At 36.2% G+C, this 216,037-nt stretch overlaps 14 protein-coding genes and 1 long non-coding RNA gene across 31 annotated transcripts; 6 read left to right on the top strand and 9 right to left on the bottom strand.

Annotated features, from left to right (window-relative positions):
* Positions 1-16,402: 16,402 nt before the first annotated feature.
* On the bottom strand, positions 16,403-38,555 carry LOC136419414 (uncharacterized). 8 transcript variants are annotated; one of them, XR_010753102.1, is made up of 6 exons: positions 38,404-38,555; positions 37,950-38,076; positions 36,126-36,262; positions 29,775-29,911; positions 23,445-23,576; positions 16,403-17,245 (listed from the first exon to the last, which is right to left on the bottom strand). XR_010753102.1 is itself a non-coding variant. In XM_066405697.1 (5 exons), the coding sequence occupies exons 3-5, from the start codon at positions 27,045-27,047 to the stop codon at positions 17,137-17,139; spliced, it is 435 nt and encodes a 144-aa protein (XP_066261794.1). In that variant the 5' UTR covers positions 27,048-27,057; positions 27,110-27,280; positions 27,333-28,452; the 3' UTR covers positions 16,403-17,136. The 8 variants fall into 8 exon arrangements, 2 of the variants coding, with proteins under 2 accessions (XP_066261794.1, XP_066261796.1); XR_010753103.1 differs by lacking the exon at positions 16,403-17,245 and adding an exon at positions 21,032-21,132; XR_010753105.1 differs by lacking the exon at positions 23,445-23,576.
* A 1,241-nt stretch (positions 38,556-39,796) lies between these two features.
* On the top strand, positions 39,797-41,350 carry LOC136419412 (solute carrier family 2, facilitated glucose transporter member 8-like). Its single transcript, XM_066405695.1, has 3 exons — positions 39,797-39,987; positions 40,044-40,067; positions 40,125-41,350. The coding sequence occupies exons 1-3, from the start codon at positions 39,867-39,869 to the stop codon at positions 41,348-41,350; spliced, it is 1,371 nt and encodes a 456-aa protein (XP_066261792.1). The 5' UTR covers positions 39,797-39,866.
* A 1,180-nt stretch (positions 41,351-42,530) lies between these two features.
* Positions 42,531-48,574, bottom strand: LOC136419517 (two pore calcium channel protein 1-like). 4 transcript variants are annotated; one of them, XM_066405917.1, is made up of 17 exons: positions 48,319-48,574; positions 46,383-46,489; positions 46,122-46,329; positions 45,980-46,062; positions 45,591-45,810; positions 45,450-45,540; positions 45,299-45,398; positions 45,057-45,237; positions 44,788-45,006; positions 44,614-44,733; positions 44,187-44,355; positions 43,961-44,137; positions 43,717-43,908; positions 43,546-43,664; positions 43,383-43,489; positions 43,057-43,266; positions 42,531-42,966 (listed from the first exon to the last, which is right to left on the bottom strand). In XM_066405917.1, exons 1-16 carry the CDS (start codon positions 48,434-48,436, stop codon positions 43,093-43,095), a joined length of 2,385 nt encoding a protein of 794 aa, XP_066262014.1. In that variant the 5' UTR covers positions 48,437-48,574; the 3' UTR covers positions 42,531-42,966; positions 43,057-43,092. The 4 variants fall into 4 exon arrangements, with proteins under 4 accessions (XP_066262014.1, XP_066262011.1, XP_066262012.1 ...); XM_066405914.1 differs by lacking the exon at positions 48,319-48,574 and adding an exon at positions 46,790-46,957; XM_066405915.1 differs by lacking the exon at positions 48,319-48,574 and adding an exon at positions 46,790-46,957 and having other exon boundaries at positions 43,062-43,266.
* Positions 48,510-51,910, bottom strand: Sec5 (secretory 5). The gene is made up of 5 exons (XM_066405913.1): positions 51,579-51,910; positions 51,417-51,523; positions 51,130-51,361; positions 50,803-51,079; positions 48,510-50,480 (listed from the first exon to the last, which is right to left on the bottom strand). Exons 1-5 carry the CDS (start codon positions 51,775-51,777, stop codon positions 48,650-48,652), a joined length of 2,646 nt encoding a protein of 881 aa, XP_066262010.1. The 5' UTR covers positions 51,778-51,910; the 3' UTR covers positions 48,510-48,649.
* A 219-nt stretch (positions 51,911-52,129) lies between these two features.
* Positions 52,130-52,962, top strand: Atg10 (Autophagy-related 10). Its single transcript, XM_066405431.1, has one exon. The coding sequence runs from the start codon at positions 52,322-52,324 to the stop codon at positions 52,817-52,819; it is 498 nt and encodes a 165-aa protein (XP_066261528.1). The 5' UTR covers positions 52,130-52,321; the 3' UTR covers positions 52,820-52,962.
* On the bottom strand, positions 52,908-53,999 carry MED30 (Mediator complex subunit 30). The gene has a single exon (XM_066405429.1). It carries the CDS (start codon positions 53,914-53,916, stop codon positions 52,960-52,962), a length of 957 nt encoding a protein of 318 aa, XP_066261526.1. The 5' UTR covers positions 53,917-53,999; the 3' UTR covers positions 52,908-52,959.
* Positions 54,000-54,170: 171 nt separating this feature from the next.
* asp (abnormal spindle) lies at positions 54,171-61,663 on the bottom strand. The gene is made up of 7 exons (XM_066401721.1): positions 61,422-61,663; positions 61,171-61,362; positions 60,718-60,921; positions 55,843-60,522; positions 55,440-55,626; positions 55,082-55,383; positions 54,171-54,630 (listed from the first exon to the last, which is right to left on the bottom strand). The coding sequence occupies exons 1-7, from the start codon at positions 61,431-61,433 to the stop codon at positions 54,367-54,369; spliced, it is 5,841 nt and encodes a 1,946-aa protein (XP_066257818.1). The 5' UTR covers positions 61,434-61,663; the 3' UTR covers positions 54,171-54,366.
* Positions 61,664-62,875: 1,212 nt separating this feature from the next.
* Positions 62,876-78,991, bottom strand: Asator (tau-tubulin kinase asator). Of its 3 annotated transcripts, none has more exons than XM_066404073.1 (20): positions 78,861-78,991; positions 73,147-73,261; positions 72,657-72,826; positions 72,197-72,392; positions 71,968-72,139; positions 71,697-71,914; positions 71,423-71,644; positions 71,240-71,366; positions 70,761-71,089; positions 70,518-70,700; positions 70,366-70,462; positions 67,253-67,542; positions 66,757-67,083; positions 66,517-66,671; positions 66,329-66,462; positions 66,121-66,275; positions 65,906-66,069; positions 65,222-65,381; positions 64,961-65,153; positions 62,876-64,424 (listed from the first exon to the last, which is right to left on the bottom strand). In XM_066404073.1, exons 1-20 carry the CDS (start codon positions 78,920-78,922, stop codon positions 64,276-64,278), a joined length of 3,618 nt encoding a protein of 1,205 aa, XP_066260170.1. In that variant the 5' UTR covers positions 78,923-78,991; the 3' UTR covers positions 62,876-64,275. The 3 variants fall into 3 exon arrangements, with proteins under 3 accessions (XP_066260170.1, XP_066260178.1, XP_066260185.1); XM_066404081.1 differs by lacking the exon at positions 78,861-78,991 and adding an exon at positions 74,874-75,095; XM_066404088.1 differs by lacking the exon at positions 78,861-78,991 and adding an exon at positions 74,667-74,853.
* Positions 77,139-81,429, top strand: LOC136418213 (uncharacterized). Of its 2 annotated transcripts, none has more exons than XR_010752897.1 (3): positions 77,139-78,049; positions 78,108-79,459; positions 79,525-81,429. It is a non-coding gene; the product is annotated as an uncharacterized lncRNA (long non-coding RNA). The 2 variants fall into 2 exon arrangements; XR_010752898.1 differs by lacking the exon at positions 79,525-81,429 and having other exon boundaries at positions 77,140-78,049; positions 78,108-79,349; positions 79,404-79,478.
* Positions 81,430-82,290: 861 nt separating this feature from the next.
* LOC136418238 (ubiquitin-conjugating enzyme E2 G1) lies at positions 82,291-85,505 on the bottom strand. Its single transcript, XM_066404239.1, has 5 exons — positions 85,333-85,505; positions 84,424-84,526; positions 83,860-83,957; positions 83,627-83,805; positions 82,291-83,566 (listed from the first exon to the last, which is right to left on the bottom strand). The coding sequence occupies exons 1-5, from the start codon at positions 85,376-85,378 to the stop codon at positions 83,483-83,485; spliced, it is 510 nt and encodes a 169-aa protein (XP_066260336.1). The 5' UTR covers positions 85,379-85,505; the 3' UTR covers positions 82,291-83,482.
* Positions 85,506-85,819: 314 nt separating this feature from the next.
* On the bottom strand, positions 85,820-189,112 carry LOC136418157 (potassium channel subfamily K member 18). Of its 3 annotated transcripts, none has more exons than XM_066404123.1 (11): positions 188,879-189,112; positions 169,194-169,274; positions 99,423-99,690; positions 96,210-96,455; positions 95,649-96,011; positions 87,808-88,061; positions 87,507-87,757; positions 87,263-87,457; positions 87,025-87,209; positions 86,822-86,973; positions 85,820-86,767 (listed from the first exon to the last, which is right to left on the bottom strand). In XM_066404123.1, exons 3-9 carry the CDS (start codon positions 99,436-99,438, stop codon positions 87,116-87,118), a joined length of 1,419 nt encoding a protein of 472 aa, XP_066260220.1. In that variant the 5' UTR covers positions 99,439-99,690; positions 169,194-169,274; positions 188,879-189,112; the 3' UTR covers positions 85,820-86,767; positions 86,822-86,973; positions 87,025-87,115. The 3 variants fall into 3 exon arrangements, with proteins under 3 accessions (XP_066260220.1, XP_066260236.1, XP_066260228.1); XM_066404139.1 differs by having other exon boundaries at positions 87,820-88,061; XM_066404131.1 differs by lacking the exon at positions 169,194-169,274.
* LOC136419243 (putative uncharacterized protein DDB_G0287191) lies at positions 138,721-139,552 on the top strand. Its single transcript, XM_066405453.1, has 3 exons — positions 138,721-138,890; positions 138,945-139,022; positions 139,077-139,552. The coding sequence occupies exons 1-3, from the start codon at positions 138,788-138,790 to the stop codon at positions 139,232-139,234; spliced, it is 339 nt and encodes a 112-aa protein (XP_066261550.1). The 5' UTR covers positions 138,721-138,787; the 3' UTR covers positions 139,235-139,552.
* On the top strand, positions 141,000-144,822 carry LOC136418142 (glucose dehydrogenase [FAD, quinone]-like). The gene is made up of 7 exons (XM_066404104.1): positions 141,000-142,359; positions 142,416-142,634; positions 142,691-142,961; positions 143,017-143,593; positions 143,787-144,004; positions 144,056-144,267; positions 144,320-144,822. The coding sequence occupies exons 1-7, from the start codon at positions 142,158-142,160 to the stop codon at positions 144,511-144,513; spliced, it is 1,893 nt and encodes a 630-aa protein (XP_066260201.1). The 5' UTR covers positions 141,000-142,157; the 3' UTR covers positions 144,514-144,822.
* Positions 189,113-201,658: 12,546 nt separating the features above from the next.
* Positions 201,659-203,016, bottom strand: LOC136417876 (alpha-tocopherol transfer protein-like). Its single transcript, XM_066403735.1, has 5 exons — positions 202,540-203,016; positions 202,230-202,479; positions 202,070-202,180; positions 201,906-202,008; positions 201,659-201,851 (listed from the first exon to the last, which is right to left on the bottom strand). The coding sequence occupies exons 1-5, from the start codon at positions 202,869-202,871 to the stop codon at positions 201,706-201,708; spliced, it is 942 nt and encodes a 313-aa protein (XP_066259832.1). The 5' UTR covers positions 202,872-203,016; the 3' UTR covers positions 201,659-201,705.
* Positions 203,017-207,565: 4,549 nt separating this feature from the next.
* LOC136419259 (alpha-tocopherol transfer protein-like) lies at positions 207,566-209,347 on the top strand. Of its 2 annotated transcripts, none has more exons than XM_066405470.1 (7): positions 207,566-207,590; positions 208,056-208,209; positions 208,262-208,424; positions 208,477-208,723; positions 208,777-208,887; positions 208,963-209,065; positions 209,115-209,347. In XM_066405470.1, the coding sequence occupies exons 1-7, from the start codon at positions 207,582-207,584 to the stop codon at positions 209,264-209,266; spliced, it is 939 nt and encodes a 312-aa protein (XP_066261567.1). In that variant the 5' UTR covers positions 207,566-207,581; the 3' UTR covers positions 209,267-209,347. The 2 variants fall into 2 exon arrangements, with proteins under 2 accessions (XP_066261567.1, XP_066261568.1); XM_066405471.1 differs by lacking the exon at positions 207,566-207,590 and adding an exon at positions 207,719-207,829.
* The last annotated feature ends 6,690 nt before the right edge of the window (positions 209,348-216,037 follow it).

The raw sequence follows: 216,037 nt of genomic DNA, 5'->3' as shown, positions 1-216,037 counted from the left end.
TAACCTGAACTAACCTGAACTAACCTGAACTAACCTGAACTAACCTGAACTAACCTGAACTAACCTGAACTAACCTGAACTAACCTGAACTAACCTGAACTAACCTGAACTAACCTGAACTAACCTGAACTAACCTGAACTAACCTGAACTAACCTGAACTAACCTGAACTAACCTGAACTAACCTGAACTAACCTGAACTAACCTGAACTAACCTGAACTAACCTGAACTAACCTGAACTAACCTGAACTAACCTGAACTAACCTGAACTAACCTGAACTAACCTGAACTAACCTGAACTAACCTGAACTAACCTGAACTAACCTGAACTAACCTGAACTAACCTGAACTAACCTGAACTAACCTGAACTAACCTGAACTAACCTGAACTAACCTGAACTAACCTGAACTAACCTGAACTAACCTGAACTAACCTGAACTAACCTGAACTAACCTGAACTAACCTGAACTAACCTGAACTAACCTGAACTAACCTGAACTAACCTGAACTAACCTGAACTAACCTGAACTAACCTGAACTAACCTGAACTAACCTGAACTAACCTGAACTAACCTGAACTAACCTGAACTAACCTGAACTAACCTGAACTAACCTGAACTAACCTGAACTAACCTGAACTAACCTGAACTAACCTGAACTAACCTGAACTAACCTGAACTAACCTGAACTAACCTGAACTAACCTGAACTAACCTGAACTAACCTGAACTAACCTGAACTAACCTGAACTAACCTGAACTAACCTGAACTAACCTGAACTAACCTGAACTAACCTGAACTAACCTGAACTAACCTGAACTAACCTGAACTAACCTGAACTAACCTGAACTAACCTGAACTAACCTGAACTAACCTGAACTAACCTGAACTAACCTGAACTAACCTGAACTAACCTGAACTAACCTGAACTAACCTGAACTAACCTGAACTAACCTGAACTAACCTGAACTAACCTGAACTAACCTGAACTAACCTGAACTAACCTGAACTAACCTGAACTAACCTGAACTAACCTGAACTAACCTGAACTAACCTGAACTAACCTGAACTAACCTGAACTAACCTGAACTAACCTGAACTAACCTGAACTAACCTGAACTAACCTGAACTAACCTGAACTAACCTGAACTAACCTGAACTAACCTGAACTAACCTGAACTAACCTGAACTAACCTGAACTAACCTGAACTAACCTGAACTAACCTGAACTAACCTGAACTAACCTGAACTAACCTGAACTAACCTGAACTAACCTGAACTAACCTGAACTAACCTGAACTAACCTGAACTAACCTGAACTAACCTGAACTAACCTGAACTAACCTGAACTAACCTGAACTAACCTGAACTAACCTGAACTAACCTGAACTAACCTGAACTAACCTGAACTAACCTGAACTAACCTGAACTAACCTGAACTAACCTGAACTAACCTGAACTAACCTGAACTAACCTGAACTAACCTGAACTAACCTGAACTAACCTGAACTAACCTGAACTAACCTGAACTAACCTGAACTAACCTGAACTAACCTGAACTAACCTGAACTAACCTGAACTAACCTGAACTAACCTGAACTAACCTGAACTAACCTGAACTAACCTGAACTAACCTGAACTAACCTGAACTAACCTGAACTAACCTGAACTAACCTGAACTAACCTGAACTAACCTGAACTAACCTGAACTAACCTGAACTAACCTGAACTAACCTGAACTAACCTGAACTAACCTGAACTAACCTGAACTAACCTGAACTAACCTGAACTAACCTGAACTAACCTGAACTAACCTGAACTAACCTGAACTAACCTGAACTAACCTGAACTAACCTGAACTAACCTGAACTAACCTGAACTAACCTGAACTAACCTGAACTAACCTGAACTAACCTGAACTAACCTGAACTAACCTGAACTAACCTGAACTAACCTGAACTAACCTGAACTAACCTGAACTAACCTGAACTAACCTGAACTAACCTGAACTAACCTGAACTAACCTGAACTAACCTGAACTAACCTGAACTAACCTGAACTAACCTGAACTAACCTGAACTAACCTGAACTAACCTGAACTAACCTGAACTAACCTGAACTAACCTGAACTAACCTGAACTAACCTGAACTAACCTGAACTAACCTGAACTAACCTGAACTAACCTGAACTAACCTGAACTAACCTGAACTAACCTGAACTAACCTGAACTAACCTGAACTAACCTGAACTAACCTGAACTAACCTGAACTAACCTGAACTAACCTGAACTAACCTGAACTAACCTGAACTAACCTGAACTAACCTGAACTAACCTGAACTAACCTGAACTAACCTGAACTAACCTGAACTAACCTGAACTAACCTGAACTAACCTGAACTAACCTGAACTAACCTGAACTAACCTGAACTAACCTGAACTAACCTGAACTAACCTGAACTAACCTGAACTAACCTGAACTAACCTGAACTAACCTGAACTAACCTGAACTAACCTGAACTAACCTGAACTAACCTGAACTAACCTGAACTAACCTGAACTAACCTGAACTAACCTGAACTAACCTGAACTAACCTGAACTAACCTGAACTAACCTGAACTAACCTGAACTAACCTGAACTAACCTGAACTAACCTGAACTAACCTGAACTAACCTGAACTAACCTGAACTAACCTGAACTAACCTGAACTAACCTGAACTAACCTGAACTAACCTGAACTAACCTGAACTAACCTGAACTAACCTGAACTAACCTGAACTAACCTGAACTAACCTGAACTAACCTGAACTAACCTGAACTAACCTGAACTAACCTGAACTAACCTGAACTAACCTGAACTAACCTGAACTAACCTGAACTAACCTGAACTAACCTGAACTAACCTGAACTAACCTGAACTAACCTGAACTAACCTGAACTAACCTGAACTAACCTGAACTAACCTGAACTAACCTGAACTAACCTGAACTAACCTGAACTAACCTGAACTAACCTGAACTAACCTGAACTAACCTGAACTAACCTGAACTAACCTGAACTAACCTGAACTAACCTGAACTAACCTGAACTAACCTGAACTAACCTGAACTAACCTGAACTAACCTGAACTAACCTGAACTAACCTGAACTAACCTGAACTAACCTGAACTAACCTGAACTAACCTGAACTAACCTGAACTAACCTGAACTAACCTGAACTAACCTGAACTAACCTGAACTAACCTGAACTAACCTGAACTAACCTGAACTAACCTGAACTAACCTGAACTAACCTGAACTAACCTGAACTAACCTGAACTAACCTGAACTAACCTGAACTAACCTGAACTAACCTGAACTAACCTGAACTAACCTGAACTAACCTGAACTAACCTGAACTAACCTGAACTAACCTGAACTAACCTGAACTAACCTGAACTAACCTGAACTAACCTGAACTAACCTGAACTAACCTGAACTAACCTGAACTAACCTGAACTAACCTGAACTAACCTGAACTAACCTGAACTAACCTGAACTAACCTGAACTAACCTGAACTAACCTGAACTAACCTGAACTAACCTGAACTAACCTGAACTAACCTGAACTAACCTGAACTAACCTGAACTAACCTGAACTAACCTGAACTAACCTGAACTAACCTGAACTAACCTGAACTAACCTGAACTAACCTGAACTAACCTGAACTAACCTGAACTAACCTGAACTAACCTGAACTAACCTGAACTAACCTGAACTAACCTGAACTAACCTGAACTAACCTGAACTAACCTGAACTAACCTGAACTAACCTGAACTAACCTGAACTAACCTGAACTAACCTGAACTAACCTGAACTAACCTGAACTAACCTGAACTAACCTGAACTAACCTGAACTAACCTGAACTAACCTGAACTAACCTGAACTAACCTGAACTAACCTGAACTAACCTGAACTAACCTGAACTAACCTGAACTAACCTGAACTAACCTGAACTAACCTGAACTAACCTGAACTAACCTGAACTAACCTGAACTAACCTGAACTAACCTGAACTAACCTGAACTAACCTGAACTAACCTGAACTAACCTGAACTAACCTGAACTAACCTGAACTAACCTGAACTAACCTGAACTAACCTGAACTAACCTGAACTAACCTGAACTAACCTGAACTAACCTGAACTAACCTGAACTAACCTGAACTAACCTGAACTAACCTGAACTAACCTGAACTAACCTGAACTAACCTGAACTAACCTGAACTAACCTGAACTAACCTGAACTAACCTGAACTAACCTGAACTAACCTGAACTAACCTGAACTAACCTGAACTAACCTGAACTAACCTGAACTAACCTGAACTAACCTGAACTAACCTGAACTAACCTGAACTAACCTGAACTAACCTGAACTAACCTGAACTAACCTGAACTAACCTGAACTAACCTGAACTAACCTGAACTAACCTGAACTAACCTGAACTAACCTGAACTAACCTGAACTAACCTGAACTAACCTGAACTAACCTGAACTAACCTGAACTAACCTGAACTAACCTGAACTAACCTGAACTAACCTGAACTAACCTGAACTAACCTGAACTAACCTGAACTAACCTGAACTAACCTGAACTAACCTGAACTAACCTGAACTAACCTGAACTAACCTGAACTAACCTGAACTAACCTGAACTAACCTGAACTAACCTGAACTAACCTGAACTAACCTGAACTAACCTGAACTAACCTGAACTAACCTGAACTAACCTGAACTAACCTGAACTAACCTGAACTAACCTGAACTAACCTGAACTAACCTGAACTAACCTGAACTAACCTGAACTAACCTGAACTAACCTGAACTAACCTGAACTAACCTGAACTAACCTGAACTAACCTGAACTAACCTGAACTAACCTGAACTAACCTGAACTAACCTGAACTAACCTGAACTAACCTGAACTAACCTGAACTAACCTGAACTAACCTGAACTAACCTGAACTAACCTGAACTAACCTGAACTAACCTGAACTAACCTGAACTAACCTGAACTAACCTGAACTAACCTGAACTAACCTGAACTAACCTGAACTAACCTGAACTAACCTGAACTAACCTGAACTAACCTGAACTAACCTGAACTAACCTGAACTAACCTGAACTAACCTGAACTAACCTGAACTAACCTGAACTAACCTGAACTAACCTGAACTAACCTGAACTAACCTGAACTAACCTGAACTAACCTGAACTAACCTGAACTAACCTGAACTAACCTGAACTAACCTGAACTAACCTGAACTAACCTGAACTAACCTGAACTAACCTGAACTAACCTGAACTAACCTGAACTAACCTGAACTAACCTGAACTAACCTGAACTAACCTGAACTAACCTGAACTAACCTGAACTAACCTGAACTAACCTGAACTAACCTGAACTAACCTGAACTAACCTGAACTAACCTGAACTAACCTGAACTAACCTGAACTAACCTGAACTAACCTGAACTAACCTGAACTAACCTGAACTAACCTGAACTAACCTGAACTAACCTGAACTAACCTGAACTAACCTGAACTAACCTGAACTAACCTGAACTAACCTGAACTAACCTGAACTAACCTGAACTAACCTGAACTAACCTGAACTAACCTGAACTAACCTGAACTAACCTGAACTAACCTGAACTAACCTGAACTAACCTGAACTAACCTGAACTAACCTGAACTAACCTGAACTAACCTGAACTAACCTGAACTAACCTGAACTAACCTGAACTAACCTGAACTAACCTGAACTAACCTGAACTAACCTGAACTAACCTGAACTAACCTGAACTAACCTGAACTAACCTGAACTAACCTGAACTAACCTGAACTAACCTGAACTAACCTGAACTAACCTGAACTAACCTGAACTAACCTGAACTAACCTGAACTAACCTGAACTAACCTGAACTAACCTGAACTAACCTGAACTAACCTGAACTAACCTGAACTAACCTGAACTAACCTGAACTAACCTGAACTAACCTGAACTAACCTGAACTAACCTGAACTAACCTGAACTAACCTGAACTAACCTGAACTAACCTGAACTAACCTGAACTAACCTGAACTAACCTGAACTAACCTGAACTAACCTGAACTAACCTGAACTAACCTGAACTAACCTGAACTAACCTGAACTAACCTGAACTAACCTGAACTAACCTGAACTAACCTGAACTAACCTGAACTAACCTGAACTAACCTGAACTAACCTGAACTAACCTGAACTAACCTGAACTAACCTGAACTAACCTGAACTAACCTGAACTAACCTGAACTAACCTGAACTAACCTGAACTAACCTGAACTAACCTGAACTAACCTGAACTAACCTGAACTAACCTGAACTAACCTGAACTAACCTGAACTAACCTGAACTAACCTGAACTAACCTGAACTAATCCTTTATATGATACCGAAATATGTTGTTAAAAACACTAGAAAACCACTCTGAAATTACTAGAAAACCCGAGAAGTATCTCTAAAATCAGTAACAAACCCGAGAGAATTCTACAAAATATCCTAATTCTTTATGAAACACTCTCAAGTTGTATCTAAAACACTAGAAAACTACTTTGAAAGTATGAGAAAACCCGAGAAGTATCTCTAGAATCAGTAACAAACCCGAGAGAATACTACAAAATATCCTAATTCTTTATGAAACACTCTCAAGTTGTATCTAAAACACTAGAAAACTACTTTGAAAGTATGAGAAAACCCGAGAAGTATCTCTAGAATCAGTAACAAACCCGAGAGAATACTACAAAATATCCTAATTCTTTATAAAAATACTCTATGATGTTGTTAAAAACACTAGAAAACTACTCTGAAATTACTAGAAAACTCGAAAAGTGTCTTAAGTATCCTAACAAACCCGAGAGAATCGTATAAAGTAAAGAAACACCGAAAAGTATCTAAATTTACGAAGTTTATACTCGGTTAGTTCAGATCTCCTTTGTCATTCTTTTAAAAAAACAAGAAAAAGTGAAAAGTATCTCAATATCCTAACACACCCGAGAGAAGCATAGAATAGTACAAGAAATATACGAAGAAACAGAAAAGTTGTTTGTACCCGGTTAGTTCAGATCTCCTTTGTCATTTTCAGAAACAAGAAAAGTAGGAAATTATGAAAATATAAGCAAACTCGAGAAAATCTACAAAATCCTAGAAAAGTACAAAGAAACACAAAAGTGTCTAAATCCGAAATAATCTCAATATCCTAACACACCCGAGAGAAGCACAGAAAAGTACAAGAAATATACGAAGAAACAGAAAAGTTGTTTGTACTCGGTTAGTTCAGATCTCCTTTGTCCTTTTAAGAAACAAGAAAATATAAGCACACCCGAGAGAATCCTAGAAAAGTACAAGAAACACACAAAAGTGTCTTAATCCGAAATAATCTCTAATGTACCAAGTTTCTAAAATTACCAAGAAACACAAAAGAGTCCTTTTTTTTTTCTAGTTTACACTCGGTTAGTTCGGATCTCCTTTGTTATTTTTTAAGAAACACAAGAAATGTAGAAGTATCTAAATATCCTCATCCTTTATGAAACACTCTAAAGTTGTATGAAAACACAGTTAAAACTACTTTGAAAATACTAGCAAACCCGAGAAGTTACTAGAAAAAGTAATAAAAGTATCCCAAAATCGTTACAATTCCGAGAGACTTACTAGAAAAATGTAAAATAATCCCTCAAAAATCTCAGAAACTAGAAAATGTTCAAGTCTCTACGAATCACACACCGAAAAGTATCTCAAATTTCCTAGAAGCTCGAAAAAGTATGTTACAGTCGGTTAGTCTTGTTCTTTAAGAAAAATGTCAAAATCCGAAATAGTCTACGAATCATAGCAAACTACAAGAAATATACAAAAGTACCTAAATCTACGAAGAAACAGAAAAAGTGTTTGTACTCGGTTAGTTCAGATCTCCCTTGTTCTATAAGAAACGCTAGAAAAGGGAAAAGTGAAAAGTGTGTCTTAATATCCTAGCAAACCCGAGAGAAGCATAGAAAAGTACGAAAATATCCTAATCCTTCTAAAATAATTCAAAATGTCAAAATTCTAGAAGAATACGAGAAACGTACAAAAGCATCTAAATTTACGAAGTTTGTACGCGGTTAGTTCGGATCTCCTTTGTCTTATAAGAAATAATAATCTCAAATAGTAACAAACCCGAGAAGTTAGTAGAAAATAAGAAATAAGCCCTACGAATCATAAGAATACAAAGAAATACATAGATATCCTAAGCCACCCGAAAGAGTCATAGAAGAATATAAAGAAACACCGAAAAGTATCTAAATCTACGAAGTTACTGAAAAAGTTCGTGTCTCCTTTGTCATTCTTTTAAGAAACACAAGAAATGTAAAAGTATCTAAATATCCTGATCCTTTATGAAATACCTAAATATGTTGTGAAAACACTAGAAAAAAAAATAAGAAATAGTCTCTCTAATCTAAGCAAACCCGAGAGACTTACTAGAAAAGGGAAAAAAGTCTCCACGGATCGTAAGAATCTAAGAAACACAGTAAAGTATCTCGATTCGTCAAGAAAGTGTTATAAGAATCCTAGCTAACTTGAGAAATATACTAGAAGACGTAAAAAAAAGTACAAAGACGCATAAAAATATCCTAATTCGTAATAATCCGACACCGAAGTTCTAAGAAACACTAGAAATACCCAAATCCTACTCGAAATATATAAAATCATAGCAAATCCGAGAGACGCCAGAAAAAGTAAAAAAGTCTACGAATCCTAGCTAACACAGGAAAATCATACGAAGAAAGAAAGAGTGTTTATAATCGGTTAGTACCGGTTAGTTTTGTTCTTTAAGAAAAAATGTCAAAAACAGTCAAGTATCTAATTATCCTAGCAAGTCCTAGAAAAGTACGAGGAAACACAAAAGTATCCTAATCCTTCAAGAAATACTAAATTATGTTGTTAAAAATCACTAGAAAACTCGACAAGTCTCTCAAAATCAGTACAAACCCGAGAGAGAGAGAGAGAGAGAAGCATAGAAAAGTACAAGAAATCTACAAAAAATCAAGTGTCTATACTCGGTTAGTTTAGGTCTCCTTTGTTGTCTTAATCCGAAATGATCTCTAAATATCCTAGCTAACGCGAAGTCATATAAAAGCACAAAGAATGTACGAAGTATCCTAAATCCTTTTTCTAGTTTATACTCGGTTAGTTCAGATTTCTCTTTAGTCTTTAAGAAACATAAAAAAAAAATCCTATAAGAATACAAGAAACATACAAAAGTGTCTAAATCTACGAAGTTACAGAAAAGTTGTTTTTACTCGATTAGTTCAGATCTCTCTTTAGTCTTTAAGAAAACACAAGAAATGTAAAAGTCTCCACGAATCGTTACAAATCCAAGAAAAGCACAAAAATGTCTAAAAGTACAGTTACTCAAAGAAATATCTCAAATTACAAAAAAGTGTTTGTACTCGGTTAGTTCGGATCTCCCTTGTTCTATAAGAAACACTAGAAAAGTGAAAAGTATCTACGAATCAATGCAAACCCGAGAGAATCATAGGATTTATTATCTATTAAGTTACAAGGAAACACAGAAAAGTATATAAATCTACGAAGAAACAAAAGTATTTATCGTCGGTTAGTACCGCTTAGTTTCTTTTGCTCTTTAAGAAAACGCAAAAAGTGTCGAAAATAATAAGTATAAGTTTCTGTAAAATAATAGAAAACACGAAAGTATCTCAAATCACACAAAAGAGTTCTTTCTTTTGTTTATAATCGGTTAGTTTAGGTCTCCTTTGTCATATTTAAGAAACACAAAAAATGTCCAAGTATCTAAATATCCTAATCCTGTATAATCCGACTCTGAAGTTATAAGAAACGCTCGAAAGAGTCATAATTTACTAAAATACAAGAAAAGACAAAAAGTATCTAATCCTAGAAATTCCTAAAAGTACGAAGAAAAGCGTCTAAAATTACAAAAGTGCAAGTTTCTGGAAATTCCTAGAAATATAATTAAGTATCCAAATTTACGAAGATACCGTAAAAAGTCGTTTATACTCGGTTAGTTCAGATTTCCCTTGTTCTATAAAAAGCACGAGAAATCTAGAAATATCTAAGAATCCTAGGAAACACAAGAAATGTGAAAAAGTATGCAAATATCCCATAATACAAGAAACTTCACAAAGTGTCTAATTTTAAATAAAGACGAAAAAGTATGTTTTAGTCGGTTAGGTTTGCTAGTCTTATAAATGCACAAAGAATCAAAAATAGTGTTTATCGTCGGTTAGTATAGATCTCGCGTGTTCTATAAGAAATCCAAATATCCTAGCTGACACGTAAAATGCAATAAAAGCACAAAGCATCTAAATTACTAAGAATCCGAGAAATCACGTAAAAGTACTAAATCACGAAGAAGCACAGAAAAGTGTTCTTTTGTTTACAGTTGGTTAGTTTAAATCTCTTCTAGTCTTTAAGAAACACAAGAAATGTCAAAGAGTATGTATGCAAATATCCTATAATATCCAAGAAATATCTAATTATCCCATAAAAGTACAAATATACTAAAGTATCTTAATCCTTCTAAAATCCAAAGAAAGTCTTGTCTTGTAAAGTTACTCTAGAAATTCAAAATATTCGAAGAATCACAGCAAATCCATCAAGTCCCATAAGAGCACAAATGTAGTCACTCGAAAAAGTATCCTAAATCACGAAGAAGCACTGAAAATGTCTAAAATCACTCATCACAAGAAATGTCACAGTCCCTAAGAATCTTAATAAATCCGTAAGTTCCTCGAAACACAGAAAAGTATAGAAGTAGTCGGAAGCTGTGAAATCCCCAAGGAATTCAAAAAGTTCTCTCTTTTATTTTAGTTCCGGTTAGTTAGGGTTTCTTTTGTTCTATAAGAAATCACACGAAATGTCGAAAAGTGTCTAATTCTAGAAATCCATAGAAAATATCAAAAGTTACAAAAGTACAAGTTCCTGTAAATTCCTAGAAATATAAGAAAGCGTCTAAATATCCTAGCAAATCCGAAAATCATCTCGATTACTAAGAATCACGAAAATGTACAAATAGTCGAAAAGTGTGAAATTCTCTACAAAAGACGAAAAGTATCTAAATTTACGAAGAATCGTAGAAATGCTAAAAGTACCGTAAAATCCCTAAAAGTCTCAAAAATTACTAAGTTATTAAAAGTATGAAGAATCATAGGAAAGTGTTGTTTTAGTTAGTTAGTTCGGGTTTCCTTTGTCTCTTCAAAATTACAAAAAGTGGAAATCATAGAATATATCTAAAAAGTACCGTGAAAAGCACAGTTATCCGAAAAGTCGTTTATAATCGGTTAGTACGGATCTCTTTTGTTCTTTAAGAAATCACACGAAAAGTAGAAAAAAGTCCAAAAAGTTCAAGTTCCTATCAAAATCATACAAAATGCAAAAAGAGTCTAATTCTAGAAATCCTTAAAAAGTACAAAGTTCCCATGAATCCTACAAAATCCATATAAATTGCAGAAAGTTCAAATCTCTGTAAAATGTCCAAATCATAGTAAATTCCTAAAATCACAGAAAAGTATTCTTTTGTTACAAGTCCGGTTAGTTTCGTTTCTTTTAAAAATACGCGAAAATCGAAAAAAGTGTCTTATCCTAGCTAAATCGACAAAGTGTGAAAAATGTTACAATCTATGAAAAGTACAAGAAATGACAAAGTTACTATAAAATCCCTAAATGTGAGAAGTTACTACAATTATGAAGAATCATAAGAAATGTCTAAATACTGTAAAATCCCCATACTTCCAAATTTATCAGAAGTGTGAAGAATCCTAGAAAATCATCAAGTTACTCGAAAAGTGTTGTTAGTTATGTTTCCCTTCTTTTCTTTTAAAACTTCCAAATTCGTCTCTTCTCCCTTCTTCTCAAGAATAGTCGATTAGTTAAGGTTTCCTATGTTCTTATAAAATCACGAGGAAATAAAATAAGCAAATCCTAGCTAACCTGAGAATTCCTTCAAATTGTACAAAAAGTGTGTTCCTGTAAATTCCTAGTCGTACCGTTTCAGTCAGTTAATTCAATTTCCTTTGAGAATCCTAGAAAATCATCAAGTTACGAAGAAATAATCAAATCCTAGCTAACCCGAGAAATTATCCGTTAATCCATCCATCCTTTCAATTGTACAAAAAGTATGTTTCTGTAAATTATTCACTTCGAGTCAATTTTGTCTTTTCTAAGAAATATCATAAATCCCTTAAAATTACAAAGAAATAAATTAAATAATTAAATCCTGTACGTATCTGTTAATTCCTAGAAAACACAGAAAATATTCAAAGTTACAAGTTACTATGAAATTCCCAAAAGTGTTGTTTTAGTCGATTAATCATGTCTCGTTTCAAATCAAGTCATCACGAAGAGGATACTGAAAAGTATGAGAAATAGCAAAGTTACTATAAATCCTAAAATTGCTAGAAATAGTCGAAATTTATCTTCTTTTAAGTTTCTTGTTTTAGTCAGTTAATTCTAGTTTCTTTGAGAATCATAGAAAAGTCGTGAAAAGTGTCTAAAAGGTAGTTTCCGTAAATTCCTAAGAAGTTTCAAAAGTGCTTGCTGTTTTAGTCCGTTAATCCAGTTTTCTTCAAATATCCTAAAATAATGTTGAATCACTATAAATTCCTAAAATGCTAGAAATAGTCTAAATCTATCTTCTTTTAAAATTTGTTATTTTAGTTCAGTTTTCATTAAATTATGCAAGTTCCTATAATTACTTTGTTTTAATCAGTTGATTCACACTCCTCAAGAATCCTAGAAATCTCAAAAATAGCTGTTATCTTCCAAAGTTGTATAATCGGTTAGTTAGGGTTTATTGTGTTTCTTTTTCAGAATCCTAGAAAATACGAAAAGTATCATGAAGTTCAAGTTCTTATCAATTCCCTCGAAGATTGTTGTTTTAGACGGTTAATTAGGATTTATTTTGTTTCTTATATGAATCCTAGAAAGTATCAAAGAAGTGCAAGTATCCGTATATTCCTTCGAAGTAGTGATTTAATCATGTAATTCCTATTTCTCCAATAATCCTAGAAGTCACACAATTGCCCAAGTTTCTTGTTAATTCCTAAGAGCACTAAAAGTTACTGTTTTAGATAGTTAGTTCAGATCTCCTTGTTTTCTTTCTATTTCAATAAGTCCGAAATGTCCGATTCAATCATCAATACTAGTACTTATTTCCACCATCTCATATCTTCCAGTGATTTCACACTATCCTATATCAATCTAATCCCTTCATAATATCTTCTGTACGTTTCGATACTTCCCCCCTTTCCATCAAATCCAAAGAAATACATTGATATCCATCCTTCCTTTCTAATCCCATCTCTTCTCCTAATATCACATCCTTTCTAATCAATACATCTCTCTGGCTACATCCAAATAGTTCCACAAATATCCTACATTACTTATAATATCCATATCATCCGTTACTTTCCTCTAATATCTATCATTCCCATAGTTCGTTCATCTTTCCCTATGTTCTCATAAGTTAGTTTAGTTATCCTGATCGCCTAATATCTCTCTCAAATTCAATACTAGTATCTCTCTATTCTCCTCATTCCCCACGCTGTAATATCTACAGTCTTCGTATAATATAGTCATCAGACCTATAATCCTTCTCGATAATCATCAATATATCCTTCTAATCTAGTAAAATATCAATGTCCTCATAGTTCTCTTAATAATCCATCATCTAGCTATCAATACACACTCATATCTCTCTCTCATTTAACTAATACTTCACCATCCTCTAGAAATCTCACAGTTCTTTTAATAATCCATCCGCTTCTCATCTCCCCCAATGCCCAAATCATCCGTCTCTCAGTAGTTCCCCATTCGTCAGGAATATAATCTCATGATAATATCCCATCAGTGTCTCTTCTCTACAGTTCTTATAAATTCCGTATCTAGTTCCCTCCTTCCTAAAATATCTCTCATAGCTATCCTTTCTATGCTCAGTAAATCATCTAGTCCCATCTAAATAGTCTTCTCTCAAAGTTACTCATAGTAGCTCTCCTATAAATCCTTCACAAATAGCTCTCTTACTATCAAAGTTCAGTTACTTCCTTCAATCATCTCCGTCTCCCATCCCTATAATAATAGTTCCTTCACTATCTCTCCCGCTCACATCTTCTAATATCTCTTAATCCATCTCTTTCCTAGTTCTCTTCACTCTCTCATCTCCCCAAATATCAGTTCTCCCCTTCTCTCTAATCCCTACAATCCCCCGCTTGCGAGTTCCCTTGGAAATATCTCCGAATCCTTCCCTATATCCTCCCACTACACCCCAGTTCTCTAGTAATATCAATACTTCCTTCCCTAAATGACACATCCCTTCTTTCCAATCTCTCCCCTCCACCCTTTCCAGCCCATCTCTTATCCCCGCTATAGCACTATAATCCCCTTCTCACTAGTCCCCTATTCATCATCCCTTCTTATAATATCTACACACTCCCGTCCCTCATCCCTAGTCCCCCCAGCTCACTTCTTAATCCCTTCCTTTCTCAATCTCTAGTTAGCTTACTCCTATCCCTCGTCCTTTTCTCCCCCGTTGGAATACTCCACTCCCTCATCGTTCGCCCCCCCATTGTATCAATACTCTCTTCCCACACAAATTATAGCAATACTTCTTTCCCCCAATGTTCTAGTACTCCTGTCCCTCATCGTTCGTCCCCGATTGTATCAATACTTTCTTCCCTCACTGTAATATCAATACTCCTTTCCCTACTGTTCACAAATTCCTATCCTTCATCCCTTTCCCTTCCCAATTCAAATATTCTTTTCCCTCTTCCCTATAATCCCCTTTTCCCCTCTCGCACCTTCTTAGCTCCCTTCCTAGTCCCCCAGTTCTCATCCCTATCCCATTCCCCCATCCTTTCCTCGTTCCTTTTCCATCCCCTTCATAATCCCACCTTCCTTCCAAAAGCCTTCAATCCCCCTCCCTCTCTCTTATCCTCCATCCCTTCTAAAATACTCACCTTCTAGCCTTCCTTCCCTTTCCTTTAAAGCCCCCCTTCCTTCATCCCTCATAAAAGCCCCCATTCCCCCTCCTTCTTAAAATCTATATCCTTCCTAGTCCCCCTTTTCTGCTTCAGCATCGTCTTCTTCTCCTATCCTGCCAATCCTCTCTGCTCCTTTCTAATACTCACCTTATCTCTCATCCCTTTCTAGTCCCCCCTTTATCCTCCTTCTTAATCCCTTCTTTTCATCCTCTATTCCTTCCATCCCCTTTTAGTACACTCTTATCCTTCATCCTTATTCCGTGTACTCCCATCCCTCATCCCTTTTCTAAAATGTTCCCATACTCCTGTCCCTCATCTCCTTTTTATAATGTTTCCATACTCCTCTCCCTCATCCCTTTTTTTAAATGTTCCCGTACTCCTGTCCCTTATCCTTTTTTTATAGTATCCAAATACTCCTGTCCCTTATCCCCCTTTATAAGTAAAACCCCCAATTTCCCTCCATAATGTCCCTTAATCCCCCATCTTCTTCTATTCCCTTTTTCTAATACCCTCAGTTTCCCCTCTCAAATCTTATCCTCCCTAAGAATGTCCCTTTTTTAAGTACTATCCCAAATCATCTAATCTCTTTCCCCGCAGTATCTGACAAATAAATAAAAAATACATCATCTAGGAAATAAAGAAATCTCAATAGTTCTATCTAAATAATTACAAATTAATACTAACACCCGTGAAAATCTAAAAAATTCAAAATCACACTGGAAATGTCCCCCTAAATCTACTACACACTCTAAGTCAAAGAATAATCTCCCCTTTACTTCAAAATTCAAAGTTATTCAATTTCCCAATAGACAGTCAAATCTTCAGAATACAAATTACTTTAGTTTCTCTATCTTCCCTACATCCCCAAATTTCCACAGTGCATCCTGACCCTCACAATACAATTTAATAATCAATATATACCACCCTTTAATGTGTCACTTTTTTTTAAATATCTAAACTATCCTCTAATTATAAATAAATAAGAGTACATGTCTTTAGAAACACTTTACTCATCTCTCAATATAATGCAGACCATGTATCTCTTCTTCATTCATAGAAACACCAATAATATTCATCAATAAATACTAAATATACTAAATTTACAAAATACAAGCTCTAAATCAGTCATAATACTGCGGGGAATGTTTCCAAAAATATAGACAATACCTATAAAAAGTTACTACATTTCCACAATATCAAAAAAACAGTGTAAACCCAATCCTCTCACGAATCCCAAAAGACCACTTTCCTATTCATCGGGTAACAGGTTTAGAAATAATCTCACACAAAATCCTTCAATTCTGCTTTTATTATTTGCAGTCAGAAGAAACACCCTTCTTTTAGTTCTAAAAGCTTCTTCAAAAATAATAATAATAATAAATAATATACAGTTACCAAATATACCACCACTCCAATGTATCACCTCGACAAGTACTCTTTCGACTCATCAAAAGTAATACAAAAAGAGTCACAAATTTAATAAATATAATATCCAGTTAGTAGAATACAAACAGAAATGTTATCAAAAATCAGTTAAATAATACATATACCATAGAAAATTAGTTGTTTCAATTTTAAATTTCATCTTTTATCAAAAATAACACTTTTCATAATCATAAAATCGAAAACACACTCATTTCCTATCTAGGAACGAAAAGTTTCCTTGCACTTTTACTAAATTCATATGTTTCTCTCAAAAATTCATTAAGAAACTAGTACTCTTCAATGTACTTTCAAATCTTTCCATTTATTTATCCCTTAACCCCTTTTACAATTCAAAAGAATCCACCATTTCTACTTACACGAGCCATGAGCAATGCTAAAGAACCACACAATATCACAAACTGTACTGCTCGAGTACCAATTACACATCTACTCGACTCTCAAATTTAGAGGAAAAAGTACAATTCACTTTTCGTTCCTCACAAAATACTCTTCTTCTCAAATCCCTCGACCTATCACTACTTCTTACTTTTATCACTTACCTACCATTGGTCCTTCCATTTCTCCCTTTTCCTTTCTCAGTTGCTCTATGCATTTCATCTGTTTTCTCACAAAATTAATTAAGGAGCTTCAAACCTCCAATGCTTTCTTGAAGACATTGTCCCCTCGACTTCTCTTGTGGCACCCATCACAAAATGCAAGTGTTCCGAGTACTTCATCCTTCGAAATCTGAAACAATGACAATTCATTGCACCTAGTCCCATGAGACACCACATAATAATCTTTCGAATCCATCCCTCCTCAGTCATAATACCTACTTTCATAGCTCGGAATGTGCAAATTCTCAAACTATGCAAATCTAAAATACAAATAATCCTCAAATATTTCCAAAAGAACCATTACTTGTTCCACAAATACCTTCATCCCCACACCCTGACAAAGTACGATGGGGTTATGTCCCAGGTGATGGAGCCATGACTCGTATAACCTCAGTTCATCTTCGAGAATGTTATGTGGAATCCTTCGACCAATTCCAATTTACACCAGTGGGTTACTTCTTGTCCCCAGTTTTCAAAAATTACTTCCGAGACAATCGACACACGTAATCAAAGCCCCAAGGAACGAATTGGGGCAGTGTGCAATTATCACCCCACACAAGTTCTCGACAATGTCTTCAAAAGTATCAAAGTTCTGGTAAACTTCAACTTTCAAATGAGTGGACCGCGTTTTCCACAATTATTATCAATGTTTTAAACAATTACACTTCTTTTCTTAAAAAATTGCCTAAATTTTCAATCGAAATCTTCAAACTTAAAAATAGTAATAAATAAATTAATATAACCTCACTCTACTCTGTCATTCCAAATCGCATGATCGAATTGCGACTTACTTCTCATCTTCTATTTCTCTCGTGTAAATTACCACGGCTGACTGCTAATGCTAACCTAAAATTCGTCAATCGAAACCCGCCAAGAATTATACACGTACAGTAAATGTACAGTGTTGGGGAAATAACTTTGCTACTTTTCTACTTCCTATTTTAATCGTGGTTAGTTCCGGTTAGCCGTTCTAATTTTCTAATTCTAAATAATAATTCCTCAATTTACAAACGTTTCTCTTTCCTGTTCAAAAGAACTCTTCGTTCCAAATAATGTTCTCGATCGTCGGTTAAATTTGACAAAGTTATTTCCCTATACCCTGTACAATTCAAGTAGAACCTACGTCCTAATAGTCTATTTCACACAAGACTAAAGCACTAATAAATTTCTAAAATAATACAAGTTATATCTCACCCACACAGTACGTGAACTACACAAAGAATCTACTACTATAGGAAACGCAGTATAAAATACTAATCAATCATAAAATGTAGTACAAATTTGGAAAAGTAAACGAGCAAACGAGCAATTCCCTACCTCTCTTTTTCTTAACTTTCCCAGTTCTAATAAATCCTTTAGAACCGTAAAAGTACCTACTAGTAGTGCCAGTTTAATGTTACCCCCATAATTTGCACACGTGGCCCACTTGTGTGCAAATTATGTGAGGCATCCTAAAAAGGCCCCTTCAGTCTACATAAATATCCTACTTATACATAATTAACGCTATAAAAATATTATCGTATATACACAATATCTTAATTTAAAAACAATTAAGACCATTTCTTTAAAAATCGTTCAAATTCATCTTCCTTTCAATGCTTTCTTAAGAAGACCTTATTCGCTATATCGTTTAAATTCATCTTATCACTTTGCCCACTATACTCAAAATAAACCAATCATATTTTCCACCTTTTTTCTTATCTCTTCTCTTCTCCAATGAATACTGCACCACAGTGCTCCAATCTCTACTTCTCACTTGACTTGTCCACTGCTGGAAATGCTTTTTTCTTCCAAGTCTTTTTCCAGTTTTCCTCATCTTTCAAAATAAATCTTATCTCCTTTCACCAGTTCCGGCCCTTCCTAAGCCTCTTTCAAATTCTCCCCTTCGCTAAATCTCCCAAGTTCGTCGTCCCTAGTTCCCGTTATATCCCTTCTAACACCTCACAATTTCGGTGAATAAATTTCGTTCACCATTTTGTCCAAGGATCCCCAAGTATTGCTTAAAATCAGACTTTTTTCCAAATATCCTCCGGGAAAAATTCCTCAAATGGCTTTTCTACGCCCTAAAGTTCCTCTACAATTTTAGGAAGCTCCTAGCTGACACATATCTAATGACTACATACTAACACTAATGAAATATAATAATGCAACTTCCCTTATTCTATCCCTCCAAACGTGTTTCTCACAAGTTACCTAATACCCTTATAAATATCACTAATTTTAATATACATATTACATATTCATTTGTTCCTTCTAAAAGCTCTAATTACTTCCTTCTGAAATACATGTACTTTCTTACTCTTATCCTTGAAATTCACAAGAAATAATCTTTACTTTCTTATTAACTATAAATACATAAATAACCTAGTGGCAAATTCTACTTTTCCAATATACATTCCTTCCCATTTTTCTTACATATGCTCAAGTTATCCTTCCATATAATAAATAATGTCCTATTCTTATGTTTAAATCCCTCCTCTTCTTTCGCACCCACCATTTACTTCTAATTCCTATCTTTTCCAATTTCTCTCCAGTTTTGCATTCTATGTGCATGTTTCTGTTACATTTTTCCACCTACATTCCCTCCCTCAAAAGAAAAATTCCCTAAAAAGTCCTATCCTATGTCCCTACTTCAACTTACTATGAATACCCCTAATATCTTAACAGAATTACTTCACCTAGCATATGCATCGACAATTTCAAATTTACAATTCTCTTTTAAATACATATTTCCTGTACCTTCACAAAAATCATCAGTACCTTTACACTATGCTTTCCTATCTGATATAAATATTCAAATCATCTAAACAATTACAAATCATGTACCTAGTTTTTCCTATAAAAAATAATACATCCAATTTACTTTCTATCCTAAATTACTACATCTTTATCCTTAACACTTAAATAATAATCATAATGTAATTCACAATTCTTACAATATCTACTAATTTAAAAATAATATGCTTTCCCTATGTGTATCTAAATAAAATCTAATCCTCAATTATTTCAAATAATACTTATAATGGTGAATCTTTCACCTTACACTTCCAAATATTAATCAAACACCCTATCTACTGTACTAACTTATAAAATCACCCTTTACAGTAATATGGTGCCCCAATTAAATACTCTACTTTCTCAAATTACAATTCCACAAGTCCATCCACAATCCATAAGTTATGGTACAATTTTTCACACATTTCCTTTTAAATTTATCAAATATCCTTCTCATACATCAAAATAACTAGAAACTAGAAAATTCTTAATTCACTTTCAAAACTAAACCCACAAATTACTTATTAACTACTAGCAAAGTCCTATTCTTCTTAAGACAAAAAAGCAATCTCGTAATGTTCCACTTACTTGCAATCCTCCAAATCTCAAAATCTCCTTCCTTGTGAAAAAATACTTTGGCCCTTATCTTTTTCCCTTTCCTGGGCCCCAGTCAGCTTCTTCGATCATTTTCACTTTTGCTGTTCTCGTAATTTCCTACTTCTCTCTTGCCAAAGTTCCAAGAATCTATATCAGTGAGCTTCCTCTTTCCTTCCCTTATAAATCTTATCCTTTTTGCTAAGAGGAAATAAATAAACCACTGTCCTTCGATAAAACTACAAAGTACTACCTTGCTATCTTTTTGCCCTTAACTTAAGTTCTTTTGAATCCGACTACTCCGGTGAAAAATCTATCCTTCCTATCCTTGAATTTGGGCAATAATCCAACTTTCGATACCAGTTTTTGGTAAAGTTCCTTGTCTATATCTCTGACCCCTCCCTCATTGGTGATCAGTCGAGGGAATCCACTATGATCTTAATGGTTCCATCTTTTTATGTCAAATCTGTGGGGCAACCCACCTTCTTTCTTCCTAATTTTTAGGTTAAACGTTCGATCCTTCCTGCTGGGTTTTCTGTTAAAGAACCTCACTACTAATCTGGTGCTCGTAAACCTAACCTAAAAGGTATTTGCTCCAGACCCTTTCTTTCTGTGTTCTGTTTTTCCGTGAGCCCCTCCGTTTGCTTCCTGTAAATGTTTGCTTTTAGGTCTTTAATTTACCTCTTTCTTTGTAATATTTCCCGATCCACGTTTCCATTTCGAATTCCACTGTTCCAGTAAATATTATCCAAAATTCCGGTATTTCTTTACTTTTTCTTACTCTGTAAATTTCTGGATCCCAATCTTCTCATCTCGAATCCCGTAGATCATCGATTCTTTTATTTTTTAATAAATTAACGTCCAAAATTTTACGTCTTTATTTACTTTTTCGGAATACTCGTGACGATCCGAGAGGTTATCCCTTTCTCGTCTTTTACCGTTTTAACTTCCTTTCCGAACCCTTAAAAGATGGAGCCACGCGAAAAACCCACCGCTTCCAAAGAAACAAGTGTATAGACATTCGCGTTTTTGCCGATTCCCACCGTCTTCATCTACTCGGGATTCGAGACCAGTTAACGGCAACGACGCATGTCGCCGCCATCTTATCGGAAAGTGCCGGGAACTAAGGCATCTTTCATGCTGGCCCCATGAAAGATTCCCGCGTTCCCCCGCTTTCTAGGGGATGGCTCCGATGTGTTCTCGACGGTGTCGTTCTGCCGAATCCGAAAAACGAGGGTGAAGACCCCCAAAGAGGGGTCGGTCCAAAGTGGCCGACTCCTCGCCAGGTTACCTGGAGGCCAATCGCCTCCACGTAACTTTGCGTCGCGTCTGTCACTTTGCCGGGCCCTCTTTGGGCCCGGTGCCGTACAGTGTTGCCGGCTTGTGCAAGAAATCCTAAAATTTTAAGAAATTCTAACCCGGATCAAAATCCCCAGTTTCCTCTGCCAACAGTTCCCAATTCCCCCCTTTTCTCTCAAAATAAAAAATCATGTTTTTCAAACCTTCCCCAAATTCACGGTGAAATAGCACATTCGATCATATCTCAATTAAACAAAACCACCCCAGAGGTGTTTCGGGCAGTAAATCTGTTAAAAAACCACTAATAAATCGATCCTGTATCAATTATTACCGTTCCTTCATCGGTATCCTTTCCTACACGTGTTTCTGTTTCGAAATTTTCATAATAATTGTCAAAAGATCTATTTAAATCGAGTAAATACAAATATTCATGACTCAACAGTAACAATTGATACATCTTCGGTTTATTAGGTGTTTTTTAACACGTTTACTGCCCGAAACACATCGGGGATGGTTTTTCCTATTTAAAATAGAATGATAAATAATTTCCCTGAGCAATGAATTTGTTAAATGTGCTATTTAACCGTGAAATTCAAAGATCAAATGAAAATTAAATCGTTCATTTTCGTTTTGGGAGAAAAGGGAGGAACTGGCAACGTCGCAAAAAAAACCGCGAATCCTCATCTAGGTTAGAATTCCTTCAATTTTAGAACTTGCAATAATAAAAACACATCCATGCAATACTAAGCTAAATACTGTGGCCCACTTTTTTGTAACAAAACTTTAATAGTACATAGGTCATTTTAATTTAAGAACGTTATAAATAAAAATAACCTCATTGTTCTAAAATTTTCCACACCCGATATCTTCAAAACAAAACGTTTACGAGCCTATGTTGGTTTGAAATGTTCTTCCAAGTAATTATTCTATGTACTCTTAAAGTCCTGCTACAAAAAAGCAAAAGAACAAATCGAGGTAAAAGCTGTATCATAAATCACAAAAACCTTAAGCAAACTTACCTGCAAAAATTATAACTGCATGCAAGCAAATTCGAGTGAAAGCTTCGATAAATATCAAACTTTAAAAACAATTCACTTTATTCTTATTCCACAAATAATAAAGGCCCTTTGGAATAATTAACATCTTAATAAACAATTTTTCTTGGATACCCTTAATAAGAAAACATCTTTTTCCCAAAACATTTAGTAACGAAGCTTCTTTACTCTTTAGATATCATTTTTCCCAAAAACCTTTCTTAACGAAACTTCTTTACTGTTTAAACATCAATTTTCCTAAAACATTTAGTAACGAAGCTTCTTTACTGTTTAAATATCATTTTTCCCCAAAACTTTTAATAAAAAGACAAAAAATTCTTTAAAAAATTAGGTATCACTTCACCTATTTAAAATCTTAGTGATTCTTCCCACCCCTACCAAAAAGTACTTGCAATTTAATACAAAACCCCAAAACAAAATCCCCCTTGAAAATAAAATCCACTTATTTTTGTATATTTACACTTTTCCTATAACCCTAGAAATATCAGAGATGGTTCGTTTTCAAATTAACACCCTGTTAGAATACTCTTTCCAATTCTTTTCAATATTATTTTCTTCAACTGCTTAACCCTCAAATCTGACACAATAAAAATTTTAAATTCCTACCTTTTCTGTTGCCTTCGGAAAACTTTCTTTACTGGACACCTTGCACTTTCCCAGATCACACCATCTTTATCGCTGCATTCGAGGTAGACACACACACACACAATTTCACATCCTTTGGCTGCAGTTCTTGTCCTGAAAGGAAAAGAGAGGCTACTTTAGCACATACTTTCCACGAAGAATTTAATATTCAATATCCTTAAACATGAGAACTTTGAAATCTTTACATTTCATCGTGGCAAATCTCACTACATGACCTCAGAATATGAGTACCGGTTGACTCAAAACTATCACATCTTTATCAAAAAGCTGCTTTATTTGTTAGACAAATTCCTTCATCCACAGCTCGAATAACCTTAGTTTGTCTTCGAGAATGTAGTCATTCCTTTAATAAGTTCCTGTACCGAACATATTTACCCACCTGACACCCCTGGGTGAGTTGCTTCTTGTTCCCAGTTTTATAAAATAACACTTTTACACCGTAAGCACACCTAATCAAAGTCTCAAAGGACGAATTTGAGCAGTGTGCAGTTATCACCCCACCGGTTCTCCGCGATGTCTTCGAAAGTATCGGAGTTCTGGTAAATTTGTACGTTCAAGTGAATGGACGACATTTTCTACAATTATTGTTCATTTGTCGAACGATTAGACTAATTTTGTTAAAAATTAGTCATACGCCTTAACGTCTTCGAAATACAAAGTAAATATGGCGACGTAACCTCTCTCCGCTCTGTCAAAAAGTTCTTTTTGACAGAAAATGGTCGAGCTACGCGATGCGTTCCTCGCGACCTACTTTTCGTCTTCCGTTTCTCTCGTGCAAACTTCGAACGTCAATTTTCGGTGCAGATGTCGGTTCTGATGGTTCCCTCGGTACGATAACTTCCGAAAATGCGCGGGAATCATCCCGTCCTCTTTCTTTTCGTTACTTCCTCGTCTCCATGCTTATAAAAGCAATGTTGCAATTTAATATTAATTTCGTCGTCCTTCACAAGTAACTAACGATGACACCCACTTATCCTAATTGTACGGAGTGTTAGGGAAATAACTTTCCTACTTTGATTTCTCCTTTTCTAAAGAAGTATCCAAATGAAACAAACTAAAAGACACATTGCCAATTCTTCAAATGTGTCTCTCTTTTTCCAAAGAAATCAAAATAGTTACGTTTACGAATCTTCTTCCTCTTTCCTATTCCGAAGTTATTTCCCCGACACGATGTATAATTAAAATAAAATGATAGTCTCTCTAACGAAAGACTACAGCACTCGTGAAAAATTCTTCAATTTAAAGATAATGTGTAAAACGCACAAATATAAAATACTTTTCCGTGTTTCTTCAAAAGCAAATATATAAAAAAAGAATAGAAACACAAACTAGCAAATTCGCCACCTGTTTTTGTCTCTACCGTCGCAACTTTCCCAGTTCTAATAAACCCTTTAGAACCGTGAAAATACCTGCTAGTGCCAGTTTAATGTTACCCCAATAATTTGCACACTTGGCCCACTTGTGTGCAAATTATGTGGAGCATCCTATTATCTCTTTTACCTTAGTTTACAATTACAAAAGTTAAAAACTAATAAATATCCTACTTATCCCTAAATAGTTTTCTAATTTAGAAATAATTAAGACAATTTCTTTAAAAATCCTTAAAATCTCTAATGTTCTATAATCCATCTTCCTTTTAATGTCTTCTTAAGAAGACCTCTTTCCCCTTATCGTTCAAATTCATCCTATCACTTTCCCCACTCTCCTCGAAATAAACCAATCTTGTTAGTTGTCTTTTCTCTCGTGTCTTATACAATGACTACTGCACCTTCGTACTCCAATCTCTACTTCTCGCTTCACTTGCCTAATGCTTTTTTCCTCCAAGTCTTTTTCCAGTTCTCCTCTTTCAGGAAAAAATCTTATCTCCACTGACCATTTCCCTTCCTTCCTGAACTTCTTACAAATTTTTAAAAGCACCGAATCCCTAAATCCTCTAAATTAATCATCCCAAGTTCCAGTTAGACCCCTTTTAGGACTCCACAATCTCGGTTTTTTCCCATAGTCAATTTTCCTGACTCCACAATTTCAGTCAATACATCCCGTTCACCATTTTGTCCAAGACTCCCCAAGTTATCCTGAAAAAACAGTGTTTTTCCAAAGATCTTCCAGGAAAAATTGCCCAAATAGCTTTTCTAGCTCCTGCAAAAGCTCTTCTGGAATTTTAAGAAGCTCCCAGTTCACAATCACTACTTACTAATACTAATAAAATATAATAAAGTAATAACTTCCCTTATTCTATCATTCCAAATAGGTTTTCCATAAATTATCTCTAATTTTAATGTACGTGTTCATTTGTTCCTTCTAAAAGCTCCTCTTATTTACCTCTAAAATATACATAAGTTCTTCCTCACCTCTACTGTTACAATTCAAAAGTAATAATCTTTACTTTCTTATGAACTATAAATACATAAATGACCTACTGGCAAATTCTACTTTTCTAATATACATTCTTTCTCATTCATTCCCATTTTTCTTACAAATGCTCGTATTATCCTTCCATATAATAAATAAAGTCCTATTCTTATGTTTAAATCCCTACTCTTCTTTCGCATCCAGCCTACACACCTAATTGCTATCCTATCCAGTTTCTTTGAAGTTTTACGTTCTGTATGCATGTTTCTCGTACATTTTTCCACTCCCTCAAAAGAAAAATACCCTAAGAAATCCAGTACTATATCCCTACCTTTACTTACTATGAATACCTAATATTTTAATACAATTACTTCACTTAGCATATACATCTACAATTTCAAATTTACAATTCGAGTTTATACACATAATTTCTATATCCCCACTAAAATTATTAGTACCTTACCACTATCCTTTCCTATCTTATATAAATATTCAAATCATCTAAAAAATTAAATATCAACACTTACAAAAATGTACCTAGTTTTTTCCTATAAAAAATAATATATCCAGTTTACTTTCTATCCTTAACACTTAAATAATAATCATAATGTAATTCACAATTCCTACAATATTTACTAATTTAAAAATAATATACTTTCACTATGTGTATACAAATAAATTCTAATTTTCAATTTATAATAACACCTGTTATCTCACCTTTTAAACAAATTATGTCAAATAATACTTATAATGGTGAATTTTCCAAATATCCATGAAGCACCCTACCTCCTGTACTGACATACAAATTCAAAATAAAATTACCCTTTACGGTAGTACGGTGCTCTAATTAAACACTCTATTTTTCCAAATATTCAATTCCAAAATAATCCATAAGTTGTGGGACAATTTTTCACACAATTCCTTTTAAATTAATCAAATTTCCTTCTGATGCATCAAAATAACTGGGAAATTCCTATTCCTCTTAAGACAAAAAGCAATCTCCTAATAATCCACTTACTTGCAATCCTCCAAATCTCGTATTTCTCCTTCCTTGTGAAAAAATACTTTGGCTGCCTTTCTTTTTCCCTTTACTCGGCCCCAGTCAGCTTTTTCGATCATTTTCACTTTTGCTCTTCTTGTAATTTCCAATTTTTGTCTTTCAAATTTCCATGTATCCAAGTAACGACTCTCTTTCCTTCCCTTATAAATCATATCCTTTTCGCTAAGAAGAAATAAATAAAGCACTATTCTTCGATAAAGCTACAAAGTACTACCTTGGTATCTTTTTGCTCTTAATCTATATTCTTTTTGGTCCTCCACTCAAAAATGTGCCTTTCCTATCGATGAATATGGACAATAATCCAACTTTCCTTACAAATTTTGGATAAACTTAAGTGTGTCTACCTCTGGCTCCTTGGTCATTGTTGATCTGTCGAGGAAATCCTCTATAATCTTAATGGTGTATCTTATTTATATCAAATCTGTGGAGCAACCCACCTTCTTTCTTCCTAAGATCTAGGATAAACTTTCGATCTAACCTCTTAGGTTTTCCTTTGAGGACCCTCACTACTAATCTCCTGCTCGTAAACCTAACCAAAAAGGTACTTGTTCCAGACCATTTCTTTCTGTGTTCTGTTTTTAATAACTCCCTCTGTTTGCTTTCTGGAAATGTATGCTTTTAGGTCCTTAATTTACCTTTTTGTTGTAATATTTTCCCATCCACGGTACCATTTCCAATTCCGTTGTTAGAGTAAATATTATCCAAAAATCCAGTATTTCTTTACTTTTTCTCACTCTGGAAATTTCTGAATCCCAATCTTCTGATCTTGAATCCCGCAGATAATCAATTTTCTTATTATTTAATAATTAACGTCCAAAATTTTACATCTTTATTTACTTTTTCGGAATACTCGTGACGATCTGAGAGGTTATCCCATTCTCGTCTTTTACCGTTTTAACTACCTTTCCGAACCCTTAAAAGATGGCGCCACGCGAAAAACCCACCGCTTCCAAAGAAACAAGCGTATAGACATTCGCGATTTTCACGACCCCCTTCGTCTTCTTCTACTCGGGATTCGAGACCAGTTAACGGCAGCGGCGCATGTCGCCGCCATCTTTTCGGAGAGCGCCGGGAACAAAGGCCTTATTCATGCTGGCCCCATGAATAATTCCCGCGTTCCCCCGCTCTCTAAGGGGATGACTCCGATATGTCGACGTTGTCGTTCTGCCGAATCCGAAAAACGAGGTTGAAGACCCCCAAAGAGGGGTCGGCCAAACTGGCCGACTCCTCGCCAAGTTACCTGGAGGCCAATCGCCTCCACGTAACTTTGCGTCGCGTCCGTCACTTTGTCCGGGCCCTCTTTGGGCCCGGTGCCGTACAGTGTTGCCGGCTTGTGCAAGAAATCCTAAAATTTTAAGAAATTCTAACCCGGATCAAAATCCCCAGTTCTCTGCAAAAATATCCCCCATTCCCCCCTTTCTCTCAAAAATTATCATTTTCACACCTTCCCCAAATTCACGGTGAAATAGCACATTCAACAAATTCCCTGTTCCGGAAATTCATTCATCATCATATCTCAAATAGACAAAACCACCCCAGGTGTTTCGGGCAGTAAATGTGTTAAAAAACCACTAATAAATCAATCATGTATCAATTATTACCGTTCCTTCATCGGTATCCTTTACTACACGTGTTTTTGTTTCCAAATTTTCATAATAATTATAAAAACAACCATTTAAATCGAATAAATGCAAATACTCATGACCTAATAGTAATAATTGATACATCTTCGGTTTCTTAGGTGTTTTTTAACACGTTTACTGCCCGAAACACCTCGGGGATGGTTTTTCCTATTTAAAATAGGATGATAATTAATTTCCCTGAGCAATCAATTTGTTAAATGTGTTATTTAACCGTGAAATTCAAAGATCAAATGAAAATTAAATAATCCATTTTCGTTTTCGGAGAAAAGGGAGGAACTGGCAACGTTGCAAAAAAAACCGCGAATCTTTATCTAGGTTAGAATTCCTTCAATTTTAGGACTTGCAATAATAAAACACACCATGAAATACTAAATACGGTGGCCCACTTTTTTGTAACAAAACGTTAATAGTACATAGGTAATTTTAATTTATGAACGTTATGAAAATAACCTCATTGTTCTAAAATTTTACACACTCGATATCTTCAAAACCAAACGTTTACGAGCCTATGTTGGTGTGAAATGTTCTTCCAAGTAATTATTCTATGTACTCTTAAAGCCCTACTACAAAAAAGCAAAAGAACAAATCGAGGTAAAAGCTGTATCATAAATCACAAAAACCTTAAGCAAACTTACCTGCAAAAATTATAACTGCATGCAAGAAAATTCAAGTGAAAGCTTCGATAAATATCAAAGTTTAAAAACAATTCACTTTATTCTTATTCGACAAATAATAAAGACCCTTTGGAATAATTAACTTCTTAATAAACAATTTTTCTTTGATACCTTTAATAAGGAAACATCCTTTTTCCCAAAACATTTAGTAACGAAACTTCTTTACGGCTTAAACTTCAATTTTCCCAAAACCTTTCCAGAAAACCAAAAAAATTTTAAAAAAACCTTTCAAATAAGGTATCACTCAATCTTGCTACCTATTTACAATTTCCAATTTTATTCTTACTGGTTCTTTCCCTTCGTACTAGAAAGTACTTGCAATTTAATAAAAAAAACTCCAAAAGAATGTCCCCCTTCAAAATAAAATCCCCTTATTTTTGTATATTTACACTTTTTCTATAATCCCAGAAATATCAAATGTGATTCGTTCTCAAATTAACTCACTGTTTTAATACTCTTTCGATTCGTTTTGAATATAAATTGTTTCTTTGATAACAATTATATTCTTCCTTTGCATAGTAACACCCTCAAATCTAGCACCATAAAAATTGTAAATTCCTACCTTTTTCTGTCGCCGTCAGCTATACTTCCACCAGCAAACAGCTTCCACTTTCGGAGATGGCACAATCATTTCACTGCATTTGGGACGAACACAGACACACACACACTATTTCACATCCTTTGGCTGCAGTTCTTGTCCTGAAAAAAAAGAGAGGCAGCTATAGTACATACGTTTCCCCGAAAAATATAATATTCAATATTCTTAGTTAAACACCAGAACGTTGGAATCTTTGCATCTCATCTTTGCAACTCACATTAAATAACTTCATAGTACAAGTACCGGTTGACTCAAAACAATCACATCTTTATCAAAAAGCTGCTTTACATTTTAGACAAATTACCACACGATTATGTTCAACATAATATAACCACAGCTCTTATAACCTTAGTTTACCTTCCAGAATTCAATCGATCGTTTAATAAGTTCGTGCACTAAGCATATCTACCCACCTTGGCCCCCGCACATCACACCTCTGGGTTGCTTCTTGTTCCCAGTTTTATAAAATAACACTTTTACCCCGTAAGTACACGTAATCAAAGTCTCAAAGCACGAATTTGGGCAGTGACCAATTATCACCACAAAAATTTCGACACTGTCTTCAAAAGTATCAAAGTTCTGGTAAACTTGTACGTTCAAGTGAATGGACGACATTTTCGACAATTATTGTTCATTTTTTAAACAATTCGACCTCTTTTCTTAAAAAATTGCTTAAATGTTTAATCGAAATCTTCAAAGTTAAAAGTGGTAATAAATAAAGCAATATAACCTCACTCTGCCCTGTCGTTCAAATTCGTACGATCCCGCTGCGACCTACTTTTCATCTTCTATTTCTCTCGTGTAAAATTCCACAGCTGACTCTACTAATGATTCAACTTCGAATGGCCATTTTAAATGACTCAGTTTAATAGTTCCCTTCTTTACGACGACGTCCAAAAATTAAATCTCCTCAAATATCACGGTAATTTCCCTATTTGCTTTACTTTCTCATTAAATACAAAAGCAACGTTACGTTTCTAGCTTCGTCAATCCCAACTCGCCGAGGATTACACGCACCCGCCGTAAATATACAGTGTTAGGGAAATAACTTTGCTACCTTCGTACTTCCCATTCTAATCCTGGTTAGTTCGGGTTAGCCATTCTAATTTTCTAATTCTAAATAAAAATTCGTCAATTTACAAACGTTTCTCTTTCCTGTTCAAAAAAACTTTACGTTTCAAATAATGTTCTCGATCTTCGGTTAAATTTAACAAAGTTATTTCCCTATACCCTGTACAATTAAAATAGAACCTACGTCCTAACAGTCTATTTCACACAAGACTAAAGCACTAATAAAATTCTGAAATAATACAATTCATATCCCATCCACACAGTATGTAGACTACGTAAAGAGCCTACTCCTGCAAGAAACACAGTATAAAATATTAATCAATCATAAAATGTAGTAAAAACACGAAAAAGCAGACTAGCAAATTCCCAGTTCTAATAAATCCTTTAGAACCGTGATAGTACCTGTTGGTGCCAGTTTAATGTTACTCCAATAATTTGTACACGTGGCCCACTTGTGTGTAAATTATGTGGAGCATCCTATTATCTTAAAAAGGCTACGTCAGCCTACCCTCCTCTGTCCCTCTTATTATCTCTTTTGCGTTAGTTTACAATTACAAAAGTTAAAAACTAATAAATATCCTACTTATACGTAAACAACACTATAAAAAATTATCATACATAATGTTAATTTAGAAAGAATTAAAATAATTTCTTTCAAAATCTTTCAAATCTATGACGTTCTATAATCCATCTTCCTTTTAATATTTTCTTAAGAAGACCTCATTTGCCATATCGTCCAAATTCATCCCTTTATTTTACACACAATTCCACTTGTTCAAACCCTCCTCAAAATAAACCAATCTTGTTTTCCACCTTCTCTCTTTTATCTTCTCCAATGAATACTGTACCCCCGTGCAATCTCTACTTCTCACTTGACTTGTCCAATGCTTTTTCTTCCAAGTCTTTTTTCGGCCCTTCCTGAGCTGCTTAGAAATTTCCAAAAACACCAAATCGCTAAACCTTCCAAATTCGTCGTCCCTAATTCCACTTAGACCTCACAATTTCGGTTTTTTCCTGTAATTACTTTTCCTAACTTCACGGTTCCAGTGAATATATCTCGTTCACCATTTTGTCCCAGAATCCCCAAGTTATCCTTAAAAACCAGTGTTTTTTCAAAGATCTTCCGAGAAAAATCGCCCCAATGGCTTTTCTAAGCCCTAAAGTTCCTCTACAATTTTAGGAAGCTCCTAGTTGACAATGACTACATACTAACACTAATAAAATATAATTAAAAAAATAATCTAACTTCCCTTATTCTATCGTTCTAAACAAGTTTTCCATAAGTTACCTAATACCTTTATTAATATCGTTAATTTTAATATGCATGCTCATTTGTTCCTTCTGAAATAAATGTTCTTTCTTAGTCTTATCCTCGAAATCCAGGAGGAATAATCTTTGCTGTTAACAAATAATCTACTAACAAATTTCTCCATTCTTTTATGCAGCTATTTGCATTCCCTCCCATTCTTCTTACATGTCTTTATATTATCCTTCCATATAATAAATAAAGTCCTATTTTATTATTTAAATCTCTCCTCTTCTTTCGCATCCACCGTTTACTCCTAATTGCTATCCTACCCAGTTTCTTTAAAGTTTTACATTCTATATGCATGTTTCTCGTACATTTTTCCATCTACCTCCCCTCCGTATCTTTTATCCACTCCCTCAAAAGAAAAATACCCTAAGAAATCCTGTACTATATCCCTACCTAATATTTTCACAGAATTACTTCACATAACATATACATCTACAATTCTATTTTATGCACATAATTCCTATATTGTGACAAAAATCATTAGTACCTTTACACCATTTCTTCTTACCTTATATAAATATTAAAATCTTCTAAAAAATTAAATATCAATACTTACAGAAATCTATCTAATTTTTCTCCTTAAAAAATAATATACACAGTTAATTTTCTATCTTAAATTACTACATCCTCCTTACCTATAACACTTAAATAATAATCACAATTTAATTTCCTACAATATCTACTAATGTAACAATATATTTTCACCATTTCTACATAAATCAATTTTAATCTTCAATGTGTAATACCTTCTGTTGTCTCTTACCTTTTAAATAAATTATTTCCAATAAGACAAATAATACTTATAATGGTGAATTTTCCAAATATCCATAAAACACCCTAACTACTATACTCACATACAAATTCAAAATAAAATTACCCTTTCCGGTAGTACGGTGCTCCAATTAAATACTCTATTTTCTCAAATATTCAATTCCAAAATAATCCATAAGTTATGGTACAATTTTTCACACAATTCCTTTTAAATTAATCAAATGTCCTTCTGATGCATCAAAATAACTAAGAAATTCCTCTTAAGACAAAAAGCATTCTCCTAATAATCCACTTACTTGCAATCCTCCAAATCTCGATATCTCCTTCCTGCTGAAAAAATACTTTGGCTGCCTTTCTTTTTCTCCTTACTCGATCATTTTCACTTTTGCTGTTCTTGTAATTTCCAATTTTTGTCTTTCAAAATTCCATGTATCCAAGTAACCACCCTCTTTCCTTCCCTTATAAATCATATCCTTTTGGCTAAGAAGAAATAAATAAACCACTATTCTTCGATAAAGCTACAATGTACTACCTTGGTATCTTTTTGCTCTTAACCTAGATTCTTTTCGATCCTCCACTCAAAAATGTGCCTTTCCTATCGATGAATATGAGCAATAATCTAACTTTCCTTACAAATTTTGAATAAAGTTAAGTGTGTCTACCTCTGGACCTTTGGTCATTGTTGATCTGTCGAGGAAATCCTCTATAATCTTAATGGTTTAATCTTATTTATATCAAATCTGAGGAGCAACCGACCTTCTTTCTTCCTAATGTATAGGTTAAACGTCCATCCTTTTAGGTTTTCTCTTGAAAATCCTCACTACTAATCTCGTGCTCGTAAACCTAACCAAAAAAGTATTTGTTCCAGACCCACTCTTTCTGTGTTCCCTTTTTTAATACGTCCCTCCGTTTGCTTCCTGGAAATATATGCTTTTAGATCCTTAATTTACCTCTTTGTTGTAATATTTCTCCATCCACGGTACCATTTCAAATTCCACTGTTAGAGTAAATTTTATGGAAAAATCCAGTATTTCTTTACTTTCTTCTTACTTTGTAAATTTGTGGATCGCAATCTTCTAATCTTGAATCCCGTAGATAATCAATTCTTTTATTTTTTAATAATTAACTTCCAAAATTTTCCATCTTCATTTACTTTTTCCAGACACTCTTGACGATCCGAGAGGTTATCCCATTCTCGTCTTTTACCGTTTTAACTACCTTTCCGAACCCTTAAAAGATGGAGCCACGCGAAAAACCCACCGCTTCCAAAGAAACAAGTGTATAGACATTCGCGCTTTTGCCGATTCCCACCGTCTTCATCTACTCGGGATTCGAGACCAGTTAACGGCAGCGGCGCATGTCGCCGCCATCTTTTCGGAAAGCGCCGGGAACAAAGGCCTTATTCATGCTGGCCCCATGAATAATTCCCGCGTTCCCCCGCTCTCTAAGGGGATGACTCCGATGTGTCGACGTTGTCGTTCTGCCGAATCCGAAAAACGAGGTTGAAGACCCCCAAAGAGGGGTCGGCCAAACTGGCCGACTCCTCGCCAAGTTACCTGGAGGCCAATCGCCTCCACGTAACTTTGCGTCGCGTCCGTCACTTTGTCCGGGCCCTCTTTGGGCCCGGTGTCGTACAGTGTTGCCGGCTTGTGCAAGAAATCCTAAAATTTTAAGAAATTCTAACCCGGATCAAAATCTCCAGTTTTCTCTACAAAAATTCCCCCCTTTTCTCTCAAAATCATTTTCACACCTTCCCCAAATTCACGGTGAAATTAGCACATTCAACAAATTCCCTTCCGGGAATTCATTCATCATCATATCTCAATTAGACAAAACCACCCCAGAGTTGTTTCGAGCAGTAAATGTGTTAAAAAAACCACTAATAAATCCATCATGTATCAATTATTACCATTCCTTCCTCGGTATCCTTTACTACACGTGTTTTTGTTTCCAAATTTTCATAATAATTATTAAAACAACCATTTAAATCGAGTAAATGCAAATACTCATGACCCAATAGTAATAATTGATACACAATCGGTTTATTAGGTGTTTTTTAACACATTTACTGCCCGAAACACCTCGGGGATGGTTTTTCCTATTTAAAATATGATGATAAATAATTTCCCTCAGCAATGAATTTGTTAAATGTGCTATTTAACCGTGAAATTCAAAGATCAAATGAAAATTAAATCATTCATTTTCCTTTTGGGAGAAAAGGGAGGAACTGGCAACGTTGCAAAAAAAACCGCGAATCTTCATCTAGGTTAGAATTCCTTCAATTTTAGGACTTGCAATAATAAAACACACCATGAAATACTAAATACACTGGCCCACTTTTTTGTAACAAAACTGTAATAGTACATAGGTCATTTTAATTTAAGAACGTTATGAAAATAACCTCATTGTTCTAAAATTTTCCACACCCGATATCTTCAAAACCAAACGTTTACGAGCCTATGTTGGTTTGAAATGTTCTTCCAAGTAATTATTCTATGTACTCTTAAAGTCCTGTTACAAAAAAGCAAAAGAACAAATCAAGGTAAAAGCTGTATGATAAATCACAAAAACCTTAAGCAAACTTACCTGGAAAAATTACAACTCCTTGCAAACAAATTCAAGTAAAAGCTTCCATAAATATCAAAGTTTAAAAACAATTCACTTTATTCTTATTCAACAAATAATAAAGGCCCTTTAGAATAATTGATATCTTAATAAACAATTTTTCTTCCATACCATTAATGACAAAACATCATATTTTTCCAAAACATTTAATAATGAAACTTCCTTACGGCTTGAACATAATTTTTTCCCAAAACCTTTCAATAAAACGAAAAAAAATAAATAAAAAAATTAGATATCACTCAACCTATTTAAAATCTTAGTGATTGTTCCCATCCCTACTAGAAAGTATTTGCAATTTAATACCAAACCCCAAAAGAAAGTCCCCCTTGGAAATAAAATCCTCTTATTTTTGTATATTAACACCTTTTCTATAATCCCAGAAATATCAAGTGGTTCGTTTCCAAATTAATACACTGTTGTAATACTTGTTCAATTCTTTTCGATATAAATTACTTCTTTGATAACAATTATTTTCTTTCGTTGCATAGTAACTCTCCTTCAAATCTAACACCATAAAAATTTTAAATTCCTACCTTTTTCTGTCGCCATCAGCAATACTTCCACCAGCAAACAGTTTCCACTTTCTGAGATGACACAATCATTTCACTGCATTCCGAGTGAACACACACACGCACACACAATTTCACATCCTTTTGCTGCGGTTCTTGTCCTGAAAAGAAAAGAGAGGCAACTATAGTACATACGTTTTACACGAAGAATATAATATTCAATAGCTTTAGTTAAACACAAGAATATTGGGATCTCACCAATCTTGCAACTCGACACTAGACAACCTCAAATTACAAGTACAAGTTGAATCATAACAGTATGATCTTTATCAAAAAGCTGCTTTAAGGCGGTACCCAAAATAAGTTTTCCTTGCGTTAGAAAAAAGTCAAATTTATCTAATCTGCGAATACTACAATAGTTATTGAAAGTTGACAATTACTAAAAACTCCTTTGACAATGAGTTTCTTCTCTTTCTTACCTCTTAATTTCTAATTCCACGGATATTCTATGGATCGACTAAGATGACACCACTTTTATTGTTGTGCTTTTCAATTTTAAATTCCACAGTTTCTTTTCAAACGCACGCTTTTAAGTTAATTTGTTAATTTCCACATTTCGATATAAATAAACAAACGAAAAACTTACAGTACAATTATAAAAAAATGTCATTATTGTCATGCACGATGTGCAGAAAATTACCACAAACAAGAAATCTACAAGTTTACACGAAGAAGAAATCTGCAAAAACACACCAAAAAGAAATCTGCAAAACCACACAAAGAAGAAACTTGCAACCCAGATTCCCAGATGACGCCACACATAAAAATCTCTCTTCTTTCGCATCCACCATTTAATCCTAATTAGTCCTGCTATGAATACCCATTGTCTAAACACGATTATTTCACATAACGTATGCATCAAACAATTCCAAATTTACAATTCTATTGTATACACATAACTCCTGTATCGTGATAAAAATCATTATTACCTTAACATCACTATGTGTTCTTATCTTATATACATATTAAAATCATCTAAAAAATTAAATATTAATACATACCGAATCTCCTTAAAAATAATATATAGTTTATTTTCTATCTTAAATTACTACATATTCCTGATCCATAACACTTAAATAATAATTACGACAAAACGTTAATAGTTCTTAGGTAAATTTATTTTAAGAAAGTTAAGAAAAATAATTAAAATTTCTTCTAACATTTTCCACACCCGATATCTTTAAAACAAAAGGTTTATGAACCTATATTAATATGAAACGTTCTTAAAAGTAATTATTCTATTCACTTTTAAAGTCTTACTACAAAAAAGTAAAAAAATAAATTAAACGTGACTTCTATATAATAATTCACGACAAGCCTTAAGTGAACTTACCTGGAAAAATTATAACTACATGTAAAGAAATTCAAGTAAAAGCTTCTATAAATATCAAACTTTAAAAACAATTCGCTTTATTCTTATTTAACAATTATCATTTTTCCCAAAAAACCTTTCAAATTAGGTATCACTCAACCTTGCTACTACTCATTTAAAATTCCCAATTTAAATCTTAGTGGTTTTTTCCACCCCTGCTAAAAAGTACTTCCAATTTAATTTAAAAAACCCAAAAAAACATCCCTCTTGAAAATAAAATCCATTTATTTTTGTATATTAACACATTTTCTATCATCCCAGAAATATCAAAAGTGGTTCTTTTCAAATTAACTCACTGTTGTAATATTCATTCCATTAATTTTGAATATAAATTATTTCTTTGATAAGGATTATTTTCATCAATTGCATGGTGACTCTCATTCACATCTAACACTATAAAAATTTTAAATTCCTACCTTTTTCTGTCGCTGTCAAGAATACTTCCACTAGCAGGCAACTTGCACTTTCCTAGATATGGTACGATCTTTTTCGCTGCATTCATGGTGGAACCACGATTTCATATCTTTGGCTGCAGTTCTTGTCCTGAAAAGAAGAGACAGGCAGCTATAGTACGTATCTTTCTACGAAGAATGTAATATTCAAAATATTATTAATGAAACACAAAAGTATTGGAATCCCACTAATCTTGCAACTCAAACGAGATAACCTCCAATGACAAGTACAACTTGAGGCAAAACAATGATCTTTATGAAAAAACTTCTTTAGAACGGTACCAAAATTAAGTTTTGATTGCATTAGAAAAAAGGGATATTTATTAATAGTTTGTATGGTCTGTAAGTATTAGAATAGGTATTGAAAATGGAGAATTATTGAAAACTCCTTCGGCAATGGGTTTCTTTTCTTTCTTACCTCCTAGTTCCTAATTCCACAGATATTCTATCGATCGACTAAGATGACACCACTTTTGTTTTTTGCTTTTCAAGTTTAAATTCCACATTTTCCGTTCAAACGCACACTTTTAAGTTAATTTTCACATTTCAATTAATATGAACAAACGAAAAACTCTCACAGTCCGATTACTGAAAAATGTCATTATTGCCATTCACGATGTACAGAAAATTGACACAAAGAAGACATTTGCGAGTGCTTAGCACCCAAGTTCCCAGATGGCGCCACATGTAAAAAAAAATTTAATAATACATGGAAAATTTTTATTGTTCCATTCAGTGATAGGACATACAGTGGTACAAAAAAAGCCACCAACGACCTTTTAACGTTCAAACGTTAGCTTTAAAATTGCATAAAAACAACGAATATTTTTATTCATTTCGATGGAATAAGCGAATGGACACTGTTTAAAATATTATGCGATAAATGTATTATTTAGTATTTTTATTTTTAATCGCAGTTTTCAAAAAACACCAAATCCCAAGAAATTAATTTTATTACAACAAAATCTCCGTACGATTTAAAATTGCTAGCGAATACTTAATAAAAAGAATGAATAATTTAATAAATCGTTATTTTATTTGTGCCCTCCCACAAATAAGACAAATAAAATTATTAGTAGTTTCAGACAAAACCCCTTGATATTACTTACGTGAGCAGAATGATAAGAAACTAAAGAAGAACCCAGCAAATATATTTCTTGTTTCAAAAATAAATTCATCGAAAAAGAAATCGAAAGCTTTTTTGGAATTTAGATTTTTATGTGTCATGTTCATTATTAACATACATTATGTGAGCATCCCAGTAATTTATGTTAAGGTCATTAATTAATATGTATCATTGATAAAGACCAATATCACTCTTTTCTACCTGTTTAAGTCATATTTGCATCGCAATTGTTATATTTTCCGAAATTGAAGCTCAAATTGATAGAATTGGCTGAATTAGCAAAATTTCGCCTTATTTTTATGATTCCAAGCAAATCTCCATTATCTGGTAGCTTAAGAGCGTGTTACAATTAAATTATTTGTTTTCAACCGTTAAAGCTTATTTTGGTAATCTGAATCGATTTAAGTAAATTTTGTGGTGGTCTTATTGATACTGATGAATATCACTCTCTGAAAATTTATTTAAATTGCTCCCATTCTTCTCTCATTAAAGAAACAGATTATATTTGCTTATTATTTATTTGCTACAAATCCTATAAATCTCATTAAATGATTTTACAGAGCGAAATCTTATTGCTAACAGGCACGTAAACATGTGTATGTAACTCCCCATAATTAGCCAAAACTAACAGCATTTGAACACTAAACTTAATCCCATTCACCATGCTGATAAGAAATTTCTGAATATAAAATTGCTAGAACTCGCTTAGATTAACATCTTTGTTTCTTAAAGATCGCACTAGAGCTGAATTTAAAATGAGTGAGAAAGTTTCGATTATTGTTAACGCCCACAGCAGGCCTCCTGGAATGGTACTGATGGAGGAAAAAATTAGAAAACCCGAGCAAAGGAGAAACCAGTACATTGGAGGAATTGCCGGTAAGGCCTCCCAATAATGAATTTTCATACACTTATCCCATTTTGACGTTTTACAGCGTCACTTAATGGCTTCTGTGCAGGTACAGTACTAGCCTGGACCTCCCCAGCAATGCAACACATCCTACAACCTCCTTTAGGTAACAACACCACCATCCCCAATCAATCACTACCTTCACCAAGCTTCACGATCTCTACTCTTGAAGAAGCAGCAGTGGGAGCCACTCTCATGTTCGGAGCCACCCTGGCTGCAATACCCTCAGGAAAATGCGCCGATCTTTTTGGCAGAAAAATCGCTCTTCTCCTCATTGGACTTCTATATTTGAGCAATTACATCTTAATAGCTTGCGCTACAAATCTGTTGGTGTTACTAATCGCACGATTGTTTGCCGGAGTGGCCTTAGGGAGTAGCTGTGTGGTGGCTCCCATGTATATCGCAGAGATCACTGAAGAATCTCTTAGAGGCACCCTGGGCTCTTCATTCAGCCTCATGCTAACTCTAGGCATTCTGTACACCAACGTTATAGGAGTCGTTACTGAGTGGTTAGGACTGGCCATTGCTTTGGCTCTGACAAGTGGAGCTGCAGCATTATCCATCTTGTTCCTCCCCGAGACGCCTCTGTACCTGATAGCAGAAGAACGATTCGGCAAAGCTAGAAAATCGTTGATGTTTTATCGAGGAGATGAAGATCAAGTTTCTGAAGAGCTTACTGAACTGCAGAAGCATTTGCGCGAGCATCAAATGGGATCCTCAATTTGGGATTTATTTACCAAGAAGTGTTACAGAAAACCTTTGATCGCAATCTTGGGGGTGTTTATTTATCAGCAGTTTTGCGGTATAAACGCGGTGGTTTTCAACTTAATGCCCATATTTAGTGCCGCCAACATCAGTCCATGGGTTGCAGCCATTGTCCCCAACCTTCTGACCATTTTCGTGGGAGCAGTACTGGTCTTAATGGTCGAAAAAAAAGGGAGGAAATTCTTTATGCTTCTATCTTCAGCAGCGATGACAGTGAGTCTGACAGGGTTAGCAATATATTTCCAGTTTTCGTCAGCAACAAATAATGTGCTAGTGCCGACTGCGTGCGTTGGCGTTTTCATGGCAGGTTTCGCCCTAGGAATAGGACCAATTCCTTGGGTTTTACTTATAGAGCTGTTTACAGCCGAGATCAAAGGGGTTGCAAGCGGGGTTGTTGCGATGACCGGTTGGATATCCGCCATGGTGGTCACATTTTCGTATCCCTACTTGAAGGAAGCGTTTGGAAGTGCTATGACGTTTTGGGTCTTGGGGGTGTTTAATGTTTTGGGATGGATTTTTGTTCGGTTTGTCGTTCCGGAAACTAAGGTTCAACTACGAGTTAAATAATAAAGAAGAATAAAGTTACTTTAGAAAGTAGTGGAAAAATATTTTTTTCTGTAACTGTAAAACCTCGACATTGGGGTCGTAAAACCATTCCTCAACAGGGCGAGATGAAAATTTTGAACCATTGTCCTGTTGAAACAAAAATCGAATACGGATCTCCTATTCAACATAAGACAACGTTTCGGAATATATCCCTAAACAGAGTATCCCAAGATAAAATTTGCAGCAAATACCTCACAACTCTGTAAGAATTTTAAAAAAGTTTTTAATAGAAACACGTAGGATTGTGTTGGAACTACAAATTGAAATAATAATAAAATATATAAGAGGGCGCATAAAACTATGACGAAGGAAATTTCTAATTATTTAAGCGGTACACCCTACAGTATGATGCAAATGTATGGAATAAATTCATTTAAAATTCAACGATGTGGTTTTTGGAAAAACACTCGGATACGTAGATTTTTTTTTTCTTGCGGTTTTTCTAATGGCAAAGTCATATATACAAGGTGGCTCAAAATGAATTATAATCATCCATTTCATTTTTTCAAATGGAAACCCCAATTTTTTATTTCATTTTCAGATTCTACATCGAATTCTAAGTATGTTTCATGTACAATGTTCTATACCTATTTTATTATTTTCTTTATTTTGATTAGTATTGATTAATTTGAGATATTTTTGAAGGTTATTCGGACGGGCGACTGCTTGCTTGATCTTTCTCTGGATAAAAGTTTAAGTAATATTTCCCCGGGTGACCGCTTGTTTTCCCATTCAATTGACCTTCTCCCGAATGTTCGTTCACGTGACCTGTCCCCAACTGACCGTACAGGCGACCATTCTCTGGACGAATGTTCGGGCGACTTTTCCCCGTGGGACTATACCGGTTGACAAAGATAGAGTATCTCCATTTAGGGCCAATATATCAATGTCCTGGTAACTTTAGCAACAAAATAATTTCTAGGGAAGTGGGGAAACTGATCGACGGTTTGTTCTAATTTAGTTCTCATAATCCGCTAAAATCTGACCCTTAGCAAGAGTTTGATTTATAGGTTGTTAGGTGGGATGTCACGGGAAAAACAAAATGGCCTACGTAGTAAACTGAAAAAGACTCCCCATTTCTCATACATTCTACATTTTACCTTCATCTACTAGGTTGAATTAAAATTGAGAAAGTGTATAATCACAATAGTAATAATTTTATTAATACATTTAATAAATATTCACAAAAAATATAATAAATAGTTCGGTATTTAATACTGTAAAATGAGACCTATATTAAAGACTAGTAGAAAACAAATCCTCTTAAATTAATGGTTGATTATAGCAGAAATAATAAATTAACTTAATAAATATCGGAAGACTGAAACTAAACTATAACAGAGTTAAATGCATTGTGTTAGTTTTTAGTACGACTTTGGTTAGTTTTAAGGCATCTCTCCCGGTTTTAAACCAACGTAAATTTGGTCCTACCACTGCCGCTAAATATAATATTTCTAAGTTTTTTAAACTCTCGAGTAATTGCACAATTGTTCTATAAATGAGTATTTTTGCAGCTGCCGAACACAGGAGCTCTTGAAGTCCGAAACATGCAACATTATGCTGCTGGTTACACTATCCTGAAGAGCAAAATATAAAGAATGTTCATATGCGAAGCCTTAAAGTCGGTAAGTATGTATCTATTCGATTCATAGTCGGAACATTCCTACCTCACTACATGCAAAAACACTACAATTCATGCGCAATTAAGCGTGATTCATTAACCTGGCATTGATGTGCGCCTCTTCGATAATGCTGTTGATATCCTGGCCTTCTTCATGCTCCGCTTCTTGTAACCACTGAGTAATTTCTGTTATGTACATGTGACGTTGCAAAACATCTCTTGTCCGAGCTCTGCGCCCAATATACGAAGTTACACCCTGTAAAATGTAAAAAATATATTTAACATAAACAGTGGAGTATCTTCAACAAATTAAACACCTTTTTTAGCACTTGAAAAAGGAAGGCATTTTAAAAATTGGTCACGCTTACTTACCCCGTACATAAAATCCATTTGCAACGATTCTAGCAATTTGGGATCATTTACTTGATGCTCCAAGGAATTCCAATCCACTATCACTTCTTCGTGAAGCATCAGTTCCTCTATAAATATAAAATCACATTATTTAGTGTCCTGAAGTTGAGAGCTGAGCCAGTACCATCTCTTTTTGAGGTTTGTTGCTTGTACTGTATCCTAAACCTGAAGGCCTCCAAAACTGAGGCTACAACTATAGTCAGAACCACCATGGTAAATAAATAGAAAACCATGAAAAATATGCTAAAATTAATTAGTTATTTACCAACAAAATCTTACTTTTCATTAGTATTACCGTGAGTATGGGGAGTCTGAAACTATGGCGTAAGCATCCATGATAATGAACCAGTTATTAACCACTGTCAGTTCAAAGAGGGTCACCCCAGACCCCAGGAGATTGGAAAAATTGTTTAGGTAATAATAGTTAATTCCTGATGAATTGGTGGAATTTGAAAAGAATTTATAGAAAGGTTCCACAGTTGAGTTTCTATATAAAAAAAGCGTTAATTAACGATTAACAAATCAATAACATCACATACACGCAACAATTCTCCAGCTGCGCATCGTACTCTGCAAACAGTTCCATTCCTACAATGGCGAAAAAATAATACATGACCATCATGACTACTGCAGTGGACCACATAAGAGGAGATAAGAGTACCAACGTGCCAAAGATGTCTCGATAGCGCTTTTTGATTTTAAACAAACGCAGAATTCTGTGAAATTACAAGAAAGTGTTGTTGTATAAAGGCTGATAAAAAGTACCTTAAGGGCCTTAAAATGACTACTGCTGTGAAACTTGGAGAGAAGAGCAGCAAGATTGAGCCGAAAATTGCCAGGAGAGTGACGGATATGTCGAAGGTATTCCACCCTGATGAGATATACTCCGCCCAGCCGAAGCTTATTATTCGAACCAAAGCTTCGATCAGAAATACTAGATAAAACAATTTTGTGTTAAAGAAAATATTTGCGGACAATTGGTATATTATGTAGAGGTCAGTTTGAGTTTAAACTAACTAAAAGGATTACGACGTATTACAGCCCACGTTAACGAGCTTACCCCCATTACCTCTGTACAAAAAAAATGATGTAATGTTTTTCCTTCGCCATATTGTGAAGAAATATTATTTTTATACATTTGGTGATTGTACTGTGTAATTTGTGGTCTGTGAGGCCTGACTTTATCACTTACAGGAATAGAACAACCAGGCGTCCCATGATGCGCAGAAATACCTTGCTCCCAACTCTAAATCTACAGGAGACTCAATGACCCTTATAAACATTGCCAGTCCGTTTCCAATTATCAACGTGTCTGCAAAATTAATTTAACTACTAAAATTGTTTTTGGAATAATTTGCGTACTCACAAACAATATATTCGAAATAAGGCCATGTCACTATATATCTGGCGCTCCTACAGAGGGACCTTAAAGGTGGCCATGCAGCTGAAAACCACGGATCAGGGGGATCTTTATGCCTCCACCTCAAACTAATAGCGTCGTAAATATTGAGAAACTCCTCTTGGGTCAGCAAGCCTGTATTCGACGAGTTTAGTTGACGGTAAATCAAAATTACGTCTCTTTGACCTATAAACATCAAATTAATGCAAATTAATTAATACTGAGTCTCATTTTACTTGTTTTTGGAGAAAAGTATTTCATTAATCCTTGAAATTGCTTGAACCTTATGAAGTTGGGGTTTTGGCGACTGACAAGTAATCGAAAAGCCAATTTGCAGGCCTGCCTTTTGTGTAACAGCAACTTCCGGAACTTATCTTTTTCTATTCCTGTGAAGGTTTCATATACCACAGCCAACATCTGAATATTTCATTAAATTGCTACATATTGTGTAACAAGCCTGGAGTATAACTTCTCTTACCAAATTCATCAGGACATACAGAACGGTGGAGATATAGGAAATGAAAAAAACAGCGCTCCATCTTGATTGGTTGTATGATGGCATCATTACATCAGGGAAGCTAGAATTGCAATTAATTATTACTAAACATTTTTATTTAATAACAACTAACTTTGCAGTTGTTAGCAAAACAAACATGCTAATAAAGCTGTCAGACAGGGTCTTGAAGTAAAGATTGTGGTGGCTGCTGAATAGAAAATACCCTGGAAATTGTTATCGCTGTTTAAATGACAAAAATATGTGGTTTCCGTACCTAATAGTGCATAGCTGCAAACAAAAAACAATAACAAGACTAGCATGTCTAAAATGGGAGGTAGAGACTGCAGGATTTGTCTGATGTAGCGTCTGACTGCTCCACAGGCTCGAGTATCAACTAGAAATATTGGTCTTAAGCCTCTTGTGACCCGGAAATGGGATGATTGCCTGACTAGCACCACAAAGGCTTCAACCACCATGATCATTAAAGTCACACACTGAAATATTAAATTATAATAGTAGGGGTAAAATTTCTTTTAGTAAAAATTAAGGCACCTAATTGATTTTTTTACAACTCGCAATTTTAATCTTTTATAACTAGGCAGTGCTTGCCCACTCAGTATATACCCAATAAAAAAAACTTACATACAATAAACATATGCTCACCTTGATCATGGTTCTCTTATGATTCAGTATAGTGGACCATCCAATCCATCTTAGCTTAAGGGCCAGCTCAATACCAATAACCCCTGTCATATAATAAAAATTCTTTGATAACCTTATTTATAATAATAATCTAGATACATACCTAAGCAAACCAATTCCAGAGTACTATGAACAATGGGAGGCAATTCAAATCGTTCAACTGCAGGGTCTTCCACCAGGGCAAGTAGTAGCAATACTATTGAGAAAAATAAATCTAGGCCATAATACCACTTGTTATGGACTAGTAAATAAGCTGGTAAGGCTGAGGGATGTCTGGGATGGGAGTCAAATTTTTCATTATTTTCTCCTTCCTAAAGTAAGATTTAAAGTGTTTTATATAGTTATTAGGAAGACAGCAATATACCTCTAAAAATATTGCTGCCTCATGATAGTTCATCTCCCAATGATCTACGTCCCCACTATCCAAGTCCCTGGAGAGACTTGATCTGCTTCCCATTTCATCAAGAGGGTCTACAAATTTAAAAAGAATTTAAGGAGCGAATAAATTCAGTTTTAGGAGACCTACATAAAAACATTTTGTCAGCCTATAACACACAAATTGAGACTATAACAGAAAACATCCCTCTTACTCCTTACTTACATTTTTAGTCAGTTTAAAATTAAATCCTACCAAATGAACAATTAAAGAAGAATCTCAGTTATGTGTAAATGAACGCTGATAATCTCCAGTGTATTTAACTCGAAAATTAACAGAGATAAGGTTTATCTTGACACCTTATGATTTATGTTCCCAGTAAGCTGTGGACTTACTGGATGATGCGGATCCATAAGACACATTGTTCGCCTCTGCATTAAAGCGTTTGTAGCCGTCATCATCGGGCGAGCCCCTTGTTTCGGCCATGAGGAAGGAGCCCCTTTTACCCCTTTTCTTACTGTCAAAATCAGATGTGTTTGACATGAAGAATCATTGGTCAATTGACTATTTCTGTGGTTGGTTTCGACCAAAAGGCGAAGAAATTTGATTCAAAAGAATGATAACCGAATAATCTGGAATTTTTAGGATCAATTCGGGCCGTTATATTAAATTTCTAATTCAAATAATTGAATATATTCCTTATGACAATTTTAGTAAATATGATTGAAACCCCGATAATACGATATTATTGAATAATAATTCAATATGAGGCGGTCGTTAATAAGCAGGTGAGAAATTGAGAAATACACGATCTCTATTTATTAATTGGGTATATAAATTATTTAAAAAATATTTTAGTTTTGTTATTTACATTGTTTACATGTGCGTGCAAATTATCTCAGAATAAGAACATCTCTATAACCGTTTTGAATTTATTGAGAGCTCACTCGACAATCGATCCGTCAAATCATTGACGAGACTTGCCTTGAACAAGCCATAATATTCATTAGTAGTAATCTGGATGATTATGTCACTAAGTATGCAAATACTAAATAAGCAAAATGTCAACCTACTATATTGATATGTTTTAAATTATGACATACATTGATAAACAGTGTACGAACGAATCGAAAGCTGAATTTTGTTAATCGAATCAAATCTTGATAGTATTCTGCTCCGCAGAACACGACACACCGTATATCATGAACATTTAATTTTTATCGATAAATTTGGCTTTCGCAAAACCAGTGTCGTACTTGACAATTTTACACAAAAAATCAGTGAAAATTGAGTGCTCCGATTTCAGCCACATTGGGTTTCACAATAGGTGTACGATAGAGCTTTGATATGCCACGGTAAAAATTAGAATTGGACAACTTCGATTTTTTTGAGTCAAAAATTTTCATTATGTATAAGTCCATGATGTTTTTCGGATCCAAAAATCCAAGTTGTCCGACTCAAGTTTTGACTGCAGCATATCAATGCTGTGTCGTATGCCTTCTGCAGAACCAAATCTCGTTGAAATCGAAGCATTCAATTTTTACTTAATTTTTTTTTGCGCAAAATTGTCAAGTACTTCACTGGTTTTTCGATTACCAATTTTGAGAAGTCATAGTTTTTATGCATTTCAAGTAGTCTTTATGCATCGTGGGCAAATTTTTCACGGTTTTTGCAACACCAAATTTATGATGTCGTATTCGAGTTGTGACTTCAGATTATCATCGATGATAAGAGGTGTATTGTCTTCGTATTTAACATTCGAAAATACAAAAATGAATGAAGCGATACTGAAAATGGTTTTAATAATTACAAATATAAATGAAAACAATAATGTACTATTGTAAACTAAAATTTATATATTAATTTCCTCATTAACAAATATTTTATATACTTATATAACATTGAAAACCATTAACCGACTTACCCAGTTCCAATTCGTACCCCAAATCGAATTTATCAAAACGCAACCATTTTTGGTGCTTCACGCCGGAATAATCTTTGATAAACACATAATTATACAGCAAGCGATCGTTGAGAGGCATTTCTTTTTTACTGCGCCTAAAGTCTTTGAACAATTAAGTCTTTCATGGGAGAAGCAAGCATTTTGAATCTTAGTCATTCTCCATTTCGACGACCTTGCTTGGTGATAAAACTCTAAGCGACTGCGTGGTCAAGGTTTCAATTATTTTAGTAATCCCAGTGCAGCATAATATGCTTGATATTATTTAATTTGAGATAACTGTTGCCAACAAATGTTATTCCTTATTCTTCAAACACATAACTTGAATTTTCATTCTGGCCTTGCACTGTCTCAGCATGTCCTCGATTATGATCTCATCAGTCCTATCCACTTGTGGCACCACATCAATGGCCTCGTGAAAGTCATTTTTGGCTTTCTCTGTGCTGTAGTCCTGGAGAAAGTCTTGGAGGGCGCTGATATCAGCCCTGGCCTGTACTGCTCCTTCTCTAGAAAATCTCTGCACGCAGGACATTAAGCGATAAAGTTCTTCGGCTACTGTTTCCACAACTTGGGGCAGAACTGTGTTAAGTAAAGTGGGGGAGATGTGGATTATTTCCGAGTGCACATTGATCAGATTATTTATGCATTCTTTGACATAAGGGCGAATGTCTGTAGGGGGGATGGTTAAATGCCAATCGAAACGACCTAAATACATTGAAGGTTCAATGGTGCCCACTAAAGGATCGCTTTTTTGTTCTAAATACTTGTCTAAAATCGATTTTTCCAATTGTTCCAGTTTGTTTCTAGCTGTAGCTATTTGCAGAGGTGGCAGTGCATTTTCTTTAAATTTACCAGCAATCAAGTCCAAGACAGTGAGCTTAGTAAAGATGCAGTTGGATAGAGTAATTAGAAGACGATGCTCCCATATAGGAATATTGCTTTTACTGCCTGTTTTATGCGAACTTACCGGGGTGCCGATTAGCTGAGACACCACCGGAGATTCATGATAATCCTCACTGCATGCCAGATTATTCAAAACATCATGAAACGCTGTTAGAATGTGGTTCATTTGCTTTTCCATCTCTTTTTGAGCTGCAGGGTTTTCCAGCAAACTCACCTCTCGTTGCTCCACAGTAAAAGCAGAGTCTTTAACCACGTGCGCCACCCCTTCAATGAGGCGCATAAACTTCAAGGGTAGCTCTGTAACTCCAGTAAATTTGCCACTGTAGTTGATCTTCCAATCCTCGTCCAAAAGTTTTATTTGATCTATCGCCTGCAAGAATATGACACTCATGCAGTATATCCGCAAATCTTGCAATAATTGACTGATGATGTCTAGGGCTTCACTAGGGAGATCCAGCTTAATGAAGGTGGAGTATGTGGTTCTGACTGATTGTAAAAGTTCGGGCAAATACGCTGCTAATTCTTCCCTTTCATGCAAAACAAAAGATCCAAATTGAGTTCTTTCAGACTTCTCTAGAGTATTTGGAATTAAGCTGACTCTAATGTACTTGCAAAATGTTTCTATAACATTCATCACCATGTGTTTATACTCTACTTGTCGCCCAGCTTCAACTTTAACTTGCAATTCTCCAGAAAAATATGATTGCCCGATTTTCCATAAATCCGGGAAAGTCTCCGTGATACTTAAGCAGATTTCGTCAGTGAAATTCACACAGGCAGGAATGATGGTCAATTCCGTGGTAGGAGTTTTATTGTATTTTGAATATTTAGACGAACTTCCACCTTTTGAATTTTTACCTCCTTCAGGTTTATCCAAAGCTTTATGGTACTCATAAATTAAGCTGAATTTTTTGTTAATATACTCCGAACGCGCCTTAATAGCATCCCAAGCAGAATCAAATGGCGCATCTAAATTAACCAAATACCGTATCAGCCGTTTTTGCTGCTCCACAGTTACAGGCATTGTTTGTAGGTCCTGATGTAGTTTTCTTTGCAAATCATCGATGCGCTTTTCGACCTCATTAAGGGCGGTTTTGAAAATGGGAATGTCGGTTTTGTGGAAGAGGTTTCTCACGCGGATGTAGTCGTTTATGACAATGTCATAGTCGCCTTTTTTTATGTTGCGATCGATGACGCAGGGGAGACAAAAGAGGAAGCGAAATCTAACAACAAAAATTATTCCATTAGAAAAAAAGGTTCCTCTATAATAAATTATCAGAAGAACGTAGTCCACCATTCATCAAAGGAAAGATGATAAAAACAGAATGTTTAATAGTATATTTCTGTCTGTTGGATAAGTATTGGATAGAATAGCAACTCAAAGGTTCTATAATTATTTAAAACTCAAGACTCTATTAACATTACAGAGGCCACAAGATATGGCTTAAAACATTTTTATGATCTATGTCATATCTTACTTGTTAAAATTTTAATTTGCAAGATGCCTTAAGCAGCTTAGATGCAAAAATATACTTCAAAACTTACCTTGTCAAAACATTCAAAGCATTCCTAGTCTTCTCTGCTCTATCTTTTCTATTCAGCACATCATCAAACAATTTCCTCGCCTCATGTTCTGACTCCTTAATTGCCTTTTCCAGCTTCAAGGTGGGCTCATGTCCAAATTTTGGCAAATCAGTTTCATGTCTATCCTTCAAATTAACCAGAGTGTCTATCTGATCCATCACGGCTCCTATATTTGCCTTCAGGAATGACAGCTGGCCTTCCTTTTGACCTTGCACTTTTCTGCGCAAATGTACTAGGCCTAAAAGAGTTTTTTTTTTATTAATGAGAGGGAGACAATAGTGCACTTGCCTGCTTGCAAATCATTGAAACTTGTTGCTTGGTGGTTTTCCAATAAAAACCAACCAGCAGAAAAATTATCACTTGTGATATCTCCATTTTTACTGGGATAATACAGCAATAAATCATCTTCAGAAACCTTTTTTTCTGAATCTTCTACTGAGAGCCCCAGTGGGTCTTCTTGTTGGTAACTACTGGGGGATAAAGAGTGGCGGCCCCAAGTGAAAAATTCAGTCTCTTCAACCTAAATAATTCATAAATGAGCATATAAATTCCAAGAGAATGAAAACAAAAATTACCCAAACTGCACTTTCTTTTAGAGGCCCAATTGTAGCAATTTGATAGCCCTTAAAGGTAACATTGCAAGAACCAACCCCCCCTGATCTCGTTGTCACTATTACGTCTCCTAAATTGACACAAAAATACGTGGAAAAAACTGCAAATTTAATAACTAAACTCACCTTTTCCTTTGATGGGACCTGATATAGCTATAATTTTATTTACAGATTTCCATTCAGCAGTTAAAAGGGAGTCCACTCCGCAAATTGTCAGTCCGATTAAATCTTGGGGAGATTTCCCTAAATTTTCCCCCCGAATTTTTATTCGAGTACCCGGGGGGCCTTCATTAGGAGAAAGACCTGTAACTACTGGTGGCGGCATATTTGGCGAATTTTATCAATAAGAAATGTCTAATATGCTTGAGAATATGTATTATGAATGACCAAATTTGAACAAAACCATTAAGACACTTTATAATACTTATTTAAATAAATATTACAAAACGAAAAATAACCTTTAATAAATGTAAATAAACAATTAGTCTGACAGACAGCCATTTTTATGACACTGATAACAGATGAATTGACAGATATCCTTCTCAGTAAATCCAATCAGACGGTAAGATAGATTTGCGGTAACGTTGCATTACAAATTTATTGACTATTTTATAACAATAATATGTTTAATTAATACAAATACATTATTGCCAATTCTAATTGCTAGTATGGGTTTTTTAAAAACTAATAAATTCTAATTATGAAACATTCGTAATGTCTGGAAGATTTTACTGAATTTGTTATTTTACTATCAAATATTAAAATACAGCATTTTCCTCAATTTCTGTTATTTTCTAAGTAATTTTTGGTAATATCTTAAAAACCCTGGAACGTCACAAAAGCAACTTACCTAAGTTGAAGCTATACAAATGTCCTCAACAAGCTTCTCCTATGATCTCTTTGTAAAGTGCATAGAGCAAATCATCGAAACCTCCAATTTCCTCTTAGATGGTTGGACTTTAAATGAAAAACAGAATTGTGACAATGGAAAATACATAACTAAGAAATCAACAGTTTTGTTAAACAGTACCATAGTAACCTTTGAATACCATATAGCATTTCATATTAGCTACAGTGTCCCAGTCCTTGGTGTGAATGTTTGGAAGGCTGATGGCTCTTTATTGACAATGGAAGAAGTGTGGAATCTTAGTTATTGTTCAAATTCATTGAATATGTATGAGACTTTTACACAAATGGACCATCCAGTATTGTGCCAACCAATTTTGATGTTGCATCCATGCAAAACTGAGGAAATTATAAGGGAGTTTATGCAGAAGACCAAAAATCCTGTAGTGTCCTGGTTGAGTATCGTCAGTCATTTTGTGCATTTAGAACTTCTTGAGGAATATATTAAATGTTGTTTTTGATTGGAAATTATCTATTAGGAGCAAGGAATTTTGGTATCATGGACTGGATGATTAGACAGTAGGTAGATGGTTAAAGAAAACCACTTCATGATAATTATTCATAATTTATACTTAACTTATAATAAATTTTACATAAAACATCATGACTTCCTCATTGTTAACATTGTATTGATTTCCCACACTATTCTTCTTAAATGATCAATAACTTCCTTCAATTGTTTATTTTTCAAAACCACTTGTTCCATCACTTCCTTACTCTCCTCCAAAGCCAATCGATAAGGTTCGGAGTTCTTTTTCTCATCATGCTTTGGGTCCAACTCATCTTTGAACGGAATAAGACTTTCTATATGGGTATACTCCATTCCCTGAATTTGGCAATTTTCATTACACTTTTCATAAATCAACCTAAGTCTCTTAAAAAGCACTCTAATGGTCCTTAGCAACTCCTGTACTTTTGCCTTCTTTTCATTGCTCACATTGACTGACTGAGCAGTTCCAGCAGGTGGTTGTATGGCCTTCAATGTCTGAAACACCTCTTGGGTTCTGCTTACTATATCTTGTACTGTTTCTTGACCTAGCCGACATAAAGAAGCAGTGTTGAATTCCTTGGATTGCTGCTGCTGCTGAGTTGTCTGATTCTGTGGTGGAGTAGGAACTACTCCAGGGGTTTGTGCCCCGGGATGCATTGGATGATTCAAACCTTGATTAAACTCACTCATTGCAGTGTTAATAGGACTCATAGCTCCACTTAAAGGGTTGGCAATTTGACCCATCATGGGATTTCCTAATTGAGGAATCTGTCCTCCCATTTGATTGGGCATATTGCCCTGCATGCCTCCAGGTCCTATGCCCCCCTGCATGGGCCCTCCCAACTGGGAATTGATTGGGCTGATAGCTCCACCCATTGTATTGTTTAACTGGGACATCAAGGGATTCCCTATCTGGGACATTTGGGGACCCATTTGCCCAGGTATTGTGGTTTGCATGCCCGAGGTGTCCATCGCGTTTTGCATTGCAGCAGGGCCAAAAGAGGTGCGGAGGCTCCCTTGATTCGGATTATTCATGTTTTGCATAAAGTGATGACTTGGGGCCGCCATACTGCGTGGAGATAATTGGGTTTTGAATAGACTGAAAATTTTCTAATTTGCAATAATAAACACGGTAAACAATAAATAAAAAGTGAAATGACATGAACATTTCAATATACAATTTAATTATATCCTAGATTAAAAATAACTAGGAAGTAGGAGAGGCGGCAACGTTGCGATTAGTGCGGTTATCGCTTTGTTTAAATGTGAACAATTAGATTTAAAAATTATTATACCAAAAGAAGAGACTAACAGACCAATTAAAATTTATTTAAAATATGTGTTTCTTTCAATTTTTTACTACAAACTTATTATTAAAAAATACAAATTATATCCCAATTTAAATTACATTAACTTTTATACCTCTGCGAGGAATATCTTCAACATCTTATTGCTAACCTTAAAGGCGATCTATCACGAGTTCAAAAATAGATACACTGATACATTTAACATATGATTTCAAACGGCACCTAAGGATTGAAAACCTAAAATCTTCATTAATTCTGTTACGGCTTGCACTGCCGTTTCAAAAGTGCGTGGACGATCACTGTCCAGGCCCCATCGGATAGCGGTGGATGGCATATTTAAAACTTTTCCCGATAAATGTCCAAAAACCGGACAGGTACACACACGCTTCGATTTGGACACCATGTTCTGCTTCCGGTAGACCAACAAGTGGATTTTGTAGAGTTTTATTTCGATGTGCGGTATTTTGGCGATAGTCTAAGGTACAATACAACATAAGACATAAGAAAATTCCAATAAAAATTAGTTCATTTAGTTTTTTTAATAAAAACAAAATTTATGTACATGAAAATAATTAGATACAAAATATGCACTTTGCATTTGCTTCTGAATTAGTGTAGAAAAATTTATAGCTGTCTTTTTGTAGTTTGACTTATGCTCTTAGTAGCTTTTCAATTCTTTAAACTTTGAATTAAAGACACGGTATCGGTCAGTTCGTGGTTTTCATAGAATTTATTTTCAAGAAACAGTTGTCAGTACATTGAACTAGTGGCCCCAGTTTCTAGCTAGTGAGCCCACCACGCGAGAAAGGGTAAAACAAATGGCACCTTAATGTAATTTTTCTATTTGAAAGACCTCTTTAAATCTTATAAACTAGATGAAATTCAGAACTAAATTAATGACTTTTAAAGATACTTAAAGTACTTACCTTCTTCCATTGCGGTTGGTGAGCAAACAACCACACTAAGGTAGCTAAGGTGCAAAAGAACGGCGATTCTTTATCACACCAGTGTGCCATCACTTGTACTAAACCTTCCAGATATTCCTCAGACCAACACCTCTCCCGAGTGGCGGCACATTTGTAAAAATTGATCAAGATCAACGTCGCTCTATTTCCGATATTCATCTCTGGCAGAGATCGTGCCATTGTGGTTATCATATAGTACAACTGAGTAGGCAGGAGATAACTCAAGTTCATGCAACGCTCTCTGCAGTGTCCCGTGACGAAATCTATCAAATTTTCTTGGTCTCAGTGACAGAATCAAAGCTTTGCGGAAAAGATATACCTAGGTCTGTAAGGGCGTCAATGATGGCTTTTAAAGTCGCATTACCGGAGGTGAAACATTGCATCGCTTCGTCACATCGTTGAGCCAACGTTCTGGTATGAAAAGGAGCAGGTTTTTGTTGCCACTTGAGTCTTAAGGCCCTTACACTGGGGTTGAATTTCCTTAGTGAATATCCTTTCCAATTTGCCTGTTGGTGAATTACGTAAATCTTGAAAAAGCTTAAAAATGCAAAAAGCTTTATCGCATGCAAATCAAAGTGATGTGAACCAGCGCCAAAACTTTTTGTAGGTATTTAATGTTCACATGCATGAGGGAATTATTTTTACTGCATGTGTGCATTTAAATATTATTTAAATAAATCTAATAAAATATAAAGTAAATATTATAATGAACTAACACTAACCTGAATCTTTGTGGCTGCAAATCTCCTCATCCTCCTCTTCAGCATAGCTTCTGAACTCAAAAACTGGGCATATTTGCGCCTCACCAATACCGCTTTAATTCGGGACTGCAGCCCTCCCACACTCTTTCGCACTGCCAAATATCGTTCCCTCTGTCTCTTCATTTCTAAATACCCCATGTAATGTCTCTTAATCACCGCAACTGAGTATTTGTATTGCAAAAATAACATCCTCTGCTTTCTACATAGAATCGAGGCCTTAAACCATCTCTGAATTAAAATAGTGGTGGACCTAAGGCGTTGGTATTTGATCAGCTCAATCCTCATCAGTATCATGGCTCTATATCGCCGTTGAAGCACTATAGCAGCCCATTTGATCCTCGAATATTCGAGCATGCATAAAAAGGTCATACGCGAAGCTCTGAATTTTCTCTGAATGATTATGGTAGCTGCCAGTAATGCCTGATATTGAGTTCGACATGTGTTAGCTGCTTTCTTCGCCCTAAATTTGCGTTGTACGAATATGGTACTTTGTCTCAATCTACCGTAGTTTTGCTTGATATTCTTGGTTCTGTATCGAGATTGAATCCATATGGCGGTTTTTCTTAAGGACAAATAGTAATTGCGGCATTGCCTCATTAGTAATTTAGCTCTGAATATGCATTGAATTGTTATAGCTGCGGTTCGTAGATTTTGGTAATATTTCTGACATATCTTCATTTTTCTAATTGCCAGGTACCTCTGTTCGATGAGGATAACTACTTTTTTAAGTTCCAAATATGCACATCTGTATTTGAGCATGTTTTGTTTCGCTCGGAATTTGCGTTGAATCATTATAGTGATCATTCTCATTTGCAAATAATTGTTACGCTCTTTTATTGATTCCCTTCTTTGCCGGAACCAGCGTTGAATCACTATACAAGAAGTCTTGATTTCTACATATTTTTGTCGAAATTCTCTCATGACTAAAACGCCCCTAAACCAGGTTTGGATGGTTATAGTTGCAGTCTTCATAGTCACAAACAATTGTCTGTCCCTTACCGTCATTTTTCTAGCGCAATACCTAGTCTCAATTACCATTACAGCCCTTTTTAAGGAAATATATTTACCACGGCATTTTCTCATCTGCCCCTGAGCCTGATATTTCCTTTGGATTGTAATTGCTGCTGCCTTGAGAGCTAGGAAACTGCTCCTATCATTTCTGGCAGCTTTATTAGCCCTGAATTTTGTTTGTATCAAAATTGCGGCTGATCTTAATCGCTGGTAGTTAATTCGATCTTTCTGCATTAGTTCACTGGCTCGATATTTCCGTTGAATGGTAATCGCAGCTTCTTTCATCACATCAAACCTTTGCTTGCATCTCCTCATAATCAATATGGACCTGTACCACACTTGGATCTTTATGGCTGCCCTGAGCTTCTTCATCAATTGTTTTGCCCTAAATCTTTCTTGCACAATTAGGACAGCCCACTTCAGCTGCGCATAGTGCCGTTTCTGTCTAAGACACGTTTGCCTAGCCCTAAATCTTCGTTGAATAACTAGAGCTGCGCATTTTAGCTCCTGATAAGTGGATTTCTGCAATTTCATTGCTCTGTTAGCCCGAAATTTTTGCTGGACCACTAGGGCTGATCGTCGAATTTTCAAATACCTTCGTTTCTGCAAAATCATTCGAACTTGTTTCTGGATTATTGCAGCTGAAATTTGTAATTGAAGGTACAGTTTCTGTGACTCACGCATTTGGATATTGGCCCGGAATCTCTGCTGAACATACACAACTGCATTTTTTAAAGAAATATATTGCTTTCTTTGAGTTTTCATAGCGGTAATAGCCCGAAACCGCCTTTGTATAACAATAGCTGCAGTTCGCTTTCTTAGAAATTTTTTCCTGGCTAAATGCATTTTAGTCGAACTTTGAATTTTAATAATCGCCTGTTTTAGCGATATAAACTCGGAATGAATTCTTCTCATCTCTAAAGTGGCTCTGATTCTTCTCTGCATAGTTACAGTGATTTTCTTTAATTTTTGATATTTAAATAGTGCCTGCTTCATCTGAATGCTGCTTCTATAAGCTCTTTGGATTACTAGAGCTGCTTGAATTCTTTGTTTATGATAGTGTCTTAGAATCCAGCCTTTGGAATAGGCTTGAAGCTTTAACATAATTTTGCGTTGGGTTAGATATCGCTTGCGACAAATAAACATCTTGAAATAACTTTGAATCTTCAAAGTGGCGATATGTTGTCTCCTTTCTTCCACTAATTCCCTCACAAAAATTGCTGCTGATGAGTAAAATCTTGATAATCTCAGATGTCGAAACCACAATTGAATCTTCTGAGCAGCAATGTCTCTGGCCTTCCTAACTTTCTGAAGTTTCCGCCGCTTCAATACAACTACTAGACTTCTGTACCAAGTTTGAATAGTAGTGGCACTCTTTGTTACATAAGGGGCTTCAAATTTGTATATAATTTGCCATAAAAAGGACAAAGTCTTCTCTCTACACCCATCAACAATGTCTTTAGGGACAATATCGTATTGGATATTATATCCGCTCTCCTGCAAGGATTTGAAGACTAGTTGCATATTGTGCACTTTTTGCAATCTTGATATAGCAGGAACGCGCAATTTTTCCGTGAGATCGTTTCGCATTTGAATTATTTCCATCACCCTAGTCAATCTTACTCCATCCCGTAAATCCCCTCCCAAATGCTTTACTGCATAATCAAATTCATGGATGTATGATTGGGAGTGAGTCACTTGATATCCAATATATTTTAGGAATTTGGTGATATCTCCTACTGCAGATAGAGTCTCCCTAGCAAAGTGAGTCAAGACAAGCTTGCTCTCCTTCTCCACTGCATTCTTACAGAACAAACAGGGATCATGCGGGATCAGTTTCACACTTTTAGCGCGGTCAAGGAAGTAGACTAAAACCAGAAATTTCTTGAGGACAAATTTTTTGAGATCTGTGGTGTATTTGGGACTAAAAATAGTTTTATGCTTTTTGACTAAATAAGGGTCTTTGAAGAATCGTTCCAACAGGAAATTAGTTAGTCCGTCCACGTCTGAATTGGACCTCAGAGGAATGATTTCGTTGTAGATTGTTTCCAATCCAACTCTTAACCACAATGGGTTATACCCTAAGATTAATCGAGTAATGTCACCTTTCAGTTTTAAATTTAAATGCAGGTCCTTATCTTCGCGAATCTGCAGTCTCCCAGCTTCGACGCTAGTACAAACTTTCTCACAGACCGAAGAGATTTCTTTAGATATCAACAACTCCTGAGCAAGCCTCCTTAAATTGTCTAATTTTGCGTTTGTATGATATTTTAAAGAAATAATTTCTTTAGAAGGCGCTTTCGACACTTCTTTCTTAGTGCATTCTTGCCACACCCTGGCCACATCAACCTCAACCTTAGCGCTGAGTTCTTCAGGAGGGGTTAACAGGGCATTCAGCCATTTAGTGAAATTTTTCTCCTGTCTATCAATCCACTCTTCATCGATGTAAATTGCGGCACTCATAAACGGATCTACGATATTTGCGTACAAAAACGGATTCTTTATTATCAACGTTTGATTTGTAATCTCAGGAATCTTGACTGAGCTTTGGCTAAATTGTTTTATATTCAACCCAGTTGTAGTTTTAGCAAATCTAAAAGGTGCTGTTCCCGTTTTAGACCAATCTTCATTCAACTTTTCCCTTTTGACAGGTTCTACATTTAAAGTGGAACTTTTGCGCTTTGAACCTGTTCTTAAGCTGCTTTCAGTGAATATTCCATTTTCTTCCGCTATAGCAGATAAACAAACAGGACTGCGAAGAGTTTCGTTCGATAAAGACATTTGCAAGGCTCGTGGCTTTAAGAAAACAGGCGATTTTACTGTGCTATTGTAACTTCTTCTTGAACAGGGTGAATCCCAAGAGTCCTCTTTGACGTACGTCGCCGAACTTACAGTGCTTTCTTTAGTATATGTTTCATTAGTGCCATTTAAATATATACTAGAAACTGTAATAGCAGCTTTTTCCAAAGAATTATTTGTTGATGAAGGTTTGCTGTTTGAAGAACAAATCTGCGGCATAAATGAGCTAAAAGTGTTATCACCCGCGTCCATAGGTGAAACAAGAAATTTATTTTTTGTCTCGATTCTCGAAGTTCTGCTTAAACTATCCAGACAGGGAGTTTTGACATTACTTTCCTGCAAAATTATATTAGGAGAACTCTCCAAACTATCAGAAAACTTTTCTTTCACAGAATCGTCCAGATTATTGAACTTGGTTTCAATGATTTGTTGAAATTTGCCGTGAATGGTGTAAGTGTCCCGTCGTTGTTCGAAGGCAGAAGTAAATGTGTAGATATCTTTCCTTTGTTGGCTTGTTACATTTTCCATTAAAAACGTCGCGCTGTTTGGAGAAACAAACATGCTACTGGTGTTTGGGAAAGATGAGATTTTCAAATTAGGTGACAGATTTTCTTTGTTTTCTTGCTGCTTAAGACTTTGATGAGATTGAGTTGTGACAGTATGTTTTTTATATGAGCTCTGTGATGCTGAGCATTTGAATACAGGTGATGGTTGTTCTAATGATAATTTTTTTTGGGGTTTCATTCTATTTTGAGGTGATATTAACTTTGGAATTAAGGGTAGTGAAATAGGCTTTGATTTTGTCTTGAGTTTTCCTGACTTTTTTGTAACCTAGAATAAATATTTCAGATCTTAATAGCGTCAAATTTATTAACCAGAAAAGTAGGATTTAAACTATAATTTAAATACCACTGAAGGAATTTTTAAGAACTACCTTTAGACCTGACTCTAACCTGATTTGCATTTATGCATGAGTTGAAAAATATATATTAGTAGAACTTCAACAATAAAAAATTTAAAACTTACTGTTGGATCTATTGATTTGAAGGTAACAGCAATATCCCTGTTGATTATTTTACCATTAGATAGAATAAATATGTGCCTAGATGATTCTTCCGATATAGGTTTCCACTTCATTTCTAATGTAAGTTCAGACTCTTTAGGTATTAGAGCCTCATTCCAGCTAAGATGGAAATTAATTTCTTCTGGGATGTGTTTTTTAACAAATAGCTAAAATCGCACATGTGTAATACCTTGAAGTAGTTTATCTATCTATGATGGGTATATTTAATATGTCCCATAAACTTAACATTTTTCCCTTTATGTTAACTGAATGGACAGATGAATTGCTGAGGACATTTCAGGCAATAGTCATAAAGTATTTTGCAAAGCATTTTGAAGTATTCTGAGGTGATTTTAAATGAAAATATTTTGATGTAGAAAAATTAATAAGTGGCCCATGCCTCGGATTATACTTACATTTATATCATGTCCAGTGGGATTCTTGATCACTAGACTCCTGCTCTGCACAGTGCCAACAACTACATTATTAAACAAGATTTTAGGATTTTGTGTAAATGGGGCAAGAGACAACTCTTCTGGTTTCGAGTCTTCATCCTCAAGTTTTGGTTGAATGGTTATTTTAGTCTTTTTTCGGATTATTGGTGAAATCTGCTTGAAACGTACTCTTTCTCAAGAGGAATTATAAGTATTCAATGGCAGAAACTTACTTGAAAAAACATTGTGGCGACAAGTACTAGTAGGGCTTCTTCAATGAGCTTTAACTACTAAAGCTATTAACAATGGTAGTTTGTACAGATAAAATAATGTCTAGGCTTGTTAAACTAGATTGAAAATAAATTTTGCTTGAAATTTACAAGTTTCAGTACCTAAAACGGATAAAAACCATGGAAAAAATTATTTTTTTGTTGTTATTCGAAGAATGTTTAAATTTTAAAATCGTCTTTGACTTTGACGTTTTGGAATACAACGGTTTTTAAGCAGCTTGGTCGAATTCACGCGATGTCAACGGTAAGCCTAAAGTAAGAAGAGTAGAGTAACGTATAACGTAATTGAGCAAATTAACTAACGTAAAATACGTTTTAATTTCTCTTAGAAAGACGAACTAGTTTTGTAAAAGAAATTAACCATTAAAAAGACAAGTTTCATATGTTAAATCCTGCGGTTAGAACACTATTGGGAGTAATCAGTCATTTCACTAATTCAAAGGAATCTGGATGTATCCAACACATGACATTTCTAAAGGCTGATTTGTTACGACATCAAGATGCGCAAATAATTATTCCCAAATTAACCGTACTTCTATTTAAAGACAGAAGCTATGTAAAAATTTATTAGTTCACCGTTCTGTAAGAATATAATAATTATTGACGTATCATCCGAGTAATACAAGAAAATAAAATAGTAAAATCTTTTAAAATGCAAATTTGGAAATGTCTTGATATTATGATAAAGAAAAACATAAATATTTCGCGTCAATTATAAAACTAGAGTAAATATAGATTGTAAACCAGGGTTAACACTTGCAGTGAAACTTCTATGGAAGATCAGGGGACCCGAAAGAAAATGTAAATGGCGTAAAGAATATTATTATACTTTAACTATAATGACTTAGCCACTCGGGTCAGTTTTTATTATATCTTGCATTACTGTTCTTTTAATAATCTGGGTCAGTTAGTTATGAAAAAGATCAAGTTATTTAATTCATTTTTAATATATGGTCACAGTAAAAAAGAAGACACACCTTCACATAATGAAATTCTTGTGATATACGTGTATATATATACATATATATATATATGTATATATAATATGTGTATTGTGCGTCCTATTGTTGCCAACGTCTATTGATCATATAAGTCCTTTAATCGCTCGTCCTTATCTTTTGCGTGATAGATTCGACAATTTGTGATAGTGATTGACAGACCGCCCGTCAATAATTTAGTGATTTATTACTTCCCTTCGAAGGTTAAACATTGGTTTTAACACCCACTTTTTCAGAAAAATAAAACACAAAAGAAAAAATAACAGTTCCAAGAGTAATGACTATAGATAAAAACGCGCATACTCTCGTGCCTGTTGGCGCAAACTTCGCCATGAGACGTAATAGCCTTTATTAGATGCTCAACTAATAATATATTATTTTCTTGTTTTAAGGTAGTTATACACACTTATTTTCTCAAGTTTTTCCTTTATTTTCATTAACTATAATAATTCAAAAATACAGCGCTAGAACAAAACAAAAACAAATATTGTACAGTTGAAAACAAAAACAACCTTAGCAGTCTAATATTTCCTCAAGTAGGTATTTTACGTAATAAAGAGAATTTTCCATAGCTACGACTCTTGTTTCTCTGAGAATTTCTATATCATATTTTTATATGGATCGGCGCGCGTCTCAGCGCGCCACAACCTTAACGGTACTTTGCGTTTTTACAAGAGTATTTCAATAATATATTATATTAACTTCATATTTTTTAAACTCCTATCGCCTCTGTCACTGACTAGAATAGAAATTCAAGTACTTTTAAAAAAATACTTGGCATTTATCTCGACTAGAAACATTTCATATTATTTATAAGTTCACGATTCTCTCCCTCGCATTCTCTCTTGACAAAATTAACGCAGGCACTCGTGGAAGTTTGGCAACTTCAACAAACAATTACGCGACAATGGATATTCCACAACTTGCGCCCCTCGTCTGCAATGAAACGATACATGTTCGATGTAAAAGATTAAAGCACATTCATATTCAGCCACAGAACACAACCAACAATAGCTTATTCGATCTACATATAATAGTGTTGCCAAATGTTCCGAAATAATACATCACAACATTAAAACCGTAAAACAAGTTAATAATTTACATGTAAAAAATGAAATAAATAAATTTTTTATACCTTTAAGGCATATAAAGCGGTCTTAAAATATTTGATGGCTTTTACAGCTGGGAAGCCTTATATTATACATCCTTGCCTGATTGATGAGTATTTAGAATGGCATGTTTAGATTTATTTGGACCAAAGTATGCAGATCAGAAGCCCATCCTTCCGGAAAAAAACAATAATCCAGGCCCGATCATGAGCAAACGTAAACTTACGAAATTCACCTCACACATTTATAAAAACAAGTACAATTTACTCTAAGAATTATTAACGTATTTTAATGGTGTTCTATACCAATCTATCACTAAAAATTATATATACGACTGTTTATATGTAACCTTTAATTTTGCGGGAATTACGAGTATTAAGATTGAACCTGTCGAGACACAATAGGGCAGATCTATCTGGCAAAAATCAAAAGTTACATAGCGAAAATTAACAGTTTCACATTGTTTCAAGGTTAACGTAACCTCGCAATAAATCACTAGAATAAATCACTTTTTTAAAGTCGAAAGAACTGGGCTAGTACAAGAGATATCGGACTACTCCGGACGCAAACAAGAACTAAATTACGTGCGCTGAATGAAACATCGAAGCATGGCAACCTCCCCAAAAATAAAACGCGACAAGAGTCTCTCTTAAATTTGATTCAACAATGAGTGCTTAGGGCTCACTTAGACTACGTCACCGGTTTAAATCGCCTGCATCTGACCTGGGACTCGGAGGGCGGATCGCCGCCTGGTGGTGGGGGCGGCGGCCCCTCTGAAGACTCAGGACTGCTTTCCGGGGCGTCTATGAGACAGTTAGAGATCCCTCTTGCTCTCAAACCTAAAGACGAGAACGAAAACCCTTATGTTAGGTAACGAATCTAACAAGTCTTTACTCATTAAATTGGTTTCGAACACGGGATTTTCCCTAAAATAAGAATATATTTAAAGGAGAATGGCGCGGATTTTAGGATAGGGGTCGAAAGTTGCTACTTGAAATAGGAGATTACCTGGAACAGAAAGGGGGATTTGTAAGGACAGCGGAAGTGAGAAACATAATTATTTTGAAGACAGGGAATAATTCACTATTTTAATTTCCAGAGAGAATAATATCAAACAGACAGAATAAATTGCAGTTACCATTTTGTGAAGATATTTGCCTCAATAAAAAATGTCCAACAAGACCCAATTTTAAACGAAAAAAAAAAAAAAAATTTAGTGTCGCCGACGCAAAATCTATTAGCTACAGGTTATTATTTTGTTGTAAAGAATAATAATTATTACTGGTTCACAATTGGGGGCAATAAGATGAACCGCCTATTAGCGTTACTTTTAATCAAATTTTTGGAGACTTCTAAAATAAAATATGACACTTACCGCTGCTGGAGTGTCTTTTGAATCGAAGTTTTAGTTGACTGGGATCAGTGACGTATTTTTCGGTCTGTCTACGTCTACGAAGACCTGGAGTCAGGTCGCCCGACCATGACATGCACTTGGCTAGTCGTTGACCGCCGGTATTCACCGAAACGGGAATTTTCGATATTCTGCCACCTTCCATTGCAGGACTAGTCTACACATCAAACCAGGAAAATCCAGTATTTCATACTTTTAACTTTAATCAATTTTATATATGCTTACCGAAGATTCTCTCAAAATCTGACTGGCATTGTCAACGCCGCTATCCTCGTCGTCTAGCTCGTGTCTTTTGTCTTTGTGGGTAGGGTTTTCAGTTGCGTCGAAGTACTCGGATTGTTCTTCCATGCCCGGGCTTAAACCGTTGGCAATAGAACGCTTTTCTCTGGAAAAGAAAACGTTAACGCATAAAAGTCACATCGACTTCAAAATGGCGGAATTTAGTGTTAGGGAAAGGGAGAGAAAATTGCGAGACAACGTTGTGTATTAGCAGCAAAACTTTTCGGTACAAAGACAAAATTTATTTGAGAGGCTTAATAATTTTGTGTTTTATGGGAATTTTGACGTTGAATCACCTGTAAAATTGAATGTCGAGCCTATAAAAGCCACACGGACAAATACACTCCAAGCCAATCTCACTCAATATTTTTGACTGGATTAACCAACGTGTTAAACTGGCCACAATCCTACCGAAATGAGCACATTTAAACATAATATTAATAAGCACGCATACTAACTGGGTTATTTGACGTTCCACAAACCAACGGAGAGAAGATTGTCACTTCCCTCTGAAAAAATGCACCATATTTTACACAAAAACTGCCAACTCTCTACTAGATATACTGTAATAAACGTCACTAATATTATTCAGGCTAGGTCAAGGTATTTTTGGGGGAAATTACAAGATACCTTAATTCTGGAATGCTTGAAGCCGTCACGTATGTCACGTTCGGGTTGGTGCTGAGGTCCAGGCCAGGAGAACACCTCACTACGCGCTCCTCAGTTTTTACTCGTTTATCTCGCTCCACCAATCGCTGGCGCTCCTCTCCTTCCACTTGTTCTTCTTTGACATCCTAAAATATTGATAATAATAATATGGCAACTCTATATGAAACATGAAATACCGATTTAGGTTTATTAGAAGCGCAGGAACTGCTTTCAGATCGAGAGTCGGTGCCTCGATTGTTTAAGAGAGTGGACAAAGATTTATTGCTAGGAACGGATTTTAAAGATTGGCTGCGCATTAGCGCCTCAATAGGTTCAAAGTTGAGATTCGAACCTGCAAAAAAATCATTCAATAATTCTCGAACATTTCCACGACAAGTGCTTTACCCTGCGTCGACTTTCTCCGGCTCTCTAACCTAATTTTGTCTTTGTTATTATCAGTTTCCGTGCTACTACTCTCGGTCTCTACTTTTTTCGCTTCGGTGTTAGTTAGCTTGTCGCATGTGTTACCCAAACTTTTTCTGAAAATATCCCATGCTTTAGTGAACTACTTAAATATGAAAGTGCAAGAGTACCGGTCTATTTCAGTTAAGTAGAACATGGAAGGGGCGTTAGTCACATCGCACTGAATTTCCCGTTCTGTCTCGTTCTCTCTCCTGTCCGCACTAGCGTCCACATGGCCTAACGAGGGCGGCGGCGACCTCACTCTTGCTCTCGGAGACTGACACGCCTTAAAAACAGATTAACATTTGTATTCCAAACATTGCGGAAAATCGATTGAACTATGTATACGATGAAAGAAACCTGAAACTCACCTTGTCCTTCTCTTTCCTCTCCACTAGCCCATCGACGAACATAACCATTTCTTTTCTGGGGCTCCCCATTTCACCTCCAATGGGACCCTCTTTGCTGCCCTGTTTTAAGATGCTTTTTGTCCGCTCTATAGGTCGTCTTTCCGGTTTTTCGTTAGACCCATTCCTTTGTATGTGAGGAGTGGAACCATTCTGAACAGCAGATGATATTTTTGTGGTTATGGGAGGGAGAGTTTGAGGCCTGATGTTGGTTTGGGTCGTCTGGCGATTAGTGCTCGATGACTCGGGGGATAATTTTGGCACTACGCGGATTTCAAGCTTTCCAGCCACCTGGAATCATTTTAGTTACATGAACTGGAAAATTGATCAATGGATGATGACATTTTTATCAGTTGCTCCAACTGTATTTAAGGTGTGGATTTGATATCCCATTCGCACCACGTATTTTTAGAATACTTTCTATATAAAATATTACTGTAGTTATCTACAGAACACTTGCCTCCTGCAACCCCTCATCCCCATTCTCATCTCCGTCCCTAAAGTTCTGTTTTTCAGCTATTTCCAAGGCGGGCAAACTTGTCCAAGGTTTCTCGCTGGACATCGTTTTACCGTTCTGTGCAGCATCCATTGTTTCAGGTTGGAAAACTTGATGTTTCGAGGCCACGTTGCGCATCACGTCCACGCGGAACACCAAATCATCAAAAGCGGCTTGTTGCAAGAGGGGTGGCTTAAGGGTACGTCGCACTAGGGGACCAAGGGCGGGGCAAGACCAAGCTCGTGGTAGAGCACCTTCAAAAAAAAAAAACTATAATCCTCACAAAGATATTGCAGCAAATTTCTGTGTGCATCACAAACAGGTTGTTTATGACCCCACGCTGGCAGTCAGTCAAATAATTATTGCTAAAGCTATTTTCGATTGACATTAATAAGATAATTTAAGTTTGGATTCAACTGGGTCAAGGTCATCTATTTTCAACTCGCAACAAACAAGTTCAAAGGTCAAGGTCATTCTGCGTGGGACTTTCGTTTGTGAACGCAACGATTGGTCGCGTAACGAAAGGCGCATGATGATCCTCATAGGAGTAACACAATTTCATGGTGGAAATATCTGTCGAGAAATAGTTTTTTTTTAAACCAATGGAATAATCGTCTTTCTATTAAAAAGATGGTTTCGGTCTCATGTTTATGCTTAAGAATATATATATATATATATATATATATATTAATTCAATACAGCCACTGATAGCAATGTCATTGTATGTCAATGAGTCGTCCAAAAATATTGCGAGTAATAATGCGGCAAATTATAATTTCATTCAACAGAGGGATTTTTATAAGAAAAACCTATATCACAAGAAATATCGTTTATTCACTTAAATATTGTTAAAAATACATTGCGTTATATCTTACAGTGCCACTATACTACAATGTTAATTAGTTATGAAATTTTTTTTTATGATATCGATGATTATAATGACAATCTTTCCTTAATATAAGGTTAAATTTTTAAAATTATTGAAAAATAATTATTACATTAGACATAAAATTTACGTCTGTGCGAGTCTATGCTGCAACTTCAAAGCTCTTTGATGCGCCTTTTCCTGTTGTTGGCACGATTTGGGCACTTTATATCCTTTAAAGGTAAATAAAAATGCAACATTAACGCTAAAGCCAGTTTCCGGTAGGACAGTAGTGCCGTAATATAACGGCCGTTGTAAGGGCTTCCATAGACGGACCACTTCGTTGTATCAATGAGTAGCATCACTCGATCGTTGCGATCAGAGATTTTGGCGCCCTATTTAGCCGCGCCATACAATGGTTCATAGGGAAGGGGACCAAGAGAAGAGAATTATTTATACAGGGGCAAAGTTTAGTTTATGATCAAGTTAGCTCAAAATAAATAGATCTAAGGCTTTTGACAGCGGCTGATTGACCATATCTGGAGGCGCACCAGGCTGTCCGTCTGTAGGAGCTTTACAACGTTGCCCATGCATTTTATATTCATGCGGATTTTATGGCAGTCATTGATTAGATTGTGATTGAAGTTGGAAAGTATTATTAACGGCATATTACGATACCGATTTCTTACGAAATCGTAGCTTGACAAACGCAAATTACAGATAACACATACAAAAAAATTACATAAAAGAGACAGACTGTTAAGCTGAGACACAAATACTTAATAAAAAAGGGCTGCTTTTCAAAGAAACCACAATACCTCTTCCTATGTACAATTTTGTAATTTTTATCACTTAAACCACCTTGGAACAGGCCTTAAACTCTTAAAGTGAACCGCACGAATCTTCAAATTCGACTAATTTTAGATGACGATCAGTGTGATAAATCCCACCCATCCACGCCCACTCATTTCAGCAAAATCAAAAACATGTTTCTGAATAAATCACCTTTCTTCCTTGCAGAATGCCTATTTATTTTTAAAGCGACTTCATAAAATTTATCATAACAAAAATTGGCTAAATATCAAATTACATATATATTATTGTACATTTCAACGAAAAAACCAGAGTTAGAGGTTAAACATTAATCGCTGATAAGAAGAAAGCGCAAGGTAGTTTACATTGATGGAGAAAAGCCAAATGTTCATTCACAGGTTTACATGAGACGTTTGTGTAATCAAATGAATGCCTTTTTCTATGTCAAACTTGGAAGATAAAGGCGACTGTCGCGGTCAAATCAATCAATAATCAAAAACCAAATTAAATTTTTCTCCACAATAACATCACGAACACTTCATAGGACTTCACTATGACTCCACACCAATGTCTTCAAGGGACTATTTGGGTACAACAATAACGTAAAAGAACTGGACCTAGCAAACAATGTTAAAAGTGATAAATAAGTGAGAAAAAATCATTCTACGTCTAGTTCTTCTAGGTCATTGGGGTTCACAAATTCCCTTACTCTGATCGACGATATTTCTAATCAAGCGGGCAGCTCTCAGGGTCTGAAATGTCCGACAAAATATCGGCCAGCGATGAAGCTAAAGTGGTGGTTTTATAGCTTCGGCAGCTGAATGGGTTTAGAAAAACCCTTAAGAACACTCGCTCGCTTTTAGTCTCGTAAATCGAATTCAATCCGGCGTTGTTTTTCAGGATTCTCCGGAACCGACCGCGTTTTTTAGCGCCTAAGGAAAGGTTCGATTGTTGTAAAAACACGAAAAAAACATTGTAGTTCCTGGAATATTGTAAAGCTACATGAAACCTAAAGGTCTAATTATATCGTTAGGGCATGCATGAGTGACCTTGTTAATATTGTGGACAATTGAACCGTTTGTGGATGTGTTTTTTTTATATAGCCTAAACCAAGACAAAAACCAGGCCACCATAATTTTTCTCTAAAGCCTTTTAAAATCGCAATTTTAAATTCAAATATACATATATGTTCTCTCATTGATATGCATGGCACCAAAGATATGCTGATGCTCTTTTTAAATATAGAAAAAATAAAATTGATATTGAAAACTATATAGTTAGATTTATCTAAAAATATTAATATAATGTGAAAATCCAGTAATTTATTATCAATCATTCGTCATCCTGTACACTTCTATCTAGTGACTATTTCATGAAACTGCAAATAATTGGTACTTACCCACCAACTCCGGATAATCTTCAATTCCCGCAATATTGACGTATTTTCTATGACTAGCCCGGGAATCCTCACTTATTTTACTAAGGGCAGCTTGAGCCTACGTAGAGAAATAATAAATTTATGAAATCACATAATAACTTCAAAGAACTAACTTGTTGGGAAGTCCCTCCCAGTCCATCAGGCGCGGGTGGATGATGGGCAGAGCCTGCATGAGACCCGCCCCCCCGACAATGCTCGGGTGACTCCGGCTTCCACTCGTTGTCCGTCGTTTCTTCGCTGTCATCAAACTGCGACTTCCACTGACTAGCTAGTGTTAAGGCACCACCTCTCGTCACCTACACGTTACAATTTTGTTCAACCACAGCTTCGCAACCATCAATCAAATTCTTACTGACCTGTTGGCTTACATTCTCATCATCCATCACAGCAAATTGTGTTACGCTTTGATCGCGTGCCCCTCTGGAACTGCGTGCCGCGCTCGGTTGTCTTCGCCTGGGCCGCTCCTGCTCGGGTGTGGCTGGAGACTCGCCCAAACTGCCCCCTCCTCCTTGAGGAGGCGTGGCCACTCTAAGTCTACCTAAAGTGGCTGCTCCCGATTGACTCTTGCGTAAGGGGGCGGGACGAGGAGCGTCAGAGGACGACTTTGCAGAGGCAACTGCCGCCTCGTTATCTAAGCGATCAGTTGGGGGTTGGTCCAGGTGGGAAGTTGCCCGACGTTTACGCGCTGTACAGAAACATTAATAGTGCGAAAAATAATATTTTTCCTTAATATTTAATATCTGCACTTTGATAAATTAGTGGCCTGCTTAATGTAACTTTTAAGTACGAATTTCCTTATAAATAAGTACAATTTTCAATATTATGGAGGATTTACCGATTTGATCAGCAGCAGTGGCGTTACAATTTTTATCGACTGCAGGCCTGCCAGCATTGGTTTGAGTATCTGTGACAAGAGGAGCAGTGATTTCTGCCTCTATCCTTCTTCTGGCATCCATTTGCACCTGCAATTTTCAAACAAGTTTACAATCCATAATTTCGTTAATATTTAAATTCTAACCTCTTTGTTATCAGTCGGCTCGATATTTTCCTGGTTATTATCTGTGGTTGTGAGTAGTTTGGTGGTCTGCCTGGGCAACGTAGTAGGCGCTGTAGTCGGAGGTTGTGCCTGAGACACTGGACCGATGGACTGAGAGTCTCCAGTTGGTTTTTCCCAGTCGAACGGATCAGATTCTTTAACACCCCGCCGTTTCATGCAACGCTCAAATAGCGTAATTAGCATCTAAGCATAATCACAATGTAACGAAAGTTATTAAGCCCAACCATTAATTTACCGCATAATCCGGTTTATCTGCATACTCCAGACTCTGTATATGATCCAGAAACTGCTTGAGATCAGAGGGCAAATGTTTTAATAGCAACCTGTGGTCGTACTTCTCCTTCATGAGTCCCACTTGCTCCTTGTCTTTGACTTTGCGCCAGGGCAGCTGCCCGTTTACAAACTCGACTAGCATATAGAAGAGAGACCACAGATCGTCGTGCCGACCCATTTCTGTGTATAATTGAAATCTAAAGAAAGGTTCTAAAGAAAAAGGGAAAATTTACCTCTGTTTTTATGTGCATTTATGCTGGCGTAGCGGACAGTGCCCCTAAAGCCAGCGGCTGCTCGAGGAGCTCTTACTTCGCCGGTGGCGGTCGTGTATTGGCGAGCCAACCCAAAATCTAACATATATACTTTCCTACAGTTATATGGCAGTCTACCCATTGAAAAATTACTCTGAAAATTTCAATTAGTCATTGGGCATATTCAATGATTGGAACATTTGAGGCTCACAGGTTTAATATCACGATGCAAAAATCCGACAGAATGTATACTTTCGATAGCTCTGAGAATTTGAAGGCCCAATCGCAAAGTGGTGGAGAGACTGAATGCCGCCCGGGGCTGTGCCCTACGCAATTCGGCCAAATTTCTGCCCTGCAGCTGCATGACCACATAATTGAATCGATCATTCCTACCACAGCCTATAAATCTGAGATTGAAAGAGGGGATTAAAAACTCCCTTAATGCCACACTAATTTAATAAGAGATGCACAAATAATACAATGTAATGATTCTTAAAAGTTTAATGACGTCTGCATGCCAAACTGCCATTAGGTTTGAGACAATTGGAATCTATATTTAGCCTGCTGGGTACCATTAAACTGATTTATGCTGCACACATACACACATACACACACACACACACACACACACACACAAGGGGAAAAATGGGGTTGACAAAAAGAAAACTTGCCTGCAAATATGCTCCTTGCCTTGCAGCTTTTTCAACACAGCCACCTCCATTTTCAGTACTTGCTTGGGTTGTCGGGCGCTCTCCACTTTGAGGGCCACTTGCTCTTTAGTAAGCAAATCTTGGCCCTCGTAAATTTCGCCGAATCCTCCGCCACCAATTTTTTTGACCACCTAAATGAAAATTATCAATAGGTGCCAAATCCCCACCGTGATAAAAATAGATTAATCAATATTTAAAATATATTCATAGCATAAATTCGGAGTATTATAGGTACTCAATTGGCTGAAGGAATAATTATTTTAACAATTTAATAACAAAGCGCCAGGCATAAGAAAAGTTCAATTAATGGTTTGAATTCAAATTCCAGAAGCGTTGCCCTAACGTTAGAAACTACGTGCGTAAGTTTTGACTGGGTCATAACCATATTTGTGCCAGGAAACTTTTCGATCTAAGTGTAAGCATCTGCAGGAGTAATCGGACTCATTCATACCTTCCACCTCTCTTTGACGACATGTCCGGGCTGCAGTAAATCCTCCGACGTCATCGTTATATTGTTGTTTTGATCAGTGGAGTCCAAATGGTTCTCCAAGCTTAAATTTTTAGGCCTGTAAAATGAACAACATTCAGAAACCTCTGGAAAATCGATGGGAAATTATTAGTCATTTTCGTGCGGAAACATCAGGGAACCGATCGAATTTCACTTTCTAGGCTAGGCAGCAGGATTGCCGTGTATTTTGGTTTGCCTAAAATCGTGCAGTGAAAGAAGCACTCCCAGCTGATCGACGCCAGAGATTGCGCACATATACATAACAATAGGGGAAAGCATTGCCAAGTCTTGCAGTTTAATGCTTAGAAGACTCCAATTGACATTTAAGCACAAACTACTGGAAATAATACGTAAACTGGGAAACTGCCAAACTTTGTTAGAAATATGAATTCATCATAACTTTTGCATTAAATTTTAATTGCACAAGCTGTGTGGAATTATTCAAATCATAATTAAGGGTAACTTGAACCAAAACGGAAATAGTGATATAAATTTAAATATAAATTTTGTCTCTACTTCACTATATTTCATACAGAAATTATTCAATGAAATACACTGAAACAAAAATCATAATTTGGCTTCTAATTGGATTGTCACCATTGTGGAAAAAATCTGAGAAAATGCTTTACTTTATTCTCTCTTCAGGGCAGTGAGTGTCAAAGCACTGTTATTTGATGAGTAATAAATAATAACTCAGATTTACTTTTACACTCGCAACAATTATTGCTAATGCTTCTACACTAAAGGCCCAGTTGTTGAATAATAGCTCAACTTTAGTTCAATTAAATCTGGCCGTTGCTTGCTTTAGATCTAACTGTGTATCTAACTACCTGAGTTACTTTTTGACTGACCTATTCAGTGAATTTCACAACTGAAATTAACTTGACAGCAAAGTTATTCCCATGAATCACCTCAAGTTCCAACTAGTGGATGGATTCAACTAAGCCTTGATACACAAGTACTTTTGTGTTGTCAGGCAACAAAAATTCTCTTTAATATTGAAAACTACGAAGTTTTCCATATGAATTAACTTTTCTTCTATTAACATAAGTTTCAAAAAAGTTGCATGAATTTTAGGGAAAACTATCTCTGCTTCTGGCAACAATGCTTGGCACTTCCTCCTACGATTTGTTACGCCCGGACTTTATTGATTTTTTCAAATTCCCTTCAACTAAAAACCTACCTAACAAATTACAAATAAGATTATCATCCCAAATTTAATGTCCTCATCACATGTCAACATTGATCTTTCCAGCCCCGTACCCTTAAATGGCCGAGAAAATGGCTTATAAGGATGTTTATGGTAAAAAAAAAATAGGAAAACGACTAGCGCATCAGCGTTCTAATTGCGATGGGCAAGAGTCTTGTTAAATAATTATTAGAGTAATGTTACGATGGGGTCAATTGGAAGGTCCTGTTTGGATAATTTGGCCAAAAATAAATCGAGTTAAATATAGACTTACGTAGTAGTAAAACGAAGTGTCGCACACAGGTATCTAATGGAGCAGGAGAATAGAACTTTCCTAATCCCATTTTTTTGACTGAAATTGCCTGAATATCTAGCATGAGGTTTAAATTTGGTTTAAGGGGTAGAAATGTGCGAAGCGAGGTGGTCGCATTAAATCAAAATACCATGCAAAACAGTAAAAATCATTTAAAGGTCTACTTGCTTGGCATTTGCAGGACGGACGAGAAACCAATAATTCCAACCGAACAAAACGTTTAAATCGCAAACTAGGTAGTCGCCAACGGGCTCGACATGCAATACAACGGTTTTAGTTTATTTTTAGTCACGATTATAGGCATTATAAGCGTATTTATTCAACATTTCTTACGGGCAGCAGGAATTTTGATCGATACGAACGCCATTTTTTTATTCTACTGCTACGAACTGCGCTGTCAATCGGCTGATATCTGTCAGCAGCGGCAATTTCAAATTATAGTTTTGAGCGAACTTCTCTTCACAGTTGAATTAATTAATTGTTGTGCTTTAACAAGAAATTCTCAACAATGTTGGCGTTTTGTATGCCATAATTTTGTTAATGTCACCCACAATAGGGTGGAAAATCAGGAGAAGAAGCGCAATAAATAAAACTGGTGAATGCCGTTGATTATAGGATTGTGAGCGCATGGCTGCCCCGATGCCAAAGTTGCACGGGACATTATTTCTTCTGTATTATTTGCGAATAACCAGAGTTTCTTTATTACTGGAAACTTCTTGAAAAACTCTTATATACATACACGGAGGTGTGGCTATTAATAAGTGTCGTCGTTATCATTAAATGAAATTTTTGATTTTTCTTGGAATATAGGCCAGGCAACGTTGCAGTTATCATAAATCGATTTAAGTAGAGAGGGCGCCACAAAGGAATGAAATTCATTTTTACTAAATGAGTAGAGTCAGTATTGCATCTTTATCTATCACTGAGCTAAATAAAGACAAAATAATTCTGAACTTGACCCAGTAAGTGGGATTTTAAATGTGAGGTTAATGTTTATTATAACTTTAAATTTTTACAAAAATTGTTAACTTCTTTTTTTGAAAATTATCTAACAACACACATCAGTCAGTTCTTAAATTCGAAAGGCTTCGAAGTGAGAGTCTACTTGGACTTTAAACGAATAATGAGTAATTGGAGTTACAACATTTTGAAATCCAGAATGATTACAATTTTACACGGCAATAGAAAATACAAACTTTTGCATATGACTTAATAATATTTATGCTGAACCAACTGGATAGTTACATCTCCGGCACCATTCAGGAGGTGATCAATGCCATGTCCAGTTGAAGCAAAAAGAAAAACCTGCTCATTATTATGCCATTCACCAAAAAGAGAAAATTGAGCTTTTCAAAAAAAAAAACATCTCTGTTTTAATTTCAGATGCTACGAAACTGTCACATGACTGAAGGCTTTGGGTAACCATAATTAAATTGTAATGAATGGATGCCAGATTATTTGAGACTCTTGAGTAATGAGATTGCCAACACCCTCCCTAGGAGACTACAGATTCATGTTTTGTTTGACCTCAACCAAAATTGAGATCATCTCACTATTTGGTAAAAGAAAAGTACCAGAGATTTCAGGAGTACTGAAATAGCCTACTGGATATGGCACATTGCAAGACGTTCCTGATGGGACCTAATAAAGAAGGAATCCCTTATATGGTTAAGCATGCAACAAGTAAGAGTTGACATGACAATTTAAGTAAGGGAAGATCTGCTCTTGACTCACTTGCATAGAATAAGCAGCTTTCCGAAGGATGAGAATACTGAGTACAATTGAAGAGAAAAAGACTACATCATGTTCTATGTGAATATTCAGCAATTACCAGACAAAGGTTTGATCTATTTGGTAGAGCAGTAATTGAGCAAGAAAACTTAAAGATGACTTGGCTTAGGGAAGTGGTGAGGTTTACATTACATTGAAGGGGGCTGCAAGAGACATCAGATCACAGTGGAGGCTTCATAGCAATCCACCCATTTTAATATAATGTGATGCCCTTAATGATCCATTTTTCTATTACATTCTTGAGCCTTTATGTTCTACAGTACATATCATGACTCATTGTATTATTACAGATATTTATAGTAGCCTCAGAACATATTAAATTATTTACAAAAACCTGATACGTAAATAGAGTAAAAAAAGGTGTTTTTAGTTAATACAGTGATCGTTCAAGTGCTTGAAGTTTGGACCTATCACAAGGCATTTCAAAAGCTGCATTTAAATTGCACAGAAATTTTAACTACAATTTTGTACCTTTACTGACCTTACGCCTGTTCTGTAGTGTTACATAAAATAGCTATTAGTTCTAAATTTGTGGAAGTCCCTGTTTTTCATGCAACAAAGATGATTTATGACTTATGCTATTCTAGGACTTTGTGGTAAAACAATAGGTACTACAATTTTGACTGTTTTAAATTAAATTCGATGAGAATTGGGAAAAGTTATCATTATTCATATCTTTATGCTTTGTGTATTTAATATGGCAAATTACGACCATATACATACCTCTTTTCCTGTGGTCAATAACTTTTATCCAATAAAATACTTCGTTAAAAATATCAGCACCTAATCTATTTCTGTCCAAACAACCTGTATACCACTCTAAAAATAGTGCTTTTTACGAGTTTACTATGAGCAAGCATAAATGTATTCAGATTTATGTGTAAACGATAAAAGGCAGATATTTTTTTTAATCTAAAATAGTCCCACTTTTACTCTTTATGTTCTTTATATGCATCTAGGAAAAGCTCGATTTAAGTCGATTACAAACAGAATCCAGATCTATTGCGTAAGGGTCCGACACATAAATAAAGGCCTCTTTATCGTTTCTCTGCTATATTTAAAGCGACAAGGAAATACACGCGATATTTAGAATTGAGCAATTAAAACAAAATTATACATTTGCCAAGGCAAATATTTATGCCAGCCCATTTTATGCGATCCGAGATAGAGTTCCATTATAACACTTTGACCTACGAGATTTAGGGAGACTTTTATAGAGGTTTCACGATATTTTTGGAAATTTTCAGGAATCGGGGTCAGAAAAGGAAACCGTCTGGAAGCTCCTTTTATGATGCTGCGGGAAGTGGCGATGGAGAAAAGCCTCGACATAAACATAAATGCATTTTTTACAGAAGTGATAGTATAAACGAGTCGAGGAAAACAAAAACACCAGCTGCGTCAAGAATATTTTTGCATCGACATCATGTTGTTTACGCAGTAGGAAGCTTATTACAGCTTCATGGTTCACTTACTCACTACGAGGTAAAATGTGAGCGCAAGTGACGCGCGATATGCAGTTAGAGAGAGCAGATGCCCTGTATCATTCAGTAAATGTATGTAGGTAATGTGTAATTAAAGGGAATTAATTTTAAAAAGTTTAAATATTTACAGATAAAACAGAACACCTGGCCTAGGACTAGTAGTTTTGAGTAAAACTATTAATCGCTATAAACCTGAAAGCTCAAGGTGTTGGGAGGCCTGGTGAACTTGGTGCTTACGTGCAAGGACTCAAGGACTGCTTCTATTTTTATTAAAAGGCATATGTCAAACATAACGAAACAGTCTATTCAGCTCTGTGGCAGCAAGGTAAAACGCTCGAAAAAACTTTTCTCCTGGAAACGTTGAAGGAAAACTGCAATGAAACAGGAAAATCGTAAATTAAATACATAGAAGCAAGGTAAAACCACAGTTGTAAAAACGACATTAGAGGTGACCTTTTGAGTATTCGATCTTTATCGGTGAAAAATTAAATTTTGTTTTATTGGCCAACATAACTGGACCCACCTGTTATCACACGTCACGCAGATTTATAACGGTTTAATTGGCCCTATCAATAAAAGCATCCTGTGGAATTTTAATGGAGGAATTTCGATATGAAGCCTGGAAATATAATTCGGTCAATTTTCAGATGAACATTCATCAATAAGTTTGGGGAGTACATGCAAAGTGCCAGCGATTTTTTTTTAAGATTAATATTCGGATTCGAGTTTTACGCCAACTAGACACTTACTGGGTGGGTAAACACTCTATTTTTAAATTTATCTCTGTTTACACGATGTTTGTAGGTATCTAAAGTTTTCAATTTACGGATAAGGTGCCTTACACCGCAGGTCTTCGCTCGAGTTTGAATGCAACCAAGCTTACCATTTCTTCTTCAAATTCCCGTGATCCTTAAGACTGTCCTGGCCACTCAGTATTACCGTCATTTTGAAATATTCTTTCTATATTTCCACAAGTATGTGCTCCCTTTCAACATCTACTGAGAATCATCCTCTCTTCCACTTAAGCAATTTCCTTTAAATCGATTTCATTCATTGTTCCAATAATAGCACTTTCACTGGATCTTCAGGTACACAAAACAATACTACAAGTGGAGGTCACAGATGCACATTGTATCGGGCGATCCGACAGTTGAGTGGTACCGTTAGGAAAGCTGGCGCTCTTTTTTAAGTCAACTTTTCACTCGGAACTACAGCGCGTTGTTGTCCAGAGACTTTGCGTCCGAGTCGGCCTTTGGTAAATGGGCTCTTAATTTGAGGTTGGACATTTTTAAATCAATTGGGTGATGTTGTACAACCGTACCTCAGACGAGGTGCGCGTCTGCCCCACTCTACAGAAATTAATTGTGGAAATGTATATTTTTAGGATTCCGCTTTTTTTTTTTGTACCACAATAAGTTGCGTGCAGTTTTTGAGGAAACGGAGCATCTGAGCAAAAGGAGGCAACGTGCTTATTGAATGAGGGTAAAATACGTCTTCAGTGTATTCTTTTTATCCTGAAATTCATTAATTGTTATTACTATTTGTAGATTATTTAACGGGAACAAGAGACTTTAAAGTTTTCGGCTGAAACCAATATGTATGTATAATGACTCGTTATATTATTTGGGGACTGTTAGTCTTTTCTGCCTGCAGTTTTTCAGCGACTTTCTATTGTCTCATGGTTTGCTTGAACATCTTGACTTTTCTCTTGAGCCTCTTTGTTTTATAGCATTTCATCAGTATTCATGAGATACATACATATTTTTACCTAAGCGAGGTTATGCTTATATGTAGTTTTCTGCTTTTCCATGACTTACTGATGGTACTCGGTCAACAGTACTAGATATAACCTCAGGGCACTTCTTTGATTGAGTCTATCATGCGCGGTCTCTAACGGGAAGTTTTGACATTGTCATAGCCAGAGGTGTTAATTGGTGGAGACATTTAATTGTCAAGTGAGACCGACCATTCTTAAGCCATTGAGGGCCTTTACCGACTTCTGCAGTGTCCAAACTTTCGCGTCCCAGGCCATGTTAACGACAGCATTATTAGCTAAAAAGTGTTAGGGACTATGGCGAACTACATCAGCCCGCAGGCCACTATCGGAAGATGCTATGACAAGGCCATACTCCTTGACCTTCAACACAGTACTTTACGCGTTAATCCAGAGGGCACTGATTTGCTTCAAGGTTGATAGTCACGCAGGCGAAAATAGTCGCCTCACTTCGACGAATTTATGTGCATTAAAGATTAGATCTTCGGCTAAGGATTGATCCTTCCCTTCGAGTGAGGGAAAGTTAATGCAGTTCCAAAAACCAGCTATTGAAGCAATGTGGGTTTAGTCATCACCTTGATTTTTTGTGTGGTTCATGCCGAATAAAATGGGCCCGGAAGCGCTGAAACTGAAATCCTTTTAGTAAGTTGGGACTTCTAAAGTAGTTTGAACGTCTACCTCTGGCCTCATCCCAGTTGCGTCCAATGGAACACTAGGTTAAATAACAGATAGGTGAAATTCCTACAGTTTCACTCTAACTTATGTTCGGATAGAAGTTGAAAAATATCATTTCAATACATTTTTTTCCGTAGGCTTAGTACTTATAGTCTTCCGATTTCGGAAACTAGGTCTCTGTACATTTCCCAAAGACAATAAAACGGCGCTTAAAGTGTTGCAAATACAAGGCCTATAGTTTATAGAGTTTATCGACACGAATTTCCTCTCTAAAAATACCATTTACTAGAATTGTAAAAATAAACGCACAACTAAAATAACTAGAGAGTAGTACAGACCATTGCAGAGAAAAGGGAACATTCGAGAGGTTTCTTGGAGATGTTTTGAATTTCCTGGAACAAAATCCACATTTAGGAAATGAGGTTATTCATCTTAAAGTATGTTTCAAGCAATTGTCTCTAAGCAAGAGAATCATTTGCCATAATATATCACCAGAACAAATTTGGACAGCAGCAGGTTAAGAAAAATTTAGGCCAAGGCTTGATTGGCTTAAGTTAATAATATAGCTAATTGCTTTTAGAACTAGGCGTCCATAACAGTTCCAAAATACAGATTTTTGGTTTTATAAGAATTCTTAAAACTCGTATGTGATGGGAGGCCTATTCAGCAGTCCAGCACACGTGAAATTATTCTCTAAACAAAATTAAGGTGTGTTAAAAAAATAAATCAGGCGGTGCTTGGGGAAAATCAAAATATTTACTTAATTTCATTTTAAAGCAACTTTCTTAGAATTCTAGATTTACATCATTTTTTTTTTCGGAGAAATTGTGTGCCTCATCAGTGCGAAATTACGACAAAAAAAAATGAAACAGAAGGTATTTTGCGGCTTTAATTGGGGGGGTCAGTAGTTCCAATGTCACTTCGTCCACAGTTTTGCAAAGCTTCAGAGCAGTAGCACTAATTAACTCCGGAATGTATTTTTGAAAATTACTCGTTAATCACCATTAGGCACATCAAGTTCATGGAGGTTCTAAAAAATATTATTATGAAGAATAGAATAAATGTTTTCAAGCTTATTCTAACGTCTCATTCGGCAACACCAAACCAATTACGCATAAATACATAGTTCTATTTGTCTCCCATCGTGTTATATTATAATGAGTTTTTGCATTGAAAATTTCATGTGTCCAGATGGATTTGCCCTGGTTTTTCCGCACATCAAGGTCAAAATTTAAGTCAATTCCTCCTTTATAAGTTTAATCGATTTTTCAGGAAAATTAGGTAATTAATTAAACTCCCGAAATAAGTAGAAACATATGATGGTAGTTGGAAAAAAATTGTTTGTGTAGCCAGGTTCGTAGCAATTCAATGTTTCTTGTAATTTCTATAAGTAGGTCATCTGGAAATGGGCGTAATATTTGAAGAGAGAAAGAAAGTATTTAGAAAAAAATCATTTTAAGCAGTTTCCTTGTTTCATGTTCTGCTGCTTTATCTATGTCTATAAAGGCAATGAAAAGGAATTGAAAACAGGAATAACCATCACACTTGTAAAGATAGTTGGAAAAGTTATATACATTACTTGCTCTACACATTACTGAAATATCCCTTTTTATTCCAGTTATTGAAGCTCTTCACACGTAAAATATGTGGATATATAACTGAAGACTTTTCAAATTCTTTTCTATGCTGTCTTTTATTTTAAGCAAGGGAATTTCTGCAGAACAGATTTGCTTGCAAATTTTCATTTTCCACATTCATTGTATCTACTTCTGGTTATTTTATATACCGTTGCCTATTCTTACAGAGGCGTTGTTTCTTTAAGTTTGTATTAAGGATTCTAGGCCTGAAACCAACAAAAGGAATATTTCAAATAAATTTATTTTATTGTAAAAATTAAACTAAAAACTCCAATTACTGTTCTGCCTGCACGATTCAAGATAAATCATCTTAATGTTTTATCTTAATTGGTATTTCACAGAGATCTTTTAATATTACAAAAAACTTCTTAAAGACATAGTATAGGTAATAATCGATATTAAATGAAGTAGGTATAAGCAGATAATACTGCTCAGGGTGGGAAAAATCGGGATGAGTCCGGAACTTCCATTAGCTGCATTACAGTACTGAACTGCTTAACTTACGGAGGTACAAAACACAATAATTAACGACTCAAAATGAATAGAAGTAACTTATTAGCTTAGAGCACAATAATATTAAAAGGTATATTATCACAATGTCAATCATTTCCAGGGCTGAAAACGCTTCGAAAGGAATAACCTATACATTATTAAAAACGCTAGGGCTTCGGCTTTTGAAACCTTAAATTGCAAAGACAGTTACTTCTACCATGGTTTGTCTACGAAGTCGATAAAAACCATTGCTAAACTGCCGCCTTACTAAGGACCTTTTACGATCTGAATCACGTTTACGGTAATAGTTAATTATACAATAGATACGCGAACGAAAACGTGGAAAACTAAAATTATTATGATTTAAACGCCTTGGCGAACTTTTGAGTTTTACGCACTCGCGGCATCGAAGCCAAATCAACCAACCTAATGCTGGAAACAACTACATTTTTAAGAAGGATAGTAGATAAATTAAATTCAAATCGATTTGTAAATGTTACATTGAGCGTCCCAGATTTCGAGATTCAACAATTATTTTAGAACCTGTTACGAGACAAAGGAATGGTTTAAATATAAAACTTATTAGATGGAAGCGAAAGTACAGGGTTCTTTCACTTTTTTTGAGCCACCCGGTAGATTTAAAATAATGTCTAGCCTGTACCTCCATTGTATAACTATTGTATTCAAACCGCTCTTTTATCTATCCGGTGTTTTTAGACCTTTTTTGTCATATAAAATCTGGAACACCCAGTATAGTAGCTCGTTTATAGTTTAAATGTTTGATGCAGACACATGCTCCAAAAAGAAACGCGAACGGTTTTAGGTTCGTTATTTGGCTTTATGAGTCCTCAACACGAAACGAACTAAGGCGTTTTCGATTGGCTGCTTTTTTAAAAAGTTATATTTAAATATAAATTATAAGCTCTACTAACACTCCTCTTGCTCCTGTGATTTCCTAACGCATCGAGCCACTTTCCTTTTGAATTCTGAATATGATTCCCTCCATTCTTTCTGAGATTCGGAAAAGAAATATTCAATATTTTCATCAAAGAGGGTAAAAAATGGACTTACTGCTGCATCAACATTCGCTGGACTCTCATCATTAGGGTCTGCGAGCATTGAAATAACAGATATCAGGATAGTTTCTACTGTATGTACGGGCAGCCATCGTTCCGAGGCTTTTTCATACCCAAATTTGTCATCTCCTGGTTCGTGAAGAATCGATATACACACATCTCCGTTTTTATCAACTACAAAATTAATTTATAATAAAAAAATTGCAAACTTTGCAAAATGTTACTCACTATTTGGATGCCATATTTCTGTTACAAATTTCATTTTAGGGGGCCTAAGGGGATATTCTTTTGGAAAATACAGGTGACATTTAAAGAAGCCCCCTTCACTGCAAGAGAAAAGAAACATGTTGGTAGGTAACCAAAAGAGGGCATTTTCTTTATATATAGCTATCAAAAGTCACTTATAAATTTTAAAAAAATTCGTCGGAATTTATGCACATTATCTGTAATTTTGAGCCTTGTTGTAAATGAATATAAATCAAATTTCTATTCATATCTCGTAAAGCGTTTTGATAAGGCACAATGCTAAATATTAAGAGTATAGGTGTCAAAAGACCTGTAACAGCATAAATCAATAGTGCATCAAAGCTAATTTAAAAAGCCATAAACTAGTTTCATATGCCTCAGAATTTAGAATAAAGAGGTTTAGAATCTAATTTAAAAAATTCAGGGCCATGTTAAAAAAAAATTAAGTCCATAATAGAAGGAGATCAAAATGTCAGCTTTCATATACAATAGTGCCCTGTTGCAGATTTGTCTGCTATATATTTTTTTTGTAAAAACCTTACTTACTATAACGTATCAGGGGGACCTATAATGAGTACTTCCCATCTATAAATGTCATTGTCATCTATTAGCCCTGCAGAAAAACCCTCCACTGGGTTTTTATTTAATTCTGAAAGGAAGAAAAAATTAATAAGATATTTGGAATCATATAAAATGGAAAATTATCTCTGACATAGTTTTTTTGAGCCACCCAGTACATGACATACCGAGTGACTTATTGCCATGCTATTATCTCAATGGAGTTTCATTGTCAGTTTTAAGGAAATGATAAATAAGTTACTTACACAGTGCAGTTATTTTTTAAAGCTTAGATATATCATGAATATCAATACTTAGCTAAGCAAGTAAACTCCTTGCTAATATTAAAGTTATAATTACCATTACATCAATGTAAAGTCAAAACTGTATAGTTAACCTTAGCAGTGAAGGAGAGAGTTCTAGTAGGAAGTGTTGGTTAACAACCAACAATAATTGTGAAATCTATAAGTCTACTTTTGTGAAGGTTACCCAGCATATAAGTATAGTTATATCACAGTAGAAAAATTTATTTTTTTTTACAAAGCAATTGAATATTCATGATTATGGGACTATCCAAGAAGAATTATCTCAAATTTCCCTTTAACTGATGACACATGGGTTAAACCTAGTTTAACTGAGTACTCTTGAGGGTTTTCCATGCTTTGAAAAATCACCATGTGCCGGAGTTTTAGAGACGGTAGAGAACAATAAAAATTGAAAATAACCCTTCGCCGATGCCTCGGAAATAGCCGGCGAAACTATTTTTAAAATCGAGAAGCCAAGCAGATGAAAAAATCGAACCTGGACGAGGCCTTTTTTTAATACGAGGGGCATCGACATTTTGTCGGACCGTTTCGCTGGCTACTTCGGGGATCGTTGCGCCCCTCTCATACTGACCTGCTAGCTGTTTTCTAAGTAATAAGGCGGACTGTGGTTCTGACATTAAAAACTGATTTAATTTTGATGACAAAATCAATCAAACACTGTTTTCTGGAAAGATGGCCGGTGTCTATTTTCTTGCACGGCAGGCAGCCCGCATTGGATCACAAACATATGTTAATGTCAAAAATGGTTCGTCGCCCCGCTAGAGAAATGTCATATTTGGTGCGACATCTAACCATCCGTCTGTAAACTTCAAGCTTTCACTGACATTACTCTGCAAATTATAGCGGATTATTAGAGTTGGCACATAGATGGCGCCATATATTACCACTATAAAATGTATCTCTTTCTAATTTGCGAAGTCGACCAGGACAGCAGTTACTGTCCTTTCTAATAGAACAGGAACCGATACCCTACAAATGTTGCTCAAATTTAGTCAGTCCGAGTTCAAAGGTCCTATAACGTTAAATTTGGGAAAGTTGAATGAAATGAAAAAGTTAAAAAAATTTAAATAATCGTTTATTTCTTTATACAAATTACGAATTATTTTTTTTTACATATTAATAGTTTTTCTTCGATCCTTACCGAGTTTATTGAAATTTGTTGTCTGAAAATGCCGAAGTTTTTAAGTTTTATTTAAAGGCGGTTTCAGTCTGAGAAAAGACAAAGTTAGTCTATTGTAATTATATACTCTAAATCCTCAATAAATAAATTCCTTAATAAGAATCATTAATGTGATCTGCGAATGTTCCATTCATGATTTCCCATTATCAAGTAACATTAAAAACAATATTAGTCGTCTAATAATAAGTAATAATGGGTGATCATTAAAAAAAGCTTGCGACAGGTGATGAACCGTAAACATAGTTCATTGATTAAGCCATTTGCTATTAATGTATCTAAGACACGTTTCTGATATTTCGACGACTTTTTTTTAATCATCGCCCTTTATTACGCGTCTTCATTACAAGTTTTTTACATTTTTACAAGTATTTTTCATTAACTATATTTAGAATTTTAACGACATTTCATTTATTAATCCCTCTCTCGTATATTATAATGTACATTACAGTTTCATAACAAATACACCACGTATACCCAACTACTAACTTATTATGACTTCCTGTAAGTCGACAATTAACAGATTCTGATATGTAGAAAATTACAACTGAGACTGGTATTATACATTAAAAAAAGCTGTTTAATTGTCGGAAGTAATGGAAAATAAATAAAGCGAAATATTTTATCCTTTATCTTCGTCCTGCGAACAGCAGTGCGCCTATATGACGCTGAAAATACACAGATTAGCCATATTCATTATGATGAGCGAGTAACGTCTCCATCGTTTGTTTTAATAATAACACGATGTTATGGAAAATTAATGGAGCCTTTCAGCTAATACGCGTATTTCCCCCTTTTCTGCCTGTTCCCAGCAAACTCCGATATTGTACTGAAATATTTTGATGTTAATTTATTTGTAATCGAGCATTCAGAAACGTGCTACTTTGAACTAATACAGTGGTCCTTACATATCCCCATTCTCTTCCATTTCAGGCTCCTCAGGCAGAGTATAGACTCCAGTCATTAAAACGCTCCCCTCAATTACTTCAGGCATCTTTGTACCCACAGTAATGGGAACCAGTTCGTGCCCCACATCTAAAACTTCCTAAATACCACAAATCTCTTTATTCATTGACTCAAACTTACCTATAATAGAAGTGGGGGTTCCAGAACTAAGTAAAGTCTCTTCGGTTAAATTCCTATGATAAAAGTTAGCGCCCTTTTGTTGATTGAACTGTCATGAGGCCAAATTGTAGGGGTCGTTGATATTGAGGTCATCGCTGAAGCTGACAGAGTTGAGCTTTGGGACTGGCTTGTTTTGATGTTTTAACCTTTAAATCTTCCTTTGACCTTTCAAAGAAGTATTTTTTTGTGAATTACATACCTATGTACAATTTCATCGTGGACTACATTAAAAGACATGGCAGTTAAGGCCATGCCAGACATGATATAAATTGAGCAAAACCAGAGGGTGGTGCTGGAATCGTAGTCTGGGAAAGGATCGGAGCCTGGGACCATATTGCCGAATCCTATGGTTGTTAGGCTCATAAAGCAGAAGTAGAACCCATCTAAGAGGGACCTAAAACTTGCTTGTAGTTTTCCAGATAATTTTACTCGGGGTCGCATACCAATTCTCTAGTTTATACAGCACAAAAGTTCCTATACAAATATAAATAAACATCATAACAAGGCAGAGCAGGATCGGGGCCAATATGCTCCATCCATGAAATGAACTTTTTGATTCATTATCAGTCCCGCTTAGACTATCAACCTCCTTCAAAATCCCATCCCTACAAGGTGAATGGATGTTGTTGCTGTAGCTGGAATTCGACCTCACATAAAACGGCTCTTGAACCCCCATTTGTTGTTGCAGCTCCATCTGAGAATTACATATTACCAACTTACCACAACCCTCCCATTTGCTACCACCTTGAAATCTACCTGCTGCCTTTTCCTCTTCATCCTGCGCTCCTTTTCTGCCATCCTCTTCTCATCGTAACAGCAATATCCGCAGTTTGAGCAGAGGCAGCAGCATAGAGCTCGAGAAAACACCCCTCTGGCTACACGGCTCAGGATGGAGCCCACGCTGGAGAGATAGAGGAGAGTTAAAGGAATGCCCAACATGGCGTAGCCCATGGTGACGGCTTTTCCGAGGGTTGTTTTCGGGGCTATGCTGCCGTAACCTGAAAAGGAAAAACAGGAGTTCCAGATGTTTCATTGAAATTAGGTTAATTTAGAATCGATATATTGGTGTGCTAATTGGAATCAAAAAGGTAATTAAATCTAGTTCAGCAGCTTGATTGCGGAATTAATTTCGCTAAGTTTGGGATGCTAAAACTCCACTTTTTCATACACTATTAGATTTCTTTATCTGTTACTGAACAAGGTTAAGTTACCTATACAAATCCTTATACCTACTTCTCTTAATTTTCAAATAACTCGAGGATTTATACGAATAACACATGTTTTATAATTTTACAGAGAATTTTTGACACGACTTCCTTTAAGATCTGGAAACTTGATTTTTTCAATGGACAAAGACCATATTATTGAATGTTTTGCATTTAAAAATCGTGAGGGCGCGATCCTTACTGTGCATAGTTTTCAGTTGTTGCGAAAACATTCTGAAAACTTATTTTTGCTTAGATTAAAACGTTAAAACTTCTTTTTTTTTAATATAGAACACCTTATATATTATGGTTTTTTCAATTTTCTACACATTAAGAATTAATAATATCTATTTCTGCCTAAACGTCAAAAATTATAAATTTAAATCATTTCTCTCAGAAAACAAATCTTCCTTTTTATTCCCATTTTGTCGCTTATTACCCTTCAAATCTCTGCTAGATCCGATTTTAGATATGTACAAACTTTGGCATTTCTCTACACAAATCAGGGACACAAATTCCCCCAAGTCCTCCTATAACTTCCCGAACTATAAATTGTATCAAACATAACAATAGATGGATCGTAGCGAGGCTTTAAGCTGACAAGACATAGAATATCCATTTCCTGTCCCAAACAGGATATATTGATGTGTATTCCTGGTAAACATCACCAAGGCGCTACTTTAAATCCGGAGGTGCCCCGTGATGGAAACTCACGAACTGGAATTTTCCAGTAAACGTTTTCGATATTTCTTTGAATTGATAAGAAAGTATCGGTACTCTGCATAGAGGGGAAAAGCGTGATAGTGATGAAAAGAATAATGAAGCGCTTTGATAAATTCATATGAAACAGAGGAGAAAATTGTAATTTTCTTAAAATTCTATGACATGACTAGAATATAAGGGCTTAATACAAGAGGACTATAATAATCGTCGAATTTGGCGGCACCCAAACGTACCTTTTACGGTAGGCTACGCCCCCTGAGCCATACTGAGGGAAATCGCTTATTTTGCATCTAATATAAGTATGCGTAGAAACAGTATTTGTAATAATGAAAAACAAGTAAAAAAGGACTAAAAACAAATTTTAGCTTTATTTCCAGGTCTTTCCTGGATATAAATTAGGCACCTCATGTATTCAACATTTCAATGGATGTGCAAATCGAAGATTAATCGTGTAACTTACCTATTCGCTGTAGCTAAAAAGCTACTGGTTTCTGGAAACCAATCCGAAAATTTGATAAATTACGTCTGAAGGCGCGTTTCGACGCTCTAAGGGATAAGTTAGGCGTTCAATTAGTCTGGTTAGGGGCGTTTTATTAGGTGTCGCGCAAAAGGGTACAGCCGGCCATAAATCTGCTTTACTGCGACCTGCGACTAAAAAGCTTTCGACAGCCCCAGGGGTTTTAAAGTCGGCGACCAAAAACTGGGCAAACAAAAACCTCCATTGTCTGTAGGTTGAGCTGGTGGGCAAATTTCCGATACAGTTTTAACGCAAAGCGAGAATATGTCGAATTAACATGAGTAATGGCTCGATGAGGAGGCGATGCACACACATATTGATTGGAAATACGCAGTAATTGCAACATATTATTGTTTATAAACAAGCTGTCGGTTCAGCTAAGTTATAGGGACAAATTAAGGGTGATGAACTGTGTTTTGGGGATATTAACGAAGGAGAATTTGGACAAATGAACCAAAGCCTTATTTACATTTAAAAACAATTTATTTATCGATTTCAATCAAATAACTGCGTATTTCGCATTTTAACTTGACCAAGAAATATAATTTCAAATCAATTGAGTGTTTCTTCATTAAATGGCAAAGAATAAATAATCCTGGAAACAACGCTTTTCCAGAGCATTTTTGCTATCCCATAATAAAATGGAGAAACGTATTATCTCGTAAATCGTTTTCGCTCGGAAGAGAAGCGAATATTTGTGTTTGTGCCTTTTGTCCTCCGCTGATATTTATCAAACTGCTAGTTTATGTAAAGACGACCGATGTATGCAAATATTTGCCCCGACGACCCGATTCGATATTCCGTTTATTTCTGGAAGCAACTCAATAAAGAAAATCAGGAAGTGCAATAGTGCATACAGAGTTTCCAACAGAGAAAAACGTGATTGTAGAATAAAAAAATACCAAACGAGTTTTTCGGCTAAATCGAGCAGAATCAAACAAATTTTGCGTTGATAACCACCCACAAAACGCCTTGGCTTATAAGATACCTCCGAATGCACTTTCAGATGAAATATCACGTCGAGAAGAATGGAGAAAATGTACATCCCCTGGCAGTTAAAGCGTTACTGCTCCGGCTTCAGATTTAAAATGGAAATCAATTTTTCATAGTTTTATGACTCCTGCTATTCTGGAAATCTAGCACTGGTTTTATGAGGATTTATGACGTCGGAATGGGGCATTTAACAGCTAAATTTAATGTTATGTTAAGCCAACTTTCGGATAGATTCAAATGATGCGGAAAAAATGTCCTTTGAGTTGTCTGTTTGATGCCCCAAAGTAAATATTTCCCTATCGGACCTAAATACATATTGCATGAAACGTGGCGCATGGCGGCTCTCATAAATCGCTTAAAAGATCTCGGAGATATTTCCATCAGCTAACAAAAGAAGCACAAGACCAATAGCGAATTTTAAATCAATGTTTTGGATCTTTATTTCTGGTGCAATTTAAATGTGTCTCTCTAGCTTAAAAGAGCGACAAGTGTACCTCCCTAAACAGTTCATATAAACTTCCCGGGTCCTCGCTCGTTGGAATAAACGTTCCTGAACCTCAGGAATAAAAATTTATGACCCATCTCATAGAAAGGGCCCCTCGGAATAGCGCCAAGATGCCAATTACGTTAGCACAACACAATATATGAGTAACCCGAGGAGTTGACGGCAAAAACGTAACATTTAATGGTGAAATCTCTGGCTGGCCGAGGGGCAAAAAAATCGCCTTCAAAAGGTCTGACAGTCGCATTTCTCACTGCCGATGCTCAAGGAATACACCCCTTTTTCCTAAAGGCTGTTTTCTTTTAGCGCAGATCTGTCAGAGATACATCCCGAGAGTGGATTTATAAGAGATGTTAATTTTTGTTTCAAAACCGTCGCAAATTTGGTTTAATTCCCCCCAAAAATCCAAAACTACCATCCCGGTAATTAATGAGACCGAAAATTGGCCCTTTTAAAGCATATCCTGGTCCATGTTTTATTTATCAGATCTACCTGGAAGGGAGGCCAAACGTAAATAACGACCAGCGAGGTATATCACTTATGCAGAATGTTTGCTCGGGATATGTTTGTGGTACGCATATTTCATTTCTTTACTTTGTGTAGCTTAAAGGTGGATATGGGTCAACATTAAATTTATTGTACGTGAATAGAAAGCTGAACCCCACTTTTGTTACAAATCCCCAGTTAATTGCTCCCTTGACAAGCATCCCTCTGATGCATCTCCTATCGTTTTAACATAATCTTAAGCCGTACAACCTGCAAAAAGTACTACAAAATTTCCAGGTTCGGCTCTTATCCGGCATTACGGCCAAGTTATGTGGATTAGCTTCCAGTTTTGGCCTTAGCAACGAGGCTCGTTCGCGTTTTTCAGCCTGACAGCCACTTTGTCAAAGCCTGAAGAAGTGGGAAATCCATATAATATGGAAATTTAGTGATGGGGTACGAAGTTGAAATCCAGAGAAGAATTATATTTCCATTAAAATAAGGCTAAAGAAAAATGAGTCAAAAGAGAAGGTTTTCATGCCAAAGAGAAACAAGGTAATGGCGTCCGAACCTAGACACTGGGCAACACCGAACCTCAATTATTTAGTCCTTTCATGCTGGTTTAAGCTAACATTAGAAGCTGCAAATAGACACCACAAATGTTTAGAAAAAATAACAGGGTTATCTACATTGTTTATTGTTAATGCGAGTGTCCAAATTACACATTGAGAAAGCCCCGTTGTCTGCGCTCCGCGTGATTATATCATAACAATAACAGTAATTTGTTATCATAGGGGCACATAATAGAGCTTAGTTTACGAGGGAAACAACTGGGGCCTTTGGGGCTACTGATTCGAATCATTGCTATTTATGCAACATGAAAGTTCAAGTGAGTTAAGTTTATATGTATATGCATGGGAAAAGTCAGTAGTGAGAATGAGCATACACAGTGATGTTAATTAGTCAAACGTTTCGAACGACAAAGAGTTCCAGGCATTTGAATTGCAAAATATTTATCTGAGATGACTTGGAATGAGCATCGCAGTGTCGGCAGATGTTGAGTCAAACTCTATTAATCGGCACGTTGGGAAAATGTCTGGAACCTTAGGACAAGTCTCTACGGTGCTACGTCATCGTATATGACCTGTACTTACACAAGAAAACTAGGTTGGTTCTCAATATCTCTTCCATAACATTTGGGTATTAGAACGTTCCAAAAAGGGCTTTATCTCAATCTGCCGCTTTAAAAACCTATTTAGAATATCTCACACTTTGCTTGCCGTATATATGCCCGTATCCCAAATGCGGAGAAATAATTTATAGTTTATTTATTCAGGACGGCACAATGGCCTTCCCACGGATAAGCCCATATTTACACATAATAGTAATTAATATATGTTAATCGAGATAAATCTGTCAAAGGAAAATTATGGCTCTAATGGCATTTACCTGCGAGGGTAAATGGGGCTTGCCCAATAATTTATAATCGTATCCGAATACAAGAGCCTTTTTGAAATTGAGCGATTATGCAATAGGGGACGAAAATTCCGGACGAAAGTGACTGAAAAATCTAATACGCACATATACGTCTCCTCTCGTTTCCGGAAATAACGATAAACGCAGGCACATTTCAGTCAGAGACAATTACTTTTGAATTTCAAAAGAGGCTGATCGGCAGATGCGAAAATGTACCTAAACACACAAAGGAGGCGAGAAAGTGAAATGGAAAATAGCTGAAAGACAATTGTGGGGATTTTGTTGCCTAAATCATGTTTTGCGTTGGCCTAACAATGTAAAATTAGCAATAAAAACGCATTTGTCGAAATGAAATTTACATTTCCTTTAAATAACGACAAGACAGAAAAAGATTCTTTACCGTCAAATATATGAAGATCTGGAATTTTGAGGGAAATAACTATTAGAGCGCTCAGGGTCAAGAGTTCTCTAATATGAATTCTTAACAGTAAAAAAAAACTAAAGGGATTCCTAATTCCTCGTTATGGTCGTTCCGAAGTAGTAGCAAGTTAGCAAACATCCCTATTCCCTGTTGAAATTCAATTTCTCAAAAAAGTCACCAGACACTAACGAATTATGTGGGATTTGTAGCAATACGAATTTGCTTAACGGCAATAACGTCGTAACACGTTATAGGGCCACGATTTGAGAAAATCGTTCCACGAGGAAAATTGGAATTTTCCAAGACAGAGCTGATGGATATGCGCCTCGGGTTCCTGGTTATAACATTACCGATTGATCCAGCTTGTTTGCCAGTCGGCTGTAGTTCGGGTTGGATTTCGGGTTTTAGAGTGTCTGAATAATTTGTTGTGGCTCAGTGAATGAGGTTTTTTATTTCGTTGCCTTCAAGGAAGCAGAAAATGAAACTCAGAGTCTCATTTAATTCGTCAGATAAGCATACACGGTGACGCTAGTATCTTCTATTAGCATAAACGTTATTTGTTTCTTTGCACTGTTGCGTGATCATGTATATATAAAAACAGAAGTATTGAAAATTTACAAAAAATCTAACCCTCTGAAGGTTTCTTTGTTTTCGCAGTGGAATTTTCCGTGGCCGAAATTTGAATAAGCTCAAAGCAGAAAATTTATGTCTCGAGTTGCGAAATTTTATACAAAAAGGTTGCTTTTGGTCAAAGTTACCGGCGACAGGAAGGTTTCTTGCTGAATAATGGGGAAAAGAGATTTATTATCCTCACATTAAATTTATATTACGCAGTAAAGACGTATGCATAAGGCCCTCTATACGGCCCGGTTATGCCTCTGAAGGTTGGTATAGTTATGTTAGATGACCCGACCAATTTATGTTTAATTAAATTAAATTCTTGAGTTTTTCAGTTTACAATTCGTTAAATTTCAGGTTTTTAAAGTAGGCGAAAGTTTGAGTAAAAAGACATGTTGTACTAGTAATATGATTTTTGCTATATAAAAAATAAAGAAAAAATTTTAAATGTCTATTTAAATCCTCATTATAACCATCACTATTGGTATCGACGTACGGCTCAAGCATTTGAAATTCTACACAGCATGTAACCATTTCTTTTTAGTACACGCTCTTAAATGAAGATAGAAGATGTATCATATGTGTTATCTCTATCTAGAGCCTTCTTTGTTACTTAGGGTAACAGAATCAATGCCATAGCTTTTGCCTTTGGCTTAGCTCATATAATAAACAAAGACGGGTATATGATGCAGGATAGGTGGCGCTGAGTATGATTTGAAGACATTTGCACAGTGGTAGCAAATCAGAGTTTTAATAGTAAAAGCAAGAATTTTTCTTATTCGTAAAATAAAACGACTTTGTAAGGAAATGTTATTTGACAAACGCATGTTATAAAAATACAAGGTGTTCAAGTTGCAGCATATCTTTCCATTTACGCAAAGTTAATTTAAAATAAAAACAGGGATGTCATTAAAAAGGGTGATTTAATTGAATCGATGATTTGAATATTTAAGTGCCGAACCGTTTTTAACAGGGCTGATAACTAAATTAATTATTTTGGGTAAAGGTAATATAACATTTTCTTTGTTTCTTGTATTTTTTTGTATCATTAACTGTTTTGAGAAAATAACACGGAATTTACGCCATATTCCCCAGTTGAACAACCCTATAAGAGAACTCAAAAGAAAATCAAAATTTGCGTTAGGGCTTGAAAATTCGTTTGCATTCTTTATGTATAATCGAACATTCTGTTTGTCCCTTTGACTATTTTGTGAGTATACGAGTTTGTTGTTGTATGCACTAGATATGAAATTCTCAAACCGACAAAAATTACAGGCCAATATATTTTATACCTCACACCATGAGCCTTTTCCCATTACTGTTTCAATGGCACTCAAGAAAACCCGTTTTTAACACTTTTGCCGTTCGAGGAGAGTTCCATGCTGGAGCAAAAAACACCCGACCGGTTCGGGGAATACAAAGAACGCCGTTTCAGCGATGCAGAACCCTTGAGAAGAGTGTTTTTGTTTTTTATCGTTTGCAATTTGAATGGATACTTGTATAGAACAAAATTTAGCACTTTGAGTGGAGTGGCCCGTCCTCGATCCTACAGTTTCGATGCAAATTCGGACCGAAATTTGTACAATACGATCGAAAAAATGGAAATTCCCCAAAACCTAAACAATTTCCTATTTCAAGAGAACTTACCTATTGTGGTCAACACGGTCAATGAATACAGAAAAGCTTTGGCAAAAGTCCACTCAAAGTTATCCCCGCCTCTTCCTCCATCTTTGCTGATTGTCAAAGGTTGCTGATGAGCCATCTCTTCTTCCATAGATTTCAGCAGCTCGTTTTGAAACCTGGTGATTTCCTGGGCGGCCAATATAGTCCAGTTCTCTTTATAAAGAATATTTAGCCCCTCAGTGATAATCCACAAATTTTCTACGGTCTTAGTCCTGGCTTTGTCGTTCTTGGATTTTAACTCAGTAGTGTGATTCATCTGCTTTCTCCCATTATCAGGAATAGCCAGAGAGGTTGTTGCCAAGATTTGATGTTGGTAATTGTGTCCACCTGTAGAAAATTTACTAATCAGTTCTCATTTAGTCATTCGAAAAGAGCGCACCAAGTGCGACAAAATGGTTTTAGCTGACTTTTTTTTTTGTGTTTTGCGCCAATGACGAATATACGAGTATAACATACGAATTACATATGTATGTATATGTACATATTCAAATATATTTGTCATAAGACTCAAGAAAACCAACGCACCTTCAATAGATAAAAAAATAACCGATCCAATTAATGTGTATCCAAATAAGAGGACGCAAATTCCGAGATTTGTAGCCACTCCTGCAAGAAACGCCTTTCCTTTCTTCTTAGTTCGTTTTCCTAGGCAGCTGCACGAACCATCAGGGGTTTTCTGCCCTGGTTTCAGGGTTTTGTCTCGTTTGAGGGAGTTGGTGTTGCTGGCACAGGATTTTGAGACTGCAGAATACGGTTCATAGCAGAAATGACCTGAAATGTTACGAAAATATTAAATAAGTTAGTTCAGGTTAGGATTTATAACTTGATGTTAGTCTGGGGTCGTTGCGGTTCGGTCAAGGTAGTCCAAGTTGGAGCTGCTTTAGTTGAGTTAGTTTGGATTTGGATTTATAAGATTCAGTATGGAACATCGATATGACACAGAACGATATAGTATAAGACATATCAGAACGAGATCAACCCTCCAAGAGGACAGCGATAAGTGATGCCCCTGCGTATAAGACCATTTCGTTGGAGACCGTGAGGACGATAGCGGATATCGTCTCACTGGACATGTCCGCTGTTAAAAGGTGCAGGGTATGCGAAGGCAGGAAAGCGAGTATTTAAAAGTTTAGGTTAGCCTAGGGTTCTTCTGGTTCGGTAAAGTTAATTTAGTGTCGGTTTAGTTAAGGTAGTTTGGAGTAGTTTCCGAGCAAAAATCATCACTTTAACATGACGGACAGAAGTTATTCAACCTGGCACATTCATTCAATAAAAAAAAAGTGATCATAGCACACATTTTCTTAGGCCAAATATCGCCGGTAATGTAGAAATTTCCTCATTCATCAAAATATATAATCTTGAGGTAGCGCCACGGATGTGTTAAATAAGATGTTAGATGAAGTAACACGCTAAAGGCGCGTACAGGCCATGCATAACAAAACATGCTTTATAGCAAAGTTATTAAACTTGTTGGAGAAAATACTGCACTGAAAAGGTTGTGCAAAGAATTCATACCTGTTTTAAAAATTGCTTTAGGCTTTACCATTTTCAACAAAAATAGAAAGATGTGAAGAATTGCATTTTTAGCTTCCTCCTCTAACACCTAAATCAAGCCGTACGTGATCTTAAAGATAAACCCTCACTTTTTTTACGTAAAATGCGATGACGTATCAAAAAGATCGTCATTTATTTTCAAGATTTGCATGCTAACTCTGTGAACTCTTATGGCCGCCATCTTGAATTGTTCGGCAAGCACTTGAAAACCCTTTTCGTCGGTGTATTTGTTGACATCTTCGTGTCGTTTCTGAAGTACAAAATGAAGCTTTTTAGATTTGTGTCACAGCAGGCATTGGAAGGTTTTGTCTTCCATTATGCGAAACAAAAGATAATTAATACTCTAAGTGTCAAAGTTGACTTCAAGAAACGAGTAAAATACAAGGTAGTAGACGTTTCAAATTAAATAAAACAGAAGAGAAACGGCAGCAGTCCCGGGTGTACGCCATGTAGAAAATAACGAAATACATATAATTAATTAATTGTTTTAAATTGTACATAATTGACATTTGCAAACAATTCACGATTTAGCAAGGTCATAACCATGCGTCTAAATCGTCCTCTATGTGGTTAATTCCGTTAGGGCCAAATTGTTAATTATTATTTGTTTCTATGGAAACTAACTGGATGTTAAATTTGTTAGCGCATTAATAATTTGGTCCTTAGGGAGACTATTGTCTGTTATGCGTACGACACGGATGTTATAGAAGCGTTTTTCTTTAATTTGAAATGGAGTTCTCTCATGTCCCTATTGTGTTCGTTTGAGTAATTTGCTGCCATTTTGATATACCGATTTTACTCAGAAATTTCACCTGCAATTTAACTTTGAGTTTAGAGCAGTAATTATCTTTTGTTTTGTGTAAAGGAAGACAAAAGCTTTCCAACACCTGTGGCAAAAATGAAAACAGTTTTATTTGGCATTTTAGAAAGAGGATAATCCAAAAAATTAAGATAGCGACCACAAGAATTTGTGAAGTTATCAGACAGAATTCGGATTACCAGACAAATCTTTAAAACTGTCTCCATTTGACCGGCTCTGTATCCCTTATGGTACCGGAGACCCCTCATACAATAGATGTAGCATCAATTTGGGATACACTGTGTACAGCCGGAGCCGTGTAATATGGGTTATTGTTACATGTTTTGAAATATGGTCTGGACGCTGCATCAAACAACAAACTGTTGCATAACAATGTTTTATAACACATTTGTTTTACTACGTCGTTATAAAACTTAATTTGTTATACAGAACACCGGAAATCTAAAGAGGAATTAAATGTTATTTCAGGGAAGAATTTAAAATTAATAGGAGTCTGTTGCCTCTAGAAAGGATAACATGGTGGTAGGCACAAAGTAAGTCAAGAGATAAGATACTGCAGTGCCGCCGATAGCGAGGAAAACTGTTTATGACTGTGGTGCAAGTAAGTGTCTTTGGATGAGAAACATTTTTAATGCTATGTGTATAGCGTGTTCGTTTATGGAGCTCTCAAACATATGGATCTCGGTAACCATAAAAGATACGAGATCTGTTAAACTACGGCAAAGTTGCGCAATTTGGAGTTTTAGAATACGTCGTCTCAAAAGTTGAAAAATTTTGATGACCCTCGAAGGTATTCGAAGAAAACTTCGAACGTTGGAAAACTTCGAAACGAGCACTCTGTATACTTGCCCAGGCACGAGGGGGTACTAAGACCAGGATATTGACTGTTCAGCATTTTTGGAACAAAGCAGAGAAGTTGGCAACATGTAAAATCGATTGAAATTTTGACAAGTAAAAGAAGTAAAAAATGCCAACAAATTTAGTTAGAATTAACCGGTTTAAAAAATTATAATGAGTTGCGGTGAAGCTAAGATAAGTTTTCAGTGCCAGAAAAAAATCATATTTGAAAAATATAATAGAATTTGAACAAAAGAGCAATTTTGAAAAGCATGAAAAATCTGCAGAGCGTCATTGGTAACTGAGAATAATGAAAAATAAAATACTTTCATGTATCGCGCCTTATAGATGGCGCCATCAGTTGGTGTGCTTTGTGGAGTAATTAGTCTTCCGAGTGCCATTTGAGGGAAATTCTATAAACTATTTCGATTCTTTAGTAAGCTGTCTAACTTAGTTCATCAACTAATGCGTGATCACATGTACAACAATCATTCAAATGCACGAAAAACCATATTATTTTTACTTACCCGACTCTTTCTCCATTTTCCCCTCTTTAGCACGCCTAAGTCATTCAATTCCCATTTCAATAATTTCTTTTATCATGACGCCTCCTTTTTTATTAAGTTATTTCCGCATAAATTCCTTTGTAGGGAGCATATCTGATTTTTGAACGGAGAAGTCTAAAAGGGCCTTTTATTCTGCTTTTCTCGAAGAGGAGCTTTCAAATAATTGCTTCCCAACTTTCGAAAATTCCGTTTGCAGGGATTGCGCCGCTAGATCATTATTCTTCAATGTCTGAAAATAACGGAAAATACATTTTGTTTTGCGAATTAAAAATAATGTAATTTTTAAGTTTTTAGGAAATATAATTTATTAAGTAATAAGTACCTTTAAGGCACTAGTGCACTACAACTCAAGGGAAACCGCCATTAAAATGTGAAGCAGCTTGCCTTGGGGGCGCTCACTTTTAACGTGTTTTCGGGTCCTCTTGTGCGCTCCTTTTTAGAATGCTGACAAGAAAGTGAGATCCCATTATGCGTTTAAAATTGAGGGTTACGAAACAATTTTCCTACGGAAAGCTCCCTCGCCCATCTCAAACATCCCAAATTCCTCATAATTGCTATGGAAAGCTAATTTTTGATAAGTACCTCCTAACCTGGACTAAAAGCCGTAGATTCACAGAGTAAATAAAGGCCCGAAATCGGAGTTGACCTTAAACAGTAAATAGCCAAAATGTGTCCCAATGGCCCTACAATTGGTTTGAGTAGTAATTTTCCAAACTATTGGAGGAACTTGAGGGACAAACGGCCTATAAAATGGAAATAAAAGTTCCAATAGATTACACCGAGGTTAATGGTAGTTGAGAGTTGTTCCCTGAGCAAAAGGAGAAGGACATCTTTATTCCAGGCTAAAATACTGTAGATTTTATGTAAAACTCCCCACAAAGTCCCTTCTTGTCCGAGTAAAAATTCAATTACCTTTGGTCTTTGAAATGCCTCATTTTACAAAGAGCGTCACATCACAAGCCCAAAAATAAATTAACTTTAAGTGCCCCACCGGAAGTTCGTTGCCACTTTTAAATTAGCAAGTCTCCAAAATATCTTTTAAAAGCTTAATGTAATTGCATGTTAATTAACGATAAGCTACTTTGCAGCTGTTGGTTCTAAAGTTTTTTTTCCTCTTCAATCTTATTAATTTCATACAGATGTACCTACTAAGTGACGACATATTTAATAAACAAACTACAAACTAAGATTTCTGTCATCAACATTTTGAATCAAGAATCTCGATTGTGCTACGTGTACGATGAGTACTTCTTGCAAATTATAATGAGTTTTTTTAACAATACTGAAAATAAATTTTTGATAAACAAAGTATTAATGTGTTAGTCAAGGGATGAATGTTTTCCGATTTAAACGATTTGGGTTCATTGAATGCAGGAAAACAAATTCAATTTTAAAATCGAGTTTTCAATACATATTGCAGCCTGGATATTCTTTCAGAAATAGATTATTAATTGAAATGAAATTCCGCTTTTGATATTGAAGCTACTGCTATTGCATGTTGCGGCATTTTCAGGCATAATAAGCAAGTAAATAATACAGTAACAATGCATCTCTAGCACAAAGCTTAATCGTGATTTATTATTATAAGAAACCCTCCCAATATTGGCAAGTCGCAGACTCCCTACGGCTTAGGAACATTCATACAAACCGAAAGCTGGATAAATGATTTCGCCCTGCCGCTGACGCGATATTTTGACGTCTATATCCGCTTTGAGCCCATTGTACGAATGAATAAAGCTAGATAAGTACAAAGAGATCTTTAAATATTTCCTTTATATCGACTCGATACAAATAATATGTATATCGATTTTGGAGCCGAACACTCCCTTTCCATAATTAACCCCAAAGAGCTTCTTAATCAAATTTCAAGTAAGGGCATTTCCGTAGAGCGTCCGAAACTTGATTATTTCTTCCATGTTTTCCACCTTATTTCCATCCCATTATGGAAACAAACCAGAGTGGAATTTTAACTAATGCCCTTTTCAGCCCAAGTCCAAAGTTTGCTGGGCCGAAACGAATTATCGAAAAAGTTTGCCCAAAAATCCCGAAAGTTTCACTTAGCATTCTTCAGGTAACAAGGTGAATTCTGAGGGGTTGGGATTAATATGAGTTTAATGAAAGTATGCAAATTTCATTAGCTGGTAAAGTCGCAAAGTGTGCGCATACAGAATGACGTAATAACTGAGAAAACACGTTTTTATCACTTGGAAAGCGTTGACTAAAAACTCGACAATCAAGTGTCACTTCAGATTCAGGACGAGCGTGACGCAATCTGTGTGCGCCCTCAATTTTATGGAATTTTAGATTTTACCTAATTCGAACACATTTCTTTGGCACGAACAAATAAATCGGTTCAATTGATTCTATTTTTCCAAACAAAGCTTTTGAAAGCGAATAGTAATTTCACAAAAGAACGTTTCCATGTACAGCGCGGTATTTCCCAAGTATTGTCCGGAATTTATCGAGTGGAGCGACAAAAATGCACTTGTTTATTCCGAATGGACACCCATATTGCTCATTTCCATATTGGGAAATTCGGAAAAATAGCTCGTTTCGTTTGGTATGCAAAACCGAAACTTCCTAAAATGACAAGGCATGATTGCTTTTTTAATTAGACCCGACTGGATATTGAAAAAAGTAGAAATTTATTTGCTTAAAATGTAGAACCTATTGGATTTGGAAGCTTTAATTAGGAAAGTGGCTTTAAAACTAGATTTCAGGAAATAAAAACTTTTTCCTATTTGGTTTTATGACGTCGTTAATTTCACATCTACTGAAGTCGTCGGTTAAGTAGATTACAGCCGCATGAGTGCCCACTTTGTTGCCACTTCATGCATTAGGAAATAGATCATTTAGAAAGGAAACAGCAAATCCAAGAGCCAAGAAAATAACAATAGAAATCTATTTTTTTCCTTAACAAGTTCAACGGAGGAATAGTAAATAAGAATAACTATTATTGTATTTCATTTCATTGTCCAAAGTTTCCAACGAAATGATGGGAGGCAACTTTTTAATTAGTTCCTTCGCGTGCTTTTCAGCTTCCGCAGAAAGTTTTGGAGAGAGAGAGAGAGAGAGGGGGGGGGGGGGGGGGGGGTGTACTGGTAATTTTCGAAGCTCTCATCCAATAACAGTATTAGAATGTTATGGCAGGTTATATGAAAGAAACAAAGAAATACTCTCGAGAGTCATCAATTCGGACAAGCACGACACTTAGTGAGCGAGTCTTCAACTGATGTCAAATGTGAAAAGTCAACCAATAGGGACAGTTCTAAATTTGTTTTATAGTGGTTGAAATCAGCAGAAGCAGAGTAACTCCTGCTTCCTAAAAGAAGCAGGAAGAAAATTATTCAATTAATACATGTTTTTTTTCGAAAAACTTGTTCAAAGAGGTGTGAAAAAATTAATACGTTTATGCTTTATCAATACGCATTCAGGAACTGTCAATGTACGAGACATGTAACGACCCTGATTTATGCGTTTTCGTAAATTCAAATTAGTAGTTAATTCGGTTTCAATGTTTTTGTTTCGGTTAATGAAAAGGAGCGCGAGATTTGTCTCCATTTCTCCCCACACCTCCATGAATAACACCGAAGATAGTTGAGTAAACTCTTCAAAATGTGCATTAGTAGAGAATTAAGTGTTTACCCAGATTGCATAAATCCAATATTCTATGCTAAATTCGCATTTACCGAATACGCATTGAAAACTAAAATGGGCATAGGGAACTGTTTGACTATGAGGTTTGAGTTTAAGGCAATACATATCTCAAGATACTGCAGTTAGAAAGAACTAGGTGCTTCATGATGCAATGAAGCGCAATTAGAAAACTTTTTCAAAAGTAGATAATCAAGGGCAATTGTAACATCCCGAGATTTTATTCTAATTCAGTCGCTTTTAAAACAAACTCACTACGCGTTTGAAAATTTTGTTAAAGTGCGCACAAAACACTAAAAAAATTGAAGCGACTTAATAAAAATTCTTAGATTTAAAGCAGAAAGTTCCATTCTAGTTGAGTCATCTTAGAGGCCCACACACTACGCCTCTGGTTATTTTATATAAGAAGATTTGTAGAGTATTCTTTAAACTGTGAAAATACTCATGGAAAACATGAGTATATTTTGCATTTCTTAAATCCTAACGAAGTAACAAAGTTCTCAAATTTGAAACAAGAGTTTTAACTCTAATACGCTGTGTTGAAAACGCACACTCTAGGCTCCTATTCAGTATATTTTATATGTAGATCATCCAAGAGGTATTGAAAACATTGTTTTCTCTATAGCAAAGTCACCTTGAAAACCCACTCATTGACCCTTTGATTATTTTATAAGCTAGAAGGTTCTTCAAATTATGGGTAATAAATTTTCTGTAGATTGTAGCGACAAAAGTAACCTTCTTCATCAGTGTTCATTTCTTTTTTCTGGTTATTTGTTATTTTTAATTTTCGAGAATCAGATGAATCGGCACTTCTGATTAGTCATCCCTGCGCTATACATGACTTTCGCGGTGACGCCTAACATCTTTCAAATTTGCAATGTTGGGTAAATATTAGTCATTGTTACAGTCATGGAATAAATATTACGTCACCAGGTATACTCCATCAACTTTGACTTCTTTTCCCAAAATGGCCGCCAATTAAGGCCTTATAGTAAGGTCCATTTTCGAAGAAATCTCTGGCTCATTAAGAATGCTCGTTAACCAATATGATCCCGCTCATTATAACCGGTCCTAACGACATAATGCAAGCTTACGGTTTAATGTCTTCACACCCTCAAACAACATAATAATTTTAATAGTAATAAACTTGAGAGAACAAACTAAGACTTTCCTCGAGGTCAGGCGAATGTCGCCCGGAGAGTTTATGAAAACATGCCGAGATTAAATGAGGAGCTGCTCTTGTCTTAAGCAAATTACTTCTCGCGTAAAGTTTTGAGGTTTCGGGATAACAAAGGCACATACATGGATGCGGAGAGCTCCTCGTGTTTCGGCTCATATTGTAAAAGTTTCCCGGCTATTCTTTTCGTAATTTTGATGCCTCACGAGTGCGGCTTTTAATTTCCCTTTTGCGGAAAAAATGATTTAACTCCAGGTGTTTTGTATGAGACCAATCAAAACCGCTTTATACTTCCGAAGAAGAAATCATTTTGAGCACGTGAAAGTAATTTTTAAGCACTTTATTTATTTGCAGAGCGGGAACGGTCCGTTATATGTTTTCATTACAGATACGTCATGCAGATTTACAACCATGGGACGTGCTTGAGTGTGACTGGAACTTTTCGAATTCATAATTTATAGGAAGCACTCATAAATGTCGTTTTGGACACTCAAAACTAATATGAGAATTTTTATTAGTACAGAAAAAAAATTACTATGGTCATAGTGCAACGGGGCCCGATGTTAAATGAACATTTTTGTCCAATGATATTGGTGAAAGACATTTTTGGCCAATCAATCAACACAAGCAAAAATTTAATTCACAAAATTGGCCGACTGTACTTATGATGCATCGGGACGGGATTCTATAAGCACAGAGTGAAAGATTTAAAATCTGTATCCATGAAATTGTTGAATGAAACTTTTTGATCAATCAGCATCTACAAAAATTTTACTCTATTTCTCGTATGTTCCTATAGAAGCCGACCCCAGTTGTTAGGCTTGAAAACTAACATCGAGACTACTTGAATTTGCTTTCAGTTAAATGCCATGCTTCAATGACGTCACCATGTATGCCCTATGTCATGACAGTTATTATAAAGAAATTTGTCTCTGAAAAATCTGCAAAGTGGAAAGTACAGAAACAAACTTTCCAATAAGCCGATGAGTAGCCACCAAAAAGACTACATTTGCATAAAGAGCTTTTCGTGTTCCATCTGCCTGAGCCATGCAGAAGTTCGACGTAAAATCTCTTCCTCAGACAATTCTTCACCCGTGAAATCCTTTTTATATAATTGGATTATGCCAGAATTAAGCCGGTGCTGATTTACATCTGAGTGCTCGGAAACAGGCCATTTTTACTTTTAAAAACGTTCATTTATTTCGATAAAATATGATTAGCGGAACACCTTAAAAGGATTTAATTCTTCTTAAGTCCGAGTTGTGTCGAGGCACAAGTAAGTCCTTTTCCAGGGATAACGCCCCATTTTCCATCAGAAAGTAACCTTTTACGGATTCAATTAGCTGAAAATCCCTATCGATCCGGAATTTATCTGTTCTTTCTTCTTCCATTCTAAAGGCCAATGAATTATTAAGAAGCAAATTCGAGTGGCATGTCCGTTCAATTATAAATTGAATTGGTTAGGCCCTAATTTCGATGGAGGACCTTTCAATTAAGTGGCCCGTTTTATATGTATGAGCCAAGGAAGGGATTAGTTCAGGACAGGTCATGTGCGCCGAAAGAGTCTAATATAAACAAGACACCTGTAAAATTTGTGTTTGAAATAATCCCTCGGTATTAATGTCGAAACTAAAGGAGCAAGGGAAGCGTCACATGTATGCTTATATGGCCGTAAACAGCGGGCCAAAGTTTAACTTTCCTCGTAAACTGTATTTTAATTAAACGTGCAGGAATAAAACGAAACTTTCAAATTACAATGCCGAAACTGAATTATTTCAGCGATTTCGGGTTTAGAAACTTCGGAACCTTATTTTATGTCCTTTCGAGTTGTTTTGTTTCTTGCGAAAACCGATTAAAATCTTCCGAAAACTTATATTATGCACATTTGGTCGGAGTACCTACCAATGATTACTAATTGTGACGTAATCAAAAATAGACTTTGTCTGTACAGAAGGCATTGGCTTCATCAGTACGACAATGATTAAAGTAATAAATCAGCTCCGTCTCTCAACATACGATGTGACGTCACTTGTATGCTCACAACTAATACACTATTTTTTCATTTATACTGGTGGGAAATAGGAGCTGTTTTAAAAAACATGCATAGCAGGTATATCCATTACCTCTCTCGTCCTTTTTCGAGTGAGTCACAAGGGAAGGCTTGAACGATACTGTTATGAACATTACTTTGCCACAATTTGGTATCTCGATCATGGGATTTTCGTCTTGAGTCGTGTTAAGAGGAAATACGGTTATTTGTTACTTTTATGGGCTATTACGCGAATTTACCGACACTCCCCTGTATTGAAAATATGTGAAATGACCACGATAAGGGTGTAATCGGGCTGCCTTTGATTTATTCGAAGAGTGTATACCGGGTGACAACAGAAAGTGCAAGCACTCTGTTACTTTTTTACTATTTCTTTGAACCACATGTATAAGGCAACATTACTAGTTTTTATGGGTAATTTTAAATATTAAATTTAATGTTTTATTTAATATTATATAATATATTAGGTGTACAACTTTGCTTCCGCCGTTTTTTTTCCGAATTTCGCGATTTTATTGTAAAAAACTAATTATATCTTTAGGATCCAAAGTATTGTCCATCGCTGGCCACTACTTTCTCCCATCTTTCGGGCAGCATACGAATCCCGTGTTGAAAAAATTGGACATCTTTTGAAGCGATCCACGATTCTATCCAATTTCTTACTTCTTCATAAGACCGGAAGTGTTGGTCAGCTAGCCCATGTGCCATGGATCGAAACAAGTGATAATCAGAAGGAGCTAGGTCAGGAGAATATGGCGGGTGGGGTAGGACTTCCCATTTCAATGTTTCCAAGTATTTCTTGACCACTTGCGCAACATGGGGTCGAGCATTATCGTGCTGCAAAATCACTTTATCATGTCTCTCGTTGTATTGCAGCCGTTTCTTTTTCAATGCTCGGCTCAAACGCATTAATTGGGTTCGATAAAGAGCACCTGTGATTGTTTCAGTTGGTTGTAACAGCTCATAATATATTACGCCGAGTTGATCCCACCAAATACAGAGCATGATTTTGGAACCATGAATAGACGGTTTGGCCGTCGACGTGGAAGCATGGCCGGGATATCCCCAAGTCTTTTTGCGTTTGGGATTATCGTAATGAACCCATTTCTCGTCCCCAGTCACAATACGATGCAGAAATCCCTTCCGTCTTTGCCTTGCAAGCAACTGTTCACAAGCGAACAGACGCCTGTCAATATCTCTTGGTTTCAACTCGTACGGCACCCAATATCCTTGCTTCTGAATCATTCCCATGTCTTTGAGGCGTTTTGAGATTGTTTGTTGAGTCACTCCCAATGATTGTGCCAATTCTTGTTGACTTTGACACGAGTCTTCGTCAAGTAATGCTTCCAAGTTCGCATCTTGGAAAACCTTCTTTCTTCCACCGCTATGTTGGTCTTCGACGTGAAAATCACCGTTCTTGAAGCGCTGAAACCACTCACGACATGTCCTTTCACTAATAGTGGCTTCCCCATAAGTATCTGAGAGCATTCGATGAGCCTCAGCAGCAGATTTCTTCATATTGAAGCAGAAAAGTAAAACCTCCCGCAAATGACGAGAATTTGGCTCGTACACTGACATTTTCAATTGCGAATAACTTTATGATGAAGACACAAATAGACTAATATTTTTATGAGGTTATGTTAACAGGTGCCCAAGGCTACTGCATGCCCACATGGGGTTATTTATTTCGATCATTACTTACCGCTACATACATCTATTCAAAAACGGCGGAAGCAAAGTTGTACACCTAATAATAAATTATTAAACTCCCTTGTCCTATTTTCCAGCGAAAAAAAACCAAGCAGATGGCTGGCAGAATATTTTTCTGTATTCGAATTTCAAATTTTGTTATGAAACAACACACATGTTATAGGGTGCGTCACTATCTTGTTGTCACACGATACAGACACAATTTTTTTTAACTAAAATGGCAAAAGTCCTGTTTTAAATCCAATTTAGGACATAATTTAATAGATTACGATACACCTTTTACCAAAAATTCTTCAAAATAGACTTCGATAAAACGGATTTCAGTAAGCCAATACTCATCTAACTTTCAACGGAAAGTTGCTTGAACGGCGCTTATTCTGACAAAAGACGTTTTAATTATTTAGCAGGAAATTTCCGGCTTTTAATTAAAGTTAGATATGAACAAACTAAATACTTGGTTATTTGGTGTCAGTTGAACTACAGTTTTATTAGGTTAAAAAAAAAGAGTATTTTGATTATGTCAAACTTAGTCTCTAACTGATCAGCTATTACGAACTGTCATTTTTGATATGTGTCACTTTTTAGGTCAAAACCAACTGGATGACATAGAGAAGGTCACGGTTGCGTCATCATAAATAGTCTGATACAGATACCTTATTTTTTTAGCCGAAACTCATTATCCTTCGACCTACATACTAATCCTAGGATAAATCCCACACTGCATGACCAAACACTATCCAAACAGCAAGCAGCTTCTGTCGGTCAATAAATCCCGACCTTAAATACGACATGTTGAAGGCTTATAAAGATAAATGGCCACCTATGCATGTATACAACAGAATGAAATATATTCCTGTCAGCTACGCGTTAAGAGATAACCACCGATACTTTCTTAGCCAAGTTGATTGTTAACTTTCTAATATGAGCCAACTTTGCGTCGCCATGTTAATATCTTTTAAGAAGATGTTCCCGGTGGCAATAGCCCAGATAAACGGGGGTGTAAGTGTTCCTGTGGAACACAATTACACGAACATAAATGCAGGCATTAAAGCGAAATTATCTCCTCTACGGAGAGAAGGTTCAAGCACCGGCAACTGTTTGTTGGATGGGACCAAAGACGCTTTAAAATTTTCGGATAAGGCGCGATTAGGCGAGGTCCTTCTATCTTTACGCCTCTACTAAGAGCCGGAGCGGGCGAATTGGCTTTAGGTATTTAAATAATCGTGATAGGAGCTTTGAAACATTAAAAAACAATAAAATTTTAATAAAAAACAAGAGTTTCCAACCCTAACCAGTAGATGATGTTGCACCACATATGCACCATTTGGGCACAACACTGTTGACACATTTTTATCAAGGTCATGATGCGATACAATGAGCTGCTATAAGCATACTGGCGTAACTAATTCTGTTTAGTCTTTAAAGTAATTATCGCTCGTCTCAAATGGACACGAAAGGCCTTCAAATCTTAAGTGGTACTGGCAAATAACGCAGCAAAACCATCCCAGAGAGAGCCTCAAAGGGCTTAATGAAAATCGTTTCCTCCTGAAACCCGGAAGACTGGGAATCAATTAGTATCGGTTTCTTGCAACTAAACAAACTTGTAAAACTTGCGGTTGAGTCTTGAATGGGGTGTCGTTAAGCGTCCGTGCGAGGCGCATTAAATCATGAGACCACCACTGACAGCGTCGCCGTCGACGTCGCCGGCGTAGCTGATTACGGACAAGGCCTAATTGTAATTGGATTATCCCTATCTAACCCTTGTTGGACCTGAGAAATTCGTTTTTAATTCCTCTCGATCGGTCCGGCGAAACACTCCACCAGATTGGGTTATTCTAATACATCGCGTGGAGCGGCTGATTGAGTGTCTACTCGAAGGTGGAAAACATTGAAATTCTAGTGCAAGAAAAGAGCTATTCGAAGTTTGATTTACATAAGTCAATCTGGCAACTCTGGATCACTTATTCATGCACGGAGCACCTCGGAATTGTGAAATATTTAAGCCGCACCGGAGAATCCCCCGAGATGCAGGAGATGATAAGAGTGGAAAAAAGGGGGGTCCTCTTCGCTCACATTCAAGAGGCCGCTTTTTAATATACTGTCGAGAAATACGATATAAGTGGTTAGAGGGTGAAAGGGTGCTCCGCTGGAAATTAGCTTTTGATTGGAGGTATTATATGGAGGGAGAAGAATATGGTTATCTTGGGCCGAAATTTAATGAAACTCCATCTTAAAGTAGAGCTTTATTAAGGAAACTCAAAAACTGATTACGTTCAAATCATACGGAAATGCCCTTTTAAATTAAGACATGAAAATTTCATTAATTATACCAAATTTAGCTCATTTCTGATGCTATACGGGGCTCGACTTTTTGTTGACTACAACTGACAAGTTCGATAAATTTACATTTGAGTGATGTTGCTACAAGAGGTATTTTTTTACGTTTTGAAAATTAAAAAAATGAACTTAAAGGTTAGAAAAATGGCTATCACCTCCCTCGATATGGGTAAAAAAGAAAAAATTTCAAACATCGAATAATTTTTAACTTAAAAAAATTAAAAACATTTGATGAATTTCTAATATGTTATAAATTTAGTCAGATTCAAAATCATAAATTCGGAATACGTTTTTAGAAAATTTTCCGAAATTGTCATTTTTTTTTAATATGGAAAATTTCAAAAAAGGATTTGAAGTTTAGGAAATATGGCTTGTAAGTGATCTCAATTGAATGAGTCATTGAATCTCACTGAATTTTAAAAGTTAAAAAATTAATAACATTTGATGAATTTTTAATATTTTACAAATAAAGTAAATTTGAAAATTACAATCCGGGAAAATTGGATTGGAACCCATACAAAAATTTAGTCGAATACCCTTTTAAACTGAGAGATGAAAATTGCATTAGTTCAGTTGTGAAGGAGTCTCACACGCTCCAATTTCGTACATGGACTATTACAAAATTTCTCTTAAAATTTATTGAATTTGGAAACTTCCACTTTTAATATGCCAAAAACTTAGTAGATCAAAGGAAATTCTAAAGAAACCCTCAGAATGGCGTCATGTGCTGTCTTTGGTGCGTCATTTGCCCTTCATCTCCATGTTCTAAACAGCGTCATCTGGATAGACAAGTCTTGAGTCATCCAGATGGGATATTATTAGGATGTTGATACTTCTATTTCAAGATTTTAAAATGATTATGTGCTTCTATTGCCCCAAAATGTTCAACAAAAACCGCGGTTAAGTACACCTTTCTCGACAAGTTTATTCTAATTTTCATATTTCCTGTTATCTACTTCCAGTATATTTTCCCGAAATTACCGTGGCGATTTGAATATAAATGAAAACAATAAAACTTTCAAACGACCACATTTTTAGTAGAAATAAAAGGTAGCCGGTGCAGTTAAAACAAGAAATGTATGCAAATTTCAGCGGTAAACCGGGTATAAAACCGCTAATAGCCCAATGTGCATCAGAGCTGAAACGTTGGCGTCTTTGTTTGTTCGGTAAGGCGTACGTACGCAAAACAAATCTGAAAAATAAATGTTAAAACTTAAGCTTAATAATACGTAATCCTTAAATCTATCAGCTTAAGTAGGTCTTTATGGTTTAAACTGCAAGACCTTTAAAATCTAAACGAGTCAGCGCAATAAATCGCTTTAAAGGGTCGGGATCTGAATATATATACATAATATCATTCAGCCTTTTGGTCTCTAAACATCAAAGATTTTCCCCCTTGAATATTTAAAAGTCTTTGAGGGCCATCCTGGTGCTCTTGAAAATTATTTGTCTGGGGGTTAAAGGAGAAATGCATACCTAAGGGGAAACCTTTAGGTTTCCAGGAGGCCATGGCGCCCTTAATGATAATAAGGAAACAAAATTTCTCCTTTATTTATTGTCCTAATTGTACTGCGTGAAATGAAAAAGAGAACACTCCGTAAAAATGGTTGTTTGTTTATATGAATCCTAAAAATGTTCAGTTTATGCATCAATTATATTTTCACATTCGTTTTTACGTTATCAGGAGTTTTAAGTATTTTCAAATTGTAAAAAGTGCAACGGAAAATTAACTTAGAACATCGTTTATTGTTCTACAGCGCTTCTAGAAGGTGTTCTTGTTAGTTGTGTCAAGCATGATTCCAGGAAGATAGGTTACAAAGAAGGAAAGGTTCAGGAAGACGTCGCAGAACTATAGAACCCGAAAATTATCATTTTAGAATTTTGGCGTTAATAGACAGGTTTGTCTCTTGGAAAGCTTGAACGGCATATTCGAATATGAACCATTTACTCCATCTTGTGCTACCTCTTACCGTTCTCCATCGACAAAATCAAGTGTAGTGGTATAGAGAACGGTGCAATGGTGCCTTGGAATGGGGCGCTGTAGTTTTCAGCGACGAATTCAGATCTTGTCTGGGCATGCATAATGGTTCGAGAAGAATAAATATACGACGATGGGTACCAGAGTGCAGGAATAATAATCTGTGATGTTACAGCTCATGGTACCATATCACCTTTGGTTTTCGTCAAAGATAATGTGATCACTCAACGGTACATCCGAGAAGTCTTGGAGCGACATCTTCTGTCCCATCTCAGAATATTTAGCAATTCAGTTTTCCAACAAGATAATGCACGACCACATGTGGCTCGGGTTACTATGGATTTCCTCCAGCAAAACGAAATAAATGCATTACCTTAGCCACCCCGATCTCCAGATTTATCACCAAAGGAACACGTCTGGGATATTATGGGTAGAAGGTTACAAATTTTACCTTATCCCCCACAAACCCTAGAGGCACTCTGTAATCTGGTAACCTGTAAAAATAGCCTAGAAAGCGATCTTTTAAGAGGACATCGATCATCTCAATGAATCGTAGCGTAAACGTGTCCAGAAATGCATAAGACAATACAGAAGGCCGATGTATTAAGTTTTTTTCGGGTTTTAATCATCGAATTTGTTTAATTTTTTAACTATGTATTTATGCATAAGGAACATGCGTACTAAAAAATTTTTAAATCAAACCATTTTTACGGTGTGTCCTCTTTTCTATATCACGCAGTATTTATGTGGATCATGACACTTGGTATTTCCCTTAATGGATTTTCTCAGCAAATTACCCGGGGAGAAAGGAAATTTTGAAAACCTCGTTAATTTCACATCGACACGCGAAATAATTAATCTTACCTTGTTGAAAACGCCAAGACATTTTTGCCTATATCGCGCCTTATTTAATATTTACCGATTCCTCCGGCCAAAAACTTCACGAGCTAAACATGTTCTAAGCGGGGCCTCTTTTGTATCGCCTCCTCTTACAAAATTAATTTTCATATCTCTTTGAGGCGACCCCTCAAACTTTGAAAGATTAATTAGAGGAACTCATCTCTACTTATCTCGCCGCAAAACCGCGGAGCGACGTTGCCGCACGTGTCCGAACAGAATTACTAATCTGGATAGAGGAGAGAGGCTCTGTTGTGCTCTATTCTCGGTTAAACCGCAAAATTTAGGGAATGGTTTTAATGGCCGACTTCATTTATAAATACGAAGAAATTGTACCAAAGACAGTGCCAGAAACTTGTTTTCAAACAGACTCAATGTAAACACTCGAAAGAATAAATCGCTAGAAAAAATTATTACTAGGCATGCGGGATTACGTTACAGCTAGATGCAGTTATATTTAAAGTCTCACATGCAATATTGTCGCTCCTGTCTTCTATTGCCAGTAAACCAAGTTTGAATTTTCTAAAGCCCTAAGATAAGAATTTACTTCTAGTCGAGCATACTATACGATCTCACATGTTCAAGTTGTTTTGACAACTAAACTTTAAATAATATTTATTAGAAATTTTAATAAAGTAGGTCACACCTTCACAGTGGGTCAATACTTTTACGGTAGGTCAACACCTTCGCAGTACAGACATTTTGGGAACTGCATGCAATATTGTCACATTTATCCGAACGATAATTAGAGCGCGATTTCGCACTTAAATATTTCTACAAAAGTAATTTTTACTAAAGTAAATTTCAATAGTGAAGTTTAGATTAAAAATAGTAAATTCTAATTGAGTATGTTGAATGACGTAGTCTACATCCAAGTCTGTTATTTTGGAAACTAACCTTCAAAATTTGACATATCCCTCTTTGCGTCAACGATGACAAGACCTACTATAGATTCAAATTGACGCGTCATCATGTATAGCATGCATAGAATCTATTGCGCTCTATAGTCGAATATTCGATATCAAAGCAACCCATTAATCAGTATTTGCCATTAGCACCGAAATAAATCTGAATTTTAATAAACGGATTTCATATAGTCCTTGTCGAACAAATAACCTGATATGAATTTAAATCAAAATGTTCTAAGCATAGCCGCATATTCCATTAGACTTCCCTATATCATTTATGTTGCGATGGCACATATTATTATTTAATAAATAATATCCGGCGCTAGTAACTCAAACCTGATAATTCTGGGTGGATGTGTTGATTATAATGAATTACATCTCCTCTATGTGTACCCAATAATTGCTGCTCATTGGCCGCGATTCATGCGAGTTTTTTCGTGATGAGAAATTAGTTATTTATCTAACCAGTGCGACAAGTGATGTTTTGCCGCACGCTCGTAGAGAAGAAATCACAAGTGAAATCTCACGAGGGAGAGTAATTCGGTGATGTAATTGAGCTATTTCCCGTTGGAAACACGGTAAAAGCTCTTTCCTTTCGAGCTCGATGTCCCGACAGCAAAAAGCGCTCTCTCTCCCCTTTAATTATAAACTTTCGGACTAAAACATATGTTTTTAAAGTTTTCGTTGCTTTTTCTCCGAGTTTCCGCGCAGTTTTCTTTTTGTTTCGTACAACGTGAATTTTCTCGGCGTGGTCAAGATAAGATTTAAGTTCCAACTTCCACTGGTCGATAGTTTTATAAAAGTTTATATAGGAAATTTTCCGTCCGAAGGAAAGCGCTGTTGGTAAGTGCAGATAACCGAGCTTTGTATTTCCTGTTTATACTTTCCTGGCTATTTACGGAATGGTTTCGGTTTATTGACTATCGGAGTAACAAGGCAATTTTTTATTTTTATTTTTTCCAGGCGCACATCAGGCAAAGCAGGAGCTTTGCCAATTTTCCAGTAAACGCCGACATCACATAAATCCAATTCCCTATTATATCGGCAAATTTCCTCCAGGAAAAAAGTCGGACGTCTCAATAATGTTTACTTTATATTACCCAATGGCAATAACTTTCAAGTCTCCCTTCTTCAGCCATTTAAAACACAATAACTCGACGCTTATCCACCCTCGAACAACAGCGGCTCATCCAGGCTTTCCACTTTTTACGATCCACCAGAAAATAATGCGAACATAAACTGAAGATATTAGGTGATATTAATTGTATCTTAGCCAGATTAAAATCAGCGACGCTGCACCCTGAGCGACGTCACATTTAATATTTATCAATAAAGTCATGTGTCTGAGTGGGGCTGACACTAAGGGTTTTCCTGTCGCTTGTGGTTCTGGTTGCGGGTGACAGAAGTTTACAAGAATATTGACAGCGGTCCAGATAATTTTCGAAGTAATGACGTGTTGATGCGCCATAACAGATTCGAAAGGAGTTCCACTGCTTTTCCTGTCGTGTACTGACGTATTATTTTTATTTGGTGTTTTTTTTGATTAATGCTTTATTCATGTAGGAAGAATTGCAAAATTTGGGAAAAAATAATTCAATTGTCTATTCAAGTTATGAATATACCGAGGTGTAAAAAAGTTATGTTTTTACACATAGGAAAAAGGCCGCTAAGGGCGTCCTCTTCACTTTACATCAAAATTTCATTAAAATTTCAATTTTCCACCCCAAGAAAACCTCAGATATTAAATTTAGTGCCATATGTCAGTTTTTTTTCAGAATTAATTTAAAAAAAATCTAAACGCAATTTTTTACTTATTTTGCAGTTTCCATGTGGTACCTGAATATTTTGCTGGACAACGAGCAAAACAACCACAACCGCTAATTTAACTAATCTGAACTACCGTTTTTATATGCCTAAGGAGGTGTAAATTTTTAAAAAGACGCTCGGCCATTCAACTATTTGCTACAGATAGCCAGATGGTAACAGCCGGGTAGTGTGAGATTTGGGATATCTCTACTTACCCAGTAAAACCATCCCCTCTTTTCTTCCTGGCCTCGGAACTGCCTTGTCAGCATTACTTCGAAGCACAACAACTTATACTCACAGTTAACTTCTCTTATTTCCTTTTTTTCCTTTCCATAATATCCTCCACTATTAACACTTCTCAGAATCCGACTTACCGATCCTCTTCAAGTACGAGCAGAAAACTCCATGCCTGATGAGAGCCTGGCTTAGGTAGTAGTCCACCTTTCCCCATTTGTGCTCTGCCCATTTCCTCAAATCCGGAATGAAAATCTTGGTCCAGCCCCGATATTCTGTCCATCTCTCCACCTATGCATTCATTAGTTTCCCTCTGGCTTCTTGCTTCCGTGTACCGTCGTTTCCATACATGTCGGAACACTCCTTTATTAGGAGATCGATTGGCGGTAATCTTGCTAGGGCCTCTAGTGCAGTTGACGGTGCCGTTCGATAAGCGCTTGTAATGGTTAGGATAATTATGTGGGTGTGCGTGGATTAGGAAATGACTGGTCTTCTGTTCACTTTTCGCAGCATTTTCCTGTAGTACTGGAATCCCGTCGCCCCTTCCCACATCAAGGCTCCCTAGAGTGCAACTGATGTAGCGACGCTGCACAGCAGTGTCCTCTTCTTGGATCTGAGTTCACCCATCCTAGACCTTATCCTAATAAGATTGTTTATCACAAAGTTTGCCCTCATAGAGATTCTCAACACACGCGTGGTTATTTTTAAATTTCTGTCCAGATACACTGCGAGGTACTTTAATTATTCCTGACTCTTCACCAGTATACCATCCTCCATCACTCGCATATTCAATAGTTTCCGTTCACTGTTCAAGATAATCACCCCTGTTTTCTTCACAATCACTTTTAATTCCATATGCGTTAGCGTTTCTACAATTCTGGACACAGTATAGAAGGTTGTTTCTTCCAGATCCATGCTTTGTTTTGCTTTAACCAGTAGCGTCAGACCATCCGTATATGTGACCAATCCTTTTTCCATTTTTGTTACAATTTTGTTATAATATGCGATCCCTAGTGTTGGTCTGAGGACAGATCCTTGGGGTACCCTGCACGAGTAGTCTCATTTTTTGCATTTCTCTGGACATGTAATTTTTCTGTTCGTTAGATAACACGTAATAATTCTGAATAGGCCACCGCTTATGTTTTCTTCAATTAGAGCATTTACTATTCCTCCCCAATTCACCGTGCTAAACGCATTTTCCACCTCTAGTAACACCGTTACACAGTGCTTCCTGTTCTTGGATGCTTTGCTTCGAATGTGCAGCACGATCTCTTGAACCTTTGCCAACGCATATATTGTTGACTGCCCGTTTCTAAATCTATGTTAGTTATCGTCGAGCAGGTGTTTTTCTTGGAGTTTCCTGAAGTCTGTCTCTTATTACTGCTTCGAACAACTTCCCTCTAGTGTTGATGAGACATATTGGCTGGCAAGTGCATTCTTCATTTGCGTCTTTTCTACGTTTCTTGATTAATACCAGCTTGGATACTTTCCAAATCGTGAGAATCTCCACACTCTGCAGGCTTTCGTTGTATACAGTGGCCAGCAAAAGTCTAGGCACACAATGAATTTTTTTCATTCAAGTTGAAATATAACATTATTATATGTATATCAATCGAGTCCAGAAATGATATATTTGAAAAGTTCAGTATTATGATCGTTTAATATGGATAATCAATTTAAAAAAAAACGTATTTATTAAATTATTACAAATTATTTTAAAAAATAACACATTTTTGAAACGCAAAAATCTAGGCACAGTTTAGAAAACAAAAAAAAAGAAAAATCAATGGAATAGAATAACAATATTGTGTATAAATCAATATTTTGTAGGGTAACCTTTCAAAAGAATCACTGCTTTAAAACGATTTGGCATAGATTGTACTAACTTTTGGGTAATATCGATTCTTATGTTCTGCTACTCTTCCACTACAATTTGTTTTAGTTTTTCTTTTGTCTTTACTTCATGGCATGGAATTCTTCTTTCTAACACATTTTACACATGTTTAATAGGGTTGATACCAGGATTCTGAGGAGAAGTTTTAAGTTTATGGGGAGTATTATATAATACAACAGCCATTCGCGAACAATGTAAGCCGTGTATTTTGGTCATTATCTTGTTAGAAATAATAATCGCCAGTTAACCTAAGTTTTTGCACACTCTCTTAAAAATGTTCTTTTAAGATATGTACATAAACATGTCTATCCATACTGGCCTCAGTTATGACGAAATTTCCAACACCCGACGCCGCCATACATCTCCATACCATGATGCTTTCACTTTCATGTTTAATAGTTTAGATCGTATTTTTCGAGTTAAATTCTCCTCGTAGTTTTCTCTACACTTTTTTTTTAACCATCTCATTCAAATGCGTTATATTTACTTTCGTCAGTAAATATTACCTTATTTCATTCCCACATTCAACTCCATATCACGATTCAGGAATTGTTTTGTAAACATTACCCTTTTTCCTCTATTCACTTTACTAACAAGATTTTTACCTAAACCTATGAAGCGATCTTCGTACAGTATCAGCGTGAATACTTTTGAAAAAGTTTGTATATCTCTGCGGCAATTTTAAGGGCACTAATTCGCGGGTTTTTTTTCAGCTAAACGTTTGATTTTTCTCTCTCCTCTAATTGTCAATTTTCCTGGATGTCCAGGACGGGTTTAATTTTCAATTATTTTTTCCGTTTCATATCTCAAAATAATAGTTCTGGCTCTATATCGATTTCTGCCTATTAGTTTCTCAATTTGACTATAAGATTTATTCTCCATGTGTAATTTAATAATCAGATTTCTCTCAACTAACGATATCTCTTTGTCACTCATTTTTTACAAGAAATACGATTACAACTGAGACAATTACGATCTGATATATAATTGTTCATCAGTTGTTTTTAATCAAAACCTATTTTCACAATTTGGAGCTGCTAGATTCCTTAACAATTTAAATTAAATTTAGGCAGGTGTGCCTAAATTTATGCAACCAAGAAAACGTGCAAACTCTTTTTATTTCTAATATTCGACTGACTTATTATACAAAAAATTAATATCAATAATATTTTATGTAGATGACAAATTAATAATTTAACACAGAGATTTGGATGTTTTCGTTTTGCAAAACTGATATTTTTTTGCAAACATTGGCAAATCTTTGATGTGCCTAGACATTTGCTAGCCACTGTATATCCAGGAATTTCGGGTTAAAACCTGAACTAATCTGAATATGCAGGGTGTCTCAGAAACAATGGTACAAATGAGTATTGGCTGCTAGAGAGTAAATAAATTGAGTAATTTAGGTAAAATTGCCTCATGGAGAAGTTGTTTGTTTTCATTATACAGGGTAAGTTTTTTTAAGCGTGTCACGTAAATATCTCTAAAGTTATCAGTTTTAGAAAATAAAGTTTCAAATAAGGAAGAGATTGTATGAAGAGGGAAAATTTTTGGCATTATCACGGTTTCAACTCAAGGTCACATTGAGACTTTAACCAAGGTCAATTTTGTTTTTTTTTTGACACATTCTGATTTATTGCTGAAAACAAACATGTTTTTACTTGAGACATTTTTTTATTCAATTGATAGTTTTGGAACAAATTGACATTTTTGAAGAATTTTTCTTTTAACGAAAAATGCTTGTATCAATATGTTAAACAGAAATAAAAAAAACAGCTAGGTTAGATAGGTGGCGCCACCTGTGCTTCACCAACGTGTGAGGAGTGGAGCTAGCTCTTTCATTTGTGCCAATAACTTTAATATTCTTGTGAATTCTGATGCTTATTTACCTCAAAAAGATACTGTGCAAAAAACTCGCATCTCTTTCTGTTTTCGGGGTATTAAATTTTCCGGTGCACTGCCAAGGATTTATGAATGTCATCAATTTATTAACGCTTATATTGGGAGGTAGGCCATGAAAATAATAAAATATCATACGGGTGCCATTTTTATCGACGTTTGAAATATCGAAGTCACAGCTATACTAATGAAGAGTTTGTTTTATTAGTGCGATAAGTAAATTGTGTTATACTTTAACGAACGCTTCTACACAGTAAATTCGCGAACATTGAGATGAGAAATATGCTTTATGTTTATGCGCAAAGAAACTTTAGAAGTCGCCGTGTTGCTGGAAGCTACCTGGAACTTTATCTCATTAACAGACAACTAGATCGAATAAACTTTCGAACGACTTTACGATCAACTGGCCGAGATAGGCTCATTTTGGGCAAACCCGTATATTGGAAGATTAAAGTTCTCACTGTGGATCGAGGAAATCTGCCTCCGAATTTTGGAGGATCCAGAGTCCATCACCAAATGGATCTCCAAAGCGACGGGCGCCCGCAAAATATCAATTTCTTTTACGGAAAGAGAAGCTGTTTCCATGCAATTTTGCGCTTGTTCAAAGTTTGTTGCCAAGGGATTTTCAACTCAGAATTGATTTCTACAATTTGTTATCCCACAAAGCAACATCACGACTCTCTGTTCTTTAATAAAATATTGTTCAGCGACGAGGCCACATTTATAAAAGAAGATACATTTAATTGGAGAAATAGACATTCTTATAACATAGAAAATTCTCATTTAATGTGAGAACCCCACTTTCAACATGAATTTTTAGTTGATATGTGGTGTAGAAATATGATTTTGGAACTAGATAAACTTCCCGCAGAATCCTATGGGGAACGCTCCGTCTTCAGAAATGACTTACTTCTAAGTCTAGAGGATGTTCCTCTAACCTCAATGATTTATCGAAAATGGTGCCCCTGCTCATTACCCGGTACATGTAAGGGAGCTCGTGAATGTTAATCTTTCCCATCAATGGATTAATCAGGGAAGCGGACATCTATGGCCACCACGAAGTCCAAACTTAAATCTATCACATTCCATTGTTTGGGGATTTTTAAAGTAACTAAATAGTATACACATCCGCACCTAGAAACAGTGTGGAATAATATTCATTAAAAACAACAATCAAACCTTGGTCAAGTCTTCAAGAGGTCTTCAGAAAATGGCCGGTTAGATCAACCATGGCCTGGATAATTGACTAGGGCGATTTTCTCAACTACCCGGGCACCAGAAGACCAGATCGGGTGTCCTTTGAAGATTCATTTCGTGAGAAAAAAAAGTCAGTTCACGTTGGTAACTGCGTTGACCTAAGAAACGGCGGATAAAGGCCTTCAGGCGCCTTCAAGGTAAGCAATTGCATAAGAAGAACCTCTGCATGGAGATCTCTTATAGACTTGGAATTTGGGACTGGCATTGCATGAAAATGTGGTTTTCTGCTCCACTCAAATGGCAATAAAGGGCAATATTTCAAACAGCAATTAGAGGTTTTAAGTGCCATGAAGCAGCGTGCAATAATGAAGATATTACATCACCTGGAAAGATCGTTTACATTCACCTTTACTGTGTGGGAAAACGGGCTCAGGCAATGGAGCGTGTTTAATTGTTATACAGAGCAAGGGTTTCGAAATGAATATCGCCTTGAAGATGGGATTAATGGATGTAGAAATATGGGCTAGTCTCCATTTAACGCCTCCCCTTTATCTTAATATCAGGGCCATTAAACTGAATAGTAAGATTCTTCTTGGTTTGAGTATTTTCACTCGAAAAGTTTAGGCCGAAAATCAACTAGCTGGGCTTTTAGGAGAGTATTAAAATAATACAGCTATAGGGAGTTTCCTAATACCCTACATGTAGCAGCATCTGAATGTGTCAAAGGGGGGGCCCTAAGCTCTTTGAGGCGAATTAGATTCCTAATAGCCTGGACGCTGCCGATTAATTGATGAAACGCTATTTATTATTAGATTGTAGTATTATCGGAAATAAATTGCTCGTAGAATATACATCTCCAAGTCCAACAAAAAGTTAATTAAATACGTGGTATTGTTAATAGCGGTGCATACAGTGTTAAGTCAGCCAATGTTATCAGAACCTATAATGCCAAATTTCTTGGCACGACCATCTAGTGACCGGATTTCAATCGTGGCTGACAGTACTTTTATTTTTTTCTCAAATAATTTATAATGCGACTTTCTGTTTAACAATTTCATCCCAACCATTTCACCTACCACCACATATCAACTGCACCCCGACCCATTCAAGTGTGCCTGATGAGAAAATGCATTAAACTTTGAAATAACTTTAAATTTACTTTTGGAGGTATTAGCGCTCCATACTCCGCTTCTGTGTTCATTAGTGCTTGCCACCGAAACGCTCCCGAGATAAATTTATATCTCTTAAAAATTTTCAATTTAAAGCGACCATTAATTCATATTAAGAGAGGAAATTCCGGCTTTTATTTTTATTTTCGCGGGAGTATGTTGGGAATTAAGGGACAGACGGCGATTCATTTAACTGGGGATTTTTCGGAAGGTTATACGGAATGACGTTATATTGTTATTCAACCATGTCAAACGAAACTGACAACTGTCAGTATTTCGTGTAAAACTTGTGAGTAACACCATCTATGTGACAAGACCGGATTCTCTGCGCGGCATCATTGGCGGGCAGACAACAAAAATCCTCCTATAACCCTCAAGGATATTTTCCATTTTTATCGTTAAGTCGCGTTTACTTTCGCCGTTTATATTCCGAATTGGGGTTTTATTGCTGGTTTTATTCCTGGTGTTTTATTTACGCCCGTAAATGCGGATCTCATAGGGTCAGTATTACAATGTCGCGTTTATGAGCAAGACACAAATCCCTGCTTCGAAGTATTAATTAATGCAAATTCAAGTAAGGAATTAAAAACCATCCCTGCAGCAGCAGCAGCAGCAGCAGCAATCGCTCTCAATCCTCGGAATAATCAAACTGGTGTAATTAAGGAGGAGTTTCACCAATTAGTTGGCTGCCAATAGGACTAATGATTAAATATGGAAATTCAAATCGCATATTAATTATTACTCGTCAAAGTTTATGAAAATTATTATCGTTCTCAATTTTCATGCAGATCGATAGACCCGATTAGTATTAGATCTCCAAGCAGAGGTCGAGACGTCTTTGAATTATTCTATTATTCAAGTCTAGTCTATTAACGCGTAATTATTGATTTAGTTTTTTATGCAATATGTACTATGTGACATAGAAAAAAGAACATTCCATAGAAATGGCTTTTTGTTTACCTGAATACTGAAAACGATCAGTTTTTAAATCAATTATGTTCTCATGTTCGTTTTTACGTTATCAAGAATTTTAAGTATTTTTAAACTGTAAAAAGTGCTACGACAGATCAACTTTATGGAGCCAGAACATCATTTATTGGCCTACAGTTTTTCTAGAAGGTGTTCTTATGTGTTGTGTCGGGCATGGTTCCAGGATGACCAGTTATAAAGACGAAGATTTTCAAGAAGGCGTCGAAGAAGTACAGAACCCCTAGATGGCTACCTTAGATTTTTGGCATTAAGATATAAATTTATCTCGTCGAACGCATGAACGGCATATTCGAATATGAACCTTTTACTCCATCTTGTGCTAGCTCTTACCGTTCTTTATCGAAAAAATCCATTGCAGTGATATAGAGAACGGGTGCAATAGGACCTAGAATGAGACACGGTAGTCCGCAGCGACAAAAACAAATTTTGTTTGGGTATGCATGATGGTCAAGGAAGAGTGAGAAGGTGATAAGGTACACCAAACTGGAGGGATAATAATCTGAGTTGCTAAAACTCATAGTAGCAGGTCATTTTTAGTTTTCATCACAGGCAATATTACCACTCTACGTCCAAGAACACTTGAAACAGTATCTTTTGTCCTATATCATCGCAGAACATTCCGTAATCCAGTTTTTCAACAAGATAATGAACGACCACATGTAGCTCGGATTACTATGGATTTATTCCAACAAAACGAAATCAATTTGTTACCTTGGCTTCCCCGATCTCCAGAGTTATTACCAATCGAACATGTCTGGGATATTATGGAAAGAAGGTTACAAAATTTACCACAAACCCTAGCGGTGTTCTGTAATGCATGTACTGCATGTTCTGTAATGCAATGTACAGATAGCCTAGAATGAGATTCTTCAAGAGGACATCAAACGTCTCATTGAATCGATGTGTAGCCGTGCTAGGAGTGCATAAGACAACGCGGAGGGCCAACATATTATTAAGTTTTTTCGTTTTTTAACTATGGTACTTATGATAGTTTAAGAAATACGTATACTAAAAATGATTTAAATGAAACTATTTTTACGGAGTGTTCTCTTGTCCATGTCACACAATATAATTTGTAAATGTGGGACATTTTGACGATAAAAGTTGGCTTTCGACTCTAGGAGGAGTAGCAACAGATATATGAAGGCTGAATGGGCATATTACTAGTATATACTTAATTACTGAGGATCATTAAAATTTCGTGCGACTGTTACAGTTTGGATGTACTAAAATTCGTACATGTAACAAAGCAATTCACTGTTCATTTGAGAACGCGCCTTTCCTTTGAACGTATTTGTTTAACTCTAAAAGCAGATATCTCTTTTAATTCCAGACATCAGATAAACACTCATATTTGCCGTTTCATTTCGGCAAAAGGGCAAAAACAAACGGGAAACGACAATACACGTGAGCCTACAAAAGGATTCACATTACAGAGCAAGCGAACGTCATTTCGCGGTTTTTCAATTAATTTCGTTTGAACGAGATAAATTCGCGACTTTTTGCGAGAAATATTTCGATAAGGAAAATGATGTCACCATTGAAACGGGATGTTTTTAATCACACAAATGTCCGTACTAAATTAAACCTGGAAGTAGCTACTTTGTAGGTAAAACATCTGTTAATTATGCCCCGAACATTTTTCAGCACATCAAAACAAACTTTAGTTGTTAACGAAGCAATTATTAATTTTAACTTTGCGAAATGAGGTAAAACCCTTTCCATTTGGTTGGAAACTTTTCTGGAGTTTTAGATTCGTTTGATTTCCAGAAGGACAGAGAGAGAAGGAACTTTTAAGCCAATTTAAATTACCACGCTCTTGCACCGTAGAAGACTGTTTTCAGGAATAACAACCTTTCTCCCTTTGGTTGGGCTTTTTGATTTCATGAAAATGAACGTATTCCAAGATCGAACTAATCGATGTGTAGGCCGAATGTAATTATTGCAGGTAAATTTATTATTTTGAAGAGGATAAGAATTTGTCCGAAAAAATTATTATAGAAAAATTTTAATGATAAAAATCAAGAATATATAAAAAGCCAGCCCAAAAAAACTCAAAACAGAATAACTACTGAAATTCAAGCCTAACCACCGACCCAATACCTTACGAAATCGACTATTGAGAGATTTGTTAAGAATTATTGCGTATTCAATGTTACATACAGTTAAAACCAGTTAACAACCGTCCGATTTCTCCGACAGAATCGACCATTCTCGAAGCTCGTCCGAAAATCTGCCGATTTATTCAGTGATTTGAGAGTTAATAAACGTGTCTAGTACATAACCGAGAAATAAGTGAAAACAACTTTTCAACGCAGTGAATTCCACCAACCAATTTTCCTTGAGAAAATGAAAAACAAATTATTAAAAGAGAAGTGAAAAAAGTCACGATAAAGATTTTTTTTAACTAAAGTAGTAAAAGTCATGCATACAGATAATTGAATCCCGGATAGAATGGTACTTCGCAACACTTTAAAACAGGAAAAATCACAAGGGACTTAAAGGCGTTTCTTGACTCTAGTGGTCATAGAAATCGCGAACAAGGGTTGCGTCCTCGCTTTCAGCTATAACACAGGACAATCAGTTATCGACAAGAATGGATGAATAGAAAACGGACAACGCTAAATGGAAAGACACCTTGATCTGTGGAATTATATGCCACAATGTTGCAACCTGGTGTTTGCCATTCTCGTATGCTCAAGCTAGTCTGGCCCACGAACATATGACAAAACTAATATAATATTTTTCGACAGTAGGGCTGCGATGTTGACTATTAACGTTAATGTGATATAGTCCAAATTAATTTTGTTGTGTAAAGGCTGCTTGAACATTCTCTACAGAGGAAACCATAAAAGCATGTCCTTTGGGTTGCGAGATCCATGGTGCAACCCAAATCGAAGCCGAGAAACGAAGAAGCAGGTCGATTGGCCAGATTGAGCTAAACAAATCGTTGGAATCTGGAAAAGTATGGCATTCTTATTACTGAGGTCGATAATTAAGTAGGTGTTTATGTAGTATCGGACAAGTACCCACGGAATGTGGTAGGCTAGGGAACAAATAACAGCACCAAATGCCAGGAGGGTGAGGCGAAAAGTCTGAGAATACTCACTGGCCATTGTCCTCGCCACGTATAGAGGAGGCGGAAGCTAAGACCAGCTTATATATGTTCAACCTCTCGAACGAACCCGATCATCTCCAAAGCTTTGCCGATCTGCCATATGGGTCAGTAAACTTATCTAGCACCTGAATCTAGTTAAAAATTAAGCAAGAGCAGTATTTAATTCTAAAACAAAGTTTTTTAATTATTTAAGTTCTCATTAAATTTTAATGATCAAGCACCTTCTAATCAACATTAAATCCCTGAGGAGTACGAATCGAACTTATCGGCCCTGTGCAACTTTCGTATTAATCTTGTTGAAACTAGAGATCTCGCTCAATTAATAACATCAGATAAAGTATTGAAAGCGTTAAGAAATTGGATACTTCAGCTCGCTATTGTAATCCATCTCAGTAACAAGCAGTCATTTATTTTTGCTCCAATCCTTTCCTATTAAGGGCAAAGTTGCTTTTTAAGCTTTTCACGAAAAGCTCTATTGAAGACATAAGAAAATTTACAACAAAGAAATACGCTCGCGAAACGTAGCTTGGAGGCATAATGCCATTAAACTTCCATTGTTAAGGAGGCCTGTAACTGAACAACATCAGTATATAAATTGCTTTATACTGGAAACGTTAGTGGTGAGAGTAGAGTGTAGGGCTCACCGCAACATACGAGGCAAGGCAACGTTATCTAAATTTTAAGCAGGGAATATGGGGTTTAATAGACACATTGCAATATCTAACTAAAACATGCTTCAGTTGTACATTAATGTTGCCACTAGCAGATAGGGGGAAGGAGCCTCGCAGAACACACGTGAGGCAGTAATACTTTTTTATATCACCCCATTTTAAACTAGCGCCAGACAGGGGGCGCGATAAATCTCTCATATAAAAATTTATTTTCAACAACAAAACGAACTCCATATGTTTGATGTGCAATCGTGCCACTTCAATATTTTATACTCTGTACCTTGTTAAATTTCAGTCGGGCGGCCCTGCCGTACATTAAAGAAAATTGGAGATTTCTCTTCGAAATTTATTACTATACATTTTGTTTTTATTGTAAATAGAGTTTTTGGGGAAAAACATATAATTTTATTTAGCCGGAAAGTGTAAGGAAAACACCAGTAAAGTCATAATTATTCAGGGACTGTGTGATCTGGTGGTGAATCAAATCAGAAAGGACTGGTGAAATCAAAAGATCAGTTTTTGTAAAGTAACTTTTAATAAAAATAATAAAAAAAACAAATAAAGTAACGAAAATCGAACTCAAGGGACGTACCTGAGCGAATTGGTCGCAAAAAACACACACACGTAAAAAAGACAGCATAAGCTAAATCTAACAATACAAATTTCAGTAATTTTTCCCGTTTTAATAATACAAAGGAAAACTGCTAAAGTTACCACATACATTATAATTTCCTTAGCTCAGTCCAGTTCCTACATGTCCACTCACCGAACCAGATACCAGTTCACCTCTAGGCGCAGCGGAGCAATTGCCGATCACGCTCGTCATTTGGGTATCAGCAAATTGGTATGGTATAATGCTTCCAAGCAATTCCGCAGCTTTTAAATTATTATGGCGTCACAACGTTAATTACTACCGAAATTCCTGGCGGACTGGCGGAACCGGAACGGGATCCAAAACTCATTGCGATTGTAATCCGAGTTAAAACTGGGGACAGATCCGGTCTAGGCCGGCGAAACGACTCGCCTATCCGACAAAGGGGCTCGCGTATTGTTAAACATAGGCCCCCGTAATTAATTTGAGCCCCGACGTATTGTTTTGAATTTCTAGGGGTTAGATCTCGATCGCGAAAGTTCTAATTGCCTTGGCCTGTTGATCTCGAACGCGCTTTTGTTCGTTTTCTGCCGAGTCGTTTTATTAAACTTGATCTTATGAAAATTGATAGGTTCCCTAATTTTGTTTCGTTTTCAGTCTAGAGTTGCATTCGATGTAGTTCCAATTTGGTTATTTCGGAAATTGTTTTTATGGAGTCACTTCAGGGTTAATTTGGCTGATATGACTCTGAATTTCAAATTAGACACTAAAAGCATTAAACCGTAGAGAAATAATTAAATAGTCTTTCCCAAGAATAATTAAGACCCAAATCAGTAATTTTCCTTTTCTGTGTTTGATGTAGCCTTTCATGTAATTAAAACCCGTTTTTTGATGGATCTGTTTCAGACAGTTTTCCTCAAACAAAAAGAGGAGAATAGGATAATTTTGATGATCAAACAGGATTTTATAACTGATAATTACGCTCTATAGCCACCACTACCTTACCGATAAGATCCTCCTTCAGGGCAAAAATCCATTGTGCATTATTGTGTTAAGTCATTTTCAATTAAGCTGTCGTGGTGAAAGCAATAATCCCCGGGGTTAAAGTGTCGATTAGTCTCCCGACGAACAAAAATTCGACGAAAACTGGCGATGAACCGCATCCGATAGAGCTTTCAGGGGAAATTTCATCTCGACATTCGAAAAAACTTTCCACTTCTTTTTACATCGATGTCGAGTGCTGGAGGGCAATCACATGGATGTAACTCGATTAAGTACATTGTGGATACCTTAAGCAACCATAAACGTATTCAAAACATGTCTCAAATTGAATTTCAAGCGAGCTAAACTGACTTATTAAAAAGTTCTAAAGCTCAATGGATTTTAGATAAGAATAAATTTGTATTTTGATTGAATTATTTGATATTCTAATTCGAGTGTGTTTAGTATTTTTCTGTCGAAAAACAGTTTTGTCGTCTTTAATAAAGGTGATATCCCCTCATTGTTGAAAAAACCATTTTCCATCCCTAATGTGCTCGTAAATTAGCCATCTCGATGATTTTCAATTCCCCGCAAAGTCACCAATCTAAAACGCATTATGCGGCTTAAAAATCGATAATTTGTTATTTCCCCCTAAATTGTTAGCCACTCTTTTTCCTGCACTGATCGAGCAATTTTCCACATCACTTGCCACGCAAAGTAACTGGTTTATCGGAGTCAGTGCTATAGGTTATTGTTCCATTTGAAAATTGTTTTAAGGGAATTTCACATTTAGACAATTATTCTTTACATAGTTTCCCCGAAAATCAAATTCCTCTTAGCAATTTACCCGCCCAATCAAGCCCGGAAACTTTTTCATAAAATTCCTCCGATAAGTTTCCGCACAGAGACGAATCGGTAGTGTTCTATGGAAAACTTTTAATATGGCTTCGCTTATAGAGTTTAGCTCGCTTTAGCAACTTCTTAAACAAAATAAGAACAAGGCTTCTTCATTTTCCTAAACTTGGGAGATTCTAAATTAGTAATTACACAATTAGTGCCCGACAACAGCATATTTTGATGCAGTATACAGAATGCTTTGGGATGAATGGGAAATGTTTTTAAGTAGTTGAGTTCTGAAATTGCTTCGGCTAAACTTGTCGTAACGTGAGTTATTAGTTAATATAACTATTTCAGGGCCATAACTCATTTCGCTTAATATCGTCGAAGTGAGAATTGGGGAGTTGCAGCCATCGATCAATTAACGTAAACCTCAAAGCGCCCAATTGAATGCATCAGCCCGTGACAGGTTTCATTAAAAATTTTGACCGGATCTACATTTTAAAATTAATACTAAACTCGATCACCCTCATGAAAGCGTCGCGGAAACATCAATCACATTTTTTAGGCGAATATTTCGGCAAAGGAAAAGCCCCCGACAATGATTAATGTCATATATCTTTTTCGCGTTTCTACGTATATCTTGACGTTTTATTAAAAAAACCACACCACCAAAGACATTATTTTAAAGAATGAATGAAAATTATTAACTTGTACGCTATATATCAAATGATATGTTAACTTAGTGCTCGAAAATTCCATTCTCCATTTACGTATTTACATATGCACAGTTTTACTTTTTATTCATATGAAAACTTATATTGACCTACAATTTCCAAATTAGGTCCCACTGCATTAAGATAAATCATCGTGCGCGTTCGAGTATTCTCGTGTGTGCTTGCCAAGTCGAGTGTTTTACGTGAATTGTCGTCTTTCTTTATTAGCGTTAAACCGAAAGGGACAGGAATTTTTCTACTCTATTTTTGCTAATTGACTGCGTGGCGGGAAGTTTGAAAAATTGCTCAGGGTTGCTCTTTATTTAGAAGCAGTATCTAATTTCTTCAATTATTTCAACAAAAGAGGATGTCTTAAGTAGGAAAAATTTCCGAAATAAGGAAATACATTTTTGGCAAACGTATTGCCTTATTTCTTTCATGAGTTTAAATTCGAATTCGCGTTTATTCGATTAAGAACAAGTGCCTTCATTCAGACTCTAATGGCTTTTGAAACGTTATTAATAGAGTATTTTAACGTTGTAATAAATAAAAGTTGTTAAAGATGCCGAGATGGAAATTTCATTGACGCGGGAAAATATCTGATGGGTGCAGGAACCTTTTTAACCGGTTCTTTACAATATTCGTAAGTTGCTGCTAAATTAAATTGGAAAAAATAACGTTAAAAAGGCCAGCGCAAATCTCTACCATTCATTTCGGCCCAATAAGGGAAAAGCCCTTCGTTCACCTCATATACGAAAAGAGTGATAGACCCGACCACAAAGCTCGTTTATATGAAGCAGCATCTGCCGTTGCACCCTTTAATCTTGTTTATGGGAAAAGTCTGTCGAGAAATACGATACCAACGAAAATTGTTTACCTAGCTTCATCTACAGCATATAGATGTTAGATTATCTTTTATACGCAGACATTTCGGAGATATTACAGCGGTTATGTACTGCGAATTGTGAATACCAGTCGCGGTAACAACAAATTGTTGTTTACCTCTTCATCCGAAGAAAGGAACTCTTTTTTTTGGGAAGTTGCAATACTCCCAACCCATATTAGTCTAATTAATCGTCTCTGCATTTAGGCGGTCGAATGGAACATTTCCACTTGAAAACTTGCTTTTGCCCGAGTTGGACTTTGAAAAACCGTGGAATAGTCGGTTTTTCATCATAGAATATTCTCGAATTCTAGTTTTAAAAACCACACAATTTGTTACGTACTCTGAAGCATCTATTTGCAACCAGATGTAGAGCGATTATTCCAAAAAAGAGGCATATTTCTGTTGCCAAGCCGGGCAATATGTCCTTTTAAAGATAATTCAACTTAACTACTTTAATTTAAAGGACTCAACGTTCAAAATTGGCACTAACGACCTGGTGTTTAAGAGTGCAGGTTTTATAATATGCCCATTAACGAAAGCTTTATGAGAAAATTGTCCAATTCTGCTAAAAAATTAAGTCGGGAATTAAGGAGATATTACCTCTTTTTTTGACAATATGGGGACGAATAATTAATGCTAGTCGCTTCCATTGGGAAATTTTCTTTTTTGATAAACTACAAAGGAGCATTTCAAGTTTATGTGCAAACACACTCTTCGATTCTTGGCGAATATGGTGACAAATATTTGATGACACTCGTTTCGAGCCATCTTCGGTACGTTTATAGTACAGAAATAAGAAGGAAATCAAAATAAATATTTGACTTGTAATATTCCAAATTCATGTACTATAATTATGATTTCGCACTTTTCTCAGCTTTCTGGCAATATGGTGGTGAATAATTTATATCAGTTGCTCTCATCAGAAAATGTCTTTGTTGATAAATTACGATAGAATCTTCTCAGATTCTTAATAAAATGGTTACGAATATTGGGTGTTAATTGCCCCCATTGAAAAATGTCTGTTTTGAAAATATATGAAGCCATCCTCAGAGGATTGAAATTACAATAGTAAAAAGGAAATGGATATTGACTTGTAATATTCAAAGTGTGTCCAAGAACTATCAGTTTAATTCTGCATTATTTCCAATTTCTGACAATATGGTAATGAATATTTTCCGTATGAGTTGCTCCGTTTGAAAAATTTTGCAAAACGTCAATATACCTCAAAATCATCTGTTTTTCAAAAATTAAGAGAGGTATTAAAACTCCACTTTCCTATACTCTCTCAAAATTCCCTAAAACTTGAAGTAAGTAGGACCATTTTATTTGAGAATTTTCCAGTGACTTGAACTGACCTGCAGCCGGATTTTTGAAATCCCAATTCGATATCGATTGAGATTTTATTAAGTTTTAATTAACCAACTTTAAGCGACATTCGGCATAGATATTCTCAAGTTTTTTGAAGTGACCCAAGTCAAGTTAAAATCGTGCTGCCCTTCGTTCAAATTCCCGAATTTCGACGCTACATCAACCTTCGATGAAATTTAGATCCATGATACTTGAAGATTCACTTTGATGCTCTATGCCACCATGTCATAACAATTTCAAACCTTGCATTGACGAAATTGACCCATTGTCCTCTGCTCGTACCATTTAACGTATTCCCTTTATCTCTTCTCACAAGGCACCAAGAGAGGTCCCGTCATCAGATAGGCCATTAAACTCATCTTTCATCACCTAACGAATTTCTCCGTGGCTTTCAATAAAGCCGGGGGTATTGAAGCGTGTATCCCTTTTTGTGGGCACCTCCGTCAGTGTTGACACTCGACATCGACACGGATTTGTTCATGAATTGTTTATTAGTTTACCCCCCAGAGGGGAATTGAGTCGAGACGAGAGCAAAAACCACAAATACTGAATATGAATTTTTTTCACTCTCGAAAGAATGCGATATCTGAAACGATTCGCAGTTCTCCATTAAGAGCCTTTAGGACTTACTTTTCAGTGTTTGATCTGACGCAACATTACGAAACAGTCATTTGCAATGAAATGAGGTACAATATCGAAAAGGAAAAATTATTAGTCATAGTTAAGAATGTTAATTATGACTTTGATTGTGATTGATTGATGAAACTTAGTTGTAACGTAGTAAATCAAATCAATACAGAAATTGTAATGGTGACGTGAAACAAACAAAAAGCGTCCTACTAGAGTAATGGAAACGAGAGAGATAGAGAGTGCTGACGTGTGTCGAACAATTGACTTGTTACCTGTCAGTAAAAGAGAAAATGAGTACGTTTACATGGGGGAACTAACTCTAAATCCCTAAAATTTAGAAACACACTTTTGCTACTTTTAGTTGATGTCAGTGATTTATTACCTACCAGAATAAGTGACGTTAAATGTACGTTACTTTCAGCTCTTCTTCGTACAAAAGTTATCGTATTAACTTCAAACTTATGAAGAGTTATGTAAGTTTTGGACGGGAAATTGTTCAGCTTATGGGAACTTTCAAGTAGTCGGGACAGCTATTGATTTTAAGGGTTGAACCTGGGGGATACAACTACAACAGGCTTAGCGGTTGATGAAGAGAAATATTGTAGCTTTTTGTAGAAAAAATGCCGAAACACTCAATAAAAATAAAAATTTACCTCTGGCAGTTGCCGTATGCAGTGAAATATGTCGGGACTTTATTTATTTCTGGGAGTTGGCGAGAACTTCAATAATATATTGATGATAAAAAGTTTCCTTCCGAGATTTCGGACGATGATTGTCTCGGGAGCGTATATCTTGGGAGTATCATGCAGCGATCGTTCAACATTTTTATTTTCATTTCCAAACGTGAAAAATGGCTTTCAGATTGTCAGTGTTGCGCGGTAGAACAACCATTAAGAGTTGTCATTTATTGCTTTTCGCGGACAACTTATTTATCCCCAATTTAAAGAACATTCTAATCGGAAGAAACGAGAAGGGTCGTTACTAATAAGCACCTAAACAATGCATAATAATCTTGTTAGATGCAGGTCTTGAGGGCCTAGTCGAATTAACGTTAAATAAACCTTAACGCAAACAATACTCTGAGGTGATATCGCGCTCAGCTATGCAAATTACTAGAGAGCGCTATCTTGCTGGCTTAACACCTCAGCCTTGAAGTTGTATTAAAATTTTACGGTTACTCCTATGATGGTTCATATCCCATGGAGTTTTAATTTAATAGATATCAGGTGGCAATGAAGTTAATCCGATATTGCCGAATTATCATGCAAATTGTCGTTTTGATAATGTTTAGGAGAACTTCTAGGTATTATATTTCCCGAGATAATGCCTAAAAACATTCTCCTTTTAAAGAACGTGAGCCCTAATTGATTACCACAATTTGTCAAAATATTTTTCAGTTTCCCGGAGGGCAATAAACTCTCCGATTTAGATGTAAATTTTAAAGAACGGGCATACTAAATTGAGATAAAAAGCGTAAACGCTAGAATTGTCGAAACATTGAATAAGTTACCTACAACCGAGGCAATTAGGTTGCAATAAATTTAACGATAATTTGCCAGTGCAAAAAAAGAAAATGTAGAAAAAGATTCCGCTAAAATATTCATTCATTTAACCGGCGTTAAGGCGCTGCACCTCCCCAACTCTTGTCATTGCCTTATTTAAATATATTGCCTGTTAATTTTTAGGGACCCCTCGTCCATTTTTCATTATTTACTGGCTTTTTAAGGATCTCCGGTGCCATTTTAAAAAGATTTACGACGGGATGAAGGCCACGTAATTAAATACAGTCGACACCAGTAAATTTAGTGACGGGAATGTTTAAATGGATTGATGTCAAAAAAAAATGGAACCATTGCAAAAATCTTTCACTCAGTTGTCAAGAAACCAACCGGAATTCTGCTCAATTAACGCTATAGGTTCTTCTCCAAATTATCAAGAATCTGACAAAAATTTCCAGAACATTTTAATCTAATGCGATAAAAGATGTGTTTAAATACGAACCACACACAAGCAGACGTAAGGTCGAATGTGGAATTAACTTCCGGCCATTTCTGTTTCATCCGAAGTACGGTATAATTACATTCGATTTGTTCGTGCTGCATTTTACAAAGCCCGCATGACTAATCTAGCAGAATTCGCTCCTTCTTTTGAATATATTTTATAGAATTGCGCCCCTAAAGTGCCCCGATTCCCCCTTTATTGCCTTTGCTCGTTTCGAAGCGATACGGATATTGCTTTTTGCTTTTGATGGTTAATTAAAACGGATTTTCAGTATTTTATGATCGCTTCGCAATGTTATTTTAATGGGCGTTTTCTTATTGTTTGTTCTATTGCGGTATTGAGACTTTGCGGGACTAGAACACTGCCGCTAATTAGGTTTCAAATATACCCTCGTTTCATGTTAGAAGCAAATAAAGAGAACAGACCAAGGCAATGATAAATGCCCCTTTTGTATATTTTTTACTTTGCCGAATAACGAGATATTTTCTATATTTTATATTGCGAGGGCTGCGTTTACGTGAAATTTATCAACGGCAACGTCTGGGCCCGACCAAAATACTTTAGAAATGTAGAGAGATTTTTGGTCGATTTGTTACAATTCCATTTCATTCTGGAACTCTGCGCCCCATATTGCCAGACATTTATATAGATACAGCAAGTAAATGGGGATTTAGGGACGGTATTTGTTATGTCGCTTATGGTTAACTTGTTGCGATATTTACTTGTTTAAGGCGCGTTGAAGAGAGAGGAGGAAGGAAGTTCAAAAAGAAAACGAGTGATGAGTACTTGACGAGGATATGTGAGTATTTAGGACCAGCCAAGGGTACGACCTCATTAGGCGGGATCACAGTTGAATGACCTTTAAATAAGTCGAATTGAATACCTGTTTCGACTTATGGAGTACTAATGCTCTGCAGATGATTGAACTTAGTCCGAATTCTTGACATTGAAGTTACTTCAGGTGCGGGCAAAATCGCTCGGCGAACCACTGAAATTGAATATGATTTTAATTTCGGAGGAAATTTAGCTCTATGAAAGAAAAATTTATTCATCTCTTTGTTGCGAAAGCAAGAAATTACTTAATCGCTCTATACAGTTGTTTCTGGACTGCATTAGCGTCGCAATAGAAACTGAAAAAGTAGTTTATTTTTGCCGAAATAATGGCAACAATAAAAATGTATCATTTAATATTATCCGGTTATTACATTCATGTTGGCCAGGCTGTCGCAAGAACACAATACTAAAATGAAAAATGACGCATAAAAATTGTACCATTCGGTTTGGTTTTTGGCTCGGTGTTCGCAAATAAACACACCGCAGGTTACACAACGAAAAGCTCTGTTGTTCCATTGTTGCAAATGAATTTAGATGGATAAATTATTAAGTTAATTTGTTGAAAATTCTCAAATGCTCATTCCTCAAAGCGCAGTGCTATGCTAATGAATGCGACCAAAAATTTATGGAAATGAAAGCGAGGCAAGCAATAAAAATCTCATATATTCGAGCCTTATATCTTACTTTTAAGGATTACAACCGGAACAAAAATCCCTTTTACATCTTACCAGCGGAAAATTTAAATTAAACTACAAATTCCAACGGCAGAATCTTCGCAGATATTTTATTTTTGAGTGGATTTAATTTCGTTCGTAAAATATATGATCTTTTGTCTACCTCCCGAAAAGAGAGAAAACGAGAATTTCAATGGATTTCGTGTTTTTTGCCTGAATTATTATTGAAGTCGGAGGTCACAATAGATTAACTTTATTGCATAAAGACCATTAAAAAAAAGCCTCAAGCAGGCGTTGAGACATCAGAGGCGTATCTGAGGTCAGTTGAAATGTCAGATGATGGAGGGTAAATATTGTAGTAAATCGGGGTTCAAAGACCTAGCCACACTTCCATGTGGTGACCCCTGAATGCCTCCTCCCCCGAGTTCAGGTAGCTAACCCCGGGGAAGGGAAAAAAAGATAACATACGCGGAAGGCAGAATAATTCGATGTTCAATGGTTGAAATTGGGAAGTTACTAAACGCTGGTCTGCCGAAAGAACAACCTATTGTATCATTAGAAATTAGCCCTTGGAGCAAAGACGACAGGAAAGATCACAGAAGGTCAAGACGAAAAGACGAAGGGAGCAAATACCCAAGGACGGCCATAGACGTATGGATGCCACAACTCAAAGTGAGGTATCTCAGGAGAAAACGCAAAAATATGCAGAAACAATTTTCGTTTCCGAAAAAAAAAGCAAAAATGTCTGTTAGATGTTTGTATATGTACATTAGGCTTGGTAACAACACGATACGAGATTAGAAGGACGTGGAGAAAGTGATTGGATGGATGGAGAGTGGCGTTGCTCTGCAACTTAAAAGGACACAAATCTAGCAAAGAGAGGCTTCAAGTCATCATGGAGGCCCTCTCGATTACACAAAGGGCAAAAAGAAATACAACAAACCGAAACGATCCAAAGAGGCAGTAGGTGTTCTAAAAGCATAACAAATAAGGAGAGCACGGAATCAACTAGCAGAAGACGAGTAGAGTAGATAGTAGCTACCCGCAGCTGGTACCAACAGTTCTCTCCGACCCTGACGATGTATCTCACAGGGGCAGTTCAAGAGTCGGAAAAGGTTTTTTCATTCTCACGTTTTTAGTGGGTAGATGCTTCGAGGAGTCCCACACAACCCGATCGCCAGAACACCAGGCCGGGTGTCTTTTGTAGATTTTCCTCGTAGCAAAAAAAGTAATTCGCTTAATCAATACCTTACGTTTACGATTCGCCGCCTACTGCGAGGCTTTATTAAGTCACATTCGTTACTTTGACACATAAACAAACGAACGTCGCAAGGTTGCCACGTTTACCATGGTTTGTTAATTATAACGGTTAAAAGGGGTTGGCTTATGGTTCAGAAATTATTTACGTTTTAATCTCCAAAGAGATCGCAACAACACAATAATGCTCATTAAAATTCAGATTCAAGCAAATTGCTCTGAAATTTTAATAATTACCTTTTCGTTTAATTTCGTTTACATTTTGAAACAATACCCTTGATTTGCTCGCCCTTCGAGGGGGTGGAGCCTTTTGTGTCTTAAAGAAATTCGCGACATTACAATGGTTGAGAATTAGGTCAAGCGATGCGGAGTCTGAATTCCACAGTCGCGTTGTTTCAAAGCGTTGTTTTCAATTTTGCATTATGAGAGGGAATTTATTGTGTAACTGAAAACCGAAATAATCCTTCCTGGTTATTTTATTTATATGTTTCCATGCATGGACTGCTCTAAAAAGAAAAGAGGGATGAGGGATAATTTAGAGCAAAGCTCGGGCTAAGGAAATGGAAACGTACGATGATAACGCCAAGATCAACGGCTAAATCCTTAATAAATTACTCGCTGTATGAGATATTCTTTGCGGTTGTACAAAGGGCTTTTGAAGGCACTTCATTAAATTTAAAAAAGTCTGACAATTTCTTCATGAATCATGGATAACGAAACGTTTAAATAATATACGTAAGTAGCATTTAGAGATAAACCTTATCAGCATAGGTAAATACCAAGTAGTTAACGGATAAATCGCAATAAGGGATATTCAGACGTAGTGTACCATAGTTGACTATACGAAGTTTCACCACAACGATGCATCATCACTATTGCTGCTGTGATCCTCACATTCACTGCCCTCACAAACCTATTGGTTGGAAAGCTCCTCTTAAAAGGACTGTGAAAGTAGAGCATGTGGGTAAGTATATGCACCTACGTATTAGCGTATTTAAGTGCAGCAGCTAACTTTCAGTGACGGAACGGGAGATTCACCATCACCACCATCACTACGAGCCATCTCCGGCGCCTCCTCCATATACACCACTTCCTGGTAAATAAAGCTCTAATTTTCAATCATCTAAGTAATGTAATTGATCTGGTTTAGCCCCTCAAAAATATATCCCACCCCCTCCAGGACCTGGCAAAGTAATCCCTGATTATGCTGTGCGCACCGTCCATACCTGTGGACATACGTCCTATGTGGTGGGTTGCAGCTGCTGTTGTCCCTCCACTGGTTCGTCTAATTCCAGCTTCAGATGGTGATTATTGAGAAATATTTTATTTTTATCGGGATAAAGTTGGTGATAATTATACAAACTGATAAGAAATTGCGATAAGGAGATAATGTTGTCATAATGTACACAAGAAGGTGCAATAAACCATAGCATTTGGAGTTTATTTCGAATTGAATGTAGGGCACAATTTCCAAGACGAATTTATTACGTAAAAAGCACTTTTCCGTCCAACGTATCGCTAAAAAATCGGACAGAGCGGAAAAGTAATGATGACCTTGCTTAGAGCGTATTTTTCAAACCAAATTCGTCAGCATAATATCACTTCGTACCTTTAGGGCATTGTTACTGCATATAGGCCTTCATCAATTCATCCTGAACAATAGACCGTCATATTTACAGAGTGTTCCATAAGCAGCATTTTTCACGTTATGGATGCATTTATAAAACTTAATAAAACACAAAAAATTATTTTTTTGTATAGCTTGTAATGAGGTAGCCGCATCAAATGAAAATTATTTTGCTTGAAACTTACTGGAAATTTGCCTCTACTATTCAAGAAACATCCAGAAATCGCCGTTCAATCTAAATGCAAAATTCCATCCCATGCCTCTGCCGACTCTAATTGAGCATTTTGAATCTTACCTGCTCAATTAAGTTCAGCTTACAACGTCTTGATAGTAATTGCTACTCCAATTTACTATCAGGGAATTGAATGTACAGACAGAATATTATATCAGTAGACACTTCATGAAGACTGCTTATGGCCTGAACATAATCCGATCCTAATTGTTTCATTATAGAGAAGGTAAAGTCGGAGTTTAACGAGCACTAAAATGCAACTCTGCTTGCTCGATATCGAATAATGGCTACTTTTAGGAGTTTGTTCCAGAGTAGTAAAGTTCTCCGACACTTTACGAGTGCATATAGAAAATTTATTATTCAAGCCATTTCTGCATTTAGCCAAACAATCTCGGGTCGAAAACTTCTTGGTATTCAGTACCGCGATTTCAGCATTTAAATGAATCGGTGTTAAATTAGGCCCTCAATTATGCCCAGGCAATTAGGAGATAGGGCAAACACGAAATTCATTTCAAATTATTTTATATCAAAGGGGAATAAGTGTTGTCAAAAGCCGATAAGACCGAACTGCATTTTAGAGTAGATCATAATGAAACGTACATTGTTTTAGATTGGAAAGTCCGAATCGATTTCGACTGGGGAATTAAAAATGGCGCTGTGAGATGAGCTTTCAACGCCAGTCTTTCAAATTGTTTTAATCGGGATTTAGTCGGAGAATTATGGCTAGAGAGAACCAGAGGAAACTGCAAATGCGATTATTTTTTAATTTCTAAATCTGTCTTTTGGGATTTTTGGTCAGTAGAAAATCATGGAAAATCATACATGCAGCTTTGGAAAAAGCCTCTTAATGAAACCAATTTCGAGTGTTATTGCCCATAAAATGTACTCTTAAATTTAGGAAAGCGCTTTTAGTAAACCATTCATTTATTTCTTTCATTAATTCTAAAAAATAAGGGCTTTAAATATCGAATAATCAATTCAACTCGTTTTAATAGTACTATTAAACGCAACAACCGAAAATTCTGTTACCGTCATTGTGTCAAAAGAGAGCTCTTAAGTCTTGGGGTGAATGCGCTCTGAAACTGAGATATATCACATCACAGAGCGACAAGCCAAATACTCTATTGAAACGTATTTAAAGTGTAAATTCATGGATTACTAAATTTCTGTTGATTTTCCCTGACAGAAACATGGACTCTCACCTTAAAGTTAAAATATTTCTCTTAACCCTAAACTCCCCTCTCTTTCCGACAATAAGCGACTATTGTTCGCAAACACGTACCCTTAGACGCACACACCGAGTAATTTGTTAGAAACAAAGGTCGGGCCAACTACTCCGATTCAAAATAGGAAGTAATATCTGGCGTTCCTGACTGCAATTTCTCGCCTGATTTCGTTGCAGGAACTGGGTAATTTGCCAACGACGGGGGGGTTGTCAACCCCAGCTCAGTTTCCTCAGGATATTACCCGTTTTATCTCTGGAAGAATGATCTCGGATTCCATAATTTTCGCTCACATCTACAGCCTAAAGAAAACTCAACCCCATACAGCGCACACATCATTGTGTCAAGAAAAATGTTTTCATGCATCAAGGCAATATTAGTAAACATTTATGCGGGAATAAATGGAAATTAACATTTACACTGGGCACTCACTGAGCTTATCACTGCACGTGTTTGAATACCTTCGAACAAAATTATGGAAATACGTACTTATGTTTATTTAATGTTCATAATAGTAAATTATTTGTATATAAAACTTGGCAAATAAGTTTGGGAGTAGGTATACTTGGTCAGTGGCCGTGACTGTTGGAGTGTCTTGATCTTTCTCTTGAACCAATAGCCGTATTAGGTTTCCCTGTCAAGACTGGTCATGTTAAGGGTATTTAAGACTGGGTGGAACTTTTTTCGGGCAAAAGGAAAAAAATTCCATTATTGGCAAACTACGAAATTTCAGAGAACCCAAAATCCCGGAGTAGACGATTTATTTTTCACACTCATTCCTGTCATTTCCATAACTTTTTCGTTTTTCGTTATGAACTGAGGCTAATTAAAACGTCCCCGACTGTTGGCTAAGCCCCTAATCAGCACAAACTCAATGTCATCCGGCTTCGCGTTTATTAACAGTTTTGCCGGCAATTACTTTTTCGTTAAGATTTCCCTTCTGTGCATCTATCTGGCAATAAGATTTATCCAGCCGAATATAGTTTAAATAACGAGGTTTCTTTTAAACGCGAGGAATTAGTCATTTCCCTAATCTTAACTTCACTACGTGAAGGTCATCATTTTATTATAAAGGCAAATTTATGTTAACAAATTTACTTAAAAATCGTAAAATAGTTCCATAGTTCGCATTCCCTAAACATACACACAATGAAAACCCTACCAGCTTTATTCGCACTGTTCCTAAGCCTTGCCTCTGCAGCATTCAATTACCACCAAGATGAATATCACCTAATCAAGCTTCACCAGTATTATCAGAAACTAATTCTGAAGTATCAAGAAATGGTTAAAAATTTCCAAGTCCCTAATGATGCCCGCATGTACCAACCTCAAGATGCCTCCATTATTGAAGGTAATAGTGATCCTGTGTAATGACAAAACTATTGAAAAATGATGAGAATCTTGCAGATTTTGGAGAATTTGATTTTATTGTCGTGGGGTCAGGCTCAACAGGGTCAGTCATAGCCAACAGACTCACTGAAATAGACAATTACAACGTTCTTTTAGTGGAAGCTGGCACTTTTGCAAATGATTTTCTGAGAATTCCTGGAATGTGTGGAGACGCTCTGCTTCTCAACCAATTTAACTGGTTCTACAGAACCACACCTCAAAGCACTGTCTGTCTAGGTAAATTATCCACATCTAGATCTTGCTTCAGAATAAAAACTCTTTTATATATTTAGGAATGATAAACCAGACATGTCCCTATAGCAGAGGGAAAGGGATCGGTGGTACTTCATTGCTAAATGGTCTGGTATACTCTAGAGGATTTCCGAAGAGTTATGATAAAATGGCATTGATGGGCAACCCAGGTTGGTCCTACCAAGAAGTTTTGCCATATTTCAAAAAATTGGAGAGCTTTTATGGCAATATTGATGATAATAACACGAAAGTGGACTACGATAGTCACGGGTTCGATGGTCCAGTGCATGTGGAATTTTTTTCTACCAACAGGTTGGGTCAACGAGACAACATTTTATTAAGCAAATTTTATACAGAAAATTCCTAGACACTCCACCAAACTCTTCATCCAATCAGTTCAATCCCTGGGCTACAACCTCACAGACTATAACGGTCCAAACCCCATGGGAGCATCTGTGGTCCAAGTGGTCCACAAAAACGGCCAACGTTGGGATACTGGAAGAGCCTATATAGAACCAATTATTCATAGACCCAACTTTTATATCTCAGACAATAGTTATGTTACCAAAATCCTTATTAATAAGACCACAAAGGCTGCAACTGGGGTGCAGTTCAGCAAAAATGGCCGAATTTTCGAGGCTGCGGCCTCCAGGGAAGTTATACTCTCAGCTGGAGCTATTGGATCCCCTCACATACTCCTACACAGTGGCTTGGGACCTAAAAGTCATTTAGAGGAGGTCGAAATTCCTTTGATTCACAACTTGGAGGTTGGAAGTGTTTTTAGGGACCAGCCAGGAATGTATGGTCTATATTTTGTGACGAATTACTCTGACGCTCAAGTAGTTAAGGGGATGAAGGAGAAAGTGGAGGAGTACGTTAAAGGAAGGGGATTGTTGGGAACTTCTGGAAGTGATGCGTTATTGTTTGCGGCACTCAATAATGAGGTATGGCTACTCACCAAAGCGGGCCATTTCATAAATTTCAATACTGGTCTAAAGAGTGTCTGTGGCCTAACCGAGCATCGTATAAAGCAATAGGTACACCATGGCTTAAGAACCAACATTGGAAATTTTACGAGATAACCCGCTGCGGTTCTGAATGTCTCATTTATGCCTTTCAATATTCGCATACTTTCAGCCCGATAATGACATTGAACTGGAGCTCACCTACTTGGACCCAACAGAAACCTACAAAAAGACCTTTTTCTACGACGATGAGACGTGGAATTCAATATGGAACGGCACTGCTGGATCCAAGGCTTTTACCATACAAACAATTCTTCTTTTCCCGAAATCGATTGGAACTATCAGACTGAAAAATAACGACCCTTATGAGTACCCTTTAATTGACCCTAGGTGGGTGCGCCGCTATAATACAAACCATGGAAAAAAATACGATATTTTCAGACAACTTTCCGACCCTCAGAATCTGGATATTGAAAATCTTTACCGAGGAGTTCAATTGGCTTTAAAACTAATCGACACTGAGCCTTTTAAAAGTGTTGATGCCAAGTTTATCAACAAACCACTGCCTGCATGCCGAAACTACGAATATCACTCCAAAGATTATTGGTTTTGTTACATCAGACACACCTCTATAGCAGATAATCATTTTCAAGGTACTACCGTGAAATCATAGTTGTTTGAGGGTGAAAAAGTGGTGCTTTCTAGGCTCAGTTCCCATGGGACCTGACCCTCTTAAAGGTGCAGTCGTTGATGCTCGGTGCAGGGTTCATGGGATTAGGAATTTAAGAGTGGCTGACGCCAGTATATTTCCTTTTGCAGTTGCTAATCATCCCAATGCACCCTGCATGATGGTGGGGGAGAGAGTTAGTGACTTTATTAAAGAGGATAATGGAGAGTAGTTTTAATCATCAATTTATTTGTGTCTGCCAAAAATCGGGGCTAATTGGTTTCAATAATCTGAACTAACTATAATGCGACATGTGTAATGCAGTCTTTTTGTTAAGACTTATGGCTTGTTAGACTCAAGTCAACATAGCAATCGCGCCATCCGTCATGGAGCGTTATTTTTATTACGTTTTTTTTTTACGTATAACGTTAGACATCCTTTTTTAGGAAATTAACTGGTACCACTTGTATCATGCAAGCCTCGTTCCTAGGTTTGTCACATTTTCACTCGTATTTATCTATATTTTTTTAGCATGTAAATCATTAGTTTTTACTAATAAACCTTAGCTATAGTTAAGAAGGTTATTGGTTATTTTTGCACGAAATCGTGTCTCTGAGGCTGCGACCTCAGGGGGGTCCTAAGGTTATTATCCAATTCATAGTTATTTTGGCGGCCATTTTGTGGAATAATCATATTTCGGCCCTACGAGAAAAATTATTCACACTTCTGGTCCCTTACGGAGGCCTAATTATCAACAATTTTTTCTGTCGTTATCAATCCATACATATATGTGGTAGTTAACATTTATGAGCCTTGAATTGTACATGTAAGAAATCCGCAAGTTAACGAGTCACTATTTATTTAAAACTCCATCTCTAGGAAGCTTTAGGCCTAAAATTTTCCTACCTTTTTTGGCCTACCGCTTTTAGATACTCGGATCACGGCTCTCGATGTAAATATGAATAAATCTTAATTTTGGATGTGATGTAGACGAAATTAATCATTATTTTGATAGGCAAAGGTGAACTCAGCATGTCATTCATTCATGGGAATATTGTTGGAGGTATGCGAGCTGCTTGTGTTAAAAATTCAAGCCCTATGACAGTGGTAGAACCCTGACATGAAGCGGAAAGACAGATGCCCAAAACTGAGTGTTTTATAGTCTAACTTTGTCAGTTGAATGAGCATGAAGAAAGAGGGCGGTATACCGTATTGGTTGATTTTGAATATATTTACTTGGTTTCCTATAAGAAACTCATTTGTTACAGTCGAACAATTGACAACTTGAGTAGTAAAATGGATCACTACTGCTCGATTTCACATACCTTAAACTAACGTGTTAATTGTCAGTCGGTGGAAAAACTTATTTATTAAGAACTTAAATCTTTGCAACAAAAAAGTTTTTTTATTATGTAATTATTGCCTAATCCACACATCTCTAGCGTTAAAAAGGTTATGGGTACAAGCACTTTTGTCTAGTTTTTGGGGTCTATTAGAGCTTACAACTTTCTAAGAGAGAGCTGACGCTATTGAACTTCCACTGTTGTCCGCACGACTTAAATTTTCACCATTCTCCACAAACATTCACCAATGTGTCATGAAATGAAAATTTATTTTCGTATTTTAAAGCGATTCTACCATAGTTCTGTTCTGCTTTTATTGAATCTTAATTCAATTTTCTGAAGTGTTTCAAAGAGTGAAACGTTTCTATCTCAAAGCTCCTATCCCCTCCATATCCCTTTCGTGGTTTTTATTCATCCCTGTTAGAAATAAAACAAACCTATTTCCGGAACATTAGCGTTAAATTTCCTCTAATGCCTCGTAGTAATTTGTTACTCTTTGTAATCTCTTTACCTAAGCCTTACACTTCTGTAGCCCTGGGCTTCAAAATATTATTTCGGAATAAAACCGGCGCTTTATTAGCTCAAAAGCTTTAAGTGCCGCTTACTGTATTTTATTTTTCAGTTTTAAGGGCTTTAGTTGTTCTCCTTTTTTCGCCAAACATTTTAATCCCATAGGTAAAGCGTTGTATTCGTGAAATTAGTAATTCGTTTCCTTTCGCACTGCAACCAAAATCATTACTTAACGTTGATAGCTGCGCCCTAATCATTTTTTTTTTTATTATTTTCACGTTATTATACATGTCGGATAGGCGTCAACAATGGAACTTGACAGGTCATTATTTCTTTTACGATATTAATATCCCCAATAATCCAATCAATCAAATTGGGTGTCATTTCTGTTATTTTCCGATCCCGGAACTTTGCCTGATTTAGATGGAAGGGTTTTTTACGGCTCTTTTTCACCTCACTTCCATTACACTGAATAATAATTGTGCAGCACTGTCAAGGGGACGTTTTTTCAGGTGCACTTACATCGAAAACCAGAGACAAAGTACGAAATTACAACACTTAATGGGACTTTCAGCCAGAGCCTTAATCACATTATTCAACACTATATGAGTTATGGAATCCCGTGGCGTAAACTTTATAAGCAGTGAATTAATAATACTCGTACAAATTGCCACTAACTTTGCCGCATTCTATCAAGTAGAAGTAAACCTAAAGGTATTTGAGTTGTGAAAACAATTATTTATTATGGGATTATCGAGTGGGAGGGATTTAGAGCTGTCTTTCATACTTAAAACTAAGGATATACTTCAGACAAACCCCGTTTCATCATTCGTTTTCAAAGGTCTAACTAGGAGCGATAGTACTTAATCCAATAGGAGTTACATAAAACATAAACTATGCGCCTCTGAAACTGACACTTATTAAAATCCAGCTACGGGCTCTAAAATACCAATAAAGCAGGATATTAAAAACGGATTCTAATACCGGCCCCATGGTTTTGACATTTTTGTCTATGGATACTTTGATATTAAAACTGGGGCTTCTTTGTTATTTTGACACTATACGTTGTGTCCAGATGTTGAAAAACATTTAAACTGTCCGGATTTAAACGTACGGTCAGCTATTCCCGTCTTAGTCTCGTCTCGTCTAAATTCGTTAAAAACATGGGTAGAGGTTGATTTATTTTTTAGTTTATTGATTTAGCTGCTCCAACTCAATTCCCATCCTGAATTAATCAAGTCGAAGTTCCCTAAATGCCGGCAAAAAATATTTGGGCAGTTCCCGGCTCTTCCTACCAGTTGGCGTCGCTCGCTCCCTTAATAATCCCCAACCGACAAACTGTTTATATGCCATAATGTTAATAAATCATCACATTTGGCCCCTTTTTAATTTTAAACGAGTTTTAAAAATCGCGTAATGAAATGTGTTAAGTTTCAATTCGGTTCACAAACATGGAAAACAATTAACCACAAGCTGGTACAATAGAGTGCAATTATAACTCAACCGGGCGTGGTGAAGTCCATTTGGAAGAGCATACACGAGACGACATCGTGCTTTAATCAACTCGAAATTGATTGGCGGTGTCCCCTGCGGTTGACACATCGCAATAACGATATATATCCATCTGTTTCACTTGATGGCATTAGTTTATTTATTGCGTAGTTATTTAAACAAATTGCAACAGTGGCGCTGCTCGAAAAATGACGGTTTTTGTTATAAGAAGCTGCTGGGTCCAATTCGGCAGGAAATCGATTTCCATTGTTTGCAGTTCATAACTGAAATATTGGAATTGTTATCACCGACGCATTTATGGGCTTTGACTGGTATTTATTGCTGTTAGTTTATCGAGCGCAATGGCCCTCAACTATTAGCCTCTTCCCATCTCGTCCAACGGAACCCTTTATTCTATTAAAACCTATTAGGTAAGCCGTAAATCCACCTAGAGAAAACACGACCATTAAGTATAATTTAGTTGGAACCTCAGTCTAAATCACCTGGAAAATGACCTCCCAGTTCGCCGCTATTTCTCTTAAATTGCATCCGGATCCCTCTGTGCACTTTCTTTTGGGAAATCTAGCGGAATATATTCAGCTTTCAGGGACTGCACCATCTTGCAATTTTAATGTTCCTTGGATCAAGTATCACTATGTATTTGGGCTCATGTCTTATGAAACAAGTGTAGTAAAGGCGTCCTCTGCCAAAACAAGATAAGACCGACAACGCGCGTCAACCTGGACTTCGGGTAATCGTCTCAAGTCAAACTTATTCAAACAGGATCTGTTCAAATCTCGTCTCGTGATGTTTGGGAGCCAGGATAAGAGAATTTTCAGTTAGCAGGATTCATGTTATATTGGAGATAGGTAAATTGTTAATTTCAAAATCGTAGGGAGAATAAGGTAATTTCCCTTTGCCTGTCGCACCTCTGCATGCAAAATAAATCATTATAGCGTGTGGCCCATATATGCCAGGTCCAGACGACTGCTTGAACACACATTTTAGCTGCCATAGATTGGACATCAAAACCCTAATTTCCCTGTAATCTCGAAGCCCATTAAATAGCTGACCAGCATAATTTACGGACGCGTCGCCGAAGGGCGATACCCTGTATAAATAAAGGATGGTGCTCAATATAATGTTGTTATTGCGATCGAAGCTAAATTTGTGCTTGGAAAAAATAACACGTGTTCTAGACACACCCCCTCAGCAGGAAATCCCTTTTACATCCCTCCAACGGCGTCATGTCAATTTCACGTGCCAAATTTTATATCACTTGAACGAAAGTCGTTTAGCCGACCCTAATTCCTTCACTTGCTTATGCCCAAGGGAGACTCATGCAGAATTTGATAACGTATTTATTTTCTAATACAAGGGACATCCACTTAAATCTTCTTGCACAAGATAAAGTCAGCGTTATAAATGAACTTTTAGAGCATTAAACCAACGTATAATGGCTGTCTGCATGGCGCATTTTTAAGCTGAGTCGGTGTACTGTTTGTTTTATGAGGGCGGCTTTAAGAGATTTTCCAGTTTAATGCCCTGCAAAAATGTCATTTTCGAAGGAAAAATGCTCTTTGCGAGATAATTTTATCTCAAGAATGGTGAAGTGCTTCTAAGATAAAAATTATTCGAGGCAAGAACATAGGGACAGTAGGACCTTGGCTATGGTTCGGTACTTTAAAAACACGTGCTTCAGTCCTTGTGTGGCGTTAAATGAAGCTCAAAGCAACAACTACTTACATATATACATATACGCTTTTTGGATCCCCATGAAGCTAAAATTTCAAATTGTTTTCCTGCTTTATCGGTTCATATTTCGCAGCTCGTAGCCCGTATCGCTTTTATGCTTTTCTAATGAACAATGACCCAGATTTTAATAATCACGCGCTTAAAACGTGGAAAAACACTTTTAAAACAGAAATATGTCTATTTAGTTCCCCAAAAAAGTGAATTTTCAAATCTTGTTAAAAAAACAAAACAATTCTCACCGACTAACTGACATTTCAGGTTTCAGCCATGGGATTGAAGCTACAAGTGACGTCACAAGAGTGCTTATCCTTTGAAAAATTATATTATATGTTTCAATTTATTTCGCCAATATATGCGAGTAGTTCTTTTATATAAAATCATTTCCTGGTTCCGTTAAGACCATTTAGGCACAATAGAAGTTTAAACCCTATTTCCTTCTCAAGAAATTCTTGGCTCCTCTCAAATCCGACCCACTTCCTCGTTCTATTCTCGCCCCCGACGCGCCATGCATTTTTATGTTTAATAAACCACATAAAATGATATCTTTTTCGCCCATATCATCCCCGACATACTCAAAAATGTTAAAATTCAACTCTCGCCCCTAAAAATAAAACAAATTGAAAGTCGTAATGAGATTACGGCGATATGAATTTCAACACCGTCGTCGAAAAATCCGGGGAAATCATTTTCCCCGTTGCGAGGGAAGGTTTCGGTGCTGAAAAATCGACGCTATAGGAAAATAATGGGGAAATTCGTTTTACATAGACACCGTAGAACGTCGACACTCTAAATGCTTGTCGGTGAACCATGAGGAAATTTGTTAAAGGTTTTGCATCCGCTGGGGGGCTATTTTTGAACCAGTCCCGCAGGAAACGGGAGTCCAGATGGGAATTCAGCACGACCGAGTTCAAATATTTGTTTTACAAAGCTGAACATGAAAGCTGGAAATGTACTATAAATTACTCAGGAGCAAATTAAACCCTCAATGAAATTAGTTAAACCAAATGACTTATGTCCGCTTTAGCCTTGAATGAGAGACACGTAATTCGTCGAGGCGCCTCTCTAGGATACACTCCCGACACATGCAACTCTAGAATACACTTCAGCCATTTGTCAGCTAGTCCTATTTTATTTTCAAATAATTTATAGGGGCTTCTAATAAGGGCCTTTAAACCACATATAAATTACCTCACCATTGGGACTTCCCATGAAATGGAATTCTAACGACCGTTTGCAAGAAAAAATGAGCCCTGTTATATTAAAAGGCACAATTTCTTTAGCAATTTTTTATCGATAAGGGCCCAATATTTCACTCTGGAATACTTATAAAAAATTGGTTTTGGTTCCGACATTTTTGGAGTTTGGAAATTGATAATATATTGAAGTATACAATGAGCAGCGAAATTATTCTCGTTTGTCTGTTCGCTTACGATAAGGACAAACCAAAACATTTCACCGAATGCGCCTCAATTCCCAAACCGAACCTGCAAAAAATCCTATCGGATATATGAAATTTGCGCCTCTCTACATGTTTGAACAGAATTTTTCTTCTTGTCTTTAGCATCAATCACGCAGTGAAAGCTCTTGGAAGGAAAGGGCGAAAACTATAAATAATCGAGAAAATCGACACCCCAGGGGGTTTCGCACGTCTACTGGGGTTTGCTGTGGCTTGTTATTTTTAGGTAAACTTCATTAGTGACCACTGCAGCGTATCAAAACTTTATGGGTTGCCGGACAGCACGTCCGTCACTTCTTATCGCTTAAGGTCCACTTGGCCGAAAAAGCGGCAGGAAACTTCCGCCGAGATTGATGAAATTACCGAACATGTGACCTATCGCCCGAACACCGCACTAAAGATGTTTTAACTACCATCGACGGGTCGGGGCCTTATTGTAATTCGCGTCAAACTCGGGCTTCGGGGTAAAAAACGAGAACGCATTAAAGGCAGATGGCCCCCAAATTGACCAAGTTCCTAAGACGTGATTTTCCGAGGGCGTAAGTGAGTTTTATCGAGGCTTAGTTTCCCTGACTTTTCTTCTTCAGGCTATAATTTTGGTCTATATATCCAGATTGCATCTGGATGGACTCCAAAAGTTCCTTTTCTTTATATCAAACATAGAGTTGAGGTGTTACACACAAGACCATCTGTCATTGTTCAATTTCAGTTTTATTTCTGCTGACCGCCGGGGGAATTACGCGAGTTAAGGAAAAATGGTCTGAAATAAAAGAAAATACATCTGCTAAAAGGAGGCAAAAACGGAAATTTACTTGCCAACAGTCAGTAGCTATATTGCCTCTATACTGGGAAACTTTTTACGTGTTCTCTACGTGTTTAGTGTTGCATGTCATGCGGCTGGAGTAACTTCTAATTCTATTTTAAGCTGGAATAAAGGCTCTGCTGTATCCAGTCAGTAAAAGATTTTATGGTTATCAACGTTATTTTCCACGGACATCATTAAAAATGTGAAAATATGGGAAAGTTTGCCAGTAAAGGTATCCTTTTATGGAATCATCGTATCGCCACACAGCTTCACGAGTTGAGAAACAACACCAATCAGAAATGCTCAAAAATTCTTTTTTTTAATTTTAAAATCAAATTTGCGTACATTTGATGGATTTTGTCATTTTTAGACATTTTTTTTTTCATCATCAAATTTGTGCCCGCAATCGATCCTCTGTAGCACCCGGCTGCATAAAACTTCGCATATCACAAATTCTGTGCGGCCCCGGGCCTTAATTGAACCTCAATTATACAAATGAGTTAATTTAATAGAAGTTCAAAAGTTTGACGACATTCTTAGTTCTCCAAGTTGAGTTTGCGAGCCGGTTTCCCATAAGCAGATTTCCTGGAAAGGCTGTCAAATCGGGCTTATTTTACTGGCAGAGTAGCGCGCCGAAAGCCCCAAGTACTTTCAGCAATTAATGCATGAAAATGCCGTTGAAGAAAGTTCCGGCTAATGAAATTATTTAGTCGTTTGGTTGTTAACTGAACTAGTTAGGTTACGAGCAGAAATAGCAAAGTGGACCTTTCAGACGAAATATAAAAATTAAAAAAAAAAAACAAAATTAGTGAGATAGTCAGTACTCTTGATGAGGTCACATTAGAGCGTCGTCCTATGGCCGCTAACTCGTTAATTTTGATCCTCAACTGTCAATTAGTGACAATTGTCAGTCATAATTATCGCTTGTTGTTTGAAAGCTTTCCAGTAAAGAAAATCAAATAATTTCAGTTTCAAAAGTGTTTTGCCGTGTTGTAGTTGTCGAGTTACCAAAATAACATGGATTATTACGTATGGGAGTCGGAACAGCTTTGAAATACCGGAGGTATGTTTTGGATAAATTCATCTGTTATCAGTACTGAGTCAGATATTTGTAAACAGCAAATGGCTTTATCGTCACCCTACTGCTAGGATTTAGTTATTAACTGTTTTAATAACATTTGGCGGCCATATTGCCGCACTCAATACGCAATTTTTGCGCCTTTGTGGATTTTGGATTGAAATGTATGCGGCTACTTCACACTTCAAATATTTAGTTGTTTACTCTCTATAAGCTGATACAGTTTTTATAAGTGCTAGATGTAGCAAACGAGAGCTGGCACTACACCAAAAATAGCGCTCTTTCCTCATTTTATTTAATAAGTAGAAGATACTCCTTTCCAAAAATCAACCCAAACGTATATGATCCCAATTTGCAGCTGTAAATGCTAACCACCCGTGGTTGTTCCTACTTAATTAAAATAATAGCGAGGTGGAGATCGATTAATCATTTGTCTTAATTTGCATAAGTAGGAATCCGTGCCGTGGAAGGAATAGATAGATAGGAAACGTTACAAATGAGGCAGCGAAACGTCGTCGTATCCCACGGGAACTGCCCGGAAGTAACTGAATTAGGGCCCAATCGCTGGCTGGCATGGTGATGAATTATAATCTCTAAGCTAATATTCAATAAAATGACATCTTCGATAACCCAAAATTGAGTAAGAGATGATAAATATTTCGTATAGAAGTTTTTGCCGAAACTAAATCCAAGCGAAACCGTTACCAGTGCTCCATTACATTAAACGGCAATTTAGCGCTAATCGAGTTTTAATGTAAAAAAGATAAAAATCGTTGGAAAAATCTAGTTCCCTTAAACATTCTGCCATCGACATTTCCACGACACTGATTGAATTCGGCTACTTATTTTTCTGTCCCGTAGTGGTCGTTTTTCAAAGTTTCGCTCTTATTATCCTTTTCCGGCAACGTCTCACGATTCGGTTCACTGCCCTAATGGAATTTTCTATAAATCCATTAATTGGAAGACCTATCTGAAGCTAAAATGGCACTACAATAACGTTCTCACTTATACCATATCATTGCAACAAAAACTGGCCATAAATCCTTATAGGGCTCCTTTCTATTTGTTCCCAAAGGACTAGAATTGAAAAACAAATGAACAACCGCCTCCTCGGAAGTGTTTAATCTTATTTTAAGGGTAACATTTAACCCCTCAGATATTTATTTCCCCTTTCGAACGGGATTCCAGTGAAAAAGGGCAACCAATATGCCTGTCAAGGACGGAAGCGGAGAAAAAGTATCCCTTTTGATTTTCCTTTTTCAACGGAAAGGCACAAGCGATGGAATGTTTTCAGAACCTTTATGCTAAAGGTTTATCTATACCACTTGAGAAAGAGTAACAAAGTTTAGACTTCCACAACCCTGAGCTCTTTTTAATGTAAATATTCGCTTTTTGTTTATAATGTAGTTTTTTGTAGAAACTTTAACATTGCTCAAATCATTGTAGTTACACGTTAAAAACAGTTTTCAATTTAAACATAAAACATAAAACATAAAAAATAACCTACGAAACATTTAATTTTTCATTTAGCTTCTTTGCATATTGTGTATAAGCAAGGGAAATATTATTGGCTAAAGTACCAACCGATATTTCCCATTGGACCGCATTATAATGCAGCCACCCCACATAGCTTTCGATATAAAAGCCCGTCTGGAACATGTAATTTCGGATATATTGAATATTTAACATCGGAAAATCAGCAGAATGCTAAGTATTGTGAACCGGAATTTATGTTTCTTTAAGTACACGGTTAAGGGCTTGCATTGTGTATGTTTTGATTCAAAACTCGAATTTGAAGCTTATGAAATGGGATTTCAAAAACGATATACTTATAATGACAAAGACAAATATTTAATATGCCATAATTAAGATATGAACCACTAAGGAAGGCATGAGAAACCCACACCCCAATGTCTACCCCCGGATCAAGTTTCGGTATGTTTAAGACACTGGGGTAATCTGAATATATCTGGGGGAACTAATTTAAAAGAAAAAACGAGAAATTTCGGATTGTGCACATAACTATTCCTATCCCCCTAGCCCCCTTGACTTGCGAAGTAGAGCGTTAGAAAGTCCAAATATTCCGTTTTAAATGGTCTTCAGCCCCAGGCTGCGGACGAGCAGTTTACGATCTCCCAAAACCCAAAACTGCACAAGATTCTAAGACAAGTACGCTGTATATCGTTAAAAAGAACAGAGGTATATAGGATAAATAAAAAAACCCTCAAGTATGCATTGGAATATCAAAGGGATGTCTTAAATAAATTCATCAGCTGTTATCTATTTATACATTTTTTGGCCAATGCCTCTTACATTTACGGTTCATCGTGTATTGCGAGTTTTTATTTTTCAATTTTCACCTGTTTTTATAATCCTCCCACGTCGTTTACGTTCAGATAATAAGTACGGACAAATATTACTTTTCGCATTATATACCTATGTATATAATATATAAAGTATTATTTTTCCGCATGCAACTGCTGGTGCATAAACTTCGCAAGTAAAGCTCAGGATGACATCCCTTATTCAAAAATTTGAAAATCCAATACGGCCGCGATAAGAACTATACTATAAATATAAGTGGATAATGTTTCCGAAAAAGTAAAACGGCGATTTGAATTTAAATCTTCATAGACGCATTTCATTCAAAAACCTCCTTGAAATGCTTTTGTAGATTTCAATTATTTTCAAAAGGAAGGGACTTTTAATAATTTTGTGAACACGTTTAATTTCTGGTTTCCCAAAATTTAACAAAAACCTAAACATTTGACCCGCTCTGTTTTCGTCAGCACATTACTAACATACTTGTTTATACTTTCTCACTTAATCGGTTTCGTAGCTCGCCTAATTTTTAATAAGTTTGAGCAGTACATTCCTGACAAATACAAATCTGCACTAGCGAGAGTCAAAGACCTATCCCCACCTCTACGTGGTGATCCCTGGACATTTCCTCCCCCGAGTCCGGACAACCAACCTCAGTGAAGGGAGAGAGAAATAACAGACAGGAAAAGCAGAGGGGTGGATATTTAATGGGTAAAATCGACGAGTGTCTGGAAATGGAACCGGTTAGGGAACGACCTATTGTATCATCGGTAACCAATCCTTTGGGCAAACACGATAGGAAATTCCATAGAAGGTTAAGGCAAAAAAGACAAAGGAACCAAATCCCCAATGACGGGCAAACGCGTATGGATGCCACAACATAAAGAGAATCATTTTGGGATAAAACGCAGATATGTAGGAACCATTTCTATTGCCGATAAAAAAAAAGCAAAAAAATTGCTATGGGATGTATGTACGCATCAGAATTGATTACAACATAATACAAGACCAAAAGGGTACAATCTAAGTGATTGGAAAGAGGAAAAGTGGCGTTACCCCGTAACATGGAACGACACAAATCGAGTATGGTGAGACGCAAAACCATCACGAAGGCTCTCTCGATTGCATAAGTGGCGAAAAGAAATAAAACAGGCCAAAACGAACCAGAGAGGCAGTAGATGTTGTAAAGACACAATAGATAAAGAGAGTGCGGAATCAACTAGCAGAAGACGAGTAGAGTAGATAGTAGCTACTTGCAGTCGTCTGACCCGGACAATGTATCTCTCAGGAACAGTTCCGAAGTCGGTTTTTTCTGCACGAAGTTTTTAGTAGGTAAGAGCGCTTCGGAGAATTCCACACTACACAACCGCCAAAACACCAGGCCGGGTGTTTTTTGAAGATTTTTATCGTGATAAATTGTGTTTACGTCAATTTAAGAAGATGGTATCTAAGTATTTAAAACACTTATAGAAGCAGTGTGTATTATCCTAGAAACCTAGGAATTTTAAACACTGATATAGAAAAGATAAGACTAAGAGCTAAAATAATCTAAAAGAATATGGATGGATTAGATTCCGTTTTGAATCGTGTCTCTAAAGTACTGAATAGGCATATGTGAATTTGCCTATTTATAATAGTTCCTCAGTGTTTTGTCGGTTTGATCATAAATTAGGGTTTAAACTGTTAGATGAGAAATGCATGATTTATCAGATCCAGTGCCAGGGTAATACTGGAGCCGAAAAGTTCGATAGCTCACTGTTTCTCGTTGTTTTTGACCTAAACCTAAATCGACTCGTCGGTTTTAACCATTTATAAATGATATAATTCTGCCTACGCAGCCAACAAAAATTTTAATTCTATAGTTCAATAATGGCATTTAATTCTATATAAATGAATTTCATAGTTATGCCGTAATTACACAATGTTTCAACGCACTCATGGTTGCTGTAATTGATATTATTAATAATTTCATGATTGTCAGGTAATTACAAACATCAACAGTGCAATTTCGCTCAGTTTTATTGTTAGTTTCGTCAAAATAGTTAATTAATAAAATTATCCTCCATCTGTGGTAATAAAATTACATATACTGCGTGACATAGAAACGAAGCTGCATAACATAGATCCGCAAAAATAGTTTGATTTAGATAATTTTTAATTGTGCCACACAATATATAAAAAGAAGCTAAACACTAATAAATACCTCATAGAATAATCACCTATTATCAAATACAATAGAACAATTAAACACCATCCACGTATTTTAAATCTATGTACCTTTTGGAAGAAATTTTAAGGTGTTTCACGCAATTTAAATATTTATCTCTCATATATTTCAGTGTAGTGTTTATTTTCATTATTTTACTCTTTTATTATTAGGCAAAGGATGAATGTTATTCAACATATTTGTCTCAACAACAGACTATAAATTAATTAGAAACTTTTACGGTTATATAAATAAATTATTGTAACTATATTCCATTAAATGGACAAAATTTAATGGATATTGACATCTACATCCATATTTTTGTATGGCTGGATTTGATTTGAATTGTGTTTACTCCTAACTCTGAGGAAATGAAAATGACCTAGTTGAATGCTAGTCAATACCGGCATGCTCTGAATCCATTATTACAATGTCAAACTATAATCTCTGGAGATTTGGATCGAACTGCTGAATTTTGATAGGACCTTCTTAATGACAGTCAACGTGCTGTTGCAGGCTAATAATAGCTGAGCCAAAACAAATAGCATCTGCAGTGTCTATTATACTGAATTTTCAGTCTGATGGATTTTCATCAACGTAAATCAATTGTACACAGTCTTAGGTAAATTAATCCGTTTTCCTTATACAGGGGATTGAACGTGAACTTGAATGGAGCCAAGAAAGCGAAACCCCTACAGGTTCAAATCAAAGCAGAACTTCTCTTTGGGAGTTTCATTAACCGCCATTCTGAGCATGGTAAACAACTTTCCTGCCTACTCGGCATAAGTTTCGTTTAATACGTTCAAATAACACGCACTATGTAACAATTTTAAGTCAACTAATAACATTTAAGCAGCTGAAATGATTTCATATTGGTAGGGTTTAATTCTATTCGAAGAAAGGGTATCACTTACTTTAAACCCTTGGGACTATTTTGTTTTTCAGTATTCTAGAAAGGGAAAACATGTCGACAAAAAAGATAAAAACGCACCTGATTAGGAAGGGTAGCAAATAAAAAATGTTCCCTTTTTCGCTTGAGGCCTCAAGTAGCGAAACTGATACGGAATATTTTCGTGTTTGTTGGATGTTTCTGTTTCCCGTTCCGCACGGTTAGTGCCTGCCTCTTTGCTATGTCACGTGCCAGTTATAAGTCATAACGCTTTCTTACAATCGACAAACTTCGCGAAAATCTCCTTAATTTTTCAATCAGAATTCCAGGACCGAACGAGATCGGAGGATCCAATTTTGAAATCTCGGCCACAAAATGAAGTAACTGGTTTAATCAATGTCATTTAAATGCCGATTTCGACATTTTCGTAGACCCTTATCAGTTTTTCCAGTCACTTTTAACTGGTGGCGTCACGGCGCTTTTCATTGAGAGGGTTCAACGGACGTGGAATGACGATTTCCGTGGCATGTCTGCTATTGCTCAGATCGCGTTATACCATAAAAAAAAGTATGTTGGGTTCGGAGGAGGATGGACGAAAACGTAGTTCGTATAAACCCTCCTTTGTGCGTCTACAACAAATTTATAATGTGGTCGTAACGCGCTTTTATTCGGAAACTCATTATTATAACAATATTATTTTGCAATCACCGTCGAGGGTCAAATTTGCACATTGCGGACATGGTTTTGTTAATTTAAACGTAATTATCGAACATATAATAAAATCCGAACTATTTTCAATAAAATTGCCTGTTGCCGCATATCGTGTTAGTTGTATCCACTTATATTATTTATGAAATTTTAAAAATAATTATTATGCTAAGTAGGCACACAATTACAGCTCTATCGTTTGAGATTTTAGCTATAAAATTTAATAGGAACCGCTAGATAGTGTCATATAAGGAGGGTGAGTCACGGGACACACGATCTATCTGAATATTTGCAAAAATAGGTTATCGGTCTTGCTCTATTGATCTAAAATATTCACAGCAACGTAACGTTGCCAGTTGTATAAAAAAGTAGTAGCAACTCCGACGAATTAAGAGGAAGACTTTGTCATTTCATTTTTGGGTTACCTATCTCTTTTTAATCATACCTGGTTAGTAATTGCTATATCTACATATGTCTAGCGGGTTTTGAAATATTAATTATTGTTTCTACATTTTGTTCAAAATAAAGTCCTGATAAAATGAAATTTTAGAGATTGTTTTAGAAAAGTACGCGAATTTAATCCTTGTAGAAAAAATGGTTCTATCTTGTACAAGGTGGCTCAAAATATTCCTTGATACACAATAAATGCATTAAAAAAAGTTTATATAGATACAACATTATTTCATTAATTGTGGCTCAAAATTAAGGACGGAACGTATGTAGGGGCTCACCTAGTTCCGGTTAGTTTGGCAAAGCTCATAGTTTTGGTTAGTTCAGCTCAATCTAAAGTATCTTCCGCTTTTAGTTCTGACAATAGATTCCACCTTCTAAATCTAAACCTGAATTAAAGGTTGAATCTAATTGAGCCAGAAGCGAGAAAAGCAGAAGATTACAAACGCATAATTCACTTTTGTGAACCAATTTTGGTATGCAAACAAAAAGACTCCAACTTTTAAAAAATATAATTTGGTCAGATGAAGTCAAGTTTTCCAGAGAAGGCCTTTTCACAATAGACAAAATAAACATTTCTGGCTTAACCATAATCCATATGTATTACCGAAGAAATTGGATGTTAAGAAAAATATTTTTTTTCCTGAAGGATATTCAAATAAGTCTAATCATTTACGACGAATCGTTAGATTCAGTGGGCAGTAAAAGATTTTTTAGAAAATTTAAAAAAAAAATAGAATACCTGTTGGTGCCATATCGGGGGAGCACCGGCTGATTGTAGACCTCATTGCCACCAAGACGTAAGAGGGAAGTTCTTTAGGATGTTTAACGACCGTTGGTTTAGGCATGCGGGCCCATGGGATTGGTCTGCTAAATCTCCTGCTCTTACCTCACTGGATTGTTACTTGTGGGGTAGATAAAATAGCGAGTTTACATCACACCAGTGGACCATAAAGGGGAATTGCGCCAATGCGTAACCAACTGCATTCGTGAGCTTGATGCAAATAAAATCTAGAGAGCCACAAATCAGTCCGTAAATGTATCCGTTTTGAAGTGCTTTCGAATCCAATGGCGGTTAGTGTGAGCAGCTAGTGTAAATATTAAATAAATGTATAATTTCATTGTTTGTATAAATTTTAGTTAGAACACAGGTTTATTTATGCCGCTGTAAACTTTGTTCCACATTTAATAACATTATTTCTGTCAAATGTAACAATTTGGGTACAAGAACACTACATAGTTTTTAAGGAAATTTAATTGTCTTATAGCGTATTTGCTGATATACCATACAGGGTGTTCTATTAAAGCAACACACTTTAAACAAGTTTACTGTATAATTGTCAATAAATTAATTTTGAGCCACACTAGTATAATAGAGCTTTTTCTATACGGAACAACTTCGTGGACCTTTCGAAAATAATTTCCAGAATTTCTTCTGTGAATTGAAGACGTATTGTAGCGGAAGTTGTATTAACCGTATAATTTTGCGCAAATTGCTAGAAATAGATATAGTAAATAATAAAAGAAATAGCGAAACTAAAAATTAAATAATACACCGGGTATCCCATTTAATATGTCAGAGTTACTACTACATTTATATTTAACTGACAAAGTCGCATTGCTAAAACTGTTTTATATCAATAGAGCAAGGTCTGTATTTGGAAATTTTCCGAAAGATAATGTTTTCCGAAAGCCTACTATCAACCGTGAAGCACCCTGTATCTACAGTATTGGACAAAAAGGTTGGAACTTGTCTCAAATTTGAAATATTTTGTTAATATATAATAGACGAACACTGGGTTATAACATTATAATTAGTATACTATTCGTAAAATATTCCGAAAATAATTGGCTATGAAATATGCAAACAGCTTACTATACAGGGTACCTATTTAACAGCCCCTCGGGTTCCTATGAGTTTATTTGTGATTTCATAAAAAATCAATTATGACGATATATATGAGGCTATTGAAAGTAAATTTTAAAATTAGTGGCAAACATACAGGGTGTCCCAAAAAAGCAGGGCGTCATAAAGTGTAATTTTTTTTTAATGGGACTACCCGTATTTTTTTTCACGTGATAGATTCCTCTTTTAAACCTGTATTAGTCCGTAGATTTTTTTTAACCCTCGGATTCAGTAACTTGTAGCTATGACGTTTAAAAAAGAAATTTTAGACATTTGTAGTGCCTCATAAAAAAATTAATATCGTAATTACCTTAAGTTAGATTTTGATAATTTTAAAGTGGATTCTCATGTAAGATTCCCTTAGCAGGTACTAATACTCATTTAGCTAAAAATGCATACAGGGTGTCCACAATAACAACTTTAATTTTCACCTTTTCTACTTCAATTTTGTTAATTTTTTCAAATAGGATGGTATATTTTTTATGAAGTAGTACGAAAGAATATTGAATTTTCTTCATTTTAATATAAAAAAAGGTCATATTTATTTTAAGTGTTAATGGAATTATTAATTACTTTAAGAAAACCTGCATTCATAGTTAAGTATCTAAGTGTTTATCATGCGTTGCCATTGTTTCGATGTCTTTTGTTTTAAGTTTTGGCAGCTCATTTAAAGTTTTTTTTTCTTCGAAATCTGTTTATTTTAAAACTGGCCATCGAGGTGAAGTATACTTAGCAACTTATTAGTATGATTTATGTAATTCGTTCGTGTAATGAAAATTTTTTATTGGCATCTCGGGTTCACACGTAACGATTTCCTAATAGAAGACATCCTGATGTAAGGAGCCCAGAAAATTTAAAGGAGCGTTTGCAACGGACAGGAAGTGTTAATTATGAAAAGAAAAGTCGAAAGAAGTTGGTCTTAGGAGAAGAAAATCAACTGGACATTACTTTCCTCTCGTCCTAAAATGATCAAAATCTAACTTAAGATATTATACTCGGAATATTTTACGATAAGTATACTGATTATAATGTTATAACTCAGAGTTCACCTATTACCGATAGATATTACCAAAATATTTGAAAATTGAAAAAAATTCCAACCTTTTTGTCCAATACTATACATATACAGCGATTTACAATAAGTTAGACTGGTAGTTCTGGCAGCTATATGATGCCATATGTACGGCACAACTCGCTTAAAGGGGGAGAATGAACGACCCTTTTCTGAATTACTGAACTAATCATAATGAAATCGGGCTTCAATGGAGCAGCAATCACTAAATAAATCTCCGCTCTCGTATCATCTATTGTAAGGAATCGTCATGAGCGTTTAAGGCCCGGTTTCCCGAAAATCAGTAAATTCCTACGACCCTATTGTTCCAAGATATCTTATACCATTTGATTTAAAAGGGTCGTGCATCACATATACTGAAATCAATGAACTGCAAAAGGGTTTCGTATTATTTGTGATCGCAACGAGAAGGGGCGTGTATTGTCGGGGGTCCAAATTGCCAGTTAATGGTGTGTTTGAATTTTTATTCTCCCTACTTCGAAGGGTCGTCTGTGTTGCCCTTTTGACCACTGATTCCTATTTTATTAGCGTTAAACTAAATCTGTACCTTTCTACGGTATTCATCGGTTGGGGAACAAAGAAGGAACGTAAAACTGGTTTCAATTAAACGAAACAACGATTATTTCCCCCTTTTCGACCGAAGAACGCCCTGAAGAGATATCTACTCTGGAGGAATTAGCGGAATTTCTCAATCACGCCATGGAATTTCAGATATTGAAATGTAACGGAGATTCGAGAGCTCCATTGTTTAAAATTCCTCCTTCTTCATTATACCCAAGAATAATGCTTTGGATTGTTTATCGTTTTATTAAGGAAATACTCTTAAATAGGTCAAGCGTTTCGGTGGAAATAGACCGCCATATTAAAATATATGTATATTTATATACACATATCAACGGAGTCTAGAGATAATGGCTAAAAATCACAACCCATTATTTATTGCTGTATGAAAGCAATTTTTTTTGTTAGGAAATAGACGTCCTCTGTATCGGTTAAATATTTAAAGATTGTACACTTGAGAGTTGTTCAGTCGATTATGGCAAGAGGACATTTAACAGAACAGTAAAATAGACAGGACTATGGGGATGTTTGAGGGTAGCGCAACCCAACATGTTGCTGTTCATTTGCAAACTTCTCAAAGTGTGATTAATAGACTACGGAATCGGTTTCGTTAAACAAATAACATATGTGCGTGCCACTGGAGTCGGGCAAGAGTAACAACCCCGATTCGAATTCGTCTTATAACTTTTCAAGTCAGAAGAAACAGATTTCAATCAACATCCTAATTGGTATTTGAATTACAGCTTGCACACAATGTACAGGTTAATGCTTAGACGGTCAAAAGGTGTTTGCATGAGTCACACATTCTACACTACCAGACGCCCATTCAGAGTTCCTCATCTATTACTTGGAAATCGGGAAGCAAGAGTTGTGTGGTGTCAGGAACTTTTGGATTGGACCAATAAACTAAATCTAGCACAGCTCTGTTTTCCGTTGAATCTGTTTAATCTTTGTCCAGATTCGAGACAGACTAAGATATAGTACGAGCCTGGAATAGTAGAACGTCTAGCAAACCGCTCAAGATGTATACAGTTATCGTGGAGAAAGAGTTATGGTTTTGGGGTGGGGTTAGCAATAGAGGCGAAACTAATCTCGTTTCCGTAGAGAGCTTTTTAAATGCCGTTGGCTATCCGTGATAAGATTCTTCATCCTGCAGTGATTCTCTATATGTATAGGCTCCGTTGAACCAAATTTCATGCTTATGCAAAATAATGTTCGTCCACATACCGCACGCGTAGTTCAAAATTTCGTGACTGAAGAATCTATCGATGTTTTGCCCTGGCCAGCGCAGTCTCCAGACGTAAACTCCATCGAGCACGTCTGGTATATGATTCAGCGATCATCTGAACGCGAAAATCTGATTTTAATACACTTGAGCAGATTATTTTACAGCAATTGAGCAGCAATTGATCTAAACAATATCGATATGCTCATTATGGGTATGAATAGACGATGCAGAACCGTATTAAACAGTGAGGAAGCCACACTAATTATAATTTTTTTCATTATTTATTAAATTCATGGTGGAATTTTAAATTTCAAGAATTTCGTTTTTGCAACAGTATATTTTTAAATATTTGTTAATTTTGAATTTTTCTAAAATCTAATAATTTTAATTATCATACGTTGCATGTTAAAATACTAGATATAAGAAGTTGTTACGAAGATACAAGAAGTTGGTTTTCGTACGGAAACAAATAATTTGTTGCGATTTTCCGTCATCATTCTGAGATTTTGCTGATGTGTATATCTTCAAAACGACTCTTCAGGGTGATTCACGAAACACATCTTTTTCAATGTAGGTATAATGAGGAGATTTAGTTGTTAAGGCGCTCTATGAATATGACGAAAAATTTATGAGCTTTTGAACACGTGGAAAAGCCCGCTGGCAGCGCCTTGCACATTTTATATCAATATTTAATTAAAATTGAATTTTCCACTCCAAGAAAACACCGGATATTAAATTTAGTACCATATTTCAGTTTTTCTTCGAAATTATTAAAAGATCATCTTTATTATATTGTATAATTATCAATTTTCGAACATATAATACATACGTGTGGGATTCTTAGGTCAAATAGATCTAACCCTTTTGTATACATATATGTATGTGGAAACTTCTCTATTTTTGCGACAAAGTCGATGCACAATCAGGAAATTTTTGAGTTGTATAAGGTGATAGTGCTAATATTGTTAATTCGGTTAGGCCTGTTAGATTTAAGACGAAAGAGTTGTGAGGGGGCTGATGTGCCCCTATAGGACGCCTATGTATGTCGCAACCTGGTTAGAAGTATTTTCGTCAATTAGGAGGGTTTCGCAATCGTTATCTTCATACGATTTTGATATTTTATGATTAACATCTAACCACCCTTTGTCGGTATTTGTGGGAAAGGATAGCCGCCCTTTGTCGGCGTTGATGAGAAGCGCGGCTACGCTTTGTCGGCATCTATGAGAATGTACCGACCAAGTGTTATCAGTACCACGGTAACGTCGCAGGTGGTGTCATAAATCGGTAATTGCTTTCTAGCCAGGGTACGACAGTGTTTAATTACCCTTAGTTTTAGTATTTAAGAGCGCCCCGAATCTAGAGGGTCCTCTTTCTTTCAAGTCGCTCATCAGAACTATTATTCGCAAGCAGAATCCAAAGGGTATCCGTTAATGTCAATAAATCCTATTATTAAATCCTTAGACAACGTTAGAATAACCTACATACGTATATGTAGGTAAATTCGGTGAAGTATGCTTACATAAGGAATCTGCGATTCAATTATGGATCATTAGTTATAGGGCACACTATATTATACACTGATGGTGGCCTTAAAATTATATTTCTTTTAAAAATTGTCTGACAACTGCGTGTCCAGTTGATGCTGAATGTCAATCTCATAATTCGATTTTGGTGCTACAAATCGGACAATCAATAAAGAAAGAATTCTGTCTACATCTAAAATTAATGGAATTTGTTTTCTGCAAGTTGAGTTGTTGAGGTTTTTAATGAATTCAGGCAGCTCAACGAGAGTCCTCTTGAGGACGTGACACGTGTCATTAATCGAAGACATCAATTGCCAATTCAGTTTGTAAGCCGCTAACATTGCCTCAACAGCATAGTTGCCAAATAACTGCAAATCGTGACAAACAGTCCTTTCTGCAAACCGGCGATATTTATATCGATCCTCATAAATTACATTATTTTATCGGCCGCTTTAAAAACCAGTTATCAGTTCGAATGATAAATTATGCCATTTGCGAGTATTCAACCGGCGATTTCTTGGCATCGCAATCGTTACTTTCTAGGCATTATTGAGTCTTTGCAAAAACTAATTATTGCTTTAAACGAACCTTGACAACTCGGCTTTTAATTTATTCATTTAAAATGTCAACTCAATTTCCTCAAGTCGCAATACGAAACTTTGCGAGACTGTTTTCCTGCACTAAAAACGCCCGAATTAATTGAAAACATCTAAAACTTTCCTTTATTAAAAAGCATATTAAAATTTCACTCGTTCCAGTTTTCAATTTACCGGGCCACAGAAAGTATGTTGGCGCTGTGGCTTTTTTCAGCGGAAAAGTCCTAATCATACGGATGAATCCCTTTGGACCGTGAGAGATTAAAATTTAACCCTACGGTTAAAATTTGCCCAGTTACATTTGTTTTTGCAAAGGGGCATCCAAAAATTTTCTCACTTAATCCCACATTAAAATTAAGGGAACACAAAGGATTATGTGTATGTATTTTTCAGAGAGAAAATGTAGGCTCTTTCAAACTGAAAAAAGGCCCTAAATTTATTCTAAACTATATCAGTCATACTGCTATTACCGGACTCGAGTGTAGGTCGGAGCAGTTGCAGCGTGGTTTTTTCCCCGCTTCAATGTGCTTCTCAACAGGTGGGACCGAGATGAATAACTGCACCAAAAGCAAAACAAAACACACATTAGTGAATAAGTCGGTAGTAGCAGAGATGGTCCAGGTTCTGGAGCATTGCACCTACTCTAGATAGTAGTAGTAGCACTAGTTATTCCAGAACATTTTGCGCTGTAAAATATTTTGATGTTTCATAGGTTGGTTATGAAATAATTTTCTTTGTTCGATTTGGACGCATTGTAGTAGTTATGTTTTGTATGTCTTAATAGCACGTTATTTCCTATATGTGTTAGCATTGTTAACATGGCAAAGTCTATGTTTCTCCGTGGCATGATAATATATTTAGCTTGAAAACTAAACGAATAAACCAGTTATTTACGAAACACTGAATTACTAACAATATTTTGAACAGATTGATTATCCTTATACAATCACGCTCTTTTAACAAAGCACTTAGGTATGTTGCACACTTCTTTAGCTCCTTCAATGATTGTCAAATATTCAGCTTCAGGCGATGACAAAGTCCTGCTCGTTTTCATTCAACATCTCCACGAAATCACGATCGAAAAATGTATCTGATAAATGAGTTTCAGTAATTCACGTTATTCGCTTCTATGCCTTAACTTATCCGGTCAAAATTCATACCATCCTACACCCAAGTCCATAAATCCACTGTCCCCTATTAAGGGATTGCAAAAAACGTTTTGCAGCTGACAAATGTTGAGAGGTATGCTTGGTATTACGAAGGTGATCTATTATAGGGCTGATAAAACAATAAGTGCACTACAGCAGATATGTGCACAATTCAAAGTCTCAACTCATTAAATGTGATCAACCTGAAACTCGAAAGCCCTCGAGACAAGTGTATCATTTGTCTATCTGTATATGATTAAGTGGAGCACCCCGGAGCCCAGTTTCGAGTCTTCAACTCATTAATTCGTAATAAATAGCATTGGGTTAGGAACTGAAGGAAATACCTATAGCGTCGCCCTTTACCTTCCCATTGCTACAGATCGATAAGTCATGTAAAACAGTAAAAAACCCTACAACCAAGTTCGGCATTAAAGTGAAAATGATTTAAATGAATTAGCAAAAACACTACATCGGATATGTTGCAGAATCAAAATATGAGGAGAATTAGATGAGTTCCATAGTGAATTCTCAGAACTCCCAGAACTTCCATAATTAATCCCAGACCTGACAGTACGGCTCACTGCAGTGTTACTAGACTTATCGAGCTTCAGCAATGGAACAGTACAGAGCAGCACTGCAGGTATTTTCAGCAATTCCTAATCCCACATCGTTTACATGTCAATTCTCATTCACGTATAATCGACTGGAAACGAACGGCACTAATGAGAAATTCAGACTCGAAATCAATCTTAGTGGAGCTCCAGTCGATCATACGTATTAGATAGCAAAATGGTATTCTTGCCGACACATGTCGAGAACTTTCGATTTTCCTACTGTCCTAATTTATTATTTACTACTTTATTAAGAGCTAAGTCCTCACTAAAAAATCCAATTTTTTTAATTTTTATAATTTTTTTTCGAATTACCTATTGAAACAAATCTTTCATTTATTAGCGTCCATTTTGAGGCATCAATAACGCGAAAGCGTCGCGCCTAAATACGAAGTGTGTATGATAAACAGTAAGTGGTAATAAAACGACAAAAGAGGCTGACATGAAATCCATCAACATCACGAGGAATTACGTAATATTTTTTGAAAATTGCCTGTTGCGCCGTAAAGATAATTTTTAATGACGTTGCGCCTAACATTTTATAGACATTCTTTTTAATAGAGCCCCGACTAATCTAGACGGTTTTTTACCTTTTTTTAAAAGCTGACGGCACGTAAAAGGAATTACCCCCGGTTAATTTTACTACGGCCATTTGCCTGATGGTATAACGCGGCACGTGCAATTACCACTAAGCAGATGCATGCACATAAAAGGAGCTACATAAACCCCTAACTGGCATTATTATAAAAGTTAGCGCCATCTTTTAATACCCACCAGAAGTATGCTCAGTTTACACCATAAACCGCTAGATGGTGCCACATAAGCACACATTCTGCGCTAAAAACATACTTGATTTTGTTTGAACTCTCAAACATAATTCCTTCAATAAATCGACTAAACTCGATACTGGGATAGCGAGCTTGTACTCGATAACGTTCACGTTAACCAAGGGTTAAGTATCTATCATGTAGCCCTAACGATGTGGGATATTAAGGGGCAGATATAACCCTGCCAGATAAATTAGGTATTGACCTCCGGACATTTGTCTCCGATGTTGATGTGCCAATTAGTTAATGCTGTTAATTAGTCATGAAATCAGTACAGAGGTCGGAATGATAAGAGAATTGGAAAGGAAAACTTTCTTAATTACTCTAATGAGAAAAATTGGGTTTTCACATTTCTCTGGGTGTTTTTTCTATCAAAAACTTTAATGACTATTTAACTTGCCATTAAGCAGTTAGCTTTGAAACTTACCTGAACTGAACTTGAACGGCGGGGGAAACTTTCACTGTGAGATAGGATTTCGAGGGCGAAATGTGTCATCGGAGTGCGGACCTGCAATTAAATTAGTGCATTTGCGGAATTGGATTTCCAGTTTGAAATAGGCGAGTTAATGGCCGGTTGGGCATTAATGACTTTAGGTCCAACCGATTTCTATGCAAGAATTTTTCGATTGGTAATAATTTGCGAAATAAAACAAGACCTATTCAAACATATTCACGCTTCACAAATAGTCAAACTGGGAATTAAACAAACGTGCCTCGACATAACTGAGTATTTACTTTGCTTTTAAATTCGGGAAGAGCACTCGAGAAGCCTCCCAAATCCTCGAAATAACTTGAAACGTTTCCGTTTGTATACTTAAACTGTTTAGTTTTCTTCTGCTCTGACAGACTAATGCCAAACATTGTAAGAATGTTGATTGGTGTCTAATATCATTGAATTTTGCTTAAGATTTACCAGGCAGACCAGCTTTGAATTAACCCTTAATTAAGTCTTAGACCAAATAAGTAGTTGAATATTTTGCACTTTTTATTCTTGAAAGTTGGAAAGAACAAAGAGGCGCTATCTTAGGGAAAGTTGTCCACAGAACCAGGAACTTTGGCAGATTTTATTTTCCTCTTTTCAATGCGCAGGGAATTTATTGTTCTGGTTATTAGGAAAAAGAGTTGGAACCGGGACTAAAATATCGCACTTTGGGGAAATTTTGATGGGGCGCGAACAATGCTCCAGAATTCACCGGGGGTTGATGCATAGTAAAAACTTGAAAATTTAATTAAAAGTTTTGTATGCTGTGAAAATTCCATGATATGGCGCAATTTATGACAAATCTGGCTTGAATGGTTGCAGAGCCAAGTCAGTAGTAAACCACTACCGGGGTTACTGATAGTAGTGCGCTTGAAGGGGTTTTGCGGCAATTTAGTGTTTATTTGGTCGAAAGGTCCGGACACGAAGTCGCGTTTGGCCATTAGCTTCAGGTTGAAAATGCGGTTAAAACGAGCCCTCAATTGTCCTCAGACCCCGCCAGCTCCACTATTCACTCCTGTCTTTCTTAGTAATATCACAACCAGGAACATTCCATGATCCTTTTGGCTCAGGGTACTTTTAGATTGAAATCAGCTCTTTTCCCCCTAATTCAGGTAAAATTTGGGCCTTTGATGGAAAATAACATTCCCGTCTCCTTTGTGTTTATTTCTGTGTCTTTGTACTTGCGACTAATTCCCCATATTTGAGTACATTTGAACAGCTTCCGTGCCGAGAATTGCGTCTCTGGAAACAACGTCGTATTAGATTAAAAGTTTGATTTCCAGTTTAAAAACTGTTGGTTAAAATGAAACCCAAATTAAGTCCCATAAGTTAAAAAATTTAGCGGAAAAGCTCGATTCAACCCGCTGTGCTTTCAAATTAAGGTTTGTTTTTCGCGGCAGCAATTTTATTTCAGAATTTCCTTTCTGAATTCAGACTGACTCATAACTTTTCTTTTCCTGCAAAAACACGGAGTTTAATTGAAAAATATTTAAATTCCACATTCTTTCGAAATGAGCATAAAAACGAGATGCCAATGAGTGTTTGTGTGTACAATTTGCAGCCAATCAGGAAACAAACACTTACAATTCGCATTTAGTCGACCCTCGGGAATGAGAAGTGCAACTTTCACTAAAAACTTTGCAGAGGGAAACCAGCAATTTGGAAGTGCCATTGTCGGATCTCGACCGCTCTAAACTTGTATGGGAATAGGGGTTGAAAAACCTGAGAGCATGCTTACTGAGATGGAATCGATATCGAATTACCATTATCAGGAAGTTTTTAAAACTAAAGTTTCTTTCAGTTAGTTAACGATAATGAGTCAAATTTACCTCATTTTGAGATTTTTTCAGTTCCAGACGTATTTGAAAACATGTCATCATTAGTAATCCCTGAACAAGATTCAATAAAAGCTCCTTTTTCGCTTATGCCAGGCGAATCCCGCAATCAATCGGGAATTTAAAACAGTCACGACGTAAACCAGATACAAAACCGAATGGAAAATCTCCATATAAGGCCCATTTGTATGGTCCTGCTTATTCTGCTGTAATTCGGCGTTAAAGGCAACTGCACTGTTCGAATTGATTTTTGCTTACTAAAAGTTATTACCCCTTCCATTAGCTCCTCTACTCGGGGAAAACTTCCAAACATATCGCATTATATTAGGCTTGGAAAATATCGATTAGCCAAACAATGCTCTGACCTTCCTGGAACGTTGTTATGTAAACATTTCAACCCTATAAAAGATTTCGGAGATCCAGCCATTACAAATACGATACAAACCCCAAGAAAAGCAGGGGTTTAGAGCTCTCTATTGAATCTAGATGTACTATAAATAATCCGTTTATTTACAGATCCCCACGTTTATTTAATTTATTGAGTGGGAGAGCTGAGCTGAAAGGAGGGAGCGGTTCTATTGAAAAACCTGGGTATTAAGTGAAATCCCGTTCTATATTATGTTATGCTTTATTTGTTTGTTTCTGTTTGTGTGTGCTTATCCCCTTTAATCCCTTATTAATGAATCCTCAAAAATGGTGACTATAGGAGACGTTTTTAGAGCCTCAATAATATAGCTCTGTTTTTATCGTTTCTGAGATTTTTACAGAGTATAGTACAAAGGCGCAAAAAGTGGCCACTTTAAGAAGATTTTAGAAGGGGAGAGGGCCATAAAGCGACGAAATACTCTCCCTTTGTCTCCTTCATAACAAAACAGATTTTTTCGGTCTTCTGTCAAGTTTTAATTTAGAAAATAAAGTTTCCTCTTCGGCTCGCTTCAGTTCTCATAGCGCTTCAACTATTGATTTAATATTTTCAAATTACAGTTGTGGTAAACCTGCTCTTATTGAGAGAAATTGTGTTTCTGACCATGAAACAATGTTTGTTTACTTGGGCTTTAATATTGTAAACATTATTCCTTTCGGGACTGCTTTATATCAACAGCATTATGAATTATAGTATAGATCTTTCAGCGATATTGAGAATAGTCCCTTCGATTTAAAATTTCTGCTTCCCGATTGTTTGCACAGGATTGAGTTTTTTTTTGAATAACCGTCTACCTCAAATTCATTTAATTTTTAAAAATCCATTATTCCTATCAATACGAAAATACTTCTATAGGAGGTGTCCTAAAACCAATGCGATGGGATGAAAAGAAGGATAAATAGGATTTTTTGATAGTGAGGTACATACATACATATATCTTACTAGAATAATAATAATCTTCCTTCCTTTGAAGAAATGTATCATGCATTTTATGATAAATATTTACGACACTTTAAGGTGTATTTTTTCTAAAAAGTTTTTTTACATAAAGCATGATACTAAAATCTGGGTTAAAGATGAGATGAGAAGACAAGTAGATATTTTAAGTCTCTGAGGAACTTGGTTAACGTAATTGCGAAAAAAACTAAATTCAAAACTGTAACAATCCAAGATGGGACCTATAAGAAAAAGGAAAGTTGATGATCGAATACCTCCGAAAGTTATCTATTATTTACAGAACCCCGATGGCCGCTAGCTCGATGGATCTGTTCTTTACTGGTGCTCCATACTGGTTGTTAATGTATGAATCCGGCTTAAAGGACCAAAAATTATGTAAAAGGTATACAACTTTACTTCCGCTGTTTTTCTATAGAATGCTTTAGTTGTAAATAGTAGTCGAAATAAATAGGTTGTAGACATTGTGCAATAAACATAGGCATCTGTGAATATAACCCCATAGAAACATTAGTCAATTTGTTTCAGCATCATAAAGTTATTCTTAATTGAAAATGTCAGTTTATAAGACCAATTCTCGTCATTTGCGAAAGATTTTAATTTTCTGCTTCAATATGAAGAAACCTGCAGCTAAGGTTCATCAAATACTCTCGAACACTTATAGTAAGGTCGCTATTAGTGAAAAAACGGGTTGTCAGTGGTTTCCACGCTTCAAGAACGGTGATTTTCACGTCGAAAACCACCATAGCGGTGGAAGAAAGAAGATTTTCGAAGATGAAGAATTAGAGGCATTACTTAATAGACTCGTATCAAAGTCAAGAATAATTGGCACGATCATTAGGAGTTTGAGTTTGAGCCGAGCATTGAAAGACAAACGGTGACAATACATCGAAAAGCACGATAAAGTGACTATATATCATAGAATGACAATACTAGAACTCATGTTGGAAAAGTTGTCAAGACATGCTTAGAAACATTGAACGGGAAATCTGAAAAATTAAAAGTAAATAAAGCAACATAACTTCACTTGGCTCCTTTATCAAAAATTAATTTTAACGTTATTTTGCGGCATATCATCAAGCTACGATCTACTTTTTATCTTCTATTTCTCTTGTGTAAAATTCCATAGCTGGCTAGATATGAAATTTAAATGATCACTCTGTACAAGACGAGAAAAACTGGATCATTTAAAGCCAACTTCCATTCAGGTAAGGGACATTCCATTTGCGACACAGGAAAGATATCTAGGTATAACCCTGGATAAAGCCCTAAACTGGAACATAGACATGGGAAAACAAGGCGAAGCTGACCCTTGGGAAAATTTTAAGACTTGTCAAAATTATGGAGAATTAATACTATTTAGGACAGATTCTGGGATTCCCGCGGCCTCTTTGATCCCGAGACGTTTTTTTTTTTAATTAGGAGATTTCTGCTGCGATCTCAGACTTTAAGAGTTAACTATGCAAATCACTTCTGCGTTCCACTTGCTCTATCAAAATCCTGTAAAATAATAATTCCCAAGAGCAATAGACTTTTACATATTCCCTGGCAGCAGCAACTCTGATAAGCGTTTTCCTGCAATGAAAACGTGTAACGAGACAGGCGTCCAATCTGAATCGGCCTTATGAGACCCACATTCATGTCTCGAGGTTTATAGTGTCAGTAAAACGGGTTACTCGCAGTTTATCGCCAGTTGCAGTCAGTTTTAAATCTATAATATTATCTGATGCAACCCAACAAAATTTAGGATTATTCCTAGATCTAAGAAAGGTACAGATAGCCAGTTTTCTCCCTCTGAAGATGATAAAGTTTACTTTGATGAACTCTGCTTTCAGTACTCGTGTAAGAAACTTTTCCATATTTCCTTCATTTAAATTCACTGAGTGAAAGAGCATAGCCCCGCAGTTCGTTCGAAAGGGAAAAGGGTTAAAATGGTGAATGAAATACTGCACTTTAGGGAAATTTAGAGAAAATCGCCGAAAAACAAACAGTTTAAAAGTTTAATTGTTTTCATTTCCGCTGCTGCATTTAACTGCATTTCTAAGGGCTTTGTTTCGCAGAAATTTCAAATAATGGCCTTTTTTTCTCGCAAATAAACAATATTAAATTTGATTGGTATTTACCCTAGTGATAAAATAAAATGTGCAATTTCCAAAGATATAATAACAAAGGGCCGGGTTTTCGAATCCATCACGCTAATTCGCCATTTGTTACTAGCAGCCCAATTATTTTCTGTTCCTTTGGCCCTTTGTGATTTCCACTTGATTAAGCTTTAGTTATCGACCGCCTATTAATTTTTTCTCTTTCTCTTCCTGAAGAAACGCTGAAACTGTTTCGAGCACCTTTGTTCTCTTAAATGTTAACATCTTGAAAAGATAATTATCGAAAAAACACAGTTGATTGGAACAAGCTAGAGCGCAGAAATAGGCACTAATTCACATTTAACCCTGATATACAAGGCGACAGAAAAGTTTCCGCACTTTTTTAAATGTTGCAACCGCACCAAAATACTGCACATACATATAAATAAAAACATACTGGGCGTTTCAAAAAGGTGGTGCCAAATTTGAAGAGATTATAGAAGAAGTCGCGGCAAAAAATGTTTACATATAAACTCTAATCGAAAATCAGCCGTTTTGGCTCTGGAGTAATTTTTATCCGAAAATGTAACGTTTTCGGAAATCGATAACTAAGTTACAATAAGTCGTTACTTGGGTGAAAAGTGTATAGAATAAAATAACAGATAAACGTGTTGTCAATGCCTCGCGAGCAAGTTACCTGAACAAGAAGAGCTCATTTGAGGAGAGCGCTATTGCTCAATATGACGGGTTATGGTCAATGACCTTAGAGGAAATAAAGACGCAACAAACTCAGCCTGAAATTCGGTATCTGAAAATGTATGACGATATTTCAGAAGAACATGACATGACTATATTTTTCGTTTTATAATTGATAAATAAATATATTTCTTGAACTCGAACAAATATAAATCGTTGTGCATGAGAAATAAGACATCGCCCTCAAATAAGCACTGGTTTGTTTTTTGCTGCAAAAGTTAATACCTAAGACCGGGTCTTATTTTCGAGGAAACATGGTACCTTCATTTTCACGAGGTATGACGTTAGCACAACTGAAAGGAAACACATAACTATTATACATATGCACGTTGGAATAATATTAAGAATATAATTCATAGTTAATAAATATTTATTTATTAACAAACTGTAGAAAGACAAACTAACGAACTTACAACTACTCGTCCGCACTTCTCCCCTTTTATATCTCAACTGCCCATTTTCTCCCCTTCTCTTTCCCTTTCAGTTCTAGAAAAGTAGCTTTTCCCAGTCCATAAGGGGATTCCCCGATACTTGGCCATTTGGTAGCAGCAGTAGTAGTAACCTTGTTGGATAGTGCTTCACCCATCAGTTCGCTTCTCATTGCTTGCTACTAACTCTAATACCAGAATGCTAAAAACTTAGGAACTACTAAATCTCCGATTATATATCATAGACTGAAATTATACATAGAATGCAATAAAAATATAAAAAATAATCAGACGTGACAATACCAACGCTAAAAGATTAAGAGTGCGGGAACTTTTTTGTCAGTCTGTACAATAGTTGAAAACATAAAGATTTGCGAGCCATTACTGGAGCCAAAACCATCAATAATTGCCCCTCAGCATTCGAACATTAATAAAGTATTTATTGCCAAAAATATGTATAAATTTTGTATCCAATTTTAATGGATCACATATAAAGATAATTCAATAAATGCGGCTGTGAGATACACAAAGGACCCTAATTGCACCACAGATACCCGGAGCTTATTGAGAATAAAAGCTGCACGAGCTTATAAATACGCACAATCAATGCTCTGGTTTAAATATGGATATTTTGACTATAGTTTTAGCTTTACATTTCAGTGTAATTCGATTACTCACGCAGGAGGATTTATCTATGTGTTGGCAACAAAGAACGACACTTTTTTGGCGCTTAAAAGGAGGAGGAATCCAATAACATATCGTACCTTCAAAGGCAATAAATAATATATCTTGACATGCAAAAATGTATGTCATTATATCGAAACATAATTTATATTCCCCAGATTCTGCGGCATGTTCGAGGAGGAGAGTGTACGTGTGTATGCTTCACATAAATTCTATATGAGCCTCCTTTTTCGTTGGATTCATTTCAACCCTGCTACATATTTTAGGGCGTCTTTTAGATCCTCTTAGCAAAAAGTTAAGGAAGTTAAGTAAGCGCTGAAAGTTTCATGACTAGAGAGGGATATCGAAGAGATATTAGTCTCGGACAGTTTTTCTTACTAATGAAGAAAGTCGCCTTTTAAGGCGGAAGTAAATTTATTAGACAATACGTTATTCGGCAAAGGAGGCCTAACAGTGACTGGCAGATATAAGTAACGTCAACCACGGAACAACCCTTCTCATGCGGTGAGTGGGGATGGTAACAAATTAGATGTCTATCTCACACATCAAAGGGCCCACTAATTCCGGATCTGAAGGGAGGTTTATTGCAGGACGTCACCGTGTTATGCTACTTGGGGTTATTAATCAATTTCCCGGCTTCTCGCAGTGACAAAATGGTAATAAAGTTCCTGGAAGCAAATATCGAAAAGTAGCGTAAACTGCCAATTTAACAACAGAGAGCGAAGTGGGTGATAACCCGAGGGAATCGGGGTGGAAACTTCGTGATTTCGAGGTGTCATTGTGTGGTCCCGACCGCTTTAAACTTACTTTTTGGTTCGGAAAGTAAATTTCACTCAGGACATACACGAGCAGGAAAATTTGATTCCGATTGGGGATTTTGAGTGAAAATAGAAAGAAATGCAGTTGTTATTATGAATGAACATTTGAGAAAACCCGGTCTTCTTTACTGCACATTCACTGAGGAAGAAAACCACAAATATTTGAATTTTATTCAGTTTGTCGCCCTTTTTGTAATTTAAACTTTATGTGGGTATGTGTAGATGTCTATGCTATACACAAGCATATCTGTGTGCATAGCGTATAAGATCATGCAAAAGCACACTCAGAAGTTTGACCATGTTCCCAACTCTATTCAATAAGTTATCAGGCATCAGATTTCAAAATTCTATTGTAAATATGATTATCATAACAAATTCAGGCAAGATGAAAAGACAATCGCCCAAACTGAACCATTCTGAACCCTCTGCGTTGCAAGACAAACAAGATAATCCCGATTCCTTTCACTTTCAATCGTTATATTGAAGCATTTCCAAATGTATTTTTTCCTTTCTTTTTTTGCATGTTAGGAATGATTGTTTATGTATAGATATAAGTGTTTTTATCACAAGGGTAAAGAGATCAAATAGTGGAGAGTCTCTTTCTCGAAAACTTAAGTTTTTTTATACATACAGGGTGTCTGTTTCTGGATTTCAACCATGGGAATCTCAGTGGTCTTCCAATTCAGCTTTTTTTCTGATTAGGACCATGTATCACACGTTGAGGTTCAGTCTTGCAGTTTAGTAGACTAAATAAATAAAGAAAATTTTAAAAGGTGCTCGAAGGGTCACCCTTCATTTCCAAGCACCGCTCTTTGCCTCTTCCTAAATTCTGTATCGATCTTAAAACATCCTTTCTTCTTATTTGAGTCCTTGAAATTGTGATGATATTCCTTTGCACCTCATTAACATCATAAATAATATCTTCTAAAGAAAGATTTAGTGAACATGCCAGCCAAGGTATGGTTCCACTGTTTGAAATGACTCGACCGGGAAGTTTCAGACAAGTAATGGATCACTCTCTAGGATTGTGTGGCGGCACACCATCTTGTTGGAACCAAAAACCAAAGATTATCGTTTGAGGCAAATGTTATTTTCTATATACGAGTAGTTCTTATCTGCACCAACAAAGGAATAGAAAATAATGTTATGTTGGTTGTTGGCGTTCTGGCTACCGCAAAAAAATGTAATTGTAATGTGGGTTCTAAAACAACTTTATATTCATAGACAAAAAAACCGCAAATCATTGAATTCATTCATTTGTTCGCCCTTTTTGTAAATTATACACGGTTTTGTGTATGTCGTTGCCTATGCTAAACAGGCTTCAGTGTATACCGCATAGGAATATACGAGAGCAAATGCAGAAGTTTGATCATATGTACAATTTCATTTAGGCCCGGTTATTAATTTGCATGAAAATGGTGAAATCAGAGCGGACCATTGGTTACTTTCTCCAATTCCATGGAAATTTTACTAGCAAAGGTACCAGAGGCTTGATAAACCAGGCCAACAATTTGTGAAGGTGTCGATTATAACCAAATATCAAATTTTACAATTTTTTTTAGGTTATACAATGACAATTGATGGAATGGCTCAGGGGTAGTTCACAGTGTTGTCATTTCCACAATTTTTATTTGTAACAACATTTTTCTTGATAATGTTATTTTTTAATAAGAAAATTGCATACATGAAAACAGAGTTAAATTGGCTGCCCATGTTTCTTCATGACGTAATGGAGTGTATGCTTTTATTCTCGTCATACTTTGCTTTCTCTCTCTTTCTCCCTTCCTCCTTCCCCCTCTCTCCCTCTCTTTGATTCCTGTTCCCCCTCTCATTCAAGCTTTCGCATTTAATGATTTTAAGTTTTAATTTACTTCTGATTGAAATATTTCCTATTATTTTCTTCTCTTACAGAATGCCCCTCGTAGGACTGAGATGAAATGAACACTTTTGAAAAGTTGTCAGCTAGAAGAGCCAGCGCATCGTACAGTGGAAGCAAATGCCAATTGTGCAGGACAAAATCTTCCAAGTAAGAAAATTTTGAATTTATGTTAAAGTTTTGAATTAGTCCCCTTGGGACTCAGGGCTGCTCCTGCATGGGTTCTCAAAATAAGAAAAAGTCTTTAATCTCCGTGAGAAATCTGACATTAGCACAAAGAGACGAAGTTTCCCCGTTTCAATAAATCCAGCTCAGAACGTACTTGTAGCTTAATTGAAAATTGCGGTAGCTTTGTTTAAAGGGCCCCGCAGTTTGCCGCTGGAATTTAGTTACTAATGCCCCTCGGCGGGGGTTTTAATCGTATCGGGGACTCCCCCTCGAGAGCAACCTTCGTTTATTGACTCTCCGGGATATTTCCAACTTATATGTATACCTACATATAAAAGGTTTTTACCTGAAATTCCTATCATCCAAAAGTTTTAATTGGGAGTAGCAAGATGACCGACAGTCACAGAAAATTAATCTCTACCTTGTTCTCTAGTAGTTATAGAAATTGCAGTACTAATTAATTAAACGTTGACAAAGTTTCTAACAAACAGAACTCTAATTACTCAAACGGAAGCGAAGGGAATGTCGCTAAAGTTAAGCTTGCAAGGACATTTAATATTGAAATAAGTCCGGCCTTTGTGGTCGAAATTTCGAATATTTACCGTCCGAACACGGTGGGCGCGGACAGATGTTTGTAACTGACCCTCAGGCGTACAAAGCATGGTACAAAGGGCTTTGAGTTTTGGGATTTTTCGCCAAAGACTTCTGTAGGTGCCTTCAGGCTTTGTGTTCGATACTGCGACATATTATGATAATGGACAAAACGGCATCTCCGAGAGAAAGTAAGGCAAAAGCTCTATGAATTGAGAGATTAAATGAACCTTCTATGTTTTCTTCTTTTGCGGAAATGTTGCTGCCACGCAACCGACGCACTGTCAATCATTGTCACAGTTTTTCCCTTTACTTAATTGATGGTCAGTTCAGGCTATCAATTAAAATAGCCCGAATGTTAAACCGGATTAAATGCAATTGCCTGCGAAGCCCGTCGGTTACGGTTGAGGTGCCAGGACATGGAGATATGGCTTATTTTTATTTGCTCTTCCATAATTTATGAGCTAAACCTAATGATTTGTAACAGCTTTTGTCGCGATTTCGATAAAATACCGAAGGAATGATACTGCGCGGATAAGTATACTTAGTAGACACAATAATTGACGCAAAATACATGAATTAGTCCTTTTAAGTACTGGATCACCTCCAATGGCAAATTAGAAAAAGATAGATATAATCCAACTATTCCAACCGCAATGTTACCACTTCTAACTGCACACGTTAATAAAGTAAATTTTTAAACGCGTTTCTTGTTAAATTGCAACCGTAATTGACAACCACGTAAATTTAACCAATCTTTAAAATCACGTGAAAATTTTCATTAAATTATTTCCTTTATTATGTATACACGGTAACAACGCCCAGTCAGCTGTTCGTCACGTGTTTTGTTTCAATTAATATTTCTGCTATAAGTTTTATTTTTCATATTTTTGTGGTAAATTGAGAAAATTGTTTTTGAATGAAGTTGGAGCAAAAACAGTTTTCAAATTGGTCTCGCTAAACGCGATATTCTCATCGCCGATTTTGTTACAACAGCTGCTGCACACCAAAATTTAAATCATGTTGAACCGTAAATAAAACCGCTCTGATATCTATTAATCAGAAAAAAACGGCGTGCAGAATGACAGGAGCAATTATAAAATTACATACTGTTAGTTACAAAAAGTTCTAACACACTTGTTGAGTGTAACACTGTTTGCTCAATAGAGGTTATCGAGTGCACAGGAAAAGATATTTGAAATGAAAAACCTTGCTTGGTAGATGTGGCAGGAAAATTGTTGGAAAGTCTACTAAACGAACGACTGGAAATCAAGGCGGTCGCCAAGAAACTGATCAGTCAGTCACAGTTTTGTTACTAGCACAGGGACATAACATAAACCTACAAGAATAAGCAATTTTGCGAAATGGTGACACTAGACATCGAGAATGCCTTTAATATGGTCTCGTGGTCGAAAATAACAGAACCAATGGAAAGAAAGGAGGTTAGTCAGTATCCCTTGAGCGTGATAGACTCATATTTCAGCAGGAAATAGATAAGTGCAATGAATGGGAACTGCTTCGAGATCTTATATGGTATGTCTTAGGGATCGATTCTTGAACCGACTGTAGGGAATAATTTTTACGACTCCATATTACAAACAAGGGGGAAAGATGGGAAACTAGTGACAAACACCCATGATATAGCGATTTTGATTCGCGCAAAAAACTGAGAAAGTCTGGAGGCAATTTCTATCCAGATTGTGAACAAAATAATTGCCATCCTGGAGAGTAAACTGGGACTGGGTTGCGGCTGCTGAAACGGGGATTTGGATGGTGGCAGGTAAAAGAAAAATAAGGGCTATCGAGCTGTACAATAAAGGAATTGATATATCCTCGCGGAGACTTATAAATTAAATACCTGCAGGTGCATCTAGGCAAAGACCTGAAGATGAAGAGACATATCGTGGAGGCGGCCACAAAAGCTTATAAAATTATAGAAATTTTCACAAAAATCAATTGAATTTTGTGAAATTGCCAAAATGGAATGGTTCGAAGTCTGATAAGTGTAGACTAATTGCGTACTGCGCAATATCCTCAATACTGTAGTATCGAGTTTTGATACTACTGTAGATATAGGATGGTGTTTAAATCTTATAATAAAATCAGAGATAGGAAAGGACTATAAGTATGCGTTTATTAATGTAAAGTGAACAAAAGAGAGTATAAAGCAACTTGTGAGTTTATCGAGCGCGGACGCGACTTCTGAGTTACCAACGACAACCGAACCCAGAAGAAAAGAGAGCTTGTATATGCCCTGCAAAATCTTAAATACTAAAACCCATGGTGATAAACCATGGGCGTACCCTGGCTAGGGTGCTATCTGCAGCACCCGCCGCATCAAACCGTTACGTCTTAAGCTGGGAATTGGAACTGCCACTATAGGGCCAACGAAATTTATCAAGGGCAATTCAAATGCCGACAAAGTATATTATAGGCAGTTCCAATGCCGACCCAGTTTATTGCGGGGATTTCCAACACCGACAAGGCATGGCATGGGAAGCTCCCATGCCTCAACTAATGCCCACCAGGGTCGTACCCCAGAGGTATGACAATCTTAAAGTTAATTCCTACTATCTAATATGTATCCAACTTAACAGTAACACCTATCTACAAGAGACGCGACCCTACAATACTGTACGAGGCACCGGCGCGGAATAAGGCCCTGTGTTATGCAGAGTACAAAAATATTCTAGAAAGTGTGGAAAAAAGGCTAGGACTTTTGATTACAGGACAGGAGATTACGAAGACGTCATCGACTAGCGGTCAGAGCCATCGTGAAATTGCCCCCGCTGTGTCTGATGGCGAAATAGATGGTGAAAATGCAAAATGCCAGTTATAAGGGGAAAAATGACATACGAAAAACTATTTTAGCATTAGACAAATGACAAAGCGAATGAGAGAGAGAGGATGGATTGGTCAAAACCTTTTTCCCGAACGTCTACGTCTAGTGTGAAAAAGGCCCATATACCAACTTCTTTATTATACAGTCAATCACCGAACACGGGAGTTTTGGACCATATCGACAAAGGAAAGGAAAAAAAGGATAACGGTGATTGTAGTAGGTGCTGGAAAGTTTCTAAAGAGAAAGCGACAGATAACAAATTAGTGGCATTGCATTATTCCTTAGAGTGGGGAGATATATGAGTTTTTTAATTAACAAAATGTTCTATTTTTATCTTCAAGATTAGCCACATTCCAAAATTATAGAAATATATCTAAGCTAAATTGATGAAAGTAAGGCAAAAAGTAAAAAAATTCAAACATTTTAGAATGCCAACAGAAGCGACACTGCAAAATATATTTATTCTTTAGAATGATAAGGGACGCGATTTTTCAATTTATAAACATTGTGCAATAATCTAGTCTACAAAATTTGGGACTTAAAGACCTATCTACATCTACAAATGGTAATCCCTGGACGCCTCCTCGTTCGAGTCCAGGTAAATAACCCCGGAGGGGAAAGAGGGACGTAAGAGACGTGAAAGGCAAAGAGATAGATGTTTAATTAATAAATATGAAGAGTGTCTGGACGTGGGTCTACCGAAGGAACGATCTATTGCGTCAGCAGGTACCAGTCTTGGGGCAAACAGTGTAAGAAAGACCATAGAAGATCAAGACAAAGAGACTAAACATCCAAGGACAGCCATATACGTACGGATGCCACAACGCAAAGTAAAGCATCTCACGAGAAAACGCAAAATATGTAGGAACAATTTCCACTGCCGAAGAAAAAAATAAAATTTTCTGTCTGATGTTTGTACACATCAAGGTTGATAACAATACGATATGGGATCAGAAGGGCATAGACAAAGTGATTGGAAGGAGGAAAAGTGGCGTTATCCCGCAACATGAAATGACACAAATCGAGCATGGGGAGGCGCAAAGCCATCACAAAGACCCTCTCGATTACATGAAGGGTGGCAAGAAATGTAATAGGCAGAAATGACCTAAAGAGACAGTAGATGTTCTAAAACCACAAGGAATGAGGAGGTTTTGAAAAATAATGTCCGTATACCTATTATCATTAGCGGTCATTGAGGAATGTTGATGTAAAAGAATAGGAATGAGAATGATGCTACAGAATTCATTAAAGAGATGAGAAATGTATACTCAAGATTTTCTTTGCCTTGAAATAAATTGATATAATTCTCAAGAATTTATTCTAATTTCTGGTTTTAGTCCAATCAAATCGTCGATCGAAGAATTAATGTGCAAATGCACTAATATTTCAGCATCATGGATTGTTGAAAAAGGGATTTACTAAGATCTCCATTATCCAGTGCTTACGATTATCCAAAAAATAATAGAATTTCACTATCTTTCGTTCTAACATTTCTAACCTGCATGTTTTACTGTCTAATTGTCCCAATTAGGTTCTTCTCGAATTATTATCATATCCGACCAAACCCGCGCTTATTAAATTTAAACCTAATTCCGTTCTAACCCAGTTCTCAAATCACCGGAAAAATGCCCATTGTGTTTCTCCATTCCCGGCGTTGGGGAAGGTTAGTCGAATTACGACGAACTAATGAACCCAGCCAAATAAAAATTTGCATACGAATTATCCGGATTTTTTCTTTGTGCCCTTTCCCTTTCCTCCTCTCCAAGCCTGTCCTGATGAGTTATGCTAAAAAAGAGGATTACTTTTGATATCTGCGGTTTCGGTGCTGACCAGCCAGTGATATTAAAGGAAAAATCGCATATTACACAAAAGCAAAACTTTAGAGAATAAAAATGGCTCCTTAAATCAGCCTAACACAACTTTATTAATAGCCCCAGTAAGTGGTGATTAAAATACTAGTAGGGTATTGTGTTGAGAGGGCAATTTATCAAAGGGCACACCTGCCCCTCAAGCCAGATTAATGATAAAAATAATTGCACGGTACAATCCGGCTATAGCGAAGAAAAATGCCCTAATCCATTTTGAGATATTTGCTAAATTGGTTCGTGTAAGTCATAATTAATTCTTTTAGAATGATTAGCAAATAACTGAAGGGCTATAACTGTATTAGACTGCTGATCTCATGTGGAAGCAGTTTTCTCCACATTAAACCTTAAACGACATTGCGATGCATCGCCAGTCAAATCCGCTTTAAAAGCCGATAAGTTCAGTATCGAAAGAACAATTTTCTGCACTTTGCTCGTAGTGCAAATGTAATTCTATTCCGCACCAAACACCGTTCGTCGTTTATCGTTTCCCTAAATCGAATTTCGCCGACAGTCGCTTTAAAATTTTACGAAATAGAGATAAAACCGCTTCGGAAAGCCTCAGCAAGGTAACAATCCAGTAAAAAGGACAATTATCAATTTTCGAATTTCGAGTGCTTTGTAACCCTCACAAAAGGTTGTTTAAGTCACTTTGAATTGAGCGTACTGGTGTATGCGCATGAACGCCTGATAGGAATCACTTGACTTGATTGGTCTCACGTAGTACCGGCTCCTCGGGAACTTGGGAAAAATGTACACGCAGGTTCAGTTGAATAAATCCACGAAAGAATTCCAGCAAAATCACGAAACCTGCTCGTGTCTATTGTTTAGGACCGGGAAAACGATTGTTTATATACGTCATTGTCGCGTTCGGTCATAAATATGGCCCCCACAATTCAGGTCCGCAGGGGAAAAGTTGTTCCATATTAATTTTCTTTGCGGTTTTGACGTCGAATTGCGGTTGTTACAGCCCGGTTTAATTTACGCTCGTCCCATGTCAACCGAATGATACTAACCGTTTTTGACCAACTATTTTAATGAATGAATTCACCAAGAGAAATTTTGACATTTGACTAACTAACCCAAACAAATCTGTTGGATCTTCCACTTTCTCTTCTAAGTTTTCCTGTCTCTTATTGAGTGTAAATTTGTACTTGAACTATAGCTTTATGTAAATTTATTTCTGCTGCACAATAGGACCAATGCGATCTCTTTGTAATCTCAGATCAATGAGGATTTGCCTGAGTCGAGATAAATGAAAATCAGTTGACTTTAATCGGATTGGAGGATGGGGATCGGACTTTTTATCCTCCTCTCTGGCGTTCTACAAGAACAAAAATACATGTAAAATTAAAATTTGGTGTAGTACTCTTGACCTTCTAAGATGAGAGCGGAAAATAGGTCGCAGAGAGAGATAATCTCCACAAGTCTAAGAAAAAGCATTAGCGAAATAAACCTTAGAGAACGCTAACTTTCTCGAAAGTTTCCTCGTTTTCTAATGCACCGGAAATCGGTCGTATATTTACAGATGTCGAACAAAAAGCTTAATGTTACATTTTAAGACTTGGCAGAGAAACATATTAAACTAAACTAAATTTGTTTCCATTCGTACATTAGAACGTAAAATTTTATTCGCTTTTCGGGTTTATGCAACTTCCGCTTAAATTTAATAATACTCAAACAAGGAAACCGTTTTAAATTCCATTTGCGACGCTTGTAAACAATATTGTGTAGCTAGATACAGAGCGAAGACAATTTAATATAAAAATATCTGCCTGTATTAAATTTCTTAGAGAAATACGGTTGTGTTTGCCTAAGGAAATTTACACTCAGTGCACAAACACTGCAGTATTCGCAACAGATAAAGGCTGTTTGTCATGGGAATGGTGTTTAGGGCGGGGAATAGGGTCGAAGATTATTAGCTGAAAAATAGAGGAATTAAATTGTTCAAACATTTTTTTTAAGACAATTTTGTTGCGCCCAGTAAAGCATTTCATGTAAGGAAACACCAATGACGATACTTAATTTATTTAAATTGCATTAAATCCGAAAATTCCGGTAATGTTGATATTTCGAATTTTGAGCGATCTTAACAATTTTCATAAGACGAGTAAAATTATCTATCAAGACTGAGCAACCAGACACTCGGCTGTAGTTCGGCTTTATGTAAATAACCGTGAGAGCATTCGATTTAAAACGAAAATGAGTTTAAACTTTAACACCATGTCTCTTGGATATTTTTAATGTTTCAACTTACATAAATTTAGTTATTTCTTATTAGTATTGTTATTACATAATGAATCTGAAGAATAATTGTTAAGACCTATGTCTTATTAAAACCAAGTCAACGTAGCAACCGAACCATCCGATGTATGCAGTTTTTTTTATGTTTCTTGTTAAGGGAACAGACACCCCCTCTGCGGAACTTAGGTGGTGCGACTGGTCTTATAAAATGATAAGTCGTTTGCTCTGTCTCAATATGGCTAATTTTTATTTATATTGTTTAGCACGTGAATAATAAGTTTATTAGCTGTAGTCAAGAAGGTTGATAATTATTTTTGCGCGAAACAGTGCGTCTGAGACTGCGAACTCAGTCCTAATGTGATCATCTAGTTTATAACTATCTTGGCAACTATTTTGAGAAATCATCAACGAGAGTATCCTCAAGTCACACTTCTGATCCTTTACGCTGGCCCAAGCACCAACATAGTAATTTTTAGTCCTTTAATCCGAATCGATTCATTAACAAATATGTACATGCATACATATAATAACCTGCCTTGTACAAGCTTCAAGACACAGACAGAGCTCGTCAATTGTGCCTACAATTAATTTGAGCTATTTTTTAGCGCAACTGCTCAACTGGTTCTCTTGATGTCAGCGCTATGTTTACTTTTATATTCCGCCTACAAATTTTCAATAAATATCGCTAAATTTTTAAAGTACTGTTTATTGTTTTGATTGATATCGATCTCTTATTGATTCAATTGAGACCCTGGAGATGTGAAAATGCAGTTAGCGATTTTTTTGGGACACTTCTAAATCGCGAAAATAGCGTACTATATGTACGTACGTATATCGATATCTTAAAAAATATTAGGTATAACTTGAAAGGTTTCAGGCTTAAAGAGCTCATCGGAGAGAGAAAGAAAATTTGAATTAATTTTGGAAGAGATTTGCCAAAGGGTTCCCGAAATATCGGCCCTCAAAGTCCGAAAAATAATTCTACTACTTCTGTTAAAAATTTTCAGATAAATTTAGATAGTTTTAGAATTTTGTTTTGGCCCTAATTCACGGATATCGACTGTATGCTACACCTGGACACCTCAATTAAAGTCCTGAAGACTTCAAAAGACATATTCATTTTAGAGGACTTTAATATTTATTTTAGAGCGAAAATAGGTATCAATCAATATAGCCTCGTATCTCTGAAACTACACAGATATCAGAATCGGGTAAATCTAGGCTTAAAGAGCTCACCGAAGCAATTAGTTTGAGTTAATTTTAGAGCTACTGCTACGCAGGCATCAAAATTCGAGATATCAACGTTCAAAATTTGATAAATACCAGATATGCATGTTCACTATCTTCTGGAATTTTCGGAAAAAAATCGATCTTTTTCAATGATATTTCCGGTCTAATCAATTCAAATTGAAATTTATCTTAATATTGCACAGCAGTTTAACAATTAAAGCACCTTCAAAGAAAATTCCTGAAAGTAGCGATAAAAAAAACGAAAAAAAAGTTAGAAATTTTTTCAAATTAACCATTTTTGAGTAATTCATGCCAATGTGCAAAATATTGAAAATTGAAGTTTGACACATGGGATCTTTTTCCATTAAATCGCTCTTTGCGTCGACACCAAAAATAATGCCCTTTCATACGGAATCGCTTTTAGCTGTCAATCTTTCATAATATATGAAAAACCCTTGTTGAAATCGACTGGTAAGGTGATTTTATCCCTGTCACCTGTCTTTCTCTGTCAAGAAAATCGCAAAAACGCCCCTTCTTGTCACTAATGAAAAACGTATATAAACACTGAAAGACTGATAGGCTTTTAGTCTGAATAAAACTGTATAGCTTCTCAAATATCGAGTAATCAACAGTTCAGGTCTAGAACGGATGATCATTAACAAAAAATTGCAGGAAACGGGAATCGTAAACGTAGGGCGTTGATTAAGCCATTTACTATTTACTATCAAACATCTGACGGGGCAACTGATAATATGAATTTATCCAAGACATGCCTCATATTCCAACGCCTATTTAAAGCTTTAATGATCGCCGTTTATGCGATTTGAATACTCACCAATTATTCAAAATACGTCTATCCTTTACACCACCACTCAATCAAGAATGTCCCTGTAATTCGCGACTACAATCGATGCAAAGTGCAGCTTTGAGTCACGAAAGTCAAGTCACCTGCTCCGTCGAAACACTAGGTGATCCGGCAAAATCACTATCCAAGTAAATCCTACGTCATAAGCCGGTCGCGGATACGTTGTCGTGTCGTCGGAAAAGTCGCGACACGTGACCTCAGTGACGGCCGAAAACCTACTCACTTACTCGGCTGGAGGGCGTGATGGAGGGGTGGAAAATTGGGGTGGTGGGGAAGGTCGCCGCCGGCCGGCGGTGGGGATGGCGGTTTCCATTGATTTTCTTACTGCTGTGTATAGAAACTGTGTTTGTGATGCAAGCTCCGCCGCTGCAACTTGACGTTTCTTGCACCAGAAAAAGTTAATTCAAAAAATCTATTTTTGATATTCTATGATCATTTGTTTTCCATCAAAACTTATTTTTCTAGCAAAATTTATCCTTCCTATGTATCCAAATCTTCCCAGATGGAAACTTCCCAGCTTATCAACGATAAATCATGCTCGAACTTGACAGTCGTTCAGATAGAGCGCAAAAGGACACATCATGCAAAAAGCCGCAACAATGTTTAATGCAACCGAATCGTGTGCAGCGACCACACAAACCCCCCATGCTTAAGTTAATATTGTGTTGTCGTGTTATGATTTTAGAGAAACACGGTGCGGAATATGAAATTAAGTGCCAGTCAACCGATTTAATACAATTTGCAAAATTAGTTTCATCCAGTGCTTTCAGTAAGTTAAAAGGGTAGTCCTGTAGAGGAGTTGCAAAACAGGAAATTCGATAACAATGGCTTTTTTCTCTTAAAATGCAAAACTGTATCCTAGACACGAACCCACTATACACTTTTGGATATTACGGGGCGGGGTAGCTGACCATATTTCATATTTGTTCAATTGGAGTGTAAGCGAAGTTGACCCAGTTTAAAGACCAATATTATTAGGGATGCTGTATGAGTTTCAAACAAATTGTATTCGTGGCGCACTCAAAGGAGTGTAGCGAACTTCAGGCTGCAAATATTGAATTTTAGTCTATTTCTATGGGAGAGCTGGCAAGCCATGCATGGAGTCAAATAAAGTTCGCTTGTCCACGACCACTTAATAATGAACTAATATTTAGTGATAGACTGACTAAAGATAAATAAGGATCATATAGCGTCACAGGGAATAATAAGGAAATCTGCGAAACGTAGTCTTTACATTCGATGGCCAGTTCGGTTACACTTGTTTTTATGGCACTCTCTCGCCCATTATAGCCCTCAACATTGTGATCTTAATCGGAGTTCGCTGCCGCATCGCTTGAATGCGCAGTCGTGGCTGAAAAAATTTGAGTTTAACATTGCAATAATTTTTCGCATTATTTACATTTTAATATGCCTTATCGTTGGTAATGGACACTGTATAGTATTAAGCTCCTCTCGTAATATATATTAGTCACTCAAGTAAAGCTCAAAATGTAATAGATTGAAAAACAGTCAGGATGTTAACATTGAAATGAGCGTCACTCTCGGGTTCCATGTCTTTAAACCAGCATCGCGCTCACTTAAGCGTGAGTGTGAGCATCGCTTGACCCCTAGTGTGAAACGGGGTTTACCCTAGCTTTTTATGGTCATTATTCCTTCGATAGATTCGCTCCCCTCGCCGACGGCTTGGATTCTCGAATGCGATATGTCTGTGTCACCAAACAAGTACTTTAATTACTACCCTAAGACATACATTTACAGTTACTTGTTATTATATAGATTCAAACTATTCCTTCATAGAAACGTGAATTGGTACACTGGTTGACGCTCCTGCTCCACGTTGTGGAAACCGGTATTCCATTCTCAAATATTTTCGACTGTTTTTACTTTTTTATAGTCGATAAAATTCAAATGACGCTTAAAGGGTGATTTTATAAAAATGTTAAAAATAAAATTGAAAATTGAATTTTTTACGCATAAATTTAAAATACTTTTCTTCTTCCTTTTTAGATTGATTAAGGTTAAGAATATTTTACCTTAATTGCACAACGAATAATCTCAATTCTTATCGATGTTTAACAATTTTAAAGACATTATTTAGCTAAAATTAGGTACTTTATAGTGTCCCTTCCCATTTCCCCCGCCCTGAAACAAAGAGTAATTATAACACCCCTCGCAAAAATGCTCCTTAATTACTCAGAAACTGCTTAGAAAATTACATTCCCCTGCAGAAAAATGCTAAAGAACATTTAATAACTTTCCCGATTTCCTCGTAGTTTTCCACTCAGTTACAAAAGCCACTTTCTTAAGAGAATTCAGGCGAAAGTTAAAGGCATTTGAAATTGAGATTAATTATTAAAAAAATTAAAAACATTAATAAACCGACTCGCATTGACATCGGCTAGGAAAGTCCGTTATAGTTAGTTCAATATAAGACCATTAAACCTAAAACAAGGCGAAGCTTGTCTGCAGGTGCAGCCTGAAAACTCTGCTGTATATAAAGTTTCGAAAGGAGCATTGTTCCCTCAATGGCCCAATTTGCTAAAGCGCGATTTGGCTTCAACTTGAACAAACTTTAAAGACTTATTTCAGAGACAAGGAGTACATTATTTGTCTCCGGTAATTATTCCTGCTTTAATTCCTCAGACAACAGCGGAAATATCATAAAAATCTAAGAACTGCGCAAATTCTAATTAATAAGATAAGGTTTATTAATAATCCCAAGTAAACTCACGTACCTATTATGGAAACTTTGAAGTTTCGAGTACGACAGATTTGTAAGTTCTAGAGAATTTAGGAAAGTTTGTTGTAAATGGATAAAGCCAGTTCACTTGGGACTTCGCTTTGGTAATAACATTAGCTAGGTAGTTGAAGAATCTGGACAATAAAATAAAATTTGAAATAACGAGAAAAACGAGCCATGCATGAGAAGCTATAAGCAATTCAATAGGAATTCGACCTATAATATTCAAACTAGGTCAATTGTAAGTTATCGCAATTGAACAAAGTATGAAATACGTTCAAGCGAACCTTTCAATGCCGTCGAATAGCGAGGAGGGCAACGTGAGAAGATGCGGTTATAAAATTTTATATAGCGAAGACAAATATAAATTTCAATAATTGAAGAATGTCTGGGTAGATAGGAAAATCAGGAAATATGTGCAAAAACACCTGATCACTCATGTACGAAGCTCTAAATTAATATCTGAAATAGTGTGTGTCATACGCTATTGAGTTATGTTCGTTCATGATTTGATAATTATTGTTTCATTTACTTATAAAATCGCCTCAATCTCAACTAAAGAAATCAGTGTTTTTCTTGAGATTTGACTCCATTGCTTCCTTACACCTTCCAAAAATTCAGCTTCGGAATTTCCTGTGCAATATCTTCCTCATCACCAATCCAGCAAGGCATAATATCTTGGAGTTCCAGAGAACCGGTAAGCGCATAACTCTCAAGGTCTATATATTTGACTATCAAATTGTAACTTATTGCAATCTGATGCCATCTGTCTGGGGAGTTAATATTCCGGGACGACGGCCTTAATATTAAAGACGAAGGATAGAATCCGGTTACAAAACGTGAGAGAATCCCACTTAATGTATTCGGGATTAATAATTTAGTTATGTAGAGCGGAGTCGTTATTCCTAACTGGAAATTATTCCAAGAATTGATAGTTTAGGCAACAGCCGGATCTTTTGTATAAGTTTCGACTTAATTAGCAAATAGTTTTCGGGGATGGAAAAAGGAAATTGCGCTTAATGCATCTACTCGAGAAAAGGCATAACTTGCCAGATTTTCTTATCTCGGATCCCCAGCCAATCAACTGAGGCGAGATTTTTACAATTCGAGGAATTAAGTTTGGCGAATTTACCGCCATTTCCGGTTTTATTTCTCTTTCGCTTATTCGCCCCGCTTGTATCATATCGATACTGCTAATTGAAAATTGTATTTATCACCACGGGGTTTTGGCTTTAAATTGTTTCATTCGAGTAAGTAGAAGTTTGTAGCTTCAAGTAATTCCCAACATCCTGGAGAAAAGGGGGCAAATACAAACAGGAAATTCGTTATGCTTAACCTTGCAGAGGGCACGACCTTTGGAATATGATGGGTGGTTGCGTGTCGTAAATTTTTACGTTACGTCCTTTTTTCGTATGTTCATGATTATTTATTTATTATAAATTCGATCAGGAAAATTAGTAACACGCGTAAAACGACATTTTCAAAAAGTACTGGTTTTTAAAAATTGCTATTTTACTACCAGGCCAAATACAAGCAGACCACACTTTCACCATCCTCCCCTAGGAAGTCAGAGTGGGAATTGCAATATTGTCAATTTGTCGTAAATTTTGCTGCACTAGAAGGTTTAACATCTTTATTCCAGACAATATTCCACCAAACACCTAAACCCAATTTAACCAATATTTAAGAAAAATTCCTGGATTTTTGGAGATCAGTAGCTTTTCCTGAATATACAAATTGTTTATGTTGACACAAATGTCAACACAAACAACTTGTATATTTAGAAAAAGCATGTAACTTTAAAAGGTACCATTATCCACTGGGTTGAATAACTATAGTAGTTATTTACATAAAAAGCGAAGGAAGTCACACTTCAAATATTCCTCACGAGCCACAGGAGAGGGTAGCAATTCTGCGAATGTGTTAAGAAACTTTCTTGCAAGTTTTGTTCACTATTTTTCCCACGGCTATGGGCCGTATGCAAGCTACAAATGAAAATAAAAAAGCTCACCCAACCAAGACTCGAACTCGGGCTATTGCAGTAGAAATCCGACACTAGTTCATCATTATGCGAATTATATGTAATTATGCGTTATATGAAACCAATTATGCGGAAATCTGCATCTCCACATAATCGCTTTCATGTGGCCAAAGTAGAGGATGCTTTTGACATTCATTTCATCCACAATACTATTATCTAAATTAACATACTTTACCTATTTTAATATACGTAAGATGTAGCTAAGTTATTAGTAGAGACATACTTTGCTTAATTAGCTAATACAATGGCAAACTAATTCTTTTAACCAGATTAAGTCGTTTCGATGTGGCTGTCATTCATTTGGAATTTATAACACACGCGTGTGTTAGCATTTGCTTTGGCGAATGTTATTTCTTTTAGTTACGTTTGCTTTCGTAAGGCATCATGGGAAAAATACGTTTCCTCGTTTTTTTTATTATTGAATAACAAATTAATGACACGCATAAGGCTCATTATTTACCTAACGAACTAATTGGCCACAATGTCATTATCCCGATAGCTTTTTGTGTTTGTGATTTATAATTTATGGCTAATTTATATAGGTTTATTGTAATTTTATGAAATCTAGTTGAATTTGTTAGTGGTAAAAATCACATATATACCACGGTTGTAAAATATTTATGGCGCTTGCTCCTCAGATTCCTCACATCTGCGTGTTTCGGAATATAACTTGACGTTCCAGACATAATAATAATGTTTTTCACAAACTTGAAGTATATTTTTTCCACAATCTTCAGATTGATTTAGTTTACGCGCAAATTGAGCGGTTTTACTTCCTATGAGTATTTCATCAATTTTAAACACATCTCCGTCAGCCATTCAACTAATTAGCCAACAAATTTTTGTATTTTATGTCGATATTGTTAACTGAAAATCGTACTTATCGCCAGCGGGTTTCGGCACTAAATCGTTTCATTCCGGTAAGTAGAACTTTCTAGCATCAAGTAGTGCCCGAAACCCTAGAGCAAAAGAGCAAATAAAAACAGGAAATTCGTTGCGCTTAAACATCCTTATTTCAGACGGTGTTCCACCGTCACCTAAACCCAATTTAGCCTAAAATGGGACTAACACAGGAATTCTGCTTTCTCAGCGTTATTTATCGTTTTCATTTACCCTTTTAAGTCTGCGAAAGTGCAGTTGTTTGTCAAATGAGCACTCTCCGACTTTAAAATATCACTACTACGTAAGGAATTTACTCCAAGTGATGCTTAGAGCTCACATTTTTAAGTTAATTCATTTCTCTATTGCGCCGTTTGTCAAAGGCATATGACATAAACAGTGTCGGATAATATTAAGTTGATTACGCTAATTTTAGTATATAAAAGTGCTCTATTGAGATATTATCTTTCTAATTTTATAACATACGTGGCGTTTCAAAAAGGTAGTGCCAAACTTGAGAAGGTTACAGAAGATACTACGGCAGAAAACTTTGCATATTAACTCCTAGTCGAAAATGAGCCGTTTTAGTTCTAATGCAATATTTGTTCAAAAATGTAATATTTTCTCGTTGACCTAAAAACATTGATATTTAAGTCATTTTTGTTGAAAAAAAACGCAAAAATATTAAATTTATAATAATGATTTGAAATGGCGACCCCTATCTTGTTACATAAATTTGTCCGTCGCATCATGAAATCGCGCACTCTTTGTAAGATCTTGCTGCACGAAGAAACAGTCTGCCATCACTCTCCCTCACTTGGTTGGTCCATGAAACCCCTCACCCTTTTGTGGGTGGCTGCAGGGGTTTCATAGATCAAGGACTTGATGTAATTCTAGAACAAAAAATCCAACGCAGTTAAATGAGACCGTTTCAGTAGTTTAAAAACAAAATTTCTTCACAAAATGTGAAATGTTCAATTCGGTGCGGTCATGAATAAAATTACTTTTTACTAATATCGTGTTAGAACTTGCAGTTAGTAAAAACTTTATGAAAGGAGATAAATGTGTTTATTTTGTTGTGAATCATTTTTTCATTTTTATAAATAATAATTGATAATTTAATAAAAATAACTTAAATATCGATGTCTTTTAGTGCGAACGAGAAAACATTACATCTTTAGACAAAAATTACTCCAGAGCCAAAACAGCTCATTTTCGATAAGAGGTTTATATGAAAAAAATTTCCCCTTCAATGTCCTCTATAACCTCTTCATGTTTAGCACCCCCCTTTTGAAACATCCTATGCATACATGTATATTCGTATATTCGTTGGCACTTAAAAATAACCACAGACCTAATTTCATTGATTAAAAAACATAAAAAAATCACGGTCTACATCATGAAGACCCCAGGAACCAAATTCTTGAATATGGGGAATAGTTCGATTTCCTCTAGGGACGGACGTCAAAGTGACGTGTATTTTCTTGCATTATAAATTGCTAGACTGTATTGATTGAATCATTTTGATGTAATTCCCAATATAATGTCAATTCATCATATTCAAAAACTCAGCTCCTGATGTCTATGACAACGATGAACGGTTTAAACATAAAACTGTGAAATATCTCAAAAAAGCACGTAAAAGCCATTTTGAAATTAAAATATCCAACAAGTCACTGGCAACTGTATTCAATAAAAAAGCATGAAAATGTATTACGCTAAGCCTTATCTTAAGGGCTCTCCACGGAATAGCAAACAAAAACTTGGACGAAAACAAGAATTTTAAAAAGTTGGAAACGCTTTGTGTTTAACACCCTTTAATGCCAAAAGTTTACGCAAATTGGGGCATACCAGAGAGAACTTTTTACACCTCCCAATTTTTGTTTAACGCAGCCCAATTTTCTTGAGAACTCAATATTTTCTAATCACGTGCAACACAACTGAGTTCTCACTTTCCAATTAAAATAACAGCGCGTAAATTTCAGAAATTCTCCTGTTAATTGGGCTCAAGGCAAAAGGCCCTTAATTAACTTAAGAGGCAATTAACGGGAGATGTTAGCGCCTCGGATGACTCTATGAAGACTCGTGTGTGGTATGACCTCAACATACATAGAATTTGTCTAATGCACAAATTGTTATCATAAGAAAAGCACAATTTATTTATGACTGCAGGCTCAATAAGATCTGACGGAGAGGAAAAGAATTATAAAACTAATTATCAAGTAAGTTCACAAACAGCGTCCAAAGAGGGGTTTCTTTAATCAGAAATTGGATTTGAAGTTACTTTGTCACATCTACAACTTGAAGTTTTCATTGCGAATAAAAATGTGAAATTACGACAGGGTTCATTTAGTTATTATTGGGTTATTTACTGGGTATTTGATGAAAAGTGGTAAACCCAAAAAAAACAATATATCGATTGCATCAAATATGATTTTAGGATCAATGGATTTCCAAATTTTTCCAACTTCTTTAAAAAGTCCTTTTCTATTGCTGAAAGTTTGGCTCGTATTTTTTTCCCACGATTTCTTAAAAATTCTCAATTGGATCGAGATCCGGAAACTAAGCAAGCCACTTCAGAACATATATTTTTTTAATTATTTTACAATTTTTAAAGAGTGTTTTGGATGAGTTGTCATGTTGAAAAATTTATGACAACGGCATTTCCAATATATGACTATAGATTTTTCTAACGTTGTCTAGATTCGGGGCGCTCTTAAATACTAAAACTAAGGGTAATTAAACACTGTCGTACCCTGGCTAGAAAGCAATTACCGATTTATGACACCACCTGCGACGTTACCTTGGTACTGATAACACTTGGTCGATACATTTCCATAGATGCCGACAAAGGGTGGCTATCCTTTCCCACAAGTACCGACAAAGGGTAGTTAGACGTTAATCATAAAATATCAAAATCGCATGAAGATAACGATTGCGAAACCCTCTTAATTGACGAAAATACTTCTAACCAGGTTGCGACATACATAGGCGTCCTATAGGGGCAACATCAGCCCCCTCACAACTCTTTCATCTTAAACTAACGGGCCTAACCTAATTAACAATATTAGCACTATCACTATATACAACTCAAAGATTTCCAGATCGTGTCTCAACTTCGTCGCAAAAATAGAGAAGTTTTTACATATACAGGGTTATTCACGCTATACGGCGCGGAATATTGTGGCTAAAATACGAGGCTTTCAAAAGGTTTCACTTTTGGGCTATATGAGGATCTATTATGGCTACTTTTCAAAATTATTTTCATATTATACAAGGTGTCCCAAAAGCCCTAAAAGTATCAAAGTTGTGTTTTTTTAAATGGAACTCTCTGTATATTATTGCATTTTTGGATTCTCCGATCAGAATAAGTGTCTGTTTTAATAAAGTTTACTATACCTAAAACTTAAGGTTTTTTAAATAATTTGAATTTTATCAAAATTTGACTTAATTTTTATGTTTTAAACATTTAAGAAATATTTAAGTTATGCAAGTGTAATTTACAGTGTAGTGTAACAATAGATCATATTTTATATCCCAATCATGATAAACTTGCCATTTTATACAGGACATGCAAAAATTAAAACTGACGATACATAAAACGTTCCATTTTCACAATAATGCTATGTATAAGACCGATACCCCAACCAAACCATGATGTTTCCATCTCCGTGCTTCTCGGTTCTAGTTACGCATCTAGAACCAAGTCTCTTCCTAATTGATCGATGAACACATTGAGATCCTTCAAGAACGATCAAATTGAATTTGTCTTCATCACTAAACAACACTGTTTTCCAGTCTTTTACACACCCATGAAGATGAATTGATTGTTTTTCTTTGACTTTCGGTGGTTCTTTGAAGCGGTTTTCACATTGGTCGATAAGCACGAAATCCAAATTCTTCCAAAAGTTTCTGGACAGTTCGAAAAGAAAGGCCAATACAGCTTAATTCACCGCAAATATATATTAATAGGCTGAATTCTATCTTTGAACAAACAATAAATTGCAAACCATAAATCAGTAATAATAACTGGACCCTAAGCATTAATTGAGCGCCTGTCACAGTGAAATTTATATTGTAACCAGCGCTATTTGCTAGTGATTTAAATACCATTTATTTTTTCCACTCAGATGGACGCGTTTAAATTGACTGGAACAATATTAACTAAAGTTGTTTTACAAAATTTACAGGACCGCAGTGTGGAATTTGTTCTCTCTTTGAATTTCTGGACGGAATTTTGAATAAAATAAAATTACCTGGATTAAAACTGTTTTAGGCTGCAATAGAAAGTAAACTAGTATTTGTGGCCAATTAAATAGTTGGAAATCCTCTAGTACCGCACTGTTTATAATTTAAAATATTCATTGCAGAATTATTTACTCGGTAAATTTTGAAATCGCCGTTTCGGTCCATTATTTCGTAATTTATATACTTTGGGCACTATTCCGATTTGTAACATGGCTGACCATTATGTAAATGTGTTAAATCATAATTTTGATATTGTCCCCGCGCACGACATGAAATAAAAATAATTTATGGAGAATTAAAACCAATTAGCGGTGAAGTAAGGTGCCCAAAATTACTTTAAAACGAGGATAAAGGAACTATTTTGGGCAACCGATCTGCGGGAAGTGGGAAGTTTTAGTGCACAATGTGGCAGATTTGTAAAAGCCATTTATCACACCACCACCTGTGGTTGTTCCGGGTAATTAATATCCCGAGGTTAGGGTAGGATCGTGTTTAGGCCAAATAAGACTAATCTGTTTAATTTCAGCCTAAAAAATATTTTTTTGTAATGTGTTAAAAGTGCTCAGAAATTCCTGCCTGAAGCAAGCGGAAACAACAAAGAGCCCGAAATGATTTTAATAAGGTAAACAACGAACAAAACCAAACTGCCCATACGTACGTAGGTACGTATACAACTGTTTATCCCTGCTAACCGCAGTTTAACTAAATTCTGTTTTACATATTCATGTTATGTCCCGCTCCGTTGAATCGAAAAACTATCCGGAAGCTTTGCTGACGCTCTTGTTGATTAAAGTTTCCTAAAGTTTCGGAATTCGGGTATGTAGGCCAATGTTTGCCCCTTTTCAGCACAAAATACTTCGTTTTTCATGGAACGAAAAATAGTTTTAAACCATAAAATGCTGAGAAAAAATCAATCTTAAAAAAAAAATGTTAATTGATTAATTGGGGATTCCAGTTTCGATTTTGTTAAGTCATGGACAACTAATAGAAGTGTGAGTTTAATGTTAGAACACTCTTAATAAAATAGAAAATCAATACTTGACAACTGACTCTGATTAAGAGTGTGCTTAAACAAACTTTAACGAACAATTTGAAAATTGAGGAGAAACCTGACGCAGTTCAACGCATTTGAGCAATTAAACTTATTTTTTCTTGCCGGTATGACACCTACAGCGACCGTAAATACCTGTCTTCCATATTCTACCACGGATATTCCCAAGATCTAACGCATTCCTGCAGCTCAGACTTTGAAGCAAATGCCCAAATAGCATTAGCACAAGAACCAGACGGGATTGAAGCTTAATTCGCGCAATCGCGTTCCAAACAATTCTATTACAATTTCTAGCTCCATCGATGAGAGCATAGCAGTCCAGGCCCCAACCCAAATTTCCATAAGCACAATTCTGATTTTCTAGAACCGCATGATCAAACAGAAAATGGTTGTGCTGATTGATGTGTTTAGGGCAAAAAATTGAATGCTACGAATAGCGAGAACAACCCTGCAGCTGAAATGTATTCAAAGTTGTATTTCGCCAAGGGAGCCCGAGAGCCCCTGTTGGTTGTCCAAGTTTCCTACCTTCGGGTAAAAAAAGCTGCTCGTCACCAAATTTTGAGTCCTTTGGAAGCGGTGCGCCTCCTCAACCCAGCTCTGATGGTAGTAGTAACCAAGAGCCAGGAGCAGCACCGGCTATAATTAATATTTCTTCTGGCCATAAATAAAAGCCTGTATCGGAGGTGGAACCTCTTAAACACTTTAACATCCCACAAGCTTCTTTAAAAGTATAATTAGTCCACGAAGAACGGATTTTTTCAATAATTACGTCATTCCATAAAGTTCGAGCGTTCGTACATCCATTGTCATAAATCAGCCTGCAAGCGCAAAAATACGAACTGATTGATCTTATTTGAGATCTTTCTTTCCACCGTCTTATGAAAATGGCAACATGCGCTGTGACGCCCTTTTACATTAAAGACTTAAGTGACGTAGCAAACCTGGTTTAGTGCATTACAAACGTTCGAGTCCACAGAAAACATCCAAACTAAGCGAGTATTACAGATGTTTCAATTACCGAAATTGAAGCTTCTTTTAGAAACTTAGGAGCTTCATTTTACTGAGTGTAATAGGCGGAATGATTGAAGAAATGAAAGGAAAATAACGAATCACTTACAATTTCTGTAAACACGGTCTAATTGTTCCCGTCCAAATAGAACTAAAATGAATTTAAAAACGGATTTCTTGATCATTCAGCATCATTTGTCAGTACAAGAGAATTTGGTTGTCAAAGTAACGACAGCTATTGCTGGAGCCGAAAAAAACAATTGAAATTCTCTTTTTCTTTTTAATAGTTCAAGTATGAGAGGAAGAGAAATATTACTCATGATTGTTGGCATTTTAGGAATTCGCAGCTGGAGGGTAGGTAACCGATGGGCATTTGTTTTAGAGTAGACAATGTAAATATTTGCCATTTTGCACAATTTGTTAATTGTGCTACAGAAAATGTGTTATTAATTCTCAAGCTAGATTTAAAAAAGGGTCTTGTTAATATGCAATTCAACGTTTGTTTTAACACAAAACTGTTAAAATTGTCCCAAAAAATCCCAAAGAATCTATATGTGTATATGTGAATTTATAACGTATTATTTGCCGGATGTAAATGGAATTAACTACATCGTAAACGATCTTACGCATTAAAAATTTGTCGTCACACAATAATGAGAATCAAACAATTTATACTCATTAAGTTCAAAATACGTACAAGTTGTAATCATCATTAAACATATGTCACATACTTTTAATTGCATAATAATTCAAATATTGATCGATGAAATTTCCTTTGTTTACTTTTCTTAATTGAACCAATGTAATGATCTTCAAAGCAAAAACACGATTCAGTCGATAGAAAGTTCCTTGAAAGTGGATAATAAATCTGGCCCGCCATCATCGTCTTCTTCTTGGTTTTGTATGTTCCCCGAAACTAGCGTTTCTAGTTGGTCAAAAAGGCCTTGGTAACATTCAAGTTTTTGGAGCCACAATTCTGGAAAATTATCACAAAATTCACTCATTCCTACTGGCAAAATGCTTTAATTACCATGCAGACAATCTAGAGAAGCACCATACCCTCCATAATCTTCAGGCAGTACTTCTTTGGGCACATGACTTTGCAAGCTTCCTACATCTTTATGCACATGAATCTATAATCACAGAAAATTGCCTCATTAATTTAATGATAAATTTTTCTGCCTATAAACTCACTCTTTTTCTCATTTTCTCCTTCAACATTGGCGTAACCAAGCTCAGAACCATCTGCATGGAACTCGGCAAATTAATGTAATGAATCCCCTCTAAGCGGGTTGAAAATACGTTCTGAAACCTTTGAGTTATGATATATCTCTTGCACAAACCTTAAACTTACCTCTAGGACTTTGGCAGCTTTGCGAATGGTCCCCACTCGAAGCTTGAAGATGTGCCCCAATTGAACCCCTTCCAGATCGTAAATTAAAGTGTCATGTAGGGCCATATCTTCTCTTATTCTAATTTCTACAATGTTATATGAGTGGGCAAAGAAGTTAAGGGCGTCAAAGTTATGTGGATTTATGTCTTTAAGTTTAATAATTGTAACTCTGCTGAGGCTGGGAGTGAGGGTTGGTAGGGGGATGATGTAGCTGGAAATTTTGGTTGCAGGAAGATTACTTGTGAAGGGGCGACACCTTTTGTTGACTTACATAACATTTGCTATTAACTTCATATGCTCCATTTTGGGGTTTTTGTCCACATAAAGCTCTGGAATAGTTTTTCTTATTGTGTAATAATTGCTCAGTTTGCTTTTGCATTTTTCAAGGTTGAATTTATTCACCACAAGAAAGATCTCTAAGATGGCGTCGCAAGGCACTTTTGGTAGATGCTTCTGATGTTCAAACCAACCTCTCAAACTCCCCTTATCCTCCTCCAAATCTCTCTCACTTTTCCCTAATTTCTCTATAACCAATTGCCGAACTTCTTCTCGATTTCTATGCAGCAAACTGTTCAAATCTGTTCGACTACTCTCAACACTCATATTATACAACACTGTTGTAAAACCGCGATTTCTTGCGAGATTTGCAACAATCAAAAGTGGTATACTTCCATAAAGGGTTCTTGAACCAAACGAGAAACTCGAGACAAGGACGATGAAAATGCAGGTTTGTTCATGGTTTGATGGATGTTTTTGGTTTTGGAGTCTAGATGAATGCGGTCGGGCTTGTAATTTTGTTTTGGCTTAACGTCTAGATTTCCTTGACTCACGATGACGGTCAAAACACTGTGTTTTATTTAAACATTTTTTATAAACTATTGTCGTTGTAGTGTCAACGAGTTCAAGAGAAATCTTTTGCCCCTCAATTTATTAATATCATGGGCATTAATGTTGTTTATTAACGGATACAAGACAAACCCCTTAAAGAGAACTTTTTCGATTTCCAGTACAAAAACAATCGCCTTTTCTAATTGCTTCTATGCGCAATTCTTAAATCATGTCTATTCTTTTGCGCTTATTTCCCTGTCAGAAATCAGATAATTTCTCTCAGTCTGCATTGAAAATTTCGCATTTTGCGGGCACAAAGAAGCCCCATGCCGCGGACGAGATAAGGCCCTTTTTTATCCAAACGAGAATTTGTTTTGGAAATCCTCTGAATAAGACAAACGAGTAGACAAGCCAAAAGCTTTGTGGTCTTGGAACCAGTTTTTTTTTACTTTTACTCGGTAGATAGTTGAATGTATTTTCCAATGATGATATGAGATCTTAAGCATAACAACAGTTTCGACTTTATCATATCAAAAGAAAAAAGAAGGCCAAGGGTATACATAAAATGGCGGCCAACTGGGGTGGGGGCGATTTTGCTGAGTTTCGAAGTTGACAAATAGAGGTGGTTATGAATCTGCCGGGTATTTTCAAAGCCTACTTATTTAAATAATTAGTAATTCAAGGCAGTATTGTCCTTATACACTTGCATACGTTAGAAAAGGATGGATAGGTGATAAGGTATGTTGAGACTTATTTTTGACGTATCCGCTTGTAATTGATTTACATTGAGAGTAATTACAAATGTTTAACGTCAAGACAAATTTGTTGATTTATTTTCCAAATTTCTGAATTAAATCACGTATATTTTTATTCTTTTTTAAGAAGTCGTTTATCCAGACGATGGAGAGTAGTATTAAAATGTTCAACAGTGTTGACCAGGTAAATATGAGAACATCACATTTTGACGTATCTATTGTTAATGAGCTTACACTGGGGGCAATTACAAATTTTACATGGCAAAACAAATTCACATGAGGACTTAAGCATAGAACGTAACGTATCCTGCTTTTTTGAAATCAACAAAAAGAGGGTCCACATGTTAAATTTAACAGCCGGCGGATAAAACCGCCCCTTAATAAGAATTTATATGATTCGCTTGGATCCCAGGGATCTAACTGTATCGTTTATTTACGAAAAGAGTTAAGAAAGGGATGTTGTGGTTTTCGTAATTTTGGGCATAGCCGAAAGGTGTCCATTTAAATATCGTTGAACCACTGAGCTTTCAGGGCAAGAGATCTGCTCTCGATGGAATCTAGAGCCCTTCCATTCTAACCCTATGTAACCCAGAATTCTCAGCTTTAGTTTATCGTAATCCTCACAATTGAATTTGCAAGTCATAATTACGTAAATCTTAGTCTTGCTGCGGGTAAACAGAGACAATCTAAGGGTGAGACTTCCGCAGTTTCCCACCTTGGGCTTAGGCCGCGTTCACAAAATCAATTTCCCACCGTTTCGGGAAGCTTAGAGGTCAGCGGAAACGACTGGGGAGCCATTCCGTGCTCGACCCTTTTGTCATTTTACTTTTTGGCGACCTTTCGGATGAGATAACATTTTTAATATTTTATTAGCCTCGGGATGTTGCCGGAATATTAGGAAGCGATGCGACAAGACTTAAGTGTTACGCTGGGAATTAATAAGATATTTAGGATCCGCTTGCCGGAATAGAGATGGACCATGTTTTATTTAAAGTCAAATCTCTCCCCTTCTTTCGTTTTCGATGAGATTAAAATATCTCGAAAGGCGTCGACCATCTTATAACATCATTAAATATATGAGAAAATGGCGGCCGGTTATAACAAGAGCAAGGTTGCCGAGTTTCTAGCTTCATGACAAGAGATGGCTATGAAGCTACAAAGGTTTCAGATTAGTGAAAGTTAGATTATATTTTTTTTAGTTGCGGACAATAGAAAAAAGAGAATATGTGATAGAATATGTTGAAGTTCGATATGGTAGGAGTAGTTATAAACGTAGCAAGACGAAATAAATTCATTAAATATTTTCGATACTAGGTAAGGAACTAAGCTAAAAGCAATCCCTTTCAAGCTTACAAAAAAGAATAATTCTTCAAAAGGAGTAAACGAAAAAATAACTTCTCTTGATTCAGTTTGCACCTTTCTGTGGATGCAATTACAGATGTTTATTAGATTTAACTACCTTTTTTCAGGATTTTTCTCCCTTTAGTCTCCTTTTGTTCGAGCATGAGATACAATACTGCAACAAACAGTGAGTTTTTCAGACTACGATCAAGGCTCCCTCTGAGTGAAATTCCATTACCTAATTAAATTCTCAATTTAATTTGAAACTAAGCAATAGGAGGAACAAGATTTACAATTCGCGATCCGCAATTCACGCGTGTATATGGACATTAAGCTTTATTTAAATAATGATTGGAGAAGTTGGGGGTAATTTATGTTCTGTTTCATTCTCGTAAAATAGAATAGACATAGCTTTCTTAAAAATATATATATAACTACTACCTGAATTAAAAAATTAAATAGATGTTTTTTTTTTCTTTATACTCTGCAATTCAACGCTCAAACCTCATATCCCATACTTGAAAACAACATATGTAGGTGTCAGTAATCTTATAATATCGTTACTAAATATACTGGAAAATGGCGGTCAATTTTGATAGGCAACTCGATGACATTGCGAAAATCCGAAGTTCACAATTGGAGATGGTTCTAATCTAACAATATTTTTTACTGTACAGGGTAAATCAAAGTTCAGTACAAACATTTAAGCTATGACTACGTAGTTTCCTAATAATCTTACATGTTTCTTGTCAAATTTGTTGACAATTTGGTTTAAGTGAAAGTTAGTACGTTTCATCTATTTTGTAGTTTTGATAAATCTACAGTTTCAAAACTCCGGGGAACAATGTTAACGGACTACGAAAAATTTCAATAAACTTGAGTGTTTTTTTTTTGTTTTTCGTAATAATCTGTTTTCTGCCTGCATTGTTCTTAGGAGCATTACATTTCAACAAATTTGACAGGAAACGCGTACGATTATCAAACTACGCAGTCAAAGCCCACTAGGAATTTTGATAATGTTAAAACTTTAACGCCTTGTATATCGAAAACTACGCATTTGAGGACTCACGTTTATAGGAAAAAAGTTTTATTTTGATCTTAAAAATACGCCCCTGAATTCATTCTATTGAATTTTGAATCACCCTATATACATATAAATTTAGTTATCAGTTGAGAGTATATTTTGTTATTTTTTTATTTCGTGCGGTAAAAAAGGATGGACATGTAATAGTATATGTTGAGATCTGTTTTTAACACCTCTGCAAGTAGTAAATTTACAGTGGGAGCAATGACAAATTTCGCCCGACAAAATAAGTTTATTGAATTTCTTCGGAGTATTACATTATGATTTATGTTCGACATTTCCATTATCAAGTAATTAAGGTATTTAGTAGTTATTTTAACTTTGACTTGACCCTTTAATTATCAGCTAATTGACAAGAAATCTGATACAAAACATTGTATGTAACGCGAATGTAATATGATTTTATTCAACCCATCTATCTATGGACTAGCTCACAAACCCGGTCCACAATGAACTAAGTCGTCTTGTAAAATTACATTACCTCGTTATTCCGTAAGTAACTATTTACTTTGGCACATTTATTCATTACCTTTTAGGGCGTTATAATCAGTTACGTACATGATGTAGAGTTGTGTTAATTTGCAATAGTGAACATTTTGAGCTGTTGGGCTTTAATGAGTTTATAGTGGAAGGAATTACAAATTTCTTCACATTTTAGTTTCAAACGACATATGCAAACAAAATCAAATTTTAAATTCATGGTTATAGAAGGGTGATTTTTAAAACCCTCCTTTGATTTATGGCTATCGTGCAGTGGGTAATATCACAGACTTTACAAGGCAAAAAAGTCCTCAATATTTCAAGAACTTATACACGACAAAAGCTTATGAGCATCGGTTTTTTTGCAATTTCATTCGCACCTCTGTCGTTTTCTTTCAAAAACATTACAGGGACATATAGTAACTGTTTCAGCTTCCTGGACTGAATCCTATTCGCTTTCTTCGCTAAATTCCATGACGCAGTACCAAAACCTCATGTTGTAAACTTGAGAAAACCGCAATCACCACCATCCAACAACGCCTTCGGAAAAAAATTACCTCTAGGAAACCGCTATAAGATAAAACTATAAGATAAATCTAATCTAAGTTGTTTGGAGTAAAATGAGTTTTGCACAACGAAAAAAATTCAATGCCAACTTTTGACCCAGTTTAACAATTCTTTTAATAAAGTACAGTTGAAGGATAATGGGCGAGCGGCTAGGTAACACTAACACTGTTACTAAAGATGTCAATCAACAACATTTATTTGTTAAGTTAATTTCGTTATTAACGTGCAACTTCTCGGGAAAGTTTGAAACACGGAGTGATGAAGAGGGTAAGTCCGACGTGTTTGCAGTGACGAAACACATTACTTAGCATTATTTTGAACAACCTTTATTGCGACAATTAAGAACAAGTGTTTTAATTGTTTTGTCGCCAGGATAATTTGGCCATAATTTATTTAAAATGGATTAGTACCTGCACTCAATTTACCTTTTGGTCATTTTAAGCTTGGACATCAGCCCGCAGTGTAGTAGTTCACATTAGTATCCCCGAAATTTAAAAAAAGTAGAGGTGGGTATTTACGTTTTTTTTAAATTTCTGTGTGCCATTATTCAGTTTTTCAGCTACAACTTCATCTTTCTTAAACAAATATAAATTATATTTTCCTTGAGAGTATTTTTTGGAAAACAATGCCAGCAAAATTATCAATACTGATGATACTCCTTATTTGTGGGGTCATATTTAACCACCTCTGCTAAGTGTTATGTGAAAGTTCCTAAAAATTAGTAATTTGCAGAAAATGTCCAAGCTCTCCAAGTTGCTGCAAGTCACCGAAGAAGAAAAAGACGCAATTCTAAAACACTATTCCATAACTGAAGAGCAATTCGATGACAATGTCCGGATTCTGAAAGAGTGGATCAAGCAGAGCGAACACCTCCCTGATGATGATAGCAAGTATTCCCCTTCGAAATAGGGCAAATCTTAAAATTTCAAATACTGCAGACGACAACAAATTGAAAATAATTCTCCTGAACTGCAAAATGAGTTTGGAAAAGTCCAAGCAATGCTTGGAGGGCTACTACAGGATCAGATCTAGATACCATAGTGAATTCTTCGACAAGCTCGTTCCTTCAGCAAAGGAGTATCAAGAGAGTAAAAGATTTGTGTAAGTTTCCTTTAAGCTGTCACATAGCTTGTTCAAATCACTTCTTTTTTAGCAAAACCGCGATAATGCCCAAGCTCACTCCCGATTTATGTCGTATAACGATCTTCAAGGCAACAGATCCTGAAGGCGAAGCCAACGACGCTTACGTATACGAACTCCCTGTGTTTATGATGGCTGAAATGAGGGTCACAGAGGAAATGTGCCTTTCTAACATCATAATCGTCGATTTTGAGGGATATTCCTGGAAGAATTTGATGAAGTACACTCCAACTGTTAACCAGAAATTAACGGATATGCTGGTAAAATCGCTCACTATTCAATCGAACCAAAAATGATTTTGTTGTGTAATTAGATCGCAGTAAATCTGAGGATAAAATCCATACACTTTATTAACACCAACAACATTATAGAGCATGTAATGAGACTGATAAAGGCCCTGCTACCAAGCAAGCTTGTAAACAAGGTAGTATTATACAGGCGCTCATTAAAAAAGCCTCAAGTAGGTCTTGAAATGTCAAAAAATAAAATAATATTTTAGATCCACATTCACAAGACAGCAGAAAGCCTCTCTACGCACATTCCCCTTGAGTGCCTTCCCTCTAACTATGGAGGAACTGGAGAAGCAATCGAAGACCTTTATGGTAAGTTTTCTGTAGTCCCAATCTTTCTGTTAGAATTTTCCGATTTTAGACGAATGGTGTCAGCAAATCGATGATTCGCAAGACCTTTTCGAGAAGCTTTTGCTTATAAAATCCAGTGAGAAAATCGAACTTGATCCGTATCAGAGGGACATGTTTGGTTGCGGTGTTGATGGGTCATTTAAGAAATTGGCTTTAGATTAAAAGATATTGAGACCTTTGTTAGTGTGATATTATATAAAAATAGTCAAGTCACAATAAACGATAGGTACGAGAGCAACTGAATCACCGATTTCAGAAACACCCTGAGTCACGAATAACAAGTTTTGAGATAATAACAAAAAAACTAATTTTTCTAAATTCTGTTCTGATCAACTTAAAAATATAGCTTACAAAGTATGATAGAATAGATCGTCCTGTCGATCGGTAGTGTTAAAAAATACTAGGTCAAATTACGCATGGATTTGGGTTGTTTCTGCATCAAACAACCCTGTTATATTTTTGAAAATTTTATAACAAAAACAGAAACATGAAAAGAAACTACAACAATATTGACAATCAGGAAAAGTAGACTTAAATATTTTTATAACTAAATTATCTTAAATCTTTTCATTGGCTTTCATCCCTTGCAACGCTGGGTCAATTTATAATATTATTCCAGAAGTTTTGAGCTTCTTCGTTTTGATTTACAAAATTATGACTCTTTTTTGACGTGATCCATTTTCTTTATAGAAATTAGAACTTTTCCATTGGGTACAGCAAAATTTTCTAGAAATTCAGTATTCATTATCCCTAACAATAGCAACGGAAACGTATTACTGTGCAATCCTCCGATAAAGACTTTGACTATAATAACTTCTTTTTCATTTTCTGTACTCATAAAAAAATAGTGAAATTTTGTTATATTGAATAAATGTTTTACTTCTCTAGGTACCGATTTGGAAGATATTTCTAATGAAATTACATCTTTCTTGAAGTATTTGCTCTACCAGTTTCTAAAATCTTTAATATACGAGAAATCCATTAGATGCATGGTGAAGTTATGTTTAACAATAAAAATTGCTATCATTTCAACATATTTCATTAGCGTATAAGCTCTCTGTGTTTTTCAAGTGCCGTTTGAACACGTTAAAGTTTCTGTCGGAAGGCAAAAATGAATGGCCATGGATGGAGGAAAAAGATTTTGATCTTCTAACATCGTCCTAAGTTTACAAGAGCTAAACAAAAACATATAATAACAAGGTATTAGTTTGTCCAGACTAGTTATCACAGGATACTTGTAGATCTGTAATATTATCTTCCACATAGCCATCGATATATTGCAACAGGAATGAACAAACTTCATTTGGGCTTTTCTTTGTTTGGCCTTCATGATATATAAAAAATACGGCATTATCTGTTTTCATGTCATGTAAGTTTTTATGTTGTGTTTACATTAAATACGCTAAAACAGTTGGTTGAGATAAGTTAAGTAGATCTTGAGCAAGGGCATCGGGACAACTACAAGTTTTTCATGTAGTCAAACGAAATAGCAAATACATTCTCTTGTGTACGACAAAGCTCTTTGAAAACTTTTGAGGCATCGTAGAATTCCTTCGACCGTGTTTTGTGATTTAGAAGTTCTGCTACAGCAACCCTTTTTGCTGTATCGTTGAGAGATTTATTTTTTAGTTTAAGTGAAAGAGTTTCGCATTCATTACCTACATTTACCTGTGGTCTTCGGAATCTGAGGTTAAAATATTGTCAGAAGATTTTGTTATAATACTCGTATTTTACTTTTGAAATGGGGTACATGTGCAAAAATAGAGAATGCATTATTTTAACACTCAGCTCGACATTCAGATAGTTCTGTTCGCGAATACCGTAATGAGTCTGTTTAGTTGAAAATGACGAAATATGTTGAGCAACCGTAACAGTTTCTGAAAGATTCAAGGCGTTACCATTTCTTTGTTTTCCTCTCTTGTCGTCCGGAATGCGTCCTTTTTGTAACAAACGTCGGATTCGTTCCACACGTTCATATGAAATACTATATAGAACAACGAAAGCATTCCTTCAAAACATTTCTTCTGAGGTAGCCAACTAGAACTTTATAAGGAAACGAATTGAATCTGTTCTGCTGTTCTTTTTTACATGGTTGTTGTTGTTTAATTTGTTGGCAATTTTATTAAACCTTATAGGAACACATCCTGTTCATTTTGGTCGAAATTTCATACAACTATTTACAGATACTTTCTTTTTCGACGGCATGTAGTTTTTCTATGAATTTTTTGCGACATTAACAAGTTTTTTGTTTTTTTTGTACAACATTTTTGTAGTTTGTACAGGTTTCACTCTTTAAACGAGACTTTTTGATTTTATTTCCCTGATATGGTTCATCATTCCCCATTCGTTTCATAGAGGCAGTTCTTTCAAGATTAGCCATTGCTCTAAAAAGTCACATTGCGTCAAACCAAATAAAATATGTTTAAGATGTTAGACTACGGTTGTTTCTACCCTCAATCGATAGATCTATAGCGTCTAAGCAACATCCCGTGTCTAACATAAATATGTCAAAAAATGAACTTAGGATCTTTCTGAAATCAATGATTCAATTATTGCCATGAAGTCAAAGAGTGTCCAATTACGCATATATAGCTTATTAAACCACTGAGCGTAATTAGGTTGTTTTCCTACAAAGATTCTAATGCTGAGCTTTGCTTTCATTTAACACTGTTTTTTAATGCAAACTCAAAGTCGCAGATATCCAAGACTTTTTGAAAATTCTGACAACATTGTAAATTATTTGACAGCGTCTAGCATGACGTCTCTCTGCAATTTCAATTTCGCGACAGATTAACAATTGAACAACGCGCTGTTGCCACTTTTGTAGTTCCAGGTTTCGACCGACCCTAGTGAGATGGAATTATTCCATTATACCTTTCTGTACGCTCGTTTAAAATAGGCCAATTAGCGCTTAATTCAATTTTGCGCAATTCCCTAATAAGCACTATTTGTGCTAAATTAATGTTGCGAATCGAATTTAGATTATGCTCGTCCGTGGATAAATACAGATAATTCCATTACGAATTCAGTATATCCAAAACCCCGTTACAATTTCGTAAATATTGTTGTGCGGCGCCCACGTCATAAGAGTTTTTGCCTCAAAAGTTCATTTAGCAATTGACCTAGCTCTCTCGTTTTTGCGCTTAGGTGAAAGCTGAGCCAAAAAGACTGAAGTAATTTATTTGTTCGTATACATGCTCCGAACAGTCGTTTCTTTCCGAATGGACTCATCCTCTATATAACAATGCGAGCGTTTTCGTAGCCGGACTCTGCTCTGAAGCTGCTCGATTTTTCAAGATATTGGAAAAGTTTGTAAATAAAAGTTTTGATTGGGTAATGAAAGTTTTTAACTTTTCGGGTGAAAGTTCGAGCTTTACTCAGCTCCGGCTTGTATATCTCGCCGGATGTGTCAGGAGGATTCATTAGACCTAATAAATTTTTCTGACTTCTACCACTAATCGAAAGCGAACGGAGATTATGTGTCATTGATTGCTTATTTGGGATTAATTGTTTTACATAACCAACATTCTTCACGCAATGAAATATGATATCAATCAAGGCGAAGCTACGTGAATGCATCGTACATCCATGTCAGCAAGTCAAAAGCACATCTCCTTGCATATCAAAGAAAATAATGCATACATTATCCGGAGAAATGTAGAAAAAGGCACTCTCTATTTCCCAGGAAATAGGCATACAGGCGTCTTAGACAAGAAAAGCAGAAAAGATAGGCGAAGGGATGAATTTAAGCTCTTTCTACTTAATTACAACTCTCATTGAAAGCTCGTCTACTAAAGAAACCCTCGATTGTTTGCTTTATTTGCCCAGATTTGTTCCAGCAACTCCTTATTTAATCTCTCAGTGGAGATACACGCGACCGATTCCAACTGCAAAATGAAGTGCAGCTTCATTAAAGTCCCTATTGTAGAAAATCTATTTAGGTCAATTAAAAGGGCATTTTCTGGATCCTTTTTAGCTAATAATCCAGCGGACTGAAAGAATCTTAACTTCATGAAACGTAAAACACAACTGGCTTAAGAAAGGATTCAGGAATGTAATGTAATTAAATGGAGAACAATATCATCCTTGTCAACGCACATAATCTCTCGGACCTGTTTTGTGCCATCAAAGCACCGGTTATAAACTGGTGTGTATGGTATTTATGCCGCCAGGCCCAGGAATTACCTAGTTTTAATCCTGCAAAGCTATTTTATTCTAGAAAGTGCCAAATCAGTACGGTCATAGAGCGCAGTTAGACAACTAATTTCAGCTATTTTTTTAAGGAAAATGCTCCAAGTGTACCCGAGGTATCGGCGATTAAAGTTTGGAAACTGACAAAAAATAGAGACCTTAGGAAATTTTCAGAGAAGCTTACAAGTTTTCAATGCGCCGTTTTTCGAATTGGAAAAGAATTTTTTTCGAACCACTATTTTTGGTACCAAAAAATCGCAAGAAATAGATACCAAAGTGGCCGTGACCCCAACTCTAGGTTGATCCTGGATACCTCAACTAACGTCTTGAAATCTTGGGAAAACACTTTTAGGCGCATATTATTTTACAACACCTTCAAAGTCGCTTCAAAAAGATTTATACTATAATAATAAATGGTCCGATGTTTCAAATATTTTATCCACCAAAATATCAAGAAACACCCCGTTGTTCTTCTATTGATCGATAGAGGACACTATTACTCATAACAACCTAAAGTATCTCAATAGGGAGGTGGCGGTGATGTAGTGGCCTCGTTTTCTATTGGTGCCGCCATTTTCGTTTCCGAGTCGGTTTATTTACGTTTTGAAGTTTTAAATGATCGGCGTTTTCTTTAGCTCTTATTTTCATCAAATTAAAAAATAAATTGGATTTTGCAATAAGTTTACTTAGTTTGGGCTCTTGTTAACACAATTAACGTCGATATCTCATAAAGTAAGAATATTATACATATTTTACTGATTAACTGCTAATTAACTTTAAACTTCTAGGCACAGTATTGCCAAATAAATGATTATCTCTAAAACTCAATCATTATGAGAACTATGTAATGTTTATTTATGTAATTAGATTTTAAATGTATTAGTACTGAGCTGAGTTTACTACAATAACATTTGTAGTTAAGTACTCAGGTAAGTAACTCAAGTAAAATTTATAAACCCCTATGGAACGTTTATATATGGTCCTCATCACCACATTATGGCTTCACTATTGCTTGGATATCTAGATATCACTTTATCAGATCATGTATTCAAGAATGAAACTACATACTATATTAGGGAATTTGAGTTGCTGTCAACTTATAAAGGTAATAAGCTAGACTGAAGCAGACTTGTAGTTATACCTTGACAACGATTGTGTATGCAATTCTGAGGTCTAAAATCTAAAATGAACGAGCTTGCCTAATGAAGTATTTTTGAGAGATGTAAAAAGAAGTAAAAAAAGGAACTTCCTCTAAAGCCAATACAAATAACACCTAGGACCTTCTAGTTTCTAAAATTTGATACATATGCAATTACACGAGTAAATAATCAAGGAAAAAAAATTAAGAACCATCAGATTTAATAATAATTTACTGGTGACAGTGCAAAAAGTATATTTAATATCTTAACTTGCCTAATGCAAAAAAAATGATGAGACAGCTATCTGAGCACAGGATTGAAACTTGATTCACATTTTACTTGATATTTCCATCGACAGAATATGACAAACACCCTACGGTTTTAAATAATATATTATTTTAACATAAACACAGAATGTACTATTTTATTGGTACATCATGAGGCACGTGTATGAGAGAAAATAAGGGTCGATAGAAAATAATGTTTACGTATAATATCATTTAACCCTTATCATCACATACTCCTTCATTCATCAATAATAATATACCCAAAAGCCCAACCTGCTTCTTATACATTCGTTCTATGAAGCTCTAGGCCTTAAATGCTTCACATTTAAGACCAAGCATGCTTAAGTCACCTTGAACCTTTGCTTCAAATTAAACATCATAATAATACATTTTGATTGACTTATAGCTTTTCCCTTTGTAGTGCCTTTTTCTGTAGACTGTTTGCCTCTCATCATAGGATTACTACATAACATTGCCATAGCACATCCTTACTGTACACCATTTGCCTCTACACTACACCAGTGACTGTGGTGTTTCAAGCTTCGGCAAATTTCCTATATAGGCACTTTTTAGGCTTTATTTCTGCTATTCTGCGAACTGTCCTGAAATATCCTGGAGCATATCCTGCCTTGTACAACTCCTATTGATTGAAAATAATGTTTGAGTCTCATTTAATTCTAAATTAAATGAGAGTCAAACATTATTTTCCTTGAAATACACAAAAATGTCTTTCGAGTTATAGATCGATTTTTTGTGCAATTTTGTTATATATCGTAAACTATCGTCAAAATCTCATTCAAAATATTTAAATGTAGGCAATTCATTTATTGTGTCTTGTATATTTAACATACTTTTATAAATAATACCTACCAGTTCAGCGAAATATTGATTAAATCAATGCCAAAATGATATCGAACACTGAAATTCTCAGATGGAAAGACCAATAATTAGAATTGAAACTAATCAATATATACCGTTCGGCTCCAAATTAAATAAAGCCTCCACCCCCCCACCCCCACTCCCCCTGCCGTGTTAAAGTCTTTCAAAACTACATTCAATGGGGTATTGTAATTCAAAATCTATTAATTAGTTTTAAAGAAACAGCATTTGGTAAAAAATGCAATACAAACTCAGTTACATAATACGTATACAATAAAAAAACTTGTTTATTAATAAAAAATTGGTTTGTTGTCGATTTAGTAATCACACACAGTTTTTGATTATTTTTATTTATTTATTCTTTTTTTTTTACCAAAGATGTCTGCGAGCACAAAATCGAAGACTAGCCAATTTTCTATCAACAAATAAGTTTTTTC

This window comes from Euwallacea similis, chromosome 2 (assembly GCF_039881205.1).
Source record: "Euwallacea similis isolate ESF13 chromosome 2, ESF131.1, whole genome shotgun sequence".
Lineage (NCBI taxonomy): Eukaryota > Metazoa > Arthropoda > Insecta > Coleoptera > Curculionidae > Euwallacea > Euwallacea similis.
This window is presented reverse-complemented; position numbering and strand designations above follow the sequence as displayed.

Coding starts and splice junctions, on each gene's coding strand:
- LOC136419414 (XM_066405699.1), bottom strand. CDS start 27,047: ATGATTTATAAGGGAAGGAAAGAGAGTCGTTACTTGGATACATGGAAA. Junction 23,577..26,853: donor CGAGATTTGGAGGATTGCAA/GTAAGTGGATTA, acceptor TTTTCCTTTCAG/GACAAGAACTGCAGCCAAAG. Junction 17,246..23,444: donor TTCCGAAGGCAACAGAAAAG/GTAGGAATTTAA, acceptor TCATTGTTTCAG/ATTTCGAAGGATGAAGTACT.
- LOC136419412 (XM_066405695.1), top strand. CDS start 39,867: ATGAGTGAGAAAGTTTCGATTATTGTTAACGCCCACAGCAGGCCTCCT. Junction 39,988..40,043: donor GTACATTGGAGGAATTGCCG/GTAAGGCCTCCC, acceptor GACGTTTTACAG/CGTCACTTAATGGCTTCTGT. Junction 40,068..40,124: donor ACTTAATGGCTTCTGTGCAG/GTACAGTACTAG, acceptor AACCTCCTTTAG/GTAACAACACCACCATCCCC.
- LOC136419517 (XM_066405914.1), bottom strand. CDS start 46,937: ATGTCAAACACATCTGATTTTGACAGTAAGAAAAGGGGTAAAAGGGGC. Junction 44,138..44,186: donor GTCATTTTAAGGCCCTTAAG/GTACTTTTTATC, acceptor GTAATTTCACAG/AATTCTGCGTTTGTTTAAAA. Junction 43,665..43,716: donor TCAGACTCCCCATACTCACG/GTAATACTAATG, acceptor AATTAATTTTAG/CATATTTTTCATGGTTTTCT.
- Sec5 (XM_066405913.1), bottom strand. CDS start 51,777: ATGCCGCCACCAGTAGTTACAGGTCTTTCTCCTAATGAAGGCCCCCCG. Junction 51,080..51,129: donor TTTCAATGATTTGCAAGCAG/GCAAGTGCACTA, acceptor AAACTCTTTTAG/GCCTAGTACATTTGCGCAGA. Junction 50,481..50,802: donor GCTTTGAATGTTTTGACAAG/GTAAGTTTTGAA, acceptor TTTTGTTGTTAG/ATTTCGCTTCCTCTTTTGTC.
- Atg10 (XM_066405431.1), top strand. CDS start 52,322: ATGTCCTCAACAAGCTTCTCCTATGATCTCTTTGTAAAGTGCATAGAG.
- MED30 (XM_066405429.1), bottom strand. CDS start 53,916: ATGGCGGCCCCAAGTCATCACTTTATGCAAAACATGAATAATCCGAAT.
- asp (XM_066401721.1), bottom strand. Junction 60,922..61,170: donor CCACTGGACATGATATAAAT/GTAAGTATAATC, acceptor GTGCGATTTTAG/CTATTTGTTAAAAAACACAT. Junction 54,631..55,081: donor ACCAACCGCAATGGAAGAAG/GTAAGTACTTTA, acceptor ATTGTACCTTAG/ACTATCGCCAAAATACCGCA.
- Asator (XM_066404073.1), bottom strand. CDS start 78,922: ATGACGGTAATACTGAGTGGCCAGGACAGTCTTAAGGATCACGGGAAT. Junction 73,262..78,860: donor GGGAATTTGAAGAAGAAATG/GTAAGCTTGGTT, acceptor TTCATTTTACAG/GCCTAAAAATTTAAGCTTGG. Junction 66,463..66,516: donor TACTTAACTGAAATAGACCG/GTACTCTTGCAC, acceptor GGATATTTTCAG/AAAAAGTTTGGGTAACACAT.
- LOC136418238 (XM_066404239.1), bottom strand. CDS start 85,378: ATGTCAGAACCACAGTCCGCCTTATTACTTAGAAAACAGCTAGCAG. Junction 83,806..83,859: donor AGAAATATGGCATCCAAATA/GTGAGTAACATT, acceptor TTAATTTTGTAG/TTGATAAAAACGGAGATGTG. Junction 83,567..83,626: donor CAGCGAATGTTGATGCAGCA/GTAAGTCCATTT, acceptor TCCGAATCTCAG/AAAGAATGGAGGGAATCATA.
- LOC136418157 (XM_066404123.1), bottom strand. Junction 88,062..95,648: donor GACCGTGTTGACCACAATAG/GTAAGTTCTCTT, acceptor TTTCCTTTTCAG/GTTACGGCAGCATAGCCCCG. Junction 87,210..87,262: donor CACGATGAAATTGTACATAG/GTATGTAATTCA, acceptor GAAGATTTAAAG/GTTAAAACATCAAAACAAGC.
- LOC136419243 (XM_066405453.1), top strand. CDS start 138,788: ATGCATCATCACTATTGCTGCTGTGATCCTCACATTCACTGCCCTCAC. Junction 138,891..138,944: donor TGTGAAAGTAGAGCATGTGG/GTAAGTATATGC, acceptor GCTAACTTTCAG/TGACGGAACGGGAGATTCAC. Junction 139,023..139,076: donor TCCATATACACCACTTCCTG/GTAAATAAAGCT, acceptor GATCTGGTTTAG/CCCCTCAAAAATATATCCCA.
- LOC136418142 (XM_066404104.1), top strand. CDS start 142,158: ATGAAAACCCTACCAGCTTTATTCGCACTGTTCCTAAGCCTTGCCTCT. Junction 143,594..143,786: donor TTGCGGCACTCAATAATGAG/GTATGGCTACTC, acceptor GCATACTTTCAG/CCCGATAATGACATTGAACT. Junction 144,005..144,055: donor TACCCTTTAATTGACCCTAG/GTGGGTGCGCCG, acceptor CGATATTTTCAG/ACAACTTTCCGACCCTCAGA.
- LOC136417876 (XM_066403735.1), bottom strand. CDS start 202,871: ATGAGTGTTGAGAGTAGTCGAACAGATTTGAACAGTTTGCTGCATAGA. Junction 202,480..202,539: donor AAGTTAATAGCAAATGTTAT/GTAAGTCAACAA, acceptor CAAAATTTCCAG/CTACATCATCCCCCTACCAA. Junction 202,181..202,229: donor AAGCTGCCAAAGTCCTAGAG/GTAAGTTTAAGG, acceptor CAAAGGTTTCAG/AACGTATTTTCAACCCGCTT.
- LOC136419259 (XM_066405470.1), top strand. Junction 208,425..208,476: donor CAAGAGAGTAAAAGATTTGT/GTAAGTTTCCTT, acceptor CTTCTTTTTTAG/CAAAACCGCGATAATGCCCA. Junction 209,066..209,114: donor AGCAATCGAAGACCTTTATG/GTAAGTTTTCTG, acceptor TTCCGATTTTAG/ACGAATGGTGTCAGCAAATC.